The 283,478-nt window shown below is 49.3% G+C and overlaps 6 protein-coding genes, 1 long non-coding RNA gene and 1 pseudogene across 18 annotated transcripts; 6 read left to right on the top strand and 2 right to left on the bottom strand.

The window, feature by feature from the left end:
- Nucleotides 1-55,417: 55,417 nt before the first annotated feature.
- LOC110310082 (uncharacterized) lies at nucleotides 55,418-90,357 on the top strand (annotated as a pseudogene). The gene is made up of 4 exons (XR_015045569.1): nucleotides 55,418-56,634; nucleotides 67,608-67,686; nucleotides 77,514-77,577; nucleotides 83,280-90,357. The product of XR_015045569.1 is annotated as an uncharacterized LOC110310082 (transcript).
- Nucleotides 90,358-106,895: 16,538 nt separating this feature from the next.
- Nucleotides 106,896-110,514, top strand: LOC147000720 (uncharacterized). The gene is made up of 3 exons (XR_015045634.1): nucleotides 106,896-107,066; nucleotides 109,897-109,994; nucleotides 110,412-110,514. It is a non-coding gene; the product is annotated as an uncharacterized LOC147000720 (long non-coding RNA).
- Nucleotides 110,515-117,909: 7,395 nt separating this feature from the next.
- On the top strand, nucleotides 117,910-189,996 carry Ppara (peroxisome proliferator activated receptor alpha). 6 transcript variants are annotated; one of them, XM_029470087.2, is made up of 9 exons: nucleotides 118,708-119,054; nucleotides 119,759-119,844; nucleotides 127,871-127,958; nucleotides 160,973-161,219; nucleotides 170,080-170,240; nucleotides 171,944-172,082; nucleotides 173,874-174,076; nucleotides 180,832-181,279; nucleotides 184,020-189,996. In XM_029470087.2, exons 4-9 carry the CDS (start codon nucleotides 161,012-161,014, stop codon nucleotides 184,265-184,267), a joined length of 1,407 nt encoding a protein of 468 aa, XP_029325947.1. In that variant the 5' UTR covers nucleotides 118,708-119,054; nucleotides 119,759-119,844; nucleotides 127,871-127,958; nucleotides 160,973-161,011; the 3' UTR covers nucleotides 184,268-189,996. The 6 variants fall into 6 exon arrangements, with proteins under 6 accessions (XP_029325949.1, XP_029325948.1, XP_021039033.1 ...); XM_029470089.2 differs by lacking the exons at nucleotides 118,708-119,054; nucleotides 127,871-127,958 and adding an exon at nucleotides 117,910-118,103; XM_029470088.2 differs by lacking the exons at nucleotides 118,708-119,054; nucleotides 127,871-127,958 and adding an exon at nucleotides 118,515-118,605.
- Nucleotides 189,997-190,122: 126 nt separating this feature from the next.
- Cdpf1 (cysteine rich DPF motif domain containing 1) lies at nucleotides 190,123-194,842 on the bottom strand. 5 transcript variants are annotated; one of them, XM_085831370.1, is made up of 6 exons: nucleotides 194,780-194,842; nucleotides 194,037-194,183; nucleotides 192,355-192,467; nucleotides 191,426-191,537; nucleotides 191,018-191,081; nucleotides 190,123-190,688 (listed from the first exon to the last, which is right to left on the bottom strand). In XM_085831370.1, exons 3-6 carry the CDS (start codon nucleotides 192,465-192,467, stop codon nucleotides 190,432-190,434), a joined length of 546 nt encoding a protein of 181 aa, XP_085687496.1. In that variant the 5' UTR covers nucleotides 194,037-194,183; nucleotides 194,780-194,842; the 3' UTR covers nucleotides 190,123-190,431. The 5 variants fall into 5 exon arrangements, with proteins under 5 accessions (XP_085687496.1, XP_085687495.1, XP_085687497.1 ...); XM_085831369.1 differs by having other exon boundaries at nucleotides 194,692-194,787; XM_085831371.1 differs by lacking the exon at nucleotides 194,780-194,842 and adding an exon at nucleotides 194,698-194,772.
- A 3,815-nt stretch (nucleotides 194,843-198,657) lies between these two features.
- On the bottom strand, nucleotides 198,658-205,038 carry Pkdrej (polycystin family receptor for egg jelly). Its single transcript, XM_021183953.2, has one exon. The coding sequence runs from the start codon at nucleotides 205,036-205,038 to the stop codon at nucleotides 198,661-198,663; it is 6,378 nt and encodes a 2,125-aa protein (XP_021039612.1). The 3' UTR covers nucleotides 198,658-198,660.
- A 10,636-nt stretch (nucleotides 205,039-215,674) lies between these two features.
- Ttc38 (tetratricopeptide repeat domain 38) lies at nucleotides 215,675-241,585 on the top strand. Its single transcript, XM_021183614.3, has 14 exons — nucleotides 215,675-215,801; nucleotides 216,533-216,610; nucleotides 217,880-217,961; nucleotides 219,413-219,584; nucleotides 222,074-222,247; nucleotides 225,256-225,331; nucleotides 228,225-228,344; nucleotides 229,988-230,047; nucleotides 231,271-231,309; nucleotides 234,900-234,981; nucleotides 235,999-236,164; nucleotides 236,762-236,921; nucleotides 237,135-237,208; nucleotides 239,696-241,585. The coding sequence occupies exons 1-14, from the start codon at nucleotides 215,781-215,783 to the stop codon at nucleotides 239,787-239,789; spliced, it is 1,398 nt and encodes a 465-aa protein (XP_021039273.1). The 5' UTR covers nucleotides 215,675-215,780; the 3' UTR covers nucleotides 239,790-241,585.
- A 706-nt stretch (nucleotides 241,586-242,291) lies between these two features.
- On the top strand, nucleotides 242,292-260,251 carry Gtse1 (G2 and S-phase expressed 1). Its single transcript, XM_021183470.3, has 12 exons — nucleotides 242,292-243,045; nucleotides 243,255-243,345; nucleotides 245,111-245,168; nucleotides 245,277-245,904; nucleotides 247,679-247,834; nucleotides 251,057-251,183; nucleotides 252,228-252,605; nucleotides 255,068-255,140; nucleotides 257,655-257,891; nucleotides 258,719-258,962; nucleotides 259,265-259,480; nucleotides 259,875-260,251. The coding sequence occupies exons 2-12, from the start codon at nucleotides 243,321-243,323 to the stop codon at nucleotides 259,956-259,958; spliced, it is 2,226 nt and encodes a 741-aa protein (XP_021039129.1). The 5' UTR covers nucleotides 242,292-243,045; nucleotides 243,255-243,320; the 3' UTR covers nucleotides 259,959-260,251.
- Nucleotides 260,252-263,484: 3,233 nt separating this feature from the next.
- Nucleotides 263,485-282,389, top strand: Trmu (tRNA mitochondrial 2-thiouridylase). 2 transcript variants are annotated; one of them, XM_021183117.2, is made up of 11 exons: nucleotides 263,485-263,613; nucleotides 267,085-267,250; nucleotides 269,500-269,606; nucleotides 275,053-275,175; nucleotides 277,588-277,760; nucleotides 278,864-278,917; nucleotides 278,992-279,058; nucleotides 279,961-280,061; nucleotides 281,370-281,514; nucleotides 281,830-281,912; nucleotides 282,005-282,389. In XM_021183117.2, the coding sequence occupies exons 1-11, from the start codon at nucleotides 263,532-263,534 to the stop codon at nucleotides 282,155-282,157; spliced, it is 1,254 nt and encodes a 417-aa protein (XP_021038776.1). In that variant the 5' UTR covers nucleotides 263,485-263,531; the 3' UTR covers nucleotides 282,158-282,389. The 2 variants fall into 2 exon arrangements, with proteins under 2 accessions (XP_021038776.1, XP_029325653.1); XM_029469793.2 differs by lacking the exon at nucleotides 279,961-280,061.
- Nucleotides 282,390-283,478: the final 1,089 nt, after the last annotated feature.

Genomic DNA, 283,478 nt, shown 5'->3' with positions numbered 1-283,478 from the left:
TGACCCGCCCCAATCCAGACCTAGCCACTTCCCCATCCTGCCACCACCAAACAGCCCAGGACCCGTCTAAACTGACCAGCCTAACAAGCATTTCAAACCTTTTGGGATTGTTGCTGCTCTCCACATGATGGCTCCAGTCAAGGACAGCAGCGAGCTCTAACCTGATGAAGCCAGCCTCCCGTTTTTCTGTCCGTGTGCCCCTGCTTCTGTACTCAACCCCAGACTTCAAGAACCATGTCGTCCTTTGGAGAGGATTGTAATGTTTAGCTCTGTACAGTCGGAGCCTCAAGTCTCCTGTAATGTGGGGAGAGGACACGGAGAGTCACAGGCGGGAGGCCTGAGCTGCCAGAACCCTGGTATTGTGAATTACCAAGAGCACCACGCTGGCTCCATCTGACCCGGGCCCACCCAGCCTCCAGCATCCTGAGGTTGCAGCAACACATCTGGAACTGAGAGTATGCTCCCCCCCCCCCCGCCACCCCCCCTCCGCAACGCTACCCCAGAGTCCCACTCCCTGTCACTAGGGCTTCTTGGAGTTGAGCTGAGTGACAGATTACTCTGAACTAAGGATTACTTGGTGACTGTTGGGGTTTGACTCACTACGTGGCACTTGGAAACTGAATTATGGGCATAAAGGAAGGAGTAGATAATAGCATCCTGGTACACCATTTCCAGATACTCATCATCTATACCACCACACCCATCCCCCACCACACTACACCCACCCACCACACCCATCCCCCCTACCACACCCATTTCCCCACCATATCATATCATACCCATCACACTCATCCCCTACCATCCCCATCCCCCACCACACCACCCTTGCCCCCAACACCACACCACACCCACCTACCCATCCATTCCCCACCCACCTCACCCATTCCCCCCACCCCCACCTACCCACCCATTTCCTCCCACCCATACCCCCACCCAAACCCCCACCCCAATGCTCAATCTGCTAACACCAAGACCTGAACACCCATCACGCTCTCCTGGCCACTGGCAATATCCCATGCAGCCTCCTCCAGTCCCCAAACCCCAGAAGATCCTTCTTAAGACCGAGCCAGCTGGGGGAGGGGAATAATCCTCCCCCTGAGCAGCCCCTTAGGAGCAGAGACCAGAATCTGAGCCAATAGAGACCTGCTGAGGCTGACCGGTCTGTCCTACTGTTGATTTCACCTTCTCTCCTCATCAGGCAGGCCACTTCTTTTGTTTAAAGACTGGGGTTTGTGCTTAATTTTTGTTGTTGTTTTGTTTTTTGTCCTTTTCTTTTTGCAACTTCTATACTACATACTATGAATGTAAATTCTTACGGACCCAGAGTCTTGGAGGTCAAATCGTGATTCTCATGCAAAAAGAAAATAAATCCACCTAGGGTTAGATTTAATTTGTTAATCAATAAGGGAGCCAACAAGATGCTGGCACCAGTTCATAGGGGCATTGGAAGGATAGTGTATAGGTGAGTTTGATGTGCACACAGAACCTGTTACTTTTCTCTAGGAAGAGAAGGTTTGCTGCCGTCTAGGATGGTTTCTGCCACAGAATAGCATTCTGTCTCTATAGAAAACTCACTTGCTGCTCCAGCCAAGGCGGCTGGCTGCCTCAGTCGGTCCTCCACAGTTCTGCTTCCTGCAAATCTGAGAAGCCGCTTTGCGGATGGTGTAGAGTAAGAGACACACCCACGGGGCTGGAACATCTCAGCAGGATCTACTGGGCAGTCGTCCCTCAATGCCCCAACAGGACAGCCAGCAAGGCTATTTCCAAGTCTGTCACATCTTTCCCTCTGGGCTTTTACATTTTTGTCTTTTATTATGAAGAGGTTTTCCTGTCAATCTCTAATCCAAGCTTAATTTCTATGCTTTGAAATTAGACTTTAGCTGGGCAGTGGTGGCACATGCCTTTAATCCCAGCACTTGGGAGGCAGAGGCAGACGGATTTCTGAGTTTGAAGCCAGCCTGGACTACAGAGTGAGTTCCAGGACAGCCAGGGCTACACAGAGAAAAACCCTGTCTCAAAAAACCAAACCAAACCAAAACAAAAAAAAAACCCCACAAAACAAACAAGCAAACAAAAAAACAGAAAGAAAGAAAGAAAGAAAGAAAGAAAGAAAGAAAGAAAGAAAGAAAGAAAGAGAGAGAGAGAGAGAGAGAAGGAGGAGGAGGAGGAGGAGGAGGAGGAGGAAAGGAAGGAAGGAAGGAAGGAAGGGAGAGAGAGAGAGAGAGAGAGAGAGAGAGAGAGAGAGAGAGAGAGAGAGAGAGAGAGAGAAATTAGACTTTATCATAATTATATTGGAAGTTTGAGTTTTGTCTCATCAAATTCTCCCCCTCCTCCATGTCCTCTGAGAACATCTAACTGGCCAGCAAAGGCATTCTTGCATACTCAGTCACATAGTTTTCCCCCCAAGAGACAATCTTCTGAGTCTTATAGAGCCCCCCCACCCCAGGGAAAAGTGACCCTACATATACATTCCTTGCTAGTTCTTCTAGAGACCTGAATGAGCTTCATTACTTAGCCAGGTATTTCTCCATCCCAACCTTTTGCAGGTATTTCCTTATAGATTTCCCTAGTATATTTATGGTTTTCAGTCACAACTTTGCCTCTTCTTGGTTCTCTATTCTGATTATAGAACCACCTTTTCCAGTGGCAGCCCAATCATTTTTTTAAACATTGCTTTAAAATTCACTTTACTACTTGGTAGTAGATCCTTTGTGACTTTCTTTTGTGGTCTAATCTTATGAGGCTGGAAGACCAGTCACAAACAAAATGGATACCAGCACTGCTTCTGTGGGAGTTACATTGTGTCCAGACTTAGTTGACTCATCTCTTCAGATGTCAGTGGACAGTGAGTGTCAGATGAGATCTTGGCTGCCAAAGGGTGGGAAGTTAGCACTGACCTGAGAAACTGTGTCCTCGTGTGAAGGGACTGTACTGGTTAATTTCTATTACAGTGATAAAAATCCCACAACCAAGATAACTTATAGAAGACGGCATTTAAATGCATGTACAATTCTAAAGGGTTAGACTCATGCAGGGACAGCTAAGAGCTCATATCTCAAAACCACAAGCAGGGAGCAGAGAGCACACTAGAAATGCCATGATTCTTTTTGAAACCTCAAAACCCACCCTCCCAAGGACATACTTCCAATTAGGCTACACCTCCTAATCCTTCCTAAGCAATTCCATCAACTGAGAATCAGGTATTCAAACATAGGAGCCTGTGGGGTCCATTCACATTCAAACCTCTACAAGAACCAAGAGGGGTACTTAGGCCCAGGGATTGCTATTAGCTTGCTCCTCTCTCCATCACAATGGATGTGAGGTCCCAAGTCTAGCAGGGAGATTTACTACCAGGAGGTAGATTACACTACTCCACTCATCTGAGGCCTCAGCTACAGCTGTGAAGAGGTGTCTCATGTGCTCAATTCCAGGAGATATGTCAAGAGATGAGCTCTTTGGATTTAGACAACCTTACGTGTCAGGAGGAAAGCTCACCCTCTGAGGTGACAGGCGTGTCGGAGTCCACACCATCTCTTGATCATTCTGGCCTCCTTGTGCCTGTGTGGCATGAGGCAGAAAAACAAGTCGTGCTGATCCTGATACACAGGAAGAACCGGGCTTGTGGGCAGGGAAGAGTCAGTCTTAGAACCAGGAACTCACATCACTACCTCCTGGTGTTGTTCTCAAGATGGAGACAAGCATGACCATGGCCAGTAAAAGTAAATTTGATAGAGACCTCAGAATTTGTGAGACAGAGGACTGGAGCCCCACAGCCCAGTCACTAGATGTGATCACCGTGTGATAAAGGGACAGGGCCCTGAAGTCCAGCCTTCAGATGGGATCCTCCTGGGACAAAGGGACAGATGCCCCCCGACCCCCACAGCTACTCCCCCAGACCAGCTAAGCTGCTCATCTGGAATATGTGTGGAAAAGGAAGTGTTGAACGTCCATCCTGGCCTCCGGTCTGGTGTCGTCATGGTAACTGTAGCTGCTGGTCACCACTTCTAAGGTATGGTACAATACCTTCCCAAAGGCACAAGCAGATGAGATTGGTGAAGGAAGTGACCTGAGGAGGACAGATCCTGTTTGTTTGCCTGGGCCTTTTTAACCCTAACTCGGCTACAGCCTCCAAGCCAGTCTCACAGTGACAGGCTAGCTGAGGACCTGTGCCACTAGACTGTCCCTGTGGTGGCCATCTCTGGTATCCCCTCCTGGAATGAATCTGCATAATACTTAGACTCACCTAGCCTGGGAGTGTAGGGATGTCAACATGTGTGTATATGTGTTCATGTGTGTGTATGTGTATATGTATACATGTGTTCATGTGTGTGCATGTGTATACGTATACATGTGTTCATGTGTATGCATGTGTATACATATACATGTGTTCATGTATGTGTGAATATGTATATATGTTTATGCATGTGGGTGTATGTATATGTATACATGTGTTCATGTGTATGTGTGTGTATACATGTATTCATGTGTATGTGTGTATACATGTGTTCATGTGTGTGAATAGGTATATATATATGTGCATGTGTGTATATGCATGCAGAGGCTGGGTGTCAGCATCAGGTGTATTTTTCAATCTTTCTCCATCTATGTTTTTGAGACATAGGTTTTGTACTGAACCTGTAGCTTACTAGTTTGGCTAAATTAACTAGATAGCAAATCACCAGTATCCTCCTGTGCCTGTCTCTTCTGGGCTAGGATTACAGGCATTAACTACCACACCTCATTGTTGTTCATTTGTTTTGTATGTGAAAACACACACACATATACAATGTGTGTGTGGGGGGGGTGTGCGCACGCGTGTGTGTGTGGGGGGCGTGTATGTAGATATCTACAGAGGTCAGAAGAAGTTGTTAGATCCCCCTGAAGCTGGAAATAACATCAGCTGCTGAACAGACATAGGTGTTGGGAAGAGCCTTGGGTCCCCTGAGAGAGCTTCTAATCTCTAAGCTATCTATCCACCCCAAACCCCAGCTTTTTACTCGGGTTCTGGAGAGATTTGAACTCGGGCCCTCAAGTTTGTGTGGCAGACAGTTTGCTGACTGACCCATCTCCCCAGCCTGTCAATGTGCTTCCTACTGGGTATTTGATCAGAAAGATGAGAAAAGTAACCAATAAAACAAGTAATTCTCCTGCCTCAGGGACTAACATAGTTAAGCATCTTGCGTTGGCTTCCCCTGGAATCTCATTCCCAACCCAAAGCCCAGGGCCCAGTCTCTGTCTCAAGCTCTGCTTTCAAAGAAAGAGGTGGAAGGCAGGTGCCATCCTAGAAGGAAATGGCAGGGACTGTGACCTGGTGAATTTAGATAGCTGTCATTGGTGTGAAGGAATTGTCTTGTCTCTGTGTCTGTGCTGCTCAGTTGCATAGCCATTAGCCAGCCACACAGGAGGACTTCAGTGTGATTTACATTAAGGTGAAACGAGGGGGCGGGGAGGGGATGGAGCAACAGGAAAGTACTTGTCACATAAACCTGAGATTGATCCCTGGGACCCAAGCAAAAAGCTGGGTGTCATGGCATGAGTCTGTAATCCCAGGACTCCTGCGGTAAGATGGGAGGGAGACACAGGAGCGAGAACCGAAAGCCCAGGAACCAATAGCTGGGAGTATCACAGAGCAGCAGAAAAAACAAGGAGACCTTGTCTCTGTCAACTCCCAAGAGTTGTCTTCTAGCTTCTGCATGTGCACTCTGGCCTGTGGATACACACATACACCATTACCATTCTCACCCCCCCCTCACACACACACACATTAACTTAATTAAAAATGAAGTGGCATAAGATATGAAATTAATGTCCTTGGTCGCCCATCTTTTGGGGCTCAGTAGTCACATGAACTAACTATGGCTATGTTGGAGACAGCATAAAGATAAAGACAGTTTGGGTCATCCCAGAACATTCCGACAAATTACTCTGGACACTTTGGACTGGGCCCCGATGCTTCCTGCTAGATTGCAAGTACCACTAGCATCACTATCTGTCCAGTTTGACTCTCATTCCCCGACAAGCAGCACAGCTGCCAGATAGAAAGTACAGTTAATGGGAAGAAGGAAGGGAAGGGGGAGGTGGGCATCTGGCTGAGCATCAGGTGGCTGAAGCATTTGTGAAGCACTTATTGCATGCCTGGTACCATCTCAGACCCTTACCTTGTGCTATCTACTGAGTCCTCACTATCCTATGGTGGTTATCTGGGTCTGCAGAGAAGCAAACGGGAGCTGGGCAGGTGAGGCAGCTTGCCTAGGACTAAGCACAGCCCACTACTTCCCAACAAGGGGAGATTGCTGTGGGCACAGCTGTGTGTCCATGTTTTCCTGGGTAGGAAAGGTTCCAGGGCTTTGCTGCTGCCGCCCCTGGGGCAGCTGAGTGGGATACACAACCTGATGGTGTGGCAGCTAAGGGAGAAGTCATGCTAATTCCCTCTACAGGCTCCACCCTTGATGTCAACACCACCGCAGCCACATCACCACAGCCCAAAGCATCCTGTGAACTGGCGCAGGTGACATAACACAGCTCCGTTGCATTGGATGAGATCTGCAGGCTGTCTCCCCCCCCCCCCCGCCCCAACTCGCCCCAGGTGTTCTCAAGGAGCCAGGATGGAAAGACTGACTCTCCTAGAGCAGAAGTGTGGGATGGCTTTTCCATTGCTAATTTCTAAGGAATCCGGTGAAGTAGTGGAAAGACCTAGAAGGCGGAGACTCGCTTCTCGTGCTGGGCTGTCCTGGCTTCAGACCAATCCGTGGTTGCCATTTCTGTGTGCTAGGAATTGGGCGTTGCAATGCTGAGGGTCCATCCAGTTCTGCCTTGTGAAAAGTCAAGGGTCGTGAGACTAAGGGGCACCGGAGCAGCTGCGGTGACAGCCTGGTCTCAGCCTTTTAGTGCTGGCTTATAGTGAAGGTCTTCCGGGCTTACAAAATTCGCTTCTATTAAGATGACAAAGGACGTGAGAATTTGGGACAGGCTACCCATGTCTCCAGCCACACGCACGGGGTTCCCCCCAGGCCTGTGCCTACTGCGAGTACTCAGCCTGGCACTTGAACTAGGTAAGCACCTAGCAATCCCCTATATAGCGTGTCCCCCATAGCAGCATATCACAAGGTCACAGAGTCATGATCACAAACTGCCATGTAGCTCACTGGCCTCCATCTTTGGCTTTGGGAGTCAGAATCACATTGCCCGTCTCCCAAGAAGCCTGCTGTTCCTCAAAGCTGAGAATCTTAGTTCGTTTTTTGTTTTTCAAAACAAGGTATCTCTGTGTAGCCCTGCCTATCCTGGAATTCACTCTGTAGACCAGGCTGGCCTCGAACTCAGAGATCTGTCTGCCTCTGCCTCCTGAGTGCTGGGATCAGAAGGGTGAGCCACCACCTTCTGTTGAAAAAGCCAAGAATCTTGAGATCGAATGTATGTCTCTGAGGGAAGTGAGCCACTCACCTGTCCTTTTCCTTTCCTATTGTCTATCCTGAACTTGCCCTTTCCCTCAGCCTTTACGGACTCTTGTTTGCACTGCTGGGCATGGAAGCCAAGGCCTTGCCAGAGCCTCTTGCTGCCTCCACACGGGCTCCGCCCATGATGTCAGCACTACCAAAGTCCTAAGGATCTCGTGAGCCACTCCAGGTCACATGACTCAGTGTATCTATGCAAGCTCTTCGGGCATTCAACTGTTCAGTGTCTGTGTTTAATGTTAGGGATTGAAGATTTAATTTGGGGGTTAGGGCTACGGTTAGGACTGGGTTTAGAATTAGACTACATTTAATTTGTTCTAGGGTTAAGACTAGGGTTAGAGCCAGTGCCTGGATCAGGCGCAGAGCTTTGTTTTATGCTAGGTTTATGGTTATGGGTAGGGTTAGGGCTTGGCTTATGTGATGGTTATAGTTAGTTCTGGGGCTAGTGTTATGGTTGGGGGTTGGACAAGGGTTATTATGGCTAGGATTGTAGTATGGCTAGTTGTAGGGTTAAGGTAAGGCTAGAGCTAGGGTTAGGATTAGCATTAGGTCTAAACTTAAACATAGAGCTTCCTAGGGGTTAGGGTTATGATTATGGTGAGAGCTAGGGTTCGTCTCAGGACTGGCATCAGCGATAGAGCCTGATGCAGCATTAGGGTATGAGGTACAGTTGGTGTCAGAAATTGGTTTTTGTGATTAGTTTTTGTCCCAGTATCAGTGCTTGAGCTAGATGTAGGATTAGGGCTATAGATTTGGCTAGAATCTGATTAGGGGCATTGTAGTGTTAGGGTTAGGGCTAAGCTTAGGCTTGGGGTTGTACAGTTAGGGTTAGGGTTGTATAGTACTTTCCTGAATATCTTCTTTTCCCAAGTGCTCCTTCCTCTGGAATGATCTGTGTGCTCCCTTGCAGTTTTCTCCTCTCAGACTGAGTGCTGGCCACTCTCTCATATCTTGGTAGAAGCTACTCAGCCTTACAGGAGCCTTCTGGGACCTTCCATTGCTGACGATGCTCTTCCACTGCACTTACTCAAAGCCGTCCTCCTCCCAAAGTCTGAATGCTCCAAGGACCAGCAAGGTCCATGCATGGCTTAGGGGGTTTTCATAAATGCTGATCCCAAGGCTACCTCAGGAGATCATCTACAGGAAGCCAGTGACAGCGTGCCCTCTTCAGGGTGACATGTGTAACCCTGTCCTGTGCCCTTATATATAGAGAGAGATCCTTCATTGCCATTTGCCTCTAAGGAAGCTAGTAGGGTCATGTGTGGAGGAACACACCTTTAATCCCAGCACTCGTGTGACAGAAGCAGGCAGACCTCTGTGAGCTTAAGGCCAGTCTGGTCTGTGTCTGGTCTACACAGAGATTCTCAGGAGAGCCAGAGCCAGATAGTGAGACCCCATGTGGCAGTTTGAATGAGACTAGTCCCCAGAGGCTCATATGAATCCTTGGTCCCTAGTTGGTAGAACTGTTTGGGAAGGATTTGGAGGTGTGGCCTTGTTGGAGGTGTGTCACTGGGGGGGGGGTGCTTTGAGGCTTCCAAGTCCTCTTGCCATTGCCAGTGTGTTCTCTGCCTCCTGACTGTGGTTTTGAGATGTGAGCTCTCAGCTGTGCCCATTGCCATGCCTTCAACCACCATCATGGACTCTAGCTCTCTGAAACCGTAAAGCACAAATAAACTCTTCTAGAAGGTGCCTTGGTCATGTTCTTTCATTACAGAAATGGGAGAGAGAGAGAGAGAGAGAGAGAGAGAGAGAGAGAGCGAGAGCTAGCTTAGGGTTCTCAGACTTTCTATCCAATCCCTCACTCAATACCTGGGGAAACAGGCGACTGTTCCTATCCTGGCCCCTGGTCATGGGAGAGCAGAGCTCCAGCATATACTCCCATGCATGGGTAAAGGCACACCAAAGCCAGGCAACCTGGTAGCCCCAGGGACCCTGCTCTCACTCTGCGCCTCTGCAATTCGGGAGACAGGGTTCACAGACCCTTGCCAGACAAGGACACCAAGACTCGGACAGACAAGGGTCACTAGTCAGTTGCAGGATGAGCTGGGCTGAGGCTGGGTTTCAAACCAATGGAACATGCTGGAATCTCTTAGCCTGCAGTGTGCCCATGAACAAGAGGGCAGGCTTCCTCTAGTTAGTCATGTGACCACAATAGCCGGGTCTGGAAAGGTGCTGTAGCGCTTCTAGGAGATCCTGCTACAACCTCCCGGGCTGTGCCTTGCAACTCCTGCTGAGGTCTTTGTCTGTTTCCTGTGCAGCCACTTAAAGGACTGGGAAGCCTGTTAACAAGTGGTTACTTCTGTGATGGGGACCTCCCCCAGCAGCCCAACAAAACTGTAACCTGGGGCCTCAAAAATAAGATAGTGAATGTTAAGAGGGGACATCCTAGAGAGAAAACATAGGCATAATCCCTACCAAGACCTCTCTGTGTGATGTGAGTAGCAGTCTTTATTGTTCACATTAATAAGTGTGCACGCATGCAAATGTTCATGGTGTGAATGTGTGGAGGTCTGAGAACATCTTCCAGGAGTCCACCCTGTGGATCCCGGGGCTTGAACTCAGGTTCCCAGGTTTAGTGGCAAATGCCATAACCAGCTGAGCCATCGCTCTGGTCCCGGGTTTTTATCTTCTCTTATCATTGGAGGATTTAAAATATCATTCTTATTAAAGGAAAATGGGCAGGCGTGGGACCTGGTCTTAAACCTGTTGGATCTGCTCGCGATCAGAGCGCGAGGCTGAACCTCCTACTGGACGGAGAGTGGGCTAAAGTCCAGACCGGGAACCCACGCAGCCCGCCACGCACACACGGGCACTGCACAAGTCCGCATCGGCATTCCTTGCGGCTCTGCCTGTGCTGTTCCCAGCCCGAAGCACCGCACGGGGACAGCGGCGCATTGTTCTCCGGGACACACCGGGAGGCACAGCGCCCTCGGGGCTTGGCGCGGCCCCGCCGCGATTTGCATGCGCTCCAGTCACAAAGGTTCAAGGTCAGGAGCGCGGGGCGGCCAAGCCCCGCCTGGTCCAGGCACTATTCTTCGCCCGGGCGGCGGGAACCCCTTGCCCGGCCGCCCCAGCGCGTGAATGGCCGAGAGCCGCCGCCGTCTGAGGCGCTTTGTGTCTCGGCTCGGCCAGCTGGGCCCGCGCGGGACGTGCCAGCTCGGCCGGCGGCGCCCCTGCGCCAGCGCCCCTCGCCCATGCTAATCAGCCTGGCAGCGCGTCTGGGCGGGCGGCCCGCCGTCGGGAGCCCCTTGCGTCCCCTGCCAGGCCCCCTCCCCCAGGGTCCCCCTGCTGCCAGGAGCCCCCCGCACCCCTAGCTGCCAGATGCCCTCCACCGCACTCCTCCTCCACGTCTTGTGCCAGGAGACCTCTGGGCTGCCAGGAGTGCCCCGGCCCCGTGGGAAAGGCAGGCTCATGGTGGGGGAAGCGGCTGGCCAGGGAGCAGAGGGGGCCTGGGACAAATCTTAGCCTCAGTTTCCCTTAAACCTCAGTTTGCCCTCCGATCTTCAGATGCACTTCTAGATCGAACCTGCCTCCTAGCCTGGAGGCCCAGGGACAGGAACACTAAAATCTGGGCTTGTTGTAGGTGGGGTAGTGTTGCTGTCCTACTGTGCTGAGCAAGTGTTTAGGGTGAGAGAAGGCCCCAAATTGGTTTTGGTCACCACCGTCATCATACCTCCTACCCCAGCTCTGGTCCCAGAGTGTTTTAACTATCCTCGCTGTCCTGGAATCCTCCCCACTTCCTTTCTGGGGCAGGAACTTGTGACCCCCGGGGCTCAGCAGAACTCAGGACAGAAATACTGATTGTAGAATTGGATGGGTGAATGCCAACGCTGGTGGTACTGGGTGGTAGCAGATGGGGACAGGTCATGACATTAGGTATTTACGAGTGTTTGTGTGTGCACGCACACGTACATGTGTGTGTGCACGCACAAGTCTGGGTTCTCTCTTTCTCACTCTCTTTTTTTTTTTTTTTTTTTTGTGGTTTTTCAAGACAGGGTTTCTCTGTATAGCCCTGGCTGTCCTGGAACTCACTTTGTAGACCAGGCTGGCCTCGAACTCAGAAATCCGCCTGCCTCTGCCTCCCAAGTGCTGGGATTAAAGTCATGCGCCACCACGCCCGGCTAACTCTGGGTTCTCTTTTGCCTGGAGAAAGGTGCCCACCCCTCAGCCTCTGGAGGTACCAGGAAGTAGAAGGTCTGTGTGGCTGTGTGGGTGTTACCCACCCGATGTCAGTGATCCCAGGTGTCTGCAGCACCTGTCCCTGTGCATCCATGTAAAACCACAGGTTCAGAGGGGAGGGCGGGGGCAGCCAGTGTTAGACCGTGCACCCAAAAAATCTTACCTTCCTTCACCAGCACCCTGTGAGCACCATACTTTGGGATGATGTCCATGGGCTTGCTGCTACAGCCAGGTTCCGAAAGAAGGGCCAAGGTGGGCCAGTAAGGAAAGGCATCATGGAGAGGCCACCCAGCCCCAGATCTTTGGTGTCAGAGTCTGGCCGGGGGTCAGATCCGTAATCTAGTTCTTTCCTGGCACTGCTTGTCCCATGTGACTTCAGAATGGGGTCTCCCCTTCCTGGAGCCTTGTCTATGAAGTCTACATTTTGGAGCCTGGACATTGTGCTTAATCCATTTTTCTAAATGTCCCTTACCTCATTCCTGGTCCCTGCAGATGGAGTTCCCTTGTATTGGCTCCTTTTCTGTTGCTGTGATAAAACACCATTGACCCACAGCAACTTATAGAAGCAAGAATTGATTTTGGCTTAAGGTTCTAGAAGGTAAGAATCTATCATGGTGATGAAGCACAGCACAGGGGCAGGAAGCAGAGAGGGGGAGGGGTGGGGACAAGGATGGGGGAGGGGGAGGAAGAGAGAGAGAGAGAGAGAGAGAGAGAGAGAGAGAGAGAGAGAGAGAGAGAGAGAGAGAGAGAGAGATATCAGTGACATGGATCCCTTCAGCTAGGCTAAACTTCCCAAATTCCTCCCAACAGCACCATCAACAGGGACCAAGTGTTCAAATGCCTGAGGCTGTGGAGGAGGGGACTTTTCTTATTCTGACCACCATTGCTCTTTAAATGGGCTCCCTCATCCCCATCCACCCTTTGCCAAGGGCTATGATGCTACGTCTTTGAAGGCAGCAAGCCTGTCCTGTCCTCCCTTTTCTTAACCTAGGCTTTGCAGCCACACTAAGGAATTTGGCTCTAAACTCAAGAACAGCAGGGAGCCACCAGAGACTCTGGACAGGAATCCGAGAGTCCACTGTGTGTTTGAGACAAGTGTCCATCAGAAGGTGAGTCCTTAGGTGGTCTACTCCTACCTAGGGTCCTGGCTTTCCAGATCCCCAGGAGAGCAAGTGACTCTTCCAATGTCCCCTGGGTCCACTGTGTCTGCCAACATGGTCATGCTCAGAGGGTGACCCAGGTGGGAACATGACTAGACATTGTGACTGGACAGGGCAGCAGAAGACACTGGCTTATAAAAAGGAAGGTCTATGTGAGAACGAGAGTGTCAGAGTCTCAATTCATGTGACCTGGCTGTCTGTACCAGATGTTGAAAGATGTGTGTGTGTGTCTGTGTGTGTGTCTGTGTGTCTGTGTGTGTGTGTCTGTGTGTGTGTCTGTGTGTATGTGTGTGTGTGTCTGTGTGTGTGTATGTGTGTGTGTTTGTGTGTCTGTGTGTGTGTGTATGTGTGTGTGTCTGTGTGTGTGTGTCTGTGTGTATGTGTGTGTGTTTGTCTGTGTGTCTGTGTGTGTCTGTGTGTCTGTGTGTATCCCCACGTGATCATCATGAGCCTGAAGCTCTCCTGTCCTAAGCTGGTGGCCTCTTGCCTGTTGGAAGCAATAGTCTCAAGGAAACACAGAAAGTAAAAGTAACAGGTAAGGCGAATTTCTTTTTGTGTAAAGGATGTGGCACCACCCAAGCCAGGCTAACTCTGCCTTGGAGGGCTGCGGTGAGAGCCCAGTTGGTCAAGCGCTTGCCTCGTAAACACAAGGACATGAGTTCTATCTCCAGAACCCACACATGAAGCCATGTGTTAGCTGAGCATGGTGGTACACACTCTTCTTCCTCTCAGCTTTCAGACAGAGGCAGGTGGATTGAGTCGGAGCACAGCCTGGTCTGTATCGCAAGTTCCAGGCCAGCCAGGGACACATAATGAGTGAGACCCCTGTCTTAAATAAACAAAAACACTGGATGCGGTAGTGCCTGCCTGTAATCTTACTGCTGGGAATTGAAGACTAAGCAAGTCCCTGGGGGCCTGCTGGCCTAGCCTACTTGGTGAGTTCTGGGTCAGTGAGAGACCCCACCACACACACACACAAAAAAAAAGAGCGGATGTTGCCTGAGGAATGACAGCTGACCTACATGGGCTAATGCCTACCATGGCATCTCGAATTTCAAGCTGTTTCCAAATGACTATGAATTTTAAATTGAGAGGTCAGAACTAATATGGGAGCCGTGTTGCTTTCGATGTCTATACTCAGCCACTTGCTTATCAAGTGTCTTATCAAGTCACCCTCTTTACCAGTCACAGGCTGGTCCTGGACCACAGCTGGACACCTAAGCAGTAGGCCTTGTGCTGGACACTGGGGACACTGAGGCCATTCCTTGTTCTCAGTAAACTCACAGCCTGGTGGGACTTGATGCAGAGATAGGCTGTGGCGGAGGCAGGAAGAACCATCAGTGTCAGTGTGGCTTCTCGTGGCTGAGGGATGCATCCTCATTTTCCTGGGGAGCTTCTTAGAGGACATGGTGGCTGAAGGGACAGCTAGCAAGAATGGCCTGAGTTGCTGTTGTTAACCTCAGGAGGAGCTGGGATTCTCATCCCTGAGAGAGAAGAGCATCCTCCAAAGCCAGGGGTTCTTTCTCTCTAGCAGAGTTTCTGCACTGGGTGCATTACTGCTGGGAGATAGCAAATAGTGGTGCTGAGGAGGCCAGAGAGAGAAGCAGAGATCAGCTTGCTTCAAGTCCCAAACCAGACAAGGGCCACAAGTTTTTTTGGGGGGATGGGATGCGTGAGGGATGGGGGGAGCTTTAGTTGCTGCTCAGAGGAAGCTTTACATGAGAGGGACCGGTGCTCCAGCAAGGCTGCGAGAAAGCTAGCCCACACTTTGTTCTTAGGGATACCAAGGGCTTTGTTTGTGGTCAGGTTGGACAGATGGCACAAGTCAGTCTCATAGGACTCGTTGGTGATGTGATATGTGGCTGTTGTGATGAAGAAAGCTGCCTTCTGGCCATATCCACTCCTTTAGAAGTCTTGCCTACTAGCCAAGATATAGCCGAGATCTGCCTCTGCCACCCTCCAAGTGAGAGTAGGAAGTCGGTGGACCTGGAAGGGTAGGGAAGCATTGCACAGGTCAGACCTGAGAGCCAGCCCATTACCTGACTGACAGCAATCGGGACAAGCAGTGACAGGCTCAGCAGCCTTGGGAGCAGCAAGGAATGGAACCAAGCTCTTTGAAGCTCAGAGCTCCAATTCTCCTTGGCCACCTGTCTTCAGGACCTGCTCAGCAAAGGTAAGCTGGCAGGGGTCCACAGTGGGCCACAGCCTCAGGCAGGACCGTTCTCCAACATGCTGTTTCTGCTTTCAAAGCTCTCCTCACGGTGAGGTGCTTCACACATGATCAGCTGGCATGGAAACCCAGCACTGAGGAGGCAGAGGAAGGGGGAATCCCACATGCTTGAGGCTAGACTGGTCCATACAGAGATTCCAGGTCAACCAAGGCGATATAGCAAAATCCTGTCTTAAAAACAAAATGAACCAGAGAGACCGCTCAGTGGTTAAGAACATTGGCTGCTTTTCCAGAGGACCCAGGTTCGATTCCTAGTACCCAGAAGGCAGCTCACAACCATACGTAATTCCAGTTACAGGAGATCCAATGCCTTCTTCTGACCTCCATGGGCACCAGGCATACACGTGGTACATGGACATACATACAAGCAAAACATCCATACACATAAAAAGAAAACGTGTGAAAATCAAAACAAAATCTCCTGTCACATGTTGTGTAACTGAAACAATTTTTGCCCTTCCTGGGTACCAGGATGATGATACATTCAAGAGCTTGGAAAGTTCTGACTCTCATTGTGTGAGGTGATGCACACTTTTAATCTCAGCACTCTGGAGGCAGAGGCGGACAGATCTATAGAGTCTGTGAGGTCAGCCTGGTCTATAGAATGAGTTCCAGGACAGTCAAGGCTACGCAGAGAAACCCTGTCTCAAAAACCAAAATAATCTCCGGAGAGATGGCTCAGCGGTTTAGAGCACTGACTGTTCTTCCAGAGGACCCAGGGTCAATTCCCAGCACCCACACGGCAGCTCACAACTGTCTACAACTCTAAGGTCTGACACCCACACAGACACACATGCAGGCAAAAGATAATGCACATAAAAATTTTAAAAAAATGAAAACAGAACAAGAAAGGGCTTGTTTTCTGTGAAGTTTCAGCCTCTCTAGGAGCACTTACGGAACATGAGAGACACACAAGGATGCTCACTGCAGTCTGTGTGTCAATCACCCATATGGCCAACAGTGAAGAATTAAGTACAGGAGGTACATACGAGACATCCAAACAGTGGATGGCATAAAATGTGCTGCAGAAACACTGAAACATGAGACTTTTTTTTTTTATTGCCTGTTAGTAAAGACAAAGATAATACAACATGGTATATAGTCACAGTGGCTATATAGGCACAGTGCCACGAATAGAGGAGGCCTTAACAATGGCGGCCTCTCCAACTTGTAGCTCTGTTTGTTATTTTATTAGAATTGTCAGCAATAAGTGTATGGTGTTCAGAGAACAAAATGTGTGTGTGTCTCTGTCTCTCTCTCTGTCTCTCTCTCTCTCTCTCTCTCTCTCTCTCTCTCTCTCTGTGTGTGTGTGTGTGTGTGTGTGTGTGTGTGTGTGTGTGTGTGTGTGTGTTGGTGGTGGTTCAAACAGAAAAGATCAAGTTCAGATAAAGATCACCAGTGATTTGCTGCTTTTCCAAACCAGGCTTGCTTTCCTGCTTGGAGATTAGTACAGAGAAGCCTGAATGACGCCATCCGCAGCCACCTGGAGGGGCACCTCAATGGGCCTGAGATTTATGAACTGGGATTAGCATCTGAGAAAAAGACCCTATCCCTCCCCCATGGTTTAGCATGTAATCTAGTACTGTGAAGGCAGAAAGCGGAGGATTCCTTGGGCTTGCTGGTCAGCCAGTCTGATCTAAAAGTTGAGCCCAGGTTCAATGAGAGACTCTGTCTCAAAAAATAAGGTGGGAAAAATAATAAGGCTGAGAATAATTGAAGAATTCACTGGAAGTCTGACTCTGTCCTCCATGTATACATAAACACGTACACACACACACACACACACTCCAAAAAGTCTTCCCTCCCCAAAAATGCCTTTAGGGGGTGTTAACATAGTAGTAAGGGTATTATTGAGGAGGCTGGCTAAAGGACTCAGGAGGTAAAGGTGCTTGCAGCACAAGTTTGCCAGCTTGAATTTGATCTCTGGAACCCACATAAAAAGTCTGATTTACATCAGGCGTGTATCTAATCTCAGCACTTCGGCAAGATGGGAGTCGGAAACTGGAGAATCAGCCGAAAGCACACGGGTCAGCTTGCCTGTCCTGCGCAGCAGAAATGAGCTGCCCTGCCTCAATGAGGTGGAAGGAGACACTCCTAAAAGTCGTCCTCAGACTTCCTCATGAATATTAATAAGCTTTTTTTTTTTTTAATGTACACAGCATTAGGCATCCACTCCTTGCTATGCAGCCATCAGCATCCATTTCCACACCTTCTCATCCTAAACTGAAGCTCATCTGATCAGTAAGAACTTCACAGCTCGTCTGGCCTCAGAGCCTAGGAATGCCATTCTCCTGTCTAGGGGCTCGCCTGAGGAACTGTTGAACTGACCTCATGATTGGATACTTTGTGTCTAGCTTTCTTCACCTAGCGCTGTTTTCAGGGTTCAATTCTGTTGTAGTTGATTGGAGAACTTGTTTCCTTTCTAAGCCTGCTGATGCCCCTTTGTTTGTATTTATGCTATCAGCTTCACCCACTGACCCATCCATGACCCTTTGGGAGCTGTTTCTAGAATTTCTACCTTTCCTCTCCTTGGAGCAGGAGTGCACAGCAGCCTGACAGCATTCCTGCTTTCAAGTCCTTGGATACATACTGACAAGTGAAATTGCCGGTCACGTGGTAGCGCTGGCTTTTCCATAAGGGTTTCTGTAGCAACTACGTCATTTTGCATTCCTACCAGCAATGTGAAAAGGTTCCAGATTCTCCACATACTTCCCAGCACTTTTTACATTTTTCCATTTTTTGTGCTTTTTTTTTTTTTTTTCTGTACTTGCTACCTTAATGTGAAGTGTTTTGTGAATTTGGTTTGGTTTTTTTTCCCCCCTGTTGATTGACCACAATGAGTATCTTGTTGGCTGTATGGGTCTTAGACAGCTACTTAGCCTTTAAAAACATTCAAGTCCTTTGCCTATAATTAAATAAGGGATTTCATTGTTGAGTTTTAGTTCTTTATGTAATCTGGACACTAGGTATCTATTTTTTGGCTACACGTGACTTATCACTTGTTGAAACATTGTTACCTTTTAAATGTAGAAAACTCAAAAGAGGGCTGTAGGTAGTGGTGGCGCAAAAAACTCTGGAGGCAGAGGCAGGCAGATTTCTGAGTTCAAGGCCAGCCTGGTCTAAAAAGTGAGTTCCAGGACAGCCAGGGCTACATAGAGAAACCCTGTCTCAAAAAAAACCAAACCAAACAAAACAACAACAACAACAACAACAACAACAACAAAACAAAAAAAAAAAAGAAAGAAAGAAAGAAAGAAAGAAAGAAAAGAAAACTCAAAAGAGATGGAAACAAGACGCCCTAGTATTTGCACATTTGACGAATAACACTTCACATCCAGGCATGTCACAGTCCAGAGGAAAGGAAGATAAGAAACTGGCAAAGCCAAGACCCGATGAGGGTTAAATAACAAAGGGGTTTCCCATCTAGGGCTGTGTGGGGCCACAAATAGGGCTATGGTCGGACCCTCACAGCAACACCAGCCACAAAAAGACAAAGGGCGAGGTAGTACTGTATAGTATTTTCCCTATTTCTGTTTCAAATATACATAGAATTGTAAAAATAGAAACATGTCAAAATGTTAACACTAGTGATCTTAAATAAGCAGAGTGTTTGCTTTGTTGTTGTTGTTTTTGTGTGTGTGGGTGGGTTTGTTTGGTTTTTTTTTTGTTTTGTTTTGTTTTTTTTGAGATATAACCCTGAGTGTCCTGGAACTTGCTCTGTAGTCCAGGCTGGTCTCAAATGCAGAGATTCACCTGCCTCTACCTTCCAAGTGCTGGGATTAAAGGAGTGTGCCACTACCTAGCATATTGATCAGGTTTTTAAAAGTTCAACTTTCTAAATTTTCTCCAGTAACGTGTGATTTTTGAGTTGGAAAATTATGAAGTGTTTGTTTGTTTGTTTGTTTGATACTAGAACGGAAGCCAAGGTCTCCTGTCTGATAGGAAGGGACTCTACCAACTGAGGTACACCCTTCGATCAAGAACTGGGTATTTTTAAGGTATTCTCAAGTGTTATTGCAATTTTGCAAGAATCTTTATATCACGTACACAGCCTCAAAAAAGGAAAAATCTCACGAGCTGCTTGAGGGTTACCCGTTTTCTTCCTCCTTGCCAAGATTTACAAACTCCAAGGGTAGGAAAGCTTTCAGAACAGAAAAGTCTGCCTAAAACGAAAATTTGATTCAAGTGAAATGCAGCCCTAAAGTCCACAGTGACAGGCTGAGAGCCCGCCCTGAGTCTGCGCAAACTCATTTAGGCGGCGCGCAGAGGCTCCGCCTCCCGCCTGCCCGCACTAAGGTTGGGAGTGCCCGGCGCCAGGTCCCGCCCACATACCTAGGCCCCGCCCCACACGCAGGCCTCGCCCCGGAGCCGCAGCCTGCCTAGGCCGTAAATTTGCATTCAGAGCTGGCCGACCCAGCTCTGTGCTCCACTCTGCCCGCACCGCCCGCGACCCCGGAAGTCGGAGATGGTGGCCCAGTGGCTCCACCTCCAGCTGGGCAAGGCTCCGCCTCTAGACAGGGCCCCGCCTTTCAGCTGCGAACCGCGGCCTCCAAGCATGCGGCACCCTGGACTTCATTTCCGGCGCAGGCTACTTAGAAGTCACGCCCCCAGACGCGAGAGGCCCCGCCCTACGTCTACCGCGAGTCTGCTTCCGGGGTGGGGCGTGAGAGTTGTGTGTTGTCTTCAAGGGCTGTGGGCGCCGTGGGCGCACTTCTGCCTTTTCTGCTCCCTCTGTACCCCCTCAAGGTGTGAGCGTGAGGCCTTCTAGGTCCCTAGAGGGGGCAGGCCACGGCACCGTCTTGGCGGCGGAGTCCTGGCACCGGGAACCCGAGACCCCTCCTACTTTGGACTGTAGCCTCCCTCTGTACCAGGAGCGACGTGGCCCTGCCGGGTGCTCAGCCCCATCCAAGAAATGCAGAGCCCAGGCTAGCCCCGCAGTGTGAACGCCCCTTTCAGAGGTCTGCAGGCCCAGAGACGAGAGCGCCTATTTGTTGACAGCTACTTTTCAGGAAGGCCTGCACATGCTTCTGATGTGCTGTCGCAGGGCTCCTAGCCACTGTGGCCAGCACTGTCCCTCCACAGAAAGACAAGTCCTTCCACACCCTGGTTCTGATTCTCTGGTTTAATCTGTTCTGCTCAGCTGGAGCACATAGTTCCCTTCCGTGGTCACCTCTGGTCGCCAGCACTGCCCCGTTCATCATTTTTCTTTATTCCTAGCCAGAAGGCTTTAAGCATCCTGGAGGTGCCTGATGTCTCCACCCCAACCTGTTCACCGAGATCATCAAATACAAATGTTCCTTAACCTTTAATAATGGCTCATACAGAGGACCCGCTGTGGCTTAAAGACATCATGGGGTTGCTTAATCTACTAAATGTCCTGGCTTATCAACTCAGCACACAGGAGCATGTGGTTTCCCCTGGAGATGGCCGGCGTTGAGAAAGGGAGTTTATATCGCATTATCACCAGCATGGAAGAGATCAAACTCAAAATCCCAAGTAGTGTTTCTGCTGATGCCTGTCGCTTCTGCACCATTACAAGATCAACCCCCAAATGAAACATTGTAGATTGTGCATCATTTGTGCGCTGTCTCTCTTTGTACGGGAGTCAGGAGTGGGTTGCAGAAGATGGTCTCTATGATGCCTTTGAAGAACATGGAAAAGTAGGTGATTTCCAAGCATCTAGTTTGTTGGACCAAGCCTGCCAAACCACTCTCATGGACAGAATGTGTATGAAAGAGACCACCCAGCCGGGTGTGGTGGCGCACGCCTTTAATCCCAGCACTCGGGAGGCAGAGGCAGGCGGATTTCTGAGTTCGAAGCCAGCCTGGTCTACAAAGTGAGCTCCAGGATTTCTGTCTCGAAAAACCAAAAAAAAAAGAAAAAAAAAAAAAAAGAAAGAGACCACCCAGTGTTCTCATATATAATTTTGAAGAAACCAGCCTTGTGCACTGAGAGTGCCTCTCTCTTCTGCACCTACTGCTCTCCTTGGGATAGCCTAAGGTATCTTATTGGTTCCATAGTGTCTTTCCAGGTTTTATGTGGTGGCTGTTGGCAGCAGTGGGTACCTGGCCTTGGGCTTGAGGTTCTACCTCGTTTGTTTGCAACAGTCCAGATTTTCTAGACTGAAATGTGCCTCAGAGAGGCAGCCTTACAGTACTTTTTTTTTCTTTCTTTCTTTCTTTCTTTCTTTCTTTCTTTCTTTCTTTCTTTCTTTCTTTCTTTCTTTCTCCATATTAGAAGACAAAGCTTGGGAACTGGATGGGCACCTCTATAAAAAGAAAACACATGGTTTCCAAGAGAATGGCCTCTCTGTTTTTGTTTGTTTGTTTGTTTGTTTGTTTGTTTTTGGTTTGGTTTGGTTTGTTTTTTTTTTCCCCACCAATTGTGGACAGAGGCACACTTCAGCCCAATAATTTCAAGTGAGTCCAGGAATCTCAACTCAGAGACCAGTGCCCCCCTTTTTATGGGAAAAAAAAAAAAGAATAAATGTGTCTTGGGTGTGGTCCAAGGAATAAGGACTCTTGGAGCTGAACAGGGCTTAGTAGGAGGGTCTAGACTCCTTTTGTGCTCAGAAAATCATTCTGGGTTCCACCTAAGCCAGTATAGGGTGAGTATGTACCCCTCAGGGCATGCTAGCCACACATGCAGAGAGGCCTCGCTGACTCAAAAGAGGCTTTTAGCTCCAAACCTCTAAGGAACTAAGGTTTCCTGGGAGTTCAGACTACTGTGAGGCCTCAGGAAGCCCTTCATCTCTTTCTTTCCCTCCCTCTCTTCCTCCATCCATTCCTTCCTTTCTTCCATCCTTTCTTTATTTCTTCCTTTCTTGTTAAAGACTTATATTATTTTAAATTGTGTGTGTGTGTGTGCATGTGATTATACTCATAAGAGTGCAGGTGTCCAAGGAGGCCAGAGGTGTTGGATTCCCCAAAACCAAGAGTTAGAGACAGTTGTGAGCCACCTGATTTGGGTGCTGAGAAGCAAACTTGGATCCTCTGGAAAAGAACTATGTGCTCTTGACCACTAAACCTTTTTTTCACCCCCTAGTTCTTTCTTTTTGTATGTGTGCATATGTTTCTGTGGGCCACGAGTGTGGGTATTCATGCATGTGTGTGTGTGGAAGCCAGAGTCCATGTACAGTGTCCTTCTCAATCATTCCTTTTATTTTTGAGTTTTAAATTTTTGTTTAAGTGTACAAGTATTTTGCCTGTATTTATGTATGCCTGCATGCATGCATATTGGTGCACACAGAGGTCAGAAATGGCCATCAGATTCTCTAGAACTGAAGTTACAGATGTTTGTGAGCCATCATATGGGGGCTAAACACCAAACCTGGGTCCTCTGCAAGAGCAGCAAGTGCTGTAAAGTACTGAACCATCTCTGCATCCCCCTTCTACTTCGTTCTTTTGAGGCAGAGTCTCTCACTAAGCTAGAACCTAGAGATTTGGCTAGGCTGGCCAGCAAGCCCCAGAGAACCTCCTGTCCCTGCCTCCCCAGGGCTGGGATTGCCCATGATGCTCAGCTCCTATATATAGGTTCTAGGGATCACACGTAGGTTCTCATGGTTGCACAGCAAGGACTTTACTGACTGAGGTTCCTCTTTCTTAACTTCTCTGAGCCTCAGGTTTCTCATCTGTTAAATGTGGATAACCATATTTGTTATTTGGGATTAAATAAGACAAAGAGATAGGATCAAAATACATTGTATACTTGTATGAGTTTTTCAAAGAATAAATATAAAATGTCATTTAAAAAAGATTAAGGGTCTGGAGAGATGGCTTAGCAGTTAAGGGTACTTGCTGTTCATCCAGAGGACTTGAGTTCAGTTCCCAGCACCCACTTCTAGCTATTCACCACTGTCTGTAACTCCAGCTCCAGGGGGTCTAACACCTTCTTCTGACTTCTACAGGCATCTGGATGCATGTTGCACATACACAGTCATGTGCATATATATACATAATAAATAATAAAGTAAGTCTTTAAAGATACAGGGAAGCTCTATCAGACAGACATGGGAAATATAATTAATTCAGGAGCAAAACCAAACTTGGTCCCAATTTTAATGCTGAGTTCTTTAATGCTGGTTCCTCCAGGAATTTGTGGAGGAACCAAGGAAGCTCTAGAGCAGAGGTTCTCAACCCGTGAGTCTCAACCCTTTTGGGGGTCATATATCAGAGATTTACATTACAATTCATAGCAGTAGTAAAATTATAGTTATGAAGTAGCAATGGAATAATTTTATGGTCAGGGATCACCACAGCATGAGGAACTGTATAAAAGAGTCACAGCATTAGGAAGGTTGAGAATCATTTTTCTGACTCACATGGAATTCTCTAGTGAGCACCTCTTTGTCTTCATCTTTGCCTAGACTCTGCTAGCTCCATGGGCTGTGATCAATCTCTTTAGAAGCAGCCACCTTGGTGACTCATCATCCTTCAGAAGTCCCTGAAAGATGCATCTGTATTCTCATGGGGAGACTGGCTTTGAAGAATTCACTAGACATTTCTGGGCTGAATGGTTTTGCAGTAGCCAAGTCCAGGCTTCCTGCCCTGGGCTAGGCTGTGCTGAGACTGTAAAGCCAGCAATCCTGGCTCTCAGGAAGGACGGTGTGTCCTAGAAGTCTAAACTGGCTGCCACTGGTGATGGTTAGTGTTAGTGTCTGAATGTGTAGAAAACTATAGAAATGTTTACGCACAATCCTAAGCTTGGTGGAGGAATGAAACTGAAGCAGCTCCTTTAACATGAGGCTGCCTTTGTGTCCTATGCAGTTTGGTTTTCATAGGATCTTGTCCTAGTAGAATAATTTTGGAGCACTTCTGTCTTAGGGTTTCCCTTGCTGTAAAGCCACCATGACCAAAGCAGCTCTTATAAGGACGATATCTAATTGGGGGGGGACATGTTCAGAGGTTCAGTCCATTATTATCAAGGTGGGAACATGGCAGCATCCAGGTAGGCATGGTGCAGGAGGAGCTAGGCATTCAACATCTTGTTCCAAGGCAAATAGGAGAAGATTGGCTCCCATGTGGCTAGGAGAAGGGTCTCAAAGCCCACCCTGACAGTAACACCCTTCCTTCAACAAAGCTACACCTACTCCAACAAGGCCACACCTCCTAATAGTACCACACCCTGGGCCAAGCATGTACAAACCACCACATTTTCTAACCAGCATGTCATGAGAGGAGGCATCTGTCCTGTCCATAGTGGGATTTTGAGATTTTTTTTTTTTTTTTTTGAAGCTGGGTTTCCTCCCAGCTGGTACTGACCCACTCCAAGGCTTCTGGTTTGTCCATGCATTTTTTCATTCCTCAGTTTCAAGAAACAATCCAGTGGTCCCTCAGTAGACAAACATAGCTTTCAGTCAGCATGTAATGGAATATTACAGATTAGTGAAAAGGCACAAGCTGTGGCAGATTGACCAACAGAGGCGAGTGTCAAGTATGCCAAGCAAGAGTTCACACTCTAGGTTCATTTCTGTTTAGTCAAGCAAAGGTGAAAGCACTGTGCGTGACAGGCTTCAAGCATGTGACCCTGGGGCCTGGGGGTCAGTACCTCCCTACAGGAGGCTCCAGGGAACATTAAGTAGGTGGTTACAGATATTTTCTTTCTTGGCGCAGGCAGCATTGACACAACAGTGTACCTGAACTCCCAGGCATACAAATGCTGACTGCATTTGCTTTGTTATTTATGGAGATAGAGTCTCATGTATCCCATGCTGGCCTCCAACTTGCTATGTAGCTGAGGATACCCCTGACTCTCACTCTTCCAGCTGCTGGGATAACATAATCACACCACACAGCATTTTGTGTGGTGCTGGGTGTCAGACCCAGGGCTCTGTGCATGTTTGGCAAGCATTCCACTAACCGAGCCACATCCTAGTCTAATAATACTGATTTTAGAAGTTATTTACCTTTTATATGTTCAAATACCATAGAGAATAATATTTTCACGAAATTCCACAGCGTATTAAACAAGATTTTAAGATAATTTATTCCATTATCTAACTATATGTGCACATGTAGAATACGTGTAAACCATATGATTATCATGTAATCTGGTTTCATGTACACACACATGTATGTTTCCATGTACACATGTGTATTTGTTTGAAATATCCCAGGGTTTGAACAAAATGTACCCTGTAATTACCTTGTGAGCAATTTCTGTTTTCTTTTTTATGCTTTTCTATATTACCAGATGTTCCTTAATGAACACTTTTATATTCACAAACAAATTAAATAAAATCAAGCATATCTCCTTTCCTGTTTTGCCAACTCCAGCAGATCTGGGAGGTGGAACTGGACTCCGAGATGGGATTCAGAGAACACCCCAACTCCATCAAAGGGGATTCAGAGAACACCCCAACTCCATCAAAGGGGATTCAGAGAACACCCCAACTCCATCAAAGGGGATTCAGAGAACACCCCAACTCCATCAAAGGGGATTCAGAGAACACCCCAACTCCATCAAAGTGAGATGGCTGCAGGGAAAATGGCTTTGGTCTGGAACACCCAACCCTCTGCCCTTGGCTTTGTCCCTACAGAGCCCTGCAAGGGGAGCCCGGAGAGCCCTGTCCCAGGCAGACCTTTCTGATTGCAGGGCTGACCTCCGGCCATGTGCACCTCTCTGGGAACAGCTGCCTTCTGTATTGCCCTGCCCAGCATAGGATTTTGGGTTCCGGTCTTGCTGGTCATCCCGACTCCTCAAGGGTTAGAGGCAGTAGCACTGACAACACAGGTGGGAAGAGCCTGTGTCAGTGACTGAACATAAGCCCATCCACTTGTAACCCTGAAAGCTTAAGGATATTGTTTGGGGCAACCAAAGCTTTAGATGAGGGATAACTGCCTCAGAGAATGTTGACCTGCAGTTGGTGAACTTAACCCCTTGTCTGGGCTTCCAGTTCTTATAATTTCAGTTCCCATGAATCTCTGGATCCAGTAGCTGATTAAGGTGGTTCGGGTTTAGGGTCTGGATTCTTGTGGGCTCTGTGGCTAGGCTTTGAAGTTGACTGTGAGCGTCTCTCGGAACGGGACTCTGCCTTTATTAAAAGCTGCTGGGGACCAGTGTTCACCACCCGCCCTCTCCTGCCTGCTGGTCTCACAAGGCTGCTGGGAGAGACACCGGGTGGCTCTGGTTTCTCTCCCCTCCCTGATTGTTGGAGCAGATTCTGTTAGCAGCCTGTGGGTATAAATAAGAGCCTGAAACTGTTAAAAATAATTTTTTTTAACCGTCTCAAATAGGAAAGCTGAGGCACAGAAGGTTAAGGACACAGTGTGATTCTGAGTTTCTAGTCAGCAGCAAATGCCACGGTGTCTAGTCCTGGAGAACAGCCGGCCTCAGAGGCCAGGTTTATGCCTAGTGTGAAGACAGCCCACAGTATGCTCAGCTAGGTGTCCCTGAAGGGTATAGGCTGGTCACTGGTTCTGCTCAGAGTCTCCAATGAGGTCCCACTATGTTTTGCTTTCTCTCTCTTTGTCTCTGTCTGTCTCTGTCTCCCTCTCTCCCTCTCTGTCTCTCCCTCTCTTCCTTCCTTCTCTTCCTCTCTCTCTCTCTCCCTCCCCATCTCACTCCCCTTAGGGAGTGATGGGATTCCAAATACTTTTATGTTGGGGATTTGAACTCAGGTCCTTACGCTTATATGGCAAGCAACCCTCTGAGTTAGTCTCTCATCAGTGTGTGGTGCTGAAGTTAATCCATTACTTATTTATTATGAGTATGCGTATGTGTGCAGGCCCATGCCTGTCGCATCATGTGTGTGGAAGGTCAGAGGACAATTTGGAGGAGTCTCTTTTCTCCCCGTACCATGTAGGTTCCAAGAGGATCAAGCTCCGAGCCTCAGGCTTCAAATGGCAGCAAGCACCTTCACCAGATCAACTCTCTGGAGGACCCATACTGCTGCTGTCATGTGAGAACAAGGGATGTCTGGGAGTGTTGGCTTGTGCTTATAATCTCATCACGCGGGAGGCCGGGAGTGAAGCAATGCTACGTCTGAGGCCAGAGTGATTGACATGGGGAGCTGCAGGATAGCCAGGGGTGTGTAGTGAGACTGTCTGGGCAGCCAGTGTGTGTGTGTGTGTGTGTGTATTGGGAGGGGGGGTGCGGGGAGGGGCGACAGAAATAGGAAGTGAATGTGTAATTCACTGGAAATAATGAAACAGGGCATAGGAGCACGTGTCTATAATCCCAGCGCTCAGGCTGAGTCAGGAGGATCACTCAATCTAGGCTAGCCTGGGTTACATAGTAAGACCATATGTTAAAAATAAAAAAGATTGGGCTGGCGAGATGGCTCAGCGGGTAAGAGCACTGACTGCTCTTCCGAAGGTCCTGAGTTCAAATCCCAGCAATCACATGGTGGCTCACAACCACCCATAATGAGATCTGACGTCCTGCCCTCTTCTGGTGCATCTGAAGACAGCTACAGTATACTTATTTATAACAATAAATAAATCTTTGGGCCAGAGCAAGCAGGGACTGAGCGAACAGAGTTGATCAGAGCAAGCAGGGCTGACCAGAACAAGTGGGGTTAACCAGAGTGGGCAGAGGTCCTAAAAATTTAATTCCCAACAACCATATGAAGGCTCACAACCATCTGTACCACTACAGTGCACTCATATACATAAAATAAATAAATAAATCTTTAAAAAAAAAAGAATGCAACTGACCCTGGGTCCCACTGTCAATACATAACCATGAGGGTCAAGGGTGCTGGCTACTTACTGAGTGCCTATTGCTTACTGATCCACTGCCACCCCACACCCCCACTGGCTCCTAAGAATACCTGCAGGCAGAAACTCTCATCCCTTCACCTCCCCAAGGGAACCTGAGTCCCTGAGATAGAGCATCCACAAGGAGAGCAAGAAATGAACTGGGTGGCTTCAGTCCCTATAGTCCCACCAGTGCCACCACAGCCTCTCCCCTGTAAGACACATATTCTCTGAAAACATAGTAAATTAGCATGGAAAAATTGTTTTCTCATCTACCCAGGATTTGAAATCCTTTCTGTAGGCAGAACTCAGTAACAGAAACACCAATGAGATACACTTGCATTGTGGCATTGTGAACCTACAGCCACAGTCAGGGATGGGTGCTTAGTTCTCAGAGCCCAGAACAAGATCAAAAGGCAGCTCTGAGCTAAAAAATGATTCAGGTTCCCGGGCAGGTGATGGCTGACAAGTATAGGTTCCTTTGTGCACGTGGCCCTGTGGAACTGAGTATGCTGCACCCCTGCGTGACCAGCCCCAGGTAAGTAATTATTTTCCATCTTTGTGGTCTTTCCCCAGCCCTACTTTTTTTTTTTTTTTTTTTTTTTTTTTTTTTTTTATGGACAGGTTCTTATATAACCCAGTTTAGCCTTGGACAGATTATGTAACCAAGAATGACTCCTAACTGTCCTGTTTCTACCTCCCAAATGATGGGGTTATAGGTGTGGCCATCACTCCTGTTTGATGCAATGCTGGGGATCAAACCCAGGGCTTCAAGCACACCAAATAAATACCCTACTAACTGAGCATATTCCCAGCCACCACCACCATCATCATTTCTTCCCTCTTACATGTTCCTCCTTTGTTTATTTTTTAAGAAGTTTTTAAAGATTTATTTTAATTTTTTATGTGTATAGTATTTTGCCTGTAAGTATGTCTGTGTCCCATGTGTGTACAGTGCCCCTTGGAGACCAGAATCAGGTGTTAGATTCCCTGGAACTGTAGTTGCAGACAGTCATAAGCCCTCATGTGTGTGCTGGGAATCAAACCCAGGTCCTCTGGAAGAGCAGCAGCCAGTGCTCTTGACCACTGAGCCATCTCTCTGGCCTCAAGATTTTTTTTTTTATTTTATCTTTTTAAAAGATAATAGCCATGGCTGGGCTGAACCTTGCTGTGCAGTCCAGGCTGGCCTCAAACTCAGATATACCTGTTTCTGCCTCCTGGGTGCTGGGATTAAAGGTATGTGACATCATGCTCTATTCTGGAGATTCATTTTTAAGTGTGCATGTGTGTGTGTGTGTGTGTTTGCATGTGTGTGTGTGTGTGTGTGTGTGTGTGTGTGTGTGTGCGCGCGCGCATGCGTGCGCGCGTGCTCAGGCACTCAGGCACCTGATGAGCCCAGATGAGTATGTCACATACCCTGGAGCTGGAGTTATAGGCAGTTGTGATCTGCCTGGTGGGAAAACACAGGTCCTCTAGAAGAGCAGTGCCAGTTTTTACGCATTTCTTTCTCCAGCCCACTTTGGTTTTGACAGTTTCTCACCACACAGCCCAGAGTGCCTCAAAGTCACAGCTTTTCTACTTTTGATTCTGAAACACTGGGTTACAGGTCCTTTGGGACAAACTGAGCATTTTGGATGCATTGAAAAATATACTGTGGGCTCACAGACACCGCTGTCCCTGTTGCCGCTTGCCACGGCCATGGTCAGTCCCACATCGGTGCTGATGGTGTGAGCCTTTGCTGACAAAGTTCCAAAGACAACCAAAAAAACCATTCATGATCTGAGCACCAGAGAGAAAACTTGGGCCCTAAGAGCTCCCTTTCATAGCGTTATTTCAGGATTCACGGGCCAGGGTGGTGACTTCGCACACCATAATGGCACTGACAGCGGGTCCATCTGCGGGGAGAGATTTGAGGGTGAGAACTTTGTCCTGAAGCATTCGGGTCCTGACATCTTGTCCCTGGCAAGCACTGAGCAATATACAGTGCCCAGTTCCTCATCTGCACTGCAAGGCTCGGGCAGCTAGATGGCAAACATATGGGCTTTGGGAAGCTGAAAGAAGACCTGAACGTCACAGAAGCCATTAGAGCGGTTTAGGAATGGCAAGACCAGCAAGAAGGTCACCATTGCCCACTGTGGGCGACTCTGATTCTTCTGACTCTTGGGCATCTTACCCACCAGACCATTCCTTCTGTAGCTCAGGAGGGTGTCCCCACCATACCTACCCCATAGTCTCTGTTCCCACGGGGTCCCATATTTTCCTCATTTGCCTCCGAGTCTTAATAGTCCCCTGCAAAGTTAAGTTTATGACTATGGATAAAAACTAAATAAGGGGAAAAAAGGAAATGAAAATATCAAATGGGGTTCCCGGAAAGGATGCCAGCAGAGAAAGCGGGCAGGCTTCCCCCTTAAAACGGAGCTTAACTCAGACTGAATTCTCTTGAAATGACCGCCCTGCTTCCATGGAATTTCCCCTGCTCTGCGGTGGAGTCATTGCGGCAACTGTCTCGGGGCTTGTGGATACAACTGGTTACTTTGAGAACAGTGGGAGGAGTCATCCTGCACTCTTAGGACAGGATTTCCAGCTTCGCTGGTAGGCAATAACACCCCCACCCCCCACCTCCACACATGAAGCCCGTGGGAACGCTGGGAACATACTGTAAACCTGTGGAGGCCAAAGTGTCCCTGAGCTCTTAGGTGCCTCGCTTTCTTAACTAGCCCCTGGCTCCACCCACTGTGTCCCTAGTACCATGCCAGGTAGGTTAGCCAGTATCACTGCAGGCTCCTATGCTAAGCTCTTCTAAGTGACCTGTGTAAACTGACTCTTTCACAAAGAACTGAAATGAAGAGATCCACTTAGCAGAGAGGTGCGGACAGGCCACCACCACTCACTTTTGTGGAAGAAAAAAACGCATCCTTCCTTACCCCACCCTCACCACGTCCAGATTGGGGTCTGGGCCCTTCTTATTTTCCCCTTAGGAAAAAGACAAAACAAAACAAAATCGGCCTCTCGGGTATCATTTCAAGCTTTCTGAGCGGCGCCTGTCCTTGCTGCTGTCGTTCTTTCTCCTGTCTCCCGGCCGGCCAGGCTGCTGTCTTTGTTGCCAAGCTCAGACGTCGCTCCTGAAACCCAGCCCAGCCTCCGCGAAGCCCGGAAACTTCGAGTTCAGCGACTGTGCACGAAGTTGGAGCAGCGAGGCCAGAGAGAGGGGCATTAGTACCCGGAGCTGCCCGAGTTTCGTGACCGGGACTACGGCAGAGCCTACTTCTAGGGACCTCCAGACAGTCCTGGCGGTGGCCATGAACTTGACCCCGTGCTCCTCCCGCCTGCATCGCCCCGGGGCTCCGGTTGACCTGGTAAAGCGCTCCGCCCTCTGCTCGCCCCAAGCTGGGGGTCTGGGGTGGGTTTAGCGGCTGAAGTTGGAGGGAGCAGCCAGGGGCTCGCGTTGGGGCCGCCCTGGGGTGCAATCTGGGTCCTGGGCTGTGCAGCCCAGCCTCGCACAAAGGAAGGCTGCAGAGTTAGGCCGGGATTGCTCCGCTGAGACAGTTTCCTTCCTGCAACCAGGGCTCTTAAAGGGGAGAGAAAAAGATCGTGCATTTTAGGCTCTCTGCTGGGTGTTTTTGTTGCACATGGCCCCTTTTGGGATACAGTGGGGAGGGGGAGGAGTTAGCCTTCCTAGACTGGGCTGGCCAGAGGCAGTAGAGTCAACCAGGGCTTCACTGCCAGAGTGGCAGGCATTGTTTTGGATGCCCCCTCCTTCCCGCCCCCCCCCCGCCTCCTCCCCCTCCCAGCGAAAAGACCTGAGCTACTTCCCTGTAGCCTGAAAGGTAGAACAGTGGTCACCATTATGCTACCCGAGGTCAGTCAGGGTGTGAGTGGGCATGGCCAGTGCTAGCTAGCAACACAGACAGCTGTGGTGGACAGAAGGTCTAAGTGGGAGAGACACATAGGGACCCTACAGAGCCTGGTTCAGCCTCTGAGACCACTTGAGGACTCCACTTCTCAGCGCTATCCCCCTTTACCTAAAATAAGTACTTGCCTAAAGAACGACCTGGTGTATGTATGTGAGGAGTCTCCATGAGGTTGGACTCTGCTCCCCAATCCACAGACTGTGGCAAGCTCCCAGAGATCTGCCCTGGGCCAGCAAGACTATAACTAGGCACCCCAGCCCAGATGTTGGCCAAGTCCCCAGCTGTCTAGAGGTCAGCTGCAACCCACAGATGTCCCTTGGACATCTGGGACCACAGAAGCTCTAGGGACTTTGGGGGTGGTGGAAACCCAGGTATGAACTAGAGGTGGGCACCCTTGGTCCCATTAGGCTACCTGTCCTCAATACCCCATACCCCCTAGTAGGTTCTCATACAAGGGTCTGGAAAGAAGAATGCCAGACCTTCATAAAGTTGAGGCAGTGGTGGCATGTGTCTTTAACCCCAGCACTCAGATGGCAGAAGCAGGTGGATCTCTGTGAGCTGCAGGAGAACCAGGGCTACACTGAGAAACCCTGTCTTGAAAACCAAATGAAAGAAAGAAGTTATGAAAGAAGGAAAGGCAGAAAGAATTACAGGATAAGGAGACATCATGTTCCAGCCCAGGTTCTTGAACATTCATGTGAATATGCTCCTGTTAAAAAAGCAGGCTTCCTGGTGCCTTGGCAACTTAGTCAGAGCCTTGAGGAGGAAGCCACCTAGATCTGGGAGGCAGATGTGTGCTCATTCACTATCCTTCGTGGAGAAGTTGAGTTGCCCTCTCAGGCTAGATTTGATGATGTGAGATGATTCCAAAGTTAAAATCCACCCCACCCCCCAACAAGATTCCCAGCACTGCAGGGATGGTTCGATGGGTTAGAGCGGCTTACTGGCTGGGCATGGTGCCAATATGTCTTTAATCCTAGGGCCCAGGAGGCAGAGGTAGGCGGATCTCTGTGAGTACAAGGCCAACCTTTATAAATAGTTGAGTTCTAGAACAGCCAGGGCTCTGTAGGGAGACTCTGTCTCAAAACACCGGAACAAGCAGACAGAGGACTTGCTGCTCTTCCAGAGGAAGGGTTCCAATGTTTGGTTCTTAGCATCCACTTTCGGTGGCTCATAACAACCTGTAATTCCAGCTCCAGGGGGTCTGATGCACCTCTTCTGGCCTACACACACACACACACACACACACACACACACACACACACTTAAAAACATTTCTTTCTTTCTTTCTTTTTTTAAAGAAAAGACTCCAGACCTATCTTGGCCCCTGAGCTCTGTTCAGTCAGCGCCCATGATGGTCAGATGCCATAAGGGAGACAGGATGCAGGAAGCGGATCTGAACTTGAACTTTGTTCCTATCCCAGGTGGTCAGAGACATGGTGTTGAATGCCTGGGCATTTGTGTACTGTTACCCTGACAGGGTCATCTCTGGACACACAGAGCCTGCCTCTCTGCATCCCAGGACTACCCCATCTTAGCAGAATAGCATTTGCATGAGCTTACAGAGTTCTGACTCATGCTCTCTGGGAGGGTCAAGATGATATTTGCATCTCCTTGCTAAGTTCCCCACAAGTACCCACCAATCATTCGGGAATCAGAGCCCCTGATACCGGATTGGTGGTCAAGAGCCCAGGCTCCTGCCTCCTCCCTTGGGTCATCTGTCTTTGAGGGGGTCCAGAAAGTTCTCTTTTGGTGGGTTTTTTGCTTCTCCTTTCTCCTTCTACTGAGCCCATCCCCGAGGGGACTGAGAGGCAGGGGAGAAGCTGCCCTGGATAGTGCCAGCCTCAAGACCAGGTTCTCTCCACCTACGTCCCAATCAGAGTATCTCTTTTCTGGACAGCACACAGGCTGCTGGCCCTATGGGTCTCTTGAATGCCTGCAGAGACAGGCAACTCTCTACTTCCCTGTGGATGCTGTTGCATTGCTATTGAAGGAAACCGTCCAGGTACCCTTCAACATTACTTGAGGGGGGACAAAGTTAAGGGGCAGGTAATAACTTTATGCTTCACTGGGGAAAGCACTCCTAAGAAGGTCCTGAGAACACAGACTCATTTCCATCTCTATTATTTATTATTTACAAACCTGAGCCTCATTTCCCGTTTTTGCCAACACCCCACTTAGTAACACCCCAGGTCTGGGTTGGTGACCTCCACTAATCGTCTAACAAGGAAGTCTCTTTCCCTGGGGATATTTATCTACTCTAGTTTTCTGCAGTTAGATTCCCAATTTTGGAAAAATCTGGATGAAAAATAAGGGAAAAAAAAGGGAGTCGTGGAGTGGCAGAGTGGCAAATCTGGAAGCCTCACGCAGAGAGGGGACATCAAAGTCCAGCTGTGTGGAGGCCTGTGTGCTTTGTCTCAGCCTCTGTATACTGTGACACCGCAGTGGAGCAAGGAAGTGTATTCAAAAGTGAATTAAGAATTTCAAGATGGTGACAATGACGAATTTAACAGAATGTAGGGCCCTTCCAAACTCAGGTGCCTGCTGAATACTGGGCCTGTGTAGTAGCAGATGGTTCCAAGGCACAGACTGGTGGCTTGTACCCATTCTTGCTGAGGCTTGGGGAGAGCATAGGCACTCATTCTGAAGGCTCACCATTATTCCTCTTCCTCGGTGTGCGTGGGCATGTGTGTGTGTGGGGGGGGCATGTGCATGGTGCATGTGTGCGTGGGGGGCATGTGCATGTATGTGTGTGTGCTTGCCTCTATGTGTGTGCCTGTGTGTGCGTGTGAGTGTGTATGTGTGTGTGTGTGTATTCTATGGTAAACTTAGATTATTTTGGATCCTCCCTAAAGAAGAAAAACCATCTATTTATTTATTACCTTTGAATCCACAGATTGCACCTACTGGAAACAGCTCACGCATCGTCCGTGAGAACTAAACATATCAGTGTGTGTTTCGTACCTCACCTCATGTGTGCCCCACTAAGCAACTGACCTCAGCTCTTGGCTGAGGAGGGATCCCTGGGCGCATTTCCTCAGCCAGTCCCCTCATCACTGGGCATGAAGATTCTTCCTAGACTCCTTTGCTGTTACCACAGCACAGAAAGCAAACATGCCCTGTTTCCCAAGGCTGTGAGCCTATTCAAGAGCCCCTGTCAGTCTGCTAATGGAGAGTTTTTAGTTTTGGAAGCTTCTTGAGGGTATCTGGAGTTTCATCTGGCTCAAGTGCTTCAATCCCCTGACTTTTGTGGGTGACAGACTGATGTCATAGCTCTGGCACCTACAGTGGTCCTTTTATCCAGTGTCTTAGGAATCCCATGCTGGCTGCTGCTCTTATGGTAGGAGAACACAGCAATACTCACAGAGCTGACAGAGCCCCCCTCCCCCCCGCCCCGTAACATCAAACTATGGAGGAGATATGAGAGACCACAAATGGAGAAATAGGTGGCCTGGACCACGGGACTCATTGGATAGGGTTGGAATGAACTAGCTTGGTGGTCACTCATAGACAGTGCTCGGTAGGTAAATGAGCTGTGTCTGTGGAGTGGTCACCCTGTCTGCCTGGGTCCTTGCATTATTCTTCACCCTCAGGGCCACTGAGGTTGTAGCCAGAACAGCCAATGGGGTTAGAAATCAGGTAGAGCCGGGCGTGGTGGCGCACGCCTTGAATCCCAGCACTCAGGAGGCAGAGGCAGGCGGATTTCTGAGTTCGAGGCCAGCCTGGTCTACAAAGTGAGTTCCAGGACAGCCAGGGCTATACAGAGAAACCCTGTCTTGAAAAACCAAAAAAAAAAAAAAAAAAAAAAAAAAAGAAAAGAAATCAGGTAGAGGTCTTGCTGGGCTGAAAGTAGAGTGTTGGTTGGCTGTTCTGCAGGGGAAAGCCATTGCACCCCCACTTTGAGGGATTGGAGGAACATTTACAGAGTGACTACTAAGTGTCAGGTTGTTCATGACCCAACCTTGTGGGATGGAAGGAGTGGACTCCTCGATGAAGCCCCATGTTTGTTTGGTTTTTGTTGTTGTTGCTGTTCGTTTTCTCAATTCTCTGATGGCTGCCTGCAACACCTTTGCCCTCACCTCCAATGCTGCTGATTCTCTTTGACTAAAGGGCTTGTGGGTATTCTGGGCCAACCTTCTAATCTAGGTCCTTAGCTTCATCGTGCCTTCAGTCCCCTTTGTCTTGAAAGGTGACACATACGTAGCTTCAAGAAACTGAGCTCCGAGTATCCCGGGGCCATTATCCTGTCCATCAAGGGTGGGGTCAGGAGTAACCTGATGTGTCCTGGAGCACTAAGGGATGTCACTCTCATCTGCTCCCTCTTCTCCCCCTCCTCCCCACCCCTCCTGCTCCTTTTCCTTCTCTTCTTCCAAGCTTTGAGTGCGAACTTACGGTCAGGGAAGTCAGGGACACAGAAACCTGGCCCCAAAGCATACATCCCTCCCTATTCTTGATGCCCTGGCTTCAGAGACACGAGCTTCAAATTTTTCTCAGGTCCTTCAAAAGTACCTGGGGGAAGGGGGGGACACTATGGAGTGTTTTATGTGTATCAGGTCCCACCTCATCTCCCCAGGCTCTATGAGATGAAAAGGAATGGCCCCTTCAACTTGCAGACAAGGACAACAGGGCTCTCAGAATGCAGCAGCTTGTCCTCAGAGGAGCTTCATCTCCTGCAGAGATGCCCCCGGACCCCCGCCCCTAGGCCTGGAGTTGGCAGAGTAGCAGATCTGGCTGGGACTGTCCCATGATCAGGAAGACAGTGTCCCTGCATCCCAGCAGAACCTGTCTGCTCAATGAAGGCTAGGAAGGACCCAGAGTCACCTCTCATGATGACACCCAAGAAACAGGCTTAGAAAGGAATATTGATTTTTTTTCCCCAAAGACACAATCACTGGGGTGCTCTTCTGCCCAGGCTGTCACCTGCCTAGTCTGCCTTTTCCCCCTTCTTTACAGGCACACTGCACATGCGCAGTCTCTGGCCACTGGCTCTGAGGGGCATTCTATTAGGGGCGGGCTGGTCCATCTTTGAGGAAGTCTGGTTGCCTCTCTACCTCCTGGACAGGCACCAGCTTACCGTACCCACTTTGTGATTACAAGCAAGGGTAAGGGTGGGGCACAAGTTCAAATCTAGTGACCCTATTTGGGGGCAACTGATCATTCTATATCTAGATTTGCCTATCTGCAACTGGACGTAGTAGATAGACCACCCCAGAGCTTCCCACCAGGAGGCCCTCCCTTGCCCAAGGACAATCTGTACATACTCAAGGGCAGTGGTTGTCCATGGCCATAGCAGTCAGGTCAACTTCATAGTAAACTGACTGCTGTTTGGGTCCTCCAAACTTGTTTTTTTGGGGGGGTGGGGTGGGGGGCAAGCTTCCTGCTGGAGGTTTCCCTGACCCCACTGTCACTCATCTCAAAAATTAGTGCCCATAGACCTCAAGAAGGCCTCCTGGTCAGCCAGAAACTATACTATATTGTCTCAACCCTAAGGGGACACACATTTTACAGATGTGCAAGCTGAGGTTAAGGAAGGCCAGATAACTTACCTCAAGTCAAACAGCTGGCAAGGTCAGGACTGACTCGCAATGATGGCTAGGCCCAACCCCAGGGCTGTGACCTTTGGGTATATAGTATTCCCTCTCTCACTTAGCCCACAGCCCTAGACTCCATCCAGAAGGGCCACAGGCCTCCTGTCTCATTGGCAACCAGGCTGCCTGCTCTCACAGCCAGACTCTGGAGCAGCTTCTGGGTTTGGAAGGGACCTGTGTGTGTTTTGGGGGTCAGTGAACGGAGCCCCATTGCAGCGATGTGCACGGAGAAGGCTGTCTCAGCCTGAAGTGTCCCACTGGGTATCTTGGACATAGCAGATTTTGTGTGTGTGTGTGTGTGTGTGTGTGTGTGTGTGTGTGTGTGAGCTATATTGGAACATCGGAGAAACTTCCTGGGCAGCATCTGGAGTCAGGTGGCCCTGGACACAGGAAGGTGGCCAGTGTGGGCACCAGCAGGGTCCCTTTAAACCATCTGCAGCAGTGCCCCCTCTGGGCCTGGCATGGGAGGAGTTAAGCCGCCGTGGGCACCTTGGCACCGTAGCTCTGACCAGAATGTCCGGCTCCCCACCCCCACAGCTTTTCTTCCTTTTTGCCTTTTTCCTTCTTAATTAATCATACGCTGCTGCCCAATTTAAATATGGAAATACCCAGGCTGAGGCTCTGCAATTATTCATGAAGCCAGGCCTGCTGTCCAGGCTCTTGGGCTGCGGGGAGCATCATGGCTTCACCGTCTTTCTGTGAAATTATGTGCACAAAGGCAGCTCCTTATCTGGGTGTGTGAACTAAATAAATAAATAAGGGCTTTTGTTTGTTTGCGGGCTCCTGCACATGACTGTTTTGACTAAATCACTCGTGTTGTCTGCGCCTTTATGGGACTCAGGAGACAGGGAGTGGGGTGTTGAGGGGGTGGGGGGTGGCGAGGGCTGGAGGGGGGTTGGCCGCCGGGCACCTGGGGCTCACTCCCTCCCTTGGCACCAGCTTCACTCTAGCATCCCCCTACACACACTCCGCTGGAAAGTTCGCCCTGCCCGGGCTGGGCTCCCAGGCAGCCTGGCACAGTGCCAGGCTCGCCGCAGAGCGCGGGCAGCAGGGTGGGGCGAGCGGCAGAGGCACGGAGGACGTGGCTGGGCGCCCCGGGCACGAGCAGGACCCGAGGCCAGGGGCCAGGGGCCCAGAAGGTGAGGGCACTCCGGGTGGGAGCAGGATGAGCCATGGGGGTGGGCAAGCAGTGCAGCCTGGTTGGGAACAGGCCTCATGGGAGACGCTGGCTGGCGGAAGAACCATGGCAGTACCAGGCCGCCAGCATGCAGCGTGTCTTGCCCTCCCCAAGCCGGAGGTTGCAGCCTGTGGGGGGTGGGGGGGGGTGAATGCGTGTGCATGGGGCCTCTTCAGGAGCAGCAGCCACGGAGTGGAGCCTCCGCTGCAGGGCCAGCCGCCTTAGCCCAGCCTAAGAAGGCCAAGCTAGGCAGGCGGGGCCCAGGGCTGTCAAGGAGAAAAACATCCCAAGGCCTGCAAATTGCTGCTCTCAGCTCCCGCCCCCCCCCCCCCTTCTCCTGCTGGGGGTGAAGAAAAAAAAAAAGCAGTGCTTCCTCTAGAGGCAGATGCAAACGGATGCAGAATTTTAACCATCTCCTGCATCAACCAGGCCTTCCCCAAGCAAAGTTTGCTGGGAACTAGGCAGAGGCACTATGGGAAAGGGGTTGTGGGGAACCCATATGCCTTTTCTGTGAGATACTGGGAAGCCAAAGGCTTCTTCTTCAGCATCCCTTCCAGAGTCAGGGTCTGGAGCACCCGCTGAGGGTGTGGATTTGGGGGGCATACTGTCTGGTTCCTGCACAGGCCTGGTGCATCATGGGTGGTGGCAGGGTGCCAGTCGTTGGCCCTGTTATTACCAGGCCTGGGCTTTGCTCTTGGGGTTGAAGGTGTTGACCAGCTCCTCTTGGAAGCCGGATGGAAAGTCGGAGGTCTCAGTTCCCACTGACTTGGGCTGGGGTACTGGGCGTTTCTCCTGGCTGATTTGTGTGCATTAAAAATCCTCTGGAATGCTTGCTGGTGGCTGGTGAGGGCCTCCCCCATTGTCTATCTAGGGAGAAAGGGACTAAATTCTAGGGAACGGTGGTCAGGGGAAAGCGGTACCTGACTGGCAAGCTATAGGGATTCCAACTGCAGGTGTCAGGAGCTCCCAGGGTGGCTTGGGTCCCTCGTTTTTTTGTTTTTGTTTTGTTTTGTTTCCATTTCAACTCCTTCTAAAATTAAAAGTAAAAATATGGATATGAAATAATGAACGTGTAATATTGAGCCCAGCCTGTGTTATGTCCATCTCTGGTGCGTCCATAAAACAGAATTTTTTTTAATAGTTATGCAGGAAGGGCCCCAGGAGGGCAACAGAGATTGGATAAGCGAGCATGTCTTGTCTTTCCTGGGTCTGATGGTCTGATGTCTGGTTCTAGGGGGTACTTTGGGGGACCATCTGGAGCCTCTATGAATCTGGCTTCTCTGGTGGTTGGCAGGACAGGTCATGGAGAGGAGCCTGGTGGTTGTGTGTGTGCATGCGTGCGTGTGCATATGTGCCTGCTCCTGTGCACCCATGTTCCCCAATATTTGAAGGTATAAGTTGCAATCCTCAATACAGGAAAATGCCATGTTGAGGCAAGAGGCAGTGTGGCCATGAGTGCCTGGTTCCCCTGAATCCTAAGAAAGGAGTCGTTCTGGGCGGGGGGCTGTGGGGGGGAGTCCTAGTCTGTCTCCCTAAGAGAAAACAGTTGTCAAGTCTTCTTCCTGGATCCCGGGGCCCTCTCCTGGCCCAGCCCTATCCAGTAGAAACAGTGTGAGCCCCAGTCACAGGCCTAACAGTAACTGTACGGTTCCTCACAGCCATGGTTTTAAAAAGGAACGGCAGAAGCAAGAGAAGCCACTTAGCTAATAGAATCCATTTGCTCTAACATAGATCCCAAATAGAAATCTCAACATGCCACACGGAATTACTAATGAGAGACATCTTTTCCCCCTACCAAGTCCTCAATACTCTAAACATATTTTATGCAAGCGTCCAGACTGTGATCTTTCTCTAGGGGTCAGGGCCCCAGAAGGTGGGCAGCTTGCTGTAGTGGGGCAAAGCAAGTTGAGCTGGTTTCTCAAAGCTGGAAGCTTTCTTTTGCCCCTCCCTACACCCCCCCCCCACTGGGTGTCCCTTCCTGGCTAGGGCAGGGGACTCCTCTATTGGATTGTCAGGCCCCCAGCAACCCTGAAAACGGATAAAAGAGGACTCGGGCTGCAGGTTTCCAGGGCAAAGACGAACTGCTGGAAAGGGCTCTTCCACTGTGCTCCCAGACGCCAGGGGACCACACAAAGGGCTGGCTTCAGGCTCACAATGGTGGGGCGGTTAGTCACTGTGCCAGGGCAGCAGACAGGCAGACAGAGCCCCCTGTGTCTGTGCCTGTCAGGCTGGGCCCTATAGCTCCTGATCCCCTGCCTGTGTGCCTTTGTCTGCACCCCACCCAGCTCCCCAAGTTAACCCTCTACTACCCAATGCCTACCTGGCAGCCTTTGGTAGTGCACTCTTGCCAAGCTTTGGTTGCCATCAAGCTACCTTGGCCAAGTCACACTCCTTCTAGAAGCTGGGTTCAGACCTGTAAGGTTTCGTTGGCCTCTCTGGGGAAAAACTATTGGCCGGGTCTCTGTCACTGTGACCTCACTGCCTGGATTTTCATGTTAGAGAACCTAGCGTTCCAGGCTCCCAACTTGTAAGATCCCACCCGAATTGGAAAGAAGGTGTCCTCCAGAGATGGGGAAGGAAGGCAGTCAGAGCTGTGAAGGCTGTAGGAGTCACCCTGGAGTGGGTGTATGTTTCAAAGCGAGCGGACTGAGGTGAATATTTTAATCCTGTGTGTAGATAGATGGATAAGATAAAATAAATTAATTATGACCCCGCCCTGTCTGGAGACTCCCTAAAGCGCTCTCGCAGTTAACCCCAGCATCGGCTAGTTGGCAGTTACAAGTGAAATCTCTCCCAGGCCTTGGTCTCAAAGCCTCAGATGGAATTGGCATTTTGCTGTGATTTGATTATTTGATTGTTAAATTATTGATGGTTGCATAAGGTAACTCTCCCTGAAAAGTAAAAAAAGCAGCCCCTTCCTGCCTTTTTAATTTAAAAATCGTCTCAGCAGAGATTTTTTTTTTCTTTTATCCTGGCTTTTGTTTGCTAAATTAAAATGGCATGTGTTTTTGTTTTAGAAAGCAGGGATTTTTTTTTCTATGCCCAGTGTTAAGAAGAGGAAGTAAAATAAAGCTTTTGAAAGTGTGCCCATCCATTCATGGCTTACAAATTCCAAGTCCCAGACGTTGTTCTTCTTTCTCTCGTTGAGTTGGAGGAAATAAAAGTGTGTATTCATACAACTCACCTGTTGATTGTATTTTTGTTTTATAGTCTAATCTCCATTGAGCACCAAAGTGTCTAGCAAGGCTGGGTCTATACGGCCTGTGAGAGGTTGGTCCCTCACAGGTCCTGGGCCCGGCAAGAGTCTGAGCCATCAGCTCATGGGTCAACACATGTCTGTGTGCAGCAGCTCAAACTGCCTTCAGAAAGCCAGGAGTGGTGGGAGACATATGCTCCACACACAGCAGTTTGTTCTGATTTATTTTAGGCCATTTAAGATGCTTTTAGCACGAAGAGTGGCGGAGCTCACTCACATTCTGAGAACCATTGGAGTTTCAAGCTCAAGTACTTTTTTTTTTTTTTTCAACCCAAATTTAGGAATTGCCTTTTAGAGTAGAAAACAGCACATGGGCACTCCTTTTATCCCACTTTTAAAGGAAGATATTTAAGCCACCCTCATTGGATCTGGAGACCCATCCCTGCAGCTGGAGTCTAGAAACAGCCCACTGTAAACAAGTGAGAAACAAGATACACTCTCACAGGGGTCAGGGTCCTGGGATTAGAGTGTCCTTAGACATACACTGAGCCCTGGTCTGTGCACAGTTCTTCCTTCTAAGGCTGTCAGGTTATCAGGAGGGAGACGACCAACCCAGCTGAGACCCTGTCACACACCACAGGGTCACTAGTCAGACCCACAAGCTGCATCATACCCTTTGGGTAATAAAGGGACCCGTGTAAATACCATTACTTTAAGGCGAACCTAGACGGTCTTTGTCCCCTGTAGTTCTGCCCTGGCTCCAGGCGCTACTACTGACACTGTGAAAACAGCAGACAGACAAACCAAAGGACTCTCCAAGGAAAATGGCCTGGAAGCTGTTAGAGGGGTATAGAAAGGCTCCTTGAAGTTTGAAGGTGGTATAAACAGGAGCCTGCTCGCTTGTAGCTGTTGGGGCTACTGCAGGCCAGTGACACCGGCAGCAGCCGGATTTCTTGGTTTCAGTTTCTATTTGAGGAACAGAAGCTTTCTCTACAGGGTCAAGGGCTGGAGATAAGTGAATCGCTGTAAACTAACTTCTTAAACAGAGGCAATGGATGATAATCAGCATTTGCATTAAATTCATAACCAGTAGCCATTCACGCACTTCATTCTCCATGTGAATTATATCCTTTGTGATTAAAACATAGTCCTGTGATTCTGAACGCATCATAGATACATTGTAAACAATTTAGAGGTTACAGAAATGAATGCAAGGAAAGGTGGTTTGTGGTTTCTATGAAGAGACAAGCTCTCCTCACGTTTTCCTGGGCTTCCTCCCTGTTGACTCTTGCAGTATCTGTTTGCACGATGCCTGTCTGCTCCGTTGTCCCCGTTTCTTTGCCCTTTGGTTCCAGAGGCACTTCTTCCTCCCAGGTGAACCCGATCTGTCTCCTCCAAGTGGCCAGCTCTGGCCCTTAGGTATTCAAGGAGAAGGCCTCGGGCTCCCTGGCACTAGATTTCTTCCCTGAGGTTTTGTGAGCCCAGATCTGGCAGCCGGACCTTAATCAGTCCAGCAGCAGACAGCCACACTGCAAAGCTAAGGATGTACAAAAACTCTGGGTGCATGGGAGTAGAGCGGCCGGAACCTTGCTATGAAGGTGGAAAAGGGAAACTGAGGCTTTCCTTGGGGTAGGGGTAGGGGCAGGCAGGGAACATGGCAGTGAGCACAGGGACCTGCAGTATGGCGATATGGTGTTTGGATCCTGGGCAGAGTAAAACAGTTGGGCCAAATAAAGCAGGCCTCTTGTTAGCTGTGAAGTGGCCGTCAGCTCTGTTGAGATAGTTGTCTCTAAGGTGTCCACTTTATGGCCTTGACTTAAATCTACCAAGTGGATTGCCAATGGGGACAAGGGGCTTGCAAGCGGGAATACACCAGAAAGGTTAATGTAGGGATCCAGTCCCCAGATGCCATATCAGGGTTAGGCATGTACCTTGGCTGGCCCTACAAATTAGAAGAAAAAAAAAGTTCCACAGAACCAGGCACTAACAAATGTTTAACAATGTATATATGGAGTCAGATAAATTCAAAAGAAATTTCAAAATTGTTAAATTCTAAGTTCCTTGTTGAGAACTAGAGATTTCTTTATGTTTCTCTTTCTTTCCCTATTTTTTCTTTTTTTTTTAAAAAACTTTTTAAAAAGATTTATTTATTCTATTTAATGTGCATAGCTGTGCACACCGGCACCCCTGGTGCCCTTGGAGGCCAGGAGAAGGCACCAGATCCCCCAGAACTGAAGTTAAGATGCTTTGTGTGAGCCACCAGGTGGGTGGTGGGGATCGAGCCTGGGTCTTCTGCAAGAGCGACTCATGCTCTAAATCATGGAACCACCTCTCCAGCCCTTAGAGATTTCTCAGTAGCTCACACTGCACACAGATTTTACAGTCAGGTTCATGGGTCCCAGCACTAATTATTGGGGGAGGGTGGAGGAGGGGGGAAAAAGCAAAAAGATGAAGTTCGCAATAGAAAGGTCAACCCAGTAAATTATCACAGAATGAAGTAGTGGCATAGTGTGTCACCCTAAAAATGGTGTCGACAAAGAGTTTGTGGTGGCTTGGGGAAGCTCAGTATGTGACAGTTCCCTAACAGTAAGTACATATGTAAATTATGTTATTGTGTGCATATGTTCATTAAATACTCGTGGAGAAGGAAATATCCAGAATATTAGGGTCTACCTATGCCAAGATTTTCCTTTTTCTATGTATTTTGTATTTAACCTGCATATATATGCATGTGTGTGTGTGTGTATAGTTTCTACTTAAATTACCTATATCTTAACATGTTTATATTTTATTCTCACTGTTTAGACTTTAAGCCTTTCCCTGCATTCCTTAAACACGTGGTATTTTCATAGTCGGGATGATTATTTTTAAAGGCCTAGGAATAGAAATACAGACAGATGACATGTTTTCTCTTACTTGTTGGGAATAGATGGCAGGCAGCAGAAATATTCGTTAGGCCAACATATACCCTACGGTGAGTAAATATTATCTGTTCCTCTGTAGAAGATGTTTCCATTGATAGGTTATCAATCAGATACTTCATGGGGTCCCTAGTCAAACACAAGTGCTTACATAACCAGACTGTAAAAATCTCAATTAAGATTGTATGTGAACTTAGGGAGAAGGTATTGGTGTGCCCTAAAGTTTAGCGTGAAGAGGAAGAGGCATTCTTTCTTGGGCCCTGTGTGCTTCACGGTTGCTGTTTTGTGTTTAAAGTCAATTTAAAGGGGTAAGGACTTCTGGGGAATTGAGAAGTAAATGAATCTTGAACTCATGATGTCAAATGATAATCTTAGCGGTCTATTTATAGTCATCATCTTCTTTGAAAACGTATCATTTTTAAGGCTATGTTTACAAAAATTTCTATATCTTAAAAGTTTTCTTTCACACACAAGCCCCTTTCGATTCACATCTGGGTCACGCGGCTGGTGTCAAGACTAGGGGCCTGAGTTTAATTTGCTTTTGTTTTTGTCAATAATGTTGCAGAATTGATTTTGTAATATGGAGGAAATCTGCTCATGTGTCTAACTAAACAGTTTCTTAGCCTTCAGGCAAGGTCTTCCTTTAAAAAACAAACAAACAAAAAACAACAAACAAAAAACCCCGACTTCCTGGGTCCTGCTGGATGAAAAACAAAAACAAAAAAACGGAAAAATTCTGTCACACGTTGAGCCAGAGAAATGTCAGTGTTCCTTTGGCATGAAAGGCTTGGTGAGACTCCCTGGAGTGACCCCTGCGCCGCCTGGGACACCATGGCTGCGGCCGCACGACTTTGAGCCCTCTGGGTGCAGCCCGAGCCTCAGTTTCCCCAGGGGCGCACGGTGAGCGAGCAGCGGCCTAGGAAGGGCCCGTGCCCCTGGGAGGTCCAGGCTGCGGGTCTGCGCGACCGTCAGGGCGCGACCCTCTAATCCGCTTTAGTCAATATAGTGTGTGCTCTGCTCCGCCGAGCAAACACGGGGACAAAGCAGCGGCCGGCAGCCCGCGACTCCTGACCCCGGGGTCGCGCCCTTTGTTCGCCCTCAATAGGGCTGCCTGCCGCCTGGCCCGCGGCTAATTGGGGCGCGTGCAGCCTTCGCCGCCCGTGCCTGTGCGCGGCTGGCCTGTACCTAGACACAGACAGACCCCAATTTGGACACCCATCCTGGGCACAGACAGGCGCCCAGCCCGGGACATCTACGCATGGAGCCTGAGCAAAGCGAAGATTAGACCAGGACCCTGAACATTGACCCTGGGTTCAAACGAGGACTCAGCTCCGGACATTTCTGAACACTAACGTGGACCCCGACCTGGATCCTGGACCCTGTCCAGGGCAAAAATCAGACCTGGATATTGACACAGACCCAGTTGGGACCGCAGATTCCATCCTCAACACCCACACAGACACTGGATTCAAACCTAGACCCGGACCAGGGCTACAGACTTGGACCTAGTCTCTGCCTACACATGCATGCCTGGCTGTGGCACAGTCCCAGCATCCAAGAGGTCCCCAGCCTGACTGTAAGTTGCACACTGGGCTGCCTTGGGATTCAGTGCTGCACCTTGAACCCTCGTCTTAGGATTTGGTACCTAGGCATCTTAGCTCATGGCTCAACTCTGGGGCTGCCTGCAGGAGGCGTGCCAGGCCAGTCCTCTTCATCCAATGAACTGGTGCTCCTATGTCCTGCTTAAAGGTCCCAAGCAGGCCTGTGACCAGGTGAGACATGGGTCCTCTTAGTTTGTTACTTGCCCAGGAGTCATTAAGGATCTCAGGTGGTTGGATGCAGATATGAGAGAGTACTAGTCTTTTGCTAACCTCTTTCTTTACCAATGCTTGGAATTCTGTTTATATAGTAGGAAAAGGCAGAATCCTCTGTCCAGAAAGCTGGACTCCTCACTCTTCTCCACACAACTCTTCTCTCCCCTCCAAATTACATCTCCAGTGGAGGGTAATGCCAGGTGATGCTAGCGTCTCACGCCACGCACACAGCAGGCACTGAATTCAGGCCCGATTGCTCCGTAGCCCGTCTCCTTTGTTCTTCCACCCATATTGGACAAGGCTATAATTTTTATCCCGAGAAGCTTTTAAGACTTAACTCCTTGTGTTTTGAAAATGGGCTTTATCTATTTTTATAAAAGGCACTTTCTTGTAATTAGGTGCAGAAAGAAAACAAGCAAAGGACTCTTAGAAGAGGATGCTTTTGAAGATGGCAGAGAGTCCTGCAGCCCTTGGCTCTTCTGGGCAAGGTCTTTTGGCCTGATTTCTCAGTTATTTCAAAGTTTTGTTCCCAACTTTAACTATTGCCAGGCTTTGCCAGGAAGACTTTCAAGATGTGGGTTTCCGTTCTGAACGTGTTGTTTGCAGGGTAGAAACTGCCTCCGGGAAGGCCAAGCACTCTGGAGTTGCCAGGACATGCCTTAGCATTGTAGGAAAGGCTCTAGGATGGGGTCCTGCCACGACCAGTAGTAGTGGAGGGAGCTGCGTGGTAACTTTGCCCGTGCTCAATGTGCCGCAGCTTGGAAAGGGCACCATATGGAGACGGCTCTTGCATTTGGGTCTCCCATCAGTTGGCTTACCAAATTATCCTCGTTCTTCAGGCCTTCCCCATGTCTTCGCTCCACCAGTGACCATGGCATTAACCTAGCCTTCCTCTTTTCTGAGACAGTTAGCAATCCGCCGTTGATGGTTGCCTTGGTGGGATGCTGAGGATCCTGAATGTGAGGACCCCCAGGAAAAAGTGTTCTGCGACCTTACTGCTCAGAGGAGACCTTCAGGTTTCCCACCCATTTGCATCAACCTCTCTTCTTTTGACACTGAGACCATGGGGCAAGTACTTGCCAGGCCCCAGAGTGGCTGTAAGCAGGCGTGGCCCTGGGAACCGCTCTGGCTCACTGGCTAAGAAAGCTCTAGTTTCTGGGGGAATGAGGCAGAGGCCTGGAGATATGATCCCTTATTTCAGGCCAGGTGACTTTCTTATGAGGGTGCTCAAAAGCACGGTGGGGAGCACGTGTCTGGGATTTGTATACCTCAAGGCTGATTTTGAAGAAGTGATCAGGATGAACCTCGGATGACCAAAGCCGGCTTCAGGGCTCAGTTTGGGGAGTTTTGCCCAAGCTAAACCAGCTTAAGGCAGCTCTGGCCTGAGCTTTCAAAGGGATTCTGGTTGTTGTTGTTGTTGTTGTAGTTGTTGTTGCTGCTGCTTCTGTTGTTGTTGTTGCTGCTGCTGCTGGTTTTTTCTTTCTGGAAACTCCTTTTATCTGTGAAATAAGTCTATATGGGAAGAAGTGAATGGTGATGTTTTCCTTTAATTATTTATTTTTTAAGCGCATTTCTGTGACCGGGTTAGGGTCCCAGGTCTGTGTAATATCCAGCCCTGTCAGTATTCTCTGCCTGCTGTGCCTCAGTCTTTCAAGAGGTCTGGTCTTTTTTGTTGTTCCTCTTGAGTTGGGAGGGTCAGATGAGATGAGGTGGGAGCATGCTGTGTAAGTTATAAGTGCTTGCTGTATACACAGGGATCCCTGTCATGCTATGTACGTTGTGAGGGGCTTGCTGTATACACCAGCAACTCGGTCACTTCTACCTTCTGAGATTCCCCTCCCCGCCCCCCCCCACAGTGAGGGAGTCATTTGTGATTAAAACACCTAGCAGCTCCTATAGTGTCCAGTGCTTATGGGATAGCAATGCCATTGTTGGCTTGAACCATGTCAAAACCCTCCGTGCTGGCTCTAATGAAGGAGGACTGATCATAGGGGATGAAGAATCTCAACCTCTCCCTTTAAAAATGATAACAAGATGGCCCCGATTTGGGAGACTGGAGTATGGTCCTCTGGGGTACCAGATAGCCATTTGTCTGTCCACAGCCTTCACAGTTGTGCCCACCCTGGCAGAGGGAATTGTCCTCTGCCTGAGCCTGAGCTTAGGCTACACTCTTTGGCTCTACCTTGAAGCTCTCAGAGTGGCTAAGCCAGGAGCTGGGCTCTCATTCACAAAGCACAGCTTTTATTGCAAGGAAAACTCCGCTGTATCAGGCCTCTGTCTGTGATCTAGGTCGGTTGGGGGGGGGGGCAGGGTGTTGGCACAGGTGTAATGAGAAATGGTGTAACTCAGGAGAGGCTACAGATAGGGCCTGCCCTGCACCTGGTTGAGGGCTATCCAATAAGGGCTTCAGATCGCCGTTGGGCCAGAGAGGAAACCAAAGTGTTATTGCTACACACACACACACACACACACACACACACAAGCACACACAGACACACGCGTATGATACATCTATGAATCTAACACTTCACATCCTCAGTATTAAAGTTTGAGGCACCAACAGGCTGCCTTAAAGTCTCTTTCAACCTGTCTGCCTCGGAGCGGTTGGTTGTATTTATAATCCTTCTCGTCACATCAAAGAACTCTGTGTTTCTTGTAGGCTGTTTGCAGGCCGAGTGTTTTGGTCTTTGGCTACAGCCGGTTAGGTTTTCTGAATCTGTGGCTCCAGGTGTGCGCCGACAGGCTTTTTCCCAGCTCGTGACATTTCCTTGTGAGCCTTGGGGTCCTGCTGTAAATTCAGTGTTCAACCCAGGACAAGTTTCCAAGTTTAAAATTTTGAGAGGGAGAAAAGGAGTTGGCAGTACCCATGTCCACCGCCTCCCCTAGAGAGAAAGTCTTCTGGGCAGGGCTCAGCTGGGAGGCAGATCAGGCTGAGAATTTCCAGTACCGAGCTGAAAAACTGGTTAATGGGTTAGGTATTCACAACGGTGGAGTCTTTCAGTGTGAACTCAAATCCTCCCCTCTGCATAACATGGAGAGCCAGGTGTAGCAGTGAAATGTCTGCTCATGTTTCTGGTTATTTTCAAAATCTGCATTTGTCATTAAAAGATATATATCTATCTATCTATATATATATGTGTGTGTGTGTTACATATATAATACACTACAATATATTATATATTACATATATAATATATTACACATATATTATACATTATATATAATACATTACACACACATATTACATATACATATATATGTATTTCCCAAGATCAATACCTTTTCATGTCCAGTGGCCTTCATGACCACTTTCTTTTGCTTAAGGAAAATAAACTTCATATTCTTTTGAAAGCAGGAATCACTGTAATAGCCAGAAGCAAAATGAAAGCATTGGGTTATTTTTTTCTTCTGAGTATTTCTTTTGCAGCAGTTAAATATTCCCTTTCCTTGAGTAAATCCCTAGTTAAGTTATTTCCTCTCTGGCATAAAGGGCATCCACGGAGAATTGGACTTTTAAGTCTGAAGTTGACATTAGATATAATTAGGGAAATGAAGCCGTAGAGGAAATTTCACCGTGCAAAAATCATATTTGACGTTTTGAAATAATAAGAGTATTTCAATAAATAAGAACACTGGGCAAAAGTGCTAAAAAGCCAAGCACCTTGTAATTAACCCCCTCCCTGAAAATTTCCATGTCCAGTGTGTGCATGATCTACAGACGGCCAAGTCCTGTCCCAACCCTTAAAAAGAAAGTAATCCGTAAAGTCTTGAGTTTTAAAGCAGTTCCTGCAATCACTGCAATTTAACAGTGAGTCACTGAAGTTCTACTTTAGCTTTGTGCCCCCTCTTGCTTTGAAATCTTTACTCTAGCAGGCTTCTAACTCGCCTCAATCGTGGGACACAGCAGAGCTTCTGGTGTCCTTCTTTCAGCTGTGGGGGAGACAGATTTCCAACAGGCTTTCTTAGCACGTCAGCCATTATTTTAAAATCTGGAGCACACACATATGTGCTGCACGGTTTCCGAAGTTTAGAACCACACAGCTAAGCTTTGCTTACATGTTCTACGAAGGGAGTCTGCGATCTTAGGATAACGGCCTTTAAGGACCCCAGTAGAGGATGAATAAGTCACTGAAGTGCTCCTAGGAAATTGAGGTGGGGGAGGAAAATGCTTTGAGAACTTTTGAATATATTTTCATTTTCTTGGAAATTTGTACCTCCTACTGGAATCTGTAAAATTACCAATTCTAATACACCCTAAATTGCTGATAAAATGCTATCAAGCACACAATACGTTCTTTAGAAGGATATTAGCTTCCTAGTTTGTGATGGTACCATTTTAGAAATTGTAGAATTGAGCAACTAAAATTCAGCACCCTCTTCCCTTTGAAAGGTAATTTTTATTTAAAAAAAATTTTTTTTAAACTTGAGCCATGCTTTTCTTATTCCATATATAAAGCCAAGAATCAAGACACGGCTTTTTTTTTTCCCTTTTAAAATCGGGAATAATGTTTTCTCTATCTCCAGTACATACTATTAAAATTTTGTTGTTACTACTTTGGATTGAAAAATATTAATTATAATTCATCATCTGAATCAAGGTGAAATCTTCATCCTCTTATGCATGTTACATGTAAAAAATACATATATTTATGACCAAATACATTTATCACAGATTCCCAGTTGTTACGCTCCCCTTCTATTTGAGAGATAATAACCCCTTCAGGATGTTTTGGGGGTGGTTAGACTCTTTGATGTCAGTACAAGGTAACTGAAAAAGAGACCAGGCGAGCTTCTGAAGTGCATTAAAGATGCTACATAGTAGCTCCGAGAGGCTCTCGAAGCACAAATGAGTGCAAGGCTGTAGAGTTAAGTACCCACCAGCAATGGGAGCAGAGAGCCTCGCCTCGGTCAGCTGCAGGCACACTTAAGTGTGGTCTTTATATTAAAAAGAAAGAGGATTGGAAAGAGGGTATAGTGAGGAGATCAGCTGCCATGGTGGAGATGCTGGTGGCTGTCTACCACTGTCCTGGGGTTGCTTCTGCCCTCAAAAAAGCTTGTGCTACAGCCGAAGTTTCATTGCTGTTGGTAACAAACGAAAGCCAAGTTTAACACAAAACGGAGGGAACCAAAGCAAAAGATTCGGAAAATGGCTTCATTCTGTCTGGGAGGAAAGGATCCTTTCCATGGCTGCTTGCTTGCTTGCAGTTGGTCTAACAAGCTCAGGATTTTCTCCCATTGCTTTATCTCTATGTGAGTCAGTGAGCTTCTTTCTCAATTTCCTTCATAATCAATACATATCAATATACACACACATATATATACACATATACACACAGACATGTATATGTATATGTACATAGTTAAGGGACACAGTTTCAGTTAGGTTTTATGTATAAATAATTGAGTAAGAAGGTTGCCTTCCCAAGATAGAAGCAGAAGTTGGTATGATACAGGCGTAGTAAAATGGACTCCCAAACCTGCACTCTACTTCCAGACAAAGACAGAAGAAAAAAAAAAAAAAAAAAAAGAAAGAAAGAAAGAGAAAGAAAGAAATCCTAAGCCTGATTTGCCTTTTCACAGAACACTCAAAGCTGGCTCGCAGCTCCTCTGAAGGGCACATTGTCAGCAATGATTGAAGTGGCATCTTACCCAGGAGCGGCTGCAGGCTCGCGCTGCCAGGGTTCCCGGCCAGCTTTCTAAAACACCATTATTCTTGGACATGCAAGTCGAACGAGTGAAAACCTGAATCCTCCCCACCCCCACGATCATCCTGCTTGTTTTAACTAGATTAAGTGCATCTGTTTACTAACTCCTCATAATGCCCTGGATACTGAAGATTTAACACCATTAAACGTGTCTTTGTGGAAAGAGGCAAATCGAAAGTGGATCCCTGAGGCTTTCTGAGGCTGGACTGTGGGCCAGGGGCCGAACAGAGAAAGCCACGGCTCAAAGAAGGACATGGAAGGAAGTTGCTGGCTAAATTCCCATCAGGCAGATCTTCGGAGAAATCAGGAAAAAAATAACTATATAAGGCCAATATTATAAACATCCTGGTCCAGGGACAGGCTTCTTGGGACTCATTTTCAGACATCTTTCCCCAGGCATGGCTGTGGCCCAGGGGGAGAGCCAAGGGATTCTTACCGCAGACTTGCCTGGCAGAATACTCACAATAGTTTAAAATTTCCAGGTGTCAGATCAAAAATTTCCTTTAGATCAATTGAGCACAGTTTGATTTTTTTTCCCTTTGACTATTATGATAGCAAGTAGATTAAAAAAAAAAAAAGCTAGCCAACCAAACTGTATAAAGCCCAATCGAATTACCTGAAGGCCGTTATTTTCCCCTAAATTAGGCAGAATTTGATTTCTGAATTTGCAACCAAATTACATACAAACCCTTGCCAAGTACAGGTAGAATTTTAAAATGTATGTGTTCCTGAATATTGCTCTGACTCACCCAATTTCTTGTGTTACCAAATAAAAATTGGGAAGGGGTTGGGGGGGGGGAAGACATTAAATTAATTTATTACCATGTGAAAGTAAGGGGGGAGTCAGCTAATAAAAAGGTTAGCACCCCCGCGTGATTACACAATGATTTCAGGTGAAAATTACAAAGCTAATATCCTGGCATTTAGTCGTGGAGCTCAGTAATGATACACTTGTCAAATCTGTATTTGTACCAGTGGAGGGCAAAACTTGTAAGCGGCATAAAGGAAGATAAATCTCTTTTTCTTTGTGGCTTTTAAAAATTTCAATGTTTTAATCCTTCATTTAATCACAAAACATATATCACATTACCTATAATATTTATGGTGTTTAGGAAGGGTGATTAGAAATTGATTATTATAGTGCAGTGTCTGGATGCAACTTTAATTTTTTTTCCCCTCACGAGCATGTCTCAAAGGTATGCAATCGTTTTAGACTTTGCACTTGAGAGCAGTTTTGTGGGAGAATAAGCACCATATATTTGTGTTTAGAATCCCCATTTGGTCATTCCTGAGCTTGCTCATTATTTTGGGAAAACCAGATTCGGCGTTTAGAAGGGCCTGGTTCTTGGAATACCAGTATCTCTGCAGTTAAGCTCAGTCCTAGAGCTTCTGTTCTTCTAGGGTCCTCACTAGACCACAAGATGTCTTTAGTGTTTTCTGGCCTCATGGTTGAGGTTAACCCCCCCCCCCCCAGCCCCTACTGTGGCTACAGCAGAAGAGACTTGCTAGGGATCTGTGTGGTATCAGGAGACTGCCTAGCACAGGATCACCCTTTGCCACACTTCCTGACCGAGGCTGGGAACTCTCACAGTAAGGAGAACTGTAAAGGTCCATACAGAGCCAGAAAAGATAAGTCTCACCAGCCCTGTGGCAGAGACTCGGCAGAGCCACTCTGGGATAACACTGAAGAGCCCCTGCCCTTCTGCCCATGAGACTCGAGCTCTGGGACCTGGGTCCACAATACACTCTTCCACAGAAAAGAATGAAGCTCACTAGATGTGACTGTCTTCAGCTACTGGCAGTTGTAGAAAATGAAAGTTGATCAGGGCAGGATGTGTCCTGGATTTTTTTCCCCCTTCCCCTAAACTGTATGTTCTGGGGTTGCCTGCACTGATGTGGTGTGGCTGTTGTACAGGCCAGGGTCATGGTGGTCTACAGTACTTAGACTTTAACAGGTCTCTAGTAGTTAAAGGCCCTGACAGAGCCAGCAAGCCCAGGCTACCTTTACCCAGTGTGTTCAGGTTCTCCCTCGTGGCAGTCCGATACAACGTGGAATGAAGTTTCCTGGGAAGCGGGACACACGAGGAACTTTTGAATTTACCAATGGCATAAAAAAATTATATTTTTTATTACAACGGGCAAGTTTCAATTGGTTGACAGAAATGGCGAGATATGACGTCAAAGGACACTGGTTAGAATGCCAAGGCCAGTGGGGAGGAGGAGGGGGGGAGACAGGCACAGAGATTGTGGGATGGGCCCTTGGAGGCCTTGTTCTCCCTGGCCCTGGTCGTCAACGGGCTATCATACACCTCCAGAACCAGCCAGGTCCAAGTGGCTGTGATCCAGAGCATGTCTGGACAGGAGGAGGGAATCCAAGTCTAGGGACCCTGTGTTCACATGTGTCTCTGAGAGCCTGAGGCCCAGGCTGGCCTCTGTTTGGAAAACGCTTGTGCGCGCCAGTGAAGCGATCTGAAAGACGCTGCGGCCTCCTTGGCATTCTAACCAGTAACCAGGACCTGGAGCCCAGCCGTCCCATTCCCCCTTTTAGGGGCCCGGGGTGGCCTGGAGCCAGCAGTGTCGCTGAAGGGCTGAGAGCAAAGCCATGGCCTTGAACTACCCCCGCAGCTCCCGTGCCCCAGTCCTAATAGCAGGAAGTTGTTTCCAGCGGGAAAGGAGCGAGCCTGGAGGTGGGCACCAGCTCTGGGCAACATGCCTCCGCGAATCCCATGCCTTCCCAGGCACCTTGCACGGCCCCTTTGCATGCTCAGTTCTGTGCATTACTTCCCATACCCATTCGAGAGGTTGTGTGCTCTCCCTGCCGAACCCCGCTGGGCACCGCGCCCCTTGCTCCGTTGGACTGGCTGGGTCGCCCATGCGCGCGCCCTTCCTGCGGGAAGCCACTGCCACTATCGGGCCCACAACGCTGTCTCAGTACGCTATCTAGAGCTCCGTGACCCTGGCGGCTGTCCTCAGCGCGTACTGGGCTGCAGGCGGGCAGAGGGGGATCGCTGTTGACCGAGGGTCCCAATCGGCCCCGAGCGTGCACGCGCGTCCCGGTACTGCCCGCAATCATGGCAGCCAGAGCCTTGGAGCGCAGCCGCGGAGCGCGCCCGGGCAGCCGCCTCCGTGCCAAGGCGGCGCGGGCGGCGCGGGCAGCGCGGGCAGGGGACGCGCTCCTGCTCAGCCCTCCCCGCTGCGTTGGCCCGGGGGCTCTACCGGTGGGTCTCCGCGGTGCGGTGCCCAGTGGGGTGGGCGCGCGAAGGCATCGGGCGGGGCCGCGGGGCGGGCGCGCGCAAGCGGGGAGCGCCCGGGGCGGCGTGCCCGCGGGGGCGCGCACGCGGAGCTGCGGGGCCAGGCGCGGGGCCGGGGCGGCGAATCCGCAGCTCCCGCCGCCCTCCCAGCCGGAGCGCGCCCGTCTGGGTGGGGGCCGTCCGGGAGGGGCGGCGCCCGGACGCACCGGCCCGCAGCGGGCACAGCGGCCTCGTTGGTATTCCGGGCGCGTTCGCAGCCCTGACCTCCCCGCGGAGCAGGGGTGCCCGGGTGCTCGGGCACGGCCGCCGCCGCCCCCGGGCGGTCTCCCCAGGACGCAGGGCGCGCGGGCGCCTCGCTTCCCTCGTCCCCTCCTCCCCGGTCCCCCGTGCCCCCTCCCCCGCCCCGATCCGGCGGCGAAGGGGTGGGCAGGGAAACGCGCTCTCTGGGACAGGTGCCAACTCCGAGACAAAAGACATAAAATAGGCGGCAACGGGGGAAGCGCGGCCAGCGCGCTCGGGCGGGGACCGCGGCGCCGCGGGGGCCGCATCCTCGGTGCGGGCCGGGGAAAGTTTGGGAAGTCGGTGCGGCCGCTCTGCGGCGGCGGGGGACGCGCGGCCCAGGCCGCCCTCCGAGCCGCGCTCGTCCTCTCCGCGCCGCTGCTGAATAATTCATGGCGCGCCCGCCGGCCATTAGCATGCACCGGGCGCGCGGCGCGTCTGTGCCAAGCCGCCGCTGCATTCGGAGCCCGGGCAGCGCCAGACGAGTGGCCCGCTCCGTCCCGGTGCCCTCCGGCCGCCCCCGGTGGCTCTCACCATGGCCACGCTCGCGCCCTGGGCCGCTGGGTCCCGAGCCCGCCCGACGGCCAGGCTCTGAGCGTCCGGGCCCGCTGCGCCCGCCTGGCCGCTCCGGGATGCACGTGAACTTGGAGAAAGTCACGGAGCACGCCGGCCCGGTCCTCCGCGGCAGGGCGTGGGCGCACGCGGGCCCGCACACTCTCGTTGGCGTCCCGGACAAAGGTCTCCAGTGGCGCCAGCCGTGGACGCGTGACTCGATCCTTCGGGCCACTCTTGCGTGGTGGGTCGTTGGATGTAAGACTGCTGAAGCCCGGAGCGGTGGGTCCGGGGTTTGGGGCCTCGCCGTGCGCTGGCCAGAGGCCGTCCCACGCTGCGAAGAGTTGCGGGAGCGGCTCCTCACTGCCCTCGGCTGTTTCTGCGCGCCCAGGAGCCCAACGCAAGTCACCCCGGACTCCAGCCAGCGGCCGTGGGCATGCCAGCGAAGCGCTAGCGGCGGCCAAGACGTGGTCTGGCAGGGCGGTGGACGAGTGCACCGCGGGCAGGATCAAGGTTGGAGAGGTAAGAGCCTTTTTCACTTTAGCTACTTAGCATTTAAATATTTAATGGGCAGATTTCTAAGAGGGGCCCTACTGCAGGGATCTTTCAGAGTCGGGAACACATTCCAGGTAGGTTGCTCTCGAACCCAAAGCCAGGCAGCTTGCAGAGAACGCCACACTGTCCTCCATCGGGAACTTGGGATTTGTGAAACACAGCTTCTGATCTCAGGTGTAGGGCCTTGTAGAGATTTTATCGAGCGTATAAAATATTATAGCAGGCATTTTAAACAATAGAAAAGAGAAAACATCTGTTGGGGGGGGGGGTTGGAAATGCTGTTTGGAAGCCTAAGTCCTTTCTCAACAATTTGAACTGTTTTACTAAACCCTTTTTACTTTAAAAATATTATTTGATGCTAGATGGACATTTTCAGAGAGCTTGTTTAGGGTGAACCTTCAGCATAGCAGCCGAAATCCAGAGTGCAGTGGAAGACCCTTGGGTGGGAAGTTCTCGTTTATGGGGTGGTTAAATAAAGCAAAGCAAAACCAAATAACAACAAAACCCAGTTCATTACCTCTTTAATAAATGCACCTTTTTATAGGTGGCTCACACAGCACAGCTAGCAGGCTTGAGGAGTTTGTGGGGATCAAAAAAGGGGCGAAAGAATTTGTCTTTACAATAATTATAGGGTTTTTCAGGTAACACTGAAATTAATTTCTTCAAAGTTGGATTTTCAAAAGCCTAAGTGATCTCTCCAGGCCAGAAATAGCTTGATTTTATTTGAGCACATAGGGTCTGGCTATCTGGGAAATAAAACGGTGTCTCTACATGTGTGTATGTAGCCAGGGTTAAAATGATACCCCAGCCTCGAGGATTAAGACTGCTTTCATATGTGTATGAGAACACTGCTCTTCTCCCTACTTTTTTTTAAAATGTGGTTTGGATAGCCTTATTGGGGACATTCACCTCAAATCACACAGAGTGGGGGGCACCTATATCCATTACACCTCAGACCCATGAACTGGCATTTGAGGCCCTGTTTCCGGGAATATGGACGAGGCCGGAGAAGTCCAGGCCTGCTCTTTGCTTACCATCCAGAGTTGCCTGCTCCAGTTAGCTAGGATAAGAACTCCAGAGTAAGGAGGCTTTCTTTTGACAGAGTCAGAACAGCAACCAGAGGCTAACTTTGACCATCTTTTTCATGTGTTTGGTTGGTTTTGGTTATATAGTTAGATATGTATGAATGTATGTATATTTCCAATTATGTGTATATAACTATATAAATATATAAATATATTTAACCAAATATATGTAGATTGTTAGTCTGCTTTGCACTGCTCATGGCCCCTGCTTAGAGACATTATTTATTACTTAATCAGAGGCATTTAGCAAATGCAAGCCCCGGGTGAGACATTTGGGAGCCATCTCAGATGGAGAAGTGCATCGTGGAAGATATGTGCCCACCCAGAGCTGGGTCGTCGTCTTTAATAGAAGCTCACACTCCATGGTAGCCTTGCCAGGAAAATGCTGCCAGGGTTTCCCCTTGTCCACAGAAGAGCCACGCACGGCACAGGGCCGGGAGGGTGGAGATTGTGCCGTGGTTAGTCGAAGTTCTTCATCATGCTTAAGACTAAGGCAGAACCCTCCGAACAAGTGAGCATCTCTACTTCTCCCCAGGCCATTGTGTGGAACCCAAAGCAATTAGGAAAGGCCAGAGTGTCCGAGGATGCTGTTCCAGGGCCTTGAACCAAGGCCACGATTTTGCCAAACATCAGGGTTCTATGTACTGCCAGAGCAGACCCTAGTACCCGGGAAATCACAGGATTAAGTGTGTTTGTTTCCAGGGAGGCCATTCAGGACATCTTCCCATGCTCACTCAAATAGCTTGTTTTGGCAACATTTATATTTTATATTTTATATTTTTGTATACACATACACAAAAGAGGACGCTCTGAAGAGGAAAACAGATATTTGTCTATTTTCCTCCCTGTTGGATTTAGTGTAAGGGACAGGTAAGTGGGGCCCTGGTGAACTGGACTGCTGTGCTGGGCTGCCTGAGGGCATGGACCTCCGTCTTTCTGCTGTTAAATTAGGGCCAAGCCCAGGGTGGCCACACCAGAGCCTCATCATGCCTCACACTATCCTGGGCAAGTGGTCTCCAGGGTCCTGGCAGAGGCTGGCTGGGCTAAGCACGGGCATGTGTGGCAGTGAGGCCCACCAGTATCTTCATCCATGGCATCGGGCTTCAGACTCTGTAGCAGTGTGGCCTGCACCTCTGGCTGGCGACCTATATCAACCTGTCTGTTTCTGTCTAGTCTCCAGCAGGGCACATAGCCTCCAATAGCTCAGCAAAGACAAGGTCCAACAGGGAGGCAGGAAGAGAAGGGTGAGGAGGACTTTGCCCATTCAGATGGGCAGGCACCCTGCTGGGTGAGTGCCCCCCCCCCCGCCCCCGTCTGTCCAGGGGAACTTATTATGGGTCTTGAAAGAGGAACATTGCATAGGGAAGGGACAGGCCTTCCAGGCCAGGAAAGAAACATCTTAAAATGGCCATACCTAATTTGTATTGCTGTGGTTCGATTTTCAGGGGTATATTTGCATGTGTCGAGAGCGAGTGAAGGAATAACTCTGGTTCAGTGCTCAGGAGGCCTGAGTGTCCAAGCTCACACCAGGCAGTAAAGTTGGAGCATTCCAGGTTCTAATTTGTCCTTGTCTCTGGCTCACCATGTGACCCAGGCACATCCTGTTGCCTCCCCAAAACCTGTACCCTGAGTATTCCAAAGAGGAATAAATAATGCCAGTCTCAGAGGACACAGACAACATTATTTTCGTTAAGGCGCAATTTCGGTTGCATTGCCTGGGAACCTCCAGTGGCTGTGGTATATATATAATACTCTGTGCATTGTATTATATATTATATTATATTATGTTCTAGGTAACGGACCCTACTTCTAGTTTATCCAGAAGGTAGACCAAGAAGTTGATTCCCTAGCTCCTTAACTTTGGCTGGCAGGAATTCACAAAACCAGAACTTTCCACATCCCAGGAGTTTGGTGTGAATGTAAATATTATATGCATTAGGTACAGGAGTTGAGACAGAGGTTCCCTTGGGGACTCAGAGTGTGCTACCCCTTCCCAGGGTAGGATGGGATCTTCCTGGAAAATGACTGCAGGGGACTGGTTCAGATATGAACTTTGTACCCCGATAGTGGTCCAGAAGGGCCGTGGGAGCTACCATTCATCCTTGCGGTAGATGCAGTTAGGAATCTGATAAGAGAGTTTTGTCACCCTGATGAGCGAAGTGCTCTGGCCCATTTAACAAATAGCTTGCTTTGGAGACATTTTCTCCCAGGATGTCGGCAGAAAGATACAGTTTCTCAAGGTGCCTTGTCAGAATCTGAAGGAAAGTAGCCACACTTTCAGATGTTACTGAGCTGATGAGCAAGAAAAAGCAACAATTGTCTTGAAACAAAGACAAAGAATCTTTTTAGGTGGGGTATTTATTTTGAGGACTGACCAGTATTCCTTTGGCTGGGTTAGTTGTTTGAGAATTGTTGGGCCCTGGCCTCACAGTCGGGGCCAGAGGTTTACAGGAGGGAAAAAATGAAAGTCCCCTGAGCTGCAGTTCTTGGGAAATTTCAACCGGCAAGTCTGTCTTTGAGCGCAGTTAAACTTTCACTGATTGATTTTCTCCTCCTGTGATTTCTTTTCAAAGGCCACTGGGGTGTGTCTGCAGTCCTTGGAAAGGTGGCCAGGTTGTGGACTGTGAGCCACGTGAGGCTTTCCCTTGGGCCAAGCATACTCAGCCTAGCTGGGTTTCAGGATGCAAGTGAACAGAGTGGACTGAATGAGATGATCACTTTCCAGAGGGGTTCATCACCATGTGGGCCCATATTTGTGGTTTTTCAATGTCTCCTCCTCCACCTCCTTCTCTTCCTCCTCCTCCTCCTCCTCCTCACATCCTGTTCTCAGATGAACTTGGGAGTGGCCTGTAGGTTGTGGGAGTCTGACTGGAGTGGAGAAGCCTACACTGGCCCTCCTTTATACTCCCGACTATGGAAAGTATTTTGGAACTCGTGATAAACTAACCCAGTATGTGGAACCATGAAGACTGTCTTCTGAATTAATTGAATGTACTGGATTTAGCCCCTAGGCCTTGATACCAAAGAAAATCTGCCCAGCCTACCCTCCACAGACTGATCCAGCCCCCTGCTGTGCCTGGTGGTGGGCCACCTTAAAAGCCAGGCAGGGCATCAGCTGAGACTCAGAGTGGCATTGCTGTGGCCAGGGTTTGTATAGAGATGGCTGGAGAGGGCCAACATCGTGCAATTCTGGGGATCTTCAAGGGGGAGATCCTTAGTCAGAGGACACCTGCTACTTCAGGTGACCCTTAGTCAAAACACTCGCATCACACCAGTGGAGGAAGACAGACAAGAAACAGGTCCTGATCAGGGAACTTATCACTCAAAATAATGTCCGTCACTGATACTATTTGTCTTCGGAGTAAGATTTTATTTTTAAAATTGCTTTTGCCCCTTTTATTTATTTTGAATGTGGGAAGTTCTTATTGCTCCACTTTCTATATTAGCCCGCACCTCCAAAAGGCCGAGCAGAGAGACTTAGGGATGCCCAGACATCCTCTAAGACTGTGAGTGTAGGTGTGAAAAAGCTGAAATCATGGGAAAGAATGAAATCTGTGCTCTGGGCAGGAAAACAAAACAACAGCAGCAGCAACAACAACAGCAACAACAACAACAACAACCAAACCCCAAAATATGAGTTATATTCACTTGCTAGAGGAAGCGGGCATAAAATATAGTACAGTCTTGCCATCAGATTTTGGCATTTCCTAGTTGGAGCCTGGAATCCGGAATCTCTCTTTCCCTATGATGCAGATGTGTGCACAGGTATCTGGGATTCAGTGTTCAGACAGTGGTGGAGAGGAGTTGCAAGCCGCGGTGGCCATCAGGCTTGGGTAAGGTTAAAGGTTAGGACTTGTCATGTGAGGCAGGCAGAGTAAAAAGGCCAATGATACTTTTTTTTTTGAGGCTGCGTATGCTTTCTCTTTAGATGACAGAGAAATGCTATCCCCAGTGCTTCAGCTTTCTGATACTGGGCTGGGTTTTTCTGTGAACCGCTCGCTCTTCCTACTGGGATTTCTGGCCAGCAGGGTACTCAGTAGAAATAGCTTCAATTTAGAATCTCCTTCTGTATATTAAAAAAAAAAGATATTTACGTCCAAGTGAGTCTTTTATAATTACATTTTAAGTGACTATAAATCATAACAGGGCCGCAGCCTCCTCCCCAATCCCTTTGGGCAGTAAGAAAAGCTGTGGCCAATCTGTCCTTGGGCTGTATAGCACCTGGACCTGACAAGGCTGGTTCTAAGCTGAATGGACCCAAGAGCCTATCATAGTCCACGTGTGTCAACTGCTAAGCCTTTCCACTTAGAGAAAAGCCTGTTGGTGGGGATTCTAGCCAGGCTATGGCATGCTGCTGCATCCGATGAGGACCCACTACCCTCTGTGGTACTTCAAGTGTCCCAAAACTTCGGTGGCCTGTCGTAGCTGTCCCGAGGCTGTGGTCTCCTGGATGGTGAGCTGAGCATAGCAGTAGTCACTTCTGACTGTGGTAACACTGGGTGTATATGTGTGTGTGTGTGTGTGTGTGATGCCTTCTCTTATGGCCCTGTGATCCAGGTTCTTCCTCTTCTTCCTTGTCTCAGTAGGACCCCCAACTAACCACTGGTAGGTTTTCAGTAGCTTCTCTGTATTGTAGACTGGCAGAACAGGTCCCATTTCACAAAGCATAGGGACCCTTCTCCTCCCAGGGCCAGGCTCTTGGCAGCCATGCCAAGCCATTGCTGGCATGGATTCCCAGCGTTCTTGGTCGAGCGCATGGCATCGGAATGCTACCTGCTTTGTCTCTGGCGTCAGCTGGCAAGCAGTCACGTGGCTGTATGCGTGAGGCCAGAGCTAGAGACCAGAGACTCCTCCCGGCTGTCCCCCCCCCTCCTTGCTCACTCTGCCCACCCTCTTCTCGGCCTTCAGCGTGACTGTCTGAGCAGGCAGAAAGCAGTATGAAACAAGCAGGCTACCCAGGGCAGATGGTGGTTTGCCTGCCCATCCTTTACCGGAATCGTTATGTACAGAGAGGCCCTTAGTGTGCCCCACATGATGATGAGGAGTTAGACTCTTGCATAGTGGTCCCTCCACACCATCCTCTGTGGCAAAGCTGGCCCGGTGGTTCCCAGGTGTCTGAGGAGAGATGGCACGTCCCACTCATGAGCTGTTTCCCATACTCCAGACTCACGGAGTACTCTCTGCTATCATATAAAGGGTACAGAGTGACACGAAGCCGAGAGGCCAGCCAAGCCAACGCAGCACAGGCGGGCAACCCGTAGGAGATAAGTTTCAGCAAAAAGGAGGTCCTTCGCTCCTCTGGCTGTTTCAGAGGGCTGGAGCATAGGAATGTGTCCCCAAGGCAGTGACAAGGAATGGCTTTGGTAACATGGAAGTATCTGGGAGGACAGAGGTGATGTAGCTCAGTTCTACCCTGACACCCATTCTCCGTGTCCTTGGCTGCTCACTCACCCTGAGATGCTCTTGGCTCTCCCAGGCATTGGTACTAAGTACAGTGCTCAGCACCAGGCAGATTGCTTTCTGCATCCCCGTCAGCTACGACAAGTAGGAAATGTATCCCTTTTCGTTACATAGACAAGAGAACAGAGGCTGAGAGCAGTCTTTTGGACTCTAGCTAAAGTCAAACCTATAACCCAGACTCCTGGCAGAGATGGCTCTAGCCTCCATGACCGGGATGGGTCACCCTGAGCTGGTGGAGTGGGAGCTGCTCTGGTTCTCCCACAGGAGAACAGTGGAAGGCCGGCCACCTCCTGCTACTCTGTAGATCCCAGTTTAGGAACAATGTGGCCTCTATCTGGAGCAGTTTAGGCTACCCGGACTCCAGGCCCCTCAGAAGGGCTTGGCTAGCCAGGCAGTCGCAACATGGCGCCAGGGCCACCCTGCCCTTCTACAGAGCTGGCTGTTACCCGGGCTGAGGCTGGGCTGGTGCTCCAGGCATCCTCAGGCTAGCTGCTGAGTGGTCAGGCACCGTGGCATCCTCCCTCCTCTCCCCACCGTCCAGCCCCCGCCTTTTTTTTTTGGTGGTGGGTTTGGGGGCTCGGCCCACCCGCCTCTGCCACGTCTGCCATCCTCCAGGCACCCACGAGCATCTTTCGAAAATTCCCGGTGGGCGGGGCAGAGCTGTAGCGGCCGCCTCTGCCCCCCCCCCCCCCCTTCCCTGGGAGCCAGTGCCAGATGAGAGAGAGCAGGAGACAAAAGTAGTATTTTCTTCGTCCTCCTGGGCTGGCAGCAGGGTTTTCCCCCAGCGCCACTTGCTCCTGGCAGCCCTAACCCTGGGTGCCAGAGCGGCCAAGGCCCAGGCCAGGACCTACGGACTGATGGACGCCAGAACCCAGGAGGCCCATGAGCCTATCCGACAGAGGCTGGCACCTGGGCATGGCCTGCTGGCTGGCAGGAGCCCCCTTACCTAGCCAGGGCAAGGGAGACATCATTTTCACTTGCTGGCTTTTGAGAAAGTGACCCTGTCCTCCTGTTCCTGGTAAGTGACCTTCTCGCCTTCTCCTGCTTGGGGATGAGCCGAGGGCCCTGCCATCTTGTGCTCCTCCGTGTGCCTGCTACGTCTCCTTCCCTCTAATTGGCTTAACCCAAACCCCAAATTCTATTTCAGAGACACCCCCACCCCACCCCCACCCCCAATCCTGACTGAAGCAGGCACTGCCAAAAAAACTGCAGGAAAGGAGCAGAAGCCAAGCCATTTATTTTTAAGATCCAAAGCTAGGGCTTTCGAAATGATAATGAAAACACACGGTTCGGTATTTCACCATGGCTGCGTGTTCTGTTAGGAGCTGAATGAGGGCTGGAGCAGGCATCCGTCGGCAAACCACCCTTCCATGCCTTGCGTTGTTTTTTTGTTGTTGAAGGGGGTCTTGTTATTACTCTGCTTTTTTTTTTTTTTTAATTTTTTGGCAGTACTGGGAGTAGCAGAGAGGGAAAACCCAGAACCATCCTAGGGTCCTCCAGCAAAGGACGCAGGCAGGGCCAGCCACACACAGGAGGGGGGACCTTCATGTTCAGAAACAGAGGCTCTTTTATTCTGTCCCGAATCCCTAATGCCACCGTTCCCACAGTTTAGGGATTTGGTTCTTTCTGCCTTTCGTTTCATTTCGTTTTCATTTTAATTTTTAAATTTATTTTTTAATTTTATTTTAAAAAGAAGAAAGCTTTTTCTTGGCTTAACAGTGCCGTGTGGGTAATATCTGGGGTTATTTTACACTCTGCTTTTAAAGCACTTGTTTTTAAGGTTTTTCTTTTATTTATTTATTTATTTATTTTGAGGAGAGGGTCTACTTCACAGTAATGTGCCCAGCCAGTAACTACCTGGCCAGGATGGGCAAGAGGTCCCTATGGACACCAGCTACCAGGCATACCTTTGGAGAGCACCAAGTGGTCCCCAGGCCTGTTTAGCCCCTGTTCCACAGTGGCTCCTCACCTGCAGAGTTGTGCCTGGGCACACAGAGCCTAAACTGTGGCTAATGGAAGCAGAAGCCCCCGAAGATCTTTGTGTAACCCTATGCTGCCCATGAGCTGAGTTAGTGGCTGACTGAGTTTAGTCCCAGGCCCCATCCTTTATTTAAAAAAAAAAAAAAAAAAAAAAGGTGACATTTGCAGAGCCCAGCTGCCCGCTCACCTCCACCCCTCTGGCAGGCTGACAAAAAGCATCCTCGACCACAGCCTGGTTCCCTAGGTTGGAGGGTAGCTGGGGTCTTGATTTATGGGAACTGGGAAATCCAACACAGAAAGTTCCACTGTGCGAGAAGAGGAAAATTCCCAAGTACAGAGATCTTTGTTTCCTTAGTCCACATGGGCTCTATGTGTCCGGGGGCTTGGCTGCAGCAGCCGCCCGCCCGGAGCAGACTCCAGCAAATATGAAAACGGAGCCCAGCCCAGCTGCTTTTGTTCTTACGCTAGGCAGCAGTAGATACCGTAGGGTTTGGGGCTGTGGAGACAGGCATATATAGCTGAGATAATTAAAACATTTTCACGATTATGACAGCGACATTCTGCTGTCGCAAGCTGGGGGGATTCATTCCACCCAAATATTTAGCAAGCATCGGAATAAAACACTAGTGGCAAAATAAGAGTAATGGGGGGGGGGAACCACAGCATGATGTATTTCAAAGGCAAAAGCTTGGCGAAGAGAGAATTAGGCAAGAAAAGGAAGGAGGTTAGCAACTTGGAGGAATCTGCATTTTAATCACTGTCCACTCTTCACCTGTTGTTGTTTTGTTTTGTTTTGTTTTGTTTGTTTGTTTTTAATAATTAATGTAGGTGAATAAATCTCCAATTCTAAGTTCTGGGTGGACGTGTGGTGAAATTTCCCAAGTGTTAAAAATCACCTTCTTTTTCAGACAAGATAAGGAAAAGCAGCAAAAAAGGAATTCATATAAATATCTTCATGGTGACATTAGTACCTCCTACCCTGTATAAATCTACTCACTGCTTTTAGGATGTGTCCGTCACACGTTCCTTCTTAGTCTGAGAAGGTTGGAAATGTTCACTTGCCCCCTTAAGTTTTGAATTCCACTAGCATCAGACACCCCCTCCCCACCCACCCCCAAAATGTAACATGTCATACTGGTTTTATTTTTAAATGGGCAAAATCTCAACACTTTCCATGGCACCCAATGTTTTTTGACAGTATTAAAAAAAAAATAGAAAGAAAGAAAGTACCACGCAAGGCACTTTCCACATCATTGCCTCTATATAAATTCCACTATAGACAGAAATTATACATTCTTGAGGCACAGATGGGCTGGTCTGTCATTACCACTGCCTGGTACTTGTTGGAACACACGGCATATTTTAATTGTGGAGTCAACAATTTCGAAGAACTGAGGTCAAAACAAACACGATGCATTTGCGTCGAGGAGCAAACTTACCCCACGATCTTCTGGAAGGGCTGGCTGAGGACCGTCACTTTTTAAAATTTTGTTTAAGTTTTAGTCTCCGCATACACATGTGGATGTGCGTAGGCATTTGCATATGATGACACGCACTCGAGGGTCAGACAGGAGTCTGTTCTCTCCTCCCACCACGTGGCTCCCAAGAATTGAATTCAGGTTGCTAGGCTTGACATGGCAAGCTCTGTCACCTGCAGGGCCATCTCACCCATCCTGGTATCCATCTTTCAAGACTCCAAATGTCCTTCCGAGTTGTAATTAATTACCAATTTCTAACCTTGTTTTTCTGTGTGAGCACCCTAACACTACCCTTAAATCCCAACCCGGGGGACATGGAATTATTAATATCTTATTCACTAGAAGGAGGTTGGGCCTCTCGCTCTTCTGGGTCTACATGCACATAATTATTTTGAGACCTGCCTTTGTGGGGGAAAAAAATCAAATAATAAATATTTCAAATGGTTGAAAAGTACATTTAAGTCCACACTTGAAAAAAAAAGTAGTGGGTCAACAACACAGAGTAGGTATAAGTTTTTTTTAATATATATATATATGTATATATATATATATATATATATATATATATATATAAGCGAGATAAGGAAGTGCAGAATTTATTGGGCCGTATCAACACACTGGAGGCCAGAGCTTTTACAGCCCCAATAATTTGCAGACGATGATAACTGCTTATTTTGGGAATTGTGTGCGTGTGATGATGTAATCAGCTCTAAGCTGCACTTTCCCCCCCTTACGCACGTGTTCAGCACTGACCTCTGTACCTCTGGAGTCAAACGCTGTGTTCTCTGCCTGTAGAGAGCATTGGAGGCTCCTGCTTTGGGAGAGAGGCAGGGAGAGGTGTCTCGCCACACACATCCCACTCCCATATCCCCCCCCCCCAACCCTCCTGCAACCAATTGTTACTAGAAGTCCTTTTCTGTGGTTTGTTTATTTGAAGGTTCATACCTGTTGGTGGAGATGTTAAAGAGGAGTGGAACTAAAAACTTGATGAAGTCTGACACAGCTGGCTGGGAGTGGTGAGTCTGGGTTTTTAACTTCTTGATACTGTGGGTCTGTCAGTCTGTCAGCCACAGCCTCAGAGACAGGGGAATGTGTGGCACTGTAATTGGAGGCAAAATGAGAGGATATCTACGGTGTCGCGTCAAGTGTGGACATGGCTTCAGAACCGTTTGGGCCAGGGGTGCAGGGGCTTTGCACTTTTGGAAGAGCACGTGCTGGGGGGATGGGGGCCGGCTTTGTATTCTGACTGTTGGGTCGGTTCCCTTTCTGAGCCTCAGTTTCCTTGTCTGTAGAATGGGAACAGAAAGCAGAGGCCTAACCCCAAACTAGAAAGCTTAGTTAATAGAGTGTACCAAGCACTGCTTCCTTGCTGTACTTCGGAGCCACGGAACATTCCCAAAGCAGGGAGCTCCCTTCTCTTCTCCCTCTGGAGAGGTGGGGAATCAGAGAGATTTGGGCAGCTAAGCAGCTAGGTCAAGAGTCAGGTCCCATTGGGCCTTTCTCCAGGTCCCTATGGGCTAGCTAAGGTTTTCACTAGTATGTGCCCCATACATATACAGGTGGAACATGGATGTACCAGGAGGTCTGTGCAGAGGTACGTGCACAAGTGCATGTGTGAGTGACCTATACAGACATTTCTGTGTTTCTCACTGGCTAGCATTCCGGCTTGGCCCAGGTGCCAGTAGTAGACAGGCATCTTTTACCAAGGCGGGCAGTGTCTTTTAGATATTATTCTTTCTCTTCTTCAAGTGGACTGTGAAGCCCTTTGTACACACCCTTGCAATGACTACAGTGGACAGCCCATCAGGATCCCTGGGGCCACAGATGAGCCTCCTCCCCTAGACTGGAGGAAGCTGAGGCAAATGAGGGTGGGATACAGTTGGTCCCAGAGCAGAGGTAGTCTTAGGTCCTCACCAGACCCAGGAAAGGCCCAGGCAAGGCCTGGTCTGTCTTCACCCTACATGGATGGATAGTTCCAGGCGCCGGCCATTTGCAGACCTGGAAGAATGAAAGTGAGCCTCGGGGCCCAGCAGAGGAAATGGCGGCCTAGAGCGGGAATCCGGGAAGGCGGGCCGAGGGCAGGGAGCTGCCCGGAAGTCCTGCTTCTGCTGCTGATCCAGCTGCTAGGGGCCTTCTTATAAGGAGCCACCAAAAGGGTTGGGCCTTTCCGGACAGGTCTGTGTGTGCCTATGTTGCATGCATGCTGGACCCAGGGCAGGGCTTGCCTGTCAGAAACACTATACGACTCACTATACAACTGAAGGGTCAGATGAGGTGAGACAGAAGCGTCATGACCCACCTCCTGACAGGACTTGGAGCTTTTTAAAGAAAGGGATGCAACATCAGCCTCAAACCATGGAGGAAGCTCATGTGAGTTTTTTGTTTGTTTGTTTGTTTTTACTGAGAAACTCATGAGTCGTCGGCTTTCTTAACCTTTTTGTGTACCAGTAGGAAGACCTTGGAAAACTGAGTTTTTAAGTGAGGTACTTGTCCACATTAGTCTCAATTTCCCCCTCTCTAGAAGGGAGGACATCAGACACATAAATTAAGTGTCTGTGATGTCATGGGGGCATTTGGCTAGATGTGGGGTTGCTAAATGGTAGCAGTTGTGGGTGGACCATGGAAAAGAGTCATTAGTGTTGAGCCCTGGGACTCTCTAGGCTTCTGAGCTTGGGTAAGGGATGCAGGCTTAGAGCAGGGGTGCTCAAGAGGTGGCCTGGCCACACCAGTATGCGCTGGAACCTCTGGCCCAGTTTCCTGGGTGCCCAGCCCTGCCCAGGATTCCTGGGGTGGGTGTGCCTATGCTTCTGGCTCAGGCGTGGTTGGAGGGATCCTGGGATCTTGCCTGCTCTCGCCCTGCCAAAGCTCATGGGACAAACCTCACCTGGGCCTGGGCTTTCAAAGTCCCAGTTAGTCACCTATTCCATATGCCAGGTGCTAGAACATGGGACCTTCTGATAGACCCTTTCAGAGTCTAACATGGCTGCTGTCAGATGTCCCAGTGGCAGGAAGACACACTCCAATCATCCCGGGCCTTTTCTGTGAACGTCGACTAAGTTGCCCAATGCCAGTCCATTGGGACACTTGGCACCTGAGGGCTAGGGTGGGGGGGTCTTAGGCCTGACTCCAGCATACTCTAGCACCTGGGAAAGCTCTGCCCCTGAGACAGGGTCACTCTTGAGCAGATGACCCCCTGGACCATCCAGCTGAGAGGACAATGCCAGGTACCGGAAAGTGAGCACTCCTAAGGACAAGCATGTGACTAGGACCTCAGCTAGGTGTCATGATAGCAAAGGAATGGCCACTGAGGTCAGTGTCCAGCTGACAAGAGAGGAGATAAGAGCAGGTGATCAGGCCCAGGTGGAGAGCTCCAAGGCTGAAAGCTTTGGCCCAGGCGTAAGCTCGGACAGAATTGGCTCTTCCCAGAGAGCCCCCGTGCAAGTTAGACACCACAGACAGGTCTTATTCTGTGTGATGGGGAAAACTGATTTTGCAGAGTACCTACTAAGTGCTAGGCCCAGGCTGGGACTTGTCATGCATTTTAAAAAACAACCTCCACATTCATTTTAATGTCTCCAATTCTGTCTTGTCTCGATGTCTGACCGGAGCCCATGCTGAATGCGTTAGACTGCAGAATAAATAGAGCATAGTTCTTGCCCTCGAGAGAGAACCCCCTGTCTAGTGAGCACTGGACGCTAACTTTTCTATACAAGCAGGTCAAGGTACAGAGAGGCCGGAGAGCTTTCCCACAGCCACAGTCTGGAGTTGGACTCCCGTTTATTTCCTGCCTGTCAGAGGCTGACCTTGGCCGGTTTCTCCTCAGACACCCAACACCAGTAAGGATCTTTCCTTTGGCCCGGTTCTGCTGCAATAAAAAGGAGTTGTCCTGAGGGTCTAGGCCATGGAGGTTTGGGGTTGCTGGAGACCTCTCTGACAGAGCTACCATCACCTCTCTGCTGGAGTCTGCAGCTCTGAGTTTTCTGGGGTTCTAGGATACTTCCCTGGCTCAGGGTTTCTATACCTGTGTGGTCTGATGTGCTGTGGACCACACTCAGGGTAGCAGCCAGAGATGAGGAGGGAGCCTAGTGTCCCCATTGTTCCCCATGGTCCTGAGGCAGGGAGCTACTTGGAACTGGGAGCCTGGATGCTGTGTCTCAGGTCACGATGGGCTCATAAAAGGCTAGTTCTTCGTGGTAAGTGTGTCAAAGCACAGAGCAAGGGGGACTTCTAAGAGTCCCACCCAACTGCATCAGTTGGTGTGGCCCACGCTGGGGGCTTGTGTCCCCCAAGCCCACAGAGTCTCTTGCATATCACAATGGTATGGAGCTCCTTTGATTCTTTAGGCCTCCACCACTCAGGTTGTAGGCCCCGTAGCACACCAAGCCAAGTGTGCCTGTGGGAGGAGAGCCATCGGCACCATTGAGGGAACAGAAGAGGACCATGTGGTGCTCCAGGTCTCCCCCCCCCCAACTCCCCCCACTTTACAAGTACCAGCAGGCGGGAGGCACACAGAGCATCCACATGGCTGGCATGACTAATGCAGATATCTTCAGGAAGGCCAGGCTCCTGTGGGCCTACTCCCTTTGGAGGAGGCTTGGGTCATGGGTTGGGAGCACCTGAGGAATCCAGGAGACTTCCTGGAGGTGGTGGACCAACAGCCCTGGGCTCTTCCCTAAAGCTGACCGCCACAGCTATGGCTGCAGGGCCCCGCGCCCAGCCTTACTCCTGCCACGTCCCAGGGCTCCCTGCCAGGCGCCACCCCCACCCCCCACCCCCCACCAGCCCTGAACAGGCCACATCTGCTGCAGCAGCCACGCCAGAGCTCCACCTCCTATCCTGTCCCCATGGAAACCAAAGGCGGGGGGGGGGGGGGGGGAGTTAGCCACTGACTGGTTTCCATTAGAGCAGCCTGCTTTTCTGGAGCCCTGCCCCTGAGCTTCTAGGTCTCCCCAGAGACTTCCTCCTGCATTTGCTGAGCACCACTCAGTCTGTGCCAGGGAACCCAAGGGTCCCAGCCCTGCCCACACTAGCCAGCTTAGTGTGGGCAGGACTGTATCAGGTGGGGTTCAGGGCCCAGCCAATCACTAGTGATGCTTTGGGCCAGTTACGGTGTTGGGACCGACCGAAAACCACCACCACACAGATTTTGTGTCCTAAAGAGGCTATGTGCCCAAGTCAGTCCTGCCTGGATTCCAGAACTCCCACCCAATCGTAGAACCTATGGGACCTTAGACCCCTTTTTCAAGTCTCTGGGCCTCGGTTTACCCATCTTCAACATGAGGGGGTTAGCAGGTTTCCTATGTCCCTTGTAGTAGTACTTAAGTAGGGAGGGAGGGAGAGGAAGAAAGGAGAAAGAAAAATGGAGCCACAGCAGTGTGAGCTCCTCTGGGCTCCCAGGCTGCGGTTTTGTTTGCTTTCAGAGAAGGGGGTTTTGAAGGAATCTTGGTTGTGGAATGTGTCTGAGACGGTGGTTGGAGAGGCCGCACACAAGCCAGTCGGAGCCCTTAGCATCTGTTTGGCACCCAGTGACCTAGCTATGAATGCAGCGACAGGAAGCTTCAGGCCTGCCAGAGGGCTCTGCAAACGACCAAAGAGGTTTCCAGAGGTCAGAAACCTAGGCCTAGGATGAGATCCTGCTTTAAAAAAAAAAAACAAAAAACTCTCGCATGTTCATCCCTAGGGAGGCCTGGGAAAGAGATACACACATGGTGGCTTTGCAAAGGTCACCTGAGGGCTATATGTGTCTGTGGTAGCTTCAACCTGGCCTTTACGCGGGTGGCATGGTAGCGCATGACCCTCCTCCTTCATGGAATCAGGAAGAGAATATGGATGTATGCGTTGGCACTGGCACTGGCTCTGGCACTGGCTCTGGGGGCAGGGAGCACTTTTTGAGCAGCCTCCAAATGGGAAGCCGCTTGCATTGCCTTCAGTGCCTCACTGTTTGCATCTGCAAAATGGGGACAGCGACCCAGACTCGGTGTGAAAGCTAGAGGAGAAGAGGGGCCAGACAGAGCTGGATACACAGCAGCAGGTAGGATCTAAGTGGGACCAGCATGGGGACCTCATGAACCAAACAGGCCACGCATCCCAGTTGCTGCTGCATCCCGGTTGCTGCTGCCCAGGTACTGAGGCACCTGTCTTCACATTTTCTCTGATTCGATCCTGATTCAAGTGCCATGGCGGTCTCCTACCCCTAGGTCTCTCAGGCTCACTGCCCATCCCTGTCAGGGAAAGTAGGCCATGAAGATTCTGTCTCTGTGACTCCAGGGCTGGGTGTGGTAGCATTTTTTAGCTTTCCATCCCAGCTGGGGAGGAAACTTGGATGAGGATGGATCCTCTTCTGATAGCTACTGTGCAACATGCAAACACACCACCTCGTAGCTGTAGGCCGAGGGAGCTGGGTAGAGCAGAGTGCTGGGCCTGGTCCGGCCTGATTTAGACATCTAGGAGACTGGGAAAGCATAGGAAATGAAGGAAATCTCCCCAGGGAAGGGAGAGACGAGATAGAGGAGCTTAAGTACCCAGATGATTATAAAGCATAGCCTGATGATTTACCGCCAGGCCGACTGGCTCCTCTGACTGCCCCTACCACCTGTCCTCTGCCCCCCCCATATGCCCTAGAGGCCAGCCGTGGGGAAAGCAGAGAAGCAGTGGGCATGGCCCCATGCCCAGCCTTTATGTTGTCTCCTAGAGTTGGGCTCCAAGTAGGCTCTGGGCAGGAGTCACCGTGAAGGGGACCAGGCTTTACTGTGCTGGGGCTCAGGCATCTGACCCTACCCAGCTCTGTTGTCTAGACCAAAGAAAAGGGGCTATGAGATCAGGCACTTACAGAATATCCCTTAGCCTGTACCCTGTTCGCAGCTGCAGGGACCTTAGTGGACAGAGCCAAAAAGCCTGACCTTCTCACCTAAAAGAGGGTTCTCATCCATTCTTAGTTGAAGACCGATGTCCGTTGTGAGACATTTATTGTTGTTTGTTTTGAAACAGGGTCTCACAGTGTAGCCTCAGCTAGCCTGGAACTTGCTGTGAAGACCAGGTAGGCCTTGAACTCACAGAGACCCACCTGCTTCTGCTCCTGGAGTCCTGGGATTAAAGGTGTATGCTACCACACCCTGTTAGTGGAACCCCCGACAAGCCTATGTCTCCACACTCTTTTATTTTATTAGGATTCCTTGTCACCACCTAGAAGCCCCCCCCCCCCAGCCTTCTGCTCAGCTCCTACACTGTGGGCTTACGACCCTGATGGCCCTTCTACCAGTGTCTACACTGAGAGCTCCTGGCACAGGACGGCTATAACCACATATGGCTCCTCACAGGCTAGCTCAGGTGTATTTTAGGGGAACACTCTGAGAGCGAAGGCACTGGAGGGAAGGTCCCCTATGCCTCTGTGTATAGACCTCTCCCAGGGACTTGCTCTAGTATCATGAGCATAGAACCACAGGCCTGAGAGTTCCTGAGAGGACAGTCCCATTGCAGCAACCTTGTCTGCCATCTTTGTGTTTGCCATTCACCTTCTGGGGTCTGTGATCGACATATTTAATATGTCTTTGTCCAGTGAAGTTGGCTGTACTGTCGCTTGATCATAGCTATATAACAGGTGTGCCCCTGAACTCATTGTTGACCAGTAGGGAAGAGCTGTACACCCAGGGACCCATTCCTTATCAACCTTGGCCCCCACCTTCCCTGTCTGCCTCACTTTAACTCTCATGTTGGTGGGTCCCTGGAAGGTTCCAGATTCCAGGTTTGAGGCAGTGTCTTGTAAGTATTCCTTGGCTTCAACCTGGGACCCTGCTTCTGAAGTCTCCTTAGAGACCAGGAGGACTCACGCACAACGCTGCAGGTGTCTGTTGTCAAGTGAGAAAGGAGGAGCGAACCACTCACTCCCCCAGGCCTGATGCTTCAGCTCCGTGGCCAAACGTAGGCAGTGCCCAACACAGCCCAGCAGGCTTCTGGCACATGGGAACCACTATGATGTGGGGACAGACGGACACATGCACACATGTGCACACGCAGAGCTGGGTTGTATGCCGGGCCAGACAGAGGGCTATTGGCCTCTGCTTGCTCTTTTCCTCTGGGCCTCAGACTTCTGACTCATAAATGTTGTTCCTTTTGCACTGAAAGGAAAATATTGAAGTGATACAATTAACCATCTGCCCAGAGATAAACTGACCCCGCCTAAATTAACCACTACATGTTTGTCCTCAAAACAGAGGCATTGCCAAAACGTGCGTGAAGTAGCACCATCCACCAGCAGGCACCCAGGCTCTTAACAGAAGGAGAGACAATTTGCGGGCACCATAGGGGCTCTATACGAGGACAGGATCCCCCTTGTCCAGATATTTGATGACCACCACAGTGGTGTCAGTTTAGGGCAGGACTCACATGTGCTGGGATGTTCTAAGTCCTTTATCTGAAAACAACACCTAAAATGGAGCCATGACTGACTGTTATGTTGCAGACACTGGCATCTTTTGTGAACCTTACCTAAGTATCCCAGGTGGGTATGCAAATGGCTTTGTATCTGGTGGTGGCTTGATCTGTAGAATCCACTGGACACTAGTGGGAGTGGGTGGTTGCCTGTGGGGCACTCCACCGAAAGATGCTGGCGGGGGTGGGGGGGGCTGGGAAGCACATATCCGGTTGCTTTATAATTTGCCTATATAGTCCATGGGTGTAGCAGGTTTAAATGACCTTCTTAATATACAAAAGTATATTGTATGTACTGGCTCAGAGTAGACAGGTTCCTGAAGGCCATGCAGCCTGGAAGATTCTGTTCAGCTCCTTGGTTTTGGATGGAGCCAAAGCTCTCTCCCAGGGACAGTCATTCTGCCAACCTAGATGGATGTCATGACCCCACTGAATCCTGTGTACACGCCTAATTGTAGTTGTGAATGCAGGTAGGAATGAGGCTGAGGTAGGACTGGGCTAGACCCCCAGGATCTTCTGCCTGGTGCTTGGTCTGACAGACTCAGCACTAACTTTGATGGGCCATGAACCATTTAACAAATGTGGCCCTGCCACACAGAACATAAACATTAAGGGACAGAGGGACAGCTTTGGGAGGGTCATCAGCCTGAGAGAGAGTAGTGTACCTCTGTGATTTATTCAGAGGTCCTTATTGGCAGATAGTGTAGCATTTGTCAACTCTCGGACCCCAGTGGGGAACACCCCTGTCCTTGGCTTTGCAGTTCCATTACTGCCACAGGCAGAGTAGGTGAAAAGACACAGGAGCAATTGAATGACAAGAGGAAGTCTGTGAGCACATGTCTGAAGTTGGAGGGAACTGGGCAAATCTAGGGTCCCCCTTGAGCAGCCATAAGAACTTTCCCACTGTGCCCATCCAGGCGCATTTCCGTGTTACTCAGGGTGGAACCAGGTCCCTCAGAGCCACCCTTGTGCTGTAGGCAGGAGCTCTGTACTGTCATCGTGGGAACTACATGCCTTCATGGGTCCAGAGTAGGCCCGAGGTATTTTGTGTAGCCTCAGCCATTGCTCCTATAAGATGGTGCTCAGCCCACCCCACCCCCACCCCCTGCCCCTATCAAGGTCTGGTCAACATTTCTATTTCCCATGGCTGATTTTTTTTCATTCTGTATCACTTGTCCCTGTTCTTGAAGCCTGGAATTTCTAAGTTTGGACAGTGACCTTGCTTAGAGACATGAAAGTATGCTATTTAATAAAAAAGATGGGTGGGGGTCCTTCTGCCGGCTCTGTAGGCACCCCAGCACCTTTTTTGTGAAAGCGCCTCTCTTGGAGCCAAGCAGGTACAGGCTTTACTGGGTTTCAATGCTGCTGAGGGTTCTCTCCTAGGGAGGCTAGGTTAGCCAGGCTGCAGTAGCTGTGAGCAGCAGTCAGCTGTTCCAAGATCATTAAACTGGGGACTCTGTGCACTGTGGGCCCAGAAGTAGAAAGGAGAGATGGAAGAGGTCTAGCTGTCAGGTAAGGAAAGGCGTGGCCACGGGGACAGTCTCTTAAGAAATATGATCAGAAACTTGGACTTAGAGCCCCAGGCTCGTCCCTCCTGTCCCCTATCTTCTCTGGGAAGCTTTATAGCTCTGTGTGGATGAAGAACAGCATCCAGGTCCCAGTTTTGCCTGCAGATACTATAGTTTCTGGAGATGGAGAGAGGCAAGCTGTGCCTGGTGGGTCTCAGGGCCCAGCACATCTAAAGAGGGAGCCCTCAGCAAGTCCCTCTGGTCTCAAGGTCTCGAGTTTGAAGGAAAAAAAAATCACTCAGTCATCCCATTGGAGTCTATGCACGTTGGTGCTACTAGAGGTGGTAGGTTAAGGCATTGTGTCTGCCTCTGTCCAGTGGGTGGGACTGTGCTGGCTTCTCTCATGCTATGGCTAAGAAGGGCCCTGTATGGAGGAGCCCAGACCTGTGGGGCTCTGCAGCTTCAAGATAGTTTCGAGGAGAATGCACAAGAGGCCCCGGCAACTGGGATGACCTAACCACTTGGAGGCCTGGCCCCTGCCATGCATCACTTAGATAAGGTAGGGCATCTACCCTTCCCTTGGCAGGATGCCTCCCAGGCTCAGTTCCAGTCTGGCACATTCAAGGGGTGCAGTTCCAACATTGACAACTGAACCTCAGAGCCCCAAACTTTCCATAGTTCCCCAATCTAAGCTCGTGACTCAAAGACCTCATGGCCCAGTGTCTCCAGGCCATAGGTGATGAACTAGTCTCCTGGCCTTGAGCTACTATGAGTTCCAGGTGGCTCCTAAGCTCTGCCTGGGGCCTTTTGAGGGGCTCTCCAGTTGGGATTCACAGGAAACAATAGAAATGCAAGAAAAGGGCTCATAGATGCACCCCAGCACCTAACTAGTGTTGCTTCTTCTCTAGGCACCGGCTTCTTCTTGACAACTTCCCCGGGTGACTCAGAACTCAATGGTCACGTCCAGCTCAGGTCAGTGCAACATTTTGGTTGTTTATAGAACTCAGGGCCACCTACCCCAACCCTCCTGGATACTGCTATGGGTCCATGCAGCCATGCAGGCCTGGAGGTCTGCATATGCTGGGTCTTGGCTAGGTAGTCTCAACTCCTGCCTGTCTCTTTAGGGGACTCTAGGATGTCCAAGCATATCCAGATGCGCCCAGAAGGCTAAACTGGGCCCTGTCTCTGCCCTAGCCATCAAGAAGGAGATGGGAGAAGATTGAGATGGCCCCGGGACATTTGTATCAGGTGCAGTGTCACTCAGGGAATCAGAGGCAAAGGTTCTGTTTCTGCCACCGTGGAAACCTTGCAGTTATGACAGGGGACCTGCGTACCTGGAATTTCTTGTGTTCAGAGGTGGTGGCCAGCCTGGGCGCTGTGCTCACACTTGTCCCTGTCCCTTGGAGGCAGACCCCAAGTATAGCTTTGGACCCATCTAGATGAATCCAGGGATTCGATGTGGCCATGGTCGAAGGCAGCCTCACCTGCCAGATTGCAGTCAGGGCCCCATGCTGTCTCCTACGAGTCAGAGCAACCTGCATTCAGTCCTGGGACCCCTCTGCTTCCTGTGCATTTGTGTGTATGGGCTGCCGCACACACTCCCCTTGTCTTTGTGTCTGCACCTGGGGTCAGGGCTGTCAGTGCCTGAGAGTAGGGCAAACGTAGACAGCTAGGGAGGAGGCTCTAGGACTTGGTAGATGGGACAGCGCAGGAGAAGAGAGTACAGGCAGAGATGGAAGAGAGGCTGGGCAGAGCATCTGGATACAACCCAAGAGTGTAGTTGTTCCAGGTACCCCTAGAAACCTAGTAGCTCTGGTTCACAGATGCTGGCCTTTTCTTGGGTACCTAACCCTAAACCACACCTGCATGTGGTACCTCCATCCTCAGCCAGAGGCAGCCAGCCTCCCGTTGATACAATCCCTTCAGTGTCCCATGGATGCAGATGGACCTCTAGAGTCCAGGGGTGCACCTTTTTTACAAGGGCTCAGGCTGGGAATGTTCTCCTGGGTCTCTGAGTCCTGGGTGCTAATGTGTGTTGGAGGCTGAGCTCCAGGAGCAAGGGTGGGAGTCCCTGAGGGGTTCTGGGTCAAGACATATGAGGAAGAGTCTAGAAAAGGGTGGCAAAGTAGCCAGTCTGGGTCCATGGCCCAGCCCCTACTTAGCACCATGCACACAAGGTGAAGCTGCATGTATGCAGTAGGTGCTTACTCAGTGCTAGTGTTAGTTTCAGGAACGCCCCCTTCCCCATAAATAAGATCCTTCTTTCCAGGGACTTCTGGGTAGAGAGAGTCAGTCCCATCTTACCTGTAGCCTGGAGATACTGGGCCACGAGGTCTTTGAGACACCAGCTTAGACTGGGGAGCCTTGGGGCTCTAAGATTCAGTTGGCAAGGTTGGAATTGCACCCCTTGAATGTGCCAGACTGGATCTGGGCCTGGGAGGTCTGAGTGTAGGCAAGCCCTTGGCCTTACATCCTACCTATACTTCTGTAGCTGGCCACAAAGCCCACCATGATCAATGTTTGCCCAGCAAGTAGCCAGCCACAGGAGCCCAGCCCTGGCAAGTGATAGCCACATGGCTTTGCTTAGTTTCTGAGGAGGGCTGTTTTCTGAAGGGACCTGCCTGTCCCATAGGTTCCCTCGTTAGAAAGAGAAATGGAAGCTTGTGGGCAGTGAGCCTGAAGCACACTGGAAGTTATATATGGGGTTTCCAGATTCCCAGGGTCTGGCACTCCCAGCCTAGAGAGCAGACTAGTGGACTCTCTGGGGTGAGAAAGGACACAGATTTATCTGATAGCCAGATACTCTTATATGTTTTTAGATAAGGTATCTAGCCTAGGCTAAAACAACCTGTATATAGTTGAGGGTGACTTTGAACTCTCAATCTTCCTGCCTACCCAATTTATACAGTGCTGGGCACTGAACACAGGGTTTAGTGCTTGCTAGGCAGGTACACCACCATCTGACCTATGTAGTTCTAGATTTTCTTAAAAATTTTTGAAAGATACTTTAGAAATTTATGTGTATCAGTGTTTTACCCTCACACATGTGTGTATGCCACGTTCGTGCCTGCTGCCCACAGAGTCTAGGAGAGGGTATTGGATCTCTTGGAACTAGAGTTAGAGATAGTTATGAACCGCCATAGGGGTGCCGAGACTGGAACTAGGGTCCTCTGAAGGAATGAAGAGTGTTTTTAACTGCTGAGCCATTGTTCCTGCCCCATGATCTTTGTTTAACCATACAGATATTCTGCATTTAGTCATTAGAGGAAGGTCCCAGTGGCTCTCCATAGTGTCAGGCTTCTCTCACAATGCAACCGAGTCTTCCATTCCTTCATCCCTAAAACATGAAAACTCCCATGCTGCTGTGTGGCTGGGAGTGGGGGTGGGAAGCAGAATCAAACCACAGCCTCTCTGTGCCCCCCCCCTCATTCCCCACTTAGCCAAGGATCACGTCCGTCCCATGTCACAGGGGCAAAGTGAAGCCTGGAGGGACTTACCAGTGCCTGGCACATTCCAGGGACAGAGTGTTCACATTTGTTGGGTCTTATGGCGAAAGCCTGTGACTTGAAAATTTGAGGTCAGCACTAGGGAGGTAGAGGCAGGCAGATCTCTGTGAGGCCAGCCTGGTCTACAGAGGGAATTCCAGGAAAGCCAGGGCTACACAGAGAAACTCTGTCTTAAAAAGAAGAGAAGAGGAGAGGAGAGGAGAGGAGAGAAGAGGAGAGGAGAGGAGAGGAGAGGAGAGGAGAGGAGAGGAGAGGAGAGGAGAGGAGAGGAGAGGAGAGGAGAGGAGAGGAGAGGAGAGGAGAGGAGAGGAGAGAAAGAAAATTTGAGGCTAGCCTGAATTATAGTGTGGATTTCAAGGTCAGCCTGGGAAACTGAGTAAGATCTCAAAACAATATTTTTTTCGAAGGGCTAGAGATATCATTCCGTGCTAGAGGCCTGGGTTTAATCCACAGTACCCCCTCCCTCTAGAAAACAACTGTGTTCACACATTTAACTCCTTAGGGGAGTGTGTACTCAGCACAGGCTCATGAGTTTACAGTACAGTCCAAAAATGCATCCGTTTTTCCTTCCAGCCCCTGCTCTGAGACTAATTATTTATTAAAAAATTCTAGGCCATAAGCTTTGGCTCAGTCCCTGCCTAGCTCGTACCCGTTCAAACTATTCTGTGTCTTCCACATGGTTAGTTACTGCTCCCTCTAGGGTTCACTTTGCCCCTGCGACACCCTGATCCTTGACTACAGGGGAGGGTGTGGAGAGGCCCACTTCCTCATTAGCACCCTGCTCAAATCTCCCTCTGTAGCTCTCCCTGCATCTCCTTTTAGTCTTTCACTATTTCCCAGAATCCTCTCTCTTCCTACCGGTGTCCCACCCCCTATTTCCTGCCTCAGCTCATTGGCTAGTGTCATTTTTATTGACAGGTGTTACTTATAAGGGATTCTCTCTATACAGTACTATTGAATGGGGTGGGGACTTGAACCCAGAACCACGTGGCTTCTCACGGAGGAGAGGCCCTTAGGAATTAACAGAGGGCATCACACTGTTTACACTCTAGAGTTATCCGGACAGCTGTAGTTGCACACGTGATAACTGGCGGCACCCACTCTTACCACGTGACCATGTGTTCTTGCCATGTGACTGTGGCAGTTCCATGATGAGGACTCCTCTCAGTTTCTACTCTGTCACAGCCCTGCCCTGGACTCATGTGGACAGTCCCTTTCAGACACCCGAACCTTAGCTGTGTGAGTTGTCATCTCTCCTAGGACCTAGCCTACAACATACAACATAAGATTGTAGTGTCACTGTCCCCACTGGTAGTGTCACTGCTCCCCCTGGGCCTCAGACTACCTGCCTGTGAAATGGGATTGTTCTCCACATAGATGCTTTGCTTTGCATAAATCAATACGAGGCAGCCTGAAGTGGGTCCTATACCCACCCCAAGCCCCCCCCCACCCCCCCCCTCCGCCCTGTCCCCAGGGGAGGAGTTTACAACTCTCTCTGCCTTTAGTTTACAACTGGATTCTGAATAAGAGAGAGAATAAGGATGGGAAGGAGCATAAAGGAGGCCAACAACCCCTGGATCCACCCCTCCGTGGGGCTCTGGCTGGTCACTGAGTTCCTACTGCCCTCTGCCTAGAAAGGCATGGAGAGCAGCCATGGTGAGTGGGCAGTGGGAACCCTGGCTGGCCAGCGAATGAAAAAGGGGCTCTGACTAGATAGATGATGGTGGTTGTTTACAAAGTGGCTGAGGCAGGATAGAACGTCTCTAGGGCCATCCTAGCTGGAGCCATTGAGAGTGGAGACCAGGCACAGCCACACACTCATGAAGTGAGTTCTCCTGGGATCCCTGTTGGTGGCCATCTTGGCAACTGATCACTCGACCTATTGGCCCCAGACAGGACTGTTCTACCTGGACCATCTGTTCTAGGAGCACAGGCTGACACCTGAGCCCCCGGGCTTGAGGCCTCCCCAGCATGGGCAGATTAGGACATGTCCTGCAGAGAAACTAGGGCAGAGAATTGTAACCCCAAAGAGTGCAGGCCTAGGCAACCTCACATCTGTTACCATTAAATGTAAGAACTTCAGTGCTCTTTGACAGGCCCACCATGGCCCACCAGGAGCCCCTTGAAGGGAGGTGTGGAAGTTGCTGGAAGCCCTGAGCGTGCTTGGAGCTTCGGCAGGAGGAAGGCTCTGCTGGAAAGAGCCTGTTTGACACACTTTCTCTGACCAGACCATCCCAGGCCTCAGCACAGGGCAGAGCCTTGTTTCCATTTGGGTTCCTCTTCTCTGCCAGACATCCACCGGACCTACCCTCTGACTCCCGTAGGCCTTTGTCTGCCAAGGGCGTCACAAAATGGCCGACATAGCCGACTGGCTGTGTCGGCCATTTTGTAGCTGAATCCAGCCTTGAGGAGAAAGAGACCCCTGCTTCCCGCCTGTCCTGAGTGGCCTGGCCAAAGCCCAGGACCTGCCCCCACAATGTTTGGCTTCGGCCATGGCTGCCCTGGGCTTGGCACAGCCAGCTTTTGGCAAGGCAGCCTGGGAGTCCTGGCCCCTTACCCAGCTCACTTATGCCTTGCTACCCTGCGAGGCTTTATCACCAAGCAGACAGGGAGAGAGAGTGGCCGGACATCACAATCCAGAAAGCCGGCCACTCACACTGTACTTTTAGAGAGGGCGTCTTTGGCAGAGGCGGGGTCAGCACGAATGGGCCTAGAAATAATGTCTGTATTGTGGCACTGGGTTTCTGAGTAGAGCCATCAACAAGCACAGATTTGAGTTTGGTCCTCCTGGAGAGGAAAGCCTTGGTCCTCCAAATGCCCCTCATATCCTTGACCTGCCCAAGGACCTTGGGCCTCCCTGGCTGAGCATGGCATAGAATGCCAGGGTTTCACAGTGACCAGCCAGTCTCCCGGCCGGGGTAGCCTGTGATATCAAGAAGCAGTCCAGGTGCTTGCTAGTCGAGGCTGCTTAACTCTCAGGCCCACAGGGCCAGTGGACCAGGCCACCAAGGCTCTGACTACCCCAACACAGCCCCCCACCCCCACCTCCCCACTCGCTATGTAGTGGCTGCCTGGTTCAGCATCTCGGCTCAGCAGGGATCCACTGTAAGCCCCCTAAGAGCTTCCTGTGCCTGTTCACAAGCTCACATTGTTCCTCTGCCTTCCCAGAGATCAGAAGCAGCAAGTCCCAGAGCGCTACCATAATGATGCCGTCCAGGTCCACAGTACCACTGGCTGCCTTGGTCATTGCCATAATGACAGTACATTCCAGCTTCTCAAGGTAGGACAACCCAGGGCATGCTCTGGGAGGCCAGGAGTGACTGGAAGGCTCTGCTACCCCTGTGATGGGGGGTGGGGGGGCCCTTAGAAAAATGAGGAGATAGTTCCAAGTAAAACTCTTCTTGGGCAGCAGGGGGGCTACATGATGCTCTGTAACTGTTCTTCTGCCTGGTCCTGTTATCTCTCCACCAGGATAGCAAGAAGCCATGTAGAGAGACAAGCTGTCTCATTTAGGAACCTGGCCCCAAGCTTCTTTCCCTACAGCTTCCAGGCAGAAAATTCTGTCACCCTGAAGTGATACTTGTTCAGGCCATGCCCTCCTTCCAGAGACCCAGCAGAATGTTCACAATTTACCGGCCCAGATCAATGCCTTCCCACGTGCCGGGCTAGGACAGAGCCTCCTGGGATCCTGGAGTATAAGCTTCATAGAACAGGAAATGGCTCCCAAGGAAGGGCGAGGTCCAGGGGGAGCTGATGAGGAGGGGTGGTCTGTCAGCGAGCAGGCAGAGTCCTCATGATGTCATGTCTGTAGTCAATTCCCACTCACCCTCCTATGACCCAGATGAGGCTTTGACTGAGAATATCTACAGATGAACACATAGCTTCGTGCTCAGAGCTGGTGACCTGTAGCCTAAATGTCTAGCTCCGAGCTGAGTCCAGGGACCAGGGTCCCTGCACAGTGGCCTTTCCCTACTGTATTCCAGGCCTTCTGTGCTTTGCCCTAGGCATAAGCCAGCAACTTCCTCATGGCTTCCGATGCTGTCCATATCAGACAACTATCTCGCTAGCTCTCCAGAGAAGGTCCATGGCCAACTGACTTGCCTCAGACCCTGTTTCTAGATGGGGAGAGCTAGGCTCAGCTATATGGGCCTCCTCAGGCAGCTGAGACCTTGAATCTTCCTTTTTTCTCTCTCCTGAGTTTTGCTATGGGCCCTAGATCGAGGGGTAGGCAAGCTACCAGAGCACTGCAGACCCCGAGCTAAACAGAGCTGAGTGCAGATCGGATCCAGCATGGGACCATCATGAAGTGTGTAAGGCTACAAGAGCCAGGTCGAAGGCATATAGATGCCAGCTCTGGGTGTGGCCCTGTGTAACTGGTCCGCGCTTGGAAGAGGGCGCCCAAGCCTGTCCAGCACTCTGCCACACACCTGCCAGAGCGTTCCAGTCTAAAGCCAGGGGAAACTCCACAAAGCCCAGGTCATCTTCACTCAGATGTGATCTTTGTAGCATCTAGGGGGCTTTTGCATTAATCATTTCTCTAAACCTTGCACAAAGTTACTTGTCTTGATGAGTGAGATTCTTGTTCACCCCCTAACATGCCTGTCCTAGCTAGATCCAAGATGGTGCCCACTGGGCATGGCCTGCCCCCGGGCATGCCGACCCATGCCTACCCAGTGAGCATGCATCTTTTTAACTTTATGGGCCGTGTTCACAAGGAGATCCGCCTTCTGCCCAGCCGGATGCCACCCCCCTCCTGCCGTTCCCAGACTCACTGTTGGCACGGCCTACTGAGCAGAGACACTGGCCGCTTTATGGGAGAAACCTAATCAGGGAAGCCAGGAGAGGGGGGGTTACCGTGTGTGTGGGGGTCTGGCTCTTGGTGGCCCCAAGCCAAGCCTGAGGTGACTTCAGGGTGACACTGTCTGTCTGCCTCTCTCCCTCCAGACATCCGCCCAGCCCTGAAAGGGCCACCTGCCTGCCTAGGCCTTTGGCGCACCTGTCCTGGCCAGCCTGGCTCCTCCCCCAGGCAGACACTGCAGGACTGGGACAGGACTGAGAGGTGGCGGCTGGCAGATGGCAGGGCGTCTGCTGACTGCTCACTCCCTGCCCGCCCCGCCACTGGCCCTCCTCCAGCCTGTCCCCACTGGGACCCTGCAGTCTGTTTCAGGACCCCTTCCTTGTTACCCCCTTGAGAAAGGAGTCATTTCTGTGGGTCCCAAGCCCCAGGCCCGAGGCCAGGCTGTTTCACAGGTGGGCTTGACACATCGGAACGCTTCCCAAATATGGAACTGGGTCTTTTCCTTCTCCTTCACAAATGGGTCTAGAGATGACCAGAGATCCAGAAAGGGTGACCCTCCCTGAAGTCTTGTGGAACCAGCGTAAGTCCCCCCCAGGTAGGGTAGAGCTGCCCTGAAACTGAAGAGACCGTGATAGCCATGCCTGCCACCAGAGTGTGGAGAGGCACTGTGAGAGGAACGGGCCTAAGACAGGTACCTGTGGGTCAGCCTCACCAGAGCAGAGCCAGCACCCCCCTGCCCCCCGGGGGAGCAGGAGCCTTGTGGAAAGAAACAGGAAAAACAGGTCAGCGGTTCCTGGCAGACGGACAGACCAGAGCAAAAGCCAGGAGGTGGGAAGGACCTGGGAGATGGCCAAGGAGGGCAGAGGAGACTTGCCCAGGGCATTTCGCGGCTTTGTGGGTTGGGGGCAGGGCTGATGGGCACAGTGGGAAGGATCCGAGAAAGGGTGTCAGCGTGACAGATAGCTCGGCTGTCTTGGGAGCCCATGTGAGACTGGTAGTCAGGGAGGGGGCTTTCCCACCCTTGTGTGTCCTCACCAGACCCTCAATAGCCAATGGGCTCATCTTCCCATCCTTGAGTCGTGGTTGGGGGAGGGGGATGTTAACAAGGCCTGCAACAAAGCACTCCGGCTTGACGGACAGAAGTGGGCAGATCCTTGTCTTCATATTCTGTACCCCAGGCTCAGCTCCAGAGCCCTTCAGCTGGCCAGGCTTCTCCCTCACGGCCGCCATGTCCCTGCTTGGCCTTCCTTCCGTCTTACCAATGGCTCTGCCATGATGTTTTGGGCCCGAGGGAGGTAGGATAGTGACTTGATTCATGGTGTGAGTCTGTAGTCGAGTGAGCCCTTTCTCTGGGTCTCTGCTCTTTGGGAGAGTTCAAGGCCCATTTGCCCTACGTCCTAGGGAAGTTGTACCTAACTGGTGATTTCCGAGAGGGGATTCGCTCTCCTTCCAATCATCAGCCAGGCGGGCCACTGGCCACCCATAAAATCACGCTTGCCCACCACGGGTGAAGTTGGAGCATAGTCTCTGACCCACATGCCCAGCACAGGGCTGAGCTTAGAGGCCGTTCCATCCAAGGCTTTGCATGCAAAGTGTCACCAGGCAAAAGGCAGACTGGATGAAAATGTCATTGTGCTATAGGATATTAAGGAGTGGCCAGGGGAGGCCACCAGGGGCCAGGCTTTCTCCCTTCTGAAGTTGATGATCATTGCTTTTGTTTCTAACCCCCAAGGTGGTCAGGAAGTGGAACCAAGCAGGAAGTTCTGCATGCCCATGGCTTCCCTGTGGTGAGTAGGGCCCCAATGTCCTTTCTCTGGAAAGTAGGGAAACTTGAGAGTGAGGAAGGCTAGGGTCAGAAGCATATTCCTGCCAGTGCTCCAGGACCTGCCCTCAGCTTAGATGTCTTTACCTGGAGGCCTTGTGCTCCCCCCAACCCCTGCCCTCAGTAGTGTGCCCCACCCCACCCCCCAGCAATCTACCCCAGATGACACATCTACCCATGATATGATATGATATGGTGACCTTTGACCCTGTATCAGCCTACTTAGGTTGGGCATGGTTTAACAGAGATTCAGTTCCATTCATCACCAGCTCCAAGTGGAAGAGACGTAGCCTCCTAACCTGAGGACACGCTATCTACAGGTCACTGAGCCCTGAGAGACCTCTGGGGACCTCAGCATGAGGTGCCTTTCTTTTCTCTGTACCCCAGGCACCATTACTCAGTCCCCCAGTGTGATCCTGCTTCCCCCAGGGCACCTGGTATCAATGGAGGATCTGCCAGAAGGTCTTGCCTAGAGAAAGGCCAGATGAGGGAGACAGAGTCACATCTGTTCCGGTGTTGGGCTAAGGCACAGTGGGTGGTGGCCCCACTGTCCTTGCTAGAACTAGGATGCTTGTGTCCTGGTGTTTCTCTACCATAGCTTGGGCTCTGCAAGGCTTCTGTTGCAATGAAGCCCAGATTCAGGGAGGCTCACCAAGTACAGAACAGGCGCTTGGGGGCTGCCACAGTGGCATACACCAGCCTCCTGCTGCTAAGTAGAGTGGCTGAGAATCCCCAGGGGTCAGCCAAAAGGACCCCACGGAAATGCATGATGGTGCCCAAAGTCAGAGGGGCCAGTCTCGACCTTTCCAGCCAGTCCTGCCCATGTACTTGTATCCTGACAGCCAAGGGCAGAACCCAAAGTGTTGAGAGACCTGGGGTTGATGTCTGACCTCTTTCCTCCTTCAAAGTGCTTCTGGGGGCGGTGGGGGTGGGGTGGGTGCCGGGCTCAGATGGAGATGACCAATGTGGTCTCTAGCTATTCCACCACATCCGGGCACAGCCTGGGAACCGACAAGATTAACCATGGCCAGTCAAGCCTACAGAGAGGCTAAGCAGTGTGGGACACCCCTCAGCCTTCTCACCTGGGCCACCCATCATAGATAGGATCATCAAAGGGGCCCTTCACCACTCTCTTCCCACGCCTCTTTCTGCCTTGCTCCCTCTGCAGGGACCATCCTTGAGGATATTTGACCTGCCTGTTAGTGAAAGGGTCCAGGCTTGAGGCAGGGGATGGCACCCCAGTGGCTCAGATTTCCTTCTGGGGCTTGGGAGATTAGTGCTTCCTGTCATCACAGGCCTGCCCACTGTGGGCCAGGCCATACCAGCACTCTGGAAACCTTGTTCCCAAGCTCCTCTGCCTCATAGACTCCGGATCTGGGTCCACAATGTGGACTTAGACCTAATGGCTTCATTTTGACCCAGGGGCTTTGGACTTGTCCCTTGACCCTTGGCAGGGAGGAAGGGAGGCGTGACAGTAGACGCTAGGGCTCATGCAGAGAGCAAAAGCTGCCTGGCTTCCTAGGTCTGGGCACAGGGCTTCCCTCCACATGCTGGGCAAACCAGTCTGAGGCCCGAAAGAAGCAGGTCCTTCCCTTCTGAGAGCAGAGCTACCTGAGACCAGAGACTGAGCCTCAGTTTCTTCAGCAATCCCTGTCTCACAGCTGGAGGATTTGATGGCTCAATCCAGCATAGTGCCTGCCTCGGAAGGCTGTGGACAGAGGGAGGCCTGCAGCAGAGTCTCCAGTTGATACTGGAGAGCTGAGAGCCACAGGAGCATCTTACAAGGCGGAAGAATGTCCCCACACACTGCTACTGGGCCTTCCCTTACTTGTAAGATGGGCTGACAATACACTTGCCCAAGCCTCCCCCAGCAAGCTAGTGGCTGTGAACAGTATGTATAGCTGGCTGCTGCCCCAGAGCGGGCCTTATCTGATGCAACAAACAGCAAGATCCACGCCAGGCCTCTGTTCTTACTCCGGTGTCCCCCACTGCCAGGCTCAGTCCAAGGCTCTGGGAGCCCCAAGCTCAGAGCCAAGCACAGAGCCCCTGCTGGCCTCCGGAAGTGCTAGTCGTCAGGGACAGACCGGCCATGAGTGTCCTGCCAGGGTCTGCACTTGCGCCCGGCTGGCCACCATGGGGAGTTAGGCTGCCTCCCACAAGGAAAGACTGTTTTGAGCCTCCCCCAGCAAGGTCAGCTCAGGCCACCCTGAGAAGAGGGAGGGACAGAACTAGAGCCCACGAGGTGGGGGGCTCTTCCTGCCTAAGGGGAAGAGGGTACATGCCCAAGGCTACTACTTAGCAGGAGTCCTGGTGGTTCTACTACGCTAGAGTTGAGTGGATAGAAGCTGGGCCTCAGCCAGGTGGACACTGGAAGCATCCTGGACCTTGGTGGCCTTTAACAAATGACACCCTTCCCCCATAGTGGCCACTCCTGTTTAGTAACTGCTCAGTGCCCGGTGCTTTCTCTCTCTTCTCCCCGTCTCCCCTTACTCTCTCTGTGATTTTGTTTAAATGTCCCTGGCCCACTTTGAGAGAATCCCAGTCCTCTATTAATAACCTCAGCACTGAGCTGCCTGTGTCGGGGTGGGGGGGGGCTCACCATGTCCCCAGCTCTCCTTCTTCCTCTAGGAGGGACCTCAAGAAGCCGTGACATCCAGCTCTACGCCAAGACTGACTGACGGCCTTTGGGGTGAGGTAGTAGGTTGTATGGTTTTGGGCTCTGCCCCGCTCTGCGGTAACTATACAATCTACTGTCTTTCCTGAAGTGGCCGCAATATCTGCAGTGGATACAACGGCGGCCCTGGCTGGGGAGACTGAGGGAGGGGCAGGGGGTGATAGCTACCTTGCAAAAAGAGCCTGACGGAGACCTTGGATAGTCCCTTGACCTCTCTGGGCTGTTACTCATCTGTATAAGGGTTGGGGCATAGCGATGAAAACAGACAGCATTTTCAGGGCACCTCCTCTCCCTGGCCCACACTGAAGGGGCCTTCCTGTCCCTGGCCCCATATCAGACCTGTGCTCACAGGTCTCCATGAAAAGAGGGTCTGGACTAGACCTTCAACTATGTTCCAGAGTTGCCCAGGCTTTCCAGTGCAGGGTCAGGCCTCTGACGAGCAAGCGTTAGCTTCTTCTTCATCTACACAGAGGCAGAGCGTCTCTTCTGAGAAGAAATTGAAAAGGAGCCATTCTTAGCACACCCATGAGCACAGCCTGCAGATGGACCGTGTAGGCTACTGTCCCCTGTCCCTGGGGCAATGGGTTCAGACACCAGAGACTTCCTCCATTTGTCTGGTAGGCACAGGCCTTTCTCACTGAGCCTCTGTCTCCACTTCCCCCTCCCCCACCCTGCCCTGTGCCCTATGGCTCTAGTGGCCTGTGGCCAGGGTGGGTGGGGAGCGGCTGGGCCTCCTCCAGAACACGGACACCGCAGGGTGAGGTAGTAGGTTGTGTGGTTTCAGGGCAGTGATGTTGCCCCTCCGAAGATAACTATACAACCTACTGCCTTCCCTGAGGCGCCCAGGGACACAGCTACATGGAGGCCCCCGCTAAATGGAGCCACAGATTGGGTAGGGGCTATGACGTGGGACCTGGGTATAAATAAAGGATGTTCTGTCATGAACTTACAACTGGTCTTTGGTCATTTTGGAAATACCGAGACTGGCCGTAGAAGACATGAGATTGCCAACCACACCATTGGCATGTTTGCATGCATGAAACATTGCCAGCAAGAGCTGCTCTGGGTAGTGAACAGTACCCTCCCCTCATCTTCCATGTGCCCCTTAGTGGCCCAAGCCCTGGACACCCAAGCCCCTCCACATGAGTGGAGCAACAGACCCTGCGAGTCCAAGTCTCAGAGCACAGTACTGGCTTCCAGTGTCCCTCAGCCTGTGGTCCTAACCAGATCTGAGAAATCCCTGGCCTATTGACCCTTCATGCCTGCCTCCCTTGGGACAGTATTAGGACGGCTGTGAATGTAGCTTTCTAACCTTGGGCCAAATGGTCATATACCCTTCTTCCAGGGACCCCAAGCCTTCATTCAGGTGGTGGTGGTGGGGTGAGGGTCAGCCCTCAGCTAGTGTTAACTTAGGAATGTAAAGTCCTATCCTTACCTGACCAGACACCAAAAGCCTCCCTTGTGGGCATTGGCGCTGACCAGACACCAAAGGCCTCCCTTGTGGGCATTGTCGTAGCTGGGTTGATACCTTGACCCTGGTGTCCTGGCCTTCTCCCCCATAATAAATCCCGAGTCCCAGCTTCCATCCTGAACCCCAATCTGCCTCAACTCTGCATACCCCCACACCTACATGGTCGCACCTAGGCAGACCAAACACCCCTAGAACCCCTCTATATCCACCCTCAGCTACCAGACCTCTCAAACTTAGCCTGCCATTTCCAAAGATCTGATACTGTGCTAGCCCCAGGGTTGAGAGTACCCAGAGGGACTCTCTGAGTACTCTCTGAGAGCAACAGGGATGGCTTCTCAAAGTAGGGGCTATCTGAGCTGGGTCTTGATGGCTGTATAGGAGTTGGCAGCTAGAGACACAGGAGTGGACACTCAGACACTCCATGGCATGCCCCATTGTCTCCTCCCTGCTGTCCTTTGGGACATTGATGGTAGATGATAAATTGTCACCTTTTTACCTCTCTTTATCCTGTAGTCAGTTAGTTAGTGGTGAAGTCTGTTGACTCTTGCTATGCCTCCAGTCCTAGAGGAGTAGTTCTTCCTCCCCTCCCCTGTGCAGAGCTTTGCCCACCCTTCATCCCTTGCTGAATTAGTTAAGGTTTTACTGCCATGACCAAGGCAACTCTTACAAGGACAACATTTAATTGGGGCTGGCTTACAGGTTCAGAGGTTCAGTCCGTTATCATCCTGGCAGAAGAATACCATGATGTAGGAAGAGCTGAGAGTTCTACATCTTGTTCCGAAGGCAAAGAGGAGAAGACTGGCTTCCAGGGAGCTAGAGTGAGGGTCTTAAAACCCACATCCACAATGACATACTTCCTCCAACAAGGCCACACCTCCTAATAGTGCCACTCCCTGGACCAAGCATATACAAACCATCACACAGCCCACCTTCCATACTCTCCTGCACAGCCCAGCCCCCCACCCTTCACCCTCACACAGGCCCAACCTCTGGCTACCACAGCCAGCTGTATCTGTGTAAGCAGAGTGACATGCTGGCCAGTCACACCCACCTCCTGGCTCCTATGCTGCAGTGGGAGATGGCCTCTGTTCTGCAGAGTTCAAGTACTAGGGACACAGGACAGGACACACAGCAGCCACCCAGTGGGGTAGCGTGGGAGCATCCGAGAGCTCTGAGGTGCTCTGTAGTCAGGGTAGCTTCCTGAAAGATGACCTCTGACATGTCCTGTGCCCCTCTCTACATTCTGTTGGCTCTTCTCTGACAACTGACTGTCACTAGAGATAGGGGTGCATGTGGGGATCAGGGTGGGTACTACACAGCATTCAGCAGAGTGGAAGTTCTGGGGTGCAGGGGAGTGTTTCAGCCCAGGGAGACCCTGTGCTCACTTCCCCACTTCCACAACCTATTGAGGAAACAAAACACTTCCACTTAGAAGGTGGAGTTCGGATTCAAGGGCACCCCAGATTGTGCCTCAGGGAAAGTACCCAGGAAGGTCCTGGTCCCTGGCAAGCCCTCTGCTGCCACCTGTTGGCTAATCTAAGAAGTGACTCCTGGGGTTGTTAATCAGGAGCCAAGGAGATGCTGCAGGCTGGAGGTCCTAGGATACAACCCCCCCCCCCCCCGGGGAAGGCTGGGACTGTTATCACGATGTGCATAAGTGTATTTGAGGACAAGGTAGTTCAAGACCAGCGAGGAGAGCAGGCTGGACCTTGGGTGGCCCCAACACATGGAAACTGGGCTCCACACAGCTGGAAACCCAGGCAGCATGCAGAAGCCTCGCTGAGTCCTACAGAAAGCAAGAGCTGCACATCCTCGTCCCACCCGGGATGATTCTCCAGAATAGAGGGTCTCCTGGGGGTGACATCCATAGCAATGGCAGAGCCAGCAGTAGCTGGCGGGAGGGCGGGGGGTGGGGGGCTCAGGAGTCACAGAACTACATCCAGCAGCTTGAAGCTGAGACCCACGAGGATATCAGTGCCCCTAAACAGCCTTATTTCCTCTAAAAATAAAGAAAATTGAACACAAATATCAGCTATATAAGATATAATGAATGCTACGTATAGTATGATGATCAGTATTAATACATACTATGTTTCACATAGTGAACACAGGCACACGTTCACTGCTTCCTAAGAGGAAGATACACAATCCTGTGCAGAGTGACCCAGCAGGAGTCCCTGTGAGGTTGTACACATCTGCCTACACCACTCCTGCCAGACACATACCAGGGGGGATTTGTGGTGTGTGTGTGTGTGTGTGTGTGTGTGTGTGTGCGCGCGCGCGCGCGCGCATGCGTGCAGAAGGCTGTAGGAAAGCCAAGTTTAGGCCCAGGGGAATATTTCTGGAGGCAGCCCTGGGAAGGCAGCCCTGTTTCAGTCAGGCTCCTGACCCATCCACCGCCTCCACTGGGTGGTGTGCTTCCCAGCAGCGACACCGTGTGGCAGCAGGAGACCATAGCAACCAAACTGATCACACGCCCCACCCAACCTCTGCTCCACTCAGGTCATGATGGGGGGGGGGGGTAGGGCTCTTCTGGCCTCTGCCATCCTTGGGTTCAAGGGTAAGTCAGGGAAGGCCTATGTGGAGCCCAAGCTGCAGTTCTATATGCCCCAGAGCCTGCCTTGTCCCACCTGTCTCCACTTTGTTCTTTGTAAGACACAGCTGTGTAAAAGGCTGTCGGGAGTCCTTCTGCATCCCAGGAGAGAGCAGTGAGCCCAGGTCACAGCTTACCAGCACCCCAATCAGGTAAGTTTTGCCCCCTTATGAGGTAGTAGTCCACGCACCCCTCCAATGGGCATCAGGGAGCCAACCTACAGGGGCTCTTGGCAAGAAACGGACCATCCTAAGACTGAACCGACCGATGTGGGAAGAAGGTGCCTGCGTCTTTGGAGACCTGAAGAGGAGGATGGCCAAGGCGAGGGAGGGAGGTAGGTGGCTGAGGGGAGGTCGCAGCTTAGGAGGCAGCTGTGATGGCTGACCCGTGGGTCTTTGCATTTCTGCGCCCATGACCTTCTGCCCATTGCACACCTGTCCTGTGGCATTTGGTAGGCCTGTGTCTCTGGTGTCACCTGCTGAGACGGGTTGTGGCACTGGAGAAATGCCTGGGGCCAGCTGGGTGAATGCAGCTGATCTCTCTGAGCCCAGTCCTTCTCTGGAACAGAACAAAGTGGAGACAGAAAAAAAAAACAAACAAAAAACAACAACAACAACAAAAAAAACCACAACAACAAAAAAAAAAAAACCACACTAGTTACACCCGGGACAATCAAAGAGCTGAGATACACCAGGGAACAGAGCACCATTGGCTCTCTGACTTGCTCACAGGCCCAAACCTCAGGACAAGGGCAGGGAGGGACTGCCAATCACCCCACCCCCATATACCTTCCCAGATGCCCAAGTTCATTATACACTCCCTGACCGCCTCCTTTTGTCCTGCCCAGCCAGGACCCAGCCAAAACCCCCACTTTCTGTGAGCCTAGGTGGAAAGCCAGGTTGCTCTATTCTGTAGGGGTGGCTCCCTGCGGGATGGGAGCAGAGGCACAGGCTATTGGTGTAAACACAGGAATGGAGGCGACATACCTTTAGGTCTGCTTCCCACGGATAGTACAAGCTCTAGAGGCCGCCTTCCTGAGGTGGTTTCCTGGTTATGGAGTCTGAGGAGCAGAGCTGGAGCAACCTTTTCAAGGCTACACACCAGGCTAGGAAGCGTGGGTACAGAAGTCCAGGTCTGTCCACCCACATCTGTCATTGTCTTGCCTGCCCAGCCCCTGGGGACAGTGAAGGGGACAGGCATTGAGGGAGGGACTAAGGAATCTGGTCTGTCCCAGCTGCCCTCTTTAGCAAGAGGAAAGTGGCCAATGCTCACTAGTCTGGCTGCCCAGGAAAGAAGCAACTGCCCTGGGTTTGAACTGGGACGAGGAAGTGGCCTGCCTTTGAGTTTCAGGCCCTCCAGCATCTGGTCCTAGGCATTGGACAGACCTCTAGCTAAGACCACACTGCCACCAGTATTTGGTGGGGGGGAGGCATTGCCCTCTTACAGTCTCTGGAAACCAAAGTGGTGTGTCTCTTGCCTTCCACCCACCCCTTCTCTCCTCTCTCCTTCTCCGGCTGGGCCTCACTCACCAAGTCTACCCCGAGCATCTCTCTCCTGGCTCTGTCTTCCGTTCACTGCCTGGATCAGCTTGGCATGAGTTCAGGGTCACGGAAGAGCTTCGAGGGAAACACTCTTTTCTTCCCTGTGTGTGTTAGACCCAAATGGCTGGCCTGCAGCTGAGCCATGCTGACGAGGACTGTGGATATGATGGCGTTGAAGGTTCAGGGAGGGGGAGACCAGGGAGTGTGTGAGGCCCTGAAGCATGGGAAGGTCCCTTCCAGGAGGAAGGGGTGAGATTGTGTGGGTATGGTGGTGGGAACAGCCACCGAGCGAGCCTCCAGGAGGAGGAGAGAAAATGGGACTGGCCAGAGGCCAGGCCGGTGTCAGGAGGAGCCCTTGTGAAGTAGGGTGGAGTTGACAGGGGCCCTGTCCTGTGGACTAAAATCACTGAGCATAGGGGTGCTGAGCAAGGGGGTGAGGGTCGACCAAGTACAGGAAATGAACAAAACCAATGCTGAGATTAAAGCAACCCTGGGAGAGCCCAGTAGCCCTGAAAGCCCAGCCAGTGTCACTGCCCTTAGTGGGTGAGAGGGGCTTGTCTACAGGCCTCTAGGAGGGCTGAGGGAAGCTGTGGTGAGCCCTGACATGTGCTCTACCCTCCACGCCCATGAGCCCCAGACACAGGAGGCCTGCTAACAGCCTCTCAGGGCCCCAGGCATTTGCACCCCAGGGCCCCTCCCTCAACATCCACAGTAGGCCCTAGGGTGCTCCAGGTGTAATGACATCAAAATCCCTCCCAGGGCAGGCCTCTCGTCCTCTCCCTGCCTGTTTCTGCTAAGGAAAGGAGGCCTGTCTTCCCCCTTGCTTAGCCATCCCTGCGCAGCAGCTGGGCCAATGAGAGAAGCAAGCTAATTCCTCTCAGTGGGAGGCCCCCTAGTGGTGGCTCCCAGCAATGGCGGAGTTCCTCAGACTAACAGCCCCCAGCTCACTCTTCAAAGGGTACTGGCAAAGTCCTCTAGCCTAGGAACCCGTATGGCTCCATGGTGGAACAGGGGTCACTGCTCTTGGGACACATGGGGGGTGTATCAAAAGAGAGAGCATAGAAAGAGAGTAAGGAAGGAGGGTTCTACTCTGAGAAGCCTTTTAGGAGGTGGACTACAAGAGGCCTGCTGCCTAGGGTGAGGCTGGGGTGAGATTGATGAAGCAGCTTACAGTCATTCTGCTCAGGAGCTGGGGTGGGCGGGAAGTGGGTTGGTGGAGGGAGCATTCCAAGGCATGGACATTAGCCATGTTGTAGTCTGTGTATGTTCCCACAGGGCTTGTAGGTATCGCCTTGCCCTGATCCATTGAGGCTGCTAGGGTTTTAAGTGGACACACAGGCCAGGCTATTGTCCAGCCACACCCAGCTACTACAACACCCTCCTCTCTCTCCTGTGCCTACTCCAAATTTGTCCTGTGTCCCTAGTGTGTGGTCCTAGTAGTTCCCTAGAGCTCTAGAGACCTTGTGCCACCCTTTGGCTTTCAGCGTGTGTTCGTTTTTTGTCAACGTGATAATAAAATCGAGTCATCTTGGAAGACAGAACCTCATTTGAGAAAAATGTCTATGGGCAAGTTTGTGGGGGGTGTTTCCTTGGTTAATGATTGATGGGAGAAGGCCCAGCCCACTGAGGGCAGTGCCATTCCCTGGGCAGGTGGGTGGGCCAGGATTCTGTAAGAGAGCAGGCTGAGCAAGCCGCGGAGAGCAAGCCAGTATACAGCATTCCTCCTGCCGTGTCTGCTTCAGTTCCTGCTTCCAGATTCCCACCTTGAGCTCCTACCCTGACTCTTCCTGATAATGGACTCCAACCTGTCAAACAAAACCCAGCTTTATTCTGTTATCTGTAGTCAGGGCTTTATCACAGCAAGAAACCAAATTAGAAGGGCAAGTACAGAGCCATTGGAGAATGCAGAACAGCTGGGAGCCTGGAACAAGGCAAGGAGGTGGCTGCTGGCTCTCTCTCTCTCTCTCTCTCTCTCTCTCTCCCTCTCTCTCTCTCTCTCTCTCTCTCTCCCTCCCTCTCTCTCTCTTTCTTCTTTTTAAATATTTATTGATTTATTTTATGTATAGGGGTACACTGTAGCTGTCCTCAGACACACCAGAAGAGGGCATCCAATTCCATTGCAGATGGTTGTGAACCACCATGTGGTTGCTGGGAATTGAACGCATGACCTCTGGAAGAGCAGTCAGTGCTCTTAAGTGCTGAGCCATCTCTCCAGCCCCCAGCTGCTGGCTCTTGTAAGGGCTTATGAAACACTCTTGTATTGTGAGGATTCCCAGAGTTTGTGGGGTGGTGACAAGACCTGCCATGAACTGGCCCCAGTTGGCCTCCTTCAATCTGCAGAAAAAAATTTTGGGGTTCCCATTACAGGCGGGCATGGAGTTGGCAATGAAAAAGGTGACAAACGGACACAGACACAAGGGAGTGCTGTATCTGGATGTGTTTTCACAAAGCGAACACCGGGGCTTTTAATACAGAAGAAAAATAAGAAGGCTAGGAGAATACATCTGTCAAGGTACACTGGTTCTTAACACAAAACAAAGAAAATGGATACATAAAAAAGATGGCAGAAGCCAGGCAGTATTTACAACTGAGAATACGAACAACCCTTAATTAAGATCAGCTAAACACAGGAGCCAGGTGAATGCTCTGATGCAATGCTAGTCTATTGTTAAACCCACCACCAGGGGTCCTTTAGTAAATACCTGATTATGCTATTCCTCTGGGACTAGTGAAAAACCTGCACCAGGGGAATTCTGTTCTATTAACTCTTTCATGACTAATACTACAACCCACCTATTTCCTAGGCCATTGGGTATTCCTGTGTTTGGGTGTGACTCAACTGTAGTCCTAAGTAATTACTATGCAGACTAGCCCTGAGCTTTCCTAGCTCTATACAAGTAAATTGTAATGCCTGATTATTTTCACTGTCTCTACTAGAAGTAACTTTGAGTGTTACTGAATAGGTAACATTCTTACTGAATTCCAAGCTTAGGGTTGGCTTCAAGGACTTTCTAGGACAATCGTGAAGGCCAGGGCGTAAAATTCAACCTGATTTAAGTACTTGTAAAATCATTACTTGGAAGCACCTATAATACAAGAAAGCACACAGATCCATACACCAGACTAATACACAGGGTTTGAGTATATGGGCTATGGGAATGCCAAGGTTCCAGGAGGAGGCTAAGTTTCCATGAAACTCTTTGCCTCAGGACTGCTTCCAGGTTTTGTAGTGCACTAACGGAGTGGATTTAGCAAAGACCTACCTTTCTTTCTTTCTTTCTTTTCCTTTCTTTCTTTCTTTCTTTCTTCCTTTCTTTCTTTCTTTCTTTCTTTCTTCTTTCTTTCTTTAAAAAATATTTATTTATTTACTTGTTTATTTACTTATTTATTATTTGTAGACACTGTAGCTGTCTTCAGACACTCCAGAAGAAGGCGTCAGATCTCGTTATGGATAGTTGTGAGCCACCATGTGGTTGCTGGGATTTGAACTCAGGACCTATAGAAGAGCACTCAGTGCTCTTAACTGCTGAGCCATCACACCAGCCCGGGAAGACTTTTCTAAGGTGTACAGCTCTGCTTCCCCCACCCCCATGCCCTCTCTTGGAGTCATGCAGTAGTGAGGCACTGGAGGCTCTGACAAGGTCTGTATAGGGGGAAGCCGATTTGGTACCCTCATGCTCCCACAGAGCAGAAGCTATGTCAGGGGCTTTAGTCAGCAGAAGTCTCAAGTGAGCAGAGAGTCTTGAGAGGTCGCAGGCCCTGTCCTCAAACCAAAGTGGACCCCCCCCCCCCGAAGCACAGCAGATAGTGGTTCACCAGTGAGAAGCCGTGGCTGCTCAGGGGAGTTGCAGCCCCCATCCCTTCCCCTGTACGTGGCCATCTAGGGAGAGTCTCAGGCTGCCCAGCCCTGGGTGGTGGCCTGTCCTGTGGGGATCCAGCCTTGAGGAGGCTCAGGAGTTGCAGAAGGAAGGGCACCCGGGTGCATGCACACCTGGGCTCAGAGCCAGGTGCCACTCAGTGCCCTAAGTTAGGCCCCAAGGCAGAACAAGGCAGGGACTGCAGACACAGAAGCTGAAGTACTTGCCATTTCCAGATTCAGGCAAGGCCCCTTGATCATCAGTGCTGCCCTGTCTCCCTGTACCTGGGACTTTGGGGGATGTAGAAGTCTGGCTTCCGAGTGTGAGGCTCAGGTGTAGCCCATCTGTCCTGATTGGCTCTGCTAAGTGTTCTGGGAATAGTGGGTTTTCTCAGCTGTAGTTTGGTCAGAACTGGGAGAAAGACTATGAGAGACAGAGGCTGGGGCCTGTGGGCCTTGTAAGGCTGAGCCAGTGGCCTCTTTTATCCCCAAGACACTGTAGCCTGGTCACTCAGCCAAACAGAAGCTGGGGGTGGGGGGAATTACATCGTGAGCCTAGGTGGGGTCGGAGAGCTCCCAGACCTTCTGCAGGCTGTAACAAAGAGGCACAGGCTTGGCTTGCTTTCTATTGCTGTGGTCAAGACCACGATCAAAATCAACTTGGGGAGGGAACAGTTTCTTTCATCTTATACTTCCAGATAACAGGGAGGCCAGGTCAGGAACCTGGAGGCAGGAGCTGAAGCATGGGTCGTAATGGAGTACTGCTTACTGGTTTGCTCTCTATGGTTTGCTTAGCCCACGTTTCCAATGCCTAGGAGTGGCAGCCATTATTAGTCGTGGGCTGGGACCTCCTACATTAATCGTTAATTTTTAAAAATGCCCTAGAGAATTGCCCATAGGCCAGTCTGATGGAGGCATTTTCTTAATTGAGGTTCCTTCTTCCCAGATGACTGTGACACGTTGTCAAAAACCTAACCAGCACATACTGGTAACCTTTTTAACTTACCACTCCAATCTAGGCAGTTTTTGTCCTGTCCACCAGGTGGCGCCCTGCACTCGCTAATAGGCCCATAGTAAAAGGCAGGCAGTATGGGTGCTGTCCTTGGCCGCCTCCTCTCTGTATATGGGGAGGCCTAATGGTTCCTGTGAGGTCTCCAGGTGTGGCATCCTCTTCCAACCCACATGGACCCCTGCCTCCACGTCCCTTTTGTAGGGTCACGGGAGTCAGAACTCCACCCGAGCTCACCACGGTGTTCTGCCTTTCTGAGTTTCCCCATCCATAAACAGACATCCCTACTCGTCCCTAGTTTGAGAGAAGTAGCCATGACCCCAAAGAAAGCCTGTTTAACCTCTCCAACCATCCCTATCTTCTCCCTTACTCTTCCATGTACCAGCCCCTACTGAGACGGATGTTCCCAGGAGGGCTGTCATGCAAAGTGGAGGGTGCTACCAGGTTTAGGCTGTCTACAGGTCATGTGACTCAAGGTCCTTGTGTAACCTGACTGGCCCATGTCCCACTGAGGGGCCAGCAGGTGAGTTCTCCCTGCTGGGGCATGAACAGGGGCAGATGCTGGCCCAGCCCTGAAGGAACCTGGTAGGTATAGGAACCAGGTCCCAGACCCCTGGTGGTTTGGGAAATTTTCAGCCAGGGTTCCTTGTCTAGGGGTGGTGGGCAGTGCCACCATTTCAGTATCTGGTGCCCAGGGAGACGGCTAGGGCTGGGACCGTAAGATTCTTGCCTTTTCCCCCTTCCTACCTGTTCATGCCAAAGCTCAACCTCTCCTATCTCTGGTGTGCTCACTACTGGTACCAGTGTGACACTCTCCCTCCAGCCTTCCCTGCCACAGGGGACCACAAGTGTATAGTCTCAGCTCACACCAGGCCCTCCTCTGGTCAGCTTTTCCTGGCCTCCACTCTCAGCCTTTGTGAGCACTCATCGCCTGGCTGTCTGGGAGCTCTCTGATATTGCATCTGTTTCCACATCCTGGTGTTAACTCCCTTCCAGCTTAAGAATGAGAATGTTGGGGTGCTGTGGAGTGGCGGGGTGGGGTTGTAAAGGAGGCCAGGCCTTCCTAAGGTCTACAGCCTGCAAGGCATCCATCAAAAGCACTTGTGGCTGCATATTACATAAACCCTGGCTTTGCTACCTGCCCCGAGTGACTTCTCATCTCCAGGGAGCCTCCCAGACTCCATCTCTCTCCTCCTCTCTGCCCCAGCTCTTCTACCCAGATGTCCACAAGACCTGGCCCCTAGGAGGCTTGGGAGTTACTGGGACAGAGGGGAGCCAGTCACAGACAGGAGACCTGTCTGTAACCCGCAGGGTGAGAGTGCAGCCATATGCACTGGCCACCACCCCAGGGAGGCCAGAACCTGGCACTGAGTGTCCCTATCTGTTCCAGAGCTCCCTTTGCCACCTTCTGAGTGGATCCAGTGTGTCATGTGCCATGCAGTCTCAGAGGAGTCCTGTTTGGGCAGTGAGAATCACAAGGACATAGGTGGCAAGAGTCAAGGAGACTCATGCTGTGGAGGAGATGCCTGCAATAGGGCCTGGTTGGAGCTCGTCTTTGATGCCATCTCCCCTACTTCTACCCCCTAGCACCCACTTAGCATAGAACTGAGCCTCAGCGAGCCCAGGCAAGTGAGGTAGATCTTAGCCTAGGCTCTAAAGGATGAATAGGAGTTTGTGGAGAAGAAGAGAGGCATGTCTTGTGAAGGGGACAGTGGGCACAGAAGCAGCAAAGGCCTGAGGGAGGGCAAAGACATTGTATACCTCACACTCCTGTAGATGGGTAACAAGGACACACGGGATGGATAGAGGGATTGAGGCTGCTCTGTCCCCTGTCCCGCCAGGCCTTGGCCACATCTCATGCTTCCCTGACCAAGCCTTCCTCAGGGTGCTCTGGCACGATTGATCATCAAGCTTCCCTCACCTCCCCACACCCTGCTCTTCCTTCTAACAGACTCCTCCCTCCACTTGTCCCTCTTCTTGATGGGAGACATTTTGACCACCACCACCCTCACCCACCCACTGGGATGCAATCCTTTCTCTCTGGCCACCATCCTTCATCCTTCTTCCTAACAGCCCTGGGCAGCATCTTGAAAACCGGCCTCAGTCAGGCTATCTATCCCCTGTTGGAACCTAGATGTGAATGGGACTGGGCTCAAGACAGGTATCGGTAGCTGGACCCCCAACTGCTTAACCTTCTGGTAATGACCTGCTATTTTTAGGTGGCCATGTGGGACCACTCTGGAGTGTTATTACCCATTCCTACCCCTCTGCTCAGGCAGAGATGCTGATCATGGAGCTGGGTGGCTGTGTTCCAAGGGCACTTCCTCCCCTTGGAGTCCCTACTGGCTTTCCAGGTGGCAAGCTCAAGTTGGTGCGGTGAGACGGGGGATGTGCACAGGTTCTCAGCGGCCAAGTTCCAAGTGCTGTTTGCAATCAGGGCTACACACCTGTGGAGATTCAGGGTCATAAACTTCGAGGAGGAACCATCCCCTCCCTTCTGAGGAGGGCCAGTGCCAGGCCACTGCAGAAGCACCACGCCACGAATTTGCATACAGATATCATATCTCCCCAGAGGCCCTGCTCTCAGAGCAGGGTATGTGATATCTATGAGCAGCTCTTGAGTTAGGAAGTCCAGTGGGCCTCCTTCTGAGGTGCGGGCTGCTGTGAACAGCCAATACTGCAGGCACACCAAAGCTCCATAGAGCTTGTCGCCTTGGCCCCAAGCCCCCTCCTCTGGAACTGGTGCCAGTTTCCAGTCTTCAGAGCACACCAAGGACTTTGTTACCCTTGGGTCAGCATGACCTGGCATCAGTTAACCCACCCACCCCCACTGATGGGGTCCTGTGAATATGGCTGAGGCCAGGGTCCTGCAGGGTACTGGGCCTGGAAGTGACTTAGTAAACACAATACTGTGGATCCTGTCTATATTGACTGTGGATCCTGTCTATACTGACTGTGGAGCCAATCTGGGGAAACAGGCACAGGGAGTCATGTGCCTGGAGTAGGCAGGGGCTGGCTGGGCTCTGCAGGGCCCTTTCTTCCTAGTACCCCTTCATTTACAAGCTGTGGCTAGACCAAGGGCTCTCGGGAACATTTCTCAGGGTCTTGTGCTGGGGTCAGGAGTGAGGGTTAGAATAGAGCCTTGATATCCTGATGTCAGGGTAGGGTCTACCAGTAGATCTGACTGCAGGGACAGAGAACTATGTTTAATATGGACTCCCAGCTCACTGCCAGCATCTACACTTGCCTGTGTCAGTCCTGATCTGCAGCGCTGGCAGCAGGAAACAGACTCCAGGCCCCAGTAGGCAGTACGATTACGTGTCCTCATGCTGGTCTTTTGGTCATCGAGATTCCTGTGCAGGGATCTAGTGTTCTATGAAACCTTCTGGCCAGATTCTGCTGAGATGGCCATTAAGACTATCTATGTGCCCTGCCTTCTAGGCAGCGAGCGCCCTGACACCACCCATCTGTTTGCCACATCTGGGAGGAGGCTTTTGGCATGTGGAAGCCTTAGGAGTAGAAAGCCATACTGGGCTACACAACATTATCCTGGCCCAGCCATGGATGTAAGCATCCTAGTGCTGGATGCTGGCCCTCAGCCTTGCAGCACTGGCTAACACTTCCCCTTGGTTCTCTGGGGATGCTGGATGTGAGCAATAGCAGGGAGCATGGTGTGATAAGCATGGGTGTCCCGGGAGCCACTAGGTGGAAGGGCCTCCTCCCTCTGTCTGTGTGACATGGCCCCAAGAGTCCAAAAACCAGTCCAAGGTCATACCATGGCCAGGCAACCAAGGCTGGCAGCCAGGTCTTCAGCTCCCAGATTGAGCTCTCTCCTCTGTAGCACTCCAGATGGGGATGAACGGGCTCTGCTTTCTTCTCATCCTTGAGTGGTCCAGGATACACCAGCCCCTAGGCTGGGGGCATCTAGTGGAATCTGGAATCACTGGGGCTTCACAGATTTCTGGCAGCTGTCCAAGGTGGCTGTGACTCAAGGGACAAGTGGCCAGCGTGTTGTGAGCCACCTCCTGTCTTTGCTCTTTCTACTGCAGCTGGTCTTACAGGGCAGCTGCAGGGAGCTAGCCAATTGTCCGATTGCTTGGTCATTGGGAAGGCATGATTCTCACTTAGCAATTAGTTCAGGCTTCCTGCCCCATAGGCAGTATGGTCATATGAGTCCAGGTCACATGAGCCCTAATGCCAAAGAGGGTCCCTGGGGCCTCTGTGAGCACCAGCTTGGCTTCTGCCCCTGTACCTTTTCCCATAGTTGGACCCTGCAAGTCTCTTCACCCCAGATCTCTGTTCTCACCCTCTGTCCAGGGCGGAAATCCTAGAGGTTACTTTAAGGCTCAAGGCCAAGACTTTTGCCCAACCAGGACTTCTCTGTCTCCCTGTCTACCCCTCTGCTGTCTCTGCCCCATCTTAACCAGGACACAGGAAGAGTTCTGTCCCTATCCTAACTCATTGACCTCTGAGTCTCAGATTTTCATCTTCAGAACAGAGATTATTGTACCATGCCTTAGAACAGCATGGAGATTAAAGGTGTTTGTTCTCACCAGTCCTGAACATAGGGCTTTCTCTCTATTCCAGTTCTCATCTGGTTTGAGCCAGGCATTACCCTCCTGGCATCACTTTTGCTAGGTGTGATCCCTGCCTGAGATGTAGGACCACCTGTCTATCAACCTCAGGACTCTGAACCCCTCCCCTATAACCTTCATCTCAACTGTAAAACCCAAGTCCTCCTGGCCACATCCTTCCAATTCTCTCTCCCGTTCTCTTTCTCTCTCCTCTCTCTCTCTCTCTTTCTTTCTCTCTCTCTCTCTCTCTCTCTCTCTCTCTCTGTCTCTCTCTCCCCCCCCCACCTCTGGCTTTGTGAATCCTGCGAACATCTACAGAATGGCCCATGTGGTAAAATCTCCTCCATGGACCCTTGCCTAGCTTCATACTCTGCCCTGGACCTGAAGTCCTTGGTCTCTGCTTCTGTTGTCCCTGCTCCACAGTTCTCTGTCCCCATCACTGCCACCTGGAGAGCACTTAAGGGACTTCAGGGTCTATGACTATAAGTCTGCCAGATATGGAGTCCTTTTGCCCCTCAGTCCCTCAACTCAGGGGCCAAACCTGGCTCCCGGTCATCTTGGTGCCAGCCCTTACTGAAGCCAGTCCTCTCTTTTCAAATCAAGAGGTAAAGAAGAGTCTTCGAGAATCTAAGACCATGCTGGAGAGATGAAATCTCTCTGCGAGTATGAACAATAATTCTCTTCCCAAACACTGGAACCGGTAGCACAAGCCACATCTGGGGCACAGGACTCTATGCCCCTCAGCAGAGGGGGGCACCTTCCAGGGGCTGAAAAGATGGGGCACAGAGCCTTGCTAGGTAGCTACTTTGGAGATCTACATGCAAAGCTCAGTGGCCTGTCCCCTGGGTGCAACACCCTCTTGCCCCCCACAGAAGAGGTAACAAGGGTGCTGGAGTGGTTTTGGACAGCAGAGGTAAGCACTCCCGGGTGTCAGCCTCAGTAGGATACCAGCTGAAGGGAACTAGTTCTTAAGGATGGAAGGACACAGAAGAAGAGAGGGAGAGTGACAGCAGAGGATTGCAGATGCCAGGAGCACCAGTATGGATCCCAGAGTAGGAGGGCTGGAGATCCTGATGTGGGGAAGGGAGAGGTTAAGATTGCTCCAGGGCCAAGTGTAAATGATGTAGGGCAAACTAGACACCCCAGAGTGCTCTGCATACTGCCTGCCCCACTTTTAGAAGCTGTGTCTGAATTCCCAGGCAGCCCCCACAGGTTCAAATCAGGAAAGGAAGAAATAAATTCTTTGTGGCCCTTTCCCGTAAGCTGTTACAATTCTATCTTTGTTCCCCTCATGAAGCAAAGGCTGGAGAAATGGACAGCTTTTCAAATTTCTGTGGAGCCTTAAATAGAAGGTCTAGGGCAGGCTGTGCCCCTACCATTTACTGGGGCACCAGCTGGGAGAGAAGGCAACTACAGGGATCTCTCAGCTGCCTTTTGGGGTGACCTTCAATCAGAAGACATGGCTTGCTGTGGAGCGGGAGAAATCAGCAAACAGGCACCAGGGAAGGCCGACATCAAGGCTGCTGTCTGCATAGTCCAAAGCTGCTGCCCCTGCTGACCTTGGCTTTGTAGAGTTCAAGGTCTTGAGGCCTTCCTGGATATGAGGAGACAGTGGGTTACTGGACTAAGCTATGGACAGCTGCTGCTCCCAACTGACTCCAGTGCTCCCAATGATGAGCGAGCAAATAAAAAGGGTAAGCATGTGCACATGTTCAAACACAAGTATGCACAGATGTGTCCACTCAGGCACTCACAGAAAAGTCTGGATGTGCACGTAAAGGCAGGAATACATGCTCACACATACATGTACACACATACTTTTCTTTTTCATCTGCTCACATGTGTGGTTATTCCAAGCCACCGGTGACCTTGCGGAACACAACCCACTGATTTGATAGGATGTCTGCCATGATAAAATCCAAGCTCCCTCCTCCCTAGCAGGAGGGCCACAGGAATTTGTGTTCTTATCGGTATGCCCCAAGCCAGAACCCCCTGGAGAAGTGTGGAGTCAGCTGGATGCTCTTCAAAGTTGCTGTTTCCTTTTGTAGTCTCTGCTTTGCTACAATTTGTTACTATGTATCCTTAGTCCTTGAGAGCAGATACTTTGAGACCATATTGGATTAAATTTTCACCTACCTATTCTAGCATCCATGGGCGTCACAATGGAATAATAATAATAATAATAGCAATTATTGTTATTGAGGCAGTGTTTCTCTGCATAGCCCTGGCTGTCCTGGAACTAGCTCTGTAGACCAGGGGGGCATCAAACTCAAAAATCCATCTGCCTCTGCCTCTGGAGTGCTGGGATTAAAGGAGTGTGCCACCACTGACTGGCTTATTTTATTTGTTTTTAATCATTAATCTCAGATGAAATTCTAATTCCCAAGGAGTTCCTAGTCCAGTGAGAAAGACAGCTAAGACGCAGACACCACAGTCCATCAACATATAGCAGGACATGGGGAGGGGAAATCAAGGAGGCCTTCCTGGAGGAGTTAATGTCCGAGATGTGAGCCACTAAAGGAAAAGCAGAAGTGAGCACCAAAGATGCCCTGCAGAAGGAAAAGTGAGCAGGGAGAAGTCCAAAAGTGAGCAACTCAAGTCCAGTGCCTGGAGAGAGGTGAGACAAGGCTGGGTCATGGGACTCTGCTCAGGACTGCAGGCTGCCACAGCACAGGGGTATGGAGAGGGAAGGGGCTATGTGAGAGCCTGACAGCCTATGGCATCAGTCAGGTGGGGCCTGAGCAGAAAGGGTCACAGGGTGGAGGGAAACTCTCCATGCTTACCCATCACCTCTGCCTTCCTGAAGCCCTTCTACGGGGCTTGAAATAAAACAAGTCCCAAGGAGGTAAAGCCACAAGCCAAAGTCACCCTAGAGTTAGCATTCAGCTTCAGAACAAGTGTATTAAGGGGGAGAGAGCCTTGCCCAGGCAGATGGGCCTCCCTCCTGGAGCCTGGAGCTCTTCCAGACCCTGAGAAAACCCCCATGGGGCTCACCCAGTTTAGAGGGTTCTTGAGGACCTTGGGTCCTGCCAGGTCTGTCCTAGCTGGCCAACGTGTTGGGCTTCCTCCCAAAGAAGGCAGGGGTGACCAGGCAAAGAGGTGCAGCTCTGGCCTTCGTGTCTCTCAGCCTGGGGACTGAGCATCCCCCATCCCGGACTGAGAAGCCCAGCATGTACGGGAGTCAGGCTTTGAATCTTGCTCTTTGTCAATGCGCCAGAGCAAGCTCCCCTCGCCCTTCTCTCTTCCTGCTCCCAGCAGGATCTGCGGCTGTTCAGATCAAAGCAAGAGCATGGGACAGTGGCCGGGAGGAACTGGGGTGACCAGCCATGCACAGGGTAGAAGCACAAAGAGATTGTCCCTGTCCCAGGATGGGCTTGGGTGGTGACCTTCAGCTGGCCAGCTCTGGCCTTGCTGGATTCACTGAAACAAGTCAAGTCCCCAGGGCCGTGGGCTCCAGGCTAATTCTAGGCCTGGGGAAAGCACAGAGCATGAGACACTGAACATATTTCTCTACAAGGTTCTGTCTGGAAGGTCATGTGCTTGCCTCCTTTCCCCCAGTCAGGACACGCCTCCTTGGCACTCTCCCTCTGGGGCCTGTCACAGTCACACCTCCAGATACTACGCAGAATCCCAAACTGGCAGGGGCACTGGCAGGGGCGTTCTTGATTAGGCAGCCTGGCCTCTCGTCTTACAGCTGGGGACAGACTGCCTGGAGGCCAAGGTCACAGAGCCCAGGAAGGAGCATGAGGACTCATGAGCAGAGCCACACTTTCAGCCTCTCTACCTCAACTCCCACTGCTGGGAGCAGGTGGAGGAGCAGCTGCAGGAGGCTCTCCCAGAGCCGCCTTACAGCACCTTGAGTTTTTATCGGTTGCCACTCTGGGCAGTGAAGGTGGAGGGTTAGCTCTGGGATGGTGACAACCTTCAGCACTGTAGTCGAAATCTCTGCCTGGTGATGACCTTCCTGTACGAGGGAAGTCATGGCTCACTTGTACGAGTGCATTTCCATCTCCAGTTGCCTAGTAGCCGGCACGTGGAGTCAGTGATGTTCTCAACTTAAATAAGGGCTCCATAGACTGCAGGATGGCTAGCATGAGGCTTGAATTTGGAACTCTCAACACCCAGACAGAAGTTGGGTGTGGCTGCTTAAGACTGTAACCCCAGGGCTGGTGGGGTGGGGCGTGGGAAAAGAAGGGTCATCATGAATGTGTGCACATCTGCATGTATATGTGTGCATACACATTCACACCACATACACACCACACACACCACACACACCACACACACACACATACACACACACACACACACACACACACACACACGTGTGTGTGTGCGCGTGAACTAAAATTAAACACCCAGCTGTGTGTGCAGTAACAGCATGCGAGTGATCCAGGTTTCTCATCTACCCCTGCTCTGGGAAGTGAGAAGGTGCACACTGTGAACGAAACAGTCTTCAAAATTCTGTTGAAAGCCAGGAAAAGATGGCAGGATGAAGAGGAACCCAGGTCCCATCGAGGAGAAAGACCTGGAGAATGTCAGAGCCCTCTTCTTTGAAGCATCGGACGAGACTGGAGAAAGCCAGGCTTTGGCGGTAGAGTGGAGAGTCTGTGAGCAGACAGAGGTCAGGTTAGGAGGTGCCACTCCACCAGCAGGGCCCCTCCACCAGCAGGCGTCCAATGCCTCACTTTCAGGTAAAAGTAAAGCAAGGAAACCTGCCTCTTAGCTCAACTTCCTCTAGCAACCTAAAAAGAAGACTTCCTTAGCACCTAAAGGAAGAAAAAGGAAAGGAAAAAATAGACACTCAGTCATAAAGTCTGTGGCCTGGAAGGCTTGGCAGCCTGAGTTTTATCTCTGGGTGGCCCAGCGGAGTTCAAGACATAGATTTGGTTTCAAATGACCTGGGGTGGTAGCTGTGTAAGCAAACAGAAATCATTCTTAGAAGGAGCCTCATTCAGTCTCATGGAACCCCAGCAAAGACTGGCTCAAAAGCACAGCGGAGTGCTGGGAAGTACACACCCAAAACTACACCCAAGGTACCGCGAGGAAGAACCACTAGACAGAAGCCAGGCATAGCGGTGTATGCCCATAGCAGTGCATGGGAAGCTGGGACAAGGAGGATTATCAAGAGTCAGCCAGGGCTGTAGAGCAAGACTTGGTCTCAACCCAAGAGCAGCTGATTGAGCAGCGGCTTCCAGACACTTATCAGAGACCACATCTTAACCGTGATAGAGAGATGACCACACTTAGGCCCAGCACATGACGTATCTCAGCTTCTGTGAAGGTTTGGATGAAAATGCCCCCCCCCCCATACCCACAGACTCAGGGAGTGGCATTACTGAAGGTGTGTGCCCTTCCTGGAGGAAGGGTGTCACTGGGCTGTGGGCTTTGAGGTTTCAGATGCTCAAGCCAAGCCCAGTGTCACTCTCTCTTCCTGCTGCCTACAGATCCAGATGTAGAGCTCTCAGCTACCTCTCCAGCGCCATGTCTGCCTGCATGCTGCCATGCTTCACACTGTGTTGATAATGGGCCATACTTCTGAACTGTAAGTCAGCCCCAATTGGGGCTGTATATGTTTTCCTGTATAAGAGTTGCCACGATCATGGTGTCTGTTGGTCTACAAAGTGAGTTCCAGGACAGCCAGGGTTATACAGAGAAACCCTGTCTCAAAAAACCAAAAAAGAAATAATAAAAATAAAATAAAATAAAAACAAAAAACTAAGCTTTTCCCAAAAATCCTGCAGAGGAAGGACTGTCTTGTCCAGGGAGTGCTAGGTGGGTAGCCAGCACCAGAAGAGGGCGTCAGATCTCGTTATGGATGGTTGTGAGCCACCATGTGGTTGCTGGGATTTGAACTCAGGACCTTCAGAAGAGCAGTCTCTTAGCCGCTGAGCCATCTCTCCAGCCCCTGTCCAGACTTTCTAACACACACTTGTTATATCATTGTGCTTTTCCTCCTCAGTGTATGGCAGACAGAGAGAAACAGATTTGTTCTTATTAAGTGAAGTACAAGCGAGGGGCTGGAGAGATGGCTCAGCAGGTAAGGCAGCTTGCACCTGACCTTGACCCTTGACCCTTGACCCTTGGAGCCCATGTGTTCCAACTCGCACAAGTTTTCCTCTGCTCTTCACATGTGTGCCATGGTGTATAAACCCCCCCCACACACACCATAATATTTGAAAATGTAAAATACGTTTTTATAAGTGTAAGCAAGTATAGAGCAATAGGTCAGTCATTAAAGCCCTGTAAGCATGAGGGCTGAGTTCAAGCCCCACAACTCACCCAGGCACAGTAATGCCAGGCCATGTAATCCCCAGGCCAGGCATGGTAATGCAACTTAGAATCCCAGTGCTGGGGAGGTAGAGACAGGGGTTTTCCTGGAACTCACTGGCCAGCTGTGCAGCCTGGCCTGCTTGACAAGTTCTAGACTAGTGGGAGATTCTGTCTCAACAGGAAAAAAAATGGATAATCCCTGAGGTACAATACCCAGGGTTGTCCTCTGGCTTGCACACATACACTTGTAGCCATACCCATAGGGACACACACACACACTCTACACAGAAATAGATCTATTCAGGAATCACTTCTGTATATAGGGCGAAGCAAAGTCCCCGCTCTGAACAAACTGCCTGGTTTTCCATTGCTTTCTTTCTAATTTTGCTTGCACTTTCCCGAACCTGCATGGGAAGGGCTAATGAACTTGGAATTCAAATCCCCAAAAGTCATTTAAGTCAATTTTGTAGGCAGCAGCACACTCATGGATGAATTTTAGCACTTGGACCTGCCTGCTTTCTGTTAACTGCAACCCCCGCCCCACCCCACCCCCAGCAACCCTTGACAAGATGGCTGCTTTTCTGTGTCAGTTAGGGGAACCTTCTGAAACTGCTCACACCTCTGTCCTGGGGTTGAGACCACGCTCAGCTCTGGCCAGCTCAGTAGCATAGTTCCAATATTCCTCGAGTGTGCCTTCTCTGCGTACTGACCTCTGCTCCTTCTCCTGGGCCTAGGACAGGTTAGGACAAGCAGACAGGGAAGTCCTGGTGTTTGAGTCTGTGGTTGCCTGGCATCTCTCTTGGCTCCCCATTGCTTGTAAGACTAAGCCCCAGCCCCTTTGCCTACATTCCAAGACTCTCTGTGTCCTGGCAGGATGATTTCTGTAGCCATACCTCTGGTCTGTGAGGCTACAGAACTGGCTCTTGCTTCCAGGTATGAGAGAGCGTGTGGCCGGCACCCTTCATCAGCAAGAAAAACCGCAAGTCGGTCTTCTGTGGGAGCCTCCTGGATGCCAAGGCCACACAGCTAGTGAAGGCAAGCTCTTCCCCATCTAATGAGAGAAGGAGCCAGGGAATGACCCAGGAACGAATAGACTGAGTTTTCCCCAAGGTATCAGGGGTCTATGGTGGCAAGTGCCAGGGAGAGTAATTAGGCTAGACAGTGCATGGCCAGCCTAGAACAGCGTAGCCCATGATAATGAGGGAGTATCAACATGTGGTTCAGCAACTGGGTAGAACCCAGAGCCCAGCATGCTGCCTGTCAGCACTGTGGTTGCTGGGCAGGAAGATGGAAATCACTCTCTGAAAGCAGCAGCTCAACCCTTGGTGGTCTTCTTAGCACCGCCACGTAGCTTTAGAGTAGTTTTAGAAGTAAAACATAGCGCTAATACTTGACAGAGACGCCAGTTCGTTCTGGCACTTCCTCCCAGGGAATGTGGAGATGGGGGCTCCAGTTCCCAGCCCATTCTCCAGCCAGCTAACCACTTTTTACTAAGAGCAAATCTGTCTTTCCCATGGTGGGGGAAAGGCTGGCCCCATGTTCCTCACTGCCCCAGGCATTTTCCAGGGACATGGAATGCTTCTCACACTATGAGGAATGAAGCTTCCTTCTCTGAGTCTAGCTGCCCCTCTTAGGGTCCTTCCTGAGGCTTGCAGACAGAGGGAAACAGGCCTCTCCAATCTGAGCCCTGGGAGGGTGCCCAGTGCCTTGTGCCACAGCCCCATGTGTGCGCAAAACTCCTGCAGGCTGTGCCGCCCACACCCTGCTCCTTGGCCTCCTGGAAGATCAGAATCAAGCCCTCGCATAGAATCTTGTATTTCACGGTGCAAGTCTCAACATAAGCCAGTGTGTTGACTTGAAAAATAAATATCACAAATAAAGGCGGGGGAGAGGGCTGGGCACGCAAAGGCCAGAACCATGTCAAGAAGTCTTTGCAGCTCACCTAGTGTGGATTAGTAAACAGGGCCATTCAGGCCAGAGGTGGCAGGCAGCAGCAGGGGCCTCGGATTTAATCCACTTTGAGACTCATCATGGGGTTGTTAGCACTTGGTGAGGCCAAATCAGAACGAACGCATCCCTTCCTGATAACACCAGCATGTCAGATAGGGAATTTTCATTAAGAAAGGGTATTTCTAGCCTGGTGGTGGTGGTGCATACCTTTAATCGCATCATTCAGGAATCAGGGGCAGGTGGATCTTTGAATTTGAAGTTAGTCTGGTCTAGAGAGCAAGTTTCAGGACAACTCTGTGTCTACACAGAGAAACTCAGTCTCACAAAACCAAACCAAAGCAAAACAAAGAGGGATTTACAACAATAACATTTTATAAAAGATACTCAGGGGGGAAAAGGCATATTTCTTTAAAACAACAATAAAAGCTGAAACTCTTCAATACATCTTTCCCTCCAGTTTGCTGAGGAGAAAAAAAACAAGACAAAAGCTTCATTGAACATGATCCATCTCCTTCTAGGGAACCAGGTGTGGGCATAGTACAAGTCCATATTTTGGTAACATCCAAGGCCACCCAGCTGGCCTTATCTTCAAAGGCAGCTCTTCCTGAGCTCTGCAGATGTGCTACAGGGCCAGAAGACCCTTTCGCAGAGTGCTATGGAGCCTGGGGCCTGCAGGCTGCTCTGGACAAGAGAGACTCCTCTGTAAAGAGGAAGAAAGTGGAGGGGAGAGGAGTGGGAGGAGGCAGCTATGGCGTCTGCAGGAGGGAGAGCTATGCTGAATGGTAGCCAGAATAGGGCAACCAGAAGCTGCCAGATTAGGGGGAGAGGCAGGGAGGCTGAGCTAACTATGTGGAAGGAGAGCCTGGAACAGAGAGCAGCTTCAGCCATGAGATGGAAGCCAAGAAGCTTTCTAGAGGGTAGTGGTGGCGCACGCCTTTAATCCCAGCACTTGGGAGGCAGAGGCAGGTGGATATCTGAGTTCAAGGCCAGCCTGGTCTACAGAGTGAGTTCCAGGACAGCCAGGGCTACACAGAGAAACCCTGTCTTGAAAAACAAGAAGGAGGAGGAGGAGGAGGAGGAGGAGGAGGAGGAGGAGGAGGAGGAGGAGGAGGAGAAGGAGAAGGAGAAGGAGAAGGAGAAGGAGAAGGAGAAGGAGAAGGAGAAGGAGAAGGAGAAGGAGAAGGAGAAGGAGAAGGAGAAGGAGAAGGAGAAGAAGAAGAAGAAGAAGAAGAAGAAGAAGAAGAAGAAGAAGAAGAAGAAGAAGAAGAAGAAGAAGAAGAAGAAGAAGCAGCAGCTTTCTAGAGGAGGGGAGGTACCTCTCGGCACAACTCTCAGGCTAGTGGTCATCACAATATGACCTGTCTTTCAAAGGGGTCATACAAGCACCTTCTTTATTCTCCCACAGGGATCCTGGGAAAGACACAACAGCCCTGCTAGCTAGATGGGAAGACTCCTGTAGGAGTTAAGTCCAATACCAAAGTTACAGAGTGACTAATGGTCAGAGCCAGACTCTGCGCTGAGGGGACAGAGGTGGTAATATGTACTTTCAAGCCCCAAGGAGATGCTGAAACCCAGTACCAGAACCTAGAGGGATTGGGTTTTTCCTATTCATTCAGACCCAGAATCGTGTTTAATTTATATAGCAGGCACACAATGAGAGATTCACCATCAACTAGAATGACTGTAATAATACACTGCAATAAACTTGACTTGAAAATGTGTGAAATGTTGATTTCCATTCAGTGTTTTCAGATTGAACTTGACCACAGGTTCTTGCAAACAGACAAAGCACATTTCGTTTGTTTTTTTCTGAAGCTGGCTGGGTCTCTTTGCCATGTCGAAGGCCATGGCTGCCCTGGAACTTGCTTGTGGACCAGGCTAGCCTCAAACTCACAGAGATCCACCTTCCTCTTCCTACCAAATGCTGGGGTCCATGGCGTGAGCTACCACATCTGGCATGAACTGGTAACTGACACATCAGGCCTTATCTCTAAGATCCTGACCCTTGCTCACTCAAAGCTGTGAAGCTCATGGTCCTATCTCTGGTCTAGGACAGAACAAACATCCTTTGGGAACTGAATCTGTCTCCTTGACTTTACATTGAGACTCTCACAGTACCCAGCAGGTCACTCTGCAAGCCCAAGCTTTGGATTGAATAAAAGGCACCCATGACCCAGTGCCCAGAGGCATAGCCCACTGGGGATGTAGTCACATGGATCCACAAGGAGAGTATCTGTCCACTGTGGGGGGAAGGGAGAGAGGGACAAAGAGCAGAGTTACTGTAAGCAGGGTGCTTTGACCTTCCAAGATATACAAAGACAGACATCTGACCCATGGTGAGCAAAGGCAGTCTGTAAACTTAGGTTTGGAGATGGGTTAATTATCAAAAAGGGTAGCATGCCAATGAGGCAACAGTTTCTGAGCAGAAGGTTCCAGGTTCTGCAGGCCTCCAGTAAGTTTATAGCTTCTCTGCCCAGGTGACAGCCAGTATTTGACATAGTTCTCAACCCAACTGTTGTTCTGATGGCTTCCTGGGCAGGGCCCCACCCACCTCTGCCCACTTTATATCCCTTCCACAGTCTCCTCCCCTGAGCCTGTCTCTTCTCACCACAGCTTTTGAATTGTCTGATGCCAACTCCAAGAGACTTAGAGCCAGGACTGTCCAGAGCACCAGGCTCCTATGTCTGCCAGAGCCTGAGGTGTCAAGCCAACAGTTGGCCTCTGTACCAGATCAGTGAAGATCACAGAGTGGATATGAGGTCTGAGAGCATCCTCACTCCCTCCAGGTGGCTTCTGCCCTTGATTTCCTCATCTGTGAAGTGGGGGTAGGTGGAGCTGCCTTCCAGGGCTCCTGTGAGTCTCATATCTAAGGGTGAACACACTTTGTTTCCTGGATGGTGAGTGCCAGTCCTAGGATGGCATCCAAGGACATACCAGGGTTGATCTTCACTGAAGTCCACCTTGGGCCACCAGCAAGCCGCTTCCTATTTTCCATCAGCAAATACCTACTTCCCCTGCCCTGGTGGACTTCCACCACCTGATTGAAGGCACGATTCCAGGAGATCAGAGGCCACTATCCTGGCAGATGACACAGGACAGGAGGCTTTGCAGATCAGCAGAGGGCAAGCCAGTGACCCTCAGAGGCCTTGGGTGGTTCCTGGAAAGGTCTTACATAAGTTGCAAGGTAAACATAGATGAGCCTGGACCCCAGACCCATGGGAGAATCTCCAAGCGCTGGTTCAGAGCAGGTAGTGGGGTTCCCATGCTTTCTGCATTGAGCGCTAAGCCACTACGTGTATACTCACTGCAGGAAACTCCCCCCAAGTTACCCCTTCCTTCCACCTTTGGCAGGTGGATGCATGCAGCAAGGGCTTTACAAACTGGCTTTCTCTCATCAACCTGCAACAGGTCAGGAAATGTGGGGGAAGGGATGGGTGTGGCTAACCTGCAGCCCGTGGGCCACTTATACCCCAGGATAGACCAACACATTTGCAGGTGACATCCAGCGTGAACTATAAAGCACATGGCCCAAGACTCTCAGTGGTTACTAATGTGCCAACTAGGGGACACAAGGACATTAATGGTGTCTACTTAGCCCTGCACAGATGGTGTCTCTGTTGTATGTGTATCTAGACCCCCTCAACACCTTAGGAAGCAAAGAGAAAAGATGCAGAGGTGTCCCAGAGTCAGGCATGCACTCTCTGAGACAGCTTCTTGGAGGGGAGGGGTATAGGACAAGCCCTTGCATCTCTTTCCTCTCAATACAGTCTATCAGACAAAATTCACTGTCCTCTACAGGTGACAGAGAGCCATTTGAGGAGGAGATGTTCAGGATCTCTAAGAGAGTCTGGATGGAAGGAAGTCTATGTTCCAAAGTGATTCTTCTGGACAGAGCGTCAAAACAAACAAAACCAAACAAAACCCGCACATTTTCTCATCTTGAAACCTTGGGCACTCCAAGAATCCCAACTGTCATTATTTTTCTGTGTTCTCTGTGCTCAGCAGTTACTCTGCTGGCCCCTCTCATTCCGAACCATTCTTTCCAGATTATTCCAAATGTCTGGTAGAACTGGGTTAACAGCAGAACACTGCAAAAGAAGGCAGCACTCCTGCATGTGGACTCTAATCTTTGGAGCTCAGGACCTGCAACCAAGCACCCTCTTTTCAGTGGCCACCCCAACCACCTGGTACACTAGGGAGGATGTCCTTTGGAGATGCATCTACTGTAAGCCATTCTCTGGCCATTCTCGCTCACTGTTATATACAGGCCAGGATAGGAAAATAGACTAATGTTGTCTTTGAATATCCCCTGGGCCCTTCAGGAAATCATACAGACAGGTCACTGTGCAAGGTCTTTTAATTTTTCCATTTTTTAAATTGTATGTGGCAGAGTAGCTGGTGTGTGTGTGTGTGTGTGTGTGCTTGTGTGCATGTGGAGGAGGTCAGAGTACAACTTGCAGGAGTTGTTTCTTTCCTTCCACCGTGTGAGTCCCCAGGTTGGAATTCAGGTCATCAGGCTTGGTAGCAAGCACCTTTACCCATTCAACCATCTCCAGGGTCTCACTTTTGCAAGCTTCGAAGCATAATACAAATAGTAGCTATTTCCTGGCCACTGTGTACAAGAAAAGGCGAGCTTGTCAGTAGGCAAGTAGGGAATGTTCTGTGGGTGTCTGGCAGGTGGGGCAGAGTTCACCACAGGTATGAGGCTGATGAGCAAAGGTGGGTTTAAAAGACATCCCTGAATGTGCCTGTAGGGTCTGGTCTCCAGTTCCCAGGGTAAGGAGATGTGCGCTGAAAGTGTCCTTTCCCTAGTAGGCTCTCATTGCCACAAATAGCATAGTGGCAGGCCCAGCGTGAGGACAGACAGGAGGGCTGGCATAGCACACATTTCGTTCCCAAAGGAGCGGTGTCCTGAGGCGTTGGCACCCCGGGGGGGCATGTGCATTCCGTGACTGAAGATCCAGGGGCGACACAAGCAAAGCGACTGCTCTGGGTCGCAGCCTGCTCCCGGTTGCAGCCTCCCCCCTGCGCTGTCAGTTGGCAGAGCCCCAGTGCCTGAGCTGGACACAGTCAGCCCCTCAACCCCTGAAGCGTATGCAGAGGGGCCACAGCCCGGGGCGGGGCAGAGGCGGAGGGTCGGAGCGGCCGCGCCTCCCTGCGACCGTCCTTGATGCCCTTCAGCCTCTGCCTTCCCCGCCCGCCACACCCACCCTGGCACCTTGGCCACCTGTTGCCGCGTGCCCCAGCTCGCTCTTCCTTTCTCCCCATTTCTCATCCTGGGACTCTGGAGATCAGATCCCGCCTGCCCGTCCACCTCCCCACGAACTCCCGGGACTCGGGGCACAAGCTGTGCGATCTAGAGCAGCTCACCGAGGGCACCCCGGAGGAAAGCTCAACCCAGACCCGCAGCCTTGAACTTCAGTCCTGGCCGGTGCGCGGGGCTGGGAGCAGGAGGGAGTGCGCGCCGGGGTGCACCCTTCCCACTGACTGTTCTCCCCCGTCAGGTGACCTTGAGCAGTCCCTTCACCTAACCGGCCTCAGTTTACCAACGGATGCCCGGGCCCCGAGGCACTAAATGGGCATCGAGGAGAGCTGCCCCGGGCCTCTTAGGCCCCGCCCTCCCCCGCAGCAGCCAATCAGACGCTGCCGTCCAGGGGGTGTGTCTCGCCCTGAGCCGCGGCCCGGGCCTAGGGGGCGGGGTTTCCGGGGCGGTCACCTCGCCGCGGGACCCCGCAGGGGACGTCCGAGGGGCGGCGCGTGTCGTGGGGGCGCGGCTGGCACGGGCGCGCGTAGGCGGTGCCGGGCCGGGGCCCCGGACGCTACGGTCCCACGACAGGGGTGACGGGGGGCGGAGGCAGCCGCTTGAGCCCCTCCTGGCGCCTCCTCCTGGGCGCGCTTGGCCCTGCCGACCTGCAGGCGGAGTGCAGCCTCAGGTGCCCAGGGGCTGGAGGGCGCGCGCGAGGGCGGGGAGCCAGGCGTCCCCTGTCCCGGGACAGTGAGGTGGGTGGACAGGGAGGGGAGGGGCTCGGTGGCGCATGCGCGCGGACTAGGGGCGCGGGTCTGGAGACCCACAGCCACTGGAGAGGGCACGCGCTAGGAAGGGCACACGCGTGCGACTTTCAGGGCCCGCGGAACTGTCCGTCACTTCGAGTCCCCTGGAGCGCCGTGCGCCGGCTCCGAACATTGGTGTTCGCAGCTGTTTTGGGGGCTGGAGGGTTCGTGGAGTCCTGGAACTGGAGCGACGCTGGGTCCTCTGGTTGTCCCCTGGAGGGGAGGGCACACGGGCGGGGACATCGGGGCGCTCCCTTCTCACGGCGTGGTGCATTTGAGCGTAACTCACCAGGAGGCGTTTCCTGAGACCCTCGGGGAACTTAGAGGAGAGGTAACTCGAGGCTCCCTGACAGACTGATTCTGGGGTCACAGCCTAGGCTTTACTGGGGACCTGAAACGCTGCCGGTGGGTTCGAGTCACCAGCAGCCGACCCTCTTTGAACACTAGTTTCCTCATTGCTCCTGATCGTAGTGGGGCGATGTGGGCCCCAGCAGTAGGGTAGAGACGATGCCAAAGCTACCCTAGGTCTCTGCCCTCCAGAGGCCAGTCTCACAGCGGGTCCTGTGTGGGGCCAGCTTTAGTCTCCTCTGTGCAGTGGCAGCGCGGCTGGCCTGATATGGGTAAAGGGAGCCGGGAGTGCCTGTGTGCTAGTCGGGAGGGTGACTCTTCCCCAATACCCACTCCAACTAGCCTGAAATAACTGCACCTCTCCTTTTCCCAAACTTTTTTTTTTTTTAATTTAAAGGAGAGAATGTTCAGATACTAAAGAAAATCCACGGTGGTATATGATGTCTTTGGGGGCACTCTGCCACTGGGGTGCTCACCGACCCCCAACCCCAACCCACTCCCTTCCTCTAAGGAAAGCAGAAAGGCCCCTCCTCTCCTTGGGGGAGGAGCACAGAACTTTCTTGGGCGACCCTGGGACACTGTAGTGGTTGCAGGCAACAGGGTCACAGTGACTTTCCCAAGGTGGTGTAGAGTTGGGGGAGATCCAGAGAACATATTGTAACCGGTTCCTTCTTTAACATTCTACAGCCAAGACTGAAGTTCAAGGCCCTGCCTTCCCTGTGTACTGACGTTTGTGGCTGGTCAAGTTCGGGAACAAGACGTTGTCATCACAGGTAAAGAGGATTAATGGACGGCTTCCAGACTGGAATATTGTAAACGCTGTCTTTGGTTGCACTTCAGATAGCAACAGGGCTTGGTTATTTTGTGGTGAAATAGTAAATGTCTTTTCAGGGCTCAGGAAGCCAGGTAAATGGGTAGTCCATGTTTCAGTTCTGGGAAAGTGTGTTTGCTTCATGGGAACCACATTTCTTTATGGCAGACTGCGAAAGAGGTGGTATTGCGTTAGAAATGGTGTTACTTGACTGGCTTATAAACTGGCTCATAAGACTGTCTCTTGGCTGTCTTCATATCAATTCAATGAGGTAGTCAGTTAGTTTCATCATTAGCCAGGCAGGGATGGCCCCCAAGAAGCAGCTAGAAGGGTATGACTTGGTGACCATATGAAAATCCAGAGCCAGTGGGCCTGGTGAGACAGGAACTGAGAGTGGAAAGCAAAGTGTCTCCTTTCCAACCTCTTAAACATGCATGGAAACCTCTTATGCATGGAAACACGCCAGACTCATAGTTTGTCAGGAGGGTAGGAGCCTGCGATGTAGCCCATGCTAGCCTGGAACTTGCTATGTAGCAGAGGCTAGCTAGCCTTGAATTCTTTATATTCCCACCTCAAGCTCCCAAGTACTGAAAGCTGAAGTAGTTCTTTTTAACTTATGTTTGTCAAGCCTATAAAACAGAGTTCTAAAAAATATGTGTGTATATGTGTGTGCATGTTTCAATGTGTGTTTGTATGTGTGTATGTGTCTAGGTGTGTATGTTATGTGTATGTGTGTAAGGGATGGGAAGAGAATGAGAGAAGAGAAAGCATGTTTCTAATTTGTTTTATTAACTATTGAGTTGAGAAAAATATTTCCATGTGAATGTAAAAAACAATATATTTTTGCTTCAACCACCTGTCTAATAACTCACTAGGTTTAGATACAGTATTTAGCCAATGCATATATAGACATACGTTAGTATATAACTCATTCGTTTGATTCACGCTTATTGCATAGCTTCCTGGGGTGGGGGCTACTGAGCCACCCATAAACAAGACAGTCATGGACTTTCTCATGAGACTGAGTTCCATGCTAGAATTATAAGAAACTTGAAGCCAGATGGTGGTGGCGCACGCCTTTGATCCCAGCACTCGGGAGGCAGAAGCAGGTGTATCTCTGAGTTGGAGGCCAGCCTGGTCTACAGAGTGAGTTAGTTCCCCAACAGCCAGGGCTACACAGAGAAACCCTGTCTGGGGGGTGGGGAGAAGAAAGAAAGAAAGAAAGAAAGAAAGAAAGAAAGAAAGAAAGAAAGAAAGAAAGAAAGAAAGAAAGAAAGAAAGAGAGAGAGAGAGAGAGAGAGAGAGTAAGTTAGTTAGTTGGTTGGAGGCTAGGGCTGTAGTTCAGTTGGAGGAGTGCTTGCCTGGCATGCACAAGGCTATTGGTTTGATCCTCAGCCCCTCATAATCCAGGTGCGCTGGGGTCCATGCTCATAATCCCAGCACTGGGGAGACAGAGGCAGGAAAGACAAAAGCGTATGATAAGTTTGAGGCTATGCCAGGCTACATGGAACCTGGTCTCAAAAACAAATCAATAGCCAGGCCCAGTGATACATTCTTTTATTCCTTATACTCAGGAGACAGAGGCAGGAGGTTCTCTATGAGTTCAAGTCCAGCTTGGTCTACACACAGAGTTTTGGGCTGGCCAGTGTTACACAATGAGACCCTCTCTTAAAAAAATAAAGCAAACAATAATAACAATAAAGCAAGCAAACAAACAAACAAACACAAAAGAGAAATGAATTACTATCCTAAGGGTGATTAAAAGATGAAGAAGCTGAGTGTGAGAATGGATGTCTTAATCCTTTTGTGACTAAGGGCCTCTGCCTCCCCTTTTAATGTTAGGATTATTTGTATCTTTATAATACCATTGGAGAAGATTTTACTGAAATATCAGTTGAAATGTGTCTTTGCTTGTCGTCAGTGAATTTTAGCTACAACAGATCTTCCTCCCCCTGTTTGCTTGCACAGGCTCTGTGTGAGTTGATGATGCTCTTGGTGGTAGATGCTTGCTGTCACTTTGTGGCGTTACAGCTAAAGTTGTGGCCTCTTGAATGTCTGCTTTGGGTGGTAGAAGGGAGAGGGTCTCTGTTTTTATTTCTGATTTTGGCAGCTTGATAGGCACTGTTTTAAAAGATATAGTTTCACTGACATAGTGTTGCACGCCTTTAATCCCAGCACACTGGAGGCGCTGGCAGGTGGATCTTTGTGAGTTCAAGGGGCCTGGTCTACATAGTGAGTTCCAGGCCAACCAGGGCTACATAGAGAGATCCTGTCTCATAAATAACTTAATGAATGAATGAATTAATAAGCTATAGTTTCTATGAATGGAACAAACATTTGCCACGTCTGTGGCTTTAGCCTTTTTAATGCACCGAGCAAGCTAGAATGTCTAGGGCCATGTGCTTAGAGAAAATTAGGCTCAGAATTTAAATCTGCAACTTGGTGATAAGAGGGGCTTTGTGAGGTTTCTGGATTGGTTGGGTTGTTGAACATTGAGCCTGGGACTTGAAGTTCACAGCATGAGCTGTGCTGAGGTATGTCCCCAGCTGCAGCTGGGTTTTCAGTAGGAGTTTCCTGAGAGAAGTGCTAGGCTAGCAGAGCTTGCTTCCCCCCCACCCCCAGAACGTTTTTGCTTCGTATGTGCCTCAGGCTTCCTGCATGCATATGGCTCTCCGCACTGTTGTATGGATATACTCATTCTTCAAAGGTGTGTGTGTGTGTGTGTGTGTGTGTGTGTGTGTGTGTGTGTGTGTGCATGTATGCACACACGCTTTGCCTCTGTAGCCCTCGGTGGCTGAGCATCAAGAGGTGGTGATTGCAGTGTCCAGGAAAAGTGTGAGCACTTTACACAGTGAAGCCCTTGCTCCTGGGCAGAGCCTTCCTAGTTGAGCTGAGCCGGCTTGGGATCTGCAAAGGGTGAAGGTGCACTGGAAAGTTTACATTGGAGAAGCATCTGGATACAGCAAGAAAGGTGTGATGTCATTCTGTTATGACATTTGGTCCCACGCCCTCACCTCCCACCTCTGCGCTGCCACCACCTCTCAGCTGCCACCTGCTAGGCCACAGACTTCTGTCCAACTCCTTAAACTGCTGCTTCTCAGCAGAAAGTGCACTTCTTTAGATCACCTTTGAGGGGTTGTGGAGCTGAGAAACAGTGGCTGACATCACTGAGCTCATCCAAGTAGCTGTCTGGGCAGCCTGGGCTCTGGGACACCTGTGTCTCACCTACCGAAAGCCAATTTGTTGCTGCCAAGCCATTTTGAGCTCTCAGGGAGTTTGAGAAAGAGTCTCCCCTCACTACCTCCCATAATCTCCCATGAGATTTCAGTTGGGAACACAGGTAAAGGAGAAGGCTCTGTCAATAAGATCATCACAATTATCACAAGTGATCCCTGTTAGCTTAGAATGTGACTGTGACCCCAGGACTTGGTGGTGACAGACAAGTTTCGCCATGTGTTCTCACTCCAATATATCCCCAGGGTGTCCAATCTATGGCCAGTAGGCCATGTGTTTACCAGAATAGCTATGAGTGTGACCTAGTGCGTATGTAGACGATATAACTGGGCAATGCCATACCATGCTGGGGGAACTTATGTACTGGCTGATTTTGTGTGTCAACTTGACACAAACTAGAGTCATCAAGAGAGAAAGGAGCCTCAGTTGAGGCAATGCTTCCTTGAGATCTAGCTGTAATTTTCTCAATTAGTGATCAATGGGGGAGGGCCCAGCCCCTTGTGGGTGGAACCATCCCTGGGCTGGTGGTCCTGGGTTCTATAAGAAAGCAGACTGAGCAAGCCAGTAAGCAGCACCCCTCTGTGGCCAGATAAACCCTTTCCTCTCCAACTTGCTTTTTGGTCATGGTGTTTCATGGCAGCAATAGAAACCTATGAAGATACCTACTAAAAGGCAGCCTCCTGCAGCTTACTGGAGCTCATGTTTAGGTATTGCCTGTCCCTATGGAGACTGCCTGTCCGGGAGAGTCTGCCTCTCTCACTGAGACCCAGCGTGGGGACATGGGTGGTTGGGGTGGCGGGTTTGAATCTGTTCCCTGTTGATCTGCTAGCACTGTAGGGTCTTGTAGGAACTTGTAGAATCTCATTGAATATGTAAAAGGTTGGCAGAATTGAGACCAGCAAGAACTCACTGCCGTGTACCCTTGTGTGTGGGAACACTTATTTGGAAGGGCAGGCATCTCAGAGCCAGCAAATACTGCACCCTCATCTCCACTGTGGGGCACATCTCCGCAGTTGGCAATTCCCCTCGTGTAGTTCCCATGGCAGCCAGGTTAAGGTGTGATGGTTGCAATCAAAACAGTGTGTTTGTAATTAGCACTAGACTTGGGAGCTAGTGTGTATGAAATAGACTTTTTTAAAACTAGGAAACCTGAGGATCTGTTTAAATAAAATTATATAATTTTATTATATAAATAAATTTGTGTGTGTGTGTGTATATGTAAAATTTCAAGACCATGGATTCAAATGCCAAACACATGCCTGAAAAAGAAATGTGGGTAGTTTTGTGAGTTAGAACATGTATTATTGTTGTTGTTATTGTTATTTTAATGTATGAGCACTTTGCCTACATGTATGTTTGTGCATCACATACATGCCTAGTGCCCATGGAGGCCAGAAGAGGGCATTGGATCTTTCAGAACTAGAATTACAGATGGTTGTGCATTGCTATGTGGATGATGCTGGGAATCGAACCCAGGTCCTCTGGAAGAGCAACCAGTGCTTTAACTACCAAGCCATCTCCAAAATCCTAAAGTATTTGCATTTAATGGGCTATAAGGGTCTTGCATGGGACGTATATTCTTGGGAGAGACTGGAGAAATCAAGTTAGCACCCATCAGACTGCTTTCATTTTGCCGGATGTTAAGAGATTTGGAAAGAGCAAGCCTTTCTAAATGGACCTCCTTACTTCACTCTCCCTGCTTGGAGAACACAAGAAAGCCCTTGGAAAAGCATCATTCTGGATTCTGAGAGTCAGGGGGTAGAGCGCAGAATAGTTAACTGTCCCAAAGGTCATTGAAACTTGTGAACAACTCAAGATTAGTATAAGGTCAGAGAGAGGGGCCCTCTGGCTTTTGACAGCCATCTGTAACTGAACAAGTCTGTGGTTCTATGAGAACTGCTCTGAGGTGACAAGGAACCAGCATCAAGGGAGAGACCTAGTAATGAGAGGTGGATGGGTGGACGTGCCCAATTCTGAAACACACCAAGACAGTAGCAGACAGCTTTCTGTGAACATTCACAGCGAAGCAAGATGCATTGTAAAAACCCAAGATTCATTCATGCAGCAGCAAACATGTCTCAGTGTCCTGAAAGCTGCCATTTCCCCATTCCCACCACACTAAATGCAGACAGGTTTTATTGGAAGGGTTCTTACGATGTGTCTTCTAGGTCGCTTTTCTATGTAGATGTCTAACAGTTTGCCAACACAAGAGCCCTGCTTTACGATATCTAGAATCACAACCTACCCTGATGCAGTTCAGACTCCATGGCATAGTTTGATAACCGAGGCAGGGTCTTACTCTCCACCCCCTCACTTTCTATACAATATAAAAAGAGTGATGCTTTAGAGAATAATCCTTCCTGAGAACTTTGAACTTTGGCTGCAGTGGGGTTATGTTTGAGTAGATGAAAGTTATTGACCATGGGAATCAGCCTGGCAGTGTGTGACAGCAGTGCCCTTGGACTTCACAGTTTAGGGAAGCATTTTGTTCAAGTATTATCATTGCCTCCTCCACCCCAATGCCCCACATATACACATACTTTGAAAAATGCTGCAGATGTGGCCAGATGTGCCTGCTGCTTCCCGAGCAGGAGCCTAAAGTCCTTGAAATTTCAGATTGTGGCCTCCATTATCTCCCCTCCAAAAATTATGCTTTGTCCAAAGTGGTTTTTGTTTGTTTGCTTGTTTGTTTTCAGTTTTTCGAGACAGGGTTTCTCTGTGTAACCCTGGCTGTCCTGGAACTCACTCTGTAGACCAGGCTGGCCTCGAACTCAGAAACCCACCTGCCTCTGCCTCCCAAGTGCTGGGATTAAAGGCGTGCACCACCACTGTCCAGCCAAAGTGTTTTCCATTAGGAAAGACATTCTGTTGTTGTTGTTTTGAAGTTAAAACAAAAAAAAACAAAAAACAAACAAACAAACAACAACAACAAAAAAAAAACAAGCCTTGCGGGCTGGTGGAGTTTTGACAGAGGAATGCCACTTTTAAAAGAGTTCGGGTGAGCAAAGACATGTAGGTGGATGCATCCCAGGAGGAAAGGGGGCTTGAGAAGGAAGCAGCAGCAAAGAAAGGGCTCTGAGGGTCTAAACCTGCGCCGAGCCAATGCTCTTCGAAAAAGTTGAGAAGGCTCATGTGTGGGTGATCAACGCAGGACGAAGCCACGTATGGTGGCCCACGCCTATAATCCGCACTGGGGAATCTAAGGCAGGAGGATTGCTGCAAGTTCTCCAACAGCTTGGGCTAAACAGCAACAATAAAGGGGGCGTGGGTGGAAAGGTTGGCAGTGTCTGGGGCCTTTAGCTGAAGCAGAGAGGATTTTAGATGCATGAGGGCGTTAAGTCAAATGTGGGAAAGCTCAGAAACAGGATGGGGAGAACAATGAGAGGGTGAACCCAAGGTGGTGGACAAAGGGCACCCACCCTTGCCACTGGACCTGGAACCCACATGGGACCTAGAAAGAAGAGGCAGGAGTATACATCCAGGCTGGTAAGTGGAGGCCGCTGTTGCAGTTCTTAGCCACGAGGATGGCAGTGGTGACAGAGGAAGCCTCCAGTGGATGGCTTCCCGCTGAGAGCAGTAAGGCTTCTTGCAGGGTCCCAGGTTGTATGTAGACAGCAGGCAGGGGACTTTGCAGGCTTCAGAAGGAAGAGTGATACGTGGACGGCTTTCTTTCACTCTACAGACCAAACATTATCAGCTTTTCCCCTGCCCTATTCTCTACTTGGATGAATCTAATAAAGGTAGCTTTTAGTGTCTAGGGCAGAAGTCTAATGGAGGTGAATATTTAACCACGCTCAAGGGCAGCTGATAATCTCAAAAGCAATAGAGGCAGAGACTTGGAGAAACGGGAGCCAAAAGGAAGACTCCAGGCAGGACTTCCTTGACGAAGAGAGTACAATCCTACAATGAATTGTGACCTCTGGAGAAATGAATGAACTTAGAGGGGGCTTTCCTGATGGGAGAAAGCATCCTCTGGTGGGTATTTTAAAACACTACCTGCCCACATGTGAAAGGAGGTTTGGTAGAGACTCTTCAAGAATGAAGCCTCAGAGAGATATAGAGGGTGGTTGAAAATCCGACCTGGAGAGATGGCAATGTGCTTTGTGGCATAAGATGAATACATCTACACACCAGTTTTTCTGAGAGCATCTTATTTAGACTAATGAAGTCAAATTAATGAAAGGCCCAATAACACGACTTTGTGATTTTCAGAATTCTCAGGGCTAGTCCCCTGGACCCAGCCAGTCCCCCCACCTCTTGCCAGGCCCTTGAAAGTTCCCATCTACCTCAGAACTCCAAATCCAAGCCTCCCCTGTGACCTTGCCATGATTCTCTGTGTGGCTTATCCTGAGTCAGCCTGCACTCTTCCCTCTCCAAATTCTGGCACACACACACACACACACACACACACACACACACACACACACCTGTCTCACTTACTGCCCCCAGTGGGGCTGATCTGGGGCCAGGACAAGCTTCAGGGTCTCCCCCATCATTTAGTAGCTTTCACCTGGCCTGTGCCTCAGTTTCTTTGTCCATCAATGGGATGAATACCAGTGCTTTTCATAGACGGTTCTGCCTGGCAGGCTGCAGGAGCTCTGTACCTGCTGGCTTGCCTTAACTCTCTCCCACTACCCATCAGACACTCCTGAGTTTCAATGGTGGCCAGAAAGGCACAGTCACGACTACCCAGGATCGACATTTTCTACTCTGGCACCTTAGAGTTCTTTCCCTACCCTTTGCTTCTTCCATAGATGAAGAAGATGTGGATCCTCCAGGTCTTTCCTTGCCTTCAGATCTTAGTTGAAGACTTCCTCCCTGAGCCTCCTGACAGAGAGTCAGGTGCCTTCCCCTCAAAGCATGAATGTGCATATACACATGTGTGTGTTTGTATGAATGCACTCGTATGTGCGTGTGTATGTGTGTGTGCATATGTACATGTATGCACGCACATATGTGTATGCATGTGTGCCTGTGTGTGTGTGGTATGTCTGTTCCCATGTAAACTGAAGAAAGTGTCTCTCCCCAAGACCACTATAGCTGCAAGAAGCCATAGACTTCTTACCCATACTCCGCTTATCTCAGGAGCAACTGGTGCACTCTATCTGTCTGAGATGTCTTCAAGGCTGCATCCAATGTTACTTCCTTCCTGAAGTCTTCAAGATTGAAATTGGGTACAAGTATGTGTGTGGTGTATGTGTGTGTGTGTGTGTGTGTGTGTGTGTGTGTGTGTAAGTGGAAGCCAGAGGTCAATGCCTGTGTGTGGTATATACTTGTCTCTGTGTGTATGTGTGTGTGTGTGTGTGTGTGTGTGTATGTGTGTGTGTGTGTGTATGTATGTGTGTGTGTGTGTATGTGTGTGTGCTATGTGTGTGTGCCTAGTATCTTCCATGGTTGCTTGCCACCTTACTTCTTTTCATAAAAAAAAAGATTTATTTTGTTTTGAATCTGTGCACATGTGTGTATGCATGTGTGTGTGTATGCTTGTGTGTATGCACATGTGTGTGGTGTGTGTGTGTGTATGTGTGTGTGTGTGTATGTGTGTGTGGTGTGTGTGTGTGTGTATATGTGTGTGTGGTGTGTGTGTGTGTATGTGTATGTTATATGTGTGTGAGTGATCCATATGTAGGAACACCTAGAGGCCAGAGGAACTGGACTTCCCGGAGCTGGCGTTTTGGGCAGTCGCAAGCTTCCCAGTGTGGGCTCTGGGAAACTGCTGAGCCACCTCTCTAGCCTTTTCTACCTTACATTTTGAGACCGGCTCTCTCGGAATCTAGCGTTTATTGATTTGGTGAGGCTGACTTACCAGGGTGCTTCTATCCCTGCCCCTGCTGGGGTGCAGACACATGCCTCCTCTGTGCCTAGATGTTATGTGTATCCGGAACTAGGATCCTTGCTCAGGATCAGTCCTCATGCCTGTGTGGCAGGCACATTCCTGCCGAGCCTTCTCCTCAACCCTGGATACAGGATTCTTGCCCATCCCATACTCAGAGACTATTTGAATCTCTGCTTCTACTCATTCTCCCTCCCTAGGAGTCCAGCAGTCACTTGTTCCTAGGCTCATTTATTTATTCAACAGCTATTTATTGCATCCAGTGGGTGCCAGACTCTGCCCTGAGTGTGGAGCAAGCAGTGAGGAGCCCCAGGGATCTCCCTGCCCTTCCACAGCTTTGCTTTTGCAGTCCCTCGTCTGGGCTACCAGGAGGGGCAGGTGGGTAGCGAAACCTGACCTGTGGTGTGGAAGGACCCTACATAGAGGGTCCAATGGACCTCCGGGGATGCTTGCCCAGGCCTTACCAATGCCTCCAATCTGCAGCGCAGAGCACATTTGTCCTAGAATCTGGAATTTCCCTTAGCTAGAACAAGTTGAAGGAAAAGTAGACTCACTAAAACGTCACGGATCTGCAGAACCCACTTTCAGGTCTTTCATCGCGATCTCAAAGCATTATGTGCTGAGCTAAACTCCTCTTGACCCACATCGGCCGGCGGGATCTAATCTTAGGTGATTATTAACTCTAATCAGGAATCTAATGACCAATATTCAGGAAGCGTTGGCCATTTAATCACCACTCCTGCCTGTCCCCTTCCTGCCTCGGATGGGTCCAGCAGCCTCAGAGCAGTGACTGGCTTCCTCTGGCCAGCAGGTCAGTGGCTTCCTGAGATGGAGCCTGGGAGGGTAAGAACTGGCTGTGGGGTATAGTAGGCTCCACAGCATTCAGCCTGATTGGCCTTCATGGAGTAAACTGTTCTTGGACAAATATAAGCGTCTCACCCAGGCCTGTTTGCTAGAAGAATCTAAAGTGGGTGTGAGCCCAGGCTACTCCTTGATTTTCGTGGTGGGTTTGGGGCATGGGGAGGAGATCTGTATTGTATCTGGGGGGGTCTTGAGCCCATTAGATCAGATGGCAGTAGGGCTGGTCATGGATATTTCTGGACAGGGCACCCTGGTTGCTGGCCCTTGTGCATGGGAACCCAAGCAGTGAGGTGGATTTTAGGGGTTTAGTGTTTCTTTTACAAACAGGCTGTTAAGATGACTGTATGTCATTTACTTAGAGTGAAATTCATCTATCCTCAGTCTACAGTTCTTCGGGGTTTGAGAAACCTACCCGATTCCTTTCTTCTTGCTAGATGTCAGCTAAGGTTTGATCCGATCGTAGTGGCCCCTCTACTGTATACACCAACCTCTCCACTTCTCTCTCCTACACTGCCAGTTCCTGGCACTCCTCTGCCTTCACCTCAGTCGCATCTTCTGCAGCATCTCAGATTCCAGCGGGCAGGAGTTAGAGTCAGGGCCCACTCTAGGACTCAGGATGGCCACCATCTTAGTCTCTGTAGTATTATTCTTCTGAGGTACCAGAACTAAGGGCCACAAGCTGTGGGCTCCGAGAATAGGGGTTTCTCCTGATTCAGGAGGTAGGGCTACATGCCTATGCCAGTCCTTGTTTCTCTAGCATCCATGATGACTGTAGCCCTTCTGCTCTGTAGACTACCAGGGCGGCCCTGCTGTGTCTTCCTTTCACTTCAGAAAGCACCCATCCTCAGTCTGTGGCCATCTTCCTGCTCTAATGTTATTTAGTGTGTACGTGTGTATATGTGTATGTCTGTGCACAGTCATATCTGCAAGGGTACACATGTGGAGGTCAGAGGGCAACGTTGGGGGAATCTGTTCTGGCCTTCCATTTTGTGGAGATGGGGGTCCCCTTTGTTAGTGCCTGTAAAGTGTATACTCCAAGCTAGCTGGCCTGAGAGCTATCTAGGTTCTCTTGTCTCTACCTTCTTCACCATAGGAGTGCTGGCATTAACAGCAGGCCCTATTGTATTTTGGGTTTTTTTTTATATAGTTTTAAGGATAGCACTTGGGTCATCAGGTTTGTACAACTGGCCTGTCCACTGCTGAGCCATCTCCCTGGACCGGTGGTTCCCCTCTTTGATGAAGATGTCAGCCGCTTTGCCTTAGGCCTAACCTCCACTACTGCAAACTTGCTTTAACCTTATGATTGGTGACTCATTTGTCAATACCATCCATCTCCAAGGTATAATGAGTTGATATTGAATACTTCTGCGAGGAACACAGACTGAACTGATCACACACACACACACACACACACACACACACCAAGCTCACTGCAGAACCCTCTGCCATGGGAGAGAACAAGATGAAAAAGTCTGGGCTTAGGACGCAGATAGCTCTGGAGCTGTCATCCCATGGCCCCTCGTGGCTTCTGCCTGCATGCCCACAGTGTGAGGGCAGCTGATCCTCCCTCAGGAAGGTATGGAACTTTGAGGTCACTGTTCATCCTCAACTGTGGACCTGGCAGGGGGAGCTAGCGATGGCCAAGGAGAGAGGCTGTGACTGGTTGTTCTGAGGGTCAGAAGCTGATGTGGTTGCAGGTCACAGCAGCCTTGCACAGGACAGGGGTAAGATGTTCGGGGTTGCTATTATGGCTTAGTATGCCAGCTGCCCCTTCCCTGCATGAGGCTGGTGTGAGGGGGAGAGCTAGTATGCTGTCTTCTTAGGGTGTGAGTGAATGGGGAAGGCAGGTGTGAGGAGAAGGGGAAGGAGAAGGGGAAGGGGAAGGAAAGAGGGAGGGGAAAGGAAGGAAAAGGGGAAGGGGAAGGGGAGGGGGAAGGAAGGAGAAGATGGGGAATGTTATAACTTCTGGCCCTTGAAGAGAGAGGAAAGAGAGAGTGTGCTGGTATCCATGATTCCTGGCCAGTTTCAAAGTCACTCTGTGATTGGATCTGAGCCCCTCACCTTGAGATCATGCACAGACAGCAAACATGTAGCTTCAGGGTCTCCTCATGGCCCACTGATAAATGCACACGATGCGCTTCATAAAACTGGAAAAGAAAAAGAGGAACTAGCCATAAATATGCAAAACCTATCCATCATCCTTAGCCATCAGGAAAATGTTAATCAGAATTGCACCAAGTTTCTGTCTCATCTGGGCCAGTCAGAATGGCTTCAGGAAGAAAACAGACAATGTTAAGTGCTGGCGAGGTTGTGAGGCAAGAGCAAGTCACACACCGTTGGTGGAAGGGTAGACTGCGGCTGCCATCCAGGGAACCAGTGTGGCCGGGTCTCCAAAGCTAAAAGTAGAACTGCGGTGTGGGTATGTGCATGGGTGCACCTGAAGAACTCTCAGGCAGTATAGCTCAGAGACACTTGGACAGCAGCCAAAATAAGGACTCAGCCTAACCCTAGAGGCCCATTGGCAGATGAGCGGATAAAGAAATAGGAGGCATACAGGCAAAGGAGTTTTATTTCGTCACAAAGAGGAGTGGAATCTTGCCATTTGTCAGAAAAATGTATGGACCGAAAAAACATTGTGTAATCCTGCTGGTGGTGGCAGCAGCAGTGCACACCTTTAATCCCAGCATTTGGGAGGCAGAGGCAGGCAGATCTCTATGAGTTTGAGGTTAGCCTGGTCTACATAGCAAGTTCCAGGACAGCCAGGGCTACAAAGGGAAATAAATCCTGTCTCAAAAAAAAAAAAAAAAAAAAAACAAAGCAAAACAAAACAAAACAACAACAACAAATGGTTGTGCAAGTGAAATGAGACCCAGGAAGGCATATGATGCAGGCTTTCTCTTATGAAGGGTCTATATTTAAAAACATATATGATATTGGAGTATACATGGGAAAGGATGGGGTTGAAAGACAGTGGAGATGGGCAAGAGAAATGAATGGGAGGGCTAGAAAGGCACAAAATAGCCCATATTTCCTCTCACAAGAGGAGTCAGGATCTAAGCACATACATGGCATGGATGGGAGGAAGGAACATTTGCGGGTGGGAGGCAAGTGCGTGGGGTGGGGGGTAGTGTGGTAAGGAAACTCTTGAAGAAGAATCATATATGGGTGAAATATGGCAATGAAGTCCAGTATTCTGTACACTAACTAAAACACAATAATAAACAGTAGAGGAGCAGTCCCCAGGAGATGCATGTGCCACAATAAATGAGACTGGAAGACACCAGTGGTGATGTCACAGGGGTCCATGGAAGGAGCTGTGGGAGAACAGCCAGCCACTGCTGGAGATGTGCTGAGGTCCTTTTCTCACACACACTGAGAAAGTGACTGTTGTGTGAAGCCGGAGGAAACAGCTTCCACAGGTTAAAGGGATTCACAATGCTATTCACCACCTCAAAAGAGCAAAGGGTAGGGGCTGAGGAGATGCCCAGTGGTTAAAGTCCTTGACCTGTAAGACTGGAGCACTGGCCCCTGAGCCCACGTAAATGCCTGGTGTGAGTGGCAGCCCAGCGGTCATGCTAGCCTCAGAAAGTGGAGAGCAAGCTAGCTAGTGAGACTAGACATAGTGGTGAGCTCTGGGTTCGATTGAGAGACCCTGCCTCAATGAAAAGGCAGAGAGGCAATTGAGGATGATAGCCAACCATAGTGTCAGGCTTCCACATACATGCACACATATGGACCCACGCACATGCATGCATGCACACACGTGGACCCACACACATGCAAAAACATACGTATATACACATGCATGCATGCACACACATACAAAAACACGTGCACACCACATACACATGAAGTTGGGAAAGGGGTGGAGGGGGAATGCAAAGGATAATGTGTGGGTGGCAAGTCCAAACTTCAAAGGGAATCTAGATTGATGGCTTATGTGATGCAGAAAAAGGTACTCAGCCAGTGAGAGAAGGCGGTCACTTCACACCTCCAGTTACCAGGTTCTTAAGGAAAGAAGAATGGGGCTGGAGAAGTGGTTACAGACACTGGCCGTTCTTCCACAAGACCCAGGTTCTGTTCTGAATACCCACATGGTGGCTCACAACCATCTTTAACTCCAGTTCTCGATGACCTGATGCCCTCTTCTGGCCTGTGCACATGGTGCTTGTATGGTGGTACAAGCAGGCAAAACACCATACACATAAACATAAATTAAAAAAAAATTTTTTTTTAAAGTCTGAGTGGCATGGTGGCACACACCTTTGATCCCAGCACTCAGAGAAGCATACAGATCTCCAGGTTCAAGGCTAGACTGGTCTACAGAGTAAGTTCTAGGATAGCCAGAGTTATGTAGAGAAATACTGTCTTGGAAAAAAGCAAACAAATAAACAAATAAAATAGAAGATTAAAGAGGTAAAAATTATATTTGAATATTAGCGAATTAAATATACTAGTATGCAGAAGTACAACATGTTTTAGCCACATGGTCAGGGAGTTGGTAAGAATGCAAGTTGACTGATTAAACATTTGGAATATATTTGAAAAAAATCAAGGAAAATTTTAGATCAATGAATTTTACAGAGCTGATGGAATGAAGGAGAAAGATCAGTGTAATTCAAAATATGAGCTGGATAAAGACAAAAGCTGTGATGCAGGTAAAGTGCCAGACAAAATCCCAAAGAGAAAAATGCAGATGGACTCCTCAGTCTGGGAAATACCTCCCACCTAATAGCAAAGGCTAAAAAGCTCTTTAAAATTAGCCACAAACTAGTTATGTAGTTGTCTTGAGCATTGTGATATAAACATTAGACAATGCAATAGGACAAGAAAAATGAAACTCACCCGTCCTGGGAAGATGCTGTCAACTTTTGTTTATCAAAAGACACTTCAGAAAAGTAAAACCACAGACTTGGAGTTAAAAAATAAAATTATAAAGCATGTATGAGAAAAACACTACCCCTGAAAGATACAAAGAGCTCTTCTTATTGCCCAGCGTGAAGACAGCCCAGTTTAGAACAGGGAAAGGACTGGAGAAGCGCAAAGCGCCTGTGTTTAAATGGACTGGAGAGAGCAAATGGACAGTGTCTCACATCCTTAGCCTGTTGGGGAAAGCAAGGGACCCTTTCACCAAGTAGAAAGAGTCCCTGAGTCTCTTGCTGGACCAGAAGGCAGGGCAGACTGACCAAATGTGTGTGTGTGTGTGTGTGTGTGTGTGTGTGTGTGTGTGTGTGTGTGTGACTGTGCAAGGGATCTCTTTCATATACTGTGGGTATCAGTGAAGAAGTCCCTTCCGACAGCGTTGTGGCCAGTAGCATCCATTAGACTGCAACCACACATGTTACAACATGTTTGACCCTGAAATGGTGGTATTCTGTATAATTATGACTTCAGGATGTAAAGGAAAGGCCAAGAGAATGGAGCCAATAAAACAGTGGTGGTCTGGTCTGGAGGGAGGGAGGAAGTGCATTGGTGAGCGCGCGTGGGATATTTTTAGGGCAGTTGACACAGCTCCGTGCTATACCATAACGTGGATGCCAAGCCAACATGGCTGTCAAAAGCCGCAAAATGTATTCAGCCCTACAAAGAGTGATCTCCAATGGTAACTAGGGCCTTTGGCTCTTAATATGGGGATATTGGCTCCTCAGTGAGGTAACAGATTTGTCTCCTCAGTGCAACACCTTAGTAACAGGTGAACTGGTCAGAACTGGTGTTATATGGAAAGCATGTTGAAATACATAGTAACAGTGTATTAAAAACTAAAAGCATGTATCATATGCCTAGGAATAAGTTTGCGACATGCAAGATGCCTGCTAAAAAACCTGATTGATATTGTTGGAAGAAATTAAATATAATTTGTCTTGGGTGGTTTTTACTGTCAACCTGACACAACCCAAAGTCACTTGGGAAGAGGGAAACTTAACTGAACAATTGCCTTGATCAAGTTGAACTGTGGGCATGTCCGAGAGATTGTCTTGGTTAATGACTGATGTGGGAGGGTCCAGCCCACCGTGGGTGGTACCATCCCTAGGCAGACGGGCTTAGAATATATAAGAAAGCCAGCTGAGCAAACCAGAGAGCGAGCCAGCAAGCAGCCTTTCTCTGTGGTTTCTGCTTCAGTTCCTGCCCTGACTTCCCTTGTGATGAATTGCGTGACTTGGAAGTGGCGAACCTTTTTCTCTCTTAGGGTGCTTTTGGCCTTGATGTTTATCACCGTAACAGAAAAGCAAACATATCATAAAGTAAATAGATGGATTACCAGCTCTCTAGGAGTTCCCTGGGACTCTGCCACCAGATTGGTACTGCTGAGACACCTGGTCTCATGGGCTGAACAACTAGATTCTTGGCATTTCTATCAGGAGACAGCCTTGATGGCTGCTACTCAGACCATGACTGTAAGCCCTTTAAGATAGATAGGTAGATGATGATGATGATGATGGTGATGATGATGATGAAGATAGATAGACAGATAGATGATTGCTAGATAGATGATAGATAGATAGAGAGATAGATAGTTAGAAAGAAAGATAGACAGATGATTGATAGATGATAGGTAGACAGACAGACAGATGGGTGATAGATGATAGATAATAGATAGATATTGCTAGATTGATAGGCAGATAGATGATACATAGATAGATAGATAGATAGATAGATAGATAGATAGATAGATAGATAATAAAGCCATTCTTTCAATTATGCTCATTTAGAGAACCCTAGTTTAATACAATACCTATCAAGAATCTTATAGCAGAAAGTATCATCATGCTTGCCTGCCTGCCTGCCTCCTTCCTTCCTCCTTCCTTCCTCCTTCCTTCCTCCTTCCTTCTTCCTTCCTTCCTTCCTTCCTTCCTTCCTTCCTTCCTTCCTTCCTTCCTTCGTTTAGACAGAGTCTCACTCACTTTGTAGCCCTGACTGGCCTAAACTTGATGTATAGATCAGGCTAGCCTCAAACTCCCGGAGATCCACCTGCCTCTGCCCTCTAAGTGCTGGGATTAAAGGTGTGTGGCACCACACTCTAGCTTCACACTTTTCTTAAGCAGCAGCTGCTGCTCCTGTTCCTTTAGGTGACAGTCATCCTGTCTCTTTCAGAAAGGCTTTGCCTTGCAGTCTGCCCTGTCCTTTCAACACTGCTGTTACCTGTGGGCAGGCTCCTCCCATAGGCTCACTGCTTAGCATTGTCAGGGAGCGCTCAGTGTTCAGACATTAGCACCAGTATGAAATTCATTTCATAGCTATTGATGTGTGTGTGTGTGTGTGTGTGTGTGTGTGTGTGTGTAAGAGAGAGAGTGAGAGAGAGAGTGAGAGAGAGAGAGAGAGAGAGAGGAAGGAGGCAGTACAAAGTCCACCTAGTGAGCCGCCACCACTCATGTAGGCAGGTCTTAGGTAGGTCATCAGTCAGGACCTAAGAACCAAGCTACAGGGAGTCAGGGAGTGGCTCTTCCATCTGGGGGTGTCATCGAGAGGATTTTGAAAGGAGAGGTATTTGAGTACTCTCAAATGGACAAAGGTGAGTGATGTTTCAGGTCAAAGAAATGGGGGTGGGGGGAGCAGGGAGGCTGGAAAGCAAGCGATGGGTTTGGCAAGTTCTGACTGCCTTACCAGACGATTGAGTTTGCAAAGGAAAAATGAAAAAAAAAATGCATTCAAATATCCATTGAGTTCTCCGTGTCTGGCATCATTTTGTGCCATAGGGTTTCATCAGTGGGTCACAAACACAAAGCCCCATCTCTCAGAGAGAGGGAGAGGGATGGTGGGCATGGTGGCTGAGGTGGAGCTGGTAACATAAAATGGGGGCAGGTATAATGGAAAGAGCAAGCTTAGTTTGGGACAGCAGATTCAGGCCCATTGTGGGGCAGCCATGAATGGCCTGGGGAGAAGGTTGATGCCAGGAGGTTGAGCTCAGGTTTGAACTGGCACAGCAGGCTGGATCAGGGATTATCCTGGCAGAGCAGGCAACCAGCTGGGCTCATGCAAGGAGCAACAAGGCAATGGATTATAGGAATGCCCCAGAGGGGATGAGGTGAGGTCCCAGGAGAAAGGTGGTGGTTGGTCACTATGGTGTCCATCATGAAACCTGTTTGGAACTCTGTGTGAGTAGCCTGGGGCTTCTGACCGGGGCTAGGGTGTGCTCTGATTCAACTGTAAAGAGACCCCTTCAGAGTCATGTCAGGCTGAGGGCAGAGCTGAAGGTGGCTAGGAGTGATTTGATTACTGAAAACTTGAGCAGGTTGTAGCCCTGACAAGCAAGAGGGCTACATGGCAAGGCACTGCACCGTGTGGGGACAAGGAGACCTTGACTTAGATCTAAGCCCTAGCAAGTTTCCAGGCATGACATGACCTTGGGTGAGAGCAAGCCACGATCTGGTGTCCCAGCTCTGCCAGCACACACGGGTAGTTGAGAACCATGGTGTCAACAGGAGTAAAATGATCAGGATTCACATTCAGGACCACGAACACTGCCCCCTGCATGTGAACCTTGTGGTAGGAAGTAGACAGAGCGTTATGGCCAGAGTCTGGAGGGGTGGGGATGATGCTACCAAGCAGGATGGGGATGAGGGGTTAGGTAAAAGCCAGAGGAAGACAGAACAGCCTTTCAACATAAACAGCATGGAAGGAAAGCAGACGGTTCGAAGGGGACCAGCTCTACTTGTGAGCAGAAATAAAGAGCAAGGTCACATAGGGCCATGCTGGGGTCAAGGCTTGTGCACAGCTGTCCCTAACCTCAAGTATGCCTGCCCTCTTACTGGTAGAGGGGCTGCATAGAATTCTGCAGAGGCGTCATGACTTCACCGAGTGCTCAACTTGTTCCTGCATTGGGTCAGAAGCACATCTGTCCCCTTCAGGTCTCACTGATGGTGGGTTCTTGTTGGGGTGTGTGTGTGTGTGTGTGTTCATGTGCATGTTATACACATGTTTGTATATGCATGTGTGGGAACACACATGGACATGTGTGCACATGTCTGCAGAGGTGAGAGGTCAGTGTTCCTCCTTCTACTTCTCTTCCACATTAGTTTTTTTTTCTTTAAAGATTTTTTAATTGTATGTGAGTACACTGTAGCTGTCTTCAGACACACCAGAAGAGGGCGTCAGATCTTGTTACAGATGGTTATGAGCTACCATGTGGTTGCTGGGGTTTGAACTCGGGACCTTTGGAAGAGCAGTCAGTGCTCTTAACCACTCTCACCAGCCCCCCACGTTAGTTTTTTTATACCAAGTCTCTCACGGAACCTGGACCTTGTTAATTCCATTAGGCTGGCCCCAAGGATCCTCCCACCTCTGCCTCCCAAATGCTGGGATTGCGAGTGCTTGCCCCACACCCAGTCTTTTATGTTTCTTAACTCTTATTTTTATTGATGAGCTTTAGAGCAGAAAATTCCATTCCCCCCCCCCAAAATGTATTGCCTTCTGTTCCCTTAGTGTCCATGCCACTTTAAACCATGTTGGTCCTTATTTCCCTTCAGCCAGTTATGATAGGAGTTACCTGCCTTTGAGTCTCCGTAAGCCTCCTAAGTGTTTAAATCCCTGAAGCAGATTCAAATTGGTGTCATCGGGGGATGCTGTGGCCCTTCACTCTCTTACTTGGAGGTGGACAAAATAATTACGCTCCCAAGTTTCTTTTATTGGTTGTGCTGAATAAGAATGGAAGCTATGTGGCTCTGGGGACCGCTCGTTCCAAACAGGAAAGCCTTGTACACATTTCCAGCTGGCAGAGGGACAAGGCCGAGGGCATGCAAATGGAGAGAGGCCCGGAGCCTATTTAAGAACCCAGCTTGAGAATGAGACACAAGATACCTTGGGTTAGAGATTCTCAATGTGCAAGACCAGCTGTGCAGACTCTTCCCAGAAGTACTCCCAAGAGGTACTGAAGACATTTCTATGTTCTGTTTAAAAAGGTGAGAGCTACCCACGGTATCCCTTGAAAGTGTCATCAAAACAGTCAGAAAAGGAAAGCCGTGGGCAGGTTTCAGATGCAGGGAGAGACGGCAACAAAATACAGTGTCTAGGGCTGGAGAGATGGCTCAGTGGTTAAGAGCACTGACTGCTCTTCCAAGGGTCCTGAGTTCAAATCCCAGCAACCACATGGTGGCTCACAACCATCTGCAATGAGATCTGATGCCCTCTTCTGGTGTGTCTGAAGACAGCTACAGTGTACTCATATACATATAATAAATAAATCTTAAAAAAAAAAAAACAGTGTCTAACCCTAAACTGGGCCCTGTACTGGAGGGTTAGGTTACCTCAAAAGATCTGAATGTGAATCATCGATTAAGGAGTTGTGTCTCCTTAAATTTACTGAAAGCAGTAAGTGTACACTGGCATGTGTAGAACACCACCATTCATGGCAAGCATGCAATTTATAGTACTTGGTTAATGGGGCCATGACACATCCTTCAATCATACACATGCATGTACACACACGCACACACGCACACACATACACACCTGTATTTTCATGCCTGCCCATAGAGACATGGCAAAAATGATAGGTAGTTACACTGGGGAAGAACTTACCACGGACCTCACACCTGCTCCAACCTCTTGGCACACTTCTCACTCTGTGTGATCCCTTGAGAAGCAGCTGCACTGGTGGGCTCTTCAATAGATCCCTACTGTTTGCTGTGGATTAGCGTTCTGTATTGCATTGTGGGTAGACCACAGTGTGCAAAGCTATTCGCCCACAAAAATATATCTAGGCTGCTTCCAGCTTGGGGTTACTATTTATTGGTAGAGATACTTTGGACATTATATGCCAGTTTCTGTAACTTTTAAAAAAGATGTATTTATTTATGTTTGGAGTGGAGGTGTGCATGCGCGCACCTCCATGAGTTTATGTGCATTTCATGTGTGCAGTACCTGTGAGGGCGAGGGCCAGTAGAGGGCATCATATACCCTAACCCTAAAACTGGAGTTAGAGGCATTGTGAGAGGCTCAATGTGGCTGCTGGGAGCGTGGGTCTGCTGCAAGAACAGTACTGGCTCTTAGCTGCTGAGCCATCTCCCCAGCCCTCCTCTGCCCCCCCCCTTTTTTTTTAATTTAAAGATTCATTGATAGGCAATTCACACTGGTTCATAAGATGTCGTTCCACCACCATTGTGTAACTCTTACACAGTGAGCAATCGCCATCCATCAGTTGTCTCTGGGCACCCAGCTCCTCCACTGATCTACATCCTAAGTGGCCTCTTCTGGAATCAGACACAGTCTGATCTCTGTGAAAACTTGTCTGCTACAACGTATACCCATTCCTTTTATTGCCAAAATGCCCTCATTGTGTGGACAGGCTGCATTGTATTTAACTGCTATCTTTTGGCAGGGTTATATAGTTGAGACTGTGTCTCAAACAACAATAATGTGGAATCATAAATTTCCATTCAGCATGGCTTCAACTTTATTCAACAAATACATACATTCCTTCATTTGAGTTAATCTTAAACTTGTCATTTACACTGATTTTTTTTTGTTTATTTTTCATTTTTGAAAAAAAACACATGGCCTTCTGTTGGTTCCTTTATATTTCTTTTTATTAAGTATAATTTTATTTATTCCTCCAGAATTTCATATGTACATATGATGCATTTGTATCACACTCACCCCTCCCCCTCCCTCCATCTCCCCTTGACTTACAGCAACAGCTTCAACCCCAGCACTGCTAGGTAATCATAACTGGGCATCCTTGGCCTTGCTGCTGACCATGGCCCAGAGACTCTCATTAATCTTAGTGTTGGTTTGGTATCTTCCCTGTTCTGAACTCATTGAGGTTTTGTCATGTTCTGCCCAGTGTCTTTTTTTTTTTTAGCTATTGTTATGGCGGTATGCATTTCTCAATGTTAAATTGCATACCTGAAATCCATCTCACGTGGCTGTGGCATGTTGGTTATTTCTTATTTTCTTTTTTAACTGTTTATGTAGTTTTGGATTTGATTTGTTCATAGTTTGCTGAAGAACTCTGTTGAAACTCATGAGTATACCACATCTGTAGCTTTTCTTCTTTCAACGGGCTTTGCTGGGTTTCTGAGTGGTACTAGCTTCATGAAAATGCATTTCCTTTTTGTTTCAGTTAGAATTAACTGATGATTTAACAAAGCCTAGAATTACCCAGAGGATGGGGCCCAAAACAAAAACAAAGAGCCCTGTATCTTCTAGATTTGGCCCTCTTATCTTTATCAGGTTGGCTTGTGTCTGTGTCTGAGGGGGACTGTCTTGATGGGTAATTGATGTAGGAGGGCATAGTCCACTAAGGGCAGCACCATTCCCTAGTCAGGTTGACTATACAAGAAAGCTACCTTATAGCTTGGATCTGTGTACCACAAGCAGTATTTTGTGGTTTCTGCTTCAAGTTTCTGCTTGAGTTCCTGTCTAGACTTCCCTCAACAATGAACTACGATCTGGAAGTGTAAGCCAAGTAAATCTTTCCTCTCCAAGTTGTTTGGCCATAGTGCTTTATCATAGCAACAGAAACACGACAGGAGTACTTCATTTTTTAAAAAGGAGATTATATGATTGTTGTATGGAGTCTGCTTTAGATATTTTGTAGAATCCTCCAGTAAACACAGCTGAAGCAGGGAATTTCTTTGCTAGGATACGTTTAAGTCCCAAATTCAATTTTGTGGCCATCAAGCTATCAGTGAAGTCCTGATCATAACTTTTGGGGAATTTGTCCATTTCTTCTCACCGGTTTTATTTTCCAACACTGGTGGCCTGTATCTTGAATGTATCAGTCTAACTGAGGTTTGTCAACTCCATTGTTTTCCCTGAAGATACAACTTTTTGTCCTATTGATTTTGTTGATTTTTTTAACTTAATTGATTGCTCTTCCTGTTTTTTTCTTTCCTTCCTTCGCTCGCTTTGCATTTTCTTTGCTATTATTCTGTTGGCTTCTTGAGGAAGAGTCTTACATTACTGCTCTGTGCCCTCCCCTCTTCTCTGTCCCCTGTGTGGGTGTTTTAGGGCTAGGAATTTCTCTCAGCTTTATTCCTGCAACTTCTGTTGTGATTTCGATATGTCATGTCTTCCTCTTGACTCGTGAGTTGTTTTGAAGTGTGTAGCTTAATTTTCAAACATTTAGAAATGTTTATGTTGTGTTTTCCTTGTTCATTTCTAGTCTGATTCCATTGTTATGAGAAAACACACTCCTCGTGATGTTGATTATTTTAAAAGTATTAAAGTTTACTTACTGGCCCAGGCTATGACACATGACTTGGTGAATTTCCTATAGGCCCTTGAGGTAAATGGGAGTAAAACCCTTTGGAATAGTGTCTTAGTTCTGTTGAGCTTTTGTAAGGAAGTTATAGTAAGCCGGGGCCAGGAAGAGAATTCAGTGTTAAAGCATGTGCTCTAGGCTCTGGGGACCAGTGTTTGCATTGGCAGAACCCAAGTGTATGCTAGGTGGATCTTGTGGTCCTCTTGGAATTCCAGACTCTGTGGAAACAGGGAATTCCTAGAGTGGAATGGCTAACAGAAGTAGACATATCAGTAAACTCTTTGAGAGAGCCCACCTGGATCAATAAGGCAAAATGGCAACTAAGTCCTTATGTCAGTCTCCAGCCTCCATACACACCCTCACACACATGCACCTGTATACACACATGTGTATGTGTATGTATTGGTGTATATATATGTGTGTGTGTGTGTGTTTATGTGTGCATATGTATGTCTGTATGTATATATGTGTGTACATATGTGTGTGCATATATCTGTGTATGTATACGTGTGTATGTGTATATATATGTGTGTGTATGTGTATATATATGTGTGTATGTGTATGTTTATGTATATTGCATATATGTGTGTGTTTATGTATATAGATGTGTATATGTATATGTGTATATAGATATATGTTTATATGTGTGTGTGTATGTATGCGTACATGTGTGTGTGTGTATGTGTGTGTATAGACACATAGAGAAATGGAAAAAGAAAGTAGTTATCATGAGCTGAGTCATGTATAAACAGTGTGATTATTTCTCACAGACTAAAAGACTGGGAATCCCAGAATCAAGTTTGCTGTTACAGAGAGTCTCCTTGCTTAGTCTTTACCTGGTGGAGGGAGGAAGTGGCTCACTGAGCCCTGTCTAAGTGCTCACTAACCATCCATCCTCTTGAGCTAAAACCTCGAAAGGATCCATTTCCTTATACTGTGGCCTTGGGGGTCAGATTTTCAGCATGTGAGCTGTTGGAGGGATGCAGACCATCGATCTATCGATCTACCACAGGTGGAGTGTTCTGCTCGTTTTGATTAGAACCAGTTGATTAGCTGTATTCCCCAGCTGTATTCCTTAACTAAACAGACTTCTTGTGCTACTGACTTTTTTGACCCCTGAGAGAAAGATGCTGGACTTGTCCTATTCTTTCAGCTCTGTCAGGTTTTGCTTCATGTATTTGGAGGCCCTGTTGCTTTGTGCACGTAGAAGATCATCACATGCTCCCGAATCCCTTTGCAGTGGTCAATCCTCTTGGTATCGTGCTTTTAAAAAGAATCACCAGGATAGCCTAGTATGTTCTTCCTTTCCTATTTTATTCATTAACAAGTAATGTATGTTCTGTTGGTGGTGGTGAAATATTTTACAATTCTCATTAATCCCAATGTACCTGCATCGGGATAGACAATAATATGTCATCTGATGATTTTATATTTATCATATTTTTCTAACACTCAAATTGAAATCTAACTACAGGCTTAAAGATGGGGGGGTTACGATTTGAATATGCAGAAGGCAATGTCTACCAGATTCTTAGGTATGTACACAAGGGCTTATAGATCAAGATATCACGTATATACCTAAAAACCTATATAAAATCGCATGTCCAGGGGCTGGGGAGATGACTCTGTGATTAAAAGCACTTGCCTCTCTTGCAGTGGACTGGAGTTGGGTTCTCAGCACCCACATGATGGCTCACAACAGTATGTAGCTCTGGGTGATACATCAGCCTTTTCTGGACTCCATGGACATAAGGCATCCATGTGGCACACACACACACATATACATACATACATACACAAAACACTCATGCACATAAACATTGTTTTAAATTAAACAGAAATCTCATGTATTTACCCAAGGACTACCCTAGGATCTTTAAGGATCATGCATGGTCAATTCACTTTGAAATTATGTAAACAGCACTAGAGAATATTAGATTTTTCTGTTCATCAGAAGAGAATATGGACTTTAGAAAACATTGAAGGGGCTGAAGACCTGGCTTAGCAGATATAAAAGCACACTTGCTGCGAAGTAAAGGAACCTGAGTTCAATTGCGAGCATTCATGCTAGAAGCTGAGTATGTGTGAGCATGCCTGGCACCCCAGACTGGATGGGTAAAGACAGGAAGATCCTGGATGCTGGCCAGCCAGCCTAGCTCAAATAGTGAGCTTCTGGTTCAATGAGAGACTATCAAAACATTAAAGAGGAAATTGATAAAGCAATATACCAGTATCCTGCTCTGGACTCCAAATGTGCACACACACACACATATATACATAAACACATGCACAATTAAAAAAGAGCATTTATAAAGTACTGGGAAGTACCAATCCAAATGGCCTTATTGAAGCCAACTTATTTTTATATGTGTGAAAATGGCCGGCCCCTTGTCATGAAGGGATAGCAGCCAGTTGATAACAAGAAGTCCAGACCAAGTGGATTCTGCTTTTGGAGGTGTGGGGAGTCGGATACAGTGCGGGTGGTTCTGAGAGGATAGAGGCCCTGACTTGAGGATGGCAAGGCTGCCATGCGGTGGAGAGAGTGAGGCAGAACCTCAGTGGTGATGAACTAAGAGAGGACTGTGTTCACAGCCCTCAGGGAGGGGTGGGGAGACAGTGTTCACAGCCCTCTAGGCAGATGGTAGGAGGAGAAAGATCTCTGGCCCCCAGACATCTACCAACAAACGTTTGGGTGCATGTCTACAAACAGAGCTAGAAGAGAGGCCAGAAAAAGAACCAATCAGAGAGGTTTAGAGGAAAACAATGTCCAGCACTCCCAATGGGCCAGGTGTCTGGCCCTTGTGCAGGTCCAGAAACTGTGCCTACAACTCCCACTGCTAACCTGCAAACCCTCATGCTTCAAGGGGGGCCAGACAGATTCCTCCTCTGTGGTGGGAAGCAATGACCTGGCGCAACACATGGCCGTGCTCCTGGCTGGCAAATTTCAAGGACAAGATGCAGAAGGACCAGAATTTGTCCAAGTAATTTAGCTGTATCCCAGAACAAAGATCAAGAAGCTTTCTAGGGACACAAGGCTCTTCCACAGCAAGTAAAAAGAGATCACAAACCAGGCATCTCACTGAAGGTTGCTAGGCACTGGAAGACTCAGGAAGAGAGGCCTCATAATGAGGATAAAAATCAATGCTTTGAAATGTAGCAGGAATGGCCGTGGATATTGGATTTAGCAGCCGGGTACATTAAAGTCATTATGATTGAATTTCAAAGGTTCAGAAAGTCAAGTGGAGACATGGATGATATTATAACAAAATTGAACTTCTCTAATGGAGACTGCAAGAGCTGAGATATAAAACACACTGAGTGAGGTTGGTGGCAGGTTAGACAATTGCAGAAGGAAAGCTGGTAAGGTTGAACATAGTCAAGAGAGCCATTTAAAGTAAAATACACAGGAAAAAGACTTTTTTTTTTTCAATGAAAATACCATCAGTGGTACTGTCTGACTTTAAGCATCTAGTGTGTGCATAGTTGGAGACCCCAGGGAACAAAAGAGAGACAGTCAGGGTTCTAGTTCCTTTTCTGTTGCTGTGACCAACACTATGACCAAAAGCAGCTTAGGGGAGAAAAAGATTTATTTGGATTAAACTTCCATCATTAAGGGAAATCAGGACAGAAACTCAAACAGGAGATTGAAGCAAAAAGGCCATCGAGGGAATGTCACTTTCTGGCTTGCTTTCAGGCTCATGCTTAGCTAGCTTTCTTATACAGCCTAGGACCACCTGCCTAGGGAATGGTATTGCCCACAGTGGGCTGGGCCCTCCTGTATCTCCAGACATGTGCACAACCCAGTCTGATCTAGGGCATTCCTAAACTGAGACTCTCTTCTCAGGTGGCTCTATGATGTCATGTCACTATGACAAATAGGAAAAAAAAAGTTTTTTTTTTTTTTTTTTTTTTTTAGGAAATAATATAGTTGATTTAATCTAATAACAAAGCTTTAAAACACACAAACCAAAGAATGATATGACTGTAAGGAGAAATATCTAAGAACACAATAATAATGCATAAGATACACACTATCTAAGTATACAATAAGACGCATAAGACAAATAGATACCAGCAAAAATAAGGTGCATTGAGCAACATCGTCAACCAACCTGATAAGACTGACATTTATGTAAAATACCTCACCACCATCAACAGGACACACATTACTTGTCAAATTGCCTAATTTGCTGATATGCACCATATTTTGAGTCATACTACAACTCTCAATAAATTTAAAGAGATTCAAGTCATGTGAAGTAAGTTTTCAGGCCACAATGGAACTAAATTAGAAGTCAGTTGCATAAACATCACAGGGAAACCATCAATCATTTGGAAACTAGATGACCAACTAAAGCAGTAAGGAAACACACAGGAAATAATGAAGAGTTTGGACCGGAGGAAAACTCAAAACAATGTTTCAAACTTGTGGGATTGTGCAACATTGGTGCTTAGGGAGAAATGTGTAGCACTAAACAATTAACATTAGGGGAAAAGAGAAAGAAAAAAAAAACCCTCAAATAAGCAGACTTAAACTAGGATAGAGGAATCAATGAGTCAGCTGGGAAAGTATTTGCCATGCAAGTGTGAGGATCTAAGTTCAGATCCCAACAGCCACATAAAAAGTTACGCATGCATGGAAGCATGGCCCAGTGCTCTTAGTGCTTGAGAGACAAGAACAAGCCTGTCTCTGCCAGTCTCTAGGCCATGTTAGCTATTCAGTCTAGCCAATCAATCAGTGAGTTCTAAATTCGGTGAGAGACCCAGCCTTAAAATACAAGCTGGCTCAAGGACCACCGTGAAGGATGGGGAGGAGGGGTGGAAAGCTTGTAAGACAGGAGGTTGGGGAGGACAGCAGCCGGTGTCTTGCACGCACAACAGGACCATTGCACTCATGAACTCACAACAGCAGTGTTGCTGGCAGAGATCAAGCCAGCTAACTCTCCAGCAAGGACTGGGAAGAGGTCTGTGAGCCCCCAGCCCTTGCTGATGAGCTAAAGACAGCCAGTGGCTTCTAGGAGAGGGGGAGGGGAGAGATAGTGGGAGGGGAAGGGGGATGGAGAGGGAGCTTTCTTTAAGTGCCCCAGTAGGGTGACTCTGTCCAGTGGATGGCCACACACACAGGAGTATATGGACAATACAAATTGGAGTTAATGAACTGGTGAATTAAGAGAGGTTGAAGAGAGAGAGAGAGAGAAAGAGAGAGAGAGAGAAAGAGAGAGAGAAGAGAAGAGAGGCAGAGACAGAGAGACAGAGAGAGAGAATGAAATTGCAAGAATAATGACAATGGGGTGGATTTGGAGTTAAGGCTGTGAGTTAAGATGAATAAGATCAAAATACAGCCTATGAAATCCTTAAAGAATTAAAAATATTTGTTAAAAGAAAAAAAAAATGAGGTGGAGAGCAATGGAGGAAGCCGTCTGGCCTGACCTCTGACCTTTGTATGCACGCTCTTTTGCAGATATACATGCACAAACATACAGAGTCACAATAAAATTTCTAGGGAACTAGAAAAAGGCAAACAAATTAAATCTAATGTAAAGCAGGGGAAAGAAGAGGGATCGGAGAGGAAAGGGGTTGTCAGAATACCAGATGGAAAGAAAGAGAAAACGTATCAATGAACAATTAGGCTTAGTTAGTTAGTTAGTTAGTTTTGAGGCGGTAAATAAAGCCTGGGTAATTGGCTGTGGGGGATCAAATCCCTAACATTTGTCATGAGAGGAGACATCACTACAAGTTCTACAGACATAAACAGGCAATAAAGGGGCACTAGGAGCACATCTGCACCAATAAACAGCGCCGGTGGAAAGGACAAATCACTTGCACTCCATGGCCTTTCAAAAACCCATTTCCAGAAGAAATACATCGCCCAAGTAGCCCTCCATCAAATGCCTCACTGGAGAATTGGATCAAATGTCTCAGGAAGAGATAATGCAGGTTGCATACAGTCCTAGAAAATCAAAGAGATGAAGACAGATCCCAGAATTCATCTGGAAATAAAAGTAGACAAAGCCGGGCGTGGTGGCGCACACCTTTAATCCCAGCACTTGGGAGGCAGAGGCAGGTGGATTTCTGAGTTTGAGGCCAGCCTGGTCTACGGAGTGAGTTCCAGGACAGCCAGGGCTACACAGAGAAACCTTGTCTCGAAGAAAAAAAAAAAAAAAAAAAACCAAAAAACCAAAAAAAAAAAAACAAAAAGTAGACAAAGGAGTCATGAATAAGTAAAACAAAAGATCGATGTCCCTGGTGAACAAGGAATCCAAAATTCTACTAAAAACTTTAGGATGGAGAATTCAAGAGTCTACTAAAAAGACCATGATAAGTGGTGGAGGTCTCAGGGATGCAAAGATGGCTTGATAGTTTAAAAAAGAAAAAAAAAAATGAATCTCACTAAATCAACAGGATATGGGATTCCATATAATCAACTCAGCAACCCCAGAAAAAGCATTTGATTAAAAAAAAAATCCCACTTTTGTTTATAATTTTTCAAAAACAAAACAAAACCCTGTTTCTTGACAAAGGCAGAGAAAGGGAAACCCTTCAATACACAGTGCTGTGTTTGTGTGCTTGGTTATGTGTGCACACCTGTCGACGCCTCATGCCAGATAATCTAAAGTAACCCACATTAGATATGAACCTAGGTCGTAAATTCCAATGCAAAGTCTAAAGCAGTATAGCTTTAGAGGAAATCACGGGAGGAAAACTCGATGACTGTGCATTAGCAAAATCTTCATAGATCTGAAAGCAACCACCTTATTCACAAAAAAAACAAAAAAAAACAAAAAAAAAACAAAAAAAAAACCTAAACAGAAGAGTTCACCAGAACCAAGACTTGCTCTTCAAAAGATAGTATTGGAGCCGGGCGTGGTGGCGCACGCCTTTAATCCCAGCACTCGGGAGGCAGAGGCAGGCGGATTTCTGAGTTCGAGGCCAGCCTGGTCTACAAAGTGAGTTCCAGGACAGCCAGAGCTATAAGGAGAAACCCTGTCTCGAAAAACCAAAAAAAAAAAAAAAAAAAAAAAAAGATTGTATTGGGAGAAGGGAGACCCAAGTTGTGGCGTGGGAAGAATCCTACCCAAAACATGTGCTTGGTAAAGGATTATATCCATTATATCGAAAGAACTCTCAAAATCAAATCACCCAGAGTAAAAAATACCTACGCTTTAACATTGGCAGAAGATTTGAGGGTCAGAACACCAAACAGATATATGTGCAGTGGATGATTTGTGAAAAACCTGTCAGCGTGGCTACCTAGTGAGACCCTGGTTCTCATAACACACACACACACACACACACACACACACACACACACACCTATATGTGTGCATTATGTTGCATATATACAGAATACTCACCTGATACCTAAATCTCGTGCTCCCATCCCAGGGCCCCCACAGTCTCACTGTGACATTGAACTCCCATTGAATATCCAGATTCAGAGAGCCAGTCACACCAAAGACCAAACCAGGCCTTGCATGCATTGCTGGTGGGAAAGGGAAATGACGCAGACACTGGAAAACAAGTCGGTGGTTTCTTTAAAAGCTCAACAAGGGGCCAGAGAGATGGCTCAGCAGATGGCGCTTGCAGAGGACCTGGGTTCACTTCCTATCTATGCAGCTCATGACTGCCTGTTACTCCAGTCCTAGAGGGTCCGACACCCTCTTCTGAACTCCACAGATACCAGACATGCACACATACATGCAGGTATCCATTACTACATAGATAAATATTTTAAAAACGTTAAGCAAATACATATCACCATTTGGTATTCCCAGACCTGCGTTTTTCAGACAAGAGAAAAGAAGTTCACATGTGCGTATGCATATACGGGCTTCCGAATGCTTCTTCACTGCCTTGTGTGCCTGCAAGAGGCCCGGCAGTGGTGGCACACACCTTTAATCCCAGCACTTGGGAGGCAGAGGCAGGCAGATTTCTGAGTTGGAGGCCAGCCTGGTCTACAGAGTGAGTTCCAGGACAGCTAGGGCTACACAGAGAAACCCTGTCTCACCCCCCCCAACCCCCCCCCAAAAAAACAAAACAAAAAACAAAAAAGCACAGGAACTGCTCAGATGTCCATCAGCAGGTGAACGGATAGCCAGACTGTGTTTACCCCTCTCTCCAGCCACTACAGCTGCTTTTTAAATGAAAGAGGGAAAAATAGCACATCAATGTGGGCTTGAACTGAGGCCTTGGCTGAGGGCTCCTCTGAGACCCAGACTCAAGTGGCTGCAGGTAGGGACACCTACAATGGCTCCATTTGCTAAACGAACAGACTAATCGATGTCCATAATCACACAGCATTCAGCAGCATGAGCCTCTCCCCAGCAGTCGAGCAACCTCCAAGGTCTTCACCAAAGTTTATCAAAGACACCAAGGCAGAATTGATAGCACTCAGCTAGGCGTGGTGGCGCACACCTTTAATCCCTGCACCTAGGAAGCAGAAGCGGGTGGATTTCTGTGAGTTCAAGGCCAGCTTGGACTACATAGCAAGTTCTAGGCGCCATGGCTACATATTGAGACCCTGGTTCTCATAACACACACACACACACACACACACCCCTATACTACTTGATGGAACATGCACTATTGTGTGTGTGCATTGTGTTGTGTACACACACATACTAACACACAGGAGAGTGTGTGTGTGTGCCAGAGGTCAACCTGAGGTGTCATCCCTTAGCTGCTTTACATCTTGCTTCTTTGCGACATGATCTCCCACTGGCCCAGGGGTCACCATCTGGCTAGGGTAACCAGTCATCAAGCCCCAAGTGGGATCCGATCATCTCTACCTCCCCAGTACTAAAATGGCAAGGACATGCCACGCCACCACACAGAGCTCTTTAAGTGGTTTCTGGGGATCGAACTCAAGTTTCTTCTGCTTGCAATGCTAATATTTACTAACTGACCCATCTCTCCAGCCTCTGTACTCTTGAAATACACAAACCAGGAAGGAAAAGTTAAGCATCGTTTGAGAGCCATGGTTGGGAATGAGGCGCAGAGGTCAGTGGCCGGGTTTACTATAGTTCATTGGCTGTGACCCTAGGTATGTTACGGAGACTCTCTGTACTTTAGTGTCCTTATCTGTAAATTGAATGCAATAACAGCATCTATCTCATGGGGCTGGGCAAGGATGGCAGGAGCAGGTAGATATTAGGTACTTAGGACTCAGGGTGTGGCCCATGATAAGCACTCAGGAGTGTTAGCCATGCCGCCATCACCCACACCACCAATGTAATCGGCCACATCTCTAGTTTACAGCGGTGTTGTGTCTGACAGATACCTAATAGTGACTACTTACTAAATGATGGGAAGAAAGGGCCATGAGACTATAAAAAGATGGAGATATAGGAACTTAGCAATCCACTGCAAGTTGGATATCTAGAAAAAAGTGCTCTTAAGTCCCGCCTGGGGAAACCGTATTCACCAAAGAGAGGTAGGTACCAAATGTTGCCAAAGAAGGCATTCTAGAACCTTGGGGAGACAGTGCACAGGGTGAACAGGAGTTCTGCCCGACTCTCACCCTGTGGATGGCTTTCTGAACCCGTGGTTATCAGCCAGAAGTTATTTCTCATCAGCGTTGATGGTCTTAACTCCTTTTCTTGCTTCCTGTAGTTGCTGTTGGGAAACTCAGTAACTTTCCCATACGTGAGCCCTTGCAAGTGATGTCCTTTACCTCGGCTGCCTTCTGGAGAATGCCAGTTGGTCCCCAGAATGCTATGGAACTTTCCAGCAACTGGCCTTACTGTGTCTCTGGCCTCACCCTGTCTGGACCCCGTTGGACCCTGGTACCTGTGAATTCAAGGCTTCCTTCTCTGAGGAATTTTCTTGAATTCACGGAGGGTTTCCCTCGGCTCTGTTCCCAGAATCCTCCTGCTCTTGGTGGAATTCACCTACTGTAGGTCCATGCTCAACTTTCTTCAACCCCCGCCCCCCTCTCTGCAGTCGTTTGTGAGACGGTCTCTCAGTGAACCTGTCATTCCTACTGCCCAGCACTGATGTCACAGACACTGTCACCACACGCTGCTCCTTACATGGATTCTGATGGTTCAACCTTGGGTCCTCATGCTTACATTCTGGGTGTCATGGGTGTCACCGCTTCTGCCAGTTACTAAGCCAGGGTCCTTGTCTGTCCTAGGCTCAGCTGCAAATGCCTGATGCAGCCATCTTCACATGCTGTCACCCTCCTTCACACACCCCCTCTCCCAGCTCTCTTAGGCAGCCTCTGGGTGTAGAGGGACAGGCTGACAGTCTCTCGAGGACTTGGGTCCATCCTGCTCTTGTTCCGTGAGTGCAGATCTCACCCTGCTGCTGGGGCAGTCCACATGTGACTCTCAGTATCTAGAGTTAGTGTTCCATAGTCTGTATAATTTGGAAGAGAGAGCTAGCCTAACCCTAACAAGCCTCACCCTCTTTTTTTTTTTTTTTTTTTTTTTTTTTTTTTTTTTTTTTGGTTTTTCGAGACAGGGTTTCTCTGTATAGCTCTGGCTGTCCTGGAACTCACTTTGTAGACCAGGCTGGCCTCGAACTCAGAAATCCGCCTGCCTCTGCCTCCCGAGTGCTGGGATTAAAGGCGTGCGCCACCACGCCCGGCTCAAGCCTCACCCTCTTAAGATGGTGCCGCTCTTGAGGAAGTCCAGCAGCTTCCAGTCCTAGTAAGAGGATGGGAGACCTGGTGGGAAGGGACCAATCAGAAGCATCAGTTGCTGGGCATGTGATGGAGGCTATGTTGAACCTACCAGGCATGTCTAAGACTCCCACAAGCTACAACTCATTGACAGAGTCTTTGTGACCAGCAGAAAGCCTGCCCAGCTTGGTTTTCTGACTCAGAGTTGAAAGCAAAGTAGTGGTGCTTTTAAACAGTTATGTTTAGGGCTATTTGTTACACAGTTGTAGCTGATAAAACTCTTGGCTTAGCCTGGCTGTCCATCGTTGCTTATTTTTCCCAGTAACATCTCGGGTCATTCATGTATGTGTGCTGCTCCCTTCTCAATGAGATGCCCTTTGCCCTTTTCTGTTGAGTTTCTGGTCACCTTTTAGGCTTCATGTCTGGTATTCCTGATCTCTGATCTGCCATAGTTGCCATACAGCACCCTGTATCTCCAACTGTGCGCTGACATGTACCTCTTATGGTAGCTGGGCAGATGACGCTGCTCTCTTGAGCCTTTTTCTGCTCTGTGAGTGAAACCCATGATTCCCACTCCGCCTTGGTACTAGGAAAATTCAAGTCATTTTCACTGAGGACATGACACTAGGGGCCACTTAGTAAATGTTCATCTTTCCCTGGTCCCTCCTTTCTGCCCAAGCCTACTCTTCTTTCCAAAGTGCTGGTCCATGGGATCCTTCAAGACCGTATGTAGTCTCTGGTGTTGAGCACAAGCATTAACTTAAGTGGATACTTGTATGTGTCTCATAGAATTCATAAAACATGGTCTCTCTTCCTAAAAGCATCATTAGGTTAAGGGGAGAGAGAGAGAGAGAGAGAGAGAGAGAGAGAGAGAGAGAGAGAGAGAGAGAGAGAGAGAGAGAGAGAGAGAGAGAATATATGAATGTGTCCTTAGATGGCTGTCTTCACGAATCAGATTTTTCTTCACGAATCAGATTTTTTTGTGCCAACCGCCTTTTGTGCCGGTTTTACACGTGGCAGGGTCATCGATCTGAGGCTCCTGTCACCTGGCTGCTGAACATCACAACATTGTCCCCATGTTTGTACATTCTGTCTGTACAGGATCGAAGCTTCCAATCGACAAATCCGAATGCCTCTGGTGTTGAGCACAAGCATTAACTTAAGTGGATACTTGTATGTGTCTCATAGAATTCATAAAACATGGTCTCTCTTCCATGAGAGTCTCTGACTTTTGATCCTTGTGACAGACTCCTGGACTCAGCCAGCTCTGATTGCAACAGGCGTAGAATGTGTCCAAGCTTGTAGCTTTTCCTTTCACCATTTTTGACACCATTATTCACAGAGGCAAGATTACATCAAGACTTTAAAGGCACGTTGGGTTTCAAATGGAAGTGATAAGCCCCATCATGTAGTGGGGACTTTGTGGAAAGAAATTTCATGGGACGTGTTCCTTAGAAGAACTGGGAACATTCATCTTGTACTGTCACAGTTGGGCTGTGGAGGCTCAAAGCCACCGTCTTGTGCCACCCTGCCTCTCATGCCAACCATTTCTTGTGATCACAAGGTTTCAAGGTCACGCCTTCAGCATTGTTGGGCAAGAACCAGGTGATGGGGAAATGATTGGAGCTGTGTTGGACTTGACTTGTTAAAGTACCCCCTCCCCCCCTTTTTTTAACCATTGCTACGTGCTGACCTTGGCCTTGGACTTCCCATGTGTTTTGTGGGCATTTTCTACACTGACCATTGGCATGTCGATCACTGTGTGGTTGGTAATGATTAACCTATTTTGTTGGACCCCTGGACCATAGGTAAAGGTACAGGGGAGGCTTCTGTGGCTTTTAGTTTGTTTATTCCGAAATGTTATTTTAGGTCCTTTGCCTAGCTGAACTCAAAGATGTGTAAATATGACTCTGTTATGTAAAAAAAAAAACAAAAAAAAACAAAAAAAAAAAAACAAAAAAAAAAAAAACAAAAAAGAAACCTGCCTTTGTAGACTAGAATTGGTGAGTCCAGAGCCGCCTGCTGGCAACTTGCTCCCTGGGTAAGACCTCCTCTTTGGCCTTTCGACCACTTCCTTAAACCTAATCAGACTTCCTCTAGCAGTGGAAGGGTTAAACCGGTTTCTCCAGGTTTATAGTGTTGAGCTCTGGGAGGCAATGAGCTGAGGAGTCCTGTTCTGTGGCACAGTAAATGAGGGAAGGAATAGAGAGGGCATAGTCAGGAAGCCAGAGTCGGTGGCTGTCTGGATGCCTTTGTGACCAATGTTGTTGATCATTTGTTCATGGAAGGCACAGAACTGTTTTCTGTAGCTGCTTCAAGTGTAGTCCTGCTCGGCGCTAGTCAATAAGTAGTTCTAGAAGACATCTAGGAAGTGACTTGTCGATCCAAGAACCTCTGTTAATAATACAGAGTCCAAGGCAACCCACAGTAACTTTCCTAGTGTCTCTTGTCTGTCTTTCTTTCTTTCTTTCTTCCTTTCTTTCTTTCTTTCTTTCTTTCTTTCTTTCTTTCTTTCTTTCTTTCTTTCTTTCTTTCTTTCTTCCTTCCTTCCTTCCTTCCTTCCTTTCTTTCTTTCTTTCTTTCTTTCTTTCTTTCTTTCTTTCTTTCTTTGTATAGTTCTGGGGGACGCTGATCCAGGCTTCCTCTGTGCACTCCAGCAGTAGCCACACCCTAACCCCAGTCTTTTATTCCATCCAAAGGATGAAGCCACTTCATTTTCTCCCCTCTCCTTCATCCCTTCTTCTTCCTCTTCTGCCTTTTCTTTCCTCCCTTTCTTTAAAAGATCTTTCTATGTGGCCCAGGCTACCCTGGAACTCACAATCCTCCTGCCTCAGCCTTCCAAGTAGTCAGGTTTCCACGAGTGCCACTGGTTTGGTTTGGTTTGGTTTGGTTTGGTTTTGAGACAGGGTCTTACCATGCAACTCTGGCTGTCTTGGAACTTGCTATGTAGCCCAGGCTAGCCTCAAACTCCCAGAGATCTGCCTGCTTTTGCCTTCCAAGAGCTTTGATTAAAGGTGTGTTTCATCACACCTAGTTACCTGGCTGGTGTTGTTGAAACTTCTGGACTATCCTGTGGCACACTTGGTCACGGGACATAACCAAATCTCAGCGTTTGTGGATCTAAGGGGAAAGTCAAGAATGCCGAGCTTCCCGCTCCTCTGTCTCTTCACATTTGCTGTCTGCTGGGCACCAGTTTTCACCCCAACGCCAGGGAATGCACTGGACCTGTCTGGCCACGTTCTTTGCTTTGCATTGAGGGGTTGACACCTGGCATCCCTTGTCTCCACAGCTCTCAATTTATGACTGGGACCTTCTCTGTTCACTATTCTGTTGAAATCTTTATTCTTCTTCTTATTATTATTATTATTCTCCTTCTTACAAACTTTTTCAGACCCTGTAATTATACTCCACTCTGGAAACTGCAGGTCACGTATCCAGTGCAGAATTCCCCTTGACTTCTGGTCTGGGTATTCACTGCACAGATGTTGTCTTTGGATGCTGGGTGCTGTTTCACTGACTGGGTGATACCCGAGTAGTAGCTGCTCATACAGAGCCACAGTGAGCTCTCACGGAGTCCCACAAACATGAGTGCTAGTTCTATAACAAGAGTCGAAATGGCTTTTGAACTCCTGCTCCGTGGTAGAGATTGTTCTGAAAGTATGTTTGCAAAAATCATGCAAATACACCCCTTGCTCTATCAAGACATACAACCTAATAGGAAAGGCAGACATAAGCAGTTACATGACCCCATGTACATAAGGGCCTAAGAGATTTAGAACCCAGGGGTGGAGGACCTTAGAGCAGAGTGAGCCCCTCTTGGCTTGCTTCATACAGTAGGTGCTCGTTGTACGATCAGCAAGTCATATTAGCTGATTCATCTAATGCCATAAAGAGTGGCAGCATGCACACTTCTTCAGCATAAAAGGTTGTCAGTGGACACCCAAACCCCCATGTGCTTGGACCCTTTCCCACCATGAAACTGCATGTCTGTTTCTTTTGTTTCCTATTTACTGAACGCTCTTAAGAGTTTTTTAATGGTCAACTTCTTAATTTCCAAAGGAATATTGCCGTTACTTAATTCAGTTATCCCAAGCCATGTGGTCAATGCTAAGGTGGGGTTTCTTCCTCATTCCCCTACCATTCTGGAATATCTAGGGCACAGGGCACAGCCACTGGCTGGCCTAGCCACTCTTCTCCACGAATCAACAATGGTGGTGAACTGTGGATATTGGACACAGTGGTAAGACTGCCCCGGATGTTTTTGCTCTCAGAGTCTGCGAGGATGCCAGGGCCTGACAGGAAGCTCAGGACCAGTGTGTTGGGGTGTGCCCATGTGACCTCTGTTATCTATCTGGGGGACTCATTCAAAGGGAAAGGCTCTTATCTGCCCTGGTTGGAATCAAGAAGGACCAATGTATTCCTCGGTGTGTGCGGTGCCAGGCCCTGCGTCCAGAGTTCACGCTGAGATTGCTCTCCTTGCGAAGCTGTGTTATCTCATCTCGTTTGTGCATGGCAAGAGCAGGGTTTCTCTTGTAACCCAAGTCCTGGTTATTCCTTAAGAGCAACCAGTCAAGTGACATGATTCCCAAATACTGGGGCTCCCTGAAAGTCATGGCAAGGAGGCCAACTCATGGCCTTTGACCAGTGCCCCTGGTCTGTGGGAATAAAGGCTGCTGTCAGAGGAAGTGACAAAAAAAGAAGAAGAAGAAAAAAAAAAAAAGAGAAGGCGCCACCCCACTCTCTGCACAGTCTGCCCAGCCGTGGCCTTCTCATAGGGATGAACTTGATGGCTGATATCACGATTGGCACTTTTGAACCTTTTGTTCATGATGAAAATAACTTATGTAATGCTTATCACTCTGCTATCTGGCTTGCCAATTAAAGAGTGAGTCCTTTGTGCATAATGCAGAATTAAGTGTGCATATGGGCTGGGGTAATAGATCTGTTGGTGGAGTGTGCTGGGTGTGCACGAGGACCCCCTGGGCTCCATCCCCAGCACCCACCACCCTGCCAAGTAATAAAGTAGGTGCAGGTTTCTTGTGTGCCATAACATAAACACATCATTATCCTACAAAGGTCAGTGATTTTTGTAGGGGTGGGTGCAGGCGTGTACATGCACGTGCCTGTACACGTGTGCCTGTACAGTGTGCCTGTACATGTGTGACACATGTGCCTTTACATGTGTGCCCCATACACATGCTTGTATAGGTCAGTGTGAGCTGCCTTCCTCAATTATTTTCAACTTTACTCTTTGTAAAGTTGAACTCGTGAACTTGGATTCAGCTAGGTTGGCTGACCAGCCTGTCCTGGAAATCCTCCTGCCTCCACCTACTTAGTGCTGGGATTGTAGATGCACACTGCCATGCCTGGCTGTGTGTGTGTGTGTGTGTGTGTGTGTGTATGTGTGTCAGTGATGGGATTTGAACCCATGTCCTGGAACCCTCAGAGCAAGCTCTTTCTTTACTCACTGAGCCATCTCCTCAGTCCCGGGATGATTTTGTCTCCCTGTGTGTAGTGATCTCTTACAGTTTCTCTCTGAGGGTCATGAGCACCCATGACAAACTGTCAGGATTCCAAGCTCCAGAGGTGAATTTCACAGAAATAGGTAATCGTACTAACTTTTCATTTCTTTTATTATTATTATTATTTGTTTGTTTGTTTATTTATTTATTTGGTTTTTTCGAGACAGGGTTTCTCTGTGTAGCCCTGGCTGTCCTAGAACTCACTCTGTAGACCAGGCTGGCTTTGAACTCAGAAATCTCCCTGCCTCTGCCTCCCGAGTGCTGGGATTAAAGGCATGCGCCACTCATTTCTTGAGGAAGCCAAACCTCTTCCTCTGCGATTAAAAAGTTTGTTGACTCTTGGCAAATGGGAAACATGGCGATGTCAGTTCACGTGTGTTCATTCAGTGCTTTGGGAAATGTTCTTCAGAAGACCCTGGCTCTCTGTGGTCACAGCACGACAGGAGCTGCAGCACTTGGAACCCACAGCTACCCCCTCCTCCCGCCCCTCCTCCCCCCCCCCCCCGCCACAGCCTCCCCCCCTCCTGTCCCCCCCCCTGCCACAGCCGCCCCCTCCTCCTGCCCCTCCCCCTAGTCCGGCTGGGTGGTTGGTGACCCTATCAGGCTTAGGGGAAGGAGGCTGAGTCAGGGCCTACTGAAGGCAGCTGTGAGACCGTTTAGGCAGAGCTGTGGAGGTGAACCTCCCAAGAGGCCTAGTGTGATCAGTTTCCACGGGGCTGAAGGGGCCATGACAAGTGCATGATGGGAAGAGATGAGGTCCAAAGGGCTGAACTGACATGCTAAGGGGATTGGACTTGGGGCTGGAGGGAATAAGAAGTCATTTAAGATTATGTATACTTATTTATATGGAGACTGTTTTGGTTTGGGGGGGGTTGGTTTTGGTTTTTTTGTTTGGTTTTGGTTTGTGTTGTTGTTTGTTTGTTGTTATTTTGCTTGTAGGTAAATAGAGGTTGATGTTGCCTGGGACTTACCTACTTAGATGTCTTTAAAACTCCACAAAGCATTTGTTGCTATGTCATTTATTTTCTAGAACCATCTACTATACCCTGGCCTTCATGTGTATAGGAAGAGCACTGGCTGCTTATTCCCTCCCCCTTGATGCCTCTCAGTTAGGCCCCGTGGCCTCCCTGCTGATCCTAGAATGTGCTGGCATGCACCGGCACTTGGTGTTCTTTTTGCTGGAACATTCTTCTCCAGGACGGAGCCCACCCTTCTGGGGCTTCCCCGAGTGAGGCATCTGTTCCCCATCTGCTCCTGCTGTATCATCTCACCCCCAGCAGACATCCCATTCAGTTGGCCCCCACCTGTGTCCCCATTGGAAGGCCTGTTCTAGGGAACGTGGACTTTGCTCTTGTCCATGGCTGGGAAGCTGAGCTCAGTGTACTGGACAGACAGTAAGCAAGGAAGGGTTGCCAACTGCACGGCAGCTTGGCACCTTCTGTGTTTTATTGCTTAGAAATTTAAAAATATATATTAATTTTATTTTGTGTGGTGTATGAACATTTATCCTGGATCTATACGTGGGTACCAAAAAAAATGTGAATGCCCACAGAGGACAGAAGATCCCCTGGAAATAGAGTTACAGATGCTTGTGAGCTGCCACATAGGTGTTGGGAATGGAGCCAAGGTCCTCTGCGAGAGCAACAAGTACTCCCAACTGCGGAGTCATCCCTCCAGACCCTGTTTGGAGAGTCTAATTACTGTGCTTTCGAGAGTCAAGGGTAGAGAGTCAATGCTGCCACCGCAGAGATGTGAGCTTAGACAGTGATGTTTTCAATTCGGAACAGAAAGTGAATGGCTATTTTCCTCCCACAGCTTAGCGCTCTGTGGCCTGCCTGGCCACATCCATCCAACATGGTGGACACAGAGAGCCCCATCTGTCCTCTCTCCCCACTGGAGGCAGATGACCTGGAAAGTCCCTTATCTGAAGAATTCTTACAAGAGATGGGAAACATTCAAGAGATTTCTCAGTCCATCGGTGAGGAGAGCTCTGGAAGCTTTGGTTTCGCAGACTACCAGTACTTAGGAAGCTGTCCGGGCTCCGAGGGCTCTGTCATCACAGGTAAGTGCTGCTTTCTAGGAAGATCTCTCTCTCTCTCTCTCTCTCTCTCTCTCTCTCTCTCTCTCTCTCTCTCTCTCTCTCTCTCTCTCCTGCCATCATTACAATCAAATTAATGACCACACCCAAAAAAGCCAGCATGGAGCCAGGCGTGGTGGCTCATGCCTTTAATCCAGCACTTGGGAGGCAGAGGCAGGCGGATTTTTGAGTTCAAGGCCAGCCTGGTCTACAAAGTGAGTTCCAGGACAGCCAGGGCTACACAGAGAAACCCTGTCTCGGGGGAAAAAAAAAAAAAAAAAAAGCCAGCATGGTGTCCCCTGCAATGCCATTCTTCCTACTCACCGAGTAACTTCTGGTATGCTCTCTACCATTGTGGGCTAGTCTGTGTTTCTCGGAACTTCGTCTAAACGGCACAGTTTTTTCTAAACAGGCCTCCTCTCTCTGTGGGATCCTTTTGCAATGCCTCTGCTTCATGACACGTATCTATACTTCAGTCTTTGCCGTGTACTGCCTGACATGCTGTTGTTTCTGTCTCCGTGCATCTTGCTGTGAACACTGGAGCTGTGGGCAGGTCTGGGCTATTGCATACAGAACTACTATGAAGAGTTACACGCAAGGCTCCATCCAGATATCTGTGTCCTACACAGAGGAGTGGGAGGGCTGGGATAGGAGGGCAGACATTTGTGTTAGTGCCCAGGAAATGCCAAACCCTTCATCTTCAGAAGGTGGAAGCACCCTAACCATCTTGTGGTCATCTGTAAACCAACCTTAGCCATCTTGTGGTCATCAGTAAACCGACCTTAGACATCTTGTGGTCATCGGTAAACCAACCTTAGCCATCTTGTGGTCATCAGTAAACCGACCTTAGACATCTTGTAGGGAGCCATGGTGCTTCAGGGGGCAGGTGTTTTTGTTTTTGTTTTGTTTTTTGTTTTTGTTTTTTAGATTCAGGGTTTCTCTGTATAGCCCTGGCTGTCCTGGACTCACTCTGTAGACCAGGCTGGCCTCAAACTCAGAAATTCGCCTGCCTCTGCCTTCCAAGTGCTGGGATTAAAGGCGTGTGCCACCACTGCCCAGCCAAGTGGGGGGGGGGGTTACTGTGCCAAATGGCCTCTGATGCCAGAGGGCACTGAGCATCTTTTTGTGTGATAATTTGCCCTATAACTTTTTTTGGGTAACTTTTCTGTTCAAATCATTTACCTGCTTTTACTTGGGTTGTGTGTTTTCTTATTACTGATGCTAGAAACTTATATCTGCAATCTGGACAGCAAGGAGTTCGTCAGATAAGTGATCTATAAATACATTCTTCCAGCCTCTACTTTATTTTTCCTGTTAGCCAAGTTACTCAATAAAAAAAAAAAATCAGTTCCTCATTGATGGAGTCCAGTTATCAGCGTCTTTCCTGTGGTAGGCTGTGCCTTTTGGGTCATATTTAAGAGTTCTTCACTTGAACTTCTAGAAGTCTTAGGTTTTACGATGAAGTCCAATATTCCTTGGCTTAAATTTTTTACATACACATCAAAGTTTCTTTCTCTCTTTCTCTTTCATTTTTGGGGTTGTTCAGGCATAACTGACAAGGCCGTTCAGCTGTCCCTGGGTCTCTGGAATGGGGGGGACAGTTGTAGGTCTGCATCTAAGTCTTTACTCAGCTCCGTCTTTCCCTTTCTTTCACTGAACACCAATCCCATGGTGTTGGCATTTCCTGAAAACTTAGCAAACATCTGTCCCACGTAAGCAGCTCTTCTACCCTCAATGTGTTTACCCAAGAGAAGAATGTAGACAGAGCTGTGTGTGTGTGTGTGTGTGTGTGTGTGTGTGTGTGGCTGCTCACAGTATGTCTAAGAGCAATAGCCCAGTGTCACATAGATAAGTTCTTGGGTCATATTCTTTTGGATAGTCTAAGACTTCCCTACTTTTTGTACTTTATATATACTTTAAAATCAGCTGGTCAGTTTAATGTGTGTGTATTTTTGTGTATATGTGTGTAGGTGTATGTATGTGTGTATATGTATGTATATATGTGTGTATGTGTATTCATATGTGTGTATGTGTATGTATGTGTGTGTGTGTTTGTATACATATGAGTGCAGTTGCCTGTGGAAGCCAACGGCATCCTATTCTCCTGGAGCTGGCATTAGAGATGAATGTGAGCCATCTGAACCGCGTGCTGGGAACCCAACTTGGATCCTCTGGAAGAGCAGCAAATGCTCTCGCTCACTGAGCCATCTCTCTAGCCCTGGTTACTCTAGTTGGTCAGTTTTTAAAAATAAATTGTTTTTAATTCTATGTGCATTGCTGTTTTGCCTGCATGTCTGTCTGTGTGAGGGTGTGGGATCCCCTGGAACTGGAGTTGCAGACAGCTGTGAGCTGCCTTATAGGTGCTGGGAATTGGATCCAGGAAAGAGCAGCCAGTACTCTTAATGACTGAGCCATCTCTTTAGAAGATGTAGAAGATGGCTCATCTTCTTTAAAAAAAAAAAAAGCAGCTAAGCTTCTGACTAGAGTTACACACACACACACATACACACACACACACACACACACACACACGGTCAGTTTGGGGAGAACTAACATCTTCTGGTTTGATTCTTCTAATTGTTTCCTGACAGTAGGATTCCTCCCTTACCCGGTCCTCTTCATGTCCTTCAAGCAAGGGTTATTCTGACTCATACCCAGGCTTTTACATTTTACATCAGATTTGTATGGAAGCATTTTATGCTTTTGATATCATAAATGGTATTATTTTGCATTTAAATTTCTGATTATCCAGTGCTATGTTTGTAAGAGTATAATCATTTTTAATGCTAATTCATAAGCCTAATTAGATCTGGCGAGTTCTTTACAGATTCTTTAAGATTTCCATGTGAGGGCTGGAGAGATGGCTCAGTGGTTAAGAGCACTGCCTGCTCTTCCAGAGGTCCTGAGTTCAATTCCCAGCAACCACATGGTGGCTCACAACCATCTGTAATGGGATCCAATGCCCTCTTCTGGTGTGTCTGAAGACAGTGATACAATAAATAAATAAGTCTTTTTAAAAAAGATTTCCATGTGAATAATGACGTCATGTGCCACAACGACCGTTTCCCTTCTTCCATTTCAAGACGGGCCTTTTTAGTTTCCTTGATTACATTGTTATACTGGTCAGAATTTCCAGCACAAGGTTAGACGGGAATGGCAATGCCTCCTCTTATTACTGATCCGTGGAAAAGCCACACAATCTTTGCCACAGAATGTTCTGGCTACAGTTTCTCATAGATGCCCCTCCAACAGTGTTCTTATGGGGTGCTTAGATACTTACCGGACTGATGGGGTCACCTTCTTGTCCCAGTGTGCTGTTCTTATTAGGCATCGATGTTAGATTTGGGGAAATCTTTATGATGATTAAAAGGGTTTCCTTCTAGTTGGTTATTTAGTAAACTTACACATCACTTTTTTTTTTTTTTTGGAAACAAGGTTTCTCTGTGTATCCCAGCCGTCTTTTGAACTCGCTCTGTGGACCAGGCTAGCCTCAAACTCACAGAGGTCCACTTGCTTCTGATTCCCAAGAGCTGGGACCAGAGGCATGCACTACCACTGACCGCCTGGCCCCTTTTAGTTTATTAATATGGTGAATCACACATGTCAGAGATTAAGCTAAGCTCACATTCCAGTGGAAAATGTTACTTTGTCCTAACGACTCGCCATCTTGGTATAGAGTTTAATTGTCTAAGATTTTATCAAGGGGGTGTTGGTTTTTGTTTTCAGAATCTCTCTCTGCCTTTGGACTTAGATTGATTCTTGCCTTGTAAAAGGAGGAAATCCCCCCCCCTTCTCTTTTTGGTTTCCTGAAAGTTTTTCTGTAGAATTGATACTTGAGTTTCCTTGAAAGCTTGGGAGATTTCATAGATGAAGAGATCTGAGCCTGGCGTTTTCTTAACCCACAGCTCCTTCCTTCCTTCCGTCCTTCCGTCCTTCCGTCCTTCCGTCCTTCCGTCCTTCCGTCCTTCCCTCCTTCCCTCCTTCCCTCCCTCCCTCCCTCCCTCCTTCCCTCCTTCCCTCCTTCCCTCCTCCCTTTCTTTCTTTCTTTCTTTCTTTCTTTCTTTCTTTCTTTCTTTCTTTCTTTCTTTCTTTCTTTCTTTCTTTCCTTTCTTTCTTGATAGGGTCTTACTATGTAGACCAGGCCTTGGCTTATAGAGATCCACCTGCCTCTACCTCCCAAGTGTTGGGGTTAAAGACATAAAGGTTGTGCTACTCCACCCAGCAGGAGTTTGTTTGTTTGTTTATTTTGGTTTTTCGAGACAGGGTTTCTCTGTATAGCCCTGGCTGTCCTGGAACTCACTTTGTAGACCAGGCTGGCCTCGAACTCAGAAATCCACCTGCCTCGCCTCCCAAGTGCTGGGATTAAAGGCGTGCGCCACCACTGCCCGGCAGGAGTTTTCTTTAGAGGAGGACATTTTAAACTATATATTCAACTTCTTTCCTAGGAAGAGGGAGGACTGTTCATTTTTTTACCTCTTTGTAAATGCTGGTAATTTGTTTCTGTATTAGGTTCTCTATACAAAAAGACCATATACTGTGTGTGTGTGTGTATAGTTGTAAAGGGAGTTTATTAGGTTAAAAAGAACATATATTGTGCATTTTTATTGTAAAGGGGACTATATTAGGCTGCCTTACACGATTGGAGGCTGGGTGGTACCCAGTGGCTTTCCCCATGCTCACGAGCCAAAGAAACCAATTCCAGCTCAGTCTAGGGACCCCAAAGTCTCAAAACATAGAGGATCAATCAATCTTAGTCCAAGGCTTCAGGCCTGGCCACTGCCTGGACAGCACTAGTGTATGTAGCTGGAAGCCTGAAATAACTGTCTGGTGTCCACTGGTGGTAGCAGCAGCCACAATTGTACTTGCTCAGAAAAAAGGGCGCTTGAACACACTGGCTAGCATCTCTCCTTCTTTGCCTTTATCCCATCTGGGCCCCTGGCTCATGAGATGCTGCTGCCTGTACTTAGGGCCAGTCTTTCTCCCTTAGTGGTCCTTCCACATGTCAACCCTAATAGACACTCCCAGATGTGTTCTTCACTAGTCAACCTCTTAGTCATCTCTCAGCACAAAAGGATTGACAATGAAGACGGCCACAGTATCTTTCAAAGAAGGTGCTAGCTCCATCTAACCTGTTGAACGTATGCTATCCCTAATGCTTCTTTATTGCTACTATAATATTTAGGGAATCTATAATGCTTCTGCTTGTTCTGCCTTAGCTTCATTTCTGTTGATGTGATAAAACACGCTGACAAAGCCACTGAAGGGAGAATGTATTGTTTAAGTTATGGTTCCAAGTCACAGCCCATCACAGCAGTGATGTCGGCAAGAGAAGCTGAAGGGCTTTGGTCGTATCACATCCATTACAGGAAGGGAGAACAATGGGTGTTAGTGTTCAGCTCATTTTTCTTTGACGGAAGAATCTCTCCTATTTATTTATTTGCCTGAGTGTACGTCTGCATATGGTGTGTGTGTGCAGTGCCTGTACCAGCCAGAAGAGGGCATCGTATCTCTTGTGGCTAGAGTTTACAGACATTTGTGAGCATCCATGTGAGTGGTGGGAATTGAACTCCAGTCCTCTGGAAGAGCATCCAGGGCTCTTAACTTGAGCCCTCTCTCCAGCTTCCACTTTCTCTACTCTTAGATAATTCAGGATCCCCTGTGTAGAGAATGGTGCTGCCCACAGTGGATGGATCTTCCTACCCTCAGTTAACATGGATTGGTGTTATTCTGTAGGTATGCCATGTTTCCTTTTTTATTCATCCATTGTGGGACAGTAAGGTCGATTCCGCATCTCAGCTATTGTGAATAGTGATATGTGGGGTGCAGGCATCTCGTCAGCAGATCGATTTCGGTTCCTATGGATATGTTTTCGGAAGGATGGTGGGGTTGTTTCAGTCCGTGGTAGTTTCACCTTTTATTATCAGAGAAAGCTCTATACAATTTCCCACAACAGCTGTGCTAATTTGCATTCCCATTGACCCTGTGCAATGGTCTCCTCTGCATCCTTGTGACACCTGTCACTCATAGTGTGTGTGTGTGTGTGTATACAGATGCACACATGTGCCTTTTGATAGTTTCTATTACTGTGTTTTCCAGTCTGCCAACCTTTTCTTCTGTAGTGTCTAATCTCCCTGGTTTATTTTTCCACAGCAGGTATTACAGTTTTTAGCACTAACACCATGATCCATCCATTCTTTTCACCCTCATTTCTACACACACCCAGTCTTCTGTCTCCCATCTTGGAGTCTGATCAGAATAACTCTTTAATGCCATGGCTACAAATTCTACCATCTGTGTCATTTCTGGGTCTCTTTCATTCATTTCTCTTCTCATCAGGAGCCAAAATTTCTGTTCCTATACCTTGTAATTTTTGTTTTATTGACTGGCATTTGCCATGAGCTCTGTGGTGTGGTGGACTCTGCATTCCACTAGGCATGCCCAGGCTTTACTCAGAGATGCAATTAGGTGACGGCAAAATGTCTGATCCTTTTGGGTTCTGCTTCCTGCTTTGTTAGATGGAACCATCTCACTTTTACTTGAGAGGTGATTTCCTCAGTACTAAAGCAGTAAGTGCCCTGAGTGCTGCCCCTGATGCCCTGCACAGTCAGGAGCATCCATTGGGCAGGGCAGAGACAGGAATGCGCTTGGTCCTGGGAGTACAGTTCCCTGGGACCATCCTGGGGTGGTCTCTATAGTTGCCTTTTTGTTTTGTTGTAGTGTTTTCTTTAATTTGGTTTGTGTGTGTGTGTGTGTGTGTGTGTGTGTGTGTGTGTGTGTATGTGTGTGTGTGTGTGTGTGTGTGTGTAAGTATGTGTGTGGGGTGTCAGAAGACAACCTTCGTGTGTCTTTTTTCCTGCTTGGGTTTCTGGAATACAGAAAGTCCTTTTTTCCTACCACTGAGCCATCTCACCAATCTGTTGGGTTTCTTGATCTTACTCTGTTCAGGTCTTCCTCTGTTGTAGCTCAGGCTGTCCTGGAACTCACTGTGTAGTTCAGGCTGGCCTCCAACAATCACACATCAATCTTGGCTACTTCCAGCTCTTAGCAACTAAGTATGAAGCTCCTAGGGCCAAGGAGATGGTTCTGTGGGTCAAAGAGCTTGCTGTGTAAGAGTGAAAATCTGAGTTCCAAACCCCAAAAATGTGTTTGAAAGACAAGGAAGCCAAATGCAGTGGCGAGGGATTGAGATAGCAGTGCCTTGTGCAGAGAAGGCAGGCCAACACAAGGGCCTACACGAAGCTCTCACTCTAGCTTCTCCGGTGCACAGACCGTGAGCAACAGAAAAGAGGCTTGGTCTCAAACAAGGTGGAAGCTAGCAGCTGATGCCCAAGTTTTCTTCTATCCTCCACTTCCATGCCACAGCATGTACACCATAGCACTTGTACACAGAACAGTGTGCACACAACAGTGCACACAGACATACACATTATACACACAATTTTACAAAAGAAGAAGAAGAAGAAGAAGAAGAAGAAGAAGAAGAAGAAGAAGAAGAAGAAGAAGAAGAAGAAGAAGAAGAAGAAGAATGGAACTTCTGTAACTGCTCATGTTGTTTATTTTTGTGTGGACCTGTTCCTGAATCAGCTGGGGAAGTAAGCAGAGATGCGATTTTTCTCATGACTGTTTGGCTTTAAATGTGGCTGTCTCTTTCTGCATGCACACTGGCCAGGAGTGACAGCAGCCACTCCACAACCCTGCTGGCACTTCCATCACCAGTTTTGGAGAAGTTTAGTTTAATCGGTACACAGTGATAGTCTCTGTGGCTTTAACTCGAAGTCTGGTAAGGACAGTGACACTCAGTGTCACTCCATACACGTACTCACCATCTGCCTTCGTGGGTGAAGTATTTATTCAGGTCTATTGATGACTTTTTAAAAAGGGTATATTTATTCATTATGTATACAGTGGTCTGCCTGCATGTACATCTGAAAGCCAGAAGAGGGAACCAGATCATACTATAGATGGTTATGCGCTACTATGTGGTTGCTAGGAATTGAACTCAGAATCTCTGGAAAGAGCATCCAGTGTTCTTAACCTCTGAGCCATCTCTCCAGGCCTCTGTTGATGCTTTTTATCTGTGTTGTTTTCTATTGGTTAATTTTAAGACTTCACTGCATCTTTTAGACACTAGACTTTTATTGGGTGGATTTTTTAGATTTATCTTCTCCCAGGCTCTGCCCTTTCTCTTTTTCCCTGTCTTTCCTCTCCTCTCCTTTCTCAATTCTCTTTCTCTGTCTTATTCTCAGCATGTTTTTTTTCCTCCTCTCTCAACACACACTCTCTTGGTTTTCCTTCACTTTTCTCTCCTATTTCTCTACATATTCTCCTGCCTCTTCTGTCTCCATCTCTGTCTCCATCTCTGCCTCCATCTGTCTCTGTCTCTGATTCCGTCTTCTGTCTCACTCTAAAGCCCAGGCTGGTCTTGAACTCACAATCCTCTTACCTTAGCTATTGGATTTTAGGGTTGAAACCATTTGTCAGAACACTTGTGGGTATGACTAGTCTATTGAAACAGTGACAACAAAATTGGAAAGCAGTCAGCTCAGTGTTGAGCCCGTGGCACGGGAGGCTGGGGCCCCCGTGGAGGTCCTGTAATAAGGCCTCTGAAGAACTGGAGATAGGGTACGAGTCAGGAGACAGGCTAGCACACGTGAGCCTCAAGAATGGTGGCACCATGGTAAGTAACCATGGGCAGTGTACAGCCAGGGGTGGGGCTGACTCAAGAGAGGCACCTGCTCACATCACACATCCCCCTCTTGCAAAAAGATATCTTCCCAAGGATCTGATTCTGTCCTGGGTGGTAATACCACCCCAGGTTTCACATACTTTCCTCTTCCGTCTGTAGACACCCTCTCTCCAGCTTCCAGCCCTTCCTCAGTCAGCTGCCCCGTGATCCCCGCCAGCACGGACGAGTCCCCCGGCAGTGCCCTGAACATCGAGTGTCGAATATGTGGGGACAAGGCCTCAGGATACCACTACGGAGTACACGCATGTGAAGGCTGTAAGGTAAGGAGGCCCTGGGGGGGGGGAGGGGGAGGTGGCCGCATGGCTTGATGCCTTTGTTCCTCTACAAGATGGCTGTCAGCACTCCTAGGCCTACAGAAGGAGCAGAAAACTGGCTTCTGTTCTGACAGTCTAGGGCAGGTTGCTTTGCTGTACTTTGTAGACATCTGAGAGGCGCATATCCTTTAAACCAAAATGAACAAGGAAACAAAAAGAGCAGTCCATTTAAAAATGACTCTTCCCGTGGTCCAAAGTGTAGACTACGCACTTTACCTCAGGACCACCCCAGAAGCCAGCTAGAGCAGAGGTGACCATGTAGAGGAAAGTGTTTACCTATGACCTCAGGACCTCTCCAGAGGCCAGCTAAGGCAGAGGTTACCATGCGTTGAGCAAGGGTGTTCTGTCCCTAGCTCTGAGTCCACGGTACCTCGCTCCTGTAACTGACCTCCAGCCAGTCACTTCTGGCACAGACTGACACCCTCCTAACCCCCTGCACCCTCCTGTTGTAGCTTTCTCCCCAGTGAGAGTCAACTTGACCTCTAGACAGGCATGAGCCCGCCCTCATGTACATAAAGTGAATCCCCTTCTGCTGCACGGACATTTTCAAGTTTGTCAGTTCATGGACACCACGTATGGAAAATTGAGAAATGTACTCACTTAAAATCCAAAGGCTTCCTTCCTAGTACCTCCTGGAAGTGTCCAGGATCTGAGGAGATAGTCTAGACTTTCTGGTACTTTCTTGAAGAAGTGTTGCCATCTCTCTTTGGTGGGCCTGGTCTTACAAGCCTAGTGCGTGGTAACAGTGAACCCACATCAAAGGTCTGACGCTCCCTGGCATTTAGAGCCCTTGCTTCTCGCTCTTCCTCTCCATCCCATAGGTCCTTCTGACATCCTACCTCACACACCTAGGTGAGGAACCTCCCCCTTCTGGTCCTCCAGCCCCCAAGAAAAGCCTTGTGCATGAGCCATGAGAGCCCACTATCTCAGGCTAGAGGAAGAAGCAAAAGCAAAGAACCCCAAAAGCCAAAATAAACCCCTTCCCGAGTTTTCTATCTGTAGCCCTTTGGGGTGGGGCCCTCCGTCAAGGCCATGTCTAATCATCTTGGCTTTTTTGAGCTCAAGCTCTGTTCTTCCTGGGTATAGCCTTGATGCTGCTATAAAGCAAGAGTTGTTGTTTTGGAATAGCCATTTTCCTCTTGTTATAACGTTCTCTCTTAGGGACTTGGTGTTGTCTTCCACAGGCTGGTAGGGTCTTTCTAAGATCGCTCTGAACTCTGCCTTAGCACATTAGTTTCCGTTTTCAATGTAGAGGCATACATTTCCTATTTGCTCCAGTTACACAGGACTTTTCTAGAACTTCAACACATAGTTTCTTAGAGATGGTAGGACTGGGCTGTGGCTCAGCTGGGAGGGAACCTGCCTAGCATGCATGAAGCCCCGGGTTGGCTCCTCAGAACCCCATAAAGCCAGGCATGGTAGTGCTTAGCCAAGTGAGTCCAGCAATGGAGAGGTGGAAGCAGGAAGGTCAAGAGTTCAAGCTCATCTTTGACCACCAGAGCAAGCTCTTTGCCTGGCTGGGCTCCATGAGGCCCCGTTTCAGAACAAACCAGTCAGTCAATTGAATCCACGAGAAAGCTTCGCGAAGCCAGTCTGGAGACTTACCCAAAGTCCACGTTCTTTATTTAAATTATGTGTTGACATCACAGGGCTTCTTTCGGCGAACTATTAGGCTAAAGCTGGTGTACGACAAGTGTGATCGGAGCTGCAAGATTCAGAAAAAGAACCGGAACAAATGCCAGTACTGCCGTTTTCACAAGTGCCTGTCTGTCGGGATGTCACACAATGGTAGGTAAGGCTGCTGGGCAAACTGTGTCAGTCCATGCCTCAGTTTCCCCTCCTTGATCAGTCAGAGCAGCTGTATTGTGATTGGGTGTGCTGTGCTGTGTAACTATCTCCAGCAGCTGGTATATTTAATAGAGCACTTGAAACTCTTATGGTGAGTCATGGCTGTCAACTTGGAGGTCACTGGAGTGGCAAGATGTCACATAACCACTCTCAAATGTGTGTTGTTTCAAACATTGTACCATACTGTGAGTGTCCATTTTTTTTCAGTCATACTATAATTTAGAACATGGTTCCCAGTGAAGATAATTCATTCATTCATTCATTCATTCATTTTTTGAGATGGGGACTTCAAAACCTATCTCTATATCTATCATCTACCTATCTATCATCTATCTTTCCTATCATCTACCTGTCTGCCTAACATCAGCCTTTTAATCATCTATCTATATAGCTATCTATCTATCTATCTATGTACTTATTTATCTATTATCTGTCTGTCTGTCTGTCTGTCTGTCTGTCTGTCTGTCTGTCTATGGTTGGTTTGTTTTGTTTTGTTGTGAGACAGTCTAACTATATAACTGAGGGTGATCTTGAACTCTTGGTATGGAAATCACTATGTAAACTGGGCTGGCCTTGAACTCAAAGAGACCCACTTGCCTCTGCCTCCATGGAGTGCTGGGATCACGGACATAGTGCTACATGCTTATAAGCCCAGCACTCAGCCTGCTGATGCAAGAAGATTTTTGAAATTTCCTGGCCAGCCTGGGCTACATTGGAAGACCCTGTCTTTTAAAAAATAGTGCTGGGGATGTCCCTCAGCTGGTAGAATGCTTACCCGCAATGCATGAGGCACTGGGTTCATGAAGCGATGTGGTCCCAGCACCACAGAGACCTAGCCTGTAGCCTGAGCACTGAAGGGGCTGAGGCAAGCTGTTCAGGAGTTCAAGGCTATCCTGTAATCTATAGTTATTTGGAAGTGAGCATGACCCACTATATGAGACCATCTCAAACAATACACAGGCAGATAGACAGACAGATGATTAATAGGCAAGTGGTATATAAATAGGTACATAGCTAGCTAGCTATATAGGTAGATAATTACTAGGGAAATGTTAGGCAGACAGATGATAGATAGATAGATAGATAGATAGATAGATAGATAGATAGATAGATAGACAGACAGACAGACACACACACACACATACATACATACATACATACATACATACATAGACAGAAGATAGATACATGGATAGATAGATATAGATAGGTGGTAATAGGTTGATAGGTAGGTAGGTAGATGGATAGGAGGTAGATAGCTAGATAGCTATGATATATAGATGATAGATACATAGATGCATAGATAGATGCATAGATAGATACATAGATGCATAGATACATAGATGCATAGATAGATGCATAGATAGATACATAGATAGATACATAGATGCATAGATAGATACCTAGATAGATACATAGGTAGATACATAGATGCATGGATAGATAGATGCATAGATAGATACATAGATACATAGATGAAAGAAATGATAACTCACTTTCATTCCCTTCTCCTTGGCCAGTGACCTACCTGAGGACAGTAAGCCATCCCATTGATAGTTGTGTAGTTGGTTTTCGGTCTCTGTAGTAGAAAGTTTGATGGTCATGAGGAATGGGTTGGTTTAGCTTGCCATTCCTAGTGTGACCTTTCACTCTTTCTTTTGCCTCTTGGTTTTTGAGTGCCTTGACCATTTCAATATCTACCCCCTTGTTCTATCTTCACCCCAACTCTAGCAATTCGCTTTGGAAGAATGCCAAGATCCGAAAAAGCAAAACTGAAAGCAGAAATTCTTACTTGTGAACACGACCTGAAAGATTCGGAAACTGCAGACCTCAAATCTCTGGGCAAGAGAATCCATGAAGCCTACCTAAAGAACTTCAACATGAACAAGGTCAAAGCCCGGGTCATACTTGCGGGAAAGACCAGCAACAACCCGGTAGGTGCTTCTACTGCCCTAGGTACCTTGAAATGTCCCTTGGCGATATGTCAGCACCAGTCACAGGGAATGACTGAGAACACTGTCCAGTGCAGGAAATAGAATTTATCTCAAAGTCCAAGGAAGGGCCATGGAAATGCATGGGGCCATTCTGAGGTTCTAAGATGTACTTTCACACCAACTGCTGCCTTCTTGCCTGGGCTCGCCTCAGCTCCTAGCAACCTAGGCATTATAAAGGCTGTGTAATTGATACGACAAAAATAATCTAGTTAATACCTTACCTAGTATCGGGGTGTTTCTTAAGTGCATTTTAATCCCTATTTAAAGGCTAGAAACCAAACCTGTTGCTTCCCTACTCAGAACATTCTCGTTCTTTCTGGTAATGCCATACCTGCCATCTTTGTTACCTTCTTGCTTTTTCTTCAGTGTGATAGCTCAGGTCTTGTGGGGGCGCCCTTTGTTGACAGGTGTATTTCAGCTTTCCCCCATCTCTGCGGCTCCTATAACACTTGCCTGGCTCGGGACCCACAGTTCCCACAGCTAGATACACCTGTATGTACTCTAGAAGGGGGTCAAGAGCCATTTTCACAGAGGGAACAGCCCTCCCTTGGCACATGAGGACTCTTGCCTGTATCCTGTGTGCCTGGAATGACTGGTTTATTTTGCACCAATGAATAGCTTGAAGATTTCCTCATTTGGACTTACAAGCTAGAATTTCTAGTCACAGGAAAGTGAAGGATTTCACAAGATACGTGCTTTAATGAGCAAGCCCGACCTCTCTTTTACTGGGACTTTTAATTCTTTAGTAAATGAAGTGAGTTGAGACATTTTAGAAGCTTCCAGCAAATCCCACACCAGGTGGACCCAGAGGCTCTTTACAATTAGAGCAGGGTTTTCAACCTTCCTAGTGCTGCGATCCTTCAATACAGGATTCCTCAGGTCGTGGTGATCCCCCCCCCACCCAACCATAAAATTATTCCATTGCTACTTTGTAACTGTAATTTTCTACTGTTAGGAATCATAATGCAAATATCTGATACTCAGGGTATCTGATATGCAACCCAAAGGGGTGTCGACCCACGGTTGGAAAGCACTGAGTCAGAGCCTTTCCAGATCACAGGGTAAAGTTCGAATTTCTGTGATGATGACCTCAAATGAGGGAGATCAGAATTTCCACTTGAGACTCTTCTATGTCTCCCTCAGACTCTGAGACTTAGAGCAGACCTAAGTGTCAGCTTTATTCGTACCTAAACACTCTACTTGGATATTGGTTTGATTCCTGCTGAGTCGCCTCCGTTTTCTTCACCACAAGTACCTTAGGAAGGTCCCACCATCCTCTGTCAGAGCTCAGGAGAATCGGGACTCACATGGAAATGAAAGATAGCATAATATTCCAGGGCTGGGGGCTGCTGTAGGAGAAATACAGACTAGGGGGAGGGGCGAGAGATGTCTCAGAGGGTACAGTGCATCAGGACCTGAGCTTGGATCCTCGCACATACATAAAAATCCAGATGTGGTCACACACATCTGCAATCCCAGCAGTGTGGAAGGTGAGACGAGAGGACCACTGTAGCTTGCTGGACAGTGGACTTAGTCACACACACTTAGTTGCTTCAGGTTCGGTGAGAGAACTTGTCTCAAAAGATAAGATAGAGACAGACTGAGAGAGACAACCTACATTGACCTTTGCACCCTCACGTACCCAGGTACCATTCAAATACGTAGATACATATGTATCACACATCAAACATCACACACCTACACACACACAAACACACACACACAAATTAATGGCTTATGGCAACTAACTGCCTGCTTCAGCCACAAATATCTATGCTGGGGCCAGCTTGAGACACAATATCTAGCTGCTTTTGACCACACAGTTGGCCACAATCACTTCCTACTTCCAGTTCTCATGTCATTTCAGAGGCCAGGCCTTCATCTCTTCCTGCCCAGACTGCTGGCCCGCTTCCCAGAACTTGCTGCTCCAGTGTGAGACCCCATCTTTCTTCTTCCAACTGTGCCCAGCCTGGGAAATGTCCAGGTGGCAGAGTGCCTACCACCAGCTTCACTGTCCTTGTATGTCTGTAAGATTCGGGTCTTGTTGCTGCAGTGACATCAAGAGACCATAGACCTTTGATAAGATTTAAAACATTTATTTTGTGCATATGTACATGCCTCTGTGTGCGTGAATATATGTGTGTGTGTGTGAGAGAGAGAGAGAGACAGAGACAGAGACAGAGACAGAGACACACAGAGAGAATGTCTCACTAGCCTAGTGCTGGTTTTAAACTCATGGAATCCTCCTGCCTCAGCCTTCTGAGTACTAGGATAACGGGTATGTACCTCCATGCCCAACCAGGCATAGAATTTTTAAAGAGTTATTGTATTTTTAGAAGAATTGTTATGTGCACTGGTGTTTTGCCTGCATGTGTGTCTGAGTGAGGCTATCAGCTCCCCTGGAAGTGAAATTACGAACAGTTTATGAACTGCCGTGCAGGTGCTGAGAGTTGAACCAGGGTCCTTTGGAAGAGCAGCCAGTACTCTTATCTGTTCAGCCATGTCTTTAGCCCCAAGTTATTGTACTTTTAGTCATGTGTAGGTGTGTGTGTGTTTGTGTGTGCACATGTGTGCATGTGTGGTGCCCACAGAGGTCAGAAGAGGGCATCAGAGCTAGAATTACAGACATTGTGAGCTGCCCAGTGTGGTGCTAGAAACTGAACTAAGGTTCTCTTGAAAACAGTGCTTGCTCTTAACTGCTGAGCCATCCCTCCAACCCCATAGCTCAGAATTCTTAATTGTCTTTTCAAGAGGGGCCACCTGTCCATTTTGCTTCACCCTGTGAGCTGTGTAGCCAAGGCTGCCCTCATCCTTGAAGCTGCCCTATAGTGGCAATCATCAAGCCCCCTGGAGCTTACTTTACCCCACATCCCCCTTCTGGAGAGTTCCAATGCATATTTGTCCTGTCAAATACTCTGGGAGGTCACAACCCCTCTCATTGTGTTGCTCTAAATCTCTGCTATTTGTTTGCTTGCTTTCCACTTTGATTTCTGCAGAGAGCACATTAGAAAAAGACCATGTTGAGAATGAGAATAAAGATACTGTCTTAGTTAGGGTTTCCATTGCTGTGAACAGACACCGTGACCATGGCACCTCTTATAAAGGAACACATTTAATTAGGGCCACAGTCTCAGGAGATTAGTCCATTATCATCATGGCGGGAAGCATGGCAGCGTACAGGCAGCAGAAGGAGACTGTGTGCCACACTAGGTGTAGCTTGAGTGTAGGAAACCCAAAGCCCACCCCCACAGTGACGCACTTCCTCCAACAAGGCTACACCTCCTAACAGTGCCACTTTCCGTGGGCCAAGCATTCAAACACATGAGTCTATAAGGGTTATACCTAGTCAAACCACCATATAGCAATCACAGAGAAGCACACACACATCCCCCCTAAACTTTTAACTCATTCTGATGGCTCCTAACACCCGGCATCATGTGAACGCTATGGAAATGGTTGTTATACCTGACTGTGGAGGCAATAATGACAAGGAAAGAAAGGCCTCGGGGCCAAGGGTCTGCCTCTCTGCTAGAGAAGCGTTCCCAGCACATACCAGGTCCTGAGTTCAGTCTCCAGGATCGCAACTAATCTTTAGAGGAAGTGCTCACTCAGGATAGGCATTTACTTTTAATTAATCAAAATTATATTAAATTTAGTGTGTGTGTGTGTGTCTGTGTGCGTGCATGCGTGTGCATGAGAGAGGGGCATACACGTGGCATGTGTGTGGAGGTCATAGGGCTTCTCACAGGAGTCCGTCTTCTTGTATTATGTGGGTCCCAGGGATCACACTCAGGTTTTCCAGCTTGGAAGCAAACACTTTTACCCGCCAAGCCATCTCACCTGCCCTAAAAGAATCCACCAAGATCAATAGGCCCGCTGTGCTTCTGTCGTCTCTTTAAGTCAGACTTTTTATGTTTGTTTGTTTTTTTTTTTTTCTGAAACGTCACTGTTCCCAAATTATCCCCAAAAAGTGGTTATCAGGCCAGTTATTAAGGCCTTTAGAGAAACTCGTGTGTGTGTGTGTGTGTGTGTGTGTGTGTGTGTGTGTGTGTGTGAGGCCTACCTTGTTCTGACTTGAAACGTTCAGCTTGGCTCAGAGTTTTACCCACAGAATGTTGTCAATTGCCCATGAGTCATTCTATTGAGTTATTTCATGAGTATGGGTACTTTTCCCATACATACATCTTTGCACCACATGTGTGCAGTGCCCTTGGAGGTAGAAGAGGGGTTCAGGTTCCCTGGGAGTAGAGTTGGAGATTGCTATAAGCTACCATGTGAATGCTTGCTTGGTAGAACCAAATTGTGTGGAAGGCAGGTAGTGCACTTGCCCACTGAGCCAGCTCTCCAGCCCCACGATGAGCCGTCTTTACTACACCATCATCTTTCATCAACCTAGAATCCGATTATTTTGGTTCAGCGCTGTACTCCACATTCAGGCTCTACTTAGACACCTCGCAGGAAATCAGTTCTCCACGTGTCCTCCTGCCTATGTACCAGGCTGTCTTGACTGTATATCTCTTCTGTGGTTGCTAAAGATGCCCTTGATGGCCCAGCATGGGGTGGGGCGTGTCACACACCTCCTAGGTGACTGGAATGCTTCATCTCTGTGCTTAGATACATCCAGAGTTACTAAAGCAATACCTGACCACCTCATTAGCGATCTGTGCTCACCTAGTATAGACATTGTGTGTGTGTGTGTGTGTGTCCTTGTGGTATACACAGTCACAAAATTCAGATCTCTTAATACCGACACTATGCCCCAGTTTATATTTTTTTAACTATATACATTTGTGGGGTAGAGTTTGGAAATTAGACACAAGTACAAAATGTGTACTGATAAAACCAGAGCCCAGTGTCTGACCACCTCCTTAAACATCTGTCATCTTGCATCCAGAAAGTTTGAACTCCCTTTAAACTCCTCATGAAACTCGTAAGGTATCTGGAGTCAGTTGAATTACTCCCTCTCTATCCCCCTCTCTTCTCTCCAGAATCTCCTTCCTGCTCTCTGTTTCTGAGGTCAACATTTTTTAGCACCCCCATGAGCAACAATACTCCGTGTTTGTGTCCCCCAGTTCCATCCATCCACAAATACCAGGGCATCTTTTTTTTTTTTTTTAATGTCTGACTAATATTCTCTTGGACATATCCATTCACCCATCAGTGGCCATCCTGGCTGAGTGCACATTTGTCTCTTGGGAGTGGTGTAGCCATCGCTATGTGAATGCGTCATCTCGCAGCTAATTGTCTTTGGTCACTTTATTTGCTTGTCCCATTGCTGTGACAAAATACCTGGCAAGTATAAATTAACATTGGGTTCATTTTAGCTCGCAGTTTGAGGGTCAGGTCCCTTACGGTAGGGAAGGCAAGAACATGAGGCAGCTGGTCACATGGTGGCCACAGCCAGGAAGCAGAGATGAACAGTCTGGAGCTCTAGCCTAGGGAATGGTGCCCCCCACACTCAGGGTGGGTCTTCCCTACAGTTGTCTCGTAGGTGATTCTGAATCCCACCATTTTGACAATCCGGATTAACCATCTCACACACACACACACACACACACACACACACACACACAGGAGTGACAAATGGATGCCATAATACTGCATTGGAAAGGAGCCTGGCTGGGATCTGGGATCTGGCCCTTGTTCCAGGACAGGCCGCTGACACAAGGCTTGTGTTTTCTGCACTGGAAGGCAGTCTCCTTCTTGCTCTACAGAGCTGACAAGGCCTGTTTGCTGATTTCTACACGAAGCCAGTCCTGATCATTATATATTTATACACCAGACTTATTCAAAAGTCAGTGCTAAATAATGATCGTTACCTTCAAGGCTTACAAATGATAAAACTAAGAACTGCTTTAATGCTTAGTACCATCCTGATAGCATCCAAGGAGTCTGGCGGATGCAAAGGGGCTTTGCTGTGCTCGCATCTCAGCCTCACTGCCAGCGCCGATGCTTTGGGTTATGTTCATTTCCTTTTTTCTAGATTTTATTTTATATCTTTATGTGTGTCCCTGTGTTGGTGTGTGCGTGTAAATGTAGTACCCTAGGAGGTTGGACAAGAGCACTAAGTCCCCTGGAGCTGGAGTCACACGCAGCTGTGAGCTGCCCATACAGGAAACTAAACTCTGGTCCTCTGGAAAGCAGGCAGTACATACACACTTGTCACCACTGAGCCACCTTCGCAGCCTCTTTGTTTCTTAGTATTGCAATCCCTACCTAAGGTGAGGAAGTAATAAGGATTATCTTCTAGATTTGCATTGTTTTTTTTATTTTGTATGTGCGGGTGCTCTGGCTGTGTTTATGCCTGTGTACCTCCTCCTTCCTGTGCGGTACTGCACAGGTCAGAAGAAGGCATTAGATTCTCTGGGCCTGGGGCTACAAATAGTTGTGAGCTGGGAATGGAAGCAGTGTGCTCTGCAAGAGCAGCAAGCGCTCTTCCCCACTGAGTCATCTCTCCAGCCCTGACAACAATCATCTTACTGACTTACATTGTTAGCTTTCTGCAAAATCTTACGTTGTCTGAGTTTGAAATTGTCCAAGGACGGGACTGCACTGCACACGTACTTAGAATCATCCTACCACCCAGCTTGGCGATTGGGATACAGTAGCTGCTGCTGGCTCATTGACGTTTAAGGGGGACTGCATAGCTTGTCATAGAATTGTCACTTGACTAACTGGACCACCTTCCCTTGTAGCCTTTTGTCATACATGACATGGAGACCTTGTGTATGGCCGAGAAGACGCTTGTGGCCAAGATGGTGGCCAACGGCGTCGAAGACAAGGAGGCAGAGGTCCGATTCTTCCACTGCTGCCAGTGCATGTCCGTGGAGACCGTCACAGAGCTCACAGAATTTGCCAAGGCTATCCCAGGCTTTGCAAACTTGGACTTGAACGACCAAGTCACCTTGCTAAAGTACGGTGTGTATGAAGCCATCTTCACGATGCTGTCCTCCTTGATGAACAAAGACGGGATGCTGATCGCGTACGGCAATGGCTTCATCACACGTGAGTTCCTAAAAAACCTGAGGAAGCCGTTCTGTGACATCATGGAACCCAAGTTTGACTTCGCTATGAAGTTCAATGCCTTAGAACTGGATGACAGTGACATTTCCCTGTTTGTGGCTGCTATAATTTGCTGTGGAGGTAAGTGGATCTGTCACTCGCAGGTATTCACAGGCTTCCCCTTCTGTAGGAACGCAATGGTTGTCAATATGGTGCCAATATGTATGCTGATATAGTGATGTGAGCTCTGGCAGGGTGGGGTGACGTCTGAGTAACTCCAAGTTACTGTGGAGTGGAACTGAGTGAGAACAGTATAACTATAATACATTGTAGCTGCATTCTATTACAGTATCCACTAATGCATAGTAGCATATTATATGCACACATTAAATATATACTCCACTGGTAATATACAATTATATCAAATATAAGCATCTGAGATACACATGATAGTTGTACTATTATCATCATAATTACTGTAGTAGATAAGAGTCTGGAAAGTACAGTACAGGTTTAGGTGCAGTGCTATCCCCGTTAATACTGATGTTAATTCACACTGAAAACTACCCTGCTCTCTGGAAGGAGCTGCAAGGTCTGCTCTGCCGGAAGGAACGGTCGCAGGGAAGGCAGAGCCAGACCTCCCTGGGGAAGCTGGCGGCATGGTCCCTGATGTTTGGCTTAGCAGTCCACTTCTTTAAATAGCCATGTCTCTTGTCTAGGAAGGTTATCCACCTACTGTAAGCTCAACTGACCTTGCCTGGCCTTGGCATAGACCTATGGGTGACAGTTCTACCTAACTGCTAGAAGCCACACTGTCCTTCACGGTCACTGGCTGGCTGGTGATTAGTTGGATAGAAGAAGCATTGTCACATTGTCACACTCCCGCAAAGTGTAAAAACCACGCAAATCTGAAGAGTCTGTGTGTGTGTGGGGGGGTCCCCTTTGTGTGATCAGGTGTGGCGGGGAAAGCAGAAAGCCAGTGCAGAGCTACCCATATGCAGCCCCTCATGGCCGTAGTCCTGCACCGACCCTGTGGGTATGGGAGCTGATATGGAGAATAGGAAATTTGTCATGGGAACGTTAAAACTGTGAAGAGAGGATCCTTCTCCAGTTGGGAAACTTAGTCACGGGACTGGCAAGGCAGCTCTATCAGTAAAATGCTTGCTTGTCACACAAGCATGAGGATCTGAGTTCAAACCCAGAACCCGCATTAAAAAAAAAAAAAAATCTGGGTGCGTGGGCACTCTCTTGTAATCCCAGTGCTGTAGAGGTAGAGGTAGACCCTAGGGCTGACTGGACAACCAGACTAGCCTACCTGGTGAATGAGTTCCAGGCCAGTGAGAGAGAGAGACGCTGCCTCAAACAACAAAGTGGATGGCACCAGAGGAGCATGACCCAAGATTAACCTCAGGCCTCCACACACGCCCACCCTCAGATACATACAGACACAAAAACCTTAATTATTATTTTTACTTTACCACTAAAGCAATGAAGATTTCCCCAGGCAGTGGTAGTGCATGCCTTTAATCTCAGCACTCAAGATGCAGAGGCAGGGAGATCTCTGTGAGTTCAAGGCCAGCCTGTTCTACAGAACGAGTTCCAGGACAGCCAGGGCTACACCAGGAAATCCTGTCTTACCTGCCCCTGCAAAACAATGAAGGTTAATATCCACATTAGGGGCTGGGGAGGTGGCTCCGTGGTTAGGAGCATGTGCTGCTCTTGCAGAGGCCCTGACGTGGATTCAGTTCCCAGAATCCATGTCAGACCGTTCACATTTGCATATAACTCCAGCTCCAGAGGATGCAACGCCCCCTTCTGGCTTTCTGGGGAGCCACACTCACAGGCCCTAACCCACACATATACACATGATTGAAATAAATTTAAAAAATAAAATCTGCCTTTAATCCCAGCACTTGGGAGGCAGAGGCAGGCGGATTTCTGAGTTCGAGGCCAGCCTGGTCTACAAAGTGAGTTCCAGGACAGCCAGGGCTATACAGAGAAACCCTGTCTTGAAAAACCAAAAGTAAAATAAAATAAAATCGATTTTTTAAAAGACAAACTAAATACTACATCAATAGCTGTTTTTAAGCCCCAGTTATGGATGGATAGATGGATGGATGGGTGGACGGGGACCTGAGACTGTACCAGGAAGGCTACCTAGTGTGAGCAGTGGTACTTCCTGCTATGTCCTCTCTGGACTCCAGGAGCTCCTTGGTATACTGTCCAGCTCTGGTCATCTCTCCGTCTGCTTTCCACCTGGGCATTATCAAAAGGCATCAATAATGTTACCTTAAGACAGAGCCTGGGGTGATGGTGGCACATACCTTTAATCCCAGGACTCAGGAGGCAGAGTCAGGCAGATCTCTATGAGTTCGAGGCCAACTGGGTCTACAAAGCAAGTTTCAGGATAGCCAGGGTTACACTGAGAAACTCTGTCTCAAAAAAAAAAAAAAAAAAAAAAAAAGAAAAGAAAAGAAAAAAAGAAAAAAAGAAAAAAGGAAAAAAGGAAAAAAAATCTTGTCATGCCCCTTGCTGCTAATGGTTTGCTGAATATACAACTTTCACACAGGAAGAAGCACTCGGTTTCCTCCAAAGATGTGGTGTGGTTTGGGGATTATTATCAGGCAAATCCAAAAGTAGGGGCTGCACCACAAGGGGGTGTGGGGTAGGACTAGGGGCTGGTCCTGTGAATAGCTAGGAGTGTCAGTCATGTCTGTACCCATCAGAGGTGGTGACCTCCGGACCCGGCTGGGCTGCCCTGTGAAGGTCCCTCAGTGCCTCCTCAGCAGGGCCACACCAAGCAGCGGACACTTGGCTCCTCCTCTGACCGGGGCCTCTCCTCTGGCCGCACTCAGACGTCTTTTTCTTCTTTTGAGCGTAGATCGGCCTGGCCTTCTAAACATAGGCTACATTGAGAAGTTGCAGGAGGGGATTGTGCACGTGCTTAAGCTCCACCTGCAGAGCAACCATCCGGATGACACCTTCCTCTTCCCAAAGCTCCTTCAAAAAATGGTGGACCTTCGGCAGCTGGTCACGGAGCATGCGCAGCTCGTACAGGTCATCAAGAAGACCGAGTCCGACGCAGCACTGCACCCACTGTTGCAAGAGATCTACAGAGACATGTACTGATCTTTCCTGAGATGGCAGGCCGTTGCCACTGTTCAGGAACCTCCGAGGTCTGCGGCCCCATACAGGAGAGCAGGGATTTGCACAGAGGGCCTCCCTCCTACACTTGGGGATGAAGAGGGCTGAGCCTAGGTAATGCGGGCTCTTCCCACATCCTTACTTTCTGAATGGGCACTTCTAAGACTACCTGCTACCGAAATGGGGGTGATCTGAGGCTAATAGGATTCAGACAGTGACAGACAACGGCAGTCCCCATTGGTCTTAACCGGCCCAATGTTAATCAATGCACAGCACTCTACGTTGCATTCGCCATTAATTAACGGGTAACTTCAAAGTCTGAGTGGTCTGTTCCCTTCCTGCCATCCTTCTGGCTGTGTGCACTCTCTTAAATCCCTGAAAACTAATCTGCACTTTTTTAACCTTTGAAAACCTACAAGTCAAGGTGTGGCCCAAGGTTAGCCATTTAAATGTGGCCAAAAAAAAAAAAAAAGTTTATTGGGAAGACTTCACTTGAGTTTTCTGGCTCTAAGAAAGAGAGCTGGCTTCTGAGAACATTTGAGAATAGTTTGATAAGCTATCCCATCATTCTTTCTGTGGGCTCACTGTTCTGGAGGGTGTAACTGACTCATGAGGGTGGGGATGGGGGGTGGGGAGCATTTTCAGATTTGTGTAGAAGATCCCCTGAAAGCTGCATCTCAAGAAGCCCTCAGAAGGCCTCCGCTAGTGTCTGACAGACAAAGACAGGATGAACCCTGAGCAGGTAGTTCTGCACCTCTGTTCATGTCAGACCCTCAGATGCGGGCATGGCAGCAATATCAGAGGTAGATTCACAAAAGATTTGTAAATGCTCCTCTAGGCCCCTCCTTTGGCAGCTCCTTTGATATGACACTTTACTGCTTTGTAAAAAACAAAAACACAAACAAACAAACAAACAAACAAAACCTCTCTTGGTGATGAGACGCGCTCTCTCTATCTCACTCTCTGGAGTAGAGAAGGCAAAAGTGACTTCGCTATCCAGGCTGAAGGGAGCTGGTCACCTTGGAGAACAAGAGACGAGGGTGTGATTTCATTCAGCTTCTGTTTGTACCCAGCAGAAGAGCTCACAACACTTGGTTGGCCTGTTGTTGTTGTTGTTGTTGTTGTTGTTGTTTCAAAGAATTAGAAACTTTCCCTTTTCCTCGGTCCCACTGGGAGAGCGGTGCTGGCTACCTTCAAAAGAAACAGTTGCACAAAGGATTCTCAGACCTCATGGACTCCCGGCACCCGCCCTCCAAGGGGGTGGCTGCATATTTCAGAGCAGGTTGCACCTTCTACGCTCCCGACCCATCTTTAGAAAACTGGCCATCTTCTGACGTCATCATCATTTGTGATTAAAGAATGATCCAGATGGACACACTGCCTGCCAAGGAGTCGAGGACGTAGCCCAGTGGGTAGAGGGGCTTGGTCCCTGGTGCTGATTTATGGCCATGGTGGTCGATGCCTGCAACCCCAGCAGAAGTCAGAGGTCGCCTTTAGATACATAATTAAGTGGGATGCCAGTCTGTGCTGTGTGAGACCCTGTTTAAAAGAGAAAAAGATTGCTGCTGATGAAATGTTCAAGGTCAGCATTATGAAAACACTAGTAAGAATAATAATAAGGGAAAATTAGCATTGGGACATACTTTTAAGATTTGCACCCTTACTGACCTTCCCCCCTCCCTCCTGCTTTTCCTTCCTGTCTTCTGTCCTTCCTCAAACCCACTTGCCCCCTTTGTCTTCCCTCCTTGCTGCCAATCAAAGGCTCTGTTGGTCAGCAGTTGCTGCAGGCAGTCTGCCAAGGCTCTTAGGAATCAGAGGGCAGAGCAAGTCATTTTCATGTATGATCCTGGTGAGGGTTGAGCTCAGTCAGGAAGGAGCCAGCTTTTGTGTCACATGGCACAGCCAGTCCTCAGTGCTTCCAGAAAGGCTAGAGCTGGTCCTATGTTTGGAAGGTCCCCTAGGAGGACAGGCTCCTGTTCAGGTGAACCTTAGACAAATGCCACTCCAGTGTAGGTGACCTTGGAAAGGGAGTTTTGAGTCATGGGCTTTCGGGATAGTTGAGCATTCTGTTTGAACTCGCCTAAAACGTATGAAGAGTAGCCCCTTGCTGTGTGCCTTCAGCATGGACCAACTGACTGACAAGTTCCGTGTCAGTCTGCATCTGAGCTGATACTCAGTCGAGTTCATGCAAGTTTTGTTCTCCTGGAGCCTCGTGGGACTGCCAATAAGCTATCCCCAGAGAAGCCAGGAGGGACCACAGTGGCCTTGGCTTCAAAGTCAGTGACTTTGTGTACCTTCCTTTATGGGAAGGATATTCACAATGTGGCCACATGGTGCTAGGACCTTTCGGGTCACCTAGTCAGATTTCTCAAGGCGTTAGTAACCCAAGACATGCCAGGTTAAATACTGTGACACATTTAGGAACTGAGAAAGCAGGTAGCTATGGTCTACAAGGTGTGTCAGTGGCATCAGCCAACAGCCCAATCAGAGATGCCACCTTGGCTCCTGGAGCTCAGGAGCAGAGTTGCAAAGCCACTTCCCAGCACTGATGGCAAAGTCTTAGTGCCAGACTCCTTGGAGACCGATGGGGACCAGGCAGCCTTGGCGTCCCTCCGCCCTGCCTCCTGATGTCTTCAAGAGGCTGTGTGACCTAGTGAAGACACATTCGATGTTTAAGGGAGCCTTAAAGATGCACATGCAAAATTTAGTCATCGACTGGACTAAGGTCTATCATGACCTCCCTTTTGATCCTGTCTGTGGGGGCTCCTCCAGCCCCTCCCTCCACGGCACCTCTTTCTGCTGGTCCTATAGGCCCTTCCCCAGAAAAGATTGCTTGAAGCAGACCTTCAGAAAAACATGGCCCTTGGGCTCCTACACACTCAGCTTGCATCTGATCCTAAACATGTCTCACCTTGAGCCTTTATCTAACACACTATGTCATTGGGGTATGTTAGACACTCAGCAGCCAGATGCATGGAGGATGGGGACTTTTGTCCTGCATCATTGGTTTGAAAATGACTGGCTGAACTCCAGTTTAAAGTTTTCCCGGTGTCCCCTGAGATTAACTAGCCTTTGGCCCCAGGGCCTCCTACAGCCAAAAAGCCTGCCACCTTCACTGTATCTCTCTTTAACCTGTGTGGCCTTTCAAGAGGAGTTTCCACTAGGAAAATCAGAAACTCCCTACAGCTGCTCACCCAGCATAGAGGTCCCGTTCTCCTTCCACAGCCCCTGGAGGGGTGAGAATAGGAATCTAAACCCATCTTCAAGTAATACCACCAGCCTGATGGCCATCTTGGCTTCCTGCTGAGCCACCAGGCATCACTCTGTCCCTGGTCCACATTTGTATGGCTGACTCCCAAGACCAGAGTAGGTTAAGAATATTAGAGCAAGAGCCTGACTCAGGCCAGAAATGACCTTTGTCTTTATCTAAAAACACTAAAATCTGCAAGGACAGGTTTTGATTTAAATAAGTGGACCACGTTCCTCACCGAGACTCCTCTGTGGGGGGGATGTGTGCTGACATCTCTGGTTTTACTTCAGTCGAGTATCCTGCTGGCTCATCAGGAAAAGGTGTGTGGTTCCTAATCAGGACAGAGTGTGAGAGGCTGCTGCTGCCTGGCCTGTCACCAGCCTGGGACCCCTGAGGACATTTTCTCAACGTCAGACCTCAGCCATCTACTTCTCAGAATCTTAGTCTGAGACATGAGAAATGGAGGCCGTTGCTTTTCTCCCAAAGGGGAACTTTAGTTAGGGAGAGTGGTTGAATCGTGAGGAACACCTTTCAGAGAATCACGTGCCAACCAGAAGTGGACCAAACTGCACCCAAGGTCAGCGTCACGTCTTGACCAAGCAGCTGGCAGCACCTGACACCTTAGTGGCAATCAGGTACTACTGTTGGCAAAAGGCGAGGAGAAGCAACGGTTTGTGCCATAGCAACCAGGCTGTTTCATTGTCTTTTCATGGGGTCAAATATGAAAACCTTGCAGTTCTATGTAGAGAGGGAGAAATAACGCTCTTCTCTCTCACCTCTTTCCCCAACCCAAACTCCACTGCAAACTCATTTATTCGGCAAAGACAGATGCTTCATCCCTGGGTCCCAGGTCCCAGGTGGTGAGGGCAGAGCAGAGGCAGGTGGCCCTCTGGGCTCCCTGGTCGGCACAAGGCACTGGGACATCTTTCCCAGGCCTCTGGGACTCAGCTGTGCTTCAAGTCATACACAGAGCCTGGCCCTGAAGACCAGGGAGTGATTGAGTCTTTCCTGGTAAAATTGTCACTTTGGGAAATTTCACTTAAAAAAGGGGGCGGGGGGGGGGCAGCCAGCTCTTTTGTCAAGCCTGAAACTAAGTGTACCTCACAACAGATGAATGCCACTTGGCACCCTTTCTAGGAAGATGTCAGTATTATCCATGTTAAGTGTCACAATGTTTTCTGCACTGAATGAAAAAGAATGCTCTTCATAGCTATATCTTAAATACTGTGATTTTAAAAACAAAAACAAACAAACAAAAAAACCACTCTGATACAACTAGTTGACTGGCTTGTGGTCGTGTTCTCTAAGCCAGGGTTCAGTCCAGTGCATGTTCAAAGCCTAGCTCTTGAACCTGCTGGGCACAGCAGAAGCCCAAATAAACAACTGCAGACAGCTGCCCCGGGGTGTGCACCCCTCACCTGTCACTGCCCCCGAGCTGTGTACAATCTCTTCCCAATGTGTGAATCTGTTCCTTCAGTCAGTCACTTTTTTTTTTTTTTTGGTTTTTCGAGACAGGGTTTCTCTGTGTAGCCCTGGCTGTCCTGGCACTCACTTTGTAGACCAGGCTGGCCTCGAACTCAGAAATCCGCCTGCCTCTGCCTCCCGAGTGCTGGGATTAAAGGCGTGCGCCACCACGCCCGGCTTCAGTCAGTCACTTTTATTTAAAAACAAAAAACAAGTGCCAGCCAGGCTTGACCGAACCATGACGGGAAACCATCAACTTTACATCAGTGTTTCTGTCAGGGCCACTGTGTAGGCCTGTTAGGCTACTGTTTTAGAGAATTGTTAGCTATGAATTATTACCAAAGAACGGTGGCAATTTGAGCTGTTCTGTTGAGTCTCCATGTCATTTTTAATTTCCTTGCCACATTTCTCCTTGGCGTGTCTTCCTAACTCCCTCTAAGATCCACAATGTCATTATCACATTGGAGGCCAAGGGGGTGGGGTCTTACAGACACACCCGAGGACAGGCACATTTCCAAAGCAAGGTCTGAGGCCTGCTTCCTGCCACTTGCTCACTACTGTCCTTGGTGCCATCCTCTCAGACCTGGGGGTTTGCAGCCCTTCACCCCTGTGATAACAGGCCTGAATAGGAATTATTTAGCCGGTACCAGCATCCCCACCCCCACCCCGCCCCCAGCTTGCTGTGGATACAGGGCTATCCAGGACATCAGGAATCAGGGTGAACACAGAAGGGCAAATAGAATTTTCTAGTCACATGAGCTGATTGGTTCCAGGCAATTAGAAAATGGCTATAACTTAATCTTAATTTAAAAAAAAAAAATTGAGTCTTTGTTTTCTCCATAGGAGACTGAACTGACTGTACGATTGATTTATATCCTGAATTTATGGGAACCCGTATGTTTGGAATGTCCTCCTGTAAGCTGATGAATGTAAAGAGTTAATTTCAGGGTACAGTTTTGCCTTAATGGTTTTAAAAAAAATAAACTATTTTTAAAAATTAGTTGTTTCATTTTGAATGATGTTACGATGTGGCCGGTTTGCACAAGCCCTATGGACTAGCCCCGAGAGGGGATACATTGAGTGTCCAAGTGTCATTGAAACAGTGACTCAAACCACCAGCTTATCCTTCAGGTTTTTAATGATAAATATGATACAGAGTCAAGGTTTAAATCATTTCCGAGGAGTTACAAGAATGTGACGTAACCCTTGCTTTACCCTCTGTCCCTTGGAGGCTGAATTCCCTAGACAGAGGACATTGTGTTGTTTGGAAGTCTGGAGAGAAGCTAGGTGTCTTCCCACGTGTACATCTACAGGAAGTGTCTACCAGCTGTCAAGCGAAGGAGGTCCCTCTCCCTCTCTCCTGGCCTCCAGAGGCCAGACCTAGAGCTCCAGCTGGATACACCCCTGATGTCTGTCCTCAGTCCTGGCCAGTTCCTCAGCTTCTGAGGCTGGAGGTATCTACCCAGTTCAAAGAAGACTGGGTCCACAGCTCCCAGCCTGAATCCTGGCTGAGCCCAGCCCAATGCTTCGCAGGAATCCTGGCTGTGCCCCTGCCAGTCAGGGACGGCTGGAGTGCTTCTTGCTGGCACTCTTTCTCTTCTCCACATCCTGCTGGATTTCCTGAGGGAAAGCACTCATGTTCTCCTGGACACAGGGGAGGCAGACCCTCTTGGAGTAGAACAGGCTGCAGTCCTGTGAGCGAGAAGAGGGCTGGAACACGGAGGGCCTCAGCAATGCCTCTCCCAGGCAAACCCCCCACAGGTGCCGAGGACAGAGGCCGCAACCTGAGCCAGGAAGGTGCACCCAGGGCTGGCAGGGTGGCCATCCCAGCTGAAGTTCTGAGGAGCAACACCTTGAGATGACGATAACATCACTAACAATGTATTGTTTAATCCGAGAAAGGGGAAGATGCCTACTATTCTTGGGGCAACACCCACTACTTCAGCTTGCCAACTACAGCCCAAACCCAAGCAGTGGCACTTGAGGCCCATCAGAGGCTGGCCCCATCAGAGCCCACCCACCTTTCCTGTTGACCTCAAACGCTCCCTCCAGAGTCTTCCCTCCGGCTGGTGGGACCCAAGGTTCCTGCCATCCCGTACATCAGCCGGACAGCAAAAAGAAGTGACAGTTGTTGGGCACCACCTGTGGTGAGCCCCACTTGTGTGCACTGTACCTGCAGCGGGTGCTCGGGCATTCTCAGATCCCTGGGCTAATCTGAGGCCCAACTGCTTAAAGTCTCTTTACTCACTCCGGGCTGAGACCCTCTAGCTGCCCTCACTGGCCCCTTTCCTTTGTGCTTGTGTCCCAAAGGAGGTCATCTAAGAACCCCCACCATCTCTCCACCTGGTGATCAGGAAGTTCCCAGATCTGTGGCAAGGGGGTGGGGGTGGGACAAAACAAAAAAACGGGAAGTCCCCAGGTGTACCCACCGGGCCCACACACACCAGCCTGCTGCACACACTGCACCGAGAGCCGAGGACCAGAAACCTGGCCTTGTCTGAGGAGAAGGGGTCCTTCATGATGTAGCTCTCCTCCAGGAGGCTGCAGGGAGAAGGGACATGCAATTATGAGCCGTGGTAGGGCTGCAACAGCAGCAGGAGCCTCAGCAGATGTGAACTAGTTTCCCCGCACAGTAAGGTAATGGCAGAAAAGCTGGAGGACTACCGACTGGTGGGAACTGAAAGGTGACCCAGCCTCAGCTCTGGGAGGTTCAGCGTTCAGCGCAAGCCTCTCAGTGAACCCAGAGCAAGCAGGATCCACTAGGTGGCCTCGTGAGGTCAGCGTGGGACAGTCTTTTCTGTCCCACACACATCAGAATGAGAGCAACTGAAGGGAATAATCCAGGGAATAAAGGAATTGAGCCTGGTCCCCTGCTGCTGTGTCACAAGGCCCAGACCAGCCGGCTTTCTCACGTGATGCTTCACGAAGGCTGAGCCACAATCCAATAAAACAAGCCTGTAACCATCTCTGCTCCCGACTTACAGGAATCAGACCCTCGGATTCCCACCCAGCCCAGAAGTATCACCAGCAGGGACAGCAGAGGACACAGCCCCACATGAAAAAGCCACCAAGTTCCTCCATTGCTGTTTGGCCCAGGCCACAAGGCTTCCACCTCATAGATAGAACAAGTCCTTAACTCTCAGCTGCAGCCACAGGGAGGGCAGAGAGTCCTCGAAGAAGAGTTAAAAAGATTTCCAGCCTTGCCTGGGGCTTCCTTGGGATATACCCGAGGTATCCAGAACAAGGACAAGGACCCGTCTAAAGTACAACACTCAAACCAGGTGTCACACTCCACATAGCGCCTGCCGAGTAACACTGCACAGGGTCTCCTGCGCACTGGCTCAGGACGCATACTCACACAACAGCCTGGGTGTCTGGGGGCTTCTGCCCCACATAGCTGTAAGGAGCTGATAAGGCACAAAGCTGGCACTCAAACGTGCCCAGGGGGCGGGGCTCTGCCTCAGATGCCATCTGCAAGATCAAGAGATAGAGGCGTCACCATCAGAACCGAAGAACCACCGCACTTTAAATTCTCTCTGGCTGCTGTTCATCGCTCTCTCACCAAAGCGTGAGCCTCCCTGACTGGGAAGCACAATCTCGGAGAAGGTAATACCTGGTCAGTGTGGCCTGGGATTGATAAGTGCACAGGAATGACTGTGCCCAGCCTGGGCTACAGTGACATGAGAGAGTATGATTTTACATCCCCACAGACTTAAACTAGATTTTATTTGAGAAGAGGGTGGTGCATCTATGAAATTCATGAATTGGTCAGAAGACAATTTGCAGAAATTCTTTCGTTCTACAATGTAGGTCCTGGGGATTAATCTTGGGTCATCAGCTTTAAAATGTCTTTAACCCCTGAGCCATCTTGCTAGCCATACTTTTTAATTATATAAATATATATGATTTATTTATTATATTATTGTTTAATATATAATTATAATAAATATAATTATATATTATTGTATTAATATTATATATTATTATTATAAATAAGTACATTATAGCTGTCTTCAGACACACCAGAAGAGGGCATCAGATCTCATTATGGATGGTTGTGAGGCACCATGTGGTTGCTGGGATTTGAACTCAGGACCTTCAGAAGAGCGGTCAGTGCTCTTACCTGCTGAGCGGTCTCTCCAGCCCTTTAATTATATTTTTATTGACTGATTTTGCATAGGTATGCAATGTGCCACACTACCAATGTGGAGTCAGTTCTCACCTTTCATCATGTGGGATCTGGAGATCAAATTCAGGTCAGGCTTGGCAGCAGTCACCTCTACCTGCCAGGCCATCTCACCAGCCCCAATTTGGATAATTTCTATAGACTACCTTCAAGTGCAGTGGCTTCAGTCACATCAGCTGGCAGGCCCCTTGAAGGCATTCTTCCTCTGTTTTTCCCACTACTATTTATCTGCTGAAATCACCATCCATATATGCATGGTATATACATCTTCTCTACTAGCACATTCAACATCTTAACTGTGCTTGCTTTAAACGCCCCCATCTGATAGGTCTATCTAACATCTCCGCTGTGTGTGGCTCTGTCCTTGGCAGCAAAGCTGTTTCTTTGCTCTTCCTTGTGGTCTCAATCTGAGTTATAAACTGGGATTTGTTGGTAAGGTGGTAAACACAGGGTGGACACGTATGCTTGGCCTGTGCTGCTTGGTGCTGAATCAACCCAGTAAGTGAGGTGGGTTTGCCTTTCCTGTTCTTCTGCTACACTGGCTACGCATTTACTTGTGCTTAGGTGTACTGGCCTCTCTGATACTATTTAAGGACAGATTCATGTGCCTCCTGCCGCCTCCCTTCACTGGACGCAGATTTGCCGTAGAGCATACTTTCCTGCCCTACCAAAGTTAGTCTGAAACCTTGGTTCCCTTGAAAGATCCAGGCAGATGAATTTATACAGCAATCACAGCCTTCCCCAGGTCAGTTTACAGGAAAGTTATAAAGACTTCAGTTCTGCCCTTAGTCTTACCCATCAGCACCCAGTGCATGCTGGAAAAAAGCCCACGGTGGGTGTTTCTATTGGCTCACCGGGAGGTTGGGGTGGGGAGGTGTATCCTAGTCCACTTGATATGGCTGCATTCTTAACTGTTTGATGGCACTTCTATATTCAAGGCCTTGGAGGCCCCGCCTCTCCGTAAATTGCTGAGTCAGTGGTCTGATGGCAACAGCAGCTGTCTGATGAGTTCGAGAAAACACGATTTTTGGATTTGTATCGAGCTGTATCGGAATTCCTACTAGCCTTTCAAAGTTCCCATCCGCAGCTCCGGCCCCAGCTGCGCGCCCTCCTCTAACCCTTTGCGTCCTACAGAACGAGCTTTGGAGCCAGAAAGGAGCATATGCGCGCCTTGGAAACTGACAGATGTCCCGACTGACGTCTAAAACGGAAATTCTATTTTGGGTGTGCGCGAACCTAGCTAGTGGTATCTTAATTCGCACGTCACAGGCCCTCGCCGAGGCTACTGGGCGCGCTGCCCTTGCAGCAGGTGACAGTCAGGAGACAGTCCTAGGATAGTGCGACTCCGCCAGAGCCTCCTCCTCCCGCTCTGAGTCTCCCCAGGTCAGCAGGGCTCCGCCTGGCGACCGTATACACCACGGTCCGAGCCACCCGCGCACAGCCCTCCCCGTGCTCTGAGCCGGGTGTCTAACGCCTCCCCCACCCCCACCCCTGGGCTTCCAGAGGCACCGAGACCAGATCCAGCGAGCCGGGACACAGAGGGGACATGTTCAACTAGCCACGCGCGTTCCTGCAGCACACTGCCGGGCAAACTCACCACCTCCCTCCGGGACCCCCAGAGCGCCTGCGTGGCCCGCCCACAGTACTAGTTCCGCCTCACTGCGCCTGCGCGGCTCCGCCCTAGGTCCTCTGAGGCTCCGCCCTCGATCCATGGCATTTGTGCAGCCCAATCTCATCGCCCGCTGAAGCTCCACCACACTACCGGTGTCCCCGGGTTTGCCTCAGGGCGCCTAAGCAACTCCACTCGGTCCCAGCCTCCTTAAGCAAGATAAGCCAAAAGAGCATCCTTGCCGGGGTAGAGCTTTACTGTCGCTTCCGTTTCCGCTGCTAGCTTATAGTGATTGTGGGTCGCGGCTGGAGAGCTGTCTGGGCTTCAGAAAAAAAAACATACTGATGACAAACAAAACAAAACAACAAAACCTATTCTACCTAAATCTTGCCTGGTGCACCAGTGAATGCACTGGCGTTATTTTCTGGGAGAAGGGACTCAGGCAACTGCAACGTTGAAAAGCCTACCCGGTGGGAGTGATGGCCTACTCGAGCTGTCCCTGCGGCAGTTGCTCGCGGTTTTGGGAAAGGAGCTTTATGGATATTCTTAACTTAAAAGTTTAGTGAGCTTTCTGATTCTTGTACGTCCTGATCTGCCTCCAGGAGGGAATGTTTCCATCTACAGGAAAAGGCTATATAACACTTAACTTCTTCTTGTGACTCTTATTTACCCCGCCTGGCTAATGTTCCCTGAACCTTAGAAGGAGCTACGTAGAAATCTAATTCTTTTCTCACATTCTGGCTGGGCATTGGACCACTATGCCATGGGGGTAGGCATTGGCTCACAGTTATTTAACTGGTTTTGAGTCTCCTCAGTAACTACCACAGATTGCCAAGATGAAATTTCCTCCACACCCGAGGCAGATAGCAGCAGTAATCTATGGGTAAGAAATACAAGTATTTAGAAGGCATGCCTGTTCATTTAACAAAACAATTACAGTGCTGTCCCCACTGGAGCCTATGACCACCAGCCACAAGTTTTTGCATAGGTTTATAAGGCCAAACATGGGTTCCCTCCTGTGAAGCCTGAAATCCAACCAGAAAGTGTTGTCTACATCAGTACTCGCTTACCACTATTGCACCAGCAGACATACATTGCCTGGCACAGTGACGTAATAGAATCCATAACTAAGTAGGATCCTTGGCAATAATTCTCCCTCAGCAGCCTGGACTCCCTCAGCAGTTTTAGCCTGACTTCTCCATATCCTGCAATATATAAGTATTTTCATTTAATTTTGACATGCAGCCAACAATAGTGGAAATTGCCTTTCTAGTTTCTGGGACTTAAAGGGTTTTCTTGGCTGGCAACTCCTAGGGACATAGCCTGCCTTTAACGGTGTGGGCTTTTCTTTCCTTTTCTTTTCTCTTTCTTTCTTTCTTTCTTTCTTTCTTTCTTTCTTTCTTTCTTTCTCTCTCTCTCTCTCTTCCTTCCTTTCTCTCTTTCTCTCTTTCTTCCTTTCTTCCTTTCTTCCTTCCTTTCTTTCTTTTAGATTTGTTTGTTTGTTTGTTTGTATGAGTACACTGTCACTTGCTTCAGACACATCAGAAGAGGACATCAGATCCCATTATAGATGATTGTGAGCCACCGTGTAGTTGCTGGGAATTCAGCTCAGGAACCCTGGTGCTCTTTAATGTCTGAGCCGTCTCTCCAGCCCCCCTGGGGAGAATTTCCTTTCAACAATCTTACAGCTTCTGGGAATGTTTTTCCACCCACTCAAGATCCACTACTTACTCCTTAAGATGTTGTCTTAGAGTTCTTCCAGATGCATCTATCTCCAAATCTCCTAGACAGTGGCAAGCACTGTATCAAATAGGGAATAAAACCCTCTTACAGAAGAAGGGCAGAATCTCCGAGTGCCCACTACTGTCTGATCCAAGTAAGTGCCAGATGAGCTTGTAATTTAAGCAGCAAGAGGGATTCTATAACGAAGCCATTAGCAGTGTTCAGCACAACGCAAAACAGCTGGACTACTGAGTGCTCAGCTCAGTGGGACATCCTTATCATCCCCACCCCCAGCTCAAGGAACCTCTCAGCAGAACGGGTGGGGCATTTATACAGTGCTGTGTTCTGGGCGTGTCATGGCCGTTGGCCTCATGAGTTCACGGCAGCTGTGGTTACTTATACAAACGTACATAAGACCAAGCCAGGTAACATTACAGCATGGATGGGGAGGGACTCATGTGGCTCCACCCTATTGGAGGAGTTATTGGGGATTGATGGCTATTCGGAAAGGAGGAATCATTTCTTTGGGGGTATGGCCACTGGTACGTTGGTCATGGGTCCTAAACCCATATACTTCTAGGACAGACTCTGGACGAAGAAGGAGAGGGTGTTGCCAGCATGAACGTGGGAAGAGGAAGTGTTGGGGAAATGCGGGAGGAGTGGGTAGATTCCAGATATATTGTATACTTGTATGCAGTTGTCCAAGAACAAACTTTAAAATAAAGCTGAGTATGGTGATGCAAGCCTTTAATCCCAGCCATCGGGGGAAGCAGAGGCAGACAAGACTCCATGAGTTCAAGGCTAGCCTGGTCTACATAGCAAGCTCCAAACCAACCAGAGCTACATAGTGAGGTCCTGTTTCAAAAGAAAGAAAGAGAGAGAGAGAGAGAGAGAGAGAGAGAGAGAGAGAGAGAGAGAGAGAGAGGAAAGGAAGGAAGGAAGGAAGGAAGGAAGAAAGAAACAAACAAACAAACAAACAAACAAACAAACAAACAAACAAAAGTATATAATGTTATCCAGGTGAGTCTTAAAAGCCTATCCAAGAGCCAGGTGGTGGTGGTACATGTCTTTGGTTCTCAGCATTCAGTAGGCAGAGGTAGGCAGATCTCTATGAGTTAGAGGCCAGCCTGACCTACAGAGCAAGTCTGGTCCCACGACAGCCAGGAATACACAAAGAGAAATCCTGTCTCAAAACAAACAAATAAAAATAAATCTCTTGTTTAAAAAAAAAAAAAAAAGGTTATCGGAGGAGGCTGATAACCCTCCATGTTGAAGGCAGCCACAAATATGTCTTTGATCCCTTACACAGAAATCACTGCACAGGCCATAGAAGAAATCTCAAATTTAATTCATATAAAACTTAAAAGTGGCGTCAACATCAAGGCACGTGCTTCTGAGTAACAAGGTAACAACTGTCAGCCCTTGTTCTTGGACTGTAAACTGTGTTTCCTTACACCTAAATAATCCATCAAGTCACAAATGCAATAGCCAAATTCCCGAGTCATCAGACACATTGCTATACTCAGTGCATAGAATGTGCACCGTATTTGAGCATGAACCTTTGTGCAGGTGCATTGGTGATGCACACCCTGAGGGAGTTAAAGTGCGACGGGACACTTCAGGTCCTTGTCCCCTGCTCTCTCTCATCTCTGCATTCTCAAACTCTTAAAGCAAGTTCTGGAACTACCCCCACCGGATCCCCTCTAGCCCTGGCCTGCAGGAGGACTTGAAGAGAGGTTTCCCAGGCATGGTCTGCAGAGGAGACTTCCAGGGAGGCTGACCAGTCTGTTTCTGTTTAGAGGCTGCTGAGCTGTGGCTTAATCCATGATGGGACCTTGCCAGCTTTGGGTCTCAAAGTGAGCGGCTGCTACTCTTCCCCACTGCTGCAAGCTCCCACAAAAGGAGCGCTGCCTCTGGACCAGGAGTCACAAAATCCCATCCAGAGCAAGTCCCACCTTACCGTCCACTTCTCTCCCCTGATATGCCTTTCTGTTCATGTTCTTGTTCCCAAGAGCAGGGCCCAGCGTGGGAATACTTCAGATGTGGAGGTGAGCTTTACTGAGCCATCAGGCACTCTTTAGTCCCCTTGAGAAACATAAGTCATGTTTGGAACACTCTTTGCTTGTGGCCCTCCCGACCGTCATTAGTCAGACAACAAGGTAAATCATTTTCTTCCCGTTGATATTTCTGGCCTTCAGTCCCAGGAACCGGCGAGTATTCTTCTCCGGCTGCCCATAGAGCATGTCGACGAAGAAGTTGGATTGGTCTTTGTCTCTAGATCGGGTGGTGAGAAAGTCAAACCCGGATTTTAGCCTGTTGCACAGATAGGTTACAGCCTCGGCCTCATCAGACGGCTCCTCGTACACAGGCTGCTTCATCTCATCATAGGCAGACAGAATCACTGCCTGAAACAAGTTGATGAAGATACAGATCATCACCAACATGAAAGACGACAGAAACAGGACCCCGAGAACCTTGTTGCCGGAAAATTCTGTGTTCTGAAAGGCTGACACGCAGTAGGAGAAGATGGTCTGGGTGGCGTGAATCATATTGCTGTAATTCCATTCATGCTGACCGAACACCAAGTACCCAAAAGCTACGTACATGAAGGAATATATAGACACCACCAAAGCCGTGTGGCAGATGCCAGGAAGGGCAGCCTGGATGGCCTTCTGAGCCAGGCGCACATTATAGAAGAACCTGGAATATCTGAGTGTCTTCAGTATGGTCAGAAACAACAGGAAAGCCAAGATGATTCTCATGAAGTGATCAACCCGAGAAACGGCATGGAAGGGGACGAAGGCTTCAGGGTCAGCGAGGTAAAGCTGGACCATTTTGGTGGCCAGGAGGTACTTCCAGAAGAAAAGCACTATCAGGAGAGCGAACATGCACTTGAGAGAGAAGTTGAGCAGGTTGTACACGCTCCTTATGTAGGAAGCCCTCTCTTGCCTGATGATGTAGCCCTCGTCCACAACATAGGCACAAAAGAAAATAAGAATGGCGGCGTAGAGGTAGATTTCTGACGAGGTTTTTCTGTTGAAGTCAGCCAGCGAGAAGGAGTACACAGAGAGGCTAGAGTTGACAACCCCTAAGGGAGAGACTTCGAATACAACCGAAATGCTACACATCAAACTGGTGTCTGGATTCAGAGTGGTCAGTTCCACAATCACGGCCCATGTCAACTCATCCAGCCAATTCTTTCCTTCGAGTTCCTTGAGCCTCACTGTGGAGTTAAACATCTGCTGTCCTGGAAAGAAGTAGAACGCATAACCTCCAGATCTATAGGTGTTTAGTACTCCATAGGAATGATACACCCATCTTTTCCCCGGAGGCTTATAAGTAAACCCATTGCTAGCTTTGTCTGTTGACTGCTTGCCAGCCTTACTCCAGACACTGGAATAGTGTTGTGTGTCTTCTGGGTCAATGCCGTACCGTGGGTGACAATGGATTTCCCCTGCAACGCTGCTCTGTACAAACTTCTTGGCCAACAGACACGTCTTGTTGCTAGGTCTGGCCCTCACTTGCCTCATGAGTGGAAGGCCAAGGATTTTAGAAGAGCTGTCTGGAAGGAATGTTGGGTTTGGGCCATTGTGTAACAAAGGGAGGAACACTCCGTGGAGCCAGGTGTAGATATCTCCCAGCTTCATCACAGTGGCGAGATCCACCGAGAACCGATGGCGAATAAACTGGTTATAGTAGAAGCTGTCGTTGTGGCGCAGTGAGAAAATGAGCAACAGGAGAAGGGTCAGGAATATGAAGTGAGTCACGAGGTAGCTCAGGAACAAGTAGGACCTCTTCCGGATCCTGTTCTCCCGCCTGAGGATCTGGATTTTGTCCTCAGTGATGGGCTGGTACATGCTCAAGCTTCGGACGTAGGCGATGTCCTCATGAAGCTGCTCCATCTCCTCCTGTGTCATCGTCAGCCCCTGCAGCCTGATTTCTGAGTAATGGTACTTGCTGGACCACGAGAGGTTCTTACAGTACTTGGGCTTGTAGCTCCTGGTGCCTGACCTCAGGAGAATATTGCATGGTTGTACGAGGAACACAGACTGACAGAAGGAACAGAACGACGCAAAGAGCCACTCTATTGACTTGGCATAGCCGTAAGTCAGGCCGTAAAATACAATAAAGAATGACGATATACCGGAAGTGGCGAACACCAAAAACCAGGCTATATAAACACACCACCTGGGCAGGATAATCTGGGTCTTCTTTTGAACAGACTCAGTAGTATGCGTTTGGGAAGAGGAAGGTTTCGGAGGGACACCTTCACTGGCTTCTAGGTTATTGTTACTGCTGTTCTTGTTGGACATTTGGGTGTCTGCTTTCTCATGCTTCTGTGAGGTTTCAAAGGCTTCCTTCTCCTTGGGAGCAGAGGTGGACACAGCAGCTCTCCTGGGGAGAGCCTTCATTTCATATTCATGCCATTTGTGCAATCGCTCTTTCCAGGACAGACCTTCCTCTGACAAAAGGGGGTGCTTCTGGGGTGCCACTTTGTCTAGATTCACTTTAAGATTCTTCTGGGAATAGGTGAAGAAAAAAGTTATCAGTAATTGCACGGGGATTGTGATTACGACGCTCTCGATGCCTATCAGCATTGACCTGATAAGGTGCATGTGTCTGGACTCACTGTGCTCCTTTTGGTTCAAGTTAAAAAACATGATATTGCAAACAAGAGAGCTTAGCAGCATGGCCAAGCAGCAGGACAGCCTCTGGAGCCTGTTGAATGGTTTGGGGACAATTTCCGTGAAAATGGAGATCCACATGTGGTTCTTCCGAAGCTTATCCCTCACATCAATCATGAAGAAGTCTGTCCTTTTCAGAGGCTCATCTGGGTTGGTGACAGAAAACGTTGCATCCAAAGTGGTGTCCACAGAGAGCCACCTCCGGCACACAAAAAGCCAAATGCGCTTGCTGAAGAGATTTTCTACTTTGATTCGACTTAGGTACCAGCTAGGTGCTTCGCCCGAATTGTCATGCCACACTCGGATGGAATGGATGTCCCCCAAGTCGTTTTTTGTGGTCAGGAGGAAAGTATTGATACTTCCTCGGTATAGGGTTTTAAAATATGGATGGCTTAAACAGTGAACATCACTGGTACTCTCCGTTCCCATAAGCTGGATAAAAACATTGGCTCTGGTTCCAGACCCCCAGCGACTCCCAGTAAAGATGGTTACTAGATAGCATAGGGTATCAAAAGGATCATTATCGGTCAGTATCACCACACTGTCCCGAAAATACAGATCTATCACATCCCTGTGCAAGGCCCAGAAAGCCAGAATTGCATACAAGATCATAATGAAAAGCACGGCCAGGAAGGTCGCAGGGTTTTGGGTAAGGTTACTAAGGATCGCTAGCCTCCGATCCACGGGGTTAGGGACCACAATTACCTTAGCAGTCACAAAGTGGGTGTGCAGATGATGCTTCACAGAAGTCAGCTGCCGCCGGCTCCGCCTTCCATTCCTACAGATACAGTGTACTGTTTTCCACGTGGTCTTCTCACCCAGCACGCAGGTACTTTGTTGCCAATCACTCTGGATCCCATACATGTCCAAACAGTGAACCATAAAGAGAGCAATTCTCACTAGCTTGTCAGTGGGCTTCAGGACAAAACGGGATGCCTGCAAGACCATGGATATGTTATACTTGAATGAAAATCTGCGCTGAGCTATACTTCGAAGCAGGGATGATGACAGACAAACCACGCGGGCCTCCTTGACTGAACAGGTTGGGTCAAACAGGCCACTCCACTTGACAATGGGAGGGATGTCATGAGGAACAAGGAAAGTGGCCATCAGATTGGTGGGTGTGAGCTGATGGCCTTCATATACCAAGGCCTCAAACAACACTGTCACATTTGTGACAATGTGAATGAGTAGCTCCCCAGTCCACCTGCTGTCCACCTCAAAGCTAATTCCACCTGTTGTCACCTTTGAGAACCCATCACTTTTAATGCCGGGTCCCACTGTAAGGTTAAAACTCGAAGGGGTCAAATCTTTTCTGGCCAGGTACACTTCTGCTATGTCGGGTGTGATCTCTATGACCTGATTGTTATCTGCGACTCCAGTCATTCTGAACCCAACCACATCTACAGAAATGTTTTCCGGGTAAGTCAACCAAGGAAAGGGGTCCTCTGTGAACTCACAAAACATCATAGAAATCAGAGCCTTTGGGGGTAGCTCGGGGACCGTGCTTGCATTCAGTGTTGCACGGAGGCAGTTTGGACAGAGTGAATCATTTCTGAAGGCCTTAAAAACATTCCAGTTTTCAACTTTCTCCACATACATGTTAAAGTTACTGGTCCTCAGTGCAGTGGTCTTGCTCCCCGGAACCTTGTTAGCCAGTATTGTGTCTGATAGTGATTCTACTACAAACAAAGGATCTTGTAACGTATAGTAGGGATTAATCAGCTTAAGAAGGTTAGACAGACTGGTTAGGATGCCAGTGCCCACAACTTCAACCTGCCAGGAGTGAAGGTGCTTGTGTCTCTGCTGGTATGCTTGTAGGTCTTGGCTTGCTTGCTTAAGCCGGAATGAGGTGGCCTCTAAATCCGCTTGACTCAAGTCAGAGGCTTTCTGGGTTAATTTGGTAATCACCATCACTGACTGGCCGATCTCATCTGCTGTGTTCATAGCAAACGTGAGAGACTGTTTGACGAGGTGCTCCAGGAGACGGGCTCTGTCATCTTGAAGTTCCTGCTCCCCTTTTATGTTATGCAAGACAGAAATCACCACATAGATTAAGTAGCCAGCCTCTAGCCAGTCCTGCTTTTGAAGCAAGGTAGACAACGGTGATGTCGGTTCCATGGTGACGTTGAGCAGCTGTTGTAAAACATCCTCTGAGGAGTCCCTGATAGTAGGTGCCGTCACAGTCGCTTGCAAAGTCACTTGAGAAAATGTCCCTAAGGAGTCATAGACCTGAACATAGAGCCTCACATTGTACTGATCTGTCACCATACCGACAGGGAGAAAGAAGGCTGGTGTTGTAGGCTCTGTCCCTGAATACACCACGGAACCCAGTGTATTCTCTTCTACGGAACTGATTGCGCCAATGCTGTCCAACTCAGATACTATTATTTTATACCTAAGGGGAAGATTCTCATCCTTAAAATCACTACATTCAACAGCAAATTTAGTAACCATGGAAATCCCACTAGCTGGATTTATCTTGCATTTGCCAGCTTGAGGGCCATGGTTAATGACAACGGGATGTCTCAAGGTCGTGGTCACACCACTCCAAGATTTCAGAATCAGAGAAACCCAAACCCTATTTTCCAAAAAATTCCTAAAGGCAAAAGCTTTTATGGACAAATAAGGTCCATTCCTCCTGGTGATTGCTTGCCCTGCCCAGTCAAACATCACTTCATGGCCCGTTAGAGACAAAATGGACCAGCTATACAAATCCTGGCGGCCACAACTTGGGCAATTCAGAAACAGAGAAAATCTATCTGACACAGCTAACGTGCGGCCACAATTTTCAATGCAGGAAATGTGCGCCTTGGGCTGAAGCCCCTGGAGCACGTGTACAGTTTTATCAGAAAATGCAGTTCTGTTTTGCTTCTGTACCACCATTCTGAAGTAATACACACCATTGCCCCTAAGAGTTTTTGGTGGAATGGTTAGTACAGAGCCCACTGCCCAAGGCCAGTTCAGTGAATCCTGCTCTGGGTGGCAGACAGCCTGGTTGATCACTAATACATAGTTGCCACTATAGTATCTTGGATTTGTGGTACAATACCAAAAAAACTGGAGTCCCCATGTGGGGATGTCTGCCTCTGGGTCGTAGGACACGCTTCCATTCAGAGTCAATTCATCGGAGAACTTCATGGTTACTCTGGGGGCTCCAAGAAGAACAGCCTTCAGGGGGCGCTTTTTAACCCAAATGTAGATGATATCCGAGCCTGTCACCGTGGGCCAGGCGAGGTCCCACCTGAAGATGGACAGCGTAAAGTTAAACACATACACTCCGTAAGGCAGGGCATATTTGGGGATGTGGAGGGAGAAACTCTTAGACACTGCCACCTGCGGCAAGAGCACAGGTCGGTTCCAATCAGGGGTGTCATTCACAGAGGCCACCGAAAAGTACACCCAGCTCTTGCGAATGACCAAGGCATCAGGACAGTACCAACGCACAGTGATATTGAGGGTGGCTTCCTCGTCTCTGCTCAGGATAAGGGGAGCGTTCTGGTCCTTCCTGTTGATCTTCACTAGCTGCATGATACAGGGGGCCGTCTGGCAGGACACGTTAGCCTTGGAGGCTACGGGGTCCGAAGAGTTGACTTTCAGGGGGACGCGTGCAGCTGCGCCCGAGGGACACCTACGGGGCGGCGTAGGGCTGGCGTGGCGCGGGGCTGCACGCGGGGACAGGCCACCGGTGTCACCGCCCCGGACGCTGCTCTCCGCGCCCTGCCCCAACCCCGGGGCGCCCCTGAGCACGCCCGGCAGCCCGCGAGGGCCGGTGGGTGGCGGCTGGCTGCCTAGACCCAGGCCCAGGCCCAGGAGTAGCAGCGCGGGGCCCGGCCACATGGCTCCCCGCCAGGAGCTGCCGGGCGCAACGGCCGCGACGCTGGGCTGGGCCGCGAGCGTACCGGGAGGAGATGGGCGCGCAGCTCGCCGCGGGGCAGGGGCAGCGTGCTCCGCCACTCCGGAATAAGGTGGTTCACCCGAGATGTGGGTTCTCTCGGGGACAGTACACTCTCAGGGACAGTGGGGTTCCCAGGGCTAGTGAGTTTAAGGGACAGTATGTTCCCAGGGGCGGTGGGTCCCAAAGGGCAGTGAGTTCCCAGGAACAGTGGGCTCTCAGGGTCATCAAGGATCTCAGGACCAAGGAGAACCACACACAAGGAGAACGTGGGAAGTCACAGAACAGTGGGTTTCCAGAGAAGTGGGGATTCTCAGGACCAAGGAGGACACGGCATGTTAAGGACAGCAGCATCTCCAGGAAGGTAGGTGCAAGGTAGGTCACTATACACTAGGCGGCAGAGGGGCTCAAGACTGTTTCCAACCACCTCTTTCTTCCCATGCTGATGGAGCCACTCCAGGATCAGGCCTTGCTAAACGAGGTTAATCCCGTGCTCCGCCGCCCCACCCCCTTCTTTTCTTCTTTTTAAAACTGGACACACCAAGAAAACTTCTTAGCAGAAATTCCTCTCCCACGGGAAAACCGGTTCCAAAATAATGAAGTCTGGAGGGCCTTGCCAGCCCCCTCAGCCCAGTGCAGGGATATCTGACACTTGGTTGTTTGGAGGAGGGGGGCGCGCGGGGTGGGGGCGTTGTTGGTTAGGTTTGGGTTGGTTGGTATTGCTTTGGTTTGGTTTTTCCCTTTCCTTCACTTTTAAATGTATTGTTTGTTTGTTTGTTTGTTTGCTTGCTTGCTTGCTTTAGACTGTGTCAACTGGAGATTCTTCAGCTTCAGCCTCTTAGGTGGTAGATCACAGGCGTGTACTACTGAACCTAGCTAAAAAGAACTGTGTAGTTTAGAAGGGAGAAGGTTACAGAAGATCAAACCTTGGGTCTCCAGGAATGATGGCCTGAGCTGCAGCCGAGGCTCTAGCTTCCTAACTTGACATTTTGGCTCAAAGATGGAGCCTTTCCTCCTAGTCCTCCTCCTCCTTCTCCTCTTCTTCCTCCTCTTCCTCTTCTTCTTCCTTCTTCCTTCTCCTCCTACTGTGTTTAAAACTATAAAGTCCCTACTATACAGTATTTAAGTACATCCTACACGCTTATTGTATTTTGGGCCACCTTTCCTTTAAAATATTGCTAATTCTCCCAGTATGTTGTGTGTGCCCGTATATTCCCAAGGGTGGTGGGAGTTACAAGCATTTGGAGTTCATGTGGAACTCTTGTGGCGCTGGAGAGGTGGCTCAGCGGTTAAGAGCCCTGGCTGCTCTTCCAGAGGTCCTGAGTTCAAATCCCAGCAACCACATGGTGGCTCACAACCATCTGTAATGGGATCTGATGCCCTCTTCTGGTGTGTCTGACACACCAGTGTACTCATACATAGAATAAATACATTTTAAAAAAAAAGAAATCTTGTGCTTATTGATCTCTAATTAACAATGCTATGATTAGAGAATAGGTCCAGAATGATTTCTAGTCATTTTTATTCATGACTTGCCTTAATGGCCACCCTGGAGTCCTTCTTGTTATACATTCTGTGTGAACTTCAAAGGAAGGTGTGTGCTGTCGTTAGGGTTCATCCTAAGACCTCCTTCAGACCCTCTACCACTGAAATCTATTTCTCAGTCTTTTTTTTAAAAAGGTTATATTTTTATAATCTCTTTTAATTTTGAGACAGAGTCTTGCTAAGTTTCTCAGGCTGGTCTTGAACCAGTTGATGTGCCTGCTGAGTAGGCTTGCACTACCAAGTCTAACTTAAATTATAATATCACACCTTAGAGAGCCTGATCAAATGCAGATGGTTGGTAGTGGTACTTCCATCTTCCATGTCCTTCCTGAGATTTTGACTAGTGTTATAATCTCCAGGTGAAGTTTAATCTCCTACCTAGGCAGTGCAAAGTTCTGGTTCAAACTTCCCTTCTGACATTTCTCACTGCGCATTCTTGGGACTCTGTCGGTTGACGACTATATGTGTCTTTGGGCCGATGTCTTCTTGATAGATTGCCCTTCATGTCACTATGAAATGTGTCTATCTGGTAACAAACTTTGTCTCAAGTCTGTTTTAGCTAAGCAGCCAACAGAGCCACTTGTGCTTCCTTCCTATGTGAGCATCTCTCGCATTATTGCTTTGCCATGTTTAATAGAGGTTTGTTTTTTGCCATCACTATTGGCTTTTAGTTGAAGTTTTTAAACCATCACCATCTATGTGCTATTTTTGATAAGTATTAGTATTGACTATTAAGGGTTTCCCTTTTTTTCTCTGCATAATTTATTTGTGTATGAGGGTAGATATTCACCACAGTGCATACTTTGGAGAGAGGACAACTTGCAGGAGCGAGTTCTCTCTCTCTCCATCATGGGGGTTCAGGGGATCAAACTCAGGCTGTCGGGTTGGGTAATAAGCACCTTTAACCCCTCTCACTGGCTCACTCTTTTGTGTGCTTCCTTAATTCAGTTAACACTCTCCGATAACGTTTGGACACCAGCGTTTTCCTACAGCCTTGGTCTCAATTCTCAGGGAGATCCCATGAGAGTGAGGGTGAGCAACATTAATTAGGCCATCGAACATTGGAGCCTTCTGCCTCTGTTTCCCAGATGCTGAGGAAGAGGCCAACAATGGAGAACAGTGAGATGCATTTGGGGGTGGAGGGGCACGTGACCCACTGCCATCAATTAGGGAATGAAATCGTGAGCTAGATCATAACTGTGGGCGTTTATCTGACTTACACCCGGAAAAGTTCATCCCCTTCATTTACTAATGTACACCACTGGTGAGAACTTTTTAAAGTTATTCATTTATTTTATGTTTGTGTGTACACTATTGCTGTCTTCAGATGCCAGAAGAGGGCATCGAATCCCATTACAGATGGTTGTGAGCTACCATGTGGATGCTGGGAATTGAACTGGGGACCTCTGGAAGAGCAGTCAGTGCTCTTCACTGCTGAGCCATCTCTCCAGCCCAAGGGTGATAACTTAAATATATGCTCTATTGGAACCCGGTTTGCTTGATTGCCTATAGAAAACTTGCTTGCCATGAGAGACAGTAACACTGAGACACTATCTGAGTGATCTGCAAAGACAGAAACCTCCTACTCCATTTGCTTTGTAAGAAGGGGGATGCACTCAGGGTCTTCCGCCTTAGGGATAAATAGAAGCTGAAATCTTTATGTGTTGTTTGACCATCAACCCGGAGTCCTTGCTGTATTGTTTCTGGAAACCATTGTTGGGTTTGGGGTGGAAGCTGAGAAAACTCACTTCAGATACGGAAGCTTAAAAAAAATGAAAGCTTTATTTCCTGAGCTTTCAGGAAAGCAGCCAGTTCAGGTTCTGACTTCGTCCCCCGAGGGAGATTGTACAACATTTTCAAAGGATGGGAACACAAAGTATGGAGGGAGCTGGGGGGGGGGCGGCGACGCTGTAGTATTATCCAATTGTATTTTGACATTATGGGTTAAGCAAGAAAGTACCGGTTGGAGACTGGGTTTTAATCCTGGGCAACTTGGCTTCAAGGTTCTTAATTCAGTTTCTTCCTAGCATCTCTTCTGGAACTCAGAGTGATAAGGGGACAAAGGATCGGGCCAGCTGCATGTAGTTAATTAGGGCATACAGGCAATTGATTACATATTATATATATATATATATATATATATATATATATATATATATATAACACATGCACCTTGGTTTAGATAACAGCAATTTCTAAATTCTTTACCGGTTCACAGACAACTAAGATAATATTGGGAGAAATGGGATAGGTGTTTGTTCCTAGGCCTGGAAACATGAACTTGTTTGACCCTGCCAGGAAGATGGAGAAGTTGTCCCTGAGATGTCTGGTCTCAGACAACTGTTCACAACAGAAGCTGTTCAGTACAGGGAAGTCCCCCGCTCCCCGAAAGCCTGAGACCTTAAGTTTAGTTTCTCCCTATGATTAAATGGAGTCTGCAAATGAGACGGTAGTACTTAGAATAAGTTTCTCTCACTTGCTCCCAACACCATTTGGCAAGTCATTGGATGTAAACAGAAGAAATTTTGCCATTGAATCAAGTCTTTACATTATTTCTTAAAGCGTTTATTCAAAGGATCTAGAGGTTGTTCCCCACGATTCAGTGGGCCATTGTTTAAGTATTAAGACTCTAACAGGCTGTCGAGGTGCGGTGGCACCTGACTGTCATCCCGGCACCGGGGAAGTGGCATCAGGATGATTGATCCTGGGCTTTCTTACCACCCAGCCTAGCCTAGTTGGTGAGCTGTAGGTCAACGACAACCCTCCCTCAAACAAGGCAGAAGGTGCTCCTGAGGATGCCAGTCAGGGTTGCCCTCTCATTCACATGTGGGCACATACATATGCATATATACACAGCCTTAGAAGAAAACAATCCAAATACAGGGCGTAGAGAAACGGCTCAGCAGTGAAGAGTACTGGCTGTCCTTACAGAGGACACAGGTTTGATTCCCAGCACCCACACGGTGATTCACTGTCAGTTGTGACTCCAGCTCCAGGGGATCTAATGCCTTCTTCTGACCTCTATAGTCTTAACTAAGCACATACATGGCACACATGCATACATGCAGGCAAAACACTCACACATGAAATGAAATTTTAAAATATAGTTTTTAAAAAAAAGAGGTTTTTGTTTGTTTGTTTTGGGTTTTTTTGGTTTTTCAAGACAGGGTTTTTCTGTATAGCCCTGGCTGTCCTGTAACTCACTCTGTAGACCAGGCTGGCCTCGAACTCAGAAATCCACCTGCCTCTGCCTCCCGAGTGCTGGGATTAAAGGCGTGCGCCACCACACCCGGCAAAAAAAAAAAGAGTTTTTAAATGTTGAATTCAGTTTTCGTGATAACCAAGCCACAAAATGCAAATTCACTAGTGTTATGCCCAGATTTCGAAACTCCAGAGACCACCAGGACACCATCACTCTGATGCAGTTTACATGAGGGTTTATTTGAGCTCAGGCCTGTAAACCTTCCCTGATGCAGCAGATTAGGTGAGCAACCATGAGGTTTAGGGGAAGGGGTTTTTAAAGAAGAAAAAAACACAGGTCTCTCCGTCTTGGCATTATATGATTGAGTGAGAGGTTTATGGACAAGTTGACTTTTTAAAATGATTGACTTGTTTTTGGCTCCATGACTCCAGACAGCTCTGGCCCGGCCACCTGGATCTCCTGAGTGCAAAGCATGTAGGAGAGGGAGAGGGAGGGTTGTCAGGAAACGTTATCTATTGGAGCCTGCAACTCCCAGCAGCTGCAGCTGGCCCCATATGTTTCACCCTGGGACTTGTTTGTTTGTTTAAACTTATGTTTCTGGGCCCCTGATTAGGTCTCTCAATTAGCATTATTGACTTAAATAAAACAAGATTTGGAATATTAAAAAAAAATAAGCTGAAGATGCAACATGATTAACTTCAGGCGTGAGGGGAGGCGTGAAGAAAATCGAGGGGAAGAGTCTGAGGAATTGACTGAGGGGCCTCTCTGAGGAGGTGCCTGCATGAGATGAGGGAACAGGTTTCACAAACAGCTCCAGGACAGCATCCCAAGGGAAAGAAGGAGTAGGATAAAGGTGAGACACTGAGTCTGGAGGAAAGTGATGGGGGGAGGGACAACAGGGTGAACCAGAGCTGTAAGGAGAGGTCACGCTAGTGTCCATCTGAGGGCTCTGAGTGGAGAAGGGGCCTGCTCTCTTGTGTAAAGTGAAGAATTCCAAGACAGCAAGCTCAGAGCAGTAAAGCAGGTGTGGGGTTATCAAAACATAGATCTGTGTTCACTCACTGCCCCGGTGGTGCTGGCTGGCCACCACAAAGCCTCTTTTGGTCACATCTGGTAAGATCTATATTAGGGGGCTCGGCCTTGGGTACACGTCGGGAGATTGCTGCATTAACATCCCAGTTACGGACTGTCCGCTTCCATTGGGTGACCCTGATCTGAATATGGTTTTTTAGAGGTGTCCTGGACTGAATGTCTCTGTCCTCTTGAGGTCTGTATAGTCACACCGGAATCACTACCAGTCCACAACCTTCCTGATGCTGTAACCCTTTAATACAACTCCTTATGTTGAAATAACATTATTTCACACTACTTCACACCTGTAATTTTGATGCGGTCATGAATCAGAATGTATCTGATATGTAGGTCCAAAGGGGCTGCCGCCCACATGTTGAGGACAGACTTTTCATGGCCAGGGCTTGAGGAGAGATCTGTGACAGTTCAAGGGTCCCAGCCCCGTCGCCAGCACCTATAGAAGCCGTCATGACCTGGCATGCCTGTAGTTCCAGTGCTGGCGAGGCAGAGACAGGATTTGGGGACAGGGTTGCTGGACCAGCTGAATCGCTGAGCCCTGGGTTCAGTGAGAGACTGTCTCAAAAAACCAAAGTGGAAAGTGGCTGAATAAGACCACCAATGTCGACTTTTGGCTTCTGCAGGAGTGCACGCTGAACTTGGCAGTTAAGGGAGAAGTCAAATGCTGGTAAGAGACAAATTATCTTGAGCTCTTTCAAAACCCCTTTGAAGGCTTTGTGTTGCCTATTCATGTGTCTGACTTAGCATTCTTCCAAACCTTTCAAATGAACTCTTACGACATCACTTGCTTCCATCAATCCCAAAGCTAAGAATGTCTATCAACTGGCATCTGAAACCTACAACAAAATTCCCACCTTGCCATAAACCCACCTACATACTGTTAGCATTTTGTCTAAGCTCCGCCCCACAGTTACCTGGCAACTGCCAGGTGTGCCTGGGCTGCTTGCCCCCTCTGCTCTCTCTCTTGTTCTTGCCTTCTTGCTCTCCCTCTGTCCTCTCGCCCCTTCCCCTTCTTTCTACCCATTCTCCTCCTCCCTCTCTCTCCACATGCTCATGGCTGGCTTCTCTCTCTCTCTCTCTCTCTCTCTCTCTCTCTCTCTCTCTCTCTCTCTCTCTCTCCCTTTCTCTGTCTCTCCTACTCTCTCAATTCCACTCCCCATGCCCTGAATAAACTCTATACTATACTATCATTATGTGGTTGGTTCCTCAGGGGGAAGGGATGCCTCAGCATGGGCCCGTGGAGGCACCCCCTTCCTCCACACCTGACTACACATCCACCAAAACATATTCCTTTCCTTTTTATCTTTTTGTAAAACCCAACACATGCAGCCCTCACTCATGTCTTAGGTAAATGCCTTGACTTATGACTTTCTTTGTTTTGTAACTCAGTATAGTTTCAGGTAACCCCACCCCCAGAAGAACATGTCTTCTGGGACAACCTAAAGTCTGCGTTCTGGGTCATGGTCATGCATATTTGGCTCATGAATAAACTCTCTCATTTGCTTTGAAGTGAGAGCTGTGGTTTTGTTTTTTAACCAGCATGTGGGGAGGGACCCAGACCAAGGTTTGTGGTCTCATGAAAAGATTCTTCTCTCTCACTCTGTGGCCATCTGCAGACCTGGAAGTAGGGTCTCTCCAAGCCCTCCCCCATGCTGTTGCCCTGACCCTGCGCTCTCAGCCTCCAGAATGAGAGACATAAAACTTGGAGCCCTAGATTAGAAGTGCTTGGTACCTTTTTTCCCCTAGTAATTGACAGGTAATACATACTAAAACTTGGAATTTGCTCCACACTAACTTCTCCATGCCCCGGCTCTGACCTTTGCTGCCTCCTCAACGTACTTCTGGCCACCGAAGTGGAAACGCACTGTGAGATTGATACCATTGGGTGGGCTGCACGTATCTGAACCTGGCTCCTCCCTGAGAACTTTTGGGACTTCCTGAGGGTCCCCCTTCTCACCTGGGGTCCCTCAGTTAACCAGAACTTTCCTAGGGATTCGTCAGCCCTGGGTTTGCAGAGTTTAGGCCAGCCTACCTTCCTGGGCAAGGCTAGAGCAAACATGGACACCAGTTGTACTCTGACCTACTGGGAGTGTCCCTTCTCACTACAGTCCTGCTCCTGCTTCTGCCTTAGAGCTACAGCCACCATCACACAGCCGCTTGTGGGCAGGGAGGTGCAGGCCAGAGGCCCTGAGGAATTTCCTGCTATTCAATGTGTGTGTGTGTGGGGGGGGGTACCGCATTATGGTGGCATCTCCGGTGGTCTTAAAGACACCCTCTGCTGCCTATTCGCAGTCTGTTGTCTGAAGGAGACAAGGGAAACCCAGGCCCTCTCTGGTCTCCTTAAAGGCTTCTTTAACTTGTTTTTTTTTTTGGGGGGGGGCGGAGAATGGGAAGGGGGGGTCAGACAAATACATGCAGGTGTGGATCAGAGGATAGGTTGCAGGGGGAATTAACTCAAGAGTCTTGGCAGCAAAGCACCCTTCCCACCTCCCCACTCCCCACTCCCCCAGCTTTTTGTCAATGTTGCTTTTTGTTGTTTAATTTTTAGTTACTTTGTTAGTGGGTTCTTATTTCATTGGTCTGCTCATAATATCTCCTCTGGCTCAGGCTTCTCCTGGCTCAACTGTCACCAACTGTTTTCTCAGTGGGCTAGCCCAATTCACTTTCAAACTGTCTTATTATTTCCTCTTCTCCTCTCTCCGCTCCTCTCCTCTCCCCTCCCCTCCCCTCCCCTCTTCCCTTCTCCAGTACAGTCTTCTTTCTTCCTGCATCAACTATCTTCTCTGACCTGTCTCTTCTGTCTCCTGGACCCTACCCGTACCTCCTCCCCAATCCTCTTCTCTCTCCTCACCACTCTCCGCTGGCTTTTTATATCCTCTCCCGTTCCCAGCAGTCCAAGAGCTAGATGGTCCATGGAGAGCCAAGGGTCATTTAAAGGGCCAGGCACGTAAAATATTGCATACTCCACCCAGCCCCTTGGCTTTTTCATGGCGTCTTGGGGCCTCCTGGTTGTGCAGGAATGGAACGCTGATGATTTGAGTCCTGGATCACTCTGACTTCCCAGCCTCCAGATTCTTCTCCAAAATGATGGTCTTGGTTGACACAAGAGTGTGGGAAATAAGAAGGAAACAGAGAATTCGACTGACTCGGGTGCAAGATTCAAGGGGACGGGGCACAAAAACCTCATTCATCAAGACAGTGTCTTTACTGAAGTACTATTCACATAAAGCTACCCATTTGGAAGGGTAAAGCTACAAGATATTAAGTACAAACTCAACGGGGTTTTTTTTGTTGTTTTTTTTTTTTTTTTTTTTTTTTTTTTTTTTTTTTTTTTTTTTCCGAGACAGGGTTTCTCTGTGTAGCCCTGGCTGTCCTGGAACTCACTCTGTACACCAGGCTGGCCTCGAACTCAGAAATCCACCTGCCTCTGTTTCCCAAGTACTAGGATTAAAGGCATGCACCACCATGCCCAGCCAAACTCAACATTTTACAGTCAAATATCTTGTTATCCCAAAAGACAATCCTACCAGCACTGACAGTTACCGCTCATCCTCTCCAACCCTAAGCCTCCAGCCACCTGCCTTCTGTCTCTACGGTTCTGGTATTCTGGATGTTTAACATATACCTGATGATGGTGATGATGGTGGTGGTGGTGATGATGATGAAGAGGAGGAGGAAGACGTGTGTGTGTGTGTGTGTGTGTGTGTGTGTGTGTGTATCCTTTTGTGTCCGATTTCTTTTTTTTTTTTTTCTTTTTTTTTTTCTTTTTTCGAGACAGGGTTTCTCTGTGTAGCTCTGGCTGTCTCGGAACTCACTCTGTAGACCAGGCTGGCCTCGAACTCAGAAATCCACCTGCCTCTACCTCCCGAGTGCTGGGATTAAAGGCGTGTGCCACCACTGCCCGGCTTGTGTTTGATTTCTTTCACTTAGCGATAGCATTATGAACTTTCCAGCCTCTCCACCCTCACTGCCCAGCTGACTCCCACAAAATGTCTGGACAGAGAGGAAGGGGAGCTGTGCTAATATCCCAAGCCCCAGAGGAGGGGAGGGAGACTGTCCCAGGGCAGCAGAGAGTTTTGGGTGAAGCTTGTCAATGGCTAAGCCAAAAACTGAGCAGCGAGTGCCTGAGGCTGGGCAAGTGGAGAAAAGCTTCCTAGAACTTTCAAATGACAGCCAGGCCTGGTGGGACGGACAGGTCTGTAATGCTGACAGCTCGAGGCAAACAGATTGAAAGTTCAAGACCTGCTTCGGCCACAAAGACTGGCCTGAGCAATTTAGTGAGATCCTAATTCAAAACGGAGATGGGGGACGGGGGATAGGGGTACAGCTCTTGACTAGATGCATGAGGCTCCAAGGATTGGCCCAGAGCTCCCATGCCCCACTCTGGCCCAGTGAAGGAGACTGGGAGAGGCTGGACCGCGAGCACCCATGCCATCAGATGAGCAAGGAAGATCCTGGAATTTAAACCTAAGCTGGGCACCTCTATCCACGTGGGGTTCAGGAGCAGAGGCTGCAGCTGCCAGGCTAGTTTTGAGCACCTCACCTGGGAAATGCGACCGTTTATGCCCTCCCATTCTCTTTACCCCCACCCATTCCTCCTCCCCTTCCTCCCACACCCACACCTACACCCACACCTCCCAGGGAACTCGTGGGTCGGAGAGGTCTGACCCTGAGTTGAGCTGCGCATGTGCGTCCCACGCCACCAATGAGAGATCGGGATAGCGCGGCCGCCCTTGCTTCGCCCCGCTCCGCCCCCTTCCGCAACCAATAACACCCTCACTTCCCCAGACCGTCTCAGAGACTCCAAAAGCTTTGACCGGTGCTGTCACTCTGCAGACCAAAGCCATAATCATGTCACTGCGAGACTGCCAGGTACGCGCACCGGTTCGGCTGGGTCCTCCTCGGTCAGGAGTTGGCCCAGCGCTGAGCAGTCGAGATCAAACCTGTAGGTCACCCGGAGTCAGGCAGGGAACCTGGACCTGAGCTCAACAGTGCATAGGCAGCCCAGGGTGGAGGGGACTCCAAAGTGGTTCCAGTCAGGTGCACCGGTGGAAGCTTGTGAACTGGGTTTGAATGCAGGAAACGGTTCATTGAAGCCACCCATTTGGGGGGCCCGGGTTTTGAACCCATTTTTCAGACCAGGAAGATGCTTGCCCCAGCCACCTGATTTCCAAGTCTTGGGGAAGTGCAGCCTTTTGCTTGCCTGGACTTAAGGGCATGTCCCACGCCCAAGGGTGATCCGGGCACTGTGCACCCTGACGGCTGTCAGGTCACCGAGGGCAGGCAGCCTTAGTAATCTGATGGTTTTGCAACTGCAGGTTGCAATGGGAGAGGAGATGCTAGGCGTTGGCAGGTAGTACACCCCTTGCTAGGCCTGTGACAAGCCAGACATCCTTCAAGTTACACATTTGAACTCTGACCTCCTCCACCAGGGGCCAGGCTTCCTACCATGCCTGGTAATGACCCTCCTATTTGCTGTCTGTCTTCTGGCTGACCCTTAAACTCACCTCATTGGACCCTCTAAGGTATTTCACAGAGTAGCAAAACCAAGAGTTTGGGGGGCTTAGCGGAGGAAAACCTGGTGTCCCTTTCCTGTTGTGTAGGCGTGGAAGGATGCTGGGCTCCCACTCTCAACCATAAGCAATGAAGCCTGCAAGCTGTTCGATGCCACCTTGACTCAGGTATGCAGGCCCAAGAGACTCAGGGCCCCTCCTTGAACGGTTCTGAGGAGGGCTTTTGATTGGTGAATGGTCTGTAAACCCCACTGCAGAGAAGAGCTGACCTCTGCCACAGAGGTCCAACAATTATGGGAAGCATCTCTGCCAGTCCCAGCTGCCCTGTCCCCAAGGTTCCCAGTTCAAGGGTAGACAGCAATGGATGCCCCAAGGGGGCCTGGAAATGTTGAGCTGCCACAAAGGCATGGGGTGTTCTGAAGCTTTTACTACGTTAGCTGGACCAGGGCTTCCCAGCCATTCCCAGTCATTGCTACATCAGTGAAGTATCCTATAGTAAAGAGACTTGGGCACTTACAGGAGAGGGACCAGGGTCTCAGCAGCTTTCTTACCAGATTGGATAATGGAGACTCGGAGAACTGAACTGACGAGCCAAACATTATACATCAGAGGCAGAGCCAAGGTGTGCCTGAGTCTGAAGACACAGATAGAAAGCAGAGGCTGGGGCTAGAGATGGCTCAGCGGTGAAGAGCACTGACTGCTCTTCCAGAGGTCTTGAGTTCAAATCCCAGCAACCACGTGGTGGCTCACAACCATCTGTAATGGGTTCCGATGCCCTCTTCTGGTGCGTCTGAGGACAGCTACAGTGTATTCATATACATAAAATAATTTTTTTTAAAAAAAAGAAAAGAAAGCAAAGACTAGCCTTTCCAGCCTTCGCATCTCTAACTGTAATGAACTCCAACCATGGTCTTTCTGTTGGTTTCTACTGTAGCCCAGCCTGTCCTGGAACCTACAGCAATCCTCCTGACTCAGTCTCTGGGATTATGGGTGTAAGCCACCGAGCCCAGTTTAGGAATTATTTCTGAGAGAAATGAAGCAGAAATTGTGTGAGTGGACTCCGTGGCTCCTCTTAATGCTGAAGAAGGGGGCGTACCACACCTCTTGGGAAGAGCCTGCTTTCCCTCAGTTCTTTACTGGCAGTGAGCATCCCCAGGAAGTGTCATCCAATCATGTCTCTTCCTTGAGGACTCACTAAGTTAGACCCCTTTTGGATGAGGGTCCAGAAAATGCTCAGTGTTCTAGAAAGAAAAATAACTCAGGTCTGGGACTCCCTCAGTAGGAGAGAGCTGTGTGAGACTGAGTTTGATCCCCAGCACCCCGATCAATAATTAGTTGATTGATTAATTAATTAATTAATTAATCTGAGTTTGGATACATGCCCTCACTGATACTAAGAGTCGTGAGGGCAGATTGGTTCTGCATTTTTCCTTCCAGTACGTCAAGTGGACCAATGACAAGAGTCTTGGTGGCATCGAGGGCTGCCTGTCAAAGCTCAGGGCAGCGGATCCAACCTTTGGTGAGTAGAGAATCGCCTGTCACGTGCCCTGACTGCAGGAACTCACTTGTCACTTGGCTGGGAGGACACACTGCAGGCAGTGGCTAGCTTGACACCGCACAGAGTGGGGAATGATGACCGCTACCTTTGCGTTTGGAGCTACGGCTGCCCCTGTGAGGATGCCATTTCCAGGGAAGGCTCAAGGCCTGTGGTTCTCAACCTTCCTAATGCTGCTACCCTTGAAAGCAGTTTCGAGTGTTACATTTCCCAACTCTAAAATTATTCCATTGCTACTTCATAACTGTTTAAGTGTGCTACTGTTATGAAATCATAATATAAATATCTGTTTTCTGATGGTCTTAGGTGACCCCTGCAAAAGGGTCATTCGTCCCCCAAAGGGGCTACACCCACAGGTTATAAACTGCTACCCTGGATCTTTTCTCTAGCTATTATCAGTTTGACTTATAACACCACCTCTACTTCTTAGATGAGGAAAACAGAGGCTCAGTGACAATGAGACACATACCTAAGTCTAGCTGGCTCTAAAGCCCAGAATCCTAGAACACAGGAGATGGCTCCTGAAACCTTTGTCAGGGGTCTCAAGACACCTCCAGAACCACTAAAGCTGGATGAAAATGGAGGGCAGAGCCTGGCTTATGGGAGAGCCTTGTGTGTATTGGACTGGGGGAGGTCAGTAGAGTACATTTCAGAACCCCAGATGGGTGGCCCATCCATGTGTTAAGTGAGGTTCCTGGGATTTGAGAAGACTGTGAAAGGGAGACAGATGTTAGGGGTGTTCTTAACACCTGCAGCAACATAGCCCAGCTAAAGCCAGGGTGAGCCACATGCCACCATAGGGACAGGTAGTGGTCAGAGTGGACTCAGGTTGTGAACAGAGGTGCTGAGGGAGCTGGGTTAGGGGTGTCCTAGTATTATGGTTCTTTTTTTGCCAGGCCAGTGTCAGTGATTTAGTTTTGCACACTAGGGGGCACTCTATCTTTCTCAAGATGGGGCTGGGAAGCATGGGTAGAGAACCTCACACCTTCAGGAAGAAATACCCACTGCGCCATCATGTGTGAGGGTCGAGGAGAGACAGAATCAGGGTCTGGGCCTCAGGGATTGTTGACTCTGTTCCCTGAACAGCATTAACTGGCCATCCTGGGAGGCCCAGGATGCTTAGAGCAGTAATACCAGTTGATGAACCAGTTCACAGTTTCTGCCAGGCTCATGAGGGCAGAGAGAAGAACTTCAGAGCTGGGCGTTCAACAGAAGGCTCTGTTAAAAAAAAATAGCTTTAGTTACTTGAGAAGTGCTGCTGCAGCCACCACCTGCTGAAGTCCAGGGCTGAACTCTCGGTTTTGATTACGGCCTCGCACACAGTGAAGCCCCCATCAGGTCTTGATGGCGAGCCTCGCGGGGATGTGGGTCTGGGCTGGGGCTGAGTGACCAGCTGTTTTCCAATCTTCTGTCAGCCATGGGCCTTGCCATCTCTAACGGCCTTGTGCTCGTTGGCACGGGAACCTCCGTGGCGCTGGACAAAGACCTGGCCCTGGCTGTGAAGACCATGGTGGAGCTTTCCCAAACCCAGACTCTGACACCTCGGGAGCAGCTGCATGTGTCTGCGGTGGAGATGTTTGCCAAGGGGTGAGGGGCCTCCCTGGGCCGGGGGAGGGGGGAGGGAGGGTTGGGACTCCTGTGCACGGTGAGGCCTCGGAGCTTGTGTGAGCATCTCACCCGCTTGTTGCTCTGCCCCACATTGAATGCTGAATGAAGAAATATTTAGCGAGGCTTCCTGGCTTAGGGTTCAGAACAGTGTATTATGGTTCATTAACATGGTTACTATTTTAATCACAACACCCAGGAAAGAGAAGAAAACAACCTACCCTTTTGCTTCTTGCCTTAGAGGCCGTATTCATCAGCCTTCTGTTGCTGTAACAAAATACCCGAGACAGTAAATTTATAAAGAAGAAAGGTTAACTTTGGTTTATGGTTTCAGAGACTTCAGTCTATGGGAACTTACCCCATTGCTTGTGAGGCTATGGCAAGGCAATGCTTTGTGGGGAGTAATACTAACCTCTTAGCTTCCTGGGAAGTCAAGAAGGGCCCACGGTCTACCCTTCAAGGTAGACCTAATTTAATATCACCCGGCCCAAACTCTGAGAGGCTGCTCTACTTCCCAACAGCACAGGCTGGGACACCCAGCCTTCAATATACAAGTCTTTAGGGTATGCTGTCTTCCCATGCTTTGCTCATTGTCTCTCTACCGTCCAGCTCATTCCTTGCCTCCATTCCCACAATCCTCCAGGGTAGTCCCTCTACCTGCTTGGACAGGCAAGGTGTCCCTTAGAGCAGATAGGTCAGGCTGATTGTAAGGAGTCTGGGGGGGGGGAGGGCTTAGGCCAAGAAAGTCCCAGCGTTTCTGGTGACTCAGTGGAGTTCTCAGGTGCCTCATGGTGTTGAGACAGATTGTCCATGGCACTTGGTTAAGCCTCCTTTTCTGGGCGGAAGAGATGGCTCAGCTGATAAGGTGCTTGCCACACAGGTTTAAGGATCTGAGTTTGGATGCCCAGCACTTGGGCAAAAAGCCAGGCATGGCGATGTGTACCGTAACCCACAGTCTGTGGAGGAGGAGCAGGCAGGTCCTTGGAGCTCACTAGCTCACCAATCTGGCTGAATTGATAAGATCCGGGTTCAGTGAGAGACTATGTTAATAAGGGGGAGATGAATTGAAGGAGACACCTGATGTTGACCCCTGGCCTCCTTCCACATGTGTGCACACACCCACACCAGACAAACCTGTTTTTCTCTTTTTTATTTAAAAGATTTATTTTTTATTTTATATCACGTGTCTGAGTATTTGGCTGATAGGTATGTCTGTGTACCACATGTATGTCTGGTGCCCTTGGGGACTTGGAGCAGGCACCAGATCTCCTGGAATTTGAGTTACAGATGGTTCTGAGCCACACCGTGCACGCCAGGAATTGAACCTGGGGCCTCTGCAAAAGCAGCAGATGCTGTCAACCACTGAACCATCTATCCGGTTTCCTTAGTTTTCTTCTTAAAGCTGAACTTGAGAGGGTGAGGATTTTGCACCTTAGGAGGTACAACCTACCATAGAAAATGTGTTTACACACACACACAAAACATTTTTTTTTCTGTGCAGTGCTGGGATCAGACACCAGAGCCCTACTTGTAGTGCAAGCACCGACTACATCCCTGGCTCTTGATGGAATGTCTCTTTTTTGAGGGGGCGGGGTGTGTTTGGAGGGCAGGGTTTCTTTTGTGTAACAGTCCCGGTTATCTTGGAAATCTCTTTGTGGACCAGACTGGCCTCGAACTCACAGAGATCCTCCTGCCTCTGCTTCTGGAGTGCTGGGATTAAAGACATGCACCAACACACCCACACCCACACCCACACCTCTTTCTTAATTGGAAACCTTTTCTTCTTCACTAATGACTAGTCATATACAAAGTAATGGGTGCTATCATTCTTTGTTCTCCTCAGTACCACTCCTGTGGTCTGTCCTCAAGCCCCTCCCACTCTGTAGCCCCTCTGCTTCCTTTCCTTTGCCTTTGTCCTCATGCCACTCATCCTGCCTTCTCTATACCCTCCCCCCTTCACATTGAATCCCTTTTTAGTTTTGTGATCCATGCATGTGACACACATGCACAACATATCGTTTTATACATTTTATGTTTATCATTTTATTTATCTTTGGGGGGCACTATAGTGTGTGTACACATGTCCCCCTTGGTGAGGTATGCATGTGCCCTTGTGCTCAGAAGCCAGAGTAGGATGCCAAGTGTCCCATTCTATCACTCTTCACCTTCATCCCTCGAGACGGCCTCTCACTGAACCCGGGCTCAGCTAGACTGGCGGCCAGCAAGGTCCCGGAAGTCCTCCTTTCTCCCCTGCCCCCTGCACTGGGTTACAGGAGCCTGGCTGTGCCTGAGTTTTACTGCTGCTGGGGATTTGAACTCTGGTTTTGTGCAGCAATCACTCCTAGCCACTGTGCCTTTCCCGGCCCCAGATATTATCACTTAAAGCAGCTCAGGCAGGCAGACAGACGGTGATGCAGGATGGCTTTGCACTCCCTGTGGATGGGGACCTCACGCTCAGTGTGTTCTGCCAGGAACTTCCCCAGAGCCTGTGATCTCTGGGAACAGATCCTCCGGGACCACCCGACAGACATGTTGGCCCTGAAGTTTTCCCACGATGCCTACTTCTACCTGGGCTACCAGGAGCAGATGCGGGATTCTGTGGCTCGAGTTTACCCCTTTTGGACGCCTGACATCCCTCTTAACAGGTACATGTCATTAAGAAACTACATCATTTCCTTCTTCCAGTTTCTCCCCTCTGCCCTAAAAGCAGAGAAACTCTATTGGCCCCAGCCTAAAGCTAACGAGACTCCTGCTGCTAATCTAAAAGGCTTCCTTTCCTTTCTTTGATCTTCATCCCATCCTGTGAACAAGGTGGTACCAATTGTGTATCAGTCAGGATATTTTTTGGTTGTTGCAGTGACAAGCATCCCCAAGATTATATCCTTCAAGGCTTAATACTCATAGTTCATACCCATTGTTAGCTTTATTATTTGTAAGATAGTATATAATTCTGCAACCCAGCTTGGCCTCCAATTCCTGGCAATCCCGTGGCTCATCCTCTTGGACGTTGGGATTACAGGCATGAATCACGAGGCCCAACTCTGCCCTATTCATCTATGTAGGGCCAAAGGTTCTATGGCCACCTCGTTCTCTTTTCTCAAGATGGTTAGAGAAATGACCTCTGGATATATCATTTGCTACCAGGGAAAGGAGAGCTCTCCAGAGAGTAGCTTAGGTAGCATCTGACAGATTGAGAACCTGTAGGGTAGAAATTCTCACGGAAGTCCACTCGACTTCCTCTTTGTATCCAATGGCAGCCGGAAGGAAGATGTAGTGTCCTTTTCTTTCTAGGACTTTTTCTCTGTGACTGTCACCTAACTGGACAAGACCCACCCACGTTATTGGGAAACTTTGTAAAAGTAACTTTTTAATTTTCCTGTAGTAATTGTTGTTCCAAAGCTTCCTGCCTCTGTCTGCTAACCTAGGCCTAGTCCTGGAAGCTTCTAGCCTCCAGACAATCTTAACCTCGCCTAGAATGCTTTCAGCCTCTGAGACTTAATGCTGAATAAGCTCACCCCTTCTAGCTCTTTCTGAACTCCAGCTGGCTGGTTCAACTCAATTGTTCTTGCTCAAACTCTACCTACCTATCTCTCTCTCTCTCTCTCTCTCTCTCTCTCTCTCTCTCTCTCTCTCTCGCTCGCTCGCTCTCTCTTGCTCTCTCTCACTCTCTCACTCTCTCGCTCTCTCTCGCTCTCTCTGGCTCTCTCTGGTTCTGACTGAATTGCTCTGCTTGGCCTCATTCTCTCTTCAGCCTGTCTCTGTAAAACTCTTCCAGTAAAACTGCTTCCCCTCTCCCCCTGCACGGCTCCCTCCCCCCACTCCTCCTGCACTGCCCCCTCCCCCCTTCACTGCTCCCCCCCCACTCCCCCTGCACTGCCCCCTTAAGCAGCTTCCCTTTCCTCTCCTCCTGAGAGTTAGGCATATCCTATTCTGTCAAATCTTTCTCTGATTCATCACTGTGTCTGCTACTCAACTAGACATCATTTCAAACATGGGTATTCCCTTCTATAAAAGAACTTTTACCTTCATTGTTTGAGATTCAAGGTGTGTACTGTGAGTGTGTCTGTATTCCAGCCCGAGGGATTAAAGGTGTGTACTGTGAGTGTGTCTGTATTCCAGCCCGAGGGATTAAAGGTGTGTACTGTGAGTGTGTCTGTATTCCAGCCCGAGGGATTCAAGGTGTGTACTGTGAGTGTATCTGTATTCCAGCCCGAGGGATTCAAGGTGTGTACTGTAAGGACTGCAACTAAAAACAGTTGGGTTTTTTTTTCCTCAGTAAATAACACAATCTTGGATTCACAGTGCGATCAAATATCCTGCAAGAAAACTTGTTTGTTTCCAAGTCTACTAGTTTAAAAGTTAATCACACCCAATCCAAGTACCTTTGTGGTGACCCTCAGAATGGTGCTGGACCACGCATGGGTCCAGGTACCATGGCTCAGGCGAATTGATGATTAAAAGATTCATGAGCTACAGTACCTGACCTACAGATAGCCCTTGGTAAATAGTTTCTAAAGTCACCTCTAAGCCATTGCTCTCTAGTAAAAGATGCCGTTTGCCCCTGTGCTGGATAGTAGAGGTGACACCCGAGTCTCAGACAGCAGCATCTCTCTCCACTCTGTCCCAAAGGGACACCGGATAGAGCCCCTCTGTCACCTATGACCAACCGCCTTGGGGCTCAGTTGACCGGTCACTGATGAGAAATGCAAGTATGTAGTCATTTAGAGTATGTGGGACAGAGTGAGGGGTAAGCTGGACAAACAGGGTCCTGGAATCTGGTTCTGGCTGGGTTGCCCCAGGCCTGGGAAGAGCTACCCATAGCACTAGGCTTCCCAGGAAGATGCCTCTGGACCAGCGGTTCTCAGCCTGAGAGTCCTGACCCCTTTAGGGGTCAAATGACCATTCTAAGGGGTCTCCAAGACCATCAGAAAACAGTCACAACAGCAGCAAAATTATAGTTGTGAGGTAGCAACAAAGATAACTTTATGGCAGAGGGTCCTCACAACAGGAGGAATCATATTAAAGGGCTGCGGCTTTAAGAAGGGTGAGGACCAGCCGGGCATGGTGGCACACGCCTTTAATCCCAGCACTCGGGAGGCAGAGGCAGGAGGATTTCTGAGTTCAAGGCCAGCCTGCTCTACAAAGTGAGCCAGGGCTATACAGAGAAACCCTGTCTCGAAAAACCAAAAAAAAAAAAAAAAAAAAAAAGAAGGGTGAGGACCTTCCCCTCAGGAGCTTGTTGTCCCTTTGTCTTCAGGAAAGATCAAAAAAAAAAAAAAAAAAAAAAAAAAAAAAAAAAAACCGGCTGAGCTCAGCTCCTCACTGGGGGCGGGGCTGGGGTGGGGCTGGGGGTGGGGGAGGGGTGGTGCCATTCTCTCCTGCTGCCTCCTGCTGGTGGCTGTAGCAGTGCAGATTCGTCCAGCAAGTCCTCTTTCCTTGACACCAGCTCTACCCTGGCTTCTTACACAGAGGAAAACAGTGGTCAGATCGCTTCCTACCACATCACACCTCCGTCTGCTCTGCGAACCCTGTGTGCCCAAACACAGTCACATATAAGCCCTGGGTGCAGATGCTAGCTGACCCTGCTGGGGGAGCCCATTCCACCTGCTCCTGTTTGTGTTCTTGGGTACTGAAGTCTTTCCTGTGTTTTCAGTTATGTGAAAGGCATCTATTCTTTCGGACTGATGGAAACCAACTTCTATGACCAGGCACAAAAGCTTGCCAAAGAGGTGAGTGGGTCCTTCTCAAGGTGTGAGGCACATCTGGGTGTGGCCCCTCATATGTGGACCAAGCAGCCCTGCCTCCCCCGACCTTGGGGTGTCCTCACTCCAAGGGAGGGGCTAGTAGTAGGGCAAGCAGTTGCCTGTCGGGCACCCCTTTAATCCTTCTGAGGTCTCACCATAGTGCTGGCTCTCTGCTTCTGTGAGCCCCACTTGGCTCCAGAGCCACAGGACTAAGCAGGACTGGTACACTCCATGAGAGCCATGCAAATCTTGGATCTTCCTCCATGCATTGCACCTTTCCACTGGATCTAGCCATGCCCGAGGCTTGAGGTGGGTGAGGGTTTCACATAAAGGTTTCCTGGGTCAGGGCCTGATCTTGTTATGTTCTTCTGTCCTGAGTGGAGGAGGCTCCTTATCCTGTCCACAAGCTTGTCTCTTAGCTTTCAGTCATCACTTGGGGTGCCTGCCAGTGGGAGGGGTGGAGCCAGCATGGAACCTGCTAGATGCTTCAGCCTTGGGCCCTGTGTTCTGTTTTCTGTTGGGATGTGCTGGCTGACCTGGAGCTCTGCAGACTCCCCTGTGGGCCTGGATCCAGGGTCAGGTGACTGACAGGCCTGGGTGCAGGGTCATGTGACAGGCCGGGGTGCTCAGGCCCTGGAAGTTGATCTCTACTGCTCTTGTCTTTGCAAGAGTAGAAACCAAGGTGCAAGGAGACATCGCCGTGCTTGCATGGAGAGTGACATGCACTCTTGGTCCAGATTCGCAACTGGCACTTTGTGCATGCCTGCTCCCGCCTGCCAAGGATCTCTGCTCACAGTTAGAGACCTTACTGTCCAGACAAGGGAGCTGCAGCTCAGAGAGAGGCTAGGCAGAGCCTTCCTGTGGTGATAAACTCATGGTGAGATCCTCGCCTAGCCGGCCTGACAAGATAGCTTTCCTTTAAACTGCCTGGACTAGACTTTAGCTTCTCTGCAGCCCTGTTGTGGCTCCCTACCCAGGCATTGCCTCCGTTGGCCTGAAGTACCCCCCCCCACCCATGACAACATCCTCGGGGTGTCAGAAGGTTGCCTGAATCAGACTCAGGCTAGATTTTAGGGATCAGGTGAAGGATTTTTATTGTTATTTTTTTGTTTTGCTTTGCTTTGCTTTGCTTTTTTGTTTTGTTTTGTTTTGTTTTAGCTCTGAGCCTGCCCTGAGAGCCCCAAGTAGCTCCTTGGCCATCGAAGCTCTATGATCTAGGTAACCAGATGGGGTCATTTATGGCTAAGCCACAGAAAGGCCCTGCTGATGGGAGGAGCCCCCTGGGGCGGCTGGAAGGCATCAGGGCCATTGGAAGAGCTCTGAGTGTCACTGTGTCACTCTGACTCCAAAGAAAGATGGCCAGGGATGCAGTCCCGAGTCTGACAAGACATGAGGTGTGGCAGAATAGCCAGCCTACCCACATTGCCCTTTCCTGCCCTCTGCTCCAGTTCTCCCAGTACCCTAGGCCACACTGACCTTAGCCTCAGACCCCCACAGTCAGTTGCTAGATTAAAGGCAAGGCAACAGCAGTGTCCCCCAAGGCGAGGGCGGACAGCAATGACTCCACAATGTGACACCACCTTCACAGCTCAGCCTCAGGTGTGAGGGGCAGGCAGAGAGCTGGAGTCTTCCAGGAAACCTTGCAAGGGCTCCAGGTGAGTGGGGATGCTGGTCAGCCCTATAGACAGAAAGAACAGGCTGAGTCCTATTTCCTAACTGCCCTGTGCGAAGGCAGCACTCTTAGAGGGGGGCTCCTTCAAGGCATACTGGTACCTAGCTTGCTCAGGATGCACCCTTGAAATCCTCCCACGTGGAGTGGACAAGAAGGTAAAAGCTGAGGGACAGGAGGAGGACGCAGACCGCTCGGGACATGTTGCCGAAACCCTTGCGTTAGGTGCCAGGCCAATGTGGAGGCACTCGCAGTTCTAAGGCACCAGGAAAAGCAGGTCTAAGGGACCTGGGATTTGTTGTGGGGCTCTGAGTATAAGCTAGTGATGGGGTTGCCGTGAGCCCCAGCTGGCTGCTTCAGGTCCAGCACTCAGTAGGTGCTCAATAAACATGAACTGACCTGGTGGGTAGAGAGACAAGGGAATGAGAACCAGTTCACGAACTCAGCCTCACTGTGGAGCTCAGGGGTCAAATCGGTTTTGTCATGAACTGCAGCGTTCCTAGAACCAGTTGCTTCTAACTCAGGAAGCCACTTGTGTAACTGGCACCTGAGGATAGGTGGGAGGGGCAGCCTCTTGTCATTCACTACCAGAGGATGCAACAGTCTACACTGTTCTCATAGCTGGGAAAAGAAGGCAACCCCAAAGGCCATCAGGGGAAACTGAGGCACAGGGCTCTTGGGTAAAATGCCAATGACCCAGGAAGCAAATCTTGGCTTGCTTGCTGTCTGTCTGTCTCTGTCTCTGTCTCTGTCTCTGTCTCTGTCTCTGTCTCTGTCTCTCTCTAAAGATTTATTTATTTATTTTCTATGAGTTTCTGTAGCTGTCTTCAGACAAATCCAGAAGAGAGCATCAGATCTCATTGCAGATAGTTGTGAGCCACCATGTGGTTGCTGGGAATTGAACTCAGGACCTCTGGAAGAGCAGTTGGTACCTCTTAACCACTGAGCCATCTCTCCAGCCCCAAATCTTGGCTTTCTTAAGCCTCAGTTTTCTTTATCTGTGAGGCTGACAGAGATGCTCTTCTTAGCAATCTGCCATGGTGGGCAAGGCACACATCTGAATCCCCAAGAGACACACAGGATATGGGGCTGGGGTTGGGATTGTAACTATTCTGAGTTAGAGCCCAGTCTCCACCCTTGCTCTGGCTGGGCCCAGGCAACCAGGCTAACCCCTGTTTTCTTTGTTCTTCCATCTCCTGCCCCGTGTAGGCTTTATCTATTGAGCCGACAGACGCGTGGTCAGTGCACACTGTGGCCCACGTACATGAAATGAGAGCCGAGATCAAGGACGGGCTGGAGTTCATGCAGCAATCGGAAGGCCACTGGAAGGTATGAATTGAGTCTTGGCAGTGGCCATCTTCTGGACGCTCCAGTCTGACACTTGGAGTTTCCCCCAAGGCTTGCTCAGGGGTGGGCTTTACAGATATGGCTTAGCTCTCTGGGAGCTTAGGGTCAGCTTGAAGGCATCCCTGACAGCCAAGCATCCTCTGGGTGCCTCACAGCACCCCGACACCTACCAGTGTTTTATAAGTGATTGTGTAATTGGGATCGGCCCTGAGGTATTTTGCTGTGAAAGGAATATCCATTCACATAAAGGGTGCTGGGGAAATAGGAACCCAGTAAGGGTGGGCCTGCTCAGGGTCCTGGGTTGCATGTGTTCCTGCTGCTGCCAGCAGGCCCCACATAAGGCTCTACTCAAGGAGTGACCTTAGGGAATACATGGTACAGTGTGTAGGAAAGAGGCAGGCTGATGGGGTGATGGCCCACTGATGTAGGGCAGAGATGTGGGGGGTTGGATGGTTCAGGTTCCTAGTGCACAGCCTGACCCTTTCTGTGGCCTGACTATGCGGCTTCACCCTCCCTAGTCCCACCTTTACTCATCCCTGCTCCTGACTGGCCGGTGCCCCCTTTGGAGGCCATATCCTTCTGGCCCACTAGCTGTAGTACGTAGCCTTTCTTCCTCTGTGTGTGCCTGTTTTCTCTGGACTTGCCTCTGGCACATGGCCTGACCACCTGTCCACAGGTCCTTGCCACAGCAGGCTACAAGGGCACCACCAGCGAGGGCAGAAAGTTCTTTCCTGAGCCTGGCACTGAGAGTAGCAGATGTTCAGCACTTCGGAGACCAGACAGGATGGGGTGGCCTCCAGCATCCCTCTGAGAGGTTCCCCCTGGGCTCAAACTGTGATTGACAGCCAGGGCAATTCCTAGCATCTCTAGGTATGGTTCTAGGGACAGCTGACTAACAGAGAGGATTATGAACATGCAGCCTGTTCTAAAGATGCCCAGAATCCAGAGTCTGGAAAATTCTAGGGGGCGCCAAGAACCAGAGAAGGTATTTTTTTCCTGGGACCCCCTAGGCAGAAACTGAAAGGTTTTTATAGATAGGGAGCAGTGTCTGTGTGGGGAGTATGACTTGGTCCCGTCCTCCACTTGACCTGGTTTCTCTTGTTCACATTCTTCCCCTAGAATACAAACATTACCCCAACTCCATGTGTGTGACCTCTGAGTGTGCATGCATGTGCATGTGCTTGCACACGTGTGTGTATCTGTGTGTTCACACACATACAGATGCACCTGTGTGTTCACACACATACAGATGAACCTGTGTGTGGAGATAAATGCACATGTATTTGTGTGCATACAGAAGCCACCTTGTCATCTCTCAGGTGCCATCTACCTCAGTTTTTTAGACAGGGTCTTTCCCTAGCACCTGGAGCTTGCTGGTTAAGCAAGACTGGCTGGCCAGAAAACCTTAAGAACCCTCCTGTGATTATAGGCATACACCATCAGGTCCAGCTTTTACCTGGGTTCCAGGAGTTAAGCTCAGGTCTCCATGCTTACCCAACAAACATTGGTCCTCCATACCCAGCTTATCCAATGTTGGGGATTCAACCCAGGGGTTCATGCATGATACCAGTTCAACTATAGACCCAGCCCACGAGTGCTCATACAGTCTTTAATTCTTTCCACAGGACTCTGATATGCTTGCTTGCCACAATTACTGGCACTGGGCCCTGTACTTGATTGAAAAGGTAGGATGCTTGTATATTTGGACTGTCTCACCCAGCACAGAGGTCCAAAGAATAGGTTGTTCCTAGTCCCCCACTCTGTGCCCATGCAGCACCTTTGAGGGTTGGTGCAAACGATGGTGTCTTTGTTAGGGTTTCTATTGCTGCAATGAACCTCCATGGCCAAAAGCAAGTTGGGGAGGAAAGGGTTTATTTGACTTACATTTCCACAGTGTAGTACAGTCATTGAAGGGACGCAAGACAGGAACTCAAACAGGGCAGGAACCTGGAGGCAGGAGCTGATGCAGAGGCCATGGAGGGGTGCTGCTTACTAGCTTGCTCCCCATGGTTTGCCCAGCCTGCTTTGTTATAGAACCCAGGGTCAACCAGCCTGGGGATAGTCCCCAAAATGGGCTGAGCCCTCCCCTGTCAATCACTCATAAAAGAAAAAAATCTTACAGGTCTTAGGGAGGCATTTTCTCAATTGAGGTTCCCTCCTCTCAGATCAGTATGGATGGTGCCTGAAGCAAGACAGCAATCATAGAGCTTTGCAGGCTGCCCTCCTCAGAGACAGTTTTCACTCTGAGGAAGCAGGACTCATATGGCCTATCAGTGACTCTTCTATTGCTGTGGTAAAACACTGTAGCCAAGGCAACTTGTAGAGAAAAGGGCTTAATTGCCTTATCGTCCCAGAGGCATAAGAGCCTCAGTCACAGTGGGGGAGGCGTGTCAGCAAGCAGCAGACAGGGCTGCTGGAACTGGATGGCCCGAGCTCACCTCATCCAAGCACAGAGCAGCACTGACTGAGAGTAGGGGGAGGCCTCGAGCTCTCAAAGCCTAGTGATACACTTCCTCCAACAAGGCCATACCTCCTGAGCTTGCACAAACATTGCCACCTACTCGGGACCAAGTATCCAAACATCTGAGATACACCATAGGTGGTATGGAGTCAAGTGCTTGGGACACTGGGAGGGTCGCAGATTGGACCAGAAATTCTAGGATGAGAAGGTGGCGGGGACAGGTGATGGATACAGGCAGGGTCTTGTTTGTCAGGGTCCTTCTCGCAGAACTGTTCATAGAGAAAGACTAGGAGTCTCCTGGCTTCACCTTCTCCCCTCTCCATACTAGGCTGCCACTGAGCCCTGCCCTTCACCCTTTGGGGACCTTGGTCAGCTCTTCCTGGTGTACTTCCAAGCATTGCTTTTTGACTTCTCCAGATGTTAACTGCAGTAATTTCACCTTTGCAGGGAGACTATGAGGCCGCGCTAACCATCTACGACAGCCACGTAAGTGCATTCGTATTGTTAATGGTTTGTGCCTGCAAGTCAGCCCAGTCTCCCGTAGCCTCTGGGCCTGTTGCGGTTGTCCGTGCCAGAGCAAATGGTGGGGGAATGCCCCCAGTTCTCAGAAAAGGCTTCGTGGGGTTGCTTTCTCTCAGGAGCCATGTCCTGGCTCAGTGTACCATGAAGCCTCTGCTGACTGTCACCCATGGTGTCTGGAGCCTGATGTGTCTAAGGAACCTCAGACTTTTTCTGTCCTTTCAGATGGGTATCCTTTTCTTTTCTTTTTTTCTTTTTTCTTTTCTTTTCTTTTCTTTTCTTTTTTCTTCTCTTCTCTTTTCTTTTTCTTCTCTTTTCTTTTCTTTTCTTTTCTTTCTTTCTTTCTTTTCTTTTCGTTTCTTTTTCTTTTCCCCTCCCCTCCTCTCCCTTCTCCTCCCCGCCCTTTCTCTTCTCTTCTCTTCTCTTCTCTTCTCTTCTCTTCTCTTCTCTTCTCTTCTCTTCTCTTCTCTTCTCTTCTCTTCTCTTCTCTTCTCCAGGGTTTTTCTGTGTAGCCCTGGCTGTCCTGGAACTCACCCTGTAGACCAGGCTGACCTCGAACTCAGAGATCCACCTGGCTTTGCCTCCCAGGTGCTGGAATTAAAGACATGGGCCACCACCTCCTGGCATAGATGGATATTCCTTTTTTTTCCTTTCACATACAACATATATTCATTTTTCTCATTAATTTATTTAGTCACTTTGCGTCCCGGTAGCAGCGCCCCCTCCTGTCCTCCCAGTCCCACCTTTACATGCCCCCCCCCATTACCTTCTCCCCTTCTCCTCAGAGAAGAGGAGGCCCCTTAGGTACCACCCCACCCTGAGACATCAAGTCAAAACAGGACTAAGCCCATCCTTTCCTACTGAGGCCTGGCCAGGCAGTCCAGCTAGGGGAAGGGGATCCAATGGTAGGCAACAGAGTCAGAGGCAGCCTCCCCCCCAGCTCCAATTGTCAGGGGGAGGGGTGTTCTTAAGGAGGTAATTCACCTGTCCATAGGAAGTTTTATTTTGTTTTCAATTTCTGTTCACTTATTTTTAACTTTAAAATGTCAGAGGCAGGAGTCGGCGAAATGGGTTAGTGGCTAAGAACACCAGGTGCTCTTCTAAAGCAGCCAGGTTCAATTCCCAGCACCCACATGGCAGCTCACAACTGTCTGTAACTCCAGTTCCAAGGGATCTGACACCCCCACACAGACATGCAGGCAGAGCACCAATACATATAAAAAAATAAATAAATCTTAAAAAGTCAGAGGCAGGGCTGGCGAGATGGCTCAGCAGGTAAGATCACTGACTGCTCTTCCGAAGGTCCTGAGTTCGAATCCCGGCAACCACATGGTGGCTCACAACCACCCGTAATGAGATATGACACCCTCTTCTGGTGTGTCTGAATATAGCTACAGTGTACTTATAAGTGGGGTCGACCAGGGCAAGTAGGGTTGACTAGAGCGAGCAGTGGTCCTAAATTCAATTCCCAACAACCACATGAAGGCTCACAACCATCTGTACAGCTACAGTGTACTCATATACATAAAATAAATAAATCTTTAAAAAAAAAGTCAGGGGCAGGCATGGTGGCTGCAACTTTTGATCCCAGCACTCAGGAGGCGGAGACAAAGCATAGGATCTCTGTGTATTTACTGCCATCCAGATCTACATGGTGAGTTCTAGAGGAACCAGAGCTGTATAATGCGACCCTGTCTCCAAAATATCACATTTATTTATTTTGTACGTGTATACCTGACATGTATGTAAAAGTCAGAGGAGCCGGTTCTCTTTCTACTGTGAGTCCTAGGAATTGAAATAGGCCTGGTCTCATAAGCTCACAAGTGCCTTTACTGAGCCATATGTCCAGTTGTGTGTGTGTGTGCACACATGTGTGTGCATATGCATGTATGTGTTTTAATTTTGTAATGATTTATCTATTTTATGTGTATGAGTGTTTTGGCCTGCATGTATGTACGTTGTTCTGTGTACATGCCTGGTGCCTCAGAGGTCAGGAGAGGGAGCTTACAGATGGTTGTGAGCTGCTGTGTGAGTGCTGGGAAGCAAACCCAGATCCTTTGGAAGAGCAGCCAGTGCTCTTAACCACTAAACCATCTCGCCAGACCCCTGCTTTTTTATCACTGTAAAAATCTATGCTATAAAAGTTAACCTACAGCCGGGCAGTGGTGGCGCATGCCTTTAATCCCAGCACTTGGGAGGCAGAGGCAGGTGGATTTCTGAGTTCGAGGCCAGCCTGGTCTACAGAGTGAGTTCCAGGACAGCCAGGGCTGCACCAGGAAACCCTGTCTCGGAAAAAAAAAAAAAAAAAAAAAAAAAAAAAAAAAAAAAAAAAAGTTAACCTACTCACGGTGGTGCAGACCTGCAATCCTAGCTAATCAGGATGCTGGCACAAGAGGATTGGACGTTCACAGTGTCTGGACTGTGAAGTGAGTTCAAGGCTGGCCTGGACAACTCAGTGAGTTTTGAAAAGAGGCCCGGGGAATATCGGTGTTAGAGAGAGCACTTGCTTAGCATGCGTGGGATCCAAGTTCCAACCCCAGTGTTCCATGAGAAAGGAAGAAGAAAAGCTGTGGGGCTAGAGAGATGGGCCAGTGGTTAAGAGCACTGACTGCTGTTCCAGAGGACCAAGGTTCAATTCCCAGTACCGATATGGTAGCTCACAACTATCTCTAACTCCAGTTCCAGGAGACCGGATGCCCACGTCTAGCCTCTGTAGGCACCAGGCATACACGCAGTCAAAATACTCATATGTGTAAAATAACGATGATGGTGATGGTGATGATGGTGATGGTGGTGGTGGTAGTGGTGGTGATGTACCGTGCCAGTATTAGCATATTGACTTTGCTGGGGCCCATCCGACTGGCTACCTCTTGAACCTTGCCGTTTCCCCGAACTCAAATTCTTCTCTCAGCCCCTGGGCATTCTTTGAAAGGAAAAGCTCCCCCAGTGAGGTCTTAGTAATAAAATCTTGGCACAGAGTGTGGGCGTTAGAACACCAGAGAGACACCTTCCAGATCTAGACGAGAGTCCCATGGAGGAGTCCTTCTGTCACGACCAGTTTCTTAGAAAGAAATGGAGGTGACCTGCACTGCGTGTTCTGAGGTGTAGGTGTAGACAGGTCTCCTAGTGATAAGTCTAGAAACATGACTAGGCAAGATATGAATCTCCTGGGCCTGCAGTTGACGGGGCCCAGTACTAGCCCTGGGGACACAGTGAAGTGGGCTCATGTGCGTATGCGCATGCGTGCCTGCATGCGCACGTGCGTCTGCACGTACATGCCCCTCATACATTCTGGCTAGATGTACAGTTGCATCATCCCTTAGTTGGAACTATGGTCCTGCGCTTTTATCTTTGCCAGAAGGCTGAGAAGTGATACGGGTGGGTGATAGTCCTAACGACTCCGATGCTGGTATGACGCTTATTGCTTCTGTTTGCGGAGGGCTTTCTCTGCTCAGGCCACAACCACGGCTCAGATGGCAACTCCCTCCGGCTGTTCCCATGGTCCCCCGTCATTACTTGGCCCCCTGAGCCTGGCCTCCATGACCCTTGTCTTCCAGATCCTCCCCAGCCTGCAGGCCAGTGGTGCCATGCTGGACGTGGTGGACAGCTGTTCCATGCTCTACCGTCTTCAGATGGAAGGTAGCTGCTGCGTCCCTTCCCTGCCCCCCACACAACGAGGAAAATTGCTGATCCCGAGGTTGAGGCCATGGGATGAATGAGCCTGGCTGCAGCTCTGCATGCCAGCTCATGCAACTGCCTCCTTGCCGGTCCAAGGCAACAGGCCTAGCCTCGACTGCCCTTTATTCTATTCTCTCCTCCTTGGTGCGGTGGCCTTAGACTCTGAACCCTGCCATCCCCACAGCCCGCCCGGCAGACCTTTCAGGGCACCGATGGCACCGGGCCACTGGCTAATGCCTCTTTTCCTAGATCACAGGAGGTGAGAATTGTCCAACTCTGACATTAGCGGCTTCTCAGCCTATCACCCCAGGCTTCACAGTTGCCCTGATGGGGGCTGGCTTCCTGCCCAGGCTGGAGGTCCAGATAACGCTCCACAGAGAGATGCTGAGAAAGGCCGGGGGGATCCAGAATCCCACTGTGAGGGATGAGGAGGGGCACTAGGTGGCTGGCAGGCTGGAAAAAGCCTCTCACCTCGTAGGCAAGGATAACTGTTCTCATTTTTTATTAATGTATTCTGCATATACACCTGCATGCCAGAAGAGGGCATCAGATCCCTTATAATTAGTCCTGAGCCACTTGTCATGGTTACTGGGAATTGAACTCAAGACCTCTGGAACAGCAGCCAGGGCTCTTAACCACTAACATTTAAAACATGGGGTGTTGTTGTTGTTGTTTGTTTGTTTGTTTGTTTGGGGTTGGGGTTTTTTTTGGGGGGGGGTTCTATCAGGACGCTAAGAATAGTTTGATAGCTTATGACCATTTTTGTTTTTGGTTTTTTTTTTTCAAATCTGATTTTTACCTCATGGGTTTGCTGCTTTTTCTAGGTAAACCAGGAGACCATAGGCCTTGGTGGCTCTACCTACCTCCTGGCCTCTGACAAGGCTGGATAAGCTTCTGAAGGATGTGGGTGCAGAAAAACCAAGTGTAAGGCACACTACTGCCTCACACCAAGCCCTGGGCTTCTCTTCTTGTCCCCAGGGGTGCCCCTTGGCCAGCGGTGGCAGAATGTTCTACCTGTGACCCAGAAGCATACCCGAGACCACATCCTCCTGTTCAACGATGCTCACTTCCTGATGGCCTCGCTGGGTGCACAGGACCTCCAGATCACCCGGGAGCTGCTGACCACCCTGCAGGAGGCCAGCAAGTATGCCAGGCCCTGAGACCAGGAAGTCTGGGCCCAGCCGAGAGGGTGAATGAATGCAAGGGGCTGAGCCAAAGCCTGCTAGGGGCTGCTCTGCCTTCCTGTGGAAACCCGAGGCTGAGACCCTTCTGGTTAGCACAGCTTCGAGGCTATCCCTGCTTCTAGGTGGGTATCCCCAGGTGCGTGCCCATGCGGGCATGCATCTGATAGGTGTCTGACCTTCAGGAGATCCAGTGGGTATCCTCAGGACACAGAGCTAAGCCTCAGCTTCTTCATCTATTGGAAATGGGCACCTTCCAGGCTGACGGGTGGTCTGGGAAGGACAGGTTGCTGCAGACACGTTCTCCGTAGCCCATGGTAATGCTGGCTGTTGGTGTTCAGGCTTTGCCTGCATTGTCTGCAGTCCTGACCTCTTTGTGAGGGCTGTGCTGTTACGCCACTTTCCAGGTGGGCAAACTGAGGCTGGGGACAGGGAGCCCTCTCTTCTCCCTACATTGGGCAGAGAACCATCAGGCAGCTGTGAAAGGCCCTAACTGTGGGTCCCTCGCCCGGGTGGGACTTTGTGGAGGTGGGGACACTGAGCTTTGGTATTGGTGGCAGGTCTCCAGGGGAGAATTGCCAGCACCAGTTGGCAAAAGACGTTGGGCTGCCCCTGTGCCAGGCCCTCGTGGAGGCTGAGAACGGAAACCCTGACCGAGTCTTAGAACTCCTCTTGCCAATCCGATACCGAATTGTCCAGATTGGGGGCAGCAACGCCCAGGTGAGCCAGCTGTATAAAGAGAACCAGAGGTTGGAGTGATCGGCCCAGCAGCCAGGTGTCTCCTCTCCTGGGTGGTCGGTACTCATGGGGTAGGAGTATTCTTGTCAAATGCTACCACCAGGGTATGCTGTTGAGGGCGGTGATTGTCTAGGTGGTTCCTTTGGGTTGGGAGCCCATTGCCGGTCCAAGTGCCTAACTTGCCTAACGTCCTAGAGAGATGTCTTCAACCAGCTGCTGATTCACGCTGCCATGACCTGCACCTCCAGTGTCCACAAGAATGTGGCCCGGTGAGCACTTGGCCCTTCTTCCAGCCAGGCACGGGAGGATCCCTTGCACGTGGTCTCCCTGTGCACACACCTGCCTCGGCATGCACGCTTCTGCTTTTGGGGTCCAGAAAGCAAGAGGCGAGCTGGGGATCTGGTTTTCTTCCATTAGCAGGCTCAACTTGACAAAGGGGGACAGCCAAGCCAATGAGGGGGAGGAGGTTTGACATAGGGTTTCTCTGTGTAGCCCCGGCTGGAACTTGCTCTGTAGACCAGGCTGGCCTTGAATCCAGAGATCCGCCTGCCTCTGCTTCCCAAGTGCCAGGACCGTACCAGCACCCAGCCAGTGCTTTGCTTTGCCCAGCCTCCTGCCTCCCCAACTCACTTCTCAGTTTAGCCATTCTGAACTACACAGCGAGCCAATGCGCCTGCGCTGAACTACACAGCGAGCCAGTGCGCCTGCGCTGAACTACAGTGAGACAATGCGCCTGCTCTTAGTTCTTTGGCATGTGCTACGCCCTCTTCCTCTGGGACAGCTTGTCTCCTTTTCTTGTCTGCTCCATTAGACCTTAGCTTACAGTCTCTTACTTACCTGTGCTGGATGTGGGACGCAGTGCTGAGTAGATGGATAGAGCCCTTGACTTTGCGGAACCCATGAAAAAAAAACAGTTCACAAGCAAAATTCTGGACAGTTATATAATTGTGGTCAGGGGAAAAGGGTGGTGGTGGAGCTGGTGAGGATGTGGAGGACCATAAGGGTTTCCCATAGAGGTGTGAAGGGAAGGCTAAATGCCTGGTTAGGAGAAAAAGCGACAACTTAGAAGCTGGGGGTGTCTGGGCCACTCGATAAAGGATCTCCTGCAGCCCTAACCATTATCCTTACTTTCCCTGGCTCATCACCTACCCCGCCAAGGAGAGGGCTCCTGGGTCCTCATCCTGTGAGAAGCACTCTAGGCAGGTGCCCTGGGCGATAGGTCAGACGCCCACAGCAGTGCCAGGGGATGGGCAGGAACATTTGAACTACTTTGAACTCAGAAATGCCACGGGAACATGTCCCTGTTTTTGTTACTCCACATCTATATGCAAAGAGCCACACATGCGCCGCCGACAGGCAGTGATGGCGCATGCCTTTAATCCCAGCGGTTGGAGGCAGAGGCAGGCCGATTTCTGAGTCTCAGGCTAGCCTGGTCTACAAAGTGAGGTCCAGGACAGCCAGGGCTACACAGAGAAACCCTGTCTCAGAGAGAGTGAGGGAGAGAGAGGGGCACACGTGCTACTATAGAGGTTGAGCCTCTGGGGACCTGCTTTGGGTGGTCACAGTCAGGAGAACGTGGGTACTGGTCAGAGGAGGGGCCCGAGGGTTGAGCTGGGGAAGATTCTCGGGTGCAGCGTGGCGGCCCATGCTGGAGTAGATACTGTGTAGCTTGGGTCCTAAGCTGCAGACAGGAGGTAGTGCAGGGGTGAGAGGCGGCACAGCTGCCTGGGAAGACACTGCAGGGATGGGGCATCCTTCCAAGTGTTTGCCTCTGTATGCAGCCCATGCCTTTCAGAGGCAAGAACGCGCTGCTGTGGTTTTAGGTGGTTTGAGTGTGGCGTGGGGTTCCATGGCTGCATGTGTGTTCTCAAGTTTGGAAGTGTTGAGAAAAAGAGGGGTGGAGAGAGGAGAGCTCCTCCTGGGCCCCACCCTCAGAAGATGTTGAAGTTCTCAGGGGCCCCAGTTAGTGCTCTTCACAGAAGAACGATATAGAACAAAGCCACTCTGCTTAATCTCTCGTGCATGGTCATTTGCTTCCCCCCCCCCTCCCTTGTTCACACATCCAGGCAGTCTAATATGAAGCCAGGTAAGGCCTCCATCTTGGACTTCCAGTCTCTGGAACCTAGCTAAATAAAACCTTCAATTTTGCAAAGTGCCCAGCCTCACACAAGTTGTTTTAGCAGCAGAAAGTGGACTGATGCAGTCTATATTGGCTGGGGTGTGTTCTCCCGAGTCCTAAGCCCCAGCCCCTTAACATCACTTACTGCCCTCAGAGCCACCATATGTGTCTCTCTTAATCTCCTTGGGGTGTGACCAAAACAAAGCAAACACAGGTGACATGTGGTTCAGACACAAGAGTCGTGTGGGCTCATCAAGGAGGCCCCAGCATCCAGCCACAGTAGGAGATTTACCTCCTGATGGGTCCTGGTCTTGCTTTAGTTAAGGCTCCCCACCCCAACTCTTTCATTTGCTTTTCCTGGACCAGTCTCACATGTCCCTCTCATAATTCCTGGTCCCTCTCATAATTAGCCTTAGATGGTGACAGAAGCATGAGTTATGAGGTCTTGAGCCATGGCTTTCCCTAGGATAGACAACACCACCGTGAAAGGCCCACACTGGAGTCCTCAGCTCTAGTGTTTATCTCTCATGGAAAATCAGAGTACTGCCCAGATGGCTGGACCCATCTTGCCCTGGCCATTCATATTCGCACATCCTTCTAGAAGGTTCTATAACAGAAACTCTGTGTGTTTCCACAGGAGCCTTCTGATGGAGCGTGACGCCTTGAAACCCAACTCACCCCTGACGGAGCGGCTGATCCGAAGGGCGGCCGCTGTCCATCTTATGCAGTAGAAACCGCCAGGTCCTTAGCCTACAGCTCAACACTGACCTCCTGGTGTGAGGCTGACTGCCTCGTTGGGTTAGGGTAGGGTTAGGAAACAGCTGGGTCTGTTTATCAGAGGTTAAAGTTCAGTCCTGAGCAGAATTCTCCAAATCAGTAGTTTGTTCAAAATAGGGAACCCAAGTTAATTTTGAGTGATGTTCAGAATTCCTCTCAGGGCCAACATGCATTTTTAAGCCTCCAGAACCAAAGCATGGCTATCATTTTCAGGTGCCTTGAACATTGTATTTTCTTGTTCTGAAGCCGGCAGGCAGTGAAGAGATGTGGCCAGGTCAGCTGAGAGGTCTAGAAGTCTGTGTGTGTGCACGTGTGCGTGCACATGCGCACGCGTGCGCACACACACACACTGCACTAGTGAAACCTTTCCATTTAGTTTTCCTTATATTCTGCACAGGTCCTACTGTCCCATTTCCCTGGGGAGGATTCCAGAGAGCTGCCTGGGGTCCCAGTGAGCAGGGGCATTTCCTTTCTGGGGGAGAATATCTGTCTCGTTGGCTTTGGTTGTCAGCCCCAGACAACTGCACCTGCCACCGTCCCCAGAGACGAGGGGAAGGATCCCTTCTGCCTCCCTGGGGGACTTGGTGGTGCCAACTGGAGCTTCTCTTTAGACTTCACTTGGGAGTAAATCTTGAGGGATGTGGCTTCCTTGGCTAACTCCGATTCTGCTCCTGAGAGTGGGTGTGAGACCCTCAGCTGTCTTAGTCGGGGTTCTATTGCTGTGAAGAGACGCCATGACCAAGGCAACTCTTACAAAGGAAAACCTTTATTTGGGGCTGGCTGACAGTTTCAGAGGTTCTGTCCATTATCATCATGGTGGGAATAGTGGCAGCATCCAGGCAGGCATGGTGCGGAAGAGCTGAGAGTTCTGCATCTTGAGCTGCAGGCATCCAAAAGGAGACCATCTTCTTGCAGCCAGCAGGAGGGTCCCTTCTGCACTGGGTGGAGCTAGGCCCTTAAAGTCTAGGCCCTCAAAGTCTGCCCCCACAGTGACACTCTTCCTCCACCAAGTACACACCTCCTAATACTTGTCACTCCCTAGGAGGCAGAGGCAGGAGGATTTCTGAGTTCGAGGCCAGCCTGGTCTACAAAGTGAGTTCCAGGACAGTCAGGGCTATACAGAGAAACCCTGTCTTGAAAAAAAAAAAATCAAAAAACCAAAAACCAACTTGTCACTCCCTATGAGCCAAGTGTTGAGTCCATGGGGAACAAACCTATTCAAACCACTACACCAGCTTAGGGCTGTTTTGCTGTGGCAAATAATCAGATAAGTAACATAGCCATCACGAGGTTTAAACCCATCTCCTGCTTCTGTGACAGGGACATCCCTCCTGGAAGTTGATGCAGTTCCCACTTAAGTAGGGACTGATGGGCAGGTGGGGTGGGGAGTGGGGTGGAGGTCTCCAAACTGGTGATCTTTGCTTAGCCTGCTCAGAGTCCCTGCAGTCTGCTGAGGACTGGACAGGTTCTGGGCATTCATTAAAACAATTTAATTGATCCCGTTGACTACCGTCTCCTCTGGGAACCTCTGAGCAGCTCCCAAGTGCCAGGTTTGGGTTGCGTCCTAGGGAGATGGGCTTGTCTAATCTTAGCTGGATGAGGCAGCAAGTCAAGAAATTGTGTAATCGCCATAGGATTTGAAGAGGTACTGTCTCCATATCACGGAGCCTGGGGACAGGTGCCAAGGAGGAACCTCCTCATTAGTCCTCATTATGTATATGATTCCAAATAATACATGATTCACCCAGAAGCGGAGTCTTGCACTCTCTCTCTTTCAGAAAGCCTTCCACCCTGCCTGTGGGGTGGTGACAGTGCCTTCTCTTTGCCCCATAGCCCTTGGCTCTTGCCCTTGCTATTGAGCCACTTTCTGCTGTGATCTCTGGTCTGGAAGTGCGATCCCTGCATCACCCCGCCACCCACCGGCTTCCATTGAATACCTTGTCTGTAAAAGCTGGTATGTGTAGGCTTTCATGAAAGAAGGCATGATCTGCCGGGGACAGGAGACTGATTTAAAGGGAAAGGTGTATGCGTCTGGAGAGATGGCTCCAAGTCTGAGCACTTGCCGTTCTTCCAGATGACCAGAGTTCAGTACCTAGCGCCCACGTAGAGCCTGTAACTCTAGCCTCAAGGGACCTGACACTCGCTTCTGGCCTCTGTAGGCACTTGCATACCTGTGCATAGGCACACATCGACAAAAAAATAAAATAAAAATAGTTTTAAAGCCAAGAGAAAATGTAAATAGCAGTGAGTTACTATGGGTATGCTTTCCTGAACATCTACTATGACCTGATATGATACAAAGAGAAGTGTAGGTGAACTTTACTGCCCAGCGGATAGCCCCAGGGATGCAGGGATTTCATGCACAGGAGCTAAAAGCTTGGACCACAGATGTGCCTGCCACCGTGGTCCTGCGCGCCCCAACCCCCCCCCCCCCGCCCCCGGTGTGAGTCAGAAAAGCCTGGCCCTTAAAATTCCAGATACACAGAACTGGTCACCATCCCCAGCCGGTGGGAACCTTGGGTCCGACGAAGCCAGCTTGCCTACTGGTGAGCCAGACCTGGCCAATGTGTAGAGACGACATCCAGACTTGATGGCCTTCTTGATGGCTATCCAGGCCACCCCTGGACTTCCTTGAACCAACAGACCTTGAAGCCGGTTTCCTGCTCATTGCTACCTAAAGACATCTAACATATTGGCAGCTACGAAGTGCTAAGGCCGGCTCTGTCACTCTCCATTTGAGGGAAAAGGGAGGGCCTGCACATCAGAGTACAGGAGGGAGGCCTCAGGCTGCAGAGAGAGAGAGTACCCGGACACATGAGAAATACTGGAGATACCAGGACAAGCACCGGAGAGAGTCAGGACAAATTCCTTCCTAGCTGCCTGACCATCTCCTATGCCCCACCATCACCGCCTCAGTCCCTTTTGCTAGCACAGCCACAGGCGGAACGCTTAAATCCTTTCTGTGCCTCCGGAGGAGGAGAGTCATGGGAACTTCCGGTGGGAGTTTCCTGCGCCCAGCGGAGCCAATCCGTGGCGTGGAGTCCTGGGCATTGGTCTCGCACATCAGCACTCTGACTACATTTCCCAGGCTGCACCGAGAGTATCTCCTGTTTAAACAGGCCAATCGGCGGCCGGCGGAGTCCGGCGCCGCGTTTAAACCGGTGTGGGAGACCCAGCTGGATTTTATGCCTTCCCGGTCAGAGGCGAGGGGTAAGGAGTGGTCGTAGCGCTGGTCCCGGAGAGTGGGGAACCAGGTCCCGAGCCGCAGAGACCCGGGGAGGACGGGCTGTGGTGCCAGCTCTGCAGCTCAGAGCCGGAAATCCGTTACCCCGCCTCGGGGCGCACAGTCTGGGAAACCGGGAGCAAGTTGGGGCTTGCCTCTGACTTGCCTAATTCTCCGGACCCCTTGCTTCCTGCAGTGAACTCTGGAAGGAGGAGACGGCCGCGACGTGCCTTCGGCCAACCAGGGGGAGAGAGAGGTGAAGATGGATGCTGGTAGTAAGAAGGAAGGTAAATCCTTTCTGTTCGTAGGGCTGTTCTGGAGTGTATTCCTTTTCACCCCAAACAGAATAGAGACGGCTACAACAGATCAAAGAAACGAACGAATAGGTCTGGATTGATAAGCAAATGAATTTAACTGAAGCTACTTACAAGGACATTAGCAATTCATATAGCTACACCACCAAAGAAGCCCCTACAACATCCCCACCCACTTTTTAAAACCACTTATGTAATCTTAAGAAGGGCCTCCCCCACTTCCAGAAGGGCTTTAAGTGGGGGTCTTAATCTTGTGAGGGTCTCCTGTGGTTAATCACAGTTGCTGTGCTATCAAAATGGCAACAGCTTTCTCTTGCACTGAGCCCAGAGTCCCGCACTCCACCCATTCCCCTGGCGTTCATTCTTTTCATTCTTTTCTCCTCCTCTGACTTTGTTTGCTTTTTCTTGCTTGCTTGTTTTTTTTTTTTTTTTTTTTTGAGCCCTCACTTTGTAACCGGGAACTCACTCTAGTCCAGGCTGACCTTGAACTCACCGATAGCCACCTTCTCTTTGAAAAGCAATACTTACTACCGTGGTGGCTGCACACGCCTTTAATGCCCGAACTGCAGAGGCAGGCGGATCTCTTGAGTCTTATTTCAAGGCTAGTCTAGCCTGGTCGACAGAGTGAGTTCCAGGACAGTTAGTTTTCTTTGTAAACCTACACAGTGAGACCCTGTCTAAAAGAGGAGAGGAGGAATCTTTATGCTGACTTGGTGTGTGTGTGTGTGTGTGTGTGTGTGTTTGGGGGTGGTAACCAAGGTGCGCAAGCACCTGAGGGTCCCAGGGCTTGAACTCAGGTCATCAGATGTGGTGGGAAGTAACTTTGCTCCCTGAGTCTTAGAGAGTTGATGTGGGTTTACAATTATTTTCTCCCTTTTAGGGCTGAGCACTGGGCCTTTGTACCCTATCAGGTTAAGTATCCTCTTTGACACCTTAGGAGACTGCTTAGCACAGTGATGTCCATTATAAGAAGCACCTCTGACCTAGGCTGGCAGCCCAGTCCAGTAATTTATGAGCATAAACATAAAGGTTTAGAATGCAACTTACCAGGCTGTAACGTGCATCCTTAGTGGAGCCTATGACCTCCCTCCACCATAGGATTTTGTCCTGAATTACGCTATAGGTTCCCTCCGGTGAAGCAGACCTTAAGTACTACTGGGAAGTGGCTGGTCTGTGAGAGAGAGCTGAATAAATCCACAGTTGGATCAACCAAGGCTATGCTAGGAATATGGATAGGCAGAGCAAAATTTTTGGTTTTGTGTTTTTTGTTTGTTTGTTTTTTGTTTGTTTGTTTTGTTTTTGTTTTGTTTTTTGGAAAGGGACCCGAGGAGCAGTGGTACTCTACAGACACTCGTTTGTCTCCACTGTGAGTTTGAACCACCTTTGAACTCATCGCTGATAGATGTCTCATAACTGAATTCCAGGCTAGCTAAAGTAGTTGATCTTTAGAAGATAGCCTGTGCCTGAAGGTGGCTTAGCCTTCTTGGAAACCCTAGATTCTATCACAGAGGTAAGGCTCTGTGCTTTGATGGTGGATCAGTGCACTCAGAGTGGCTCCTGGAACTTGAGAGTGGAAATGGGAAATAAGAAGGACTTGCGGTGCCCATGACAATTGATTGAATTCAGGCAACAATCCATGACTTTACCGAGCGTTTCATAGCAGCTGTGAAACCAGTGCTTTCCTGTTTTATGTTACCCTAAAATGACAGTGAACTTTTTCTCCCCATCCCCACCCCAGACTTTCTTCTTTTGGAAGATGAAAAGTTTGACTTCGATCTTTCCTTGTCTTCTTCAAGGTAAACATGCGTTTTCTTCCCTAACCCCTGGCATAGACAGGTTCATCAAAGCCCCTCGCCTAGATGCTGGTGTGATTCAGCCCTGATAATCTTTTTCTTTAAATGCAGCACAAATGAAGATGACGAAGTCTTTTTTGGGCCTGTTGGACATAAAGAAAGATGCATTGCTGCCAGTTTGGACTTAAACCGCCGGGTTCCTGGGCAGCCTCTTGCCCCGGGCTCTGGCAGCCCTTGCACCTTGAGCCCTCTCACTGGGGAGAAGTTTGTGGAGGTGTACAAAGAGGCCCACTTACTGGCCTTACAGTTAGAAAGTCACAGCCGAAGAGAGGTGGCCCAGGCTGCCACGCCCCAAAATCCTGTGAACCAGGGCAAGGAAACGTTTGTGCAGGACTCACAATTAAAAGTAAGCCTCTTTGAAAAAGAACAGAAGAGAGACAAAAGTCCCATGTCACTTAAAAGAGAGACATTCTGCCTGCCATCCCTGAGGGTGCAACCGCTCATGGGGGAGCCCCAGCTCCTGGCTTCTCCAGGCCTGCTTAGCTCCCCTGTCCCAGTAGGCCCTGCTCAGACCCAGAGCAACCAGGGTCTGCCCTGTTCCTCTCAGCCGTTGCCAAGAGAATCAAGTACCTCCCAGCCTCCAAGTCAGGCTGGGCCTCAAAAGAGGATCACCAGCAAGCTCCAGCCACCCCGGGCTTTGCCTGTGAGAGGAAGAAACCTTCACCTGGCTACAGAGAAGGTAAACCCACACATAGTACAGTTGCGGTAGTACACAGCCTCCTTGCCTCTCTTCAGCCCATGCCCTGCCAGGGAAGCCTCTTGGGAGGGGCAGCGCTCTAAGGACCGGAAAGCCCAGAACCAGGATCTGGACAGCGAAGGCAGCAGTGATGGGGAGCTGCCCGGGCCGGGCCCCTCTGGGGAGCACTGCCCCTCACATTGAGCTCTGGCTGTTCTCTGTGGCTGGGACTTTATACTTCTTCTGCCCGGGCATTACATGAATGTCAGGGAAATGGCAGTTGACCGGTTGTGGGAAACTCAGGGCCCTGGAGGCCTAGTTGGGGGTAGGCAGAAAGGCAGATGTCAGAGTAACTTACTTCCAGGTTTGCAGAGGAGGGAGACGGAGGTCTCCCGAGAGGAAACACAGAGTAAAGGTGCGCTAGAGTGTAGGGCCAAGCAGCCCCATAGCGGCCTCATTTGTTTTTTGTTTGTTTTTTTTTTTTTTTTTTTTTTTTTTTTTTTTGGTTTTTCGAGACAGGGTTTCTCTGTATAGCCCTGGCTGTCCTGGAACTCACTTTGTAGACCAGGCTGGCCTCGAACTCAGAAATCCGCCTGCAGCCGGGCGTGGTGGCGCACGCCTTTAATCCCAGCACTCGGGAGGCAGAGGCAGGCGGATTTCTGAGTTCAAGGCCAGCCTGGTCTACAAAGTGAGTGCCAGGACAGCCAGGACTACACAGAGAGACCCTGTCTCGAAAAAAACCAAAAAAAAAAAAAAAAAAAAAAAAAAGAAATCCGCCTGCCTCTGCCTCCCGAGTGCTGGGATTAAAGGCGTGCGCCACTACGCCCGGCAGCGGCCTCATTTGTACTGAGGGTACAGTTAAAGGAATAGCGGTGAGGTGGTGGGAGGATGAAGCCCTGCACGGCCCCTCTCCCCATCTGTGAGCCCTCTCCTGACCACATCTGACACCAGGACTCCCTGGGTGGGATTGCTAGCAGCACGTGGACGTGGAACAGAATTTGTGTGTGGTCCATGCATGGCTGCATGTGAGCACATGCAGGATACCAGGCAGGATTGTAGTGTCATCAACCAGCTTAACACGGGGTTTTCACAACCGCAGCATTCAGAATTGCCAACAAATCGAGCCAGCCCAGATGCCTATTAACTGATGAACAGATAGCTAAAAGGACACATCAAATAGTGGCATAGTTTTTTTTAGTACAAGAATGACAGTATCACTGAATATGTCCGAGGGGGGAGCTTCATGTCACAGGAAGTGCTACAAGGGAAGCATTGCTGTTGGCCTCACACTGAAGCGACTGCTTGCTTCTTCCTTCCCGACATCCTTGCTGCGTGTGCACGAGGAGAAGGTCCTGATGCCCTTGCCTCACTATGTCAGGGCTTTGCTTTGGGGCTTACAGGCCAGAGAGTATAGGCTTGCTTGTTTGTCTGTTTGTTTTCGAGACAGGGTTCCACTATGTAACTGCCATGGGACTCACTGGGTAGACCAGGCTGGCTTTGTGGAACTCACAGAAATCTGCCTGCCTTAGCCTTCAGGTGCTGGAATTAGAGGCATGTACCACATGTCTGGACTCCTCACTGGCACTCTTAAGTCAGGGCCTGACAGAGGAGGAGCCGCCTAGTATGATGCTGCTTCAGTGAGGAAGTCCAGTCTCATCTCAGTGTTCCTTATCTCACGCTAGTGGATGGGTTGAGAGGGGCAGCATCCAGGATGAGCAGTGCCAGCTCTGGGATTGTCAGACCAGGTAGTCTTCACCTCTCAAATCGACATTTTCAGCTCAAAAAAGAGGTGCCAGCCAGCCTTCAGAGGACGAAACTCGTGAATGAAAAGGGATCCCAGAGTGACGTGCTCCAGGACAAACCCAGCACAGCTCCAGATGCTGCCGGTCGAGAAGGCCACCCAGGCAAGCGGTCACTCCCCATTCCTGGCAAGGTGAGTTGGCTGGCGCTACAGGGCTGCCACTTGTTCTATAAGGAACGTGGTGCCAGTTTAGTATCTTGATTAAAATTAGGTCTTCAAGGTTTTGTTTTGTTTTTATTTAATAGATGCATGGACATAAGTTAAACCCTAGGACTCACATTTTAAAAGCCTTGTGTGGTAGGGTGCCCATGAATCCCAGCACTGGGGAGGCAGAGGACACTTGGATCCCTGAGGTTAACTTGCTGGTTAGCCAGCTTAGCCAACTTGGTGAGTGCCAGGCCAGCCAGAGACCCTGTCTTTAAAACTACACAGTAGCTGGGCATGGTGGTGGTGTACGCCTTTAGTCCTAGCACTTGGAGGCAGAGGCAGGTGGGTCTCTGTAGCTGGTCTGCATAGTGGGTTCTAGGCCAACCGGGACTACACAGACCCTGTATCCAAAGTAAATGTAAGAATGGGAAGTCATCTGCGGTTGTCCTCTAATCTTCATGTGCATATGCACGTGTGTGTGTGTGTGTGTGTGCACGCGTGTGAGTGCACATGCACAGCAGTAAGGAAAGTTGGAAGCAGCCCACAGGAGGCAGCTAGACTGCAGAGAGGACAGGCCTGGCCGTGTGCAGTGAACTGGCCTTGTCACTTGGGCTGATGATCAGAGCCTAGTAGCACTTGGTTCCCAGCAGCTGATTCTCACTGATCCCTCTGCCTCTATGGTATCAAGGTATTGGGTTTTGTGTTCTGTGTTCAGAGCTCACAGACATAGAGACTGTCACCTTTCTGGTACTTTGAGCTGCCTATTAGAAAGCATGTATTAAAGCTGCCACTGAGCCTACAGCACTGATTTGAGGTCTGAGTTGGAAGCCCAAAATCTTAATTGCTGCTAGCTCTCTGCACATTCCTCTAGCAGAGGTTTACACATCACGTTCTAGACGCAGTCAGGCCTCCAGATTGAAGCTATTTAAAAGAAAAGTTGCCTCTGTCCTGAACCTGTACAGCTTCTCCCTGTCAGTGTGCCTGAATGAGTGTGATGGCTTGCACAGTGGAGGGTTATTGGGGTCCTGTGTCCACTCCACCACAGGCTTGGGGAGCCAAGACACGGGGAGTTTGACTACACTTACCCCGCTTACCCCACGCTGTCACTGGCCAGGTGTTGGACTGTAGGAAAGCCTCAGGGACACCACTCCAGGGGTGGGGAAGCTCAGCCTGAAGGGCAGGACACCCGGAGCTGGCTCAGGGGTCCCCAGGCCTGCAAGGAGGCTGGGGCCATCTGGCTCTCAGGCTCTTGGGCACCCAGGTACCACTGAGAGTCTCAGAAGAACTGAGAACAGAGTGGGGGCCCTCGGGCTGGATCTAGCCCAGGGCCAAGGGGGATAAGGGGAGAAGCTATGGCTAGATCCCACGGGGATGAATCCTAGGCTTGACGGTGGGCGGCTGGCTTGGCTTGGTGGTCATGGCTGGGGACACAGAGAGGCCCTCTATGGGAGATTAGATGGCGACTCTTTAGGCGAAAGCCTTCTCTATTGCTCCCCACAGTGGATCCCAATGAAAAGAGGCAGCCCATGTTTTTAAGACATTTTTTTGTCATGGTGGAAAGTGAATGGGTAAAACCGTGCCACATTGTTGGGGTCGGCCTGTGGCCCTCATGTCCGGGTTCGAGCCTGGAAGGCATCTTGTAACTGGAAGAGAAGAGGGAATCTAGGCGGATAGAGAAATAATGGAACCAAGACAAGCTAGTCTGCTCAAGGTTCCAATTTTTAATGGCGGACACGCTTTATAAAGGAGAGGGGAAAGCCCATTCCCTCCAAATCATCCTTGGAGCCCAACTGCAGGTGACCACGTGTAGAATCGGATGTAGACTCCGGAACAGCTAGGCCGACTCCCAGCAGGTAGCAGCAGGGGCAGTGGCAGAACAATAGAGTGGTCCAGGGAGGCAGGCTTCACCCTAGGTGATCTCCTTAGTGGTAAGCAAAGTCAAGGTCTGGCTCAGCCTGCTTCAGGCTTGTGGGAGGCTGTACCCCATGTCTCAGGGTGGGCCTGAGGTTAGAGACCTTTTGCAGGGAGGGGTGTCTGGGAAGAAGAGTTTATTGGCTAAGCCCCCCAGGCCTTTAAGGTACCTCACCAAAATGGAGATCTGTCTTGAGTCTATGTGACCATAGGTCCTCTACCTGTGAAGGAGCTTGCAGTGTAGCCCTTATGTGACTGATGGCCATAAATCTATGGAGGGCTGTGGAGGGTGGGAGTGACAGAAGCTGGGTGCCCAGGAGCAGTGCAAACCACCTTCTGTCCCTTCAGGGTCACCGGGGTTTCTCACCTTTGCTCAACCAGGAACCAGGCTCCCTTACACGGTCCCACAGCACAGTCTTAACATTACATTAAAGTTAGAATCTCCTAGAGGGGGTTTGCTTGTTTATTTATTCATTTATTTGGTTTTTCCAGACACAGTTTCCTTATGAAGCCTTGGCTGTCCTGGAACTTACTATGTAGACCAGACAGGCCTTGAGCCGAGATCTGCTGCCTCCAGGCCTCCCAAGTGCTCGAATTAAGGCATGAACCACCACCACCTGGCATCTAGAGGTCCATGGTGGATCTGTGTAGGTCCCATGCAATTACCACACTATTACATTTGGAGGATCCATGCAGTTTCGTATCCACAGGATCCCACAGAAACTGAGGGGTGACTATATTACTTTTTTCTATAAAGATGATAATTGTTACTGAGATTTTTTTTTATTGGATATTTTCAAGATTTTAAAATTTTATGGGCTGGTGAGATGGCTCAGTGGGTAAGAGCACCCGACTGCTCTTCCGAAGGTCAGGAGTTCAAATCCCAGCAACCACATGGTGGCTCACAACCATCCTTAACAAGATCTGACTCCCTCTTCTGGAGTGTCTGAAGACAGCTACAGTGTACTTACATATAATAAATAAATAAATCAAAAAAAAATAAAATTTTATTATATGTGCATGAGTGTTTTGTCTGGATGTCTATATTCCATGTGTGTTTCTGGTACCTGAAGAGGTCAGAAGCAAGTGTCAGATCCCCTGAAGTTATAGATGGTTGTGAGCCATTGTGTGTGTGCTAAGAATTGAATCCAGGTCTCCTGCAAGAGTTACAAGTGCTCTTACCTGCTGAGCCATCTCTCTAATCCCACTAAAGATTATCCTAAAGTCCTACATTAGCAGAATTAAGTATGTGTGTAGTTAACAAAATCCTGGCTAATTTTTCAACTTTTCTCTCAGTTGGGGCTAAAGAAGACCCTGTTAAAGCCACCTGGCTATACTGGCAATCTCACAAGGAAGTCCTCTACCTCAGGGTCTGCTTCAAGCCTGGAGTCTGGTGTCTACAGGTCTTCAGTAGCAGGCAAAGGTGAGCAGCTCCCCTCTCCCTGGGAGCCCTGAGCACCACGTGTTTTGGCTGCACAGGATGCTGTAGAGTTACAGCTCAGGGCTGAGGGCTAGGCAGGACTCGACTCATTGTCCTGCTGCCCTTGAATACTTCCCTCCTGTAAGGAGAGATGATCTCAGCTGGAGGCATACAGACTCATGAAGTGACATGAAAATGTGGTTGTTCACACTGAGCTATGCATCCGTGAGAGCACAAGGGCATTGAGCCTAGCCTGAGTCCTTTGGGGCATGCGCCCTTGGGCTCAACCTACCTAAACAAGGCTGCCATCTAGTGGTGGAGTGGTATAGGGACCAGAGAATGCATCTGGGGTTTGCCTGTGGATTCTGGTTTTGTCCGCTGGCGCATGGTGAGGGCTTTTCACAAGATATGAGAAGGCTGAGCTCTCGAATCAGCCTGGTCTGGAGTCCTGACTGCTACTTGGTGGTTAGCAACCATCTGTGCCCTTACCTTTAAGTCAGGTGATACTGTTGACCTTGGGGAAAGTTCCTATGAGTCTGGAAGTGCTCAACGGCCTTCTGAGGTTCATGAGTCCATGATCAGGACAATGCATGGCTGCCCTGCCCAGGAGCTGAGATGGGTCTTTCTCCACTGACTCAGGACACTGGCACCATGTGTTGTTTATGGAAGAACTGTAGGGTCAGATGAGATTGTGGAGCAGGACCTAGTAGGGCTAACACATGGCATAGACATGGCTACAGCATTAGTCTTCGCTGTGGACTCACAGAGTAGGTCCATTGCTAGTTGCGTAGACTGTCCACTTTCTTCTGCTCATCAAGGAAGTGAAAGAAGAGCTTAACCTTGTGAATGCACACACTCCTGCTGCTGAGAGGTAGGTGGTACTCAGCTCAGGTTTGGGCAGCCTGCTGGTCCCAATAGTCGTCGCCTGATGGGTCTGATGTTAGGTAAACATTCTAGAGTGTGTGTGTTTGTGTGTATGTATGTGTGTGTGTTTAAAGTGTTTGGAAACTGGCTTGAGTAACCGGCCTTGATGATCGAATCTTGCAGCAAAGTCCAGTGAACATCGTTCAAGTATTCCTGCTAGCGGCTCCCAGCGTCGGTCAAGCACCAGCAAGTCAGGCAGAATAGGACCCGCCAAGTCACGCCAGGCTTTGCCAGCAGCCCCTGCCAGGGCGTTTGGCAGACAAGCCAATAAGGCTGATGCTGCCCAGACAGTGGCTGAGCAGCCCAAGGTCCCCACCCTGAGTCCTCTCACCCAACAACCCCACACTCCAGAGCAAAGAGGACCAAGGCTGGACCCCGACACCGAGACACCTCAGTTGAATAAAACTGTCAGCATAAAACGACGGGACTCCTATCTGAGCTGCAAGACAGAGGCCGTGTCTACCACAACAAACCCATTTAAAGTGCCCCAGTTTTCTGTTGGTGAGTAGAGCTACATCGTGGCAGGCTTTAAGGTTTTGGAGAGGTTCCTGGTGTGGCTGGTGCTGTTGGGCTTCTTTAGCTCTGATACTCTGTCCAGGGTGTGTTCTGCCGCCCACTTGTGTGTCCATCCCTCTGGATGAGCCACTGCCGCAGGCCTGCATCTTTCTCTCTGTTGTCCTCAGTGTGGTCATTATGTCTGCAGCTGTGGCTTTTGTCGCACCTGGGTGGTTAGAGCTCCGTTGTTCTGTTGATGTTGGTGGTTCCGTTTCTGTGGTTCTGTGGTTTTTACCACCTGGATTATGTTTTCCTTAAGGGGCTGAACTTGGCAGCCAGTGAATGCAGTCCAGCCTGCTCCACCCTGCAGCCTGCCACAGATGGGTCTAGAGTGGGTGCAGTTTAGCCTGTGGCAGGCGTGGGGTTCTGTGCAGACACTGCTAGTGTCCTGTTGGTTTGCTCCGGCCACTCAGGCCGGGTGGGCTGTGCTGTTCCTCGGCCTTGCTCTCCACCAGTCGCTCACCTTGACCTTGAGGCATTGCCTGATGCTGCGCTGTGCAGCTGCCCTTTCAGGAGACGCCGTAGAGTCTTCTAGAGTTCTTTCCCTCTGTGTGGCTTCACTCCAGCTCTCTGGGGAAGAGGATAGACAGTGTTCTAGTTTGCTTTTTGTCACTGTGATAAACACCAGGACCAAGGCACCTTGAGGAGTTTGTTTGGCTTATACTTCCATGTCATAGTTTCATCATTGAGGGAAGTCAGGGCAGGAACTCAAGCAAAGACCATGGAGGAATGCCCAAGGGTGGTACCACACACAGTGGGCTGGGCCCTTTCCTACACCAGTTAGCAATGGAGAAAATGTCAGTCTGATGGAGGCTTCCCTCACCCACATGTGACAAGGTCACAACTAAGAATACCAGGCACAGATGGGGTGGTTCTTTTGGCCAGAATAGTCACCCCAAGCAACAATGCTGAGCTGAGATCAGAAGCCCACTGAAGAGGCAGCCACTAGAGAACACAAAGAGAACGCTCAGGTGGAGGAAATGATGCTGGAAAAGTCCAATGGCGGCAATGTGCTTGAGTTCCCGGAGGAACGGGAAGACAGCGGCAAGAATGCAGTTGGAATAGACCCTACTGCAAGCCGCACAGCCTGGTTTTATTCTTTTAAAAAAGGATGTTGATTTCCCTCCCATGTCAGAGTCTAAATAGAAGACCAGGGGCACCATGACCCTGCTGTGTGCATCTGCCGAGGCCAGCAGGACTGCATAGGCTGGAGCCCATCCTAGGGTTACTGTTGCTGAGATGAAGCACTGTGACCAAAAGCAAGTTGGGAAGAAGGGGTATATTTCACTCAGAGTTCCAACTAACAGTTCATCAAAGGCAGTGAGGGCAGGAACTCAAACAGGAACCTGGAGGCAGGAGCTGATGCAGAGGCCATGGAGGGTGCTGCTCTCCTCACTCATAGCTTAAGCAGCCCAGGGATGGTACCTCCCATGATAGGCTGGGCCCTCCCCCAACAGTCAGTAATTAAGAAAACGTGTGGTCAGCAGTATTGTTTTGGAGCACACCTGGCCTTCAATAGCTTGCTAAGATGGGCCCCTTTCATGGCTGGGGCCACTTTGCCCGTGGCTTCTAAGACAGCAAGCTAATACATGGTGGTCCGGGCTCCTGAGGCTTTGGAGCCCCAGATTGACTCTCAGGACCATGGGAGGCAAGTTTGTGTTTCACACGGAATTGTGTGGTGGAGGGACAGTGGTGTAACAGACCATTTGGGTTATGCTGGGCTTTGCTTAGTGGCTAGTGAGCCCATGCTAAATTCTGACTGTCAAAATAGCAGCTGGGGCATCCACCTAGAGATTCTTGTCATCTATAGAATGTGTATGTGATGTGCTTGAAGCTAGGGGTGCCACAGCTCAGGGACATGAAGGCTTTGCTGCTTGCTGGGGCTCTGTCCACATGATTTCCATGGACATGGGGTGCAGGGATCAGCCTGCCAGGAAGAGGAGACTTGGGAGGAGCCTGCCATGAAACTTAGACCCAGGCCAGTTAGGGAAAGTAGCTGGCAAAACAGTACAGAGCGTTCTCAGTACCAGACCTGGCCCTGGCCCCAGCTCGGGCCTCAAGAGGATTTCCTGTGTGTCTGTCTCATTGGCCTTCTGTCTTTACTTGGCTTGGACAGTTGGGAAAGTGGGGATGTTTAGAGGAGAGTGCCTGGATGGTACTGCACATGCCAGGCTTGCCATGTTGCTCTCTCTCTCTTTTTTGTTTTTGTTTGTTTGTTTGTTTGTTTTTTGTTTCTTTGAGACAGGGTTTCTCTGTATAGCTCTGGCTGTCCTGGAACTCACTCTGTAGACCAGACTGAAGTCGAACTTAGAAATCCGCCTGCCTCTGTCTCCCAAGTGCTGGGATTGAAGGCGTGCCCCACCACTGCATTGCGTTGCTCTCTTCTGATTGGATTTCCCTGTTCTTAGGTGAGTCACCTGGCGGAGTAACCCCGAAGTTCTCCCGGACACATCGGCTGCAGTCCTGGACACCAGCGAGCAGGTAGCCAACAGGAGTTTACCTCCTTTCTTACCTTTGGAGAGCTCCTGATGTGACTGTAGGCTCCATGGAGGGCCACCTGGGCTGCAGGTCAAGCTTCTGAGGTAGAGGCTGTCTGTCACACTCACTGTGTGCTGGGTGAACCCCTGCCAGATCACAGAAACCCCTTTAGTATTGCTTTAGGTGCTGAGCCTAGACCACCCCAAAGCTCCTCACTCTGGGTTGTGGAGGGGGTTGGGGACAAGGCGGCAGAGTACAGCGTCAACATGTTTCAGAAGTTCCCTGGTCACTGGTTTGTGCAGTTAGGGACCACAGGATGGAGCAGATGCTCAGACTTGGGTTTCAGTCCTGCTCTGTGACCCTGAGGTCTAAATGCCCTGAATGGATTTCCTCATCTGTCCCTTGCTCTCTGGCCCAGTGTGTCACTTACAACAGTGAGAACAAATCCATACATGCACAGATGCCTGGGGACTACAGGGACTCTTGAAGTGACAGCCTTGTCCCCGCTGCTCCTTTAGCTGCATCCTTTATACCACTGGTTCTGATACAGTCCAACTGAGGCCATCAGCACGTCTTAGGTCGCATCCTCAGGGTGACCATGGAAGTGCACTTCAGGGGCTGGGGGTTTCCAGACTAGACAGCTTCCCGTAAAGGGAGGTGCCGTCCTCCCATGCAGTTAACAGAACCAACTCCAGTGCAAGGTAGCAGCTTCCCTCAGAGATGAGCACGGATGTGCAACTGTATGCCACATAAGCTCCCCATCGTGTCTTGATCCTGGTGTTTATCACAGTGACAGAAAGTAAACTAGAAGACTATCTCACCCCCATGTCTCAGCTACCTGGGAAGTGAAATAACTCCTGCCTTCCAGGTCCCATCAGGGGTTCCATTGTGGGCATGCTTGTCTTCAGTAGCACTTGTGGCAGCGCCACAGTGTCCACAGTAGAAGGTGGTCAGGGCGGTGGGCCTGGGCCTTGATCTGAGAGCACCCAGTGCCTGGATATGCTCCGAGTAAGCTGCCTGGTGCTCATATCATGCTATTTATAAAGTTTGTTTCCAGACTCTGAAAGACACAGAAGTTGTCTTTGATGGATGGTAAAGTTGGTAGGTGACTTCTGAGCCTGCTAGGACTTAGTGTTAGCCCTGTGACCTACAGTTGTTTCATTACAGTGTCTTAGTTCTCTGGGGCTACTGTAACAAGCATGCCAACACCTGGGTCTTTCTGTGTTGATGGGCTAACCTCACACTCTGTCTCCTTTCCCTTTCCTTGCTGTTATTATTGACTTGTGCCACGATGCTGGGCATCTGGGGATTTAAGTGGGTGAGTGGCATCCAGGGTCAGGGCATCTGAGGTTTTAAATGGGTGAGTGGCATCCAGGGTCAGGGCATCTGAACATGGGAGTGTCTGACGTGGGTCCATTGCTCGGCTCATCACATCTTCACATGGAAAGACAAACACGGTGTCTGGACTTCTTTCTTCATAATGATGCTAATCCTGTTGATTGGTGGGTGCTCTGACTTCTGAGCCAATCACCTCCCTGAGGCCCAGCCTCCTACATCATCATCTTGGGGATTAGGCTTTCAGTATATGAATTTGGGGGATTCAAACATTTAGTCCATAGCTGATAACAACCTGACTCAGCCTCTGCGTTAAGAACAACAAAATAACATTTGGGAGATATGGTGGTTAAGGCACCGAACTGCCAGGGAGCACCTAGTTCCCCGACTCAGTTTCTCACCTTTGACTCAGGGATCTTTTCTTTCTTTCTTTTTTTTTTTTTTTTTTTTGAAGATTTACTTGTTTGTATATGTAAGTACACTGTAGCTGTCTTCAGATACAACAGAAGAGGGCGTCAGATCTCATTACAAATGATTGTGAGCCACCATGTGGTTGCTGGGAATTGAACTCAGGACCTTCAGAAGAACAGTCAGTGCTCTTAACCGCTGAGCCATCTCACCAGCCCTGACTCGGGGATCTTAAGTCTGGGTATGAGTAGCCAGTGGGGAAAACCACCATCAATTCACTTCTTAGCCAGAGTCTGATGGGAGCCTCGATGTATTCTGTCACAAGTGTCTCTTTTTTTTTTTTTTTTTGGTTTTTCGAGACAGGGTTTCTCTGTATAGCCCTGGCTGTCCTGGCACTCACTCTGTAGACCAGGCTGGCCTCGAACTCAGAAATCCGCCTGCCTCTGCCTCCCGAGTGCTGGGATTAAAGGCGTGCGCCACCACGCCCGGCTGGACAAGTGTCTCTTTTAAGTCCCTTCTGACCCTCAGTGGAGGGTACCTTGAATATAGCCATGTTCAAAGATGTTCTAGATACCTGTGGGACTGGGTGGAGTGGACTAGGATGGAGGCATCATTGCTGAGGAACTTGAAACTCATCCAAGGTCATGTGGGGGCTGCAAGTGCCTTGATTCCTGCCCATGCTGGAGCCCTTCTCAAGAACAGAGCCCACCCAGGCCCCCTGGCTTCCCTTTCAACTACAGTGGTCAGTGTTGAAGACCTCCATGTCTTCACCAGGGTGGTCAGCAGCACTCCTGTGAGACGCTCATCAGGGGCTACTCCACAAGGCCTGCCCGGCAGTATGAGGACCCCTTTGAGCACAAGACGGATGTCAGTGTTGCCCACACCTGCCAGTCGGCGTCTCTCCAGCCTTCCATTAATGGCACCTCAGTCCATGCCCAGGCCTCTGGTGTCCCCACTGTGTCTGCCTGCCCGGCGACTCTCTTCTGAGCCCAGGAGAAGATCTACAGTCAGGTAAAAATGAGCTTGTCTTGAGTGTTCCCCAGACTTCAGGGGTCTCCCTGTGCTTGGAAGGTACAGGCAGCAAAATAGGAGAAATAGGAAAAGAAGATCTGTGGAGCAAAAGGCTCAGAGTGCAAATAGGCGGTGTGTGTGTGTGTGTGTGTGTGTGTAGGGTGAGGCTGTGTTGTGTCATGTGTATGTTGTGTGTGTGTATGTTTTAAGTATAATACAGAAGGAACTCAGGTTGTTCTGAACCCCATAAGCCATGAGAAGCCGGTATTCTGTTCTATTTTGTGGAAATGGTTCCCGCTCAGTTTCCACAGTTCATTCAGCTTTGAGCCATCAGGTGCTCAAGGGACATGCTAGGTGTCGAGAGGTCATTGCTAGAGGGAAGCACGCCGTAGTACAGGTGCCTGTTAGTGTAGGCATGCTGTAGTGTGGAAGGCCATGCATGATGGGGGTTCCAACCTGGCCTCCTGAGGGAGCAGTGGGGAGGGGAGGGACACTCAGGCAGGCAGGCACTTGGCTCACCTAGGCCTGGAGGGGCTTGCCACAGTGTGTGTGTGCAGAGGTGGAGCTGATGCTGAGTGACTTAGTAACTGTAAAGAAAAGGGCAGACATGGACACAAGGTGAAGCTAGACTGATGAATCAGCGAGGTGAAGGGGGCCTTGGAAATGTTTGGTTCTCTTGCACAGACGGCAGGGTCTGACAGGTGAGGTTATCCTCATAGCTCGGCCACTTGTGGCCAGCTACGGCGGCAGAAGCTGCTTTCACACCATCGCTGCTGATCGGGTGGAAAGAGCGAGCGTATACGTTTTCCTCCTCCTTTTTCCCCCAGAGCGGAGCTGACACAGGAGAGCAGCGGCAGTGGCAGTGGTGGGCAGGCCCAGGGCCTGTCCTCAGATGAGAGCTCTTCCCCTCCATCCTCCGTGCCTCAAGCACTTAACTTTTCTCCAGAGAAGAGTGACTCTCCTCCTCCCCAAGGCGCCTCCACAGGAGCAGCTCAGGGTGAAGCAGAGCCTCCTGAAGACACGCCGCCCAGTGAGGTGCATGGAGGTGGTTGCAGCCACAAGCCATCTGAGGTGCGTGGAGAGTCACGAACAGGGGACTCACCTTGGGCTGGGGCCCATGCTTCCAGCAGACGCAGAGGTGCGAAAATGCTTAGCAAAGGAGTTGGTCAGGGGTTAGAGGACAGGAGTAGGCGCAGGCTGAAGCTCTATACTAGCTGTGGGTAGGGGGACAGTGCCCAAAGGGGAACTTACTCCCATTGAGGGCCCACTCCAGCCTTTCCCTTGGGCTCAGGCCGTGAACCTCCGGTCATGCGCAAAGCCTGGCTTCCCAGGGTGGTTGCTTGGCACCAACTTTCCCTCTCTGCCCTGCTTAGGGTCTTCTCCTGGACCTCAAGCTGGACCAGCTCACCATCACTCCTGAAGCAGGAGGCAGAGACCTGGCCGACTGCCCTCTCATCGACTTCAGCAACACCCCTGAGTCGAACACGGCCTTGGGACCTAGCAGCTGGCCCCTGATTGACCTCATAATGAACACTCCAGACATGGGTAGAAATGATGTGGGGAAGCCTGCAAAGGCTGAGCTGGGCCAGGTGAGCAGCAGCAGGGGATCGTGCTGACTTCAGCCCAGGGCACTGGCAGGGCTGGGCGCTGCATGGTTCCCTTGGGCTCACAGGGTCTGTCTCAGACTCATGCTTGGCTTCTCCATGGTCACCCATTGCCGTCAGGTATCTGGCTGGACCTGGAGGAACTCTAGGGCAGTCATTCCCAACACCTCTCCTGCCTGCCCGCCCTGTCAGGAAGTCAGTGTTGATGGGTTTGAGGTTTCTCTCCTAAGAGTGTTAGGCATGATTGATGACTGAGTCTCCTTGCCACACTGCTGCTGTTTTCTGTCCCTGGGCCCCAGGTGGCATTGGCTCAGTCACTGCAGCTTCTTGTGTGGAGGCACAGACAGCTGTGTTCACCTTGATCTCCATTCTCTTCCAGCTAATCGACCTGGGCTCCCCACTGATCCAGCTGAGCCCTGAGGCTGACAAAGAGAACGTCGACTCACCGCTTCTCAAGTTCTGAGCAGCACACAGCCCTCTGTTGTTGATTCTGTTTCCTTCTGATGTGGCCTTAGACCTGGAGAAACAAGTTTTAGAAGGAATTGTATTTGACAGGGGGAAGCCCTTTATACTGCTTGTGTCTGAGTGGTGGGGTCCCCACTACGAACCTAAGCCTCCCACCTCTGTGGCTGCCCTGATCCCTGCCTTTCATCAGGCTGAAACACAGCTCTCTAGAAAATTTGTTTTGATTCTTTTGTATGTAAAATAGCAAATAACTGTAAACTTAAATTTGTTTGAAAATTAAATATTCTAGATTTAAATTAAATTATAAAGTGTATTAAAGCATGCTTGGAGTTTCCACTTGACATTTGGACGTGTAGAGCGGTTTTCATTCTCTAGATGCTGCAGAAGACTTTCATTATCCAATCTTAGTTTTATATAATGTAGGGGGATAAAATTGGTATAAATATCAGTCTCCAGCCCACCCCAGGTACACCCAGCCTGTCTTCTGGGCCTGTATAACCTGCATTGCTTATTCTGATGCGATAGGACCACAGCTTTCACAGGCTGCTCTGGGCAGCTGGAGTGCAGAGAGTAAAGGGAATTGGGATATGAGGGAGGGTCTGCTTCAGTCTGAGAGTTGGGCTAAGCCTGCAGCTCTCATCCCTAGGGCACTTCTGGGAGCACAACAGCCAGGTGATGTGGGACACGGGGAAAGTCACTGGGAAGTTAGTACCATGCTTGAAGCCTCATCTGTTAAGACTAGCTGCCTGGAAGCCACTGACCTATGGATGACTGCAGAAAGCACTGTGTGGACCCCATTCGTGTCCCTACTTCAATCTGAGGCCACCCATTGTCAGCTGAGACAGAGACCTGCCTGGGTTTCTCATTCTCTGGTTAATGAGGTGAACCCAAAGCTGCCAGCTGGAGTGCGGTCCTAGCCACAGCATTGGCAAAGTGAGGTAGGACACAGACCTTATAAAAGGTCTGCCAAGATGCCAAGGACCCTGGAGGGATGGCAGCAGATTCTTCCCCAGTGGGCAGTAAACAATGGAATCCTGAACATTAGCACTGTAAATGGCCCTCACCTTCCCTGACCCACTCACGCCTATCACACAGGGGAAAAAGGAAATGTGGAATTGAACTCATTTAAGAAAGTTGGGGGGGGGGGGGCTGGTGAGATGGCTCAGTGGGTAAGAGCACCCGACTGCTCTTCCGAAGGTCCAGAGTTCAACTCCCAGCAACCACATGGTGACTCGCAACCATCCGTAACGAGTTCTGGCGCCCTCTTCTGGACTGTCTGAAGGCAGCTACAGTGTACTTACATATAATCAATAAATAAATCTTTAAAAAAAAAAAAAGAAAGTTGGGTTTGCAGTAGGGGCTGGGCTACATTTCCCTTAGGGTACTGTTGGGTAAGGGGTTGCTGCATCCTTCCTTGGTGTGTTTGGTGGGAAGAGGACATTAACCTATGAATAACTAACTAGGCTACCTTGGTGATATCCACTCCGTGTCTGTACTTAGCCCTGGCTCAGCCCACACCTTGTCCTCATGCGGCCGTACTCTGCTCTGTCCACCAGGGCATCTGGTGTTTGGCAGCATCCGATGCAGTCCCTCTGCTTTCCCCTCTGAAGATGCTCAAAGGTGGCTTTCCCCTACGTTCTTCTTCACAGCTCCTCGGCTGGTTGTTCAGAAGGGTCAGCTTTGGGACACACTAGAGACTTGAGCTGAGGGGCTGGCATGAAGTATACTGATGTAGGCTGATGACCAAAGCCCCACCCTCGGAGATTGGCGGAGGCTTGCTTCCCTGTAATTTCTTACCATTGTATGGGGACAGTGTTCCTGAAGCCCACACACCATTTGGGTTGGTGCCACACAGCACTTTCCCATGCTGCCTTTACCACAGCCGTCCATGGTGTATCACACTACAGACTTTGGGAGTTAAAGGGAAGCAACAAACACCTTGTGCACGAAAAAAGAAACGCCCCAGTTTGCTCTCTAGTGTAAGAAAATACTGACCAACAGCAGTGCAGGGAGGAAAGGGTTTATTTATGTGGTTTGCACATCCGAGAATCACAGACCAACCTGAAGGAAAGTTAGAGACAGAATTTTGACAGGAACTGAAGCAGAGGCCGTGGAGGAAAGCTGCTTACTGGCTTGTTCCGCATGTCTTGATTGGTTTGCAACCAAAGATCACCTGCACTGGTGTGGCTCTCACATCAATCAACAAATCCCACAGACTTGTCTAAGGGCCAGTCTAACGGAAGCATTTTCTCAATTGATCTCCCCCCACCCCTAGCTTGTGTAGAGTAGACAAAAATTCTAACATGGGTTTGTCTGGTTTCTGCTACTTTGTGGTTGGCCCTATCATAGGTTCTGGTAGGAAAAGTGAGATTTGCTATACTAAATACCCACACCTAAGAAGGGAGGTCCTGGTCCTCAAGGCTAGAACACTCCACAGACACGACCCCCTGCTCTCGCGCTCTCTCTGTCTCTCTGTCTCTGTCTCTGTCTCTGTCTCTGTCTCTCTCTCTCTCTCTCTCGGCCCAGGACACATATCTAGCTTCTTCCAGCAGCCACCCAACATCTGTCATGTGCGAGGCTCCCCACAATGAATTCAGGAAGAGCCACAGCTCCAGCCTGAGGTCCCCAAAGCATCCACTCGTTAGAGCTGATCCCCTCAGAGTGCTTGATCGTCCTCCAAGAACGGCCCACGAAACACACACTCTTTTTTTTTTTTTTTTTTTTTGGCTTTTCGAGACAGGGTTTTTCTGTATAGCTCTGGCTGTCCTGGAACTCACTTTGTAGACCAGGCTGGCCTCGAACTCAGAAATCTGCCTGCCTCTGCCTCCCGAGTGCTGGGATTAAAGGCGTGCGCCACCACGCCCGGCAAAACACACACTCTTAAATCATGGTGTATCTATGGTCACAGGCACCAGGATGAACAGGTGCGACTCCAAACGCTCCCAGTCTTCTGTGGCCCATCCTTCCCAGCTGGGTCTGGTTAACTACGCTCCCATCCCCTACTCCAACGCGTTGACTGAGCCGCTAGCAAAGCCTTACTGTCCACTATGCTTTGTCCTCTACTGGGCTCTGCACCCGCCAGGCCCGCAGCAGCCTCAGGCATTTGCACCAGGAGAACCCTCTTGGGACATCTAGTTTGTCATGAATCCAATGAGAACGTGTTGACAGCCCTGTCCCTCCAGCGGGTAAACAAGAGGAGCCAGCGGCCGACACAGCATCTCGTCCTTGTGTGTGCCCAGGAACGCCTTTGAGACCTCAAGCCCGAGCGGAGGCTGTTCCTGGTGCAGCTGACCCAGGAGCGCCAGCTGAGCACAGAAGAAAAAGTCGCAAGGGCAGCGAGTGGTGGCTAAGAAGCCCGACCGGACCAACACATCGCTGGCCTATCTGGGACACGCCGCCACCTAGTGCTCCTCGGCCGATCCGCCGCGCGGAACCCAAAAGCCGGCAGAACACTGGGTGAGCGGAGCACGTTTCCGGCAGGGTGAAGAGTGAGGACGCCTCCCCCGGCCCCCCGGAGGCTGGGACTTCCGGCGTAGCGTGGACGCAGCCAGAAAGCTCGCGGTGTAGCCTAATGTCGGCGCTGCGGCACGTCGTGTGCGCCCTGTCTGGCGGTGTGGACAGCGCGGTGGCGGCGCTGCTGTTGCGGCGGAGAGGTGAGGCCAGGGTTCCTCACTGGGGACAGGAGCTTGGGCTCCTCCAGGTCTGAGGCCTGGCCTCTTGCAGACTCCGCGGGCCTCCAGGCGAGGACACCGCCAACTCTAATGACAAAATCACTCCACTGTTCTCCTTCGTTGGATGATAAACTTCACTCCGAACAGCTACCAGTTCTCCCTGACTTGTAGATGTAGCCCCATGGGTCCTTAGGGTTCGGATCTGATTCCAACGACCGGTGTAAATTCCTCCTGCTGTGTGGCCCCACCTTGTGTCAACCTCTCCGCATTCACCTGGCGGCTTTTAATGGAGTCTCCCTCAACCGTGGATCATCTTCCCCGGGGCACGCGGGGTGCAGAGGCGCGGGCCAGGAGCCTGGGCTTGGGCAAGTTTAACTAAGCACCCCCCAGTAAAATGGGATGACCCGTAATATGGGATGACTGGAATGATTAAATGGCACAGTATGTATTGAAAGGGTTAGCCATAAAATGTGAGATATATCGGAAAGCAGGAGCGATTCTTTTATAATCACAGCTGTTATGACAGAGTAAAAGAGCCACAGGATACAGGTGTGTACTATGGTGAGAAAGGAAGAGGGAAGCATTTCTCTACAAAGAACTGGCTGCAGTAACACAGGCAGGAGGCAGAGGAGAGAGTGCCGGCCAGAATAGGATGTAGTGGGGTTAATCCTGTTACTGAAGCTAACGCGGTATTAAGGAATTTGGGGTAATGTTGAGTAGGCAGTGTGAATCTTTGAAGGTTTCCAATGAGAACTGTGTAACTAGATGCTTTGGGAAGTGGCAAAGGTTGGCATCGTTCTTACAGATTTATCTTTTACTACTAAAGGGAGATCAACTGCTGCCTAGTTTTTATGTCACATTAAAACTATGTGACATGTTAGGGTCCTCTGGTAGGAGGGAACCTCAGCTGAGAAACTGTCATCACCCTGGCCTGTAGGCTAGTCAGTGGGGCCTTCTTTTAATAATTGGTGTAGGAAGCCTCGTCCCATTAGGAGTAATGCTGTCTCTGGGCAGGTGGTTCTAGGTTGTATAAGAAAACAGGCTGAGCAGGCCAAAGAAACAAGCCCATAAGCAGTGTTCTCTTAGAACCTATGATTCAATTCTGCCTTCAGGGTCCTGACCTGAGTTCCTGCCCCAGCTTCCCCTGATGGTAGACTGTGACCTTTAGGGCCAAAGAAACCCTTTCCTCTCTCAGAAGCTGTTGGTCGTGGTGTTTATCAGAACAGTGGGAACCTAGCCAAAACAAAGGCTCTCTCCCCTCAGGCTGCTACATCTTACTTTTACCCTTCCTTGGATTTTTTTTTTTTTTCCATGAAAGAAATTGATGGACGGTATCAGAGGAAAGAAAACCATCCTCTCATTTCGGCATCGAGGGCTCTTAGAGGTGATGTCCCATACTGCAATCCGTAGAAAGTTGACCACTCCTTGAGTGCCTGGCTCCATGCATGTGGGTCTTGTCCCTCTGTGAGACAATTGACCAGGCAGATGTAGCTTGGGAATGGTGGGGTTCTAGAGCTCTGCGTAGAGTTAGTTCATGCTACAAGCTTGTAGGGGTTTGGCTCTCCTTATGCCCCGGGGGGGCATTGTATTAGCTCTCGGGACACAGGATTGTATTATGCCATCTCTGCATTAGTAAGTTACGTGTAAGACTAGCTCAAGAGCTGAGCCCAGCATGGTTAATCTCTACAGTAGAGCAGAGTCAGGTGCCTCCAGACACAAAAGAGGGCCTCATCCCATACCAGGCTGTGTGGGATTTTAATGAGTGTGGTTTTTTTTTTAAGAATTTTAATTTTTTTTATATGAGTACACTGTAGCTGTCTTCAGACACACCAGAAGAGGGCATTGAATCCCATTACAGGTGGTTGTGAGCCACCATGTGGTTGCTGGGAATTGAATTCAGGACTCTGGAAGAGCAGTCAGTGCTCTTAACTGCTGAGCCATCTCTCCAGACCCCTGAGTGTGGTATTTTATTTGGTAAAGGTTTGTCAGCAAAATCCCTGGAATTTTTTGGAGGAGGGGGCAGTAATCAAACACTTAAAGCTTTTAATACAGTTCCCTGTCTTTCCTTACATTCAGCTTATTCGGAGGGAGAAACAGGGTTTTGATGCAAGGTGAACAACAGTGAGTTTTCTGAGACACTGGAGGGCCAGTGCTGACCTATGTGATATTTGGTTGGGTATTTGTCACAGTAGAGAAGATAGATCATAAATCATGTGGATGATAGAGCCCTACGGATAGCCAACGCCTTCATTTAAATGTTTGGTGCTGAGAATTGAATCCAGGGCTTCACCCATGCTAAGTATGGGCTTTCCCCTGGAGGTACACCCTCTGGGTGATAAAATTCCAATATTTTTTTTTAATTCCAATAATTTTTTTTTAAAGATTTATTTATTTATTATATGTAAGTACACTGTAGCTGTCTTCAGACACTCCAGAAGAGGGCGCCAGATCTCATTACGGATGGTTGTGAGCCACCATGTGGTTGCTGGGATTTGAACTCTGGACCTTCGGAAGAGCAGTCGGGTGCTCTTACCCACTGAGCCATCTTTCCAGCCCCTAATTCCAATAATTTAATTGTCTTTAATTTGATGACTTAGAATGTAAAAGTCTTAATAATTGGATAGCTTTTAAAATGAGTTCACTTTAAAAATAACTGAACAGTGATTATCTTAAAAATATTTTAAATTCTGTTTGTATGGATGTTTTGCCCACATGTATGTCTGTGCACCATGTGAATACCTGGTTTTAAGAAGGTACAGATCTCCTGGAACTGGAGTTACAGGTGGCTGTGACCTGCCACGTGGGTACTGGAAATTGAACCTGAGTCTGCTGGAGAATCAGCAAGTGCTCTTAAACACAGAGATATCTCTCCAGCCCTGATCTTTTTAAAAACAAAACAAAACAAAAAAAAAAAACCAACCAACCAAACAAACAAACAAACAAAAAAAAACAAAATAGAATCTTGATATGTAGCTTGGGATTAGCTTCAAACTCAGTACCTTCCTGCCCTAGCCTCCCAAATACTGGAATCACAGGTATGTGCTACCACATCTGGCTGGCTGGTAGCTTGTATTTGCATTGGGATCTGAGTTTCTGTTCACCATTCAGTCATTCAGCATATATCTGATAGACCCGTGCAGTGTGTTACAAATTGTATTGACACATGTGTAGAGAAATACATATGGGAGAAAACTCGTTTTCACTTTGGGGACACAACTTCAATACACAATGTACTAGAAGGTGGGGGCCTTACCAGTACCAGTGCGACGAGGGCTAAAGGGAAGAAGTGGCCGCAGGTATTACACTAAAATGTAAGCGAGGCCCTAGGCCACATGATAGCCTTGGACTGCCATTCAAAATATACAGAGACACTGGGGGTTGGGAATGTGTGATGTGTCAGAACTGCCTAGAACACAGAAGTCCCTGCTTTTTAACCCTAACTTCTCTCTTCAGGTTACCAGGTGACAGGGGTATTTATGAAGAACTGGGACTCGCTGGATGAGCAGGGCGTTTGTGCTGCTGACAAGGACTGTGAAGATGCGTATAAAGTTTGTCAGATCTTAGACATCCCTTTCCACCAGGTGTCCTATGTGAAGGAGTATTGGAATGATGTGTTCAGGTGAGTGCAGGCCATTGCACAGGCAGCGTGTATTGTGCTGTGAAGCTTTTCCAAGGGAGGGTGGTTGGAAATAGTCAGTGCTTCTCCACAGAGGTGGCCAAGACTGTGCTGAAGTTGGGGCACCGGGGACCTGGCCGACAGCAACCTCACACTCTTTCTTGGGATAGTTCCCACCTGTCAGAGGTTTCGCTACTGCTTTTCTGAACCATGGCTTGAGGAGTGAAGGCCGAGACCTCCCCCAGAGGGTGCTGGGAGATGAGTGTCAGTCAGTCCCCATACACCACATGTAAGAGAGTTTGGGATGTTCATCTGTTGGGATGTTCAATTTGACAAAAGCCAGGGTAATGTGAGGAGAGGGAGTTTCAATGAGTCTGTGGGCTGTTCTATTGATTAACAATAGATGTGGGAGGACACAGCCCACCAAAGGGCAGGGGGTCTCGGGCTGAATAAGAAAGCAGGCTGAGCAAGCCAGTAAGCAGCACCCATCCATGGCCTCTGCATCAGCGTCTGCCTCTGGCTCCTGCCCTGCTTGATATCCTGTCCTGACTCCCCATAAAGATAGGCTGTGATCAGGACATATAAGCCAAATAAACCCTTTCCTTCCCTAGTTGCTCCTGGCCATGGTCCTTATTACAGCAGTAGAAAACAAGGTAAGAGTTTTGTGAGGCACTGCCCTGGCCGTTTAAAAACAAGAAATAGCCAGTAAAACTTTCATCAAGTCAAACACTGCAATGTTTATTATATGCAACATCTGAGAGTACACATGGCCCTGTTTTATAGGAACTGGCTGTCTAGTTGGGTGATAGGCTCTTTACCAGAGGTGTTGATGGTAGAGGACATGCCCTGGGTTGAGAAGAGGGAGCATGGTGTGACATGGAGTGTGGTCTGGCAGCCTCAAGAAGGAGGGGCCTGAGCAGCTTTAGGTAGGGCTTGAATACCGGCTGTTCTGTGAGTTATGAGAGCAGTGGTGAGCGAGGAGAACGCCCCCTCATCCAGCTCAGGAATGGCCACTTACTCCTGTGGAGAAAGACATTCAGGGCTAGTTTCTGGTGAACCCTGACAATGCTTGGAAGCCCTTGCATGTGTCAGAGACAGCAGGCCATGCTCACTGTGGGCTACCCTTGTCTAAATAGGCCTCAGTCTCAACTTCGACACTTAGAAGACCTTGGACAATTTATTTGCTTTTTCTAAGTCTCAGTTCTCTTATCTTTAAATTAAGAATAATACCAATACCTGCCAAAAACATTATTGAAATGGGTTTGAAGTCATACAAGCTTCTAGAACAGTGCCTGTCTATTTACAAGTGTTTTGGGTATTTTCTGTGGCTGTGACAAAACACTGTGACCAAGCCAACTAATAGTTTTTTCCAGGGGAGATAAAAATCCATCATGGGGCTGGAGAGATGGCTCAGCAGTTAAGAGCACTGACTGTTCTTCCAGAGGTCATGAGTTCAATTCCCAGCAACCACATGGTAGCTCAAAACCATCTGCAATGGTATCTGATGCCCTCTTCTGGTGTGCCTGAAGAGAGCAATGGTGTACTTATATACATAAAATAAATAAATAAATCTTAGGGGAAAAAAAGTCCATCATAGCAGCAAGAACAGCAGCAGAGAGAGTGAAGTGGGAACAGCATGTGGCTTATGACACACTTCCTCCAGCAAGGCCACACCTCCCAAGCCTGCACAAATAGACTATCAATTGGGGACTGTCTTAGGGTTTTACTGCTGTGAGCAGACACCATAACAAAGGCAAGTCTTATAAGGACAACATTTAATTAGGGCTGGCTTACAGGTTCAGTCCAGTATCATCAAGGCAGGAACATGGCAGCATCCAGGCAGGCATGGTGCAGGAGGAGCTGAGAGTTCTACATCTTCATTTGAAGGCTACCAGCAGAATACTGGCTTCCAGTCAGCTAGGATAAGGGTCTTATACCCCATACCCACAGTGACACACCCACTCCAGCAGGGCCACGCCTTCTAATAATGCCACTCCCTGGGCCAAGCATATACATACCCTCAAAGAGACCCAGTATTCAAATATCTGAGACTATGGGGGCCGTTCTCATTGAGGCATGTGAGTTCTAAGAAGCCAGTTGACCTACTAGGAAAATGGTTTGATAATGAAGCGCTCATGTGGCCTCAGAGTACAGTTTTGGAATAGTAGAGATTTGACATTAAATGAGCATCTTAACTCACTTGTTTTTAAGGAGTGTATCACTTAGACCTGAGGGTTTTCCTTTTGTTCCAGTGACTTTTTGAACGAGTATGAGAAAGGAAGGACTCCAAACCCCGACATCAACTGCAATAAGCATATCAAGTTCAGTTGCTTTTATCATTATGCTGTGGACAATCTCGGTAAGGAATTGCCATTTCTTCATTCGCTTGATAAAATCACACACATTCAGACACAGCCAGAAGCCAGAACCTTGTAGACAGTTTTGTTTTTCAGAATGAAGTACTTACTGAAGAAGAGAGACTTTCTAGTTCAGCGTGAACATTAAGAGAGGTGCCCTTGACAGGCGTGGTGGTGCACACCTTTAATCCCAGCACTCCGGGAGGCAGAGGCAGGTGGATTTCTGAGTTCAAGGCCAGCCTGGTCTACAAAGTGAGTTCCAGGACAGCCAGAGCTACACAGAGAAACCCTGTCTCGAGAAACCACCAAAAAAAAAAAAAAAAGAGGTGCCCTCCACCATGGGCAGGGACATCTGAGAGATGGTTGGTGTGTTTGGCCATTGACCTGAAGGCTAAATGGTGGCAGTAGCCTAAGCAGAGAACCGTCAGGAAGTAGGACTCAGATCCAAGTCAGCAGTGACTCGGGAAGGCTCATCAGAAACGGCAGGAGTGGAAGCCTGCAGGTCACCTGTGTCAGCTGAACCGTGGGGCGTGTTTGCCAGACAGAAAGTGATAGCACACACTTGCAATCCTAGTAGTGGTGAGGCTGAGGCAGGACTGCTGTGTGTTTGAGGCCAGCCAAGCTTCATAGTAAAGTCTAAGCACTCCTGGCCCATAGAGTGAAACCCTGCCCCAGTGAAAGAAGGAAAGAGGGAGGGACAGAAGGCAGGCAAGCAGGCACCTGGGCAAGCCAGCAGGCCGTCCTAGCCACAGCCAGAAGAGCACAAGATGGAAGTCAGCTGACTACTCACAGAGCAGCAGGTCAAGACCCAAGAGCTTGTGTGTCATTTCACCACACTGTCAAAGAGAATACTGCTTAAACTGAGGGTTGGTGCCATCTAGAGTGTGGCCACAGGAGTCTAGGACACCTAGCCCCCTCCCTTTTTTAATATTTTATTTATTTATATATATATATATTTTTTTTTAAAGATTTATTATTTATTTATTATATGTAAGTACACTGTAGCTGTCTTCAGATACTCCAGAAGAGGGCGCCAGATCTCGTTACGGATGGTTGTGAGCCACCATGTGGTTGCTGGGATTTGAACTCTGGACCTTCGGAAGAGCAGTCGGGTGCTCTTACCCACTGAGCCATCTCACCAGCCCTTATTTATATTTTCAATGACACCTAGACTCTTAAATGCATTTGTGTTGAGGTTCAACCAGGTTATGATATGAAGTGGCCCTAGGTGTAATCTGTGTCACATGCTACCCGGTTCCCTGTTGCAGCACCTCCCTGTCTCTCTGGGTCCCTATTCTGGGTTTGAAGCCCGCACTAGAACCCACCTGAGAGTCAAACATCTGAAGCCTAGGCTTCTGAGGAAGTATGGTTTCTCTTAGAAGAACCCACACTTTTTATAGTGTAGCTGATGGTCCTTAAGGAAATGTTCTGTGAGAAGACGCAGTTTTGTGTCCTGAAGGCCCTAGTTGAGTGCTTTGCATCAGCGCTAATTCAAGGCTCCTGGCATAGCTGAGCAATCCAGGTGCTGAGGTCTGAGTCAACCTCCTGCAGTGGACACCTGGACTCACAGGGCACAGGAGAGATTATGTATATTGAGTGGTCCTTCCATATGATAAAATAGTGCACACTTACCAAAAGTTACTGACAGTGAAGACAGAGGGGCAGCGTTTCTATGGTTTCACACCAGAATCAAAGGAGTAAGCCTGGGTGTCTGTCAGGAGCCATCTAGGATAGGCTAAGGCTAGCAGGTGGCCTTCTTGGAGGTGGCCCATGGTTTTCGCATGGTCTGCAATGGGTGAGCTCTATGAGGCAAGGACCCAAAGAGACTTCATCTCAGGATTGCTTCTTGCAGCTGCTATGCCTTTCCTGTTATTATTAAACTAATATAGTAATCCCTGGCCATTAGCCTGCCCCACTGAGCAGATTTCCTGCAGATGAACATAGAGATGAATTAGTAGGAATTAATGCTGTTTAAATGAATTAATGATTTTATAGAATTCCTGATCTGATTCAAATAATCTGAGGAAGAAAGTTTTAAGAGATGGATCTGGGGGCTGGAGAGATGGCTCAGAGGTTAAGAGCACTAACTGCTTTTCCAGAGGTCCTGAGTTCAATTCTCAGCAACCACATGGTACCTCACAACCATCTGTAATGTGATCTGATGCCCTCTTCTGTACTCAGATACTTAAATAAATAAATCTTAAAAAAAAAAAAAATAGCTGGGCAGTGGTGGCACACGCATCCCAGCATTAAAAAAAAAAAGAGAGAGAGAGAGATGGTTCTTGGGCTGGTGAGATGGCTCAGCGGTTAAGAGCACCAATTGCTCTTCCGAAGGTCCTGAGTTCAAATCCCAGCAACCACATGGTGGCTTACAACCATCCATAACAAGATCTGAGTGTCTGAAGACAGTTACAGTGTACTTACATATAATAAATAAATCATAAAAAAAGAGATGGTTCTAGTTATTTTGCTTGAAAGATGTAATAAAATCAAATTAGAATCAAGAGTAGAATGTGTCTGTTCCTCATAATAGTAAAGGCTGCATGATAAGAAATACAATAATTACATTAAGAAGAGATATAGACATGGGACAGGTTTGTGTTCAAGGATGAAGCACGGGTGTGGACGATAAGGGAAGGCCATATGAAACTGTTGCTTGTAACTTACAATGAGCATATAAGGAGAATGAAATACTACTTTGAACTCAATACCAACATCCTTCTATAACTCCCATTTTGTGTAACATTTTACCGATGAAGTAATTTTCTAAAGAACTTTTGTCTAATAGGCCAGGGAAAAGAAAGATGGTGTCCGGCTGAAGAGATGGTTCAGTGGTTAAGAGCACTGGCTGCTCTTCCAGAGGTCTTGAGTTCAAATCCCAGAAACCACATGGTGGCTCACAACTATCTGTAATGGAATTGATGCCCTCTTCTGGTGTGTCTGAAGACAGCTACAGTGTACTCATATGCATACAATAAATAAATAAATAAACGTTAAAAAATAAAAGGAGGAGGAGGAGGAGAAGGAAGAGGATGGTGTGGTGGCTTGGGGAGCTCTGCCCCTCCCATCCATCCAGATACATATGTCTGTCTGTCTGTCTGTCTGTATGTATGTATGTATGTATGTAAATGTGTATTATGTAAGCATGCATAAACACTGTGGAGTTGATTGAGACAGAAGGTTGGGCCTGGCTAGAGTGTGGGTGTCTGAATGTATATGTGTCTATACAAGTTTGCCTGTGTAAAGGATTTGAATTCTTTTCCTTTCCTTCCTCTCTGATTCACGAAGAGTTACCCAGCTTACCTGGAGAGCTCTCCCATTAAGAAAAAGAGAAAAAGGTGATAATTCCTGGGAAGCCATTGGCTTCTGGCCCCAGTACAACTAAGAATCAAAGAGTAAATATTATTAATACCAAGCAATGTTTACAGTGGCAAAACCAAGACTTGCCCCCGCTGACGCTCTGCCCAGTCGGCTGCCTTCCAGAGAGAACCACCGGTGCTCCGGCAAGCTCACCGCAGGTTATCTCTTATCAGTCAGTGCTCTGTAAGCACCATTCCCACCAGGCTGCAGCATCAGGAGTCATCCTATGTCCTCCTGCTGTTGAGTATTTTGGTTTTCAGTTTTTCCTTAGGGTTGTAAAAACATAACTTTTTATATTTAAATCTTTATGTGCATAAGACAAGACTGAGTAAAAGGATTGAGTCTGACTTTGGAAAGGCTCTTTTTTTTTTAATTTATCTTTTTTTTTTTTTTTAAGATTTATTTATTATATGTAAGTACACTGTAGCTGTCTTCAGACACTCCAGAAGAGGGCGCCAGATCTCGTTACGGATGGTTGTGAGCCACCATGTGGCTGCTGGGATTTGAACTCTGGACCTTCGGAAGAGCAGTAGGGTGCTCTTACCCACTGAGCCATCTCACCAGCCCCCTAATTTATTTATCTTATGTATACCATTGCTCTCTTCAGACACACCAGAAGAGGGCAGTCAGATGGTTGTGAGTCACCATGTGGTTGCTGGGAATTGAACTCAGGACCTCTTGAAGAGCAGTCAGTGCTCTTAACCACTGAGCCATCTCTCCAGCCCCTGGAAAAGCTCTTTAAAGAGGTGAGGTTCTATTAGCTCACATTAGGAATTGAAGGGAGCCTGCCTGCCTGCCTGCCTGCCTGCCTGCCTGCCTGCCTGCCTGCCTGCCTGCCTGCCTGCCTGCTGAGCCATCCCTCGGGCCTCTGTGCCCTGTGCTTTGTGCAGGTCTCAGTGAGGTCAGTGAGGCTTGTTCCGTGCGTCTTTATCTAGGCTGGTATCCTAGTTCACTTTCTATTGTTGTGATAAAGAGTGTGACCACTCGGAAAAACAAAACAAAACAAAACAAAAAAAAAAGAGTATGACCAATGGGCTGGAGAGATGGCTCAGCGGTTAAGAGCACTGACTGCTCTTCCAGAGGTCCTGAGTTCAAATGGTGGCTCACAACCATCTATAATGAGATCTGATGCCCTCTTCTGAAGACAGCTACAGTGTACTTAGCTATATGAATCTTTAAAAAAAAAAAAAAAGTATGACCAAAAGCAACTTCGGGAAGGGTGATTTGACTCACATGTCCCCATCACAGTCCTTATCAGGGGAAGCCAAGGCGGGAACTGATGCAGAGACCACAGAGGAATGTTGCTTACTGACGACTCCCCATGACTTGTTCAGCCTGCTTTCTTATATGACACAGGACTGTCTTCCCAGGGTAGTACTGCCCAAATCTGTCATTTAGCAAGAAAATGTCCCACGAGCTGGGTATGGTGGCATATGCCATTAGTCCTAGCATTTGGGAGATGGGGAGTGGGGAGTTCAGGACCAGCCTGGTCTGTATAGTGAGTTTCAGGACAGAGAAAGACCCTGACTCAAAAAAGAAGAGGAAGAGAAGGAGAAGGAGGAGAAAATGCCACACACACTTTCCTAAGGCTAGTCCAGTCTGGTGGAGATTTTTAAAAATTCATTTAATTTTTTAAACTTATTTATTTATTTATTTTGGTTTTTCGACACAGGGTTTTTCTCTGTATAGCCCTGGCTGTCCTGGAACTCACTCTGTAGACCAGGGTGGCCTCAAACTCAGAAATCCACCTGCCTCTGCCTCCCAAGTGCTGGGACTAAAGGCATGCGCCACGACGCCTGGCTAATTTTATTTTATATGCATTGGTGTGAGGGTGTCAGATCCTTTGGAACTGAAGTTACAGATGGTTGTGAGCTGCCATGTGAGTGCTGGCTGGGAACTGAACCCAGGTCCTTTGGAAGAAGAGACAGTGCTCTTAACCACCAATCCATTTCTCTAGCCCCCAAGACATTTTCTGAATTAAGGATTCCTCTTTCCAAGTGACTCCAGTTTGTGTCGAGTTTTCAAGAACTAACTAGTACCCCTGCCAGTGAGCCTCACACTGGATTCTTGTATTTTGAAAACCCTCAGGAGCAGATGCCGTTGCCACTGGCCACTACGCCAGGACCTCACTGGAGGATGAGGAAGTCTTTGAGCAAAAGCACACTAAGAAGCCTGACGGGCTGTTCAGAAATCGATTTGAAGTCAGAAACCGTAAGTTGGAGTGTGTGGTCAGAGCTGTAACCTCTGTGAGCATAGGGTACTTAGAAGGATGGCAGGAGCAGGGCCTGAGCATCCGGCCCATGCCCAGCTCTGGGTCTTTCAATGAGTTGGTTTGTTTAGTTCACATTTGCAAAGGCACAATGCGGTTGAGCATTGAGATGTCCTAGTTGGGCGCCAGGGTGAGAGCTGAGGAGGGTGAACCAGAAACTTACTGTCTAGGTTATTACATGTGCATAGTCTGAACTTCCAAAAAATATTTGGGAAAATCTTTGATGGTGATAATGGGAATGGTCTTAACAGGGTCCCATGCAGAGGGAGAGTCGTTTCCCGGCATGAATAGGGTCATCTGCTCCTGCCGAGGACATGCTCGCCTTTGTTTGCCCCCCACTTATTCTGGTTCTCCTCAGACAGTCAAGCACTGTGTTGACTGACTTGCGTGTGGTAGTTTCACAGTGTCTTGGTTTTCAGTGTGCATTTTGGGCAAACCAGAGCTGTTTGTGTGTCTCTGGTCTGAGCCCTAGGGGATCGTACAAGTGGCTCATGCAAGTGGAGCAGAACAGATCTTGAGCTGGGGGATGGCTGTAGTTGTTGGGGACCTGGCTGTGTAACCAGCAGTTTTCATGTGAACATGGTGCAGTGTGTGGCAGAACAGAAAAAAACAACAGGATTTCAGAAATGATCAATCTCTGGACCAGATGTGGCTCTGTCCTGCTCTTTCCCTCTATGGCACATTTGGTAGTGTTACCAGCTTCCTGTTTTAAAGTCATAGGTTCTCAGTGAATTTTAAAGTAACTCAGGGGGCTGGTGAGATGGCTCAGTGGGTAAGAGCACCCGACTGCTCTTCCAGAGGTCCAGAGTTCAAATCCCAGCAATCACATGATGGCTCACAACCATCCGTAATGAGATCTGGCGCCCTCTTCTGGAGTGTCTGAAGACAGCTACGGTGTACTTACATATAATAAATAAATCTTAAAAAAAAAAAAAAAAAAAAAGTAACTCAGAAGGTAGATGTGGGATACACACCTATAATGTCAGCACTTGGGAGGCTCAAAAGATAGTCAAAACGATCCAGGACAAAATAATTCAACCCCCCCCCACCACCACCAAATGCACACAAACACTATTTGAGAGCATTTTGTTTTGAGACAGATTGGATTGTAGCCTTATGTCAGCAAACAGGTGCATTGTTTTTGACGGACAAAAACAGGAGGCAGGTCAGTCCACAGCACAGCCTTTCAGCTCCTGTGTCATCTCAGGCAGCCCTTAGGTGTCAATGAAACCATGCGGGGGAGAGTATTCTGCCAGCGGTTGGAAACATACAGGCAGTATGATGCTTACCGCTGGCTGATATACAACTTGTGCAGTGGGCTTAAACCATGGAGCTGGGGAAGTGGGGTTCAATCCCTGGAACCCATGTAAGAACGCCAGGCATGGTGGCATCTACGTATAACCCCAATGCTGGGAGGCAGAAAGAGACTAAACTGCCTAGCCTAGTTGGTGAGTTCTGAGCCAGTGAGAGACCATCTCTAGAAAGAAGATGCCTGAGGAGCAGCAGTTGAGGATGTCATGTGACCTCCACACATGTGTACTGACATGGACAAACTCTCAAACATGTGTGCACACTCAAAGTTGAGCTGGTGTGTGTGGAATGTTTCAAATTTCACTAATGGGATGTCTCCTAGTACTATATGTGAGGAAGGGGTCGGGAAGTGGATCTGCCCGTCAGCCCCACCAGCCACAGACATGAGTGGGACTGACTGAATGGGAAATTTACCTGGCCACCTTCTCAGACTCCAAACTCACCAGGGCCAGCGCCACTCACACTTGTGTATATGCAGTAAGAATTCCTTACAGTTATGTGGAGAGTGCCAGAGACTACAGCAAGGCTGCTAACATGTTGGTCTGGACATGAGCAAAGCAGTTTCCATCAAGGAGGTGCATTCTACAGAGCTGTCTCCACCGAGGCTGGGCTGAAGGCCAGAGCCTGCTGTGTTTCTTTGCACACTTCACACCTGCAGTTGTTAGGCGAGCACACTACTGACGCTAGTTCAGCATTGTTCTGGATGAATGGTCTTGTCCCGTCCCAGCCATGACTAGAGTTATGAGGGTCAGTGCTTCTCACTGCAGTCTTCTCATACAGTGTTTACTGTTTGAAAGTCTTACAGTCGAAATTACCAGCACGGAGAAATTTCTGTATGTAAAATCGACGTTCCTTGTATTGTTCCTAATAAATAAACCAGAGCCAGCGTTTCCTGTGCATTAGCCATGCTTTGTTTTTTTCCCATAGTCTTTTGAGTGGGTTTTGCGTGTGGCAGACTTGGGGTAACTGCTCACACAGAAGGGCATTAAAGCAGAGTCATTATCTATGCTCCAGCAGTGACTTTTGTTCTTTACTTTTGGCAGCCGTAAAACTTCTCCAAGCAGCTGACAGCTTTAAAGACCAGACCTTCTTTCTCAGCCAGGTTTCCCAGGATGCCCTGAGAAGGACCATCTTCCCCTTGGGGGAACTAACAAAAGATTTTGTAAAGAAAATAGCCGCGGAGAATAGCCTCCATCACGTGCTTCAGAAGAGAGAGGTAGGCATGAGCAGCTTGCCACTGGTCCGTGAATGTATGCATCCATGTTTTCATGGTACAGGCAGGGCTGGGCTCTGTGGACCCTCTGCTGGGCCAAGCCACAGAGTGCAGCTGCAGGGGAGGAGCACCCGAGGCCTCCCTTCTCCTTCCTGCTCCCTCGTCCCTGCTGTGGATGACTGCTTTCTCTGCAGACACAGTAGCTGGCTTAGCCAGCGGTGAGTGTGGGCAGAGAGCAGCCATGCTAGTCCATCCCATGAGGCAGGAGTCTGCAGCCATCTGTACACAGTGCTGTCTATCTGAGGAGACAGTGACAGTCCGTGCCTGCCTTCTCAGCTCCCTGTGAGAGACCATCGCACACCTGCATCTGGAAGCCATGCTGACCCCTGTGGAGAGAGGGCTGGGAGCCTTTGAGCAGCCCCGGTAGTTAAGGTTTCAGGAGACATTAGCTCAGCTGTAGTCACCACTTAACCAGTCTTCTGGGAACACGCATGACTGTGCCTTTTATCAGCAAGTCCACATTGCCAAAAAGAATGTCGCTTGCCCGTTGTACGTCTTCCCTGTTGCTCAGCTGACAGGATTTCTCCATTGGTAGGAACTGAGGGAGTCACTGCAATAGATGGGAAGATCCCTGGTCTCTTGACCTTTGTTATAGAGAGACACAACACACACTGAGGAATAATTATAGAGCTGCTTGCCCAGAACTGTCCTGGGGCGGTCAGCTTCTTGTCTAGACTGTGCAGGGCCTAGCCAGCTTCAGCCAGTCTTCTCCCTGACTCCCTGCTGCCCCAAGTCTCCTGGCCCTACTTCCTGCATCCACCTTGGTCCCTGGCTCTCCAGCACTGAGCAGTCTAGGTTGCTCTCCTGGTTTGCTCATGGGTTTTCCAACAGTCTAGTTGCAGATGGCGATGCAGTGTGTTTACACGATAGCATCTACTTTGAAGCCAAACTCGGAAAGACAAGACGTTCTCTAGACCCTCAGGTCCTGTATCTGGAGCCTCCTTCAACACAGCCTGCTCTCTCCCCTCCTAGCCCAGCCCAGCTCCCTGTTCCCTGGTTGCCTCCTGGCTTCTGCTCACACCATGTTGACCTTCCTCTCGTTCCAGAGCATGGGCATCTGCTTCATTGGTAAGAGAAACTTGGAGCATTTCCTTCTTCAGGTGAGTGTCGTCTGACATGAGTGGCTGTCTGCTCTGGGCCTGGGTCTCCAGTAGTGATGAAACCTGTCTTCCAGTATTTGCAGCCTCGGCCTGGAAAGTTTGTTTCTGTCGAGGATAATACAGTTCTGGGAACACACAAAGGTGAGTCCTGCCAGCTCGGGGAAGCAAAGGCCAAAGCTAACTCCTGTCCGTTCCATGCAGGGCTCCCGGAGAACTTGAGGGCTAGGCTGGGGTGGGTACGTGCTGCATGAGCAGTCACTCTGACAGGGATTTGGTGTGTGTTGTAATCCCTAGATTCAGAGCTGGAGTGAGACTGTGTGTCTGTGATACATTACCAAGAGATGCTGTAGGAGACTGTAGGAAGGGCCGCTGGAGAAAGAACGTAGTGACCTCAGAGCCAGGTGACTGAGGAGCATATGGGTGCCGTTCACGTAATCACAGAGCCAGACAACCATGACTGCACTGTGCAGAGTGAGGACAGAGGCAGTCAGTCCCAAGTGCTCACACCCTTAAGTGGGAACAGAGGCGACCCGCCTCCTGAGACTTGATGTCTAGCCTGATCTGTGGGACTAGCTGGAAGGACAGGGCTTGTGGAGGAAGCAGGGAGAGACCCAGCTGAACTGGGTGTTATATTGACCTTGCTGGAGACAGTGCTGCTCTTCCTAGCATCCAGCAGTTAGGAGATGGATGAGTCCTGCCAGATTGCCTCTGCCAGGGCACACGCATTCTTGTGGAGGTAGAGCTGGGGAGCAGGTGGCCTGCCTGTGCATGAGGTGGGTGTGGCATGGATACAAGGAATGTGCTCAGTAAGCACAAGACCTGCTTGGAGAGCTGTGCCCATGGGGGTCAGAGCCACCAGATGAAAGAGCTGGCATCTGTGCCAGGCTTAGTGCCATCCTAGTCATTGTCACATTCCTCGAGACCTGAAGCCAAGGCAGGCTGTACACAGGTGTGTGGTTAGGGCTAAGCCATCACGCCTCGTAGCAGTCCATAACCTCCCCATTTGTGAGAGCTGAGATGCACCCTGGAATACTATTTCATAGGTTGGTTCCTGTACACTTTGGGCCAGAGGGCTAAGATCAGCGGCTTGAGAGAGCCCTGGTACGTGGTGGAGAAGGATGGCACCAAGGGTGACGTTCTTGTGGTGAGTGAGGTTGGCCTTCGCTATCTAGTGTTCCAATAAAACGGGCAGTCCTGGCATTGCCAAGGGCCTGGAGCAGCAGAGCTTCCCTTCCATAGCTTCCTGGGGCAGGTGTAAGGTAACAGGTCTTCATATAAAGTGCTCACTGTGCTCCTCTGAGAGCTGACAGTGGACCAGCACTGTGCCCATCCCTAGCAAACCTTCACTGTTTTGCAAAGGAGGATTGAAACTCAGAGTGGGTAACTTGCTCAGGCTTCTCATGGAAAGAAAGGAATTGTGCCCAGACAGCTCTCCCACCCACCCCTCCATGGAAGGGTCCTAGAAGTCCTTGTGAGCTGAAGTAGTTAGCCTAGGACCAGGCTATACCCCTCTGCTACATAGGACCCTGAGCCATTCTGCTGGGTCCTAGGTTCTAGAGCAGAAATTCTCCAGGAGGGCTTTGGGGATGTTGACAGTAGCAAGAGATTTGGGGTTATACATTTGGTGGAGACAGAGGAGATGCTGTTGGCATCCTGCCTGTGCATACACAGTAGTCTTAACCCTGACAGAGTCATTGAATCCAGCTCCCAGGAGTGCAAGGGTGAGAACCCTGCTCAGGGCAGGCCGAGCTGCCAGCGAGTACAGTCAGACACTGGAGGACCCACAGGCGCACAGGCCATAGGCTTCAGCACAAACATCTTCCCAGAAGAGCAGCATGGGAAGGCCTGAATTAAGTGTCTTTAAGCATAAGCACACAGAGATGCCTGCTGAGAAAAACCAGAAAGGTCACTGGGTCAAGGGCCCAGGTGTCTCAGGGTCTCAGTGCTTCTGGTTCTACCTCAGGGGAGCCTTGGCTGCCCTAGGCAACCAGGGTTCTTTGGTGCAGAGACTAGTGGTGAACCAGTCGTGCATGTGATAGATGCCCATGCAGGGCCAGCCTTGCACCCTTCAGCCCCTGCTTTCCTCAGCCAGTTGTTGCTGGTAGGATTTGTGGTCCTTCCAAGAGGCTGTTTGTGTTTGATCTACATCTCTAGGAACACAAAAGTCTTCAGATCATGGTGGGAGGGGTGAGGGGGGTCCTCCAGAGATGAGGGGAATCTCACCCTTGCCCCCTGCTACTTTCTCATGGCTATCCCTTCTCTCTTCTTCCTTTTCTCATCTGAAAACCAGGGTGAACAGAGCCTTAAGCTGATGAATGGATTTCTCTATGTGGCCTGGCACAGGAGTGAGGCTGGCTCATAGTTAGTTATGGATGTGCTATTAGGATTGTTCTTATTGGTGATACCTGCTGAGGGCTGCTCTCCTCAAAGATGTCTGAATTCTGCTCTGCAGGCTCCCCGGGTGGACCACCCAGCTCTGTACAGGGACCTGCTCAGGACCAACCGAGTACACTGGATTGCAGAGGAGCCACCTGCTGCCTTGGTCAGAGACAAGATGATGGAGTGCCATTTCCGATTCCGCCACCAGATGGCACTAGGTGACTGAATGGGAGGGAGCCCTTGTTGCTAAGCTCCCTAGGGTCAGATTAAGCTAAACCAGGTAGACTGTACACGTGCAGTATCCCCTTGAGCACATTGGAAAGTCCCCGTCATCAATATTGTAACTTCAGAAGTGCTGGGAAATTGGGTCCCAGTATATTCTATACTGAGGTGTCAGCTCTGAGCCATTTGGGGCACTGTCCTATCCTTCAGCAGGCAGGATGCTGGTTGTCCCTGCACCCACAGGTTGCTCATTCTCCCAGGGAGGGGTTGTGGTTGGCACGCCCACGTCCATCTCATGATTCTCCCCATAGTGCCCTGCGTGCTGACTCTCAATCAGGATGGCACTGTGTGGGTAACGGCTGTGAAGGCTGTGAGGGGCCTTGCCCTGGGACAGGTGAGTGGGGGGTGAACATTGCTCTCACTGGCCTGGTGGGTTCGGCTCTGCCTGGAGTCAGACGCATCCAGCGAGCTTCCCCCTCCCTCCAGTTTGCAGTGTTCTACAAGGGCGAGGAGTGCCTCGGCAGTGGGAAAATCCTGCGGTTAGGGCCGTCTGCCTACACACTTCAGAAGGGTAAGAACAGAACTCCAGTGGCTCCCGAGGCCTCCAATGACAGCTCAGGCCTGCACCCCACATCTTGACAAAGGCCAAGGAGGAGGCATTAGAGCAGAGTCGTCAGTGATGGGTGTTAGTGCTGCCAGAATCAATGGGCGGGCTGGCTGCAGAGCCAGGGCAGCCTGAGGAAGGAGGGTCTGTGCTGCTGCTCCAGGAAACCAGAGCGTGTGCTGGCTGCGGGCCCTGATGCAGCTGCTCTTCCACAGCATCCAGGAGGCCAATGAAGAAACCGCATCAAATAAAACTGTCAAAGTCTGACCATTGTGTCTGGGGCTTGCCTGAAGCCAGAGTAGACTGCTGCGGCTATACTCCTTACACAGAGCCTCCGACTGTGTAGCACAGCAGGCATGGGGAGGGCTACAGCCCTCTTTTCCTCTCCTGGGGCCTGAGCTCTCCACAAAGGGAAGGCAGAGTTATCTGCACTAGGCCTTTCCTTGTCAGGATTCTAACCTGTGAGTTAACCCTTCCCCTGGCAGTGCCCATGTCTGGTGGAAGCCAGTGTTTTCCTGTCAGCTTGGCACTGGCTTGAAGTGAACACGTGTGAGGAGAAAACACAGGAGAAGATGACTTTACAGGAGGTGTGCATGAGTTACAGGCCTGGGCTGGCTCTGTGTGCAGCAAAACCAGGTGGAGACCCTGGGGAAGGGGGCCAAAGGGAAAGAAAGGGGTGCCCACTACTCTGCTCCCGTTTCCCCACGGGTAGCACCACTGGGCAGATGTGAGACGATGCAGAGGGACAAGAGTCTTGAAAACTCACCCTTCTGGACAAGAATCAAGACAAAGGACCTAAGTGGTGAAGGCCAGATGCAGCACCGCCAGGGAGGGTGACCGGAGCCTAGCCGGGTCGCTTACTTAAGGTTAGCATTTTAACCAGGCCAGGGTCAAAGAACTCACGGTGCCTGGAGTTTTCAAAGCCAAGAGAAAATACGTTGGACAGAACCCTAGGGTCACAGATGCATGCAGCCCGAGTGTAGAACATTTCAATCCACTGTGCCTAGATGAAAGGTGAGTGCAGATCCCACACAAAGTGCAAGGCGCTCCCAGATGGAGCGAGTGTAGACGACAGGGAGGAATGAGTGAGCAGAGACATGGTGAGCACTCAGGTCACCACAGTCAGCCACACAGGGTCTGCCACCACAGCGCCCAGAGGAAAGGCAGATATGCACAAGACAAAACCGAAAGGCAGTGAAGGCGATCTGGCGGTGGCTAACGGTGCCTGCCGGAGCTTGGACTTGGTACCCACAGAAGCTGGTCTGTGGCCTGCATGGGCCTGCACCCCAACTCCTGAAGGAGCAGAGACAGAAGGAGTAGTGGGGCTTGCCAGCTTCCAGTTTACCTGGAAAACAA

The sequence above is a fragment of the Mus caroli genome, unplaced genomic scaffold, assembly GCF_978045245.1.
Source record: "Mus caroli unplaced genomic scaffold, Mus_caroli_1 scaffold_16, whole genome shotgun sequence".
In the NCBI taxonomy this organism is placed as follows: domain Eukaryota; kingdom Metazoa; phylum Chordata; class Mammalia; order Rodentia; family Muridae; genus Mus; species Mus caroli.
The sequence above is the reverse complement of the archived record's forward strand: the minus strand, read 5'-3'. Positions and strand labels throughout refer to the sequence as shown.

Coding starts and splice junctions, on each gene's coding strand:
- Ppara (XM_029470089.2), top strand. CDS start 161,012: ATGGTGGACACAGAGAGCCCCATCTGTCCTCTCTCCCCACTGGAGGCA. Junction 170,241..171,943: donor ACGCATGTGAAGGCTGTAAG/GTAAGGAGGCCC, acceptor TTGACATCACAG/GGCTTCTTTCGGCGAACTAT. Junction 181,280..184,019: donor TGCTATAATTTGCTGTGGAG/GTAAGTGGATCT, acceptor TTTTGAGCGTAG/ATCGGCCTGGCCTTCTAAAC.
- Pkdrej (XM_021183953.2), bottom strand. CDS start 205,038: ATGTGGCCGGGCCCCGCGCTGCTACTCCTGGGCCTGGGCCTGGGTCTA.
- Gtse1 (XM_021183470.3), top strand. CDS start 243,321: ATGGATGCTGGTAGTAAGAAGGAAG. Junction 245,169..245,276: donor CTTTCCTTGTCTTCTTCAAG/GTAAACATGCGT, acceptor CTTTAAATGCAG/CACAAATGAAGATGACGAAG. Junction 252,606..255,067: donor AGTGCCCCAGTTTTCTGTTG/GTGAGTAGAGCT, acceptor CCCTGTTCTTAG/GTGAGTCACCTGGCGGAGTA.
- Ttc38 (XM_021183614.3), top strand. CDS start 215,781: ATGTCACTGCGAGACTGCCAG. Junction 236,165..236,761: donor ACCCTGCAGGAGGCCAGCAA/GTATGCCAGGCC, acceptor TATTGGTGGCAG/GTCTCCAGGGGAGAATTGCC. Junction 237,209..239,695: donor GTCCACAAGAATGTGGCCCG/GTGAGCACTTGG, acceptor GTGTTTCCACAG/GAGCCTTCTGATGGAGCGTG.
- Cdpf1 (XM_085831370.1), bottom strand. CDS start 192,467: ATGGCATCTGAGGCAGAGCCCCGCCCCCTGGGCACGTTTGAGTGCCAG. Junction 191,538..192,354: donor CCAGACACCCAGGCTGTTGT/GTGAGTATGCGT, acceptor TTCTCCCTGCAG/CCTCCTGGAGGAGAGCTACA. Junction 190,689..191,017: donor GTTTGAGGTCAACAGGAAAG/GTGGGTGGGCTC, acceptor TCTCGCTCACAG/GACTGCAGCCTGTTCTACTC.
- Trmu (XM_021183117.2), top strand. CDS start 263,532: ATGTCGGCGCTGCGGCACGTCGTGTGCGCCCTGTCTGGCGGTGTGGAC. Junction 267,251..269,499: donor TATTGGAATGATGTGTTCAG/GTGAGTGCAGGC, acceptor CTTTTGTTCCAG/TGACTTTTTGAACGAGTATG. Junction 277,761..278,863: donor ACGTGCTTCAGAAGAGAGAG/GTAGGCATGAGC, acceptor CTCTCGTTCCAG/AGCATGGGCATCTGCTTCAT.